General features: G+C 37.1%; 3 protein-coding genes, 2 long non-coding RNA genes and 1 pseudogene across 6 annotated transcripts; 3 read left to right on the forward strand and 3 right to left on the reverse strand.

Moving 5' to 3' along the window:
- The first annotated feature begins 91,162 nt into the window (after nucleotides 1-91,162).
- On the forward strand, nucleotides 91,163-181,641 carry MARCHF1 (membrane associated ring-CH-type finger 1). Of its 2 annotated transcripts, XM_042983668.1 has the most exons (5): nucleotides 91,163-91,414; nucleotides 91,694-92,455; nucleotides 124,397-124,577; nucleotides 165,030-165,177; nucleotides 177,122-181,641. In XM_042983668.1, the coding sequence occupies exons 1-5, from the start codon at nucleotides 91,215-91,217 to the stop codon at nucleotides 177,418-177,420; spliced, it is 1,590 nt and encodes a 529-aa protein (XP_042839602.1). In that variant the 5' UTR covers nucleotides 91,163-91,214; the 3' UTR covers nucleotides 177,421-181,641. The 2 variants fall into 2 exon arrangements, with proteins under 2 accessions (XP_042839602.1, XP_015393928.2); XM_015538442.2 differs by lacking the exon at nucleotides 91,694-92,455 and having other exon boundaries at nucleotides 91,170-91,414; nucleotides 177,122-179,280.
- Nucleotides 181,642-182,992: 1,351 nt separating this feature from the next.
- LOC122237927 lies at nucleotides 182,993-186,961 on the forward strand. The gene is made up of 3 exons (XR_006216699.1): nucleotides 182,993-183,234; nucleotides 183,899-184,006; nucleotides 186,877-186,961. It is a non-coding gene; the product is annotated as an uncharacterized LOC122237927 (long non-coding RNA).
- On the reverse strand, nucleotides 186,541-215,083 carry TMA16 (translation machinery associated 16 homolog). The gene is made up of 7 exons (XM_007084231.3): nucleotides 214,800-215,083; nucleotides 200,927-201,039; nucleotides 194,738-194,775; nucleotides 193,487-193,571; nucleotides 191,938-192,086; nucleotides 188,944-188,986; nucleotides 186,541-187,757 (listed from the first exon to the last, which is right to left on the reverse strand). The coding sequence occupies exons 1-7, from the start codon at nucleotides 214,800-214,802 to the stop codon at nucleotides 187,577-187,579; spliced, it is 612 nt and encodes a 203-aa protein (XP_007084293.1). The 5' UTR covers nucleotides 214,803-215,083; the 3' UTR covers nucleotides 186,541-187,576.
- An 11,605-nt stretch (nucleotides 215,084-226,688) lies between these two features.
- Nucleotides 226,689-229,352, forward strand: TKTL2 (transketolase like 2). Its single transcript, XM_007084228.3, has one exon. It carries the CDS (start codon nucleotides 226,751-226,753, stop codon nucleotides 228,626-228,628), a length of 1,878 nt encoding a protein of 625 aa, XP_007084290.2. The 5' UTR covers nucleotides 226,689-226,750; the 3' UTR covers nucleotides 228,629-229,352.
- A 7,970-nt stretch (nucleotides 229,353-237,322) lies between these two features.
- LOC122238070 lies at nucleotides 237,323-263,654 on the reverse strand (annotated as a pseudogene).
- A 6,801-nt stretch (nucleotides 263,655-270,455) lies between these two features.
- On the reverse strand, nucleotides 270,456-285,432 carry LOC122237928. The gene is made up of 3 exons (XR_006216700.1): nucleotides 285,301-285,432; nucleotides 277,028-277,201; nucleotides 270,456-270,869 (listed from the first exon to the last, which is right to left on the reverse strand). It is a non-coding gene; the product is annotated as an uncharacterized LOC122237928 (long non-coding RNA).
- Nucleotides 285,433-288,358: the final 2,926 nt, after the last annotated feature.

Here is a 288,358-nt window from a genome sequence, read left to right on the forward strand (position 1 = left end):
GGTTATGTTAGAGCTGTTGTAATGATTTAGAAACAATCCAGCAGTAATGTTTTTCATGCATGCATGGGATTTGCATTATGCTAAGATGGCGTGCAGGCTTTCTTCTTAAAAGAACTCCATGAGATGTTGCTGTAAAAATTTGTAACTTCAGGGGCGCCTGGGTGGCTCAGTCGGTTAAGCCTCAGACTTAGCTCAGGTCATGATCTCACAGCTCATGAGTTTGTGCTCTGCATCAGGCTCTCTGCTGACAGCTTGGAGCCTGGAGCCTGCTTTGGATTCTGTGTCTCCCTCTCTCTCTGCGCCTACCCCGCTTGCACTATGTGTGTGTGTCTCTCTCAAAAATAAATAAAGATTTAAAAAAATTCTTTTTAATTTGTAACTTCAGACTCCCTGCTGGGCCAATATTATGATATAACGAGAAACTGTCAAAAGTAGGCCATAAATAAATGACAGTGAGGGAAAGGTCTGAAACTTGGACAATATTCCCTTTCCTGGTATTGTGGGGGTCTTTTTTGTCTTCTTCTGTTTTTAATGTTGATTTATTTATTTGGATAGAGAGAGCACACATAAGCAGGGGAGGGGCAGAGAATGAAGAAGAGGGAGAGAATCCCAAGCAGGTTCCATGCTTAGCACAGAGCCCTACACGGGGCTCAGTCTCACAACGAGATGATCACCTGAGCCAAAATCAAGAGTCTGAGCCACCCTAGCTCCCTACCTGGTACGATGTTCTGATCCATATCTAGCTCATTGTGCCTATTTATCCAACTAGGAAGCTCTCATATGTCTTCAGCTATTTTATAGAACCAGAATTTACATACCCAAAGATAAAATTTTATCACATTTCTTTATATATTACTGACAGAAGGAAGGAGGGAGAAAGAGTTGAATAATGGAGTGGGGACAAGAATAGACGTCTGGCACAAGAATGGGACAGGCTTGAAGTAGCACATCACATGTAAGTGAGGCCCTGCCATGGTGCAGAAGGAAGAATTACCAGCCTTTGCGTGGATCATAAACTTGTCGAAACATACATTTGCATAAACGTGTGTGTGCTTGTGTGTGTGCCGTGAAGGTTTTAGGATTTTTTAAAATTTGGTCAATTTTAATTCAAAATTTAGCAAAATACCTAAGCCTGAATTTCCCCTGACAGTGTCTTGAGAAATATATGGTCATTAAGGTGCTTTTAAAAGAACGGAAGATGAAAATGCTAATGAAAACAACCCACCATGCAGCACATTTTAAATGGCTGGTCTCTAATATGCGGACTGTCTTACAAATATGTCTCCAATTTTAAATTAAACCCATAGAAGGAAATAATATAACCCTAATACAAAAAGTGGTTTGAAAACTTGATAGATTTTCTAGGAGCTGCAGACTGGGGTAGATAAAATATGACCACCGTATCTCTAGAGCAAACTTGTAAGATCTTAATTTGATAAAAATTAAGCAAAAATTAGTAGTGATAATAACAATGATAAGGCTACACAAAGAATACTAAAGATAACCCATATCCATCAAGGTACAGAAAGAAACAGATGGCACTTCCAAATTCAATAATTTGCGAGGAATTGATAGTCTATTTGCAATGGGTGTGAGCAGAGTATATAGAAGATACAAGGGATAGCGTGGTACCCTGGCTAGAAACAACAGGAAGTATTACCACCCCACACGCTTGAAAAGGCAAGAAGAGGGAACATTTTTCAGAACCCAGAGACACAGCAGGTTTTGTAGAGAGGGCTACTTGACAACTGCTGAGACCTCCAATTAAGGGACAGAGCCAGCCTCTGGTGATGTCTCACAGAGGGGATAATTTACACTGTCTCATTATCCTCCACTCCTATAATTTCCAACCGGGGGTCCGCATTGGTGGAATAAAATTGGAAGTCGGTGAGCAAAGCGTCTGTAATGAGATCCATCCAGGTGTGCCTCCTGGGCACAGAGCTGTGAAGAGTGGGACATAGATCTCAAGTCACCTGCGAATGGTGGGACATAGATCTCAAGTCACCTATAGTACACCTGCGAATATAACATCTGGAACTCAAATGAATATATGAAGTCTTTATTACTTAAACTCTGAGATTCCAAGACAGAAAAAGGCCAAAAATTGGGGAAATGTTTAGCATTTATAAGAAAAGCAGTTAATTAACAAGGAGTGTGACTTTATATAATTTTTTGCAAAAAAAATATTAAAAGGAAACTGTGGATTTTTCTTTTGACAATATTAATAAAGATTATTGTGATAGAAAGTGTATGACGAAAAAAAATTTTATACATAGATCAATAAAAAAATGCAAGAAGTTTTCTAAATTATGTGTATATTCTTACAATAGTAGAGGTACAGTGAGCTTCCTGTTTTTAATGTGAACATTGTCGTTATAGAACAGAATTGGGGAACAAATAAAACTGCTTATATTTCACTCTTATAGGGGTTCAACTGTTGTACACTAAACTGTTGTATGCTGACCTTACTCTATATACTGTAAAAACAAACAAACACAGCAGTAATCACCTTTTCAAACAAGCCAGTGAACTAAAACCATCACCTTCTAAATTTTAGCAGCCATTCGGTACCCCTTATTTTCTGTCTTTTCATAACTGTAAACATATCTAAATTAAACCCTCAGGTCCTTTTCTCTGGTGCTCTGGCAATTTGGCCAATGATCACTATACTATATTATTTTTCTTTCCATCCAAACAAGATCAGTTTGAAGCGTTTTCAGTACTGGGGTGTACAAACTTTAAAAAAATGTTTCCTGTTGTTCTCATGTTAGGAATTACAACTGCTGACTTGTTTAGAATGACAAGTCCTTCATCTGTAGAGTCTTTCTTTTAGAAGAGTATACCATTAAAATGGTATTTTTGCATGAATTTTTTCGGGAGGGAAGGGAAATTTCCATCACATGATTTTTATATTCTTTATTTCCTAGTGAATATAGTTGTTTGGCTGTCTGAATAGGTATGAGGGTTTTATTCATTATCATAATTAACAATATTAGCAAGTTTTTCAATTAAATTGGGTATTTGGGAGTATGTTTGTTTTTTAAAAAAATTAAGAGTATTTTAAGTAAATTCTATGCAGTACAAAATTTAATAATAAATTTGACCACTTACCAATATATGTCCTTTTCACTAATCTTCCTTTAGCTCTAGCAAATCCAAGCTTAATCCTAGGTCCTGCTTATACTTATATAGTGCCTTACACTATATTTGGAACATGCTTTTTCAAAGTGTATCATATTTGTTCCACAGCTATTTTAAGAAGGTAACCATATGTTCTTATGCCCACTTTGCAAATTCAGCAAGCCAAGGCCAGAGAAGGTTGATGATTTTCCTAAGGTCACATGGTTAGTAACGGAGCTCTAATCCAAATGTCACTGTTTTTTTTCTACCAATCCTACTTGACCCAGTAATTAATTTGATGCCTTTATGTTCCATTTACTGTACTGTCTTGGGGAATATAAACATCAAATGTTTCTTGCAGCTCTTTTACTCACTCTCTCTCTCTCTCTCTCACACACACACACACACACACACACACATTTATCTCTTTATGATATCTAATCTTTGATAAGTAAGACTAACTTTCTAACTTTCCCATTTTTGTTTCTTTAATTTTCTTAATTTGATATTTTTACAAAAATATGAAAAACAAGTAAAACTCTACCACCCAAAGATTTTTTTTTTTAAAGCTAGAATATCTCCATAAGCCTCTCTGCTCCCTGCAGTACTATCATGCTGTGGGACTGAGGGTAACCATTATGAGTAGATGGTGTGATAATAACCGATATTGGATGAGCATATTTTTGCTTAGTCAAAAATATATATGTAAATACATAAATATTTCTACAGGTTCTGTATACTTGATTTTAAAGAAATGAAAATGTCCTCTACATGTTATTGTTTAACTCTCTTTTTCACCTTAATAATATATTTTGGATATCATCACTTGCCAATAAAGATGTAACTTCACACTTGCATTATAATTTCTGTATGCACTTCACATCCATATATAATTTTATATAAACAGGCATACACCATGCTCTTTTTATTTTCAAGGACTCTTCTTCCCCCTTATCTCCTTTCTCCTCTTCCACTGGACTCTCCCTCCGCCCTCTCACTCTTGCCCCAAGAAACTCATGTTATCACACCCATGAGTATCCCTTCCATGACTTTTTCTATTTTTTTAATGTTTATTTATTTTTAGAGAGAGAGAGAGATCATGAGCCAGACAGGGGCAGAGGGAGAGGGAGAGACAGAATCCCAAGCAGGTTCCATGCTGTCACTGCAGAGCCTGACATGGGACTCCATTGCAAGAACAGTGAAATCATGACCTGAGCCGAAATCAAGAGTCATACTTAACTGCCATGACTTTTGCTATGCTCATATAGTCATACACAAATACATGTCTACACATAAATATATGCACACATAGACACTTGTAGAAGTACTGTCTTTATATGACTTCCAAATAATCATATTATACAACTTCTCATTTTACTTTTTGGACTCAATGTTATCTTGTGGAAAATTCCTTTTGGACAAATGGCAAGGAGCTGATTCATTCTATTTCATAATGGCATAATATTCCAAAGCGTGGCTCTGCTATAACTTATTTAATCATTTCTCTGTTGGTGAGCATTGTTTACTCCATTAGTCAGGAGCTAGTCAGGAGAGAGAAACCAGCCTTCGGTTTTAATATAGAAAACTTAATGTAAAGATTTATTGCCTAGTCTGGGTGAACAAAGGAAAGAAACTGGATTATTTATAGCTTGAAAAAGGGACCCAATGGAATTGAAACTCGAACTTTTGAAGAAGGAGCCAGCGGGCTGGTGTTGGGATCTAAAGAGTGTGGCATCTGTTTCTGAGGCTGTTAGAAAAACTGCACACTGTCCTTGGCTACTGCTCCAGGAGGTGACCCCAGCTACCAGAGTAAAGAAGCATTTCTAGGATGATACTCACACAAGAAGTGGAGAAGAAGCCAATGGAAAGCAAACAGGACTGAGCAAATCCCGTTTTCCTTTTCCAGCCTTCCAAGTTCCCCTGTAGTGCCCCTCTTAGCAGAGAGTCAGAGGGAGTGGGGTGAGGAAACAGAAATGTGGTTTGCAGAGCCCCAGCTCCAGAGTAGAATTTAGGAGGGTGGGCTTAAAGCTTCGAGAACAAATAAACATTAAAAAAAGAAAAAAAAAGAGCACTGAACAGTGGGTCAAAGGACATCGGTTCTGGTCACAGCTCTTTCATTGACTGCCTCTATGACCTCGAGCAAGGCATACCACATCTCAGAGCCTCCAGTTCCACATTCCAGAAGTCTCTTGTGGAACACAGCTTGTCAATCAGGAAACAATGAAATTGGACTAAGTATTAATTGACATTAGAAAATTAGTTAATTTCATTTAAAAAATTAAAAAAATAAATAAAGCTTCGAGAACATTAACTTAACAACTGGCACGTCTTTATTGCCAAGATGGGTTTTTGTTTTTTTTTTTTTCAATTAAGAACAGAACTGTATTTAAGTGGCCTTATTCGCATATTCGTATGAACCAGTGCTTTTATTTCTCTGGGACAGATTCCCAGCAGTGAGATTACTGCATAAAGTGATATTTTTAATTTTAACAGATGTTGCCAGATGTTTTTGCAAATGATCCTGCAAAAATTCATACTTCTCCTAGCAATTTTTGAGAGTACTCTTTCTTATTCTCCCCACCAGCACTGGAAGCTATCACTCTATTCAATCTTTCTAACATGATGAGTGTAAAGCAATGCCTTGTTTTTACTCTAATTAGCATTTTTCTGACAGCTTGTGATTTTAAGCATCTTATTATATGTTTATTAACAATCTGCAATCCTTTTTTTGTGAATTTCTATTCCTATGTTTCACTTAATTTTATTTTCTATTGGATTTCTTCTGTTGCCTTTTTCATGAATATACAAAAATCTCTCTGCATATTACAGAAATTGAACTTTATCAATCTTCTATTTTGTGCTTGTTTATAATGTTACTGTTTGTTTATTCACTCTAATTTTTGTGTTCTTTACAGACATAATATAATCAAATATCACTTATAGCTTCTGGTTCTCGTATTAGTTATATATAGACCTCCCCCACCCCAAGATTGAATTTATAATTTAAGCTTATGTCAAATATTTTTTTTAATTTTTTATATTCAAGACTTTGTTCCACCTGGAATCTATGACTGTATATGCCATTTATTTTATTTTTTTTTAAGTTTACTCATTTTGAAAGAGAGAGAACGGGGGAGGGGGAGAGAGAGAGAAAATCCCAAGCAGGCTCCATACTGTCAGCATAGAGCTTGACACAGGGCTCGAGCTCACAAACTGATAGATCATGACCTGAACCAGAGTCAAGAGTCAGACGCTTCACTGACTGAGCCACCCCAGGCACCTCTGTATATGCTATTCAGTATGGGTTTGATTTTTTTTTTCCATGTAGATAGTCAGTTGTCCAGAAGCATTTATTATGACAACTTTCCTTTCAATATTGATTTGAAATACCAAGTTTGTTATATGTGAGACTCTTTGATCTGCTTCTGGATTTTCTATTCTGGATTTCACAGGCTTTCCTTTTGGTCAATTCTTATGCCAATGCCATAATGACTTAATCACAGTGGGTTAATATGGACAATGCCTAGCATTTGGAAACCTTTTTAAAATTAATTTCTTGGCTATTCTCCAGCATTTCTTTTTCTATATGTGTTCCTCAAGATAATTTTATCTATCTCCTTTCTGCTTCAGAAAGGAAGAAATAAACCCCATTAGAGATTAATTTGAACTACATTCTATTTATATCCCATTTTGTAGAAGATGTATATTTTATGAAATTATCTTCCCATCAAAAAGTGGTGCTTTCATTTTTTCAGTTCATGATCTCCTCAGTAAGATTTTGTAATTTGTATTTTAATAAGATTTTATAATTTATTTGTTAAATTTATTCTTAAGTATTTTATGGTTTTTGTTTTTATTATTACATTTCTGGGTATTTATTGCTGGAAGGGAAAAAGCTATTGATCTTGTAGTATTTCTATTAAGATAGACTAAACCATCACAAGAAATAAATCCAAAAAATGTGATGGCTCCAAAGAAATACAAGTTTATTTCTTTTTCATGAAAGTTTAGAGTGTATGTATGTTCCAAACTGGCTGAGGGCTCTTCACCATGTGGTCATTCGAGGACTCAGGAGAATTCAGCTCTACTCTACTTAATATGTGGCTTCCTGGCTTGCTCTGATAGTCACCGTCTTAGCACCGAGCAATAGAAAAAGAAATTGTAGATTTATGGGACACGCAGGAAACTGACAATTGTGAGCTCTGTTCACATCTCACTGGAGGGAATTTAGTTATAGGCAACCTATAATTGAAAGAAATGCTAGGAGACACAGTGTGACTGGAAAGAAATATACCCAGTTGCCATTCTGTTTTTGCAGAAGAAAGGATGATGCATTTTAGGAAATGTAGTAGACTCTGCCATGGTATAATTATCCTATATCTAGCCATTATACTAAAGTCTCATTAATTCTCATAGTTTTCTTCTTTAACTAGGTACACTTGGAATTTCTATCATATCCGTAAGAGATTGCTTTGTTTTGCTCCTTCCTTTCAATATTTTTCCCACCAAATATTTTATTTTATTGTTGTTACATGTGTTAGAAACTCTAAGATGAGTTGAATAGTAATAGCAAGAGCAAACATCCCTAACAGAATTTCATAGTTCTTGTATTTTATCATTTAGAATAATTTTTGGCATTGATTTTAAAATCTTGTCTGTATCACTTTAAAAGATTTCCTCCAATTCTTATTGTACTTAGCACTTACATGGTAGTAAGACTGCAGAGGTTTGTCAATTATCTTTTGGCATATAAGATCATTATATTTGTCTCTTTCAATGTATTAATCTAATGAAATATTGACAGATTTCCTGAAAAAGAAATGTCTGGAATAAATCTTATTTATTCTATTCCTTATGCATTTTTGGATGCACTGCTGGTGTATCAAAGATGCATACTACGATTTAGATATATGCTAATATTTTTAAAAAAGTTTTGCATCTCACTCAGGTGAGTGCCATGCTACAGGTGGAGGCTTAAGGCAGATTTGAGTTTTAGAGAAATTATGGAATGTGACATTCTTTGTGTGCCAATATTTTGGACTAAAATTCATAAGCATCACACACATTTAGATAAAAGAAGTTAGGAATGCCTGGGTGGCTCAGTTGGTAAGTAAATGACTCTTGATTTCAGCTCAGGTCATGATCTCTCACGGTTTGTGGGACTGAGCCCCACGTCGGGTTCTGCACTGACAGCACGGAGCCTGCTTGGGATTCTCTCTCTCTCCTCTCTCTCTGCCCCCTCCCCAGCTCATGCTCTTCCTCTCTCTCAAAATAAATAAACTTTAATAAAATATAAAGAAGCTGGAGGAATTCCTATGAACACAGCACAAGAGATAGCAGAGTTTTGGAAGAAGAAGAATAAAAGGCAAATATACTAGTAGCAATGGGAAAGAAAGAATAACAAATAGAAATAAAACAAACCATATGCATTAGGGTCCTCCAGAAAAACCAAACCAATAGGAAATATAGGATATAGATAGATTAGATAGATAGATAGATAGATATGTCTATGTCTATATCTATGTCTATATCTATATCTATATGTATATTTATCTACACACACACACACACACACACACACACACGCACACACAGAGGGAGAGAGAAATCTATAGAGTGGGAGAGTAGGCTGGAGACTCAGGGGAGTGGTAGTTCTAGCCCAAAGGCAGTTCTGCTGGCAGAATTAGCAGAATTCATTCTTGTTCTGAAGAGGTCAGTTTTTGTTCTATTAAGGCATTCAACTGATTGGGTAAGATTTATCCACATTATACAGTGTAATCTGCTTTACTCAAAGTCCACTGATGTAAATGTTAATCTCATCCGAAAAAACACTTTCAAAGGAACATCCAGAAGAATGTTTGATTAAACATATCGGCACTATGGCCCAGCCAAGTTGACACATAAAATTAACCATTATATCCCCTGAATGCCAGGGCAATTTCCATTTATCTGTGTAAGAGACCTTCAGTTGTAAATACTTGAGAATCTACTTTAGAGATCACTTGCTATGTAAAACAGAAGAGAAGATGTTAGGTTATTGCAAATATTTTGAAGCAATAGATACATCTATACTTAAGGTTCTAATGCAAAAATGTAAAGGATGAAAAATGAAAAACTTTCAAATAGTGGAAAAATCTGAAAACTGATTTTAAAAGGATGTATCATATAAAGAGCTTGTGTAAGTTATTCAATTTTTCCTAAAACTGAGAACAAGGGGCAAGAATGGAGTCAAGGGATCACAGACCAGCACAATAGAGGTATTTCTCTCCCACCTCACTCTTTTACCAAAAGCTAACTTGGCCCTCTCTTCTCCTTCTCAGCATCTAGAATCTAAGAGTCAGAGGAAATGAAACTAATTCATTGTACTTTACCAAGGCGGCCCCCCAACTGATATTTGACAAGGGCCTTAGAAATATTCTCTGTTGGGTATCATGAGCCAAAGTACCCTCAACTAATTCCCCAACAAGTGCAGGTCTTGAAATATGCCAAAAATTTGACATATTGAAAAATATAGTGTGACCTTCACTGGCATTATCACACATCTTTGTTCTACTGAATGAGTATAGACTGAGCCAGTAAACTGGCTCTTATTGTGTGAAATACTCTAAGAAATATCTCCGTCAGATTTGTCTCCACATGGCTTCCTTGAACTGGTAAAAAGTTATAGCTTATATTATTGTTCTTCAGTTTTTCAATCCAGATTTCAGATTGCTCAATTAAGACTAAAGCATAGTTTCCTTTTCCTTCTGTATTTCTTTTTGGGTACTGTCTTAACACATTATGCAAGATTAATAACATGAATTTGGGAACTTTATGTATCTATCGTCAAGAATAATGTAAATAAAATTGAAATTACGTGTTCTTTAAAAATGAGGTACAACTGGGGCGCCTGAGTGGCTCAGTTGGTTAAGCATCCGATTTCGCCTCAGGTCATGATCTCACGGCTTGGGAGTTGGAGCCCCAAGCCGGGCTCTGTGCTGACAGCTCAGAGCCTGGAGCCTCTGCAGATTCTGTGTCTTTCTCTCTCTCTCTGCCCCTCCCCTGCTCACACTCTGTCTCTCTCTGTCTTTCAAAAATAAATAAACATTAAAATTTTTTTTTAAAAAAAATGAGGTACAACTTACTTGGAAATCATCATGCCCTTATTCTTTTTAGGGCATATAGACTTCTATTTACTTATCTAATTGCTTGTTAATTACTATATGTATTCAAGTAGACTTCTATTTACTTATCTAATCCCTTCTTTGTTAATTACTGTATCTATTTAAGTTTTTCCTCTTCTTAAATAAATTCTGACAACTTTTATTTTGCTAGAATATGGTTGATTTTTTTCTAGGTTTTCAGATTTGTTGCAATAACATTTCGTGTAGCTTTCTTTTACAATTTTTCTAATTTTTCTGTGTCTTTGGTCATTTATCCTTTCTTATCTTATCTATTCCTGCTTTCTCTTTCCCTTGATAAGCCTTACTAGAAATTCATCTATTTTGTAATTATTCTCAGGGACCTGCCTTAAGAAAATGTTTCTGTATTATTCTTACTTATATCTATTTAATGAGTTTTAGCTTTTATAATTGATTACTTTCATTTTTCTATGTTCTTTTATTTTGTTTAATTACTGTTTTCTTTAATATGGAAAGCATTTACAGTTATAAATTTTATCTGGATATAGCTTTTGCTGTGTTCTCTATAAGTCTTAGCATATTATTTTCAAGAGTTTCTGGCTATAATTTTCCAAAGAATTTTATTTCATTGAACCAAGCATTATCTAAAAATGTGTTAATTAGTGGTGATTAAGATTTATTAGTCACATTTCAAGTTTTTATTTCTAATTTTATTGGTTCAATATCAAAAGAAGTGCCCTATAAATCTCTATTTGAAGTTTTTTTGTTAAGGTACTGTTTGAGGGTACATGAATTTTACATCTTTCATAGACATTAAAAAACAGTATTTTTCACTTAGTGGACATGAGATTTTTAAATATATCTATTAATCAAGTTTTTATTGCATACAATTTCTCTGTGTTTTTTTTTTTTTCATTTATAAACCGCATTGCTTTCAAAGACTTTTATTACAGGTTTTAATTACCTTAGTAAAAATAGTTCCATTTTTACTTAGAATTCTTCAGATGACCTTCAAATTTGCCTCATTTCTTTTTCTTCTTTCAAATATTCTTGATTTTTAGCCTGGACAGGGGTAGGGGGTGGAGGTGAGGGGGACCAAGGAAAAAACTAGAGAATAACATTGTATCAGTGAAATGTGTGGATCTTATTCTGGTTTCTTCACTCAGGCAGGAATTCTTTTATTTTGTTTTGTTTTTTTCCTTAAGTTCACATAAAACAACCTCCTTCAAGCTTCCTTACTGCCCTCTTCTGATCAATGGTACAATATATAGAATATCCATGTATAGATACATACATGTCCAGCCATATTGTATATTCTTTAACACAGAGTATTTGCCTTTTGAAGGAACAATAACATTTCGTGTAGCTTTCTTTTACAATTTTTCTAATTTTTCTGTGTCTTTGGTCATTTATCCTTTCTTATCTATTCCTGCTTTCTCTTTCCCTTGATAAGCCTTACTAGAAATTCATCTATTTTGTAATTATTCTCAGGGACCTGCGAATTTTCCTCAGATTATAACATTAAAAATGTGTTAAAACAATTTGGTAATGATTTTCTCATTTGGTAATCATTTTTCCTTTGTGGTAATAAAAATCCAGCATGTTTAGTAAGATCAAATTTGAAAAACAATCATTATCCTAATAATAATCACAGAACAAAACTAACAATGTCAGATATATTTATATCAAACAAAAACTTAGAAACTTCTTGTCAGTATTAAAAAGCACTTCTGAAATTAGAAGTCAAACTCTATGCATACTGTGAATGGTCTGCTAAAACCAGTCTGCTAAGATAGCTACTCAACATTACTGATTGATGATCCCATACTTTTCTTGCAGACTTGTCTGAAGCTCTTGTTGATTCCAACTTTTAGTCCCCTAAAAGGTCACTAAAATTTGAGTTACCAGTAAGTTACATTAGAATCTAAGACAGCTTCTATTTAATGTAAGGTAAAGAATTTCAACTGATCATAATGAGGTATGACAACCGTATTTGACTAATCTATGAAGAAGAATTTGTCATTGCAATGGTAATGGGACAATCCACCCAATTAATTAGTAACAAATGAAACAGATAGCTTTGGAAGTTTTCCAAGAGCAAAAGTGCTTCTGGTGCTTTGCTTCAAAAGCAGAGCAAACCCAACTTCCTTACTTGGGTAGAGAAAAATTTGGTTTTTCATTCTTACATTTTGTATGCCAGAATCTAATCCACAATAGAGGCAAAATTGCAGGACGGAGAAACGAGGATGTTTGGGTTTAAATTATGAGTCTAGTAAACTGTGATGATCATCATGATTTTTGAGGGAGCTCTTTGGGTGTTTCCTCTACCTGTGAATAGTAATTGAAATAGTATAACCTTGCAAACTATAAAATGTTTTCATGTAGAGCTCATTTGCTTCTTCCAACAATCCCCAGGGTATTATTATCTCCTCCATGTTATAGTGAAGACACAGGTTACAGTGAGGAAAGTTCTGGCTTGTCAAACTGTGATCTTGCCAGAACCAGTGCATTACCACAGGGCAAATTGCAAGTAGGGCTCTCCCTCTCCAAAGCTGCCAGCACAGCACTCGTGTATGCCCTCTGTCTCCTGTATTAACTGGAATGGACACAACAGAGAGCTTAGCTCTGGTAAAAAAATAAATAAATAAATAAATAAATAAATAACCTTTGCCTAAACTCCTTTATTTCTTGCAATACCTAATCTTGTGTTAGGAGAAAATAGAACCAGTGGATCTCAAGTTAAAAGATCTCTTGATGTACTAAATAATCAAGAAGATGCTTCCTCCCTATTAGATTTGGGGATGCTGATGACAAGTATGGGAATTATCTGCTTATTATAACCTTATGCTGAACTCATTCACAACTGTGGAGGGAATCTGGCTCTCCTTGTTTTTATCTGAAAACACCACAAAGTCCTATTTGGTTTGCAAAATTAAGTTATCTGATGTCGTGTTAAATTTCTGTGGTACCTCTGGGCTCTTGTTGAAGCACCTTTCAGTCCTAGTTCCTTAATTATGTTTTCACATACCATGGAAATATGGAAAACATAACAAAACAACTACTACACAAAATTCTTCCCTGTCTATTATATTATGTGACTTATTTCCGTCTGTTCTATATAATAGTGTGTCAGAATCCTGCATTTCACTCAGAAGGGAAGATGGATTAGTTTTGTTTTCTGGTATCTAGAAGAGGAGTTGAGATGTTAGGAGAAAAGTACCTCTCTCCATCACCAGAGGAAGCTAATCAAGGAAAAATGTCTGCTGGCAGTACATACATTAATCTCCAGCTGGATCACGGGGCTGTTATGAGGTGTAACTAATCGTATCGTTGTGACTCATCTTGGTCTGTAATAACACGCTCCACAGTGACATCAGTGGTTGTATGAGATGGATGTTGCATGTAAAGGAAAAAATACTATTCAGCTGGAATATGTGCAAGCCTGCACGTGACACAGTGACAATTTGCAGTAAATGCATCTACTGTTTCTCCACAATAACATTTGCCTTATCCTGTCATCGCTGTGTTGCTGAAACTGTCTCTAGCAGTCATCATGAGGCAATTTCAGACCTGCAGGTTGTTAGAACATCTTAGTTCTCAAAAACAACCTCTGTCAAGACGCACTGTAGTTGTCTACACAGGTCCACTTTGGCACCAGGTCTAGATGCTCAGAAATTTCTTAAAAGAATATTAAGGTGTTAATTCAGATCCTTCACAAACTCTTGGTTTCCAGAACAGCTTCTTCCAACATTTTCTCTACAGAAGGAAAGGTGTACTGTGATCTCTTGGTACATGTAAAATTCATAATACCCATGCATTGTGATTTGTCAGTCAATTATCCACTAGCCGATAATTGGCAGAGTAGAAAGAGCAACCAGACTGGACTGGACAGAAGGCCTCAGGCTGACTCCAGCTTGAGCATGAGCACTGCCATTGCTGGGAAAAGAATGCTTCTGGGTTTCAAAAGAAGGGCTCCACTTTCTAAGGTCTCTCTGTACCTTAAAATTGTACAGTTTTCTTAAAATATTCAAAAGCTTTTCTCATGCTTTTCTACTAAATTGGATATCCTTTAAGAGGCAAGAACTGAGGGTATAATTTTTTTAGTGTATTTTTAAGTTTCAGATTTTAAAATAATTTTTAAAGGTTTTTAACTTAATTAAGGGTTTTAAATTTAAAACTATCTTCTAAATTTTTACACTTTATTGTTTTAACATTTATTTATTTTTGAGAGACAGAGAGAGACAGAGTGTGAGCCAGGGAGGAGCAGAGAGAGAGGGAGACACAGAATCCAAAGCAGGCTCCAGGCTTCCAGCTGTCAGCCCAGAGCCTGACACGGGGCTCAAGCTCATGAACTGGGAGATCATGACCTAAGCTGAAGTCAGACGCTTATCCAACTGAGCCACCCAGGCCCCTCTAAATTTTTACATTTTAAAAGTGAAATAACAGAGGGCAATCTGGGTGGCTCAGTGGGTTAAGCATCTGACTTCAGCCCAGGTCATGATCCATGGTTCATGGGTTTAAGCCCCACATTGGGCTCTCTGCTGTCAGCACAGAGACTGCTTCAATCCTCTGTCCGCCACTCTCTCTAAGTCCTTCCCCAGCTTGCATGCACACTCTCTCTCCCAAAAATAAATAAACTTAAAAAAAATAGAACAAAAGTAAAATGACAGAAAAGATGAATAAAGATGTATTTTAAAATAACAGGAGTTAGATGTATGCACCATGTACCTGGTGTGCAATATTTACTGACATTAGAAACAGAATTTACTTAGAATGTCCTGGTAGCAAAAATGAAAGAGGAAATAATGGAATATATATCCATTTTCTAATTTATTTCAAAGGAACTGCATACATTTTTTCTAGAGAAATAAGCATTTCCTGGACATAAATACTCCTAGAATGTGATGCTAATTGAAACATTTTCACAAGGACACTGATCTGTACTAAAGAAATAAAATTTGGTAAGACAAAAACCATTGTGTGTAAGCAATTTGTATATTTATCAGTCAGAACAATATAGAGAACATTTAGACGTTGGTCTGTGCTGGGCTTTCTTTTTTCCACAGTAAAGCCTATTGCTAAATTCTTAATCAATGTCTGTAATTTTATTTTTCAGAATGACAAATCCCCAGGGCGATCTGCAAGTCGATCAAGTAATATTTCAAAAGTAAGTAAACCGTATTTATTTGTTTGTTTATTGACTTTCATGTTTTATGAGTTTCAGTAAATATTTTATAATGTTTAACCTAGAATTGTTATCTGTGAGCAGTACACAAATATGACTTGTTAATGGTTTTGACTCTTTTAAGCTTTCGCTGTGATGAGGGGCACGATTTCATGATTTCACACAACAAACATTTTGTTTGTTTGTTTGTTCACACACACATTTAGTTTCATTTCAACAAAATGAGTTATTTTTCCTTTTCAGTACTATATGCAAAAGATAACTTGATACTTTTGGAGTGTCATAAAAAGTATTTTTTTCCTCTCATTTCAAGCATCACAGAGCTGTCACATACCCAACTTGAAATTGTATCAACATTCATGGTACAGTTTCCGTTAATTCAGTTTTTCTACAAGTTTAGGCTCAACTATACTGGTATTTAACCAGGACAGGTTTTAGAAATGACTTACTTTAAGGCATTAGTTTGGTCATATTTGTTTTATAGAGTCAATGGATGAAAAAACAAAATACTCCCTAAACTGTCTTAATTCTAAGCAAAACACCAGAATGTCAAAAAAAAAAAAAAATTATGGCACGGCAGAGATACTCTAGATTTTTATTTTGCCTAGAAAACAAAATTAAGGGCTATTCTCTAAAATGAGACACAATGCAATGTATAGACTCTGTGTTTGGGGGAGTGAGAAGTCATTTAGAGCCATTTATCAAATTGGAAAATTATGTCTTCCAAAAACGTAGTTCAGACAAAGATAGATTTACCATGAATAGAGTTTGGTCTGCAGGGCCACTCACTTGCCGGCACCCTCTATGGCCCTGAACTTAATTTTGCATATGTAATTTTATATTCTTTTCCTTCAGAGGAGCCCCCAAATAGTTGTCAACTATAGGCACTATAGAACATAGATCCACATCCACTTTAGGGAAGTGTTTTGTTTTCAGAAACAAAGAATTTTATTACTCATTGGAAAAATAGCAGTAGCCGAGTATCAGGACTTTCTTAAGCTGGTTTCCTGAGGCCAGTTCTTAGGAGACAATGCCGAGATGGTCTGGTGACACTTGCAAACATACTGTATTGGTCATAGGAATGCAACCCTACACTTAGGAAACTCTCATTTTTAATAGATAGTAAGTATGCCTGTCCATTGCTCTGTGAGACAAAATCTCTATGTTCCAATCTTAGCCATTATGCAAACATCCTTACAAAGATAGTCGACCACTAAAGCTATGAATAATTCTGCTTACAAGACATGCAGAGATACAAGAGACCCATAAAAATTGTATCTCAATACATGGGACTGAACATTTATAATTACATCCAAATCTGGGGACCTTCATAGATTTTTGAGGGGCGATGTGGGATAGTACTAATTCTGGAGAAAGAGGATCAGAGTGTAAGTTGCTGTGCTGTCACTTCTTATGTGACCGTGAGACATTCACTTAACCTCCCTGAGATACAGCTGCCTCCTCAGTGACATGAAGGTGATAGTATCAGTCATTTGAAGGTTTCCTTAAGTAACTGTAAATTAAAAACATACCTTTCAAATGTCTTTCATCTTAGTCATATCATGAAGGGCCTCGACTGCAACTGCGGAACATTGTCATCTTTATAAACTTGAATGTTCATGTTGACCTAGAAACTTGTAAACATACTGACAACTCCTTTATCACACCAGATATTGTTTCATGATCCAGGGGTACAATTATATTGCATTGTCAAGCTGCTGTTTGAGTTTGACATAATGCAGCTTATTTATAACTTTTAAACTTTTAACTTATTCTTTGAGAAATAAAAAAATCTGGAGTGTAGTTTCCCTTCTAGGAGTTCTTCCAGGCCCTGGTATAGATTAATTGCATCCCTATGTGGGAGACAATTAATGACAAAAATGCATAATATGCAGAGTGAAATGAAAAGCTCTCTTCTTAAATAGTCTAATTGTGCGATAGCAGAAATTCAACTATCAGACACCTGCAGAGATAAAAAGATTTCTGTGTGCATGTTTATTTTATTTAAGCCAAAATGACTTTCCTTTTATTCACATTCAGAATGACAGTCATAAATGCTAAATACATTGTTGAGTTCTCACTACTTTTTCATGAATTACTAAGTGATAAACTTTTCATTAGGACCATATAACTTACCAACTGTGAAGTGGCAAAATCTAGCAATATTTGAGTCCATTAACATTTTTAAATGTTTATTTATTTTATTTTTGAGAGAGAGAGAGAGAGAGAGAGCAGGGGAGGGTCAGAGAGAGCAAGACAAAGAATCCCAAGCAGGCTCCACACCTTCAGTGCAGAGCCCCATGTGGGGCTCGATCTCATGAACTGTAAGATCATGACCTGAGCAGAGATCAAGAGTTGAACGCTGAACCGACTGAGCCACCTGGGTACACCGAGTCCTTTCACTTTTAAAGTGGTGGGGAAAAAACATTAAAGCAGAACAAGGGTGCTTTTTCTCTCATTTTGTCAAAATTATTTTTATGTAGAAAAAACGACTATAAGTGTTTGAAGGGTGTGATTACAGACTAATTAAGAGCATGGATTCCAAAGAAACTGTTTAGGAGGGTTATTTAACTTTCTTAATAACTTAACCTGTGAAAGGAGAATATATTATAGTATCTACCTCTTGGAGTAGTGCTTAGAACAGTGACTGGCACTATGGCAAGTATTAGCTATACTTATTGTGGAACTCTTAATATTTATATCACAGTGAGAGCACAAATAAGTGCTTCATAAATCTTCTGGTAAGTAAGTGAATTTGGGGCATAGGTTCTAATATATGCATTGTGTTCTGAGTGGAATAAGAATAAATAATAGGCTGGTAAAAATTAAGTCAGTCAGGTGCCTGGGTGGTTCAGTCCGTTAAGCATCCAACTTCAGCTCGGGTCATAATCTCACGGTTAGTGAGTTCGAGCCCTACATCAGGCTCTGTGCTCACGGCTCAGAACCTGGAACCTTCTTTGGATTCTGTGTCTCCCTCTTTCTGCCTCTTCCCCGCTCACACTCTGTCTCTCTCTCAAAATAAACAGTAAAAAAAATTACGATGTTATGATATAGGTAAATAATGATCTGACATAATTTTATTGAAAAAAATACTGCATATTTCTGTTTCCTAAAAAAGTTACATATTTATACCTATATATGTGTATATTTAACAATAATAAATTATCTTATGTCAGTGGCAATATTACTCATAATGAGCATCTTTCTTAATTTTTATCAAGTTCGTGTCATCCCCAATCCTTTGATACAGGACAATTGCAGATACTACAGACGAGTCTGTCCCCAGTGGGTTGGCAGGACTGTCCACCACACTACGGAGTCTGCTTTCCTGCCCATTTCTTACAATGCTTTACTGAACCAGCAGAACTTTCTAATCATCAATATTTGTGGAATGTCACCCATCAATAATCATATTCTGTACTGGAAATGAGGACTTCCATGTACTCAGTGAGCTTACAGTGAAGGAGTCAAGATCCCATATATATGTGAGATATACACATATATAAATTAATTAAGTAGAACTGATAACTCCCTGTGCAGAAAAGATAACAGAGCAGGCCTGAGACTCTTATCTCCAAAAGGCCTGTTGGTAAGGTTGGCCCTTGGCTGGCATCTGGGAACTTGGATTTCAGGAATGGCGTACCACCCTAAATTATAAAAATAGTTCACAGTGCCTGAACTGTGAAAAAAAAAAATATGGCTTATCCAAAATACTTGCCTTCCTTAGGAAGTCTGGAATTTGGGTACATGCTAAGCAATAGGTACCGATGTGACCAGCCCCCAGTGAAAACTTTGTGCACTGAGTTTCTAATGAATTCCCCTGGTAGATAGCTCTTCACATCTGTTGTCACAACTTATTGCTGTAGGATTTAAGTGCAGCCTGTTTGACTCCACTGGGAATAAATTTGGAAGTTTGCTCCTGATTTCCTCTGAACTTTACCCTCTATGCCTTTTCCTTTTGGTGACTGTGCTTTGTATCCTTTCACTGTAATAAACATAGCCATGATTATGACCATAATTTAGTCCTGCGAGCTGCCTAGAAAATCACTGGAACTGGGTGTGGTCATGGGAACCCCTCCTGTGCTAGCCAAAAAATATAGACAGAAGGCTGTGGGAGTTGAGAGAATGATCACTTCCACGTGATGAGGACAGGATAGCATCAGAGATGGTTTCTTGGAAGAGTGGTATACAAACAGGGCCTCGAGGAATGGGTGTGACTTGATCAACTACCAAGAAAGTAGGCTTAAACGGATATAAGTATGAGGCATGGAAGACAAAAAAAAAAAATAAATTACAAGGAGAAAGATACATAAATGGTTTTAAGGACCTTTGAGATGGAACTCTGAATAATAGGATACGTTCTCTTTAGTCAGAACAGACAAGTGTCATCTATCTTGGAAACATAGGGATGGATTTAGAACCCATCAAGGTCCTTGAGACTTTTTTTCAGTAAATATGTCTGAAATTGAACATTATTATTTTTGCTGTTCAGGATTGTATAAACATGATCTCACAGTTGTGAATATGAAATATACAAGTGTGGGATAAATAACAAAAGTTGAATTGTTAATAAACATTAAAAATTTTCTCCTAGTTTTATCTCTGAATCTTTTTACCCCATATTATTTAATTGCAGTTATACTTTGTTATACTTTGAGTTTTCTGGCCATTCCACCTTTTAATTTTTTTCTTAGTTTATATTTCTAGTTTGTTTTAGGACATAGAAGACAGACCTGTGATTCTCTCTTTTTTTTTTTTCCTATTCTAATAGGATTTGTATGTGTTGAACAAGTTAAAATGGATGCAAAAGCTACAGAGAAGCTATATGGGTTTAAAACAATGTATGTGAGATTGTCAGAATATCTTCAGTGTGAACACAACAACATTTACTTATCCATTACTTGTTTTTGTTTGTTTTTTGAAAAGCTGCTCTTGATATTAATGCTGGTTGCTGCTTTTTAACCCACATATGGCTCATAAATAGGTTCCTCAAGATGTAAAATTAGCCAAATTTGGCCTTTCTTTTATTTCTTCTAGGCTGAGAAATCATTATATTCAACTAGCAACAGCATATTATGTATTTCACAAGAAAAATATTTCAAAAGCAAACTGTCAAAAGGAAAGAAAGCCTGTACTTTCAATTCAAATCAACATCTCGAATTTTCTTTTAAGTGAAATACTTCAGGCCTTTTGGTCTATGTGGGAAGCAGCTCACAAAATGTAATCTACTTATGAAAAGAAACTCAAAAGCCACCATCTTAACAAAATATTTCGGTGTTTCCATTATTTCCTGTTATATCCCCTAGACTTCATTTACTTGACAAAGGTTCATCGAAATTGTTCTGTTGGTCTTTACCTAGAAATATCATGTGTAATGTTAAGGAAAGATGGTATATAGTGTTTAAAATAATATTTCTAAAGCTTTCTCTTCTCTTATTCACATACCTACTTTATTCTTCCATAAATGAAGATGCATGGTATAGTCAATACAATTTATTCAACAAACATTTTTTAAGGATATACTGTGCACAATACATTATAGAAGCGATAGCATTTTAAATAAATACTTTCTTTTGATCAAATACATACTTTGATTTTACTGTGTAAATCTTTAGCTCTCCATTTTTGCCAGATATGCCTTTAATATTATAACTTATTTTCCAACAAGGTCAAGGTGGAAGTGTTCCCTAAATGGAAAATGTATTGGGAATTCTTTCAGCTGAACCTGAGCCAAGCATTTGCATCTCTGAACAGGTGTTTAATGTTCTGACTTATTGAGAGATCCATCTTGGTTTGCTTGTACAGGGGACCTATAAATCATTCATAGCCTCAGACTACATACCTTTAGAGGGCAGGTTTGATAGGTAAAATGGGATGTATAATTAGGAAACAACTAGAAATGAGGTAGACTAATTTGAGAACTGTCATAGAGCCTGAGTCAGGGTCTGTTCTGAGACCAAAGCTGAGGAAATGAATGTAAATTTACTTAAATTGGTAAAGGTAGTAGTGAAAGAGTAAGAAAGCCTGAAACCTTATATTCTGAGGCTTTTTCTTTATATGCACTCACTCCTTAGGTGATCTCATCTAGCCTCATGACTATATACAGTATGCCAACAACTCTCAAATAGATATTTCTAGCCCAGATTTTTACCGTGAATTCCAGACTAAAATATCCTACTTACATTTTCTATACCAGTGTATAATAGGAATCTGTTTTAGGTCAGATTGCCCATAAATAGGTCATAAAATGATTTTTTTTTTTGCAATTATTTACTATGGAGAAACCACAGAAGCTCAGGAGAAGCCATCAAAGGAGTGGGAGGAGCAGGACAGGGAAGAGGAGGAAGTCAAGAAAAGTTCCCCTGATCCTGCAAGGGGGATCTGCAGTATAAAAGGAACTGGAAGTTGTTCCCACTTGAAGCATGAAAACAGGGCTTTCATCCTCACCTACCAGCCATTCATGACCTCAAGGTCTCCCAGAGAGGGGAAAACTTCCAGGTACTTTGACTATCTTTACATACAGGTAAAGCTGTCTAAGAAGCCAAGGGCAGTTCTTCAAAGGGAATCACAGTTACAGGATCTTGGGCACAAAATTGCCCAGAAGCTTAAGGATCCATGTACTGAAACAATGAAAGAGGCCAGACTGGATTTTGGTGGAACACTGGCAGCATCTGCTATGGCCCATCAGTTGAACCACTCAGATCCATATGAACTCATTCTATACTGTCATGGATACTAATAAAAGATGACCGGTCATAATTTCTGAGGAAAAAAAATAAAAGACATGGATTAGTAGAACAAGCTCGTGCTATACAATTGCCAAAGCCATAAATGATTCATCATCATCTCCTACGACTCATTCCAAATATCCCTCATTCTGGATGATCAGTTCTGTTAGGCTAGATAGCTTACTGGTGAAGTGTCTCTGACCTCCAGTATTTATTACCATGCCCATAACAGGCTGTCTTTTCTGTAATCAACCATTTGAAGTTAATCCTGGGCATGGTTAAACAAGCAAACAAACAAAATGCTGCAGTGGATCCCCCAAGTTTTAAAATATGTCGTGCTTCCTCATTATATAGCAGCAACCCTACCTCCTCATAATGGACAAATCCAATTTTTCAGTGAATTGTTGCTCTGCCTACCAGGCAATATAATTTGTGTTACCAAGTTCATGAGGGAGAGCTTCAGTCATGTGGTCAACTGATGTCCATGGTAAGACCTTTGGTCTTTCTAGAGCCAAGTGGCATGCCAGGAGCTGCTTTCTATGAAGAGAACTCCACTCCAATAGTATGGCCTTGATCTGGAATACTAGGGTTTTCACAGGATTTCTCCATTCAGAGCTTGACAGAGAATCTGCACTGCATTCTTATTTACCATGGTGCCTCTAATAGTATGGGATTTGCCACTTAGTACAACTCTGGCATGAAGGTTACTTATACTGAAGCCAAAACTACTGCAAAAACTTCTCTTATTCTTGACCCTACTCAAAACTGGTAGCCTTCTGAGTCATCTGACAAAGGATTTAAGCATTATTCCAAAGTGTGGTTCTTGCCACCTCTAAAACCCAGGATCCTATCAAGCACTCTGCGTCTTTCTTAACAGTGTGCTAAAATGCAAAATTTGTCCTTCACTCTGAAGGGACTGTGTTGACAAGCACAACACACCAGATCCCCCAAAATTTTCACTGATTAAGCCAGCTCCTGAATGTGGGATTTTTCTCCTGTGCTCTAGAACACACATAACCTAATGAGGCATTCAGATCACTGGCCTTTCCTGCTCCTTAGATCTGATTAACATGATATCATCATACAATAAATTAATCTCGTGTTTGACAGTTGTCAGTCAAGGTCACCTCCAATCTACATTGTGACAAATCCCTGAGGCAGGATCAGGAATGTGTACTGATGTCCATGCCAGGTGAATGCGAGCTGCCTTTGATCCAGCTTTGATTCATTTATGATGAATATTAAAGAGAACATGTCATTAGGACAATAGTTTCATAGTACATGCCCAGCCTTCATACCGCATCGTGCCGATCCGCTCTAATAATGATAGTGCATAAAGCACAGTAACTGCAATTATGGCCGCTGCCTGGCCGCTACATTTGCCATTGTCTACTGTTATTTGCCTGACCCACTGGGTTTCCATTTCAAGAACTAGCCTGAGAAATTAAATGGTGACATGATGGGAACAATCACCCTTCTATCCTTTCAGGTCTATTTTTCACACAACAGCCAAAATGATTCTTTTCAAATATAAATCAGATAGTGTCTTGCTCCTGTTTAAACCCTCTGATGGTTTCCTGTATCACTCAGAGTAAAACATAAATCCTTACATTGGCCAAGAAACCCTAATCTGGCCCTGCACTATCTCTCTAATTGTATTTCTTATCGGTCTCCCTCCTAGTCACTCAGCCCCAGACACACTGACCTCTTTGCTGTTCCTCAAACAAAAGCTTTTGCTGCAGAGCATTTGCCCTCCTTGCTCGTGCTATTCAGAATGCTCATTCCTTGGATATCTGCAAGATTGGCTTCCTTCATTTTTTTTAATTTCTACTCAGATACCATCTTATCAGTGAGCACCTATCTCCTTTCCTGCTGCATTTTTTTAAAATTTTATTTAAATCCAAGTTAGTTAGCATACAGTGTATTAAGGGTTTCAGGAGAAGAATTTAGTGATTCATCACTTACATATAACACCCAGGGCTCATCCCAACAAGTGTCCTCCTTAACACCCATCATCCATTTAGCCCATCCCCCCACCCAACACCCCTCCAGCAACCTTCAGTTTGTTCTCTGTGTTTAAGAGTCTCTTATGGTTTGCCTCTGCCTATTTTTAAGGTTTTTATTGTGATCTGTAATTTTATATATTTTCTTATTTGTCTTATTTAAGCTCTAAGAGAACAAGAACTTTATTTCTTTGTTCAGTTTTGCTTCTTCAGCACCTAGTAAAAGTGACTGATAAGTAGTATACATTCAGCATACATGTGTTGAATGAATGAATACAGCCTGTTTTGCTTTTTTAGCTTTAAAACATATTCTCTTAACTTGGAACGTGTGGATATATAGAACGGTGATCTTTGAACAAGGCCAGTACTTGAACTTGTTACCAGTACACATAAGATAGAACAGAATGTATAAGTGTTTGCAGTAGATACAATTGGTCCCACCCTAAAACTTAATACCACCCATCCTCTCTCAGCTTCTTTGAATGTTTTCAGATCATTCACCAGCCACCTCCCTCTTCATAGATTTTATTCTAAGTCAAGTGGTGACCTTTCACCCTGTATACATAACACATGAGCATTTTTTTATTTTTTATTATGTTAATTTGAGAAAGAGAGGGCAGGGGGTGTGGCAGAGAGACAGAGAGAGAGAGAGAGAGAGAGAGAGAGAGAGAGAGAATCCCAAGAAGGCTCCGTGCTGGCAACGCAGAGCCTGACACGGGGCTCAAACTCACCAACAGTGAGATCATGACCTGAGCCAAAACCAAGAGCCACATGCTTAACCGACTGAGCCACCCAGGCACCCAAACAGTTTTTAAAACCACACTTTAATACAGACCAAGGGGCATCTATTGCAGAAGAGGCACTTAATAACAAGGTAAAAAGGATGTCTTACCAAGTGGATTTCAGCCAGCCTGTGTCCTAAGCTCCCCCATTCCTGTGCCAGGGCCCATAAATGGAATAGTCATGTGGTCAGAGAAGGAGGCTATATTTGGACAACAATGCCATGATCTCTTTCTCACCAAGGGTGAATGATCACTCCACCACTGAACGAATGCTTAACCTGTCAGAAACAGAGACTGATGTTGAGCCCCCACCAGTTTAGTAGCATTTATCAAGAAGACCATCCAGCCACTTGATAGCAACTTGATTGCCTCAGGTACCTTCCATTTTGGGTTTGCCTCTCATATAAGGTTAGGACCAGGGTGAAGTAAGTGAAGCATTAGGCCCAGACACAAACTTTAAGGGGATACCAAGAAATCCAGTAAATTTTAATGCAATCAAGGTAAATTTTAATGCAATACTTTAAGAATCAAATGTCCTGCAAAAACTCCATGATAACTAAAATAACAAAATTTTAAATAAAAACAGGATCAGTGCTGTGTCAGGCTATATGCAGCCAGAAGCAAAGGAAAAAAATCTGTAATACTGATTTTTCATTTATTTACAGTTTTGATATTTGTTCATCGTGGGTTTTTTTGCATTAATTATGATTTTTAAAAAATATTGCTTTAAAAATTTTCTTCTAGTGGTTGCTGAATTTTTTCGTGCACTTTTATGTTATGTGCCCGCGGCAAGTGCCTCACTCCTCCACTCTCTTCCCAGCTCTGTGTCTATCTGAATTTAAATTAGTTGCAATTATATAAAATTTAAAAACAATTTCTTCAGTTGCGCTGGCCACATTCAAGTGCTCAATAGTTCCATGTGATTAGTGCTTACCATATTGAACAACATTGATGCAGAATGTTTTCATCATCACAGAAAGTTCTATCAGACAGATGTTGTTGCTCTTGAAAATATGTTGAACTCCTCTGTGGAAAGAAATAAGTGAATGGTACCTAGATGTTTTCAAAACAACTAGAAAACTAATCCCAATCTGGAAAATATGTGATACTATTTAAATTGTCAGTTTGCACGTTCTTAAATCCCAATGCCTGCCATTCCCCTTTGCTTGACTTAAGGAAATATTCACATAATAAGAACTATTAAAGATCAAGAACTATTGATCATGAATGAGCCCCGGGAATTAATGACACAGCAGTAATTGCTGTGATTGAGATACTGTAGTAATGTTGGAAGTTGTTTTTCCAGGCCAGATCATAAAACAAAAGTGGGCCAGTATTTGGTTCCCACAATAATCCAGAAAGGGAATGAATAACATGTGGTTTTGTGGTGCCAGGGGTGGGAATCATCTCTCCCCACTGATCATCTGTTATACAGAGCAGAAACAAAAAAGCAGCCTTACAGTTGTACTTTCTTTTCCAATGGAAAATATCTATTTTAAATGAGGATGATTCCATTCAATTTAATTCTCATTTTTGCAGATACTTATATATTTCATTGTAATGAATCTCTGATGAAATAAAAGCATGTATTTAAGGTCTAAATAACCATGAAATAATAGTTTTGTGGAATGTTGGGGGCTGGGGATAGAAGATGGTATAAGCAAGAAAAATGAATGCTATCTGCTGATACTCTAAACTATCATAACTTTCTCCCACTGAATTTCCTCAACTCAAAACTTAACACAGGAAAAATTGATCTGAGGCCAAATGGGTGTTTCTTTCCTTTGAGTATCTTTAATATCAACAAACCATACAAAATTTTTTAAGTTTGTAGCATCTAACATGGTAGTGTGATGGTTGCACCCTTGAATTTTTCACCTATGATTTTATTTTAGGAAATAATTTTGCAGATTTCCCCTCTCCTAACAATAGCTGCATTTAGTTCCAGCAACTATAAAGACTGATCAGTGAAGGACTTGGACGTACTCTAGTTCAAATACTACAAGGAAATAAAAGAGTGTTGTTTAAATCACTGAAAGCCAAAAAAGTCAGAGTTTTTGATCATCTTTAACCTATTTACACAAAAGACATGTCGATATATTTTCCACAGGATTACACCAGAGTCTCCTCTCACTGCTTCTCTCCTTTTCTGTTATTTTTTTATATTATTAGATATTAGTTGTCGTTTTAAAAATTTTTATGGCCTTGGTTCGTTTTCTCTTTTTTTCAGGTTATAATTAAATCCTGGGTGGGTGGGCAGCGGGTTGTTTATTTTTGGTTTTGTTTTTGTTTCTTGTGAGTTTTTTTGCTTCTCTCAGCTACATTTTATTTGGTTACTTACTATCATTTGTTTCCTTTCAGCGTCCTTTATCACCCCCTATTTTTGAGTTCTTTCCATGTATCCTACAGCGAGGAGAATGTTGGCAGCTGTGTTGTTAATGTAATTAATGCGCATAGTCAATTTGGATTGACTAGGCCAAATAAATCCACTTTGAGACTTAAACTACCCAATTTGGCTGTCTTTGTTGATCAGATTAACTGGGTAATTGTCAAATCTCTATCTCACTAATTACTGCAGAGATATATCATGTATTCCCTCATTTGATTCTCATATCATTGAAATTTACAATCAAAGCTTTATGAAGGAATAGTGACATATAAATAGCACCAACTGAAGATAAAATTCAGCAACCACTTGCATCATTTTCATCTCCTCTTTGTACTGAAGTGAGAAAACGCAAAAATTATTAGAATGTGTTTTTCTTGCTGCCGCCAAGGAAAAGATGAATGCTGGGAACTGTACATCCACTGGACCTAAAACCCACATACACCGTACTTCCCCTCACAACATACTGAAAATCTCAAACTTAGTAAATTTTTGTTTTTACCTTTAAAAATGCAAGTAGAACAATTAATTACTTTTTGGCTTACGATAGGCTTTCGGTCAACCAGAAGGAAAGATTTTGCTGACCAAACTGCAATAAACTAGTATTTTATTTATTTAGTCAGCAGACTTATCTTTTGTACTTGTTCTGAGGTAAGTGAAAAGAACATAGCTTCTTACGTCTTGGAACATATGTTGCTCATGAGAGGCTGTCGGGTAACCCGATGATTACAGTTCCATATAAAGTGCTTTCTTGATTCCCCAACTTGGACATTTCTACTATTTCAAGATGACTTTGGTTAAAATAAGAAAAAAGAGAATACTAACATTAATATTAGTAATTACTATCAGATGTGCCTGCCCATCTAAAAAACCAGACAAAACATACACACACCAAGAAGCTAACAAATTAGCATGTCTCTAATCCATGTACTGCAGAATAAATTTTACATTGTTTGGAAAGAGCTCTAATGGAAGGATTTAGTTTTGTGAAAACGTCTTTGTTCTGAGAATAGAACAAGATGGCTAAAATAGTGAAAATAGTAATTATTTAATGGTCCTGAAAATATTTCATTTGATGAAAAAAGAAAACCTTTCTCACAGGTTTTTTGCAGTGAACTTTAATGGCAGACTCATTTTGTACATGAGCATACACTATGTAAAAGAGCACTTTTCTTATGTCAGCTGGGCCATGGACTTGCTTTTTGTCCTAAGTGGACAAATAACAACAACAATAATAATAGTTCACATTTATTAAAAATCAATGTGTAAAGCACTGAGCTCAACATCTAATCCAAGAGATAAAGGGTTTTCAATGTAGGTATTTAGAAAATCAGGCCTTATGATAGAAATAGTTCAGTGAATATATATATTCAAGGTACTTGAAGGAGATATGAAGAAAAATATTAAATGTGGCCCATCCATCCATCTTTTCATGTGTTTTATCCACTATGTGTTCATTCACTCAGATATGAACCCAAATGAGGATATAGAACAACGTGCAATTTATATACAGGTCCTCCTGCTCAAATTATGAAGAAAAGCTTTGCTTACTGCTGAATACACAGTAAAATTATGTTTTTTATAAATTTTTTTAACGTTTATTTATATGAGAGAGAGAGAGGCACAGTGTGAGCAGGAGAGGGTCAGAGAGAAAGGGAGACACAGAATCCAAAGGAGGCTGCAGGCTCTGAGCTGTCAGCACAGAGCCCAACGCGGGGCTCAAACTCACAGACTGTGAGATCACGACCCGAGCCAAAGTCAGACGCTTAACCGACTGAGCCACCCAGGTGCCCCAGTAAAATTATGGTTTTTTTTAAATATTATATCTAAGGCAAAAAAAAATTGTTTTATATTGAAAATTATTTTTATCAGTAAAATACAGAATTAGCCTTTCTTGAGGTGAAACTTTATTATGTCTTACTAATATAAATCAATATTAATGAGCACTTGCTATGTGTCATTTATTGAGCACCTACTATCTGTCAGGCATCTTAGCTGGTTCTGTACACATATTATCACTAACCCTCACAGGAAGCTTTTTAGATAGGTTTCCAGTTTAAAGATTAGAAAACTAAGATTAGGTAATTTACCCTCATTCACAAAACAAGTTAGTGGCAGCGCCTGGATTTTTAACCTAGGTGTTGTACTCAAAGAGTTATTTATCCACAGTCTAAGGTGCCAGACCACCCTCACAGGCCTCTCTGACCTGTCTTCAATGTGACACACACAGAGGTATGAATGGCCATCACGCATTATGTAGGACTCACACTATACAAGGAAAGGGAAGTGATTTCAAACTGATTGGATAATTAACATGTATAGTATTAAGAAAAGATTTGGGGTGACTTATTTTGATATACAGTAGGAAGCCATTTGGGTTTCTTAGGAAGAGGGATGGCATAATAAAAATGTCATTTAAAAAATGCATTGTAAACCTGTCACGTGGTACACTTAAAATATATGCATAATCTTACAAAAAAATGTATTGAACACAAATACTGAATGCTGGATGATGATATACATTCTGAACGAATTTAGGAATGAAGTGTACTTTTGTATGCAACTTACTTTGACATGAATTATAAAAATAAGATGGATTTGTGAATGGATAGAGGGATGGATGAGTAGATAAATATATGATAACATAAAATTAGCAAAATGTTAGAAATTTGCGTATTGGTATATTGGTGTTAGTGCATAATCCTTTAATCCTTTCAGCTTTTATGTATATTTGAAAATTTTCATCAGATGCTAGAAAAAATAGAAACATGGGTTATAGTATATTGGATGGAATGGAGGAACAGAGAGCAATGCTCAGGGACATTACAGTAAACTGGATATGAGCTGAGTATCTGTGGAAGTTAGTGACAATGGGAAAGAAGCATTGATCATGATTAATATTTACATAAAGAAATGAGTTATGGTAAACAATTAGAAATAAGGGATGCAAAAAAAGAGAGATGAATCTTATTGAGAGATTCCAGCCTGGTGCAAAGAACAAATGAGGGTACTTTCATAATCTGGCATTAAGGTCCTTGATGTGACAGGTGCCCAAATGCTGGCTTTTCTTCGAGGCACTTCTGTAGCAGGTTTTTTTGGAGACCTCACAAACTGGAATTCTCCTGACATTGGCAACATACTTTGTAACTGAGACCTCATGACCCTCTAAAGCTCATTGTACTTGCTACACTGATACATATCCCCTGCCACATGCTCTTCCTGCAATGTGACATTCATATTCTTCTAGCAAGAAGAAGGACCTATGTTCCCTCCTCTTGAAACTAGGTGGAATTTCATAATTTCTCCAACCAGTTAAACATACCAGAAGTGATACTGTGTGTCTTTTAAGACTATGTCATAAGACTCTGCTTAGTCATCGCTCTGTCATGACACACTCATTGAGAGCCCTGACATGATAATGTAAGATTGCTATTGGCTGTCCTAAATCCACCATGCTGGGAAGCTCACATAGAGAGTTCACACAGAAATAGAGATGCCCAAGGAGCCTCAGCTATTCCAGATCCCAGATGCTGGAGTCTTCCCATTACTGGTGGCAGACAAGTGAGTGAATGAGCCTCCCTGTGATTTCTGCCCCAAGCCTTTAAGCCTCCCCAGTTTTCATCAACTGAAGCCAAGAGTTGTTCTTGTTTAGCCCTGTCCAGATTGCACATGTGTGAGCAAAATAAATGTCATCATTTCAATATACAAAGTTTTGGGATAATTTGTTACTAAGCCATTATAAGTCATACACACAGACTTTTTCCATTAAGGTCACTTTGTCCTAGCTGGAAGACTGATTTCTTTTAAGACTACTTAAGGCCCAAAGGAAGCATGAACTCTTGCTCCTAAGCAGTGAAAATACATCTTATTCCAGTTAGTTTCCTCTCCCCACTCTGTACTAGTGCCCAGATTCAATTAGTCTCTTTAAATTTTTGTAGATGAGTCAGACTGTAATCTCCATAGCTTCCAAAATCTGACAGTAAATATCAAACTAGGCCTACCACCAGTCCATATGTCACCTTTGTGCGAAGTAGAAAAAGGTACCACTTACCCACAATATTATCTTTCCATCTATCACAAAATAATCATAATATATACTCACTTTATTGGATCAAAATATTTTACTGCCACTTGATTGAAAATTATTTTACTATACTGAATGTCTGTAATGCGAATGACACCCCTAGAGGGCAGTGTAAAAATCTGCATATCACTGCACATACCAGTGTGAGAATTCTTCTCCACATCTTCCTAAATCTCCTTTTACTTGACTTGAGATGGATAGAAACATCCTTTCAATCACACTGAATAACACTTCTCTTCTATCAGTCTTTCCTTCTTCATATAGCCTAAAAGTGGTTAATGGCCTAGAAATGTCACAAAACTAGATTTCAAGAGCCATCTCTTTAAAATATGGGGATACTGTTATAGTAAAATAAGAAATTAAAAAAAAAAACCTGTACATTAACTATACAGGAATTAAAATTTTAAAATAAAATACAAATATGGGGATACTGTTTACATTTCTGACATGCAGTTCTGGGGTACCTGGGTGGCTCAGTCTGTTGAGCTTCTGACTTTGGCTCAGGTCATGATCTCACGGTTCGAGCCCCATGTTGGGGTCTGTGCTGACAGCTTGGAGCCTGGAGCCTGCTTCAAATTCTGTGTCTCCCTCTCACTCTGCCCCTCCCCACTCGCGTTCTCTCTCTCTCTCTCTCTCAAAAATAAATAAAAATTTTAAAAATTATTTAAAAATGCAGTTCAGAACTGCATAGTACTATTTAGCATAGCCCCAATAATATCTGGTTATTATTCATCTATTCCACAGCATTGTTTATTATATATATATATATATATATATATATATGTATGTGTATATATATATATATATATATACACACACACACACATATACAAATACAATTAAACACATATATTGGTTGCAATAAGATGTACTTTCACTGGTAAGGATTATATATATATATATTGATTTTATGTGTGTACATATGTGTGTGTGTATATATATATATATATATATATATATATATATGTATGTGTGTGTGTGTGAGAGAGAGAGAGAGAGAGAGAGAGAGACGGTACCAGGCACTAGGAAAGTAATAGTGGGTCATGAAATTTACAGTGTAATGAGTCATTCAGGCAATCATAAAATCATGCAAATACACAATGGTAACTTTGGTAGGTTTTATAAAGGAATTTTAAGTCACAGTGGAGTATCTTGGAGTATGGTCTGCATTAAGAATAGAGATTCGGGATTTATCCAAAAGAGATGATGTTTCTAAATGCAAGAAACCATATTCATGGGGAGTAAATGTATGAAAAAAAAGATCTGAAGTCTAAAGATAGAGTTGCAAGAAACACTCCTAGTTCTACAGAGGAAGGATGGCAGGGAGCCCTGGAAGAATGCAAGAAGTGACAAAAGAGATAGGAGCAACCCTGAGTGTTGAGCCATGGAATACCAAAAAGGAGGATGTTCACAAAAAAGGTGGCATTCTAGAGAGCACAGTTCCTCAGAGAGTTTAGGGAGGGTTAATACTGAGGAAAGATTACTAAGTTTGACAAACATGCAAGCAGTCGTTATCTTCAACTGCAGGAAAAGGGTCCTGAGTTTTATGATAAAGACATGAGGAGGATATTATAGCTTCAGGGGAAGAGGAACTCCAGTTAGGATATGGATCCAACAAGGCTTTTTGGGTAGGTTAAGCCTGAGTTGAGTTTTTAAAGGTGAAGTAACAGAAGGAAGATAGGAACAGCTTGTGCAAAGCCATAGAGAAAGAAAAGAGCATGCAGGGCATGTTCTGGAACGGCTAGTAGTTTGGAGCAAACAGTTACATTCGAAGGTATGACAGAGACAGGACTAGTAAGATAAGTAAGATCATGTCAGATCCTTGGACTACCTTAAGAAATATAGAGCTTTACAATGAGGTTATGGGGAACAGTGAAGGATTTAAAACAGAAGACCATGGGAGAAGATCTATAGAAGTAAGATTGATGAATTTAGTAAGACAAGACAAAAACAAGAGATCAGTTAAAAGGGAATCGCAATTGACCCAAGTGAAACATGGGAGTTTAAGAAGTGGAGGTAAATCTGAGGTAGTTTTAAAAGGCCAAATACTTAAGGGGGCGCCTAGGTGGCTCAGTTGGTTAAGGGTCCAAGTTTGGCTCGGGTAGTGATCTTACAGTTTGTGGGTTGGAGCCCCACGTTGAGCTCTGTGCTGAGAGCTCAGAGCCTGGAGCCTGCTTCAGATTCTGTGTCTCCCTTTCTCTCTGCCCCTCCCTGGCTCATGCTCTGTCTCTCAAAAATGAATTAAGGTGAAAAACATTTTAAAGGCCAAATACGTAGGATTTGAGGACTCTGGAGTTTGAGGTCTAGATGAGGAAGAAGCCTAGAATGAGCCTAGGTTTTCATCTTTATTACCAGGATGATTGTGTGGGGCACATACTACAGTTTTCTGCTAAACAGGACACAGGAGCAGAAGGATATGGAACTGAGGTAGTCAGATTTCCTAAATGCCAGTAGGCTCTGGGTGAAGTGATTTGGCTGTAGGAAGAAAATAGACGTAACAGTATATACACTCAGATTTTTTTTCTGGAAAATGATCAAGTTGGGGTATCTTTAGATCTGGGAATGTACTCCAAGAAAATCCAATGATCTTTTGAAACTCATGACACAAGTTGAAAAATACAGCACAGAAATTCTCATTTTGCATTCTCCCAAAGCAGTCTGGCAGGACGGAAGGAATTTCAACTCTCTTCTTTTTCCATTCATTTGAGTGTTTTGAGAACCAAACACTACACTTAATGATTTATAGCCACAGCTCACAACTCCACTGTACAACTTAATTCCTCTGCCCAGATCCCACACCGCAGTGGCATATGCTAATACCCAGGGTTGACAGGACTCATTAGTCCATGTGATCGTTTTTGGAAAATCAGCACAGTTATAGAAATAAAATGTTCGTTTTTTAAAGTGGTATTTACTGCAGAGAGTGATTTTATCTAAAAGGAGCTGCTTTTACACTTAGGGAAAAAGTTAAAAGTCACTGTGGTTATCTTGCTGACTGAACAACCTGATAAATAAAACTGGTAATATGTGGATAAACAACAAGGCATGGACTTAAATTTTATGAAACTTCCATAATTCCAAGAATCCAGTACCATGAAAGAAAATGTAGAAAAATGTAAGGTATTCCTAAAAGCATACAGTAAGGCCCAAAGAGACACTGACAATAAAGAGAACAGTATTCAATGTACTGCTGTCAACTGGCTTCCACATAACTCACACAAACAGCTTATTTTCTGTGCAGGAAATGCTCCAGGATAGTGGAAAAGATATACTGAGTGTTTATTCTAAAATCACCCCGTGTGAGACTTAAGACATTTGTTTCCTTAAAGGAGTCTGCCTGACATTTGAACTTCCTTATAAAATTGCATTAAATATGTATCAGCTTGGAGGGCCTACCAAAATAGAATAATGCATTTTCAATTTAGTCTTGGTTACACTTGACCTGTTTTAAAGTGTTTCTTTAATGAAATGGAAGCTATACCAAAATTAATTCTATGCAAGTGGCAAAGCAGGTTCTGTGTTATTTAATCATAATGCATACCCTCCACTTTGCCTGAATGTAGAAACAATACAGAGATGGCGATTGCTTTAATCTGGCAGGCCTGATAACATTGTCATAATAATCAAAACGAAGTTCAAGTGGTTTTCTGACCTGAATGTAACACTCATGTTTTACTGTAAGAAATAAGGAAGGGCACAGAACCAAGAAATTCCACTGTGGCAGTTTTAGCTTGTAATCGTACTAATTCTGCATCAAGGGCAACTGAGCCAAGGATGAAGGGTTTGAAAACCCAATCTTCCTCATTACCATCGCCAATTTATCTGTTAAACAGTAGACACCATTTTAGGCACTTTTCACATGAATTAACTCATAAGTGAGTTCATCCTTATAACCAAGCCTGCCTGTTAAAAACTGCAATTTCTACAGATAAGACTGAAGCCAGAAGAGTTTGAAAGTCACACAACTGGCAAGTTGGAAATCTGGGATCCCAAAGGCCATGTTTTCTTGTCTCCATCATGTTTCCCTATTCAGTAACACATCAGCACACAATGTATGGCAGGCACTCTGCTGAAGGGCAGGAATATGCAGTGAATAAAAAGTCATAGTCCTGATAGGAGCTTTCACACTAAAGGGAGAGACCAGCAGTAGACAAAGAAGTAAACAAGATGGAATTATCAGATGGTAGTGCTTGCTGAAGAAATAGAGTTGGCATGGAGAATTAGAAGAGGGGGAATTTTGTCTGTTTTATTGTTTGTTTCCAATGTAACATGAATAGACAGGCCTTCCTGAGGAAGAGATAATGTAAGGAGAGACCTGAATGATACAAAGCCAGGAGACATAAGTGAAAGATTACTGTACTAGGGAACAGTAAACTCCAAAATCTGAGGCAAGAAGGAGCTTGGCATCTTCTAAGTAGTAGTAGAGGCTAGTTTTGCAAAAATGTATTATAGAAAAAAGAATGAACTAAGATGGGAGAACATCATGAACCAAATCAGCCAAAGACTTGTAGAACTTTCTGGATTTTATTCTAAAAATAATGGGAAACTATAGAAAAATTATAGTAGGAAAAATACATAACCTAATTTACATCTTTAAAATACCATTCTAGATTCAGTATGAAGAATAGATCGCTTTTTTTGTCTACTTGATTGACTCTTCTGAGAGAAAGATGTAAAATATCAAATGACATTTAAAAAATTATTTATTTCATTTTAAATCCCCTATAGTTAACATACAGTATTATATTAGTTTCAGGTGTATAATAAAGTGATTCAACAATTCTGTACATTACGTAATGCTCATCAACATAAATGTACTCTTTATCCCCCTCACGTATTTCACCCATCCCCCTCCCACCTCCCCTCTGGTAACCATCAGTTTATTCTCTATTGTTAAGAGTCGGTTTCTTGGTTTGCCTCTATCTCTCTTTTTTTCCCCTTTGCTCATTTTCTTTTTGTTTCTTAAATACCACATATGAATGAAACCATATGGTATTTGTCTTTCTCTGACTGACTTATTTCACTTAGCATAATACTCTCTAGCTCCACCCATGCCATTGCAAATGGCAAGATTTCATTCTTTTTTATGGCTGAGTAAAATTATATATATATATATATATGTATGTATATATACACATTTATATATACACATGTACATATACATATATACACACATGTATATATGTGTGTATATTACACAGGCATATATATGTATATATACACATGCATATATATGTATATACATGTATATACATGTATATACGTGTGTGTGTGTGTGTGGATAGATAGATAGATAGATAGATAGATAGATAGATAGATACACTTCTTTATCCATTCTTCAGTCGATGGACATTTGGGCTGTTTCCATATCTTGGCTATTGTAGATAATGCTGCTAGAAACATTGGAGTGTGTGTACCCCTTTAAATAAGTATTTTTGTATTCTTTGGATAAATACCTAGTAGTGCAACTGCCAGACCATAGGGTAGTTCTATTTTTAACCTTTTGAGGAACCCTCCATACAGTTTTCCACAATGGCTGTACCAGTTTGTATTCCCACCAATAGTGCACTAGAGTTTTCTCCCATATCCTCACCAACACCTGTTGTTTCTTGTGTTGTTGATTTTAGACATTCTGACAGGTGTGTGATAATATCTCATTGTAATTTTGATTTGTGTTTCCCTGATGACAGTGATGTTGAACATCTTTTCATGTGTCTGTTGGCCATCTGTATGTCTTCTTCAGAGAAATGTCCGTTCATATCTTTTGCCTATTTATAATTGGACTATTTGTTTTTTAGGTGTTGAGTTGTATAAGTTCTTCATATATTTTGGATACTAGCTCTTTATGAGATATATCATTTGAAAATATCTTCTCCCATTCAGTATGTTGTCTTTTAGTTTGTTAGTTGTTTTCTTTACTATGCAGAAGCTTTTTATTTCGATGTAATCCCAGTAGTTTGTTTTTGCTTTTGTTTCCATTGCCTCAGGAGACTCATATCTAGAAAGTTGTTATTATTATAGCCAATGTCAGAGGAATTACTGCCTGTGCTCTCCTCTGGGATTTTTATCCCTTCAGGTCTCACATTTAAGTCGTTACTGCATTTTTAGTTCGTTTTGGGGGTATAGTGCAAGAAATGGTCCAGTTTTATTCTTTTGCATGTAGTTCTCCAATATTCCTGGTACCATTTACTGAAAAGACTTTTCTCTATTGTATATTCTTGCCTCCTTTGTGATAGATTAATTGACCATGTAATCATGGGTTTACTTCTGGGCTCTCTATTCTGTTCCATTGATCTATGTGTCTGTTTTTGTGACAGTACCATACTGTTTTATGACCACAGCTTTGTAGTATAATTTGAAATCTGGGATTTTGATACTTCCAGTTTTGTTTCTCTTTTTCAAGATTGCTTTGGTGATGTGGGATCCTTTGGAGTTCCATACAAATTTTATGATTTTTGTTCTATTTCTATGACAATTGCTGTTGGTATTTTGATAGGGATTGCATTAAATCTGTTGATGGGCTTGGGGGTATGGATATTTTAACAATGCTTGTTCTTCCAATCCATGAGCATGAAATATCTTTCCATCTCTTTAGGTTGTCTTTAATTTCTTTCATCAGTGTTTTATAGTTTTCAGAGTGCAGGTTTTTTACCTCCTTGGTTAAGTTTATTCCTAGGTCTTTTATTCCTTTTAGTGCAATTGTTAATGGGATTGTTTTCTTAATTTCTCTTTATGCTGTTTCATTATTAGTGTATAGAAATACAATAGGTTTCTATGTATTGATTTTGTATTCTGCAACCTTACTGAATTTATGAATTAATTTTATTAGTTTTTTGGTGGACTCTTTAAGGATTTCTATATATATTATCATGTCATCTGAAAATACTGGAAGTTTTACTTCTTCCTTACCATTTAGATGCTTTTTATTGCTTTTTATTTGTCTGATTGCTATGTCTATCAGTACTTACAGTACTTACAGTAAGTACTATGTTGAACATTTTTCAATTCTTCAAAATTATTGTTCCATTGTTTTGCATCACATGTTATACTATCAAAATGTTTGACAACCTGATTCTTATTCCTACAAGGAGATTTGCTGTTTCTGTCCGAACATTTCTGGAATACTTTCACAGCTTTGACTTTCACAAAATATGTTAGGTAATGATTTTCCCTTCTCCCCCTTGATTAACACATTATAAATTCAGTCTTTTAGTTCTCAACTCTTTCTTCCATCTTTCTTTAATCTTGTGAAGTTTATCTTTAATATATTTTATGCAGATTTTTCTATATCTTTATTTTTTAGAGTTGTCTTCTAGAAAAGCTCTTCAATATTATCTTCCAAGTCACTAATTCATTTTTCAGCTATATACAGCTTGATATTTATCCCCTCTATAATGTTCTTTATTTCAACCATTGTATTTTAATATCTCATGTTTCCCATTTTATGACCTGTTTTTTTTCTTATTTCATATTGCTTATCTTACTTTTTCTCCTTAATCATAAGTATCATACTTGTTTTAAATTATGGTTCAAGTTATTGTGCTTCATATTGTATATATTGTTCAACTTAAAACTTTCTTTATAATAGTTTCATTAACCAGGTGTCTAGTATTTGATTTGTGAGCTCTTGTTTCTCTGGAGATATTAGTTGCTCTGTCTGGTCAGGGACAAAGGGGAAGAGTTGAAAGCTGGGAATAGGGATGAGCTACAACGGACAAAGATCCAAACACCCAAACTACTGTTGATAACCTGTATTTGCTGTCACTCTTCTGGATGAACTCATTGGTCAGGTTTTCACTTCAGCTTTTGAGATAAAATGTGGTACATAAGGAGAATTCTTATTCTTAGTACAGACGGTCCCCAATTTAGGATGGTTTGACATGATTTTTCAACTCTACAATGGTGCAAAGCTGTGCACATTCAGTAGAAATCATACTTGAATTTGGATCTTTCCCCAGGCTAGCACTATGCAGTAAGATTCTCTCTCCTGATGCTGGGCGGTGACGGCTGCAGCTCCCAGTGAGTCCCATGATCACATGGGTGAACAACCAATACACTTACAACTATTCTGTACCTATACAACCATTCTATCTTCACTTCCAGTATAATATTCAATAAATTACTTGAGATATTCAACACTTTATTATCAAATAGGCTTTGTATTAGATGATTTTGCTCAGCTGTAGGCTGATGTGTGTTCTGAGCACATTTAAGGCAAACTAGGCTAAGCTATGATGTTCCCTAGGTTAGGTAGATTAAATGCATTTTAACCTACAATTATTTTCAATTTACAGTGGGTTTATGGTGATGTAATTCCCTTGTACATTGTGGAAGATCTGTAATCTAACTACCCTGGGGATTTAGAAAAGGAGAGACTGGAGAAGCTCTAACCTGTGAAGGCACTTGACCAGCTCCCCTTGTTTTTATCAACTCTTCAGCCCATAATTCCCATTTCCTTGTTTGTGTTTTACTCTGTTAAGTTTTTAGGACCCTGATTGTACCTTAAATCAATATTTTGTGGGTATTGACAATGAGTTGGATAATGAAAGGTGAAACAATGATTGTCTGAAGGCAATGAGGGGAGAGGTAAAAGAAAAATTTGAAAGATCCCCAAGGACTTGCCCTTACCAATATCCCACACTCACAGTTCAAAGCCTTGGGCAGCTTCCTAGGGGTAAATCAAGTCAGATTGTTATTTAGGTAACTCCTGTAATTCATGTTTTCTTCTCTCATCTTTGGGTTTTCCAAGTTTAATTTTGAAGAAGAGGCTACAAACCCATGTTAACTTACTATAACGACAGGAGTAGAAGTTTTGTTTTGGGTTTTTTCCTCACGTTTCTTTGATATAGTCAATACTGCCATCATTCTCCAAATCCCATTAATGAATTATACTCATGACAGATTCCAAAAGTAATATATAACATATCAAATATAGAATATGGCAAACACTTAAAAAAAAACAACAACAAAATTGTGCCTTTTATATGTTGCTTATGGATTTCTTAGGAAATCATGGCTTTATTTCTTCTTTTTTTTAAGATACTGCAATAGCTCACTTGTTTTTGCTACCTGCATTTCATGGAATAGCTTTTTTACAATTGATAAGAGAGCAAATCTTCTTTATTTTTTTAAAAGTTTTTATGTATTTATTTTGAGAGAGAAAGAGCGAGCGGGGCAGAGGCAGGAGAGAGGGAGAGAGAGAATCCTATGCAGGCTCTGAGCTGTCAGCACAGAGCCTGATACAGGGCTCAAACCCACAAACTGTGAGATCTTAACCTGAGCCCAAATCAAGAGTCAGAGGCTTAACTGACTGAGCCACCCACATAGCCCAAGAGAGCAAATCTTACTTAATAGGATATTTTTATCCTGTTAAAATTTTGTTTAAATGTAGAAAACTAAGGAAATTCCTGTTTTTGTTATTGAACACTGACTAAACAAATAAGAAAAAGAACAATTAAAAGCCAAGTGTTAAGATGATTAAAAGGTTTGGAAATTCCAATGCTGAACATTAAAATAAAATACAACTGTCATAAAATCCTAGTCAGAATGTAAATTAATACAACATTTTTGGATTTAGTAATACACATTCAATTAGGCTTTTGCTAAATGTTAAATAGGAAAGTATTGACCAAAAATCTTTAAGTGGACATGTGATTTAACAATAAAGTTATGTCTAGAAATGTATTCTAGGAAATAATGAAGGAACACACACACATTAGGTTAGCCATCTAAAGATGTTTATTTTAGCTTGATGTGTGTGGTAGGCTGAATAATGGCCCCCCAAAGATATCCGTGTCCTAATCTCTGGAACCCGTAAACACACTGCCTTTCGTGGCAACGGATTTTGGAGATGTGGTTTAGTTAAGGATCTTGAGATGGGAAGATTATCCTGGATTATCTAGGTGGGTCACAAAGGCCTCTGTAAGAGAGAGAACAGAGAGCCAGTCAGCAAAAGGACATGTAACAACAGAACCAGAAGTTGAAATGATGTACTTTGATGATGGAAGAAGGGGCATGAACCAAGAAATACAGGTGACCTCTAGAAGCTGGAAAAGACAAGGAAATGAATTCTGCCCTGGAGGTTTCAGGAGGCACAAAACCCTGCCAACATCTTGATTTAGACTCTGACCTCCAGAATTCATGTGGTTACTTTAAGCCACTAAGTTGGTAGTGATTTGTTAAAGCAGCCTTTGGAAACTAATATAGTGCACAATAGTAAAAAGTTAAGGGGCGCCTGGGTGGCTCAGTCGGTTGAGCTTCCAACTTCAGCTCAGGTCATGATCTCACGGTCTGTGAGTTCGAGCCCTGAGTTGGGCTCTGTGCTGACAGCTCAGAGCCTGGAGCCTGCTTCAGATTATGTGTCTCCCTTTCTCTCTGACCCTCCCCCATTCATGCTCTCTGTCTCAAAAATAAATAAACATTAAAAAAATTTTTTTTAAGTTAAAAACACATCAAGAAATATGTATTATACAGCCATTGAAATTATGTTATAGGCCAATATTTTATATGCTTAGGTTATTAAGTAAAAAGTGTCTTATAAACAACAATAAACAATTTTTAACAAGGAAATTACAAATAACAATAGCTTCGATTTTAAAGTGTGTGTGTGTATGTGTGTGTGTTTCAGGAAACTTTAAAGAGCTTTACACATTTTATCTCAATTACTGCTTTTGTGAAGTGGATATTATTATCCCCACTTTTACAGATGAGGCAATTAAGGCACTGAGAGGATAAAATACTCGTCCAAGATCATACAGTTAGTGACAGATCTGAAACTAGGATATGAGACCCCTGAACCTGCAGATAGTCCTCTCTGTATAAATAGCACTGGACAGTAAACAAAGCAAATGTATACAACCCTGGTGTTGCTATGTGGTGGAAAACAGGCAAGTTTTCTTTTGTTCTTTTCTTTCTCTGAACAATAAACTTTAATTACTTTTGAAAAACAGAAAAAAAATAAGCTTTAAAAAGATAGGAAATAATAAATGTTTAAAAAACTATGTTGACGATCTTTAGAAAAATACTTCCTGTTCTCATTTTTATTTTTAGAAAAATTCACATCTTTCTTATTTCAAATTAAATTGCCACAAGGATATTATATAAATATGTAATTGTCTAAAGAATGAAATTATGTCATGACCTACTTGATTGTATACCATTCAAAGTTTTGCAAGCCTAACATGTGCATATTTAAGTACCAATGCATTTGCTTATAAATACCAATAAAGATACATATGAGAAAATGTAACATTAGAAACTGAACTGAAAAATTAACCCCAGGGGGAAAATGGCATCTGGTTAGCCTCTAATGTGGCTTACCCAACACCACTTACAAGTGAAGTACAAAGACATACAAAAAAATACCAGAATGGAGTCATGAAAAAAAAAAATGAAATTGGGAAAGACTTGCATTGTGTTTTTGCTGAAAGTAAGACAACTCTTAGACTCTGCCCCACTGGAGCCCTAGTTGAAAATATGAAATCTCTACTAAAGCAAATTCTTTGCAGCTATCTTTCTACCATGAGTCCTATGCTTTTTGAAGTAGCCGAAGTACTGATTCACACACCCTCAATCACTCTCAGCCTTTGTACATCTTGTTGGTAATTGTATTTCCCAAAAAAACAGAAAGTGAGATTTACAGAGAAATAGCTATAGCCATAGGAAAAGATAAGACACAAGAATCTTTGTAACAATAGTGATTTTATTTTTCCATCTATGTCATCCATTTATAAGACTAGGTAGTAGGTCTAGGAGCATTCCCATATGCATTCCACTGCTAGAACAGGAAACTGAGCAGAGAATTACATCCTCCATCAACTATCCAGTTAAATGGTAGGGGAAGGACTTAACCAGCCAACAAATGAACCAGAGGAGATTAAGTCAAAGATAATCTCATGGTCTTCCCATTGTCATGGACTAGGTCTGCTTAGCTCTCCTCTTGTTCAAAGATTAATAAACAGAAATAAAAGTTATAATTCCCAGGTTCCACAGGACAACATAATGGAAGCACCTGAAGATTCAGAAAAAAAAGAAAACCCTTACAATGACTGACTACCAGAATGAGAACATTTATCTTTCCTGTTAACCATTGTCTCGCCAGCTCCTATAACATTTGTGTGACTGATACTGGGTATTCGATAAATGTTCACTGACTTAATAAATAATATTTTTAATAAATGTATTCTGCATCTTCAATGAGTAACAAGAAGTCTTTAAATCCATAAAGCATGAAAGTAAAGCTATAGAGAAAATAAACTGAACCAAAAAAATGTAAGGGAAATGTACAAAGTAAGAAAATACAAGTGCAATTAAGAGAGTAATAGCTGATAGGTATAAATAATTTTCTCTTTGGTGTGTATCAAACACTTATTATCAGTCTATGACCTGTCTTTTAACATTTTTTAATGCACAGAAATACTAAATTTTACACAGTAAGATCTCTCTCTCTTTGTTCTTACTGGCTTCTAGTTTTTATGTCTGACTTAGAAAAGCCCTTATCATACTAAGATTATAATATTTTGCATTTCTTTTTATAATTTTTATGTAAATCTCTTTTATTCAACTGAAATTTATTATTATGCATAGTAATAGATTTGTGTTTAATGAATGATATTTAAGGAAATATACTTTAAATCTCACAATAACAAGTTAATTTGGGTCATTACTGCCCCTAAAGACAATTAGAAAAGCTGAAAAATTATGAAAACTCTTCTCCTTGAAGACTTTGGAGAATTAATGCAACAAGGACAAAATAGCAAGCAAAGACCCACAGAAGATAAAAATCTCGAGAGAGAAGCTTGGCATTCGGGGCTCCTTTCCCCAAGAGGTATTTACGAACTTCTGAAGTGGCCAAGCAGCTGAGAATCTGAGAAGCCGAAGTAGAAGTCCAGAACTGGCACAGTCAGGGACCTGATAAATATCCCCTGATTTGGTGGTCCTTCAAGGCTAAACCCAAAGATTAAGTGTAAGCAGGAAGTAGATATGCCTCATAGCACCTGCTCATTTTAATGTCTGGAACAAAATTAATGAGATTCTGGATTACTAGTGATACTAGATGCCTGCAATGAAAATTCTCACTTTGCCTCAAATTATTTCTAAGGACTGTAATGAATACAGTGTCTAATGAAAGATAACTAGAACATTTAATATGAGTACTGGAAGTACCAACCCTGGAAGACCTGAGTGTCTGAAGACCTGAGACGCTACCACTGAAAATTATTGCACTTAGCTGAACACACTGAAGAAGGACTTCTCAAAAGCTTTACAAAAGCTGCTGCAATTCTCAGGAAGGTCTCACAAGCTTCCACAAACTACTACAAGTCTGCAGAAGTGAAATGGGTGAATCTCAAGGGCTCATCAGAAAGCCACTGTAAATCTCATGTCTGCCCACACTTGAGCTGCAAAAGCCTCTAAAGAATAATGACTTCTTTTCCTCTTTTGCCTTCCAAACCACTTCCAAGAATCTCTCACCCAGAAATATTTGGGGAAGGAGATTTTGAGAACTGTGTCCTTTAACTAATTTTCTTGGTTTCTATAAGATATGTAGAAATGAATCTCTGTTTGTTTTTTTGGGTTTTTTTTTTGTTTTTTGTTTTTTGTTTTTAGTTTTATTGAAGTAATCTCTATACCCAATGTAGGGCTCAAACTCATGACCCTGTGGTCAAGAGTCTCATGCCTCTATGAGTAAGCCAACCAGGCACCCAGAGAATCTTGAGCGAATTTCTTAAATTAACTCAGAAAGCAGAAGATTTTTAAACTATGGTACAGAAAGCACTAGCCATAAAAAAAAAAAAAAAAAAAAGATTAATTGATTGGACTGCATTAAAGTGAAGAGATTCCACTCATCAAAAGTCATCAGTAGTGGAGTAAAAAGGCAAGCTACAGCATCTGAAAAGAGATTTTAAACATACATAGAGGACAAAGATTACATCCAGAATATGTATAAAAAACTATGATTCAGTAAGGGTGGGGTGGGGGGGGAGGGGATGGAGTCAACCTGGAAGCCCAATAGAAAAATGGCAATTAAAGTCATGTCGCATACAAGAATATCCAACTAGTTAATAAATGTATGAAAGATATTCAGGCTCCTGAGTAATCAGAGAAATGCAAATTTAAAGCATAATGAGATACTATTACACAGATATTAGAATGGCTACAATTTAAAAGACTGAAAACACTAAGTGTTGGAGAGGATGCGGAACAAAGGGAATGGGTGGGAAGGTTAATTGAAACAACCGCTTTGGGGATTATTGCCTAAAATCACAGATACTTATTCCCTATGATCCAGCACTTCTACTCATTTATACATTCAATATAAATGTGTGAATATTTGCATCAAGACCCATACAATAAACTTTATAAGACCTTTAATTTTAATAGTGCAAAAATTAAATGATCCAAATTTATATAAAAAATAGAGTACATAAACTATGGCATGTTTATAAAATGGAATACCATGCAACAGCAAAAATGAATTACTTATACATGCAAAAATTTTAATTAATTTCAAATGTGTTGACAGAAACCGTCAGAAAATAATGCATAACTGTATGCTTCTGTTTGTATAAGCCTACTTTATTTTTTTTCAATATATGAAATTTATTGTCAAATTGGTTTCCATACAACACCCAGTGCTCATCCCAAAAGGTGCCCTCCTCAATACCCATCACCCACCCTCCCCTCCCTCCCACCCCCCATCAACCCTCAGTTTGTTCTCAGTTTTGAAGAGTCTCTTATGCTTTGGCTCTCTCCCACTCTAACCTCTTTCTTTTTTTTTTTTTTTCCTTCCCCTCCCCCATGGGTTTCTGTTAAGTTTCTCAGGATCCACATAAGAGTGAAAACATATGGTATCTGTCTTTCTCTGTATGGCTATTTCACTTAGCATCACACTCTCCAGTTCCATCCACGTTGCTACAAAGGGCCATATTTCGTTCTTTCTCATTGCCATTAAGCCAACTTTAAACCTGCATCATACTTATCAGGACCACATATATAGATGCTGAAAATATTTTTAAAAAGACAGGAAGTGCCACAAAAAAAAGAATGATTCTCTTTGTGGGGAAAAGAGCGTAGGTGACCAAAAAGAGCCTGAAGGCTGCATCTAAAATAGGAGTAATGTTCTGTCTCTTGAACTGATGCATTTTGTGATAATTCGTGGAGTTTTCTAGTTAATTTTGTGAACTTTTCTGCATATTATACTACTAAGAGGAAGTCACCTACAGCGTTCTCACACTACCGTTTATAATTCATTCGGTGTACCATTGACTATAGGGAAATGATCTGAGAGAAGTAACATAAAGAAATCTTACTTCTGTTATATTTGGTTTTTCCTTTCAGAGATGTTACCCAAGCCATGCTTACTTACACTTCCAGCCACCCTATTTTGTGATTTAGCCTTCTCTAGTCCCCTGACTCGACCTTTGGCTGGCATGGTGTTTCAATGGTAACAAATATGTTCCTTTGTTTACATACATCCAGTTCGACTTCCTTCCATATGTATCTGGTGAGGTCTTGGCCTCCCAATGGACCACCTCACTTGATATATGCTGTAACCTTTCTTTGTCCATCTACCTCCACCTCCTCGTCTTCCTTCTTAGAATTAGTCATTTGTCTGTGCTATTCTCTGTAATATACATGATCCCATTGATAATATTATCAAACAACATACACATTAATTGTTTGCATATCTACTTCACTTGTGAGATGATGGCCATTCCTGAGAGCTGGTACTTACTAAGTCTATTAGCAGCATTTAGCTCACTGCCTAATCTCTCACTGAGATTAGGGCTTCCACACTTCTGTTGATTGTAATTCACTAATTCATTGCCAAAGTTGTGAAATCTGTATCTGTTTGGAATATACCCAAAAGACTATTGTAAAGTTTCTTCAAAATATGATTGTGTAACCACACTGAGGGATATGACAATTTCATTATCAGTTGGTCATACATTTATGTCAAATAAATAGTTTAATCACTAAATTGCCACCAGTGTTTCTAACTAAAAATCTTCGACAGATTGTGCTAGGGATTGTGTATACATTCATTCTAACATAAACCTTTCCAAAATAGGCATTTAAAAAGCAGGCCATAAAAAATGACTTCTCCATCAAACTTAAAAATTTTTATAATAATGGACATCATGCAGCTATGTAATCATCTAAAATATCCTAAAACTAACAGAGATATCCTCAGGAATTCTCCATTATTCTAGGGGCTCCTCACATAAGTCCAATCTTCCTTGAAGATTAAGGAAGATAAGTGTGTATATTTTGATGTCAGTAAACGATTTTATAACACAATCAGTAGAACACTATTTTCCCCATCTTCTAGTTTATGGAGCACTTTTGTTGTCGTTCAAGCAAGTACTCTCAAGGGGACAATCATGCATAGTTAATGACTGAAACATGTAATACTTTTCCCTTGCTGGTGAATCCTGTGATAACAGCCTGCAGCTTCTGACAAGTATGTGGGAGAAGTTGATGGTCATGTGACTGTACAGCACAGCTTCCATTTGCCCCTAGAGCTCAGGAACTTCCCTGTGTGCTTCGTCAGAACATCTGTAGGTATTCACACTGCTGGGTTGTTTTGTTTTGTTTTGTTTTAAGTATTTTGCACCTAACCGACTACTGGCTTTTGAAAATACGATGTTGAACAATTTTTTTGTTGTTTATAAAACTTCTCCCATATTAATTTAATCACCAAATATTACTGTATCCATACCCAACAAGGCAGTGTCGGATATAAGGTGAAAGTGGTCCCTTTCTCTCAGGAAGCGTAGAGTCCTTGGAGTCTGGATACAACACAAAAATGACAAAAATTCAGGGTTTTGTGGTTTTAGTGTCCTTGATGTTTAGTGATTTAAAAGTAGAATTCTCAACTGTTTTTAAATTATGTTTTAAAATGGGAACAAATAACGGTGGTCAGAAACAGGAAGTATAAAGCAGAACCTTGAAGTCTATGAAAACAAGCCAAAAATGAAAATTCTGAAAACTTTATCTTGTGACATGACATTCCTCATCTGATTCTACTGCTTCCTAAAAATACAAGTTGACAGTGAAGACCACCATAAGTACTCAATCCATGTATTGAGAATAAGGACAGCAGTCAGCTCAAGAGCAGACTGTCACTTTTAATATGAGTGTTTTATATTTATGGAGATGCAAATGGTCGAAATATGAATGTGTACCAGTTTGGCAAATCCTGGTAATGAATTCAAAAAATAATCGCTCTTGCTGAAACATTTACACAGCACCAACACAAGTCGTGAGCCTCTTTTATTTGTGTGTGTGTGTGTGTGTGTGTGTGTGTGTGTGTGTTGCAACTTTTTAAAAAGAGGAAGAATTGGCTAGGAGCAATAAAATGAAAACCACTTGTTTTAATGCTCAAATATTTCTTCAAAATCACCTACAGGATGAAGTGCATGATACAGATAAAATATCATAAAGCCGTGTGTTATAATGGCCAAAGCTTTATCAATGAAAATGACACCACCAAATGATACGTTTATGGTTTATGAAAGACAGAGGGTTCAGATGGTCTGCTTCACCCCTATAGACTCTTGTTCTTTACTGCACAACTAGATAGATATATGCAGAAATACTAATGATTGTAGGGTCATTTATTGATATTTGTTCTCAGTATTTGGAATAATGATGTATATAAAGTGCTCAACAGTAAATTAAGTAAAATAATGCATTTTAACTTACTATGTGAGCTTTTAGTAAGCATGTTTGCATGCAGCATAAACATGAATGTTTGCCTTAGGGGCTGGGAGCGTTGCCCATGTCTAACCCATCGGGCATAGTACCGTCTTAGCATTCCTCAGAAACGCTCACTTCGCAGCACGTGGGTGGCTTAGTCAGTTAAGCATCTGACTCTTGATTCTGGCTCAGGAAATGATCTCAGGATTCGTGAGAGGTTCGTGAAATCGAGCCCTGTGTTGGGCTCTGGTGCTGACAGCCTGGAGCCTGCTTGGGATTCTCTCTCTCCCTCCCTCTTTGACCCTCCCCCACTTGTGCACAGACACTCTAAATAAATTAATTAATTAATTAATTAAAGATTTTTTAAAAATGCTCACCACTGAGAGAATGTCTCAGTATGCCCAATGGAGTAGAAAAACTGGTAACTTTAGTTATAAAAAAAGTAATTTAATAAGTTTTTAGAACAATTTATAATAAAATACTAAGTATCTTTGCAAGCTTACTCTGTAACAGATTTGTTCTGTTTCTGGCAGGGGGTAACACTAGTGAGAGTTTTCTTTCTAGTTAAGGTTGCAACATTCTTTTTCACCGAAGAAAGAAAATGTCACAACAGAGGGGAAAAGGATGGGTAAAGGGAATGAATTCACACTTCACCTTAATAATCTTCAAGCCCCAAACTGGCTTATCTAACAGCGTTTTCTTTCAATGTTACATGCTCTCAAGCAGTAACTGCAAGGGAACACTGTGTATTTCTATCACACATAAAAATTGTTGTAATGAAAGTAAATTATGGTGTGAGTAGAAGGGCATCACTAGTTGTTTTTACTTCCTGAAAATGCACTTTGGAGAGGATTTCTTTGAGATAGAGAGGGGACAATTCCTTAAGTCACTCTGTCACATGAGCATCTGAACCTCTTCGGAAGAGGCTGAAGCTAACAGTTCTCACCCACCGTTCTATTTTTGGCAGCATTAGCATCTCTCTTCAATTATATCCTCGACAGAACCTTTTAAGCAATTTAAACACATTGTAATTTGTATCTGTGTAGTTGCTTTACTCTGTATTGCTAAATATTGTGACATCAAGGGTGACATGGGAATTTTCCTGTACAGTAAAACTTCCAGTAGAATCAAGTCTCTTTAATTCTGCGGAAGGTTGTTGGGATCAGGGCTAGAGCATCCTGTCTAGTAGCTAACAGGACAGATAACCAAAGATGCATTGTGACTTTCCTGGGCCTAAGGCACTTTTGCCTTGATAGGTCCCTTCCTGGAAAAAATAAAGTAAAATAAAATTATGTTTTATGACCATATTAGTATAAAGACAAGTATAATCTAGTCTGGATTCATTATTATAAATTCATTTTTATGGTAGTATTTTTTTCTGATTCTAAAAGAAATTCAAGTCAGATATTTTCATGGGTCCTAAAAATATTGCAGGTCCTAGGACCTCTTCCTATAGTGTCTGCTGGATCAGTTGGCCCCTGCAGATAGAATATGTCTTTATTCCATCATGTTAGGAATTTCAAACCTGATTTTCAGGTACAAACCACCTCCATACAGAATTTGGTCTGTTTTGTAACTATTTCTGAGGGCTCCGGGGTTCTGTGGAGGTCCTGAACAGATAAGACGGGCCGGTGAGAAAGCTTTCTCCCCTTCCTCAAAGAGAATAGTTTTACCTTAATCTGTTTGATAGTCAGGGGTCCTTTGTAATTAATTTTGGGAAAGGGGGCTTTACTGCCTTTTTAAAAACTTGGAAATCATTGATGCGGAATCTATGCATTAACAAATATAGGTCAATTACTATATTGCTAGATTATACTTTATTTATATTTATAAATAACTTACATTTATATTATACTGTGTTGTATATATATTATACTAGACTATGTTTCAAAATAATCTCTCAACTAACTAGATCTTTTGTATATATCTTGAAATTTACTGAACAATGTGTGCTCAGTAAAATCTCCATACATGCTGTGAACATTAAATACAGGAAGCACATGAATCTCTCATCAGGAAGACAAATAGAGATGGCAAAAAACACAAGTTCATTGCTCTAAACTCCTTATTTTTGGTTTATAAAACAAAACATTTTAGTCAGATTTGTGGAACATTGTAAGTGACTTTGAATTTCATTGTCTATGAAAAATAAGGTAGTGAGAATACTCTGTTGACTTATTTTTCAGTGTTCGATCCCCAGTTAAACAATGCAAATTCGTGTATCACGGCTGATTGCATCTGTCAGCTGTTTGGTGTTTTTGTCTTTTTTTTTTTTTTTTTTTTACTACCTTATTTTAGCAAGTACATGGAAGCCTTGACTTAGTTGTGTTGATGGCTAAAAGTTCTGAACAATCTAGTAGCAAGAGATTATTAAAGGAAATACAAGATGCAGAGTGGAAGATAGATTGCTAAATATGAAAGCTTAAGGATTTTTAGCTTTTAATTTTATGTACTTGATATTTATTTCTGCATATATGATAATAGATGTCAGCATGAGCCTGTGTTACATTGTGATTTATAATAAATATACATTTGGTCTTGAGCCCCAGTTCTGGCACACAGCTCCTAAAACACTTGAAGTGTCTTGATAAAGGTGTCTTGATTTTCATAACAAACCCCTTTCAACCACGTCTGAGTTTATGTTAATGAGATGACTCTTGGAACACCTAAGAATGGGGGCTGGTTGCCAGGTGAGCCGACCATGAATCATGAATAGAGGGTTAGAACTTTCAGTCCCACCCACTGATTACCACAGAGTGGAGAGTGTCCCCATAATCAGTGATGCCTATGTAATGAAGATTCCATAAAAACCCAAAAGGAGGGAAGGGGGTTCAGGGAGCTTCCACGTTAGTGAACCAGAAAGTTCCTATGTGCCACCGTGCGGGGTCCCTAGACTCCATGAGGACAGAAACTCCGTTGTTCAGGACCTCACCCCATGTATCTCTTCAACATGCTGTTTATTTCTATCTTTTGTAATAAATTGGAAATCTAGTGAGTAAGTGGGTTTTCTGAGTTGTATGAGCCACTGTAGCAAATTAACCAAACCCAAGGAGAGAGGCTGTGGGAACCTCTGATATGGATCCCATGGATCAGAAACACAGGTGACAACCAGGACTTGCAATTGGCCTCTGAAGCTGGGGCAGTCTTGCAGGACTGAACACTCGATCTGTGAAATCTGACACCATCTCCAGGTAGATGGTGTCAAAACTGAGTAGAATTATAAGATACCCAGCTGGTGTCAGAGAGTTGCTTCTTGGTGTGAGGGAAACCCCTTCACTCAACACACACACACCTATGCACACACTGGAATTGGGTCCAGAACCTTCAGCTTGTATATATTAGTGTATTTTAAAATCAGAAGGTTCTAGAAGTAGAAGAAATCTGGGGACACAGCATGCTGGAGAGAACACTAGAGTAGGAAAGAGGTGACCCTAGCTCTGCCACTTACTGCCAGCTTAGTCATTTAGCTTCACAAGCTTCCACTTCCTTGCCTGCAACATGCATTATTTTCAAAGTGAAAACAAGATGGTTAGAGACTAGTAATGTTGTAGATAAGATGATCTGAAGTCACTCCTAATATTAAAACTTAGAAATACTGGATTAAAATATAACACATATCCTGACCGATGCTTAGCTGTGTGAGCAAGCAGGGAAGAGAAATCTCCAGGAACCAGAAAGAAAGAATGAACCATAAACCAGAGAAACTAGCCTAAGAGTTGACAGTGTGGCAGCCTGGGGAGCTGGAAGGTGGTCAGTTGCGATCATGTGGTCAGTTTCAGGGCCCACTCAGAAACAGAAGACAAGGCAATAGGCCTGCATGGGATGTAGAGCTAAACACCTCCCACCCCCAACCTTAAAAAAAGAGAGAGAGAGAAAGAAAGAGAGGGAGAGAGAAGACCTTTAAAATGCTACTGTTTCAGTAAAAATATCTACTAGGGAAAAAAAAAGAATCCAACCACCCACATAGAGAGATAAAAAGGGAGACGTTTGTCCTTTTTTTAGCCTGAATGCCATGGGTACAAGAAAAAGTTTTAAAAAAAAATCCTCTGAAAAATTTAATCACAGATCTGTAATACACTCCTGTTAGGGGCTTTAATTTGTGTTATCCGCATGGTCTAGGATCCCACAAGTTAAGAAACACTTTGTTACGGGCCAGTGATGACTCCTAGCAAATAAACATAATCGCCTCTGAAGGAATATTCTCCCACTGATGGAGGAATCGATTTTTCACACACTACAGTCTGTGAAGGTGAGCTTCCAGTTCAAAATTTTAAAAGACACAAGGAAAAGTCTACTTGAGGAAGAGTAAAGCAGCACCAACATAAATAGCAGAATTAAATCACCAAGAACTTCAAATCTCTGAACATCAAATAGAGATTTTTTAAATAGTATGTTTAAAATGATTAAAGATATAAAAGAAGGATCCAAAGATAAGAAAATATCAGGACACCATGAAAAAATGTATTAGAAATGCAGGAATGAAGAATATAGTAAATGTATTTTTTAAAACTCAGTAAGCAATTAAACAAAATATCGGACAGAGCTGAAGAGAGAATTGTCATTCTGGTTAAACCAGGAAAGCTGATTACATACATTTCACACATGTTCTCTTTTGAAATTTCACTAAAATTATAGTCAAAGATTTTTTTAAGTGTAAACACAAACAGACCAGAAAAAAAGTGTGGAGAAGAGACAAAAGTAACAAAATATGGAAAGGTGGAAAATTGAAGAGTAACTCAGCAGATACGAGAGTGATAGTATAACAGAAAGAGCTAAAACTAAGCTCGCTGCTAAGAAGCAAGAATAAAGCTGTTTCATGCTACAGAATTCCAGGAATCAGAGGCAACTGTACTCTGAAAATGGGGCTCAGGTTGGGCTGAATAAAAAGAAACTAGATTTGAAAGTACATGTAAGAGACAGAAAGTCCTGCAAATCCTTTCTGGGCCCCAAATTTCTGGATGACTGTCTTTTCCCAACCTTGGCAGATCACAAAGTGATTCACATGCATTCTGCATTTAGGAATATCAGGCTTAGCTAAGAATGGGTTTAGTGTTGTAAGAATGATTTCAGTGAAAGTCTGCATTATGAGTGATGACTCTTTTTTTCCAAACTTGGTCCCAATATGCTGGCATCAGCTATATGCTCCAAGGAAAGAGTTGGCAAGATTTATTTTTAACTGAGAGAGCAGACAAAATAGGTGAAGATACTAATTTGAGAAAATTTCCCCCCAAAACAGTCTAACCTAAGCACCCTAGTGGGAAGGTCATCTGTTCACTTGCCTGAAACATACACATAGAATTCCTAGTCAACGTTTTGGTGATTTATTCTTTTTAAAAAATTTTTAACGTTTATTTATTATTTTGAGAGAGAGAGAGAGAGAGAGAGAGAGACATAGTGCAAGCAAGGGAGGGGCAGTGAGAGAGGGAGACGCAGAAACCAAAGCACGTTCCAGGCTCTTTGCTGTCAGCACAGAGCATGACATGGGGCTTGAACACACAAACCGTGAGATCATGACCTGAGCCAAAGTCAGATGCTCAACCAACTGAGCCACCCACCAATGGGGTGGCTGATTTATTCTTAAATATGGTAATTTATTCTTAAATATGAACCAATATCCAAATATCAAACAAAACAGAGGCAATGAAAGAAGCAGAAGGATTTTATTTAAAAAAATACTCCATTGAGAGGCAAGATACTGTCTTTAAAACAAGACAAGTAACTAAAAAAAATGAGATTTTGTAAATAGAAAATAGAGGGTGGATATTACAAATATGAAAGAAAAATAAAAAGCAATTTAGAAGTTTGGAAGAAAATGTTGAGGAAAATTTCCAGAAAGTATAACAAAATGACAAAGGAAATGGAAAAAATTAAAAAACATGAGAATTAATTCATGGGCTTCAATATCCAGATAATAAAAGAGTTCTAGTGTGAGAGTACAAAGAAAACAAGTGAATAGAAAATATCAAGGAAATAATTCAAGAAGATGTTCCCAAGCTGAAAGACACAGATTTCCAGACTGAGTGGGCCAACTGAATGCCCTGCAAATTGGATTTTAAAACCTTTAGACCACTGGAGACAAAGACATCTTACACAATCCAAAGAGGAAAAAAAATTATTTTGCTCAAAGAACCAAGAACCAGAATGACCTCTAACCCCTCAGTTGTAACCCTGGGATCAAGGGTGGTGGAGGAGCAATTACTTGAAATTTTTGAAACAAAATATTTTAATCTAGAATTCTGTATTCAGTTAAGCAATGAATTCAATGACAAGGTAGGATAAAAATATTTTCCAAAATAAAAGTGTCAAAAATTCACAGCCCATTCTCTGGTACCTACTGAAATCTGTATTCTCTAGAAACAAAGAAATGCCACTAGAAAAAATGAAGATATTGGATCCAGGAAGAGGGCTTCCAAAATGGGAGAGACATGAGAGGAATCATGCATACTAGTAGCAAAAAGTTAGTGAAATACATCACTCAATATTTACATTGCCAAAATTATTATACAATTATATTAAGGGAAGAGGAGGGGCTATATGGGTGGAGGTAGGTTTTATAATCTCTGGTCTACTTCAAAAGGCAGAAACAACATCTCACACAAACTTCATCAGCCTCAAATTTTGTTTTTTCTCTTGCATTTTTCTACCCTGTTTTGTTTTGTTTTGTTTTGTTTGACAGCACTTCTTATACCTAATAATTCCATTCCTTACCTTTCAACTCTTTCTTGAACTTATTCGCATCAGCGCTTTACCAAAGCTTTTCTGTTGTCAAGGGCACCAATGACTTCCATAGTGCCAAATAGTCAATTCTCAGTATTTATCTTATCAGACTTCTCAGGACATTTAGCACAGTGTTTCTCTCTATCCTTCTCAAAGTCCTTTTTCTTTATCATTTGATTTACAAGGTCCCTTTTCCCCCACCCAAATGGTCACTTTATCTAAATCTCTTATCGTGGTTCCTCTTCATCTTTCTAAACTCAAAGATCTGAGTGCTCCGGGGTTGTATCCTTACCTCTCATCTTGATATATCTCTCATCTCAGTGTATTTATTTGTAGAGAAAAGCAAACAGGAATTCATTGACATGTGTACCTCACATGTACATGGGAGATACTCAGGGAAAATGAGTAACTCAAGGCAATGTCTTAGAACTCCAGCTTAAATACCAATTTTAGCTAAAGACAAAAGAAAAAGCTGTGCAGAGGGCAGTTATAAGGCAGTTACCGGTAAAGCACAGTAAACAAGAATAAGATTTTTTTATGCAACAGAGAAAGACAGATACCATATGGTTTCACTCTTATGTGGATCCTGAGAAACTTAACAGAAACCCATGAGGGAGGGGAAGGAAAAAAAAAAAAAGAGGTTAGAGTGGGAGAAAGCCAAAGCATAAGAGACTGTTAAAAACTGAGAACAAATTGAGGGTTGATGGGGGGTGGGAGGGAGGGGAGGGTGGGTGATGGGTATTGAGGAGGGCACCTTTTGGGATGAGCACTGGGTGTTGTATGGAAACCAATTTGACAATAAATTTCATATATAAAAAAAAAAGAAGTTGGAAAATTCAAGAAATAAGCTATATTCAAGAAAAGGGATATATAAGGAAATATAGTATCCAAATTAAACAATTTTTGCAAAAAAAAAAGATTTTTTTATGCAGATTTAAGTGAGTGACTTCTTCACTGATAAGTGTAGACAGTTGTCTCTGAGGACTAGCTTTTGTCCTACATGGTAGGGAAGTGGAAGGGGGGAAGTAGAACACCTTTGTAAATCTCTGTCCTTTGTTGGGGAAAATGGGGATAAGAAGGTAAAGAGCTTTTCTTGTATCTACGTCTACTCAGTTGCCTTCAGCTCAAAATAATCTGTATACCAAAGTGGCATATTATGGGAAGGCATATTCTGCTACTTTTCATTTTCTACCTCTGAAACTTCCCCAAGAAGTTTCATAGTCCGGAAGCTATATATTGCTCTATATCTCACTGAACCAGTCCCTTAGTCCTGAGTAAACTGTCCTGTTAAACTGAGTCCTGTTCAGTTTAATAGTTGTGTCTCATTTCAGGAGATGGGGTTGAAGGCAGGCTTCTATCATAGACCTATATGGTGCTAGAAAGCAGGTATTTAATAAAAAGCATTTCTATGGAAACAAAAGAAAAACAGAAGTTAATCATTGGAACAGACTGTAAACCAGTTTCTGAGCCTGGAGGGCAGCCTGTCAAGATTTCTAGATGTCGGGCTTGAAGCACCTTTTGCAGTCTGAATGTCTCTGGTGGTGTCATTGAGTGTTACAGTGAACTCTCTGCTATATAGCAGTAGGCACAATGGTTGTCAGTATATGAGCTATTGTGATTTCCCTAAAGCATATATCAAGTTGTCCAGCTTCAGCTTTCAGGACTTTTGGAAAAGCACAGTTTTTGTTTTTAGTGATCCCAAGTCAAAAAGTAGGGGGAAATTGGAAACATTAGTTTGGAGAATCATAGCCAGATACTGGAAGAGACTAGAAGAATTCAGGGTACAGTCCAGTTATAAGTCAATAACAAAACCTCAAAGACAATGCATAGAATTTGATATCCATAAGGGTGTACTATAAAGTCATTTATTCACCACAGATGGGCATGTCTCCTTCTAAGTCCCTGAGTGAGCAGGACCACTCCAGAATAATGGCTAAGAGGGGTTGGAGATGTGTTACAGGGCTATTTCAAGATCTGTAGCCATGCCTCCAAGGGACATGGAATGGCATGTCTCTTGGATGGTTCATGAGCAGGTGGGAATATTCCCTGCCTGTGGCTGAGAGAAAATGAATGCCAAATTACAGGGCCATTTCTAGATCTGCAGTAGGACCAAGGTTGGAGGGCTTGCCTCAAGGCATAAACAACTGTGTCTCCCAGCAGGTCCCTGGGCAGGCAGGACTACTCATAGGTCCAAGTTAAGAAGAGCTGGAGCCTGGCTGGAGCCACTTCAAGATCCATAGTCAGACAGAAGTTAGTGGGCCTACCTTTGGGCGCATTAATGGGCATGTCTTTCAGTAGGTCTTTGAGTGGACAGAAGTGTTCCCACCTAGGAAGTGAGGGTCTCAAGCTGGGTCATAGGTTCACTCAAGGGTCCACAGCCAGGACTGAGGCCAGAAGGTTTGTTACCAGGAACACAGGCAGATGTGACTCTTGCTGGGTCCTTTAGTGCTGGTGGCAGGACAAGGCCAAACGACTCTGTAGCTGAGTCTATAGGGAGCAGAGCTGTTTCCATGTCTGTAATTGGGTCATGATTAGCAAGCCTGCCACCTAGGCATCTCTCTCAAAATGTTCCTCCGCAGTCGGGTTCCACTAGGGTTTCATAATCTCTTATCTGGATCTGCAGCTCCCACAAAGGCACTTCTATCTATGGACGACTGCCAAATTATTGTTGCTGAGGGAGTATATGAGCAGGGGATTCCAAAACTTATAACTCTGATCTTCTATAATCAACTATTTACTCATCATCTTTACTTGGATAGCTAACAGGCATCTGAAGCTTAATATTCCCAAGACCAAATTTTAAAATACACTCTCGCATGTCTAAAGAAAACCCTGATATATCTCTCACAGTGCTTTTCATCTTCGAAAAAACAAAACCAAAAACACAAAAGTCTACTCCATTCATTGAATCCTCAGGGCCAAAATCTTGATATTTACTTCTTTCCTTTTTCTCCTACCCAACAAGCTACGCCATCATTCTCTACCTGTGGCTGAGAGGGAACCAATGGAGATCCAGAATTTGTTGTTAAATTATGGGAATAAGCTTCACCTTTAGCATATATCCTAAAGCCATCCTGTTTTTGCTTCCTCTATCACTACACCACCATCCTGGACATAGCTTCTATATCTCTTGCAACTGTGCAATAATCTCATAATTCGTCTCCTCACTTTCACTTCTACCTCCCTAAGCTACCCTCTCCACACAACACACAGTGTTCAGCTTTCAAATATAAATCATATTGTGTCACTCAAAACCTCCAGTGAGTTCCTGCCAGACTCAGGGAAAAAATCCATTGTTTTCACCGCAGCCTACAAGATACATTTGTAATCTGGTCCCTAGCTATTTCTCCCACCATTTTTTCAATCATTCTGCTTCTCTCTTGCTCTGATATAGTCATGTTGTCCTCTTGGCTGGTTGATGTTCATTTGTAACAGTGTTTGCTGTTCCCTGTGTCTAGACTGCTCTTCCGCATGTATCACCTACTCTCTTACTTCAGTTGCCTCTTCAGAGAGGCCTTTACAGACCACTCTATTTAATTGTAACCCCCTCACCAACAACTCTCCATCCCATTGGCATGATTATCTTACCTTAATAGTATTTATCCTTACCTGATGATCATTAATGCATTTTCTTGTTTCCATTATTTTAATGTTCTATCTCCAACCTCCCTTCTCCCCAAAATACATGAACTCCATAAGTGAAAGGACTTGGTTTTCCTGTTTTATCACTGATACCTAGAGCAATACCAGGAACATAATTGGGACTCAATAAATAGTTGTTTAATGTTGGCTGAATTAACAAATTTGGACTTTAGATGAGCTACTGGTCTCCATTAAAAGATCAATATGAAAATACTATTTGGAAATATGTGTAAAAATGTGGAGTTACCTAGTTCTTTTCACTTAATTTGGGAGTAAAACATTTCTAGTCACTTTTGGGACATTTAGAATAAATAAAAGATATGTCGAATGATAAAGGCAAGGATATTGCCCTCATAGATGAAATTTATGATAAGTTCTGTAGCGACAATAAGCAAAATTATGTGCTCCAGAGTAGCTGGAGAAGGAAACTATTTTAGATACAGCAATTAAGGAGAGACTTGAGATGAAGCTGAGTAGTCAGTTCCACCAAAAGTTGGAAGAGAGACATCATAGTCAGAAGGAAGAGAAAATGCAAAGTCACTCTTCCAGAAAAAAAGAAGAAAACTGTGTTGAAGACACAGAAAGGAAGAGCATGTGGCTGGCACGTGGAGAATAACAGGAATGTTGTAGGAGACAATATCACAAAGATATATCTCGTGTGGGACCTTCTTCAGCCATGGGAAAGAGTTTGAATATTATTCTAAATGCAATAGAAAGCCACATAGATGTCTTAATTAGGGGAGACAATGCCATTTTGGTATGATAGGTACAATGTTAGGAGTAAGTACAGACTATTATGGGAGCAACTTGAGAGACATCTTTAAAAGCCCAGTGGAATCAGAGAAAGCTTCATAGGTATTAATCATAAAGGTTACAAATAGTTCAGTAAAATGAAGCCTAACATGTAAGAGAGGGAGGGAAGAGCTTGTAAAGATAACCAGGGGCCAAATCATAAAGCCTCATTAGCTACCAACAAAAACCATGACTTTGTTTTCAGGAAAATGGAGTATCTTTGAAAGAAGATCCAATTAGGAGGCTGCTGATGTCATTTAATCAAGAATTAATGCCTTGAACTCATTTTTTTTAAGTGTGAATGGAGAAATATGACCACATTAGAAACACTGAGGAGGAAAAAAGGAGAACTCGATGATGGCTTGGAAGTGGATTGGAGGGTAGTATAAAGAGAAAGGAGCTAAAGATGAAACCTAGATTTTCTATTAAAGATGGTATGGCAGACCCCATCTACTCACCTCTGCTTTTTTTCACATTGCTACTAAAATAAAACTAAAGGAGTTTTTAGAAGTATAAAACTATTAAAATGGGAATAAATAATGCAGTAAAAAAAAAACATGCTATTTGAAAAATTGATGGAGCTATGGGAATTGAAGAAGCAGAGTCAAGAAAGCAAACATCTAAGGTTTTAGTGGAAAAAACAATGAAGCCACTCCTTTCACAACAAGGAATTCCCAAAAGGTCAGCTGATAGCCTTTTGATAACTTAATAACTGAGGTGGGGATGAAGGTGGAGGTAAAAGTACTCGTACTGGTTAAAAGTCTGTTTTAGAAGCTGTGAAACCTTCAGATCATATTGTATTTGAATGTACTGAGAGAAAAATTCAACAAATACGGAAAATTTCCTAATTACATTTCCTAATTACACATCCTCGCCAACAAAAATCCAAAAACATGGCAAGTAACTATGAGAAACCACTTGCAGCTGGTTTCACGTGGCACCCAAAACAAACCATTTGTTCATTTACCCATTTACTCAAGAACTACATACTGACACAATATAACATGATGACTAGATCATTGGTTCTGGAACTAGACTTCCTGGGTTCAAACCCCACTTTTTTTTTTTTTTTTTTTTACATTGATGTATTCTTTTTCCACATGCTCATTGTTTCTGTTTTTTTTTAGTATGAAATTTATTGTCAAATTGGTTTCCATACAACACCCAGTGCTCATCCCAACAGGTGCCCTCCTCAATACCCCTCACCCACCCTCCCTTCCCTCCCACCCCCCATCAACCCTCAGTTTGTACTCCGTTTTTTAAGTCTCTTATGTTTTGGCTCCCCCCCAAACTTTTTTTTCCTTCCCCTCCCCCATGGTCTTCTGTCAAGTTTCTCAGAATCCACATAAGAGTGAAAACATATGGTATCTGTCTTTCTCTGTATGGCTTATTTCACTTAGCATCACACTCTCCAGTTCCATCCATGTTGCTACAAAAGGCCATATTTCATTCTTTCTCATTGCCACGTAGTATTCCATTGTGTATATAAACCACAATTTCTTTATCCATTCATCAGTTGATGGACATTTAGGCTTTTTCCACAATTTGGCTATTGTTGAGAGTGCTGCTATAAACATTGGGGTGCAAGTGCCCCTGTGCATCAGTACTCCTGTATCCCTTGGGTAAATTCCCAGCAGCGCTATTGCTGGGTCATAGGGTAGATCTATTTTTAATTTTTTGAGGAACCTCCACACTGTTTTCCCGAGCGGCTGCAGTTTGCATTCCCACCAACAGTGCAAGAGGGTTCCCGTTTCTCCACATCCTCTCCAGCATCTATAGTCTCCTGATTTGTTCATTTTGGCCACTCTGACTGGTGTGAGGTGGTATCTGAGTGTGGTTTTGATTTGTATTTCCCTGATGAGGAGCGACGTTGAGCATCTTTTCATGTGCCTGTTGGCCATCCGGATGTCTTCTTTAGAGAAGTGTCTATTCATGTTTTCTGCCCATTTCTTCACTGGATTATTTGTTTTTCAGGTCAAACCCCACTTCTGACACTTGTTACCTGTGTGACCTTAAAGAGGATGTGTCATTTCTTTTTGCTTCAGTTTCTCTTTTGTAAAATAGGACCATAGAAGTATTCATTTCATGTGGTTGATATAAAGTTCAAATTAATATTTTTAAACTCCTGGCATATGAGTACAGAATATGTATTTGCTGCTTCTTCTGTTACCACACACGTCCCACTGTTCCAGACTTTAGGATTATAAGCAAGGAAAAGACAAAAGACTGTCTCATGACATTTTAGGGTGGAAAGTAAGCAAGTCACCCCAAACTAATAAATGCACCAAGTAATTTCAAGGGAGTGGTGAATGCTGTGAAGAAAATGGATTATCCATAGAGGAATTATCTGTTTTCCAGATTAAATAAATGAGGAAGTAAATGAAAAGATTTTAATTGCATTGTATTGCTTCTCTGTGGAATGTAACTTCCATCATCATCTTTAAGAAAGAAGCGAGTGAATATAGTAGGTGTGCTAGATACTTTACACCTGATTTAATGTAAGCCTTATCACCACATACAATGCAAGCAGTGTTATCCCTATTTTACAGACAAAGAAACTAAGACTTGGTGAAATTCACTAACTTTCAGGGGGGTCAGGAGCCATGGCATTAGTGAGTGGCAGAGCCGGGATTCAAATACAAGTCTGTCTGACTTCAAAGCCCATGCCACATAGTCTTATATTATCTGGATATTTTAATATTTTCCACTGCATAACTATGTATTTTTTCTAACATTAAACTTAGAAAATGGCTTTGTTTTCCCTTTTTTATATTTTATTAATTAACAGCTACTCTTAAAAACGTTTCAGTGCTTGGTTATGTTAATTGTCACAGAAATACCAGAACCGTTTTGTATTCCAACTTCATCCTTCTCAGTGACCTCAAAAAAATGATACCCAGCATTTTTATAAAACTCATATCCCATGACCTTTTATAATATCTTCTATGCTTACTCATTCTTTTTCCTCTACATGCTAACTTTAATCCCTAATCCATCACTAATCAGGCCTCCCACCTAAAGATCTACCAAGGACTATTTATCTGTCTTCTTTTAGAAAGCCTCCTGGCTTGTTGAGTCCTTGTCCCAGCCTCCTCATACAGGTGAATCGGTATGCATTATTTGTCTCTAATAATCAGTAAGTGGGTTGTACTTAATTCAGCTCCTTCTTCATTTTGCCTCTATCCTCATAGAGATATCCTCTGTTTTCTTGAGGTGGAACTGAGGATAGCCATTGAGCATTTGTATCAAGGACACAATGACAGAACCAGGTATAAACAAGAGAGACTCCAGGGTGTATCATGAGAGGACTTTCAGTTAGTCATTTTGAGGGAAAATGCTGGGATTTTTTCTTTTGTTGTTATTTTATCATCATGCATTTTAAAACTGACATCAAGCCGAGAGGTGATGATTTACTTCTGAGACTCTTCTGTGGATGGACTCTGTACCCTCAGCTACTGAGGACCAACAAGGCTAAGCTTCAATGTTGCAGATGCTATTTATGTCCTAAAAAATCGATTTAAAATTTCACTAGATCAGTCTCTCTGAAAGATTTGGAAACAAAAAACATGGATTATCACCAATTATTTTCCCCAATATCTTTTCTTTTGTGCAATATGTCTTGATTTATAACTCTCTGCCTATAAATTTGTCTTCTATTGTAGAATTAGGTATTCCTGTGAGTTTAAAGGAAATGAAGCTTAGAGTAGTTAAATTCCAAAAATTCTCCAGGAAAATGTTCTTTCTGTGTGATGTAAGTCAGTATGAGGGCTCTGGTAGCCTATTTCAGTGCAGAGAATCCATTCTTTTTAATGGAATATCCAATCTAATGGAGCATATTGTGCTCAAAGAAAAACTCATTCTCAGGAATGTGCTGAACCAGGTACATAATTTACCAGAAATGAAGTTAAGTTCAGCATATTCTAGAAAAATGAATCACATGAGGCTTGGATCTTGTGCTGTGCATTCAACTTAAATAGCACTGTTTGCCTTCTACAGCCATGATGATTTGAGAAAAACCAAAAATATAGTCACACTGGGAACATAGGCTACAGTGAACTCCCTGTGCTTTTACATGGTCTTGCCCGAAGATGGTATCTGTAACAGTACCTCAGAGCATAACAGGAAAGGACAGGGATAAGCTTCTTAAATTAGAATTGTGTTTACATGTTTCCTTTTACTTTGTCCAGACATCTGAATTCCTTTATTCTTTTTTCTTGCCACATCCATTCTTCTTCGAGTTGTTATTTACTAATTGAGTTGCAGGGGGGGGGTTTTGGTGCTTTTTTTGTATTTATTTATTTATTTATTTATGTTTTTTGGAGAGAGAGAGAAGGAGAGAGGTCGGTGCAACAGAGAAAGAGACCATGAGCATGCACATGTGCAAGCTGGAGAAGGGCAGAGGGAGAGACAGAGAGGATCCTAAGTAGGCTCCATGCTCGGCACGTGGACTCCATGCCTAACTCACAACCATGAGATCATGCATGACCAGAGCCAGAATCAAGAGTGGTATGCTTAACTGACTGAGCCACCCAAGCGCCCTATGTTCCTTCCTTCTCCATAAAAATTTTCAGCTCTTATTATTTTTTACTTTCTCGACAAGATTATATATTTTCTTTTCTTTCCAACTTTTTTTTTAGCACCCAGCATTGAACGTGGCCAAAATTTGCCCATGAATGTTCACCTTTGATATGGAAAAGGTTCAGAAAACTTTTTCTGTAAACGACCAGATAGTAAATATTTTCAGCTTTTTGGGCCACACAATTTATCACAACTACTTAACTCTTACATTGTCATGTGAAAGCAGCCATAGACAATATGTGTATGAATGAACATGGCTTTATTTCAATAAAATGGTACTTACAAAAACAGGTAACAAGATGGATTTAGCTCATGGGCCATAGTTACATGACACCTACTATCGATGACAGGATGAGAAAATAAGTGAAATCTTCACAAATAACTAGGAAAAATGCAAAAATGCCTAACCTGCCTAATTTCATGCACCAAACTTCAAATGTTTGCAAATAGGAGATTTGCATTAAGACTGCTGACTCACCAAACTTCTTAATATAAATAAGCTGAACACAGTATTCCTAATTCTTGGGCAGCATTCTGCACATTACTTTCAGTATCTAGAGTTTCTGTCACTAATTGCTAACAATCAAACCTAATATCTAGAAACTAAGATTTATATCAAGGTAAATATTTACTTAGCCTCAATTTCCTGTGTTTTGACTCAGAAAAATAATTTTTCTCCAAACACAGTTTGGAAACGTTTTTACTACCTAAATGACAAAAGAAGGAAAGAAAAGAAAAGAAAGAAAGAAAGAAAGAAAGAAAGAAAGAAAGAAAGAAGAAAGATCCTAATTTCCTGTTAATAGAAAAATTTTATTAGATGATATTCTTTCTTATAGATCAAGACTTATCAAATAAGCTCTGGAATGTGCTTCAGTTTTTGTTGAGAACTTAAATTTGAAGGACAATTTTAGAAAAAAAAATACTTAGAAAACATGGTCTGAATTAGCATATAGAAATACTGGCTTTGCCTAAATGTTATAAATTTTGTAATTAAAAACATTTTAAAAGGGACATGGGTAGTATAACTTATAACAGCACTATTGAGTATATATTATAAGAAAAACACATTTTAATTTTGAGGTCATAGGAGAAACGCTGTGCAATAACATTGTCGTGGTTGCTCTTGCATTCTTCTCTTCCTTGGTACCATCTCCATCCCATCTTTATTTAAAAAATAGATGATTTTCTTCCATATGATTTCCCTCTAGGCATTTCTTTCTGTTATAACAAAACAGTAACAAAAAAAATAAATGAAAAACAAACCAAAAAAATAAAAACCAAAAGCACTGCTTACCCCTCTTACCCCCACTTCCAAGAGAAAGGAATGTCTAAAGAAATGTAAATCATTGAAACCATTGCTAATTATTCAGGACCAATCTTAATTTATTAGTCTTAGTTCTCCAGAGAAACAGAACTGATAGAAAGAGATTTACTACGAGAAATTGGCTCAGGAGATTATAGAGGCTGAAAAATCCCACCATCTGCCACCTGCAAGCTAGAGACCCAGGAAAGCCAATGATATAATTCCATTCTGAGTTTCTGAGAACCAGGGGAGCTAATGGTGTAAAATCCAGTCTAAGAACAGGAAAACAACAATGCCCCAGGTCAAGCAGGCAGGAAGAAAGCAAAAACAGGCGAATTCCTTCTTCCTCCACTTTTTTGTTCTATTCAGGCCCTCAACAAATTGAATGATGTCCACCCACATTGAGGAAAGCAATCTGCTTTATTGATTTACATGCTAATCTCAAGGAATAGCCTAACAAATACACCCAGAAATAATGTTCAATCTGGGCACCCCTTCACCCAATCAAGGTAACACACCAAATAATCATCACAGCTAGGGAATTAACAAGAAGAGCAACTCTAGTAATTTTCCCCTTTCATTAACTATTTCAAAATCAGAATTTGGGTATCTTTTATTCATATAAATGCAGTTCTTCTTTCTTGTCCACTATACCCCCATTGTTAGCAAAAAATTATATTTTATAAAAACAAAATATAGGAATGTGGTATTTCAGTAAGTGCTTAGCCTACACGAAAGGGATTTTTTTCTTATTCTTAATCTACAGGATTGCCTAATAATGATATTGAAGAATTCAATTCATTGTTATCAAATAATACTTACTGTAGCACTCCATAGATAGAGGTATTTTAGGAGGATTATTTTGACAGGTCCACAGAACACATAATACACTAACTCTCCAAAATATGTTTAGCAAATCTGGAGTTCTAGAGGAGCAAACCAGAAGGGTATGTAGTATATCCAGCAAGCTTCCATTAAACACTTGCATCCATTTGTTCACATACATATGAAAAAATGTAATTGTAACACTAGCTACAGAAAGAACTCTACAAAGAGATCTAGCATACTTGTCTCCTTAGTCAAAAGATAAACATGCAACGAAGCCAAAAAAAATGCAAGGCAGTGATTTATAAATCCAGTGAGAATGTTCATCCAGAACTCAAGTGACATTTAAGCAACCCATAGCAACTGTCCACTTTGGTGGGAAAATAAATCCAAGTGATCCAGTACACTATAGGAAATTTCAACACTGTTGACTATCAAAAGGCAAGAGATACTTCTTATAGTTAAATGCTAGTAAAAAAGAACTAACTTTTTATTGTGTTTAAAAAGGAACAAATTGAGTCATGTATTTTTCTTTTCCTGTAGGACAATGGAAACTTAAAGCCAAATCTCAAAATTACCATCCAGAGAAAGGCAAAAAGTTAGTGGAATCACTAATTCTGCCACATACTTATTTATGAGAAAATGTATACCTAAGCTCAGTTAAATTTGTTGAGTAACTGATCCAAATATAAAGTCAAGTTACTAACACTTTGTGATGATCTAGCAAATCAGGAATTCAACCAGGACAGTACAGCCAGTGGAAATGAGATAATGGGAAAAGGAGTGGAGGGCAGAAAGACTTCCATAAGAAAAGGAACACAGTGTCTCCATTAGTAGACCCAAGATATAAGTTTTATGTTGACTTTCAATTTGACAGCTTCTGAACAGTTGTACACAAGGCAGGTCAAGCCAAAGAAATCAGGAAAATTTGTATAATATTTAATTCCAACTTAGATAAACCAACTGTGTTCCTGGTCCTACTAGTCTCTAGCACCAGTCTGGAGAGGAAGAACCTAACAATAAGAAAAAAGAAGAAAATAAGTAGAAATGAAAGAGAGAGAGAGAGAGAGACTAGCATAGAAGTTTGCCTTTTGGAATTCTTTGGAGTTCCTAAATGTATCCATCTGATTTATGTTTCCCAACGAAGTTCCACTCCTCTTGTGGCCCAAGAAGAGAAAATTTGCTCCTGGTGTAGGGGAGATAAAATCTCTCCTCTAACCTCTTAGGGTTTCCAGCTGGGACTGACAGAAGACAGATTAACAAGAGAAAAAAGTATAAATTTTATTTATAAGATTTTACATGTACATGAGAGTCCTCACAGGAAAATGAAGACCCAAAGAAGTGTCTAGGCCTGAGTGCTTATGTACTGAGTTGAACAAAGTGTAGCAATTGTGGAAAAGCAAGTAAAATGCATGGGGAGACTAAAGGAAGTTAAGAATTATGTTAGCAAGGTCTATTTGTACAGATTTCTTTCAACCTCAACTCTTTGTTACTGGTAATAAGAATGTTTCTTTCTTTCTGGTATATGGAAGACATCTTTCATGTGTAAATTGCATCTCCTGCTTTTGGAAAGAAAAGGAGAGGACAGAGTGCCCTTCTTGGACCTGCTGTTTTTCAAATGCCTTCAGCTCAAGATAATCAATATGCCAAAGCAGCATATTTTGAGGTGGCATGTCCTTGACTCCTTCACTGACATAAATATTTGCCTTCCATTGAAGTAAACTTAGAGATATTTATTAACTTCTGTGCTAGCTCAGGAATTAATATCTTCCTTGCAGTTTTCTATTCCTGATGTAATATGTAATAACTACATATAATAAACCCTAGGTTTTCAGAAGGTATGCATCCCAAGACCTTTAGTCAACCCCAGATTTATGCATGTTACAGAGTTAATTTCCTTTTGGAGAAAAAAGCAAAAATAAACTATTTGGACTACATCAAAATAAAAAGCTTTTACACAGCAAAGGAAACTATCAACAAAACAAAAAGATAACCTACGGAATGGGAGAAGATATTTGAAAATGATAGATCGAATAACAGGCTAACATCCAAAATATATAAACAACATATACTACTCCACAACAAAAAGACAAACAATCCAATTAAAAAATGAGCAGAAGATCAGGGAAATGCAAATCAAAACTACAATGAGAAATCACCTTACACCAGTTAGAATGGCTAAAATCAAAATGACAAGAAATAATAAATGTTGACAAGGATGTGGAAGAAAAGGAACTTTCATCAACTATTGGTGGAAATGTGAATTGGTACAGCCAGTATGGAAACAAGTATGGAGGCTTCTCAAAAAAATAGAAGTAGAAATACCATATGGTCTAATAATTCTACTGCTAGGTATTTACCCAAAGAAAATACTAACTCAAAAAGGTATATGCACTCCTATGTTTATTGCACTATTATTTATAATAGCCAAGATATGGAAGCAACCAAAGTATCCATCAATAGATGAATGGATGAAGAAGATGTGGTACACACACACACACACACACACACACAGAAATATTACAGAAATATTACACAGCCATAGAAAAGGATGAAGTCATGCTATGTGAGAATTTAAGACAACATGGCTGGATCTAGAGGGTCCTGAGGGGGTATTATGCCAAGTGAAATAAGTCAGACTGAGAAAGACAAATACCATATAATTCCACATAAGTGGAATCTAAAAAATTAATTAACAAAACACACAATTGAGATCTATAAATACAGAGAACAAATTGATGGTTGCCAGACAGAAGGGGAGTGAGTGGGCAAAATGGGTAAAGGGGAGAGTAAGATACAGGCTTCCAGTTATAGAATGAATGATGAATAAGTCTCAGTAATGAAAGCCACAGCATAAGCAATACAGTCAATAATATAGTAATAGTGATGTATTGGAACAGATGGTCTACACTTGTAGTGAACATAGCATAATGTATATAAACTTCTCACATCACTAAGTTGTACACCTGAAACTAATGGTAACATTGTGTGTCAACTATACTCAAATTGTTTTTCTAATTTCCTTTAGAAACCTTTTATTCCCTGCAGACAGTCATCATTTTCTTAAAGTATTGTTAGTCATAATAACTAAATTACAGGAATTGTAGTAACTTAAGTTCTTTCCTTTCTTTTTCCAAACAGTGTTATTACTTGATTTCCCTACGCTGTCTCAATCAAAGTTAAACTATCATTTTATTCTTGAAAGGTGACAGTTTTGATGAAATAACAACTCATGTTAAGAAATATTCTTTAGCTTCTTACAGCAGACACTACAAAATTAACATAGGAATGCAAGAATGGGATATTATATAGGGAATGTAGGGAATGCAAGAATGACATGTTATAACATTAAACAAGTGTATTGTATTTGCCAGATGCTAAAAGTTATTTTAGGAACAACAGAGAGACTGCACTTACAGGTTAATATGATAATGAGATTTTGTGTTAAAACCATAAAGACACAAATTATAAATGAAGGAAGCTTAAAAACTGAGACTAATATTATAAAATCTTTTTTTACATTTTGTCTTATTGCCCATTTGTACACCTTTGGCATTAGAAATAGAAAAGCAAACATTCTCTTTGATATAGATAATATGATTTTAATGAACAAAGGGTGGCCTTAACAATTAGCTCAATTATTAGATTATTAGTCTAAATATCTATAAATCAACTATTCTAAAATTAAATGTGCTTTTGCTTATGTGAAATGTCAATAATCATGTATAAAAATCCAGCTTAAACATTTAGTTAGGCATGCGTTTGCAAGCTGTTTAACTTGATGGGTATAATAGAAGGTGGCTGTTAAATATACTATAGGCAATTTGCTGAATTTTTTGTATAAACATGTTTGGACAAATTTTTAAAATTTTCCAGGCTAAAATTATCTACAGTCGTGGCCCATGATATTGAAATTTAATATCTTCACTATCCTTTTATCTATGCACTTAAGTGTGCCTCAAAAGTTTCTTCTGCTAGCTCTTGGCCCTGCCTATATGTTCATTTTTGAATAATTTCCTTGTGACTATTTTCCAGCTTTTTATTCGAGCACACATGTTGATAAGCTTCATAATATATTCAAGAAGATGCTTACATTTCACTGACCTCATCTGACTCCACACTGTAGCCACAGGAAATAGCTTCATGGAAGCGTAGGACTGGGAATATATAACTCTGAACTCATTTCACCTCTTAATCGACAACCCTGTTGAGAGACACAGTGTTAATAAAGTATTATCTGGTTTCTGGCTTTTCCTCCAGCTATTCTAATGTTGATTCCTGAATTAAGCTAGATAGCAAATCATACTTGAGATCCCCTATTTTACTCTTCTGTGGGCCGCTTTTCATGTACACAGACTAAGTAAGTCCAGCTCTTTTTGCTCCCAATTTAAGTACTGTGTCAACACAAAATGTTATGCAAAAGAAACGAAATCCCAATTCTGAAATCACTGGTGATCTCTTTCATAAATAAAGGTTTTCTTGCAGTGATGTATGGATAGGAGGCAGAAGTGGAAATGAAGTTGGAATCAGGGCAGAGAACACACAGTAAGAATTCCTAAAGATCCTTTCCTTACGTCCATCCCCTGAATGCTCACTCATTAAAACAGCTGTTCATGTTTATCTCATCCACAAAACTCTTAAAGCTGTTCTCAGCTCCTTATCCTTCTGCCATTACTCCATCTTCTTCATAGATCTTGTTTATTTCTTTTTCAAACTTTCCTTTGTAGAGAAATCTATCGCACCTCTCTTTCTCCCTTAAGTATCACTATCTATCAATCCAGATGGCATGATACAGATATGGCAGACAAGCAGTGAAGATTTGAAAAGGGAGGGGGTAGGGGAAGGAGCTAAGAATATTTCATAATGAACACAGCAACAGTTTCAAATACATGTTCATTATTATCTTCCGATGGCATAATGTCAAAGTAAAAATTTTTCTGTCACACTGAAGTTTACTTTGACATTATACCATTGGAAAATAATCATGGACATGTGTTTGAAACTCCTGACTGCATTCATTATAAAACTTGTTTTGAGCATAAATGTTCAACACTATTGCTCTTAAGTGACCACCCAGAGATGAAACTTCTTTTTGGTCTCAGCACCAGCAATTGTGCTTCTGATGATTCAGTTTGTTTTTCTTATGGAGAGTACAAATCATAGATTCTTTGTATCAAGGACTAAAATCTTTAGAACATGTTGGTTTATTGTTATGGCCAGTGTACCAAAACGTATATATCTCATCTTACTTGATCTCATTTCTTTCTTAGCCCATTTTCTTCTTACATTTTTAAAAAAAATTTAATTGTGGTTAGAATACACATAACATAAAATGTGCTACCAACCAATTTTTAAGTGTATAAGTTCAGTAGCATAAAATATGTTCTCATCATTGTGCAATCTCCCGAACTCTTTTTATCTTACAGAACTGAAAATGTATACTTATTAAACAGCTCCCCATTGCTCCCCTCTCTACAGCCCCTGAAAACCACTTTCCTACTTTTTGTCTCTATGAATTTGACTACTTTAGGTATCTCAAATAAGTGGAAACAAACAGTATTTGTCTTTTTGTGACTGGCTTATTTCACTAACCTAATGTCCTTTGGGTTCATTCGTGTTGTATAATGTGTCAAAATTTCCTTCCTCTTTAAAGCTGAGGAATTATTCATGTATATACCACATTTTGTTTATCTATTCATCCATCAATGGGCATATGTGTTGTTACTACCACTTGCTTTTATGAATAATGATGCTATGAACATGGGTGTACAAATATATCTCTCAGACCCTGCTTTCAATTATTTTGTGGATGTACCTAGAAGTGGAATTGCTGGACCATATGATAATTCTGTATTTAACTTATTGAGGAACTCCCATACTATTTTCCATAGTGGCTGTACCATTTTACATTCTCACCACCAACAGTGCACAAGGGTTCTGATTATTCCACATCCTTGCAAACACTTGTTATTTTTATTTTTTGTATGGTAGTCAGCCTAATGGGTATGATTATCTTATTGTGGTTTTAAGTTACATTTCCCTAATGATTAGTGTTGTTAGCATCATATGCTGACAGTCATTTCAGGATCTTCTTTGGAGAAATTTCTGTTCAAATGTTTTCCCCATCAATTTCTGTTCAAATGTTTTAATTGGGTTGTTTGGGTTTTTTGTTTTCATGATGTTAAGTTGTAGAAGTTCTTTATATATTCTAGATATTAGCCCCCTATGTGAAATATGATTTGCAAATATTGTGTCCTATTCTGTAGGTTGCCTGTTCACTCTGTTGATTGTATTCTTTGATGCCCAGAAATTTTAAATTTTGATGTAGTCCAGTTTACCTATGTTTACTTTTATTGTTTGTGTTCTTCATATCATAGCCAAGAAATCATGACCAAAACCAATGTCATGAACCTTTCCCTCTGTTTCTTTTCCTGAAAGTTTCTCACATTTATTTTAACCATATTTGTCTTCTGTTATATGTATTTGTGTGATGTTTGCATTTATATATGTTGTATGAGTTAGCTTAAATTCATTCTTTTTTTAATTTTTTTTTTTAATTTACATCCAAGTTAGTTAGCATATACTGCAACAATGATTTCAGGAGTAGATTCCTTAATGCCCTTTACCCCTTTAACCCATCCCCCCTCCCACAACCCCTCCAGTAACCCTCTGGTTGTTCTCCATCTTTAAGTTGCAAATGGCAGGGGCGCCTGGGTGGCTCGGTCGGTTAAGCGTCCAACTTCAGCTCAGGTCATGATCTCACGGTCCGTGAATTCGAGCCCTGCGTCAGGCTCTGTGCTGACCGCTCAGAGCCTGGAGCCTGTTTCGGATTCTGTGTCTCCCTCTCTCTCTGCCCCTCCCCTGTTCATGCTCTGTCTCTCTCTGTCTCAAAAATAAATAAACGTTAAAAAAAATTTTTAAAAAAAGTTGCAAATGGCAAGATTTCATTCTTTTTGATTGCCAAGTAATACTCCATTGTGTGTGTGTGTGTGTGTGTGTGTGTGTGTGTGTGTGTGTGTATACCACATCTTCTTTATCCATTCATCCATCAATGAACATTTGGGCTCTTTCCATACTTTGGCTATTGTTGATAGTGCTGCTATAAACGTGGGGTTGCATGTGTCCCTCCGAAACAGCACACCTGTATTCCGTAGATAAATGCCTAGTAGTGCAATTGCTAGGTCATAGGGTAGTTCTATTTTTAGTTTTTTGAGGAGCCTCCATACCGTTTTCCAGAGTGGCTGCACCAGCTTGCATTCCCACCAACAATGCAAAAGAGATCCTCTTTCTCCACATCCTTGCCAACATCTGTTGTTGCCTGAGTTGTTAATGTTAGCCATTCTGACAGGTGTAAGGTGGTGTCTCATTGTGGTTTTGATTTGTATTTCCCTGATGATGAGTGATGTTGAGCATTTTTTCATGTGTCGATTGGCCATCTGGATGTCTTCTTTGGAGAAGTGTCTATTCATGTCTTTTGCCCATTTCTTCACTGGGTTGTTTGTTTTTTGGGTGTTGAGTTTGATAAGTTATAGATTTTGGATACTAACCCTTTTCTGATATGTCATTTGCAAATACCTTCTTCTATTCTGCTGGTTGGCTTTTAGTTTTGCTGGTTGTTTCCTTCGCTGTGCAGAAGATTTTTATTTTGATGAAGTCCCAGTAGTTCATTTTTGTGCTTGTTTTCCTTGCCTCCAGAGACATGTTGAGTAAGAAGTTGCTGCAGCCAAGATCAAAGAGGTTTCTGCCCGCTTTCTCCTCAAGGACTTTGATGGCTTCCTGTCTTACATTTAGGTCTTTCATCCATTTTGAGTTTATTTTTATGTATGGTGTAAGAAAAGTGGTCCAGGTTCATTCTTCCGCATGTTGCTGTCCAGTTTTTCCAGTACCGCTTGCAGAAGACACTGTCTTTATTCCATTGGATATTCTTTCCTGCCTTATCAAAGATTAGTTGGCCATACGTTTGTGGGTCCATTTCTGGGTTCTCTATTCTGTTCCATTGATCTGAGTGTCTGTTCTTGTGCCAGTACCATACTGTCTTGATGATTACCGCTTTGTAGTATAGCTTGAAGTCTGGTATTGTGATGCCTCCTGCTTTGGTTTTCTTTTTCAAGATTGCTTTGGCTATTCGGGGTCTTTTCTGGTTCCATACAAATTGTAGGATTATTTGTTCTAGCTCTGTGAAGAATGTTGGTGTTATTTTGATAGGTATTGTATTGAATATGTAGATTGCTTTGGGTAGTTTTGACATTTTAAAAATATTTGTTCTTCCTATCCAGGAGCATGGAATCTTTTTCCATTTTTTTGTATCTTCTCAATTTCTTTCATAAGCTTTCTATAGTACTTAGTGTATAGATTTTTCACCTCTCTGGTTAGACTTATTCCTAAGTATTTTATGGGTTTTGGTGCAATTGTAAATGTGATCAATTCCTTGATTTCTTTTTCTGCTGCTTCATTATGGATGTATAGGAATGCAACTGATTTCTGTGCATTGATTTTATATCCCGCCTCTTTGCTGAATTCATGGATCAGTTCTAGCAGTTTTTTGGTGGAATCTTTTGGGTTTTCCATATAGAGTATCATGTCATCTGTGAAGAGTGAAAGTTTGTCCTCCTGCTGGCCAATTTGGATGCCTTTTATTTCTTTGTGTTGTCTGATTGCTGAGGCTAAGACTTCCAATACTATGTTGAATAACAGTGGCAAGAGTGTTCATCCCTGTCTTATTTCTGACATTTGGGGGAAAGCTCTGTTTTTCCCCATTGAGGATGATACTAGCGGTGGGTCTTTCATATGGTTTTTATGATCATGAGGTATGATCCTTCTATCCCTACTTTTTTGAGGGTTTTTATCAAGAAAGGATGCTGTATTTTATCAAATACTTTCTCTGCATCTATTGAGAGGATCATGTGGTTCTTGTCCTTTCTTTTATTGATGTGATGTATCACATTGATTGTTTTGCAGATATTGAACCAGCCCTGCATCCCAGGTATAAATCCCACTTGATTGTGGTGAATAATTTGCTTAATGTATTGTTGGATACAGTTGGCTACTATCTTGTTGAGGACTTTTGCATCCATGTTCGTTAGGGAAATTGGTCTATAGTTCTCGTTTTTAGAGGGGTCTTTGTCTGGTTTTGGAATCAAGGTAATGCTGGCTTCATAGAGTTTGGAAGTTTTCCTTCCATTTCTATTTTTTGGAACAGCTTCAAGAGAATAGGTGTTAACTCTTCCTTAAATGTTTGGTGGAATTCCCCTGGAAAGCCATCTGGCCCTGGACTCTTGTTTTTTGGCAGATTTTTGATGACTAATTTGATTTCCTTACTGGTTATGGGTGTGTTCAAATTTTCTATTTTTTCCTGTTTCAGTTTTGGTAGTGTATGTGTTTCTAGGAATTTGTCCTTTTCTTCCAGATTTCCCATTTTATTGGCATATAATTGCTCATAATATTCTCTTATTGTTTTTATTTCTGCTATGTTGGTTGTGATCTCTTCTGTTTCATTCTTGAGTTTATTTATTTGGGTCTTTTCCTTTTTCTTTTTGATCAAACTGGCTAGTGGCTTATCAATATTGTTAATTCTTTCAAAGAACCAGCTTCTGGTTTCATTGATCTGTTCTACTGTTTTTTGGTTTCAATAGCATTAATTTCTGCACTAATCTTTATTATTTCCTGTCTTCTGCTGGTTTTGGGTTTTCTTTGCTATTCTTTTTCCAGCTCTTTAAGGTATAGGGTTAGGTTGTATATCTGGGACTTTTCTTCCTTCTTTAGGAAGGCCTGGATTGCTATATACTTTCCTCTTACGACTGCCTTTGCTGCATCCCAGAGGTTTGGGCTATGATGTTATCATTTTCATTGGCTTCCATATACTTTTTAATTTCCTCTTTAACATCTTGGTTAGCCCATTCATTCTTTTAATAGGATGTTCTTTAGTCTCCAAGTATTTCTTGTGTTTCCAATTTTTTTTCTTGTAGTTGAATTCGAGTTTCATAGCGTTGTGGTCTGAAAATATGCACGGTATGATCTCGATCTTTTTGTACTTGTTGAGGGCTGATTTGTGTCCCAGTATGTGATCTATACTGTAGAATGTTCCGTGTGCACTGGAGAAGAATGTATATTCTGCTGCTTTAAGATGAAATGTTCTGAATATATCTGTTAAGTCCAACCGGTCCAGTGTGTAAGCCATTGTTTCTTTGTTGATGTTCTGTTTAGATGATAGCTTGAATTCATTCTTAAACAAGATCAGGAGATACACAGACAAGTTTTGGGTTTTTGTTTTGTTTTGTTTTGTTTTGTTTTGTTTTTCTTTTTTGCTTTTTATCCAACACTTTTTGACACAATTTGTTAAACGCTCTCCAAACCAATAAGCACTGCTGCATATTTAAGTCCTGCAATTGATTTTACATTGTGTATTTGAATCTTTTTGGATCTTGAAGTATATCTATTTATTCTGTTTACTGTATGCCTAAAGTTCTTCATATCTCATAAGATCCAGTTTAGGACAATAAACAAAATACCAAAGTTAAAAAATTTAATTTTCGACCAAACTATGGAATCATGGCTAGAGTGTATAAAGTTTTCAAAATCATAGACACCCATGCTTCTCTCCACAACATATGGATATATGAATATAAGTATCGTTTTGCTTTTTTCCCCTTCCTTCTCTCTCTCTAACTCAAATAAACAGAACAATAGACTGCATCCTTTAAATCCTTCGGTTCACTGAGTTTTGACATAAAACTGCCAAAATACAGAACATTGCTATCCACCTCCTGAAGATTCTTTAGACTCGTACGTAGTTCTTCCATTGATGCTCTCAGCAACCACCAATCTGCTTTATGTTACTATAGATTGTTTTGCAATTTATAAATGAGATTGTGCTATATGTAGTCTTGTACCTGGCTTCTTTCACTTAGCATAATTATTTTGAGATTCACTGATGTTGTTGCATATATTAGTAGTTTGTTCCTTTGTAATGCAGGGTAGTATTTATTCTAAGGCATGACTATACCACATTTTGTTTATCCATTCACCTGGTGATGAAGATTTGAACTGTTTACAGTTTGGGCCTATTGTTGATAAAACTACCATAAACATTTGTATGCAAGTCTAGGTGTGGTTGGACATATGATTTTATTTCTCTTGGGTAAATAACATAGAAGTCGAATGGTAGGCATATTTAACTTTATGTGAAACTGCCAAATGATTTTCCTTTTTACAGTTCCTCCAGGAATGTACAAAAGTTCCAGTGGTTTTGCATCTTTGCCAGCATTTAGTATTGTCAGTATTTTTAATTGTAACTATTCTAATGGGTGTATGGTAATATGTTATTGTGATTTCATTTACATTTCACTGATGATTAATGATTTGGATATCTTTTCAAATATATGTTTGAAATTAATATATTTTTAAGTGGCTGTCAAATTGTTAGCTTATTTTTATTGAGTGCTTATTATTGAGTTACAAACATTTAAGGATTCTTCATATATACAAATTTTTTAGCCAATAGGTACCTTGTATATTCTTTTGCTTTCTAAAAGCGAAAGTTTTTAATTTATATAAAGTCTAATTTACCAACAGTTTACTATATGATTTATTATTATTTGATGTATTATATTCTCTGTACTTTTTGTCTCTCATCTAGAAAGTCTTGTCCTAGTTTGAGGTCTTAAAGGTCTTATTGTATTCTCATGGTTGTACAGTTTTAGCTTTCTGTTTTGAATGAAGCATTTTAAGTGATTTTTAATATGCTGTAGGGTAAGGATTGAGATTAATTTTTTTTCCCTGTGGATATTCATTTGTTCCAGCACCATTTCTTTGAAAGATGTTCCTTTTCTCATTGAGTTACCTTGACACCATTGTCATAAATCAGTTGATCATTTTTGTGAATTTATTTCTGGACTCTCTATTCTGCCCCATTGATGAATTTTATGTATTTTATACTTTGGGTGCTATTGTAAATGGATTTTTTAAAGTTTATTTTTAAGTAGACTAATCTTCTGTAAGGACACTTGTTATCATCCTTATCTCCTAATCAGAACCTTCACTGATTCCATATCAAATAATGTAGAACACTACTCAACCTAACACTGAAGTCCTATCATTGTCTAAAATCTTCCTTTACAGATTTATCATTGGCATCCTGTGTTTCCAGTGAAGTTAAGTACTCATTGCTCCAAAAGTAGCATAACTCCACACTTGCATAAGAATATGATCAAGGATAGGGTGCAAGAATACAGTAGACATGAGGGTCGATAAGTAGTAAAGGACCCTGATATAGAAGTAAGACTCAGAGTGGCGCCTGGGTGGCTAAGTTGGTTAAGAGTCTGACTCTAGATTTCGGCTCAGGTCATGACCTCACATTTTGTGAGTTCGAGCCCTGCATCGGGCCTGCTTGAGATTCTCTCTCTCCCTCTCTCTCTGCTCTTTCCCAACTCGCACTCACTCGCTCTCTCTCTCAAAAATAAACTTAAAAAAACCATAAAGATAAAGAAGACAGACTCAGAGTGTAAGAAAATGCTGTGTGGTTTTGGAGGGTAAAATGAGAATTGGTGCTGGAAGCCACAGAGAAATTTGCTTCATTGTGATACTGCAATGATATAGCTAGATGATACGGTCAGAGAAGAAGGGATGTTCTCAGAAGACCATGAATTCTGTTACTGGCCACGCAGGGGTTGGATGATCACCTATTGAGAGTGTTATAAATGGTATAATAGTGTCAGGTGGGACTAGACCAAGACTCTTTATAAAATTCCCCTGGCCCTGAGATTCTGTAAATATATTCTCTATATTTATTACTTTATTTAATCGTTAAATATCATTTTCACAGCCAAAAAGAATCTTTCAGCTTCTGGCCCATTTCTGTTCCCCCCATCCAGTTTAATATTTCATTTTATACTAAATTCTTCAACATGTTACTCATGAACTACTGCTGAAATTAGTGGAGGCTTTTAAAAAAAAATTGCAGCAGCATTTCCCATCTGAGGCTCCAGAATCATTCTTCATAAGGTATTATTAATGTATTACTAAATAAGAGAAGCCATTTGTAAATGATTATGCATGATTATTCTTTGTCACATCCATAAATTATATATTGGGTTCTCCTAGTGGAGTGGATCTAAACTGGTCAGGGCAGCGGGAGGCAACAGCTTTAGCATCTTTCAAAACAATAATTAATTTTCAAAATGCCAAGGCCAATTGGCAGTAGTTAACATTGCCCCCAGAGCATAATCATGGCCTAGATGCCATAGAGACAAGTTGTCTTGTGTTGCCTATAAATGGATTCTCAGGAAACCTAATTTGAAATTACTGCCTTTAATTATACTGCTGATATAAATAACTTTGATAAAATTAGTGCAGCTGGCCTCTTGTTTGTTTTTCCCACTTAAATGCACTGTACAATGTAATCATCTGAAATAAACATCCATTACAAAGAATGCTTCATTTCAAAGAACATATTATTCTGCTCATCCAGCCAATTGTTATTTTTTCCTCCCCAGCCACATTTCAATCTTGCACCTATTAAAGGGATGAACAAATTATCAAGCTCTCATAATGTACCAACTAGTGAATTAAAGCAATTCATTGCTGCTGAATAGGGCCATGCATTTAAAAGATTTTAATTCATTTTTATCCTCAATTACTATGTTTTCTTTTTAAACAGACCCTGCCAGCTTAAAACTTGTTGAAAGACATACTCTTCTCTACACAATATAGTTACGTTACTTCCTAAATAGCTACGCCTCTCTTTAAAAGAAAACAGAAGATACATCATTCATTTGATATGCTTTTTGACTTCAAAGTCCAAGGAAAGTGTCTCAAAAATTATATAAAACGTTGGCCTCAGTTCATTTATTTTGTTAGAGAGCAGAATTGCCTCTTTTACAGAGAAGAATGGAGCCCTTTCTCTTGGTTCACTGTGATATGATTGTCATCTCTATCTCTACTGCAATCAGGACAGGATTTACCAAGGTCAATTCAACTCGGTCCAACTATTACCAAGCTCAGTTCAACCCAATTCAACTGTCGCCAAGCTCAATTCAACCCCACAACCTGTTATTAGCTACCTGCTATGTACAAGACACTATGAAGATTTCTAAAATGAGTAAGACGTGGCCTCTTTTCTCAATCTGGAAAAGAAGCAAAAAAGATTAACTGTGGAACATTGTGGCAGTTTGGAAATGGTTAGACAGGAACACAGATGATAAATGCTAGAGCAAGGGTGATACAGTAAGAGAAGTTAAATGGGCCTTGAAGTTCAAAGGAAAATGGCTGTGTGTAAAGCTGAGAAAATAAGATAGGCCTTAAGGAAAATTCCGCAGCTTTCTTTTGCTCTTTTCTCTGTGGAGAAGGGCATAGAAATAAAAGTATGAGACACATTTGGTAATATGATAAATTTTATGTAATTATACTGACAAACGAATAAGCTAGGTTTTGCTGGAACCTAGGAATTAAGAGGAGTGGTTGAGGTATATACCAGAAACGTTGACGGGAGTGAAAACACAAAGCCCCAAAATCCCAAACCAGTCTCTTTGTATTTACTAAGTAGTCAGGAACCATTGTAGCCTTTTGATAAGGCAAAGGAACTGACTGAAATTATACCTTCAGAAGATAGATATCAAAGCTCCGTAGATACACAGATCAAAATGTAGAAAAATGAGGGGCACCTGAGTCGCTCAGTCAACTCTTCATCTTGGCTTAGGTCATGATCTCATAGTTCATGGGTTCAAGCCCCACATCAAGCTCTGCACTGAGAGCCCAGAGCCTGCTTAGGATTCTCTATCTCCCTCTTTCTCTACCTCTTCCCCCCACCCTTGCACTCTATCTCTCTCAAAATAAATAAACATTTAAAAATGTAGAAAAATAAGAGGCAGTAAGAACCATGAGAAATTTTCCTCTCTCTAGATAATCACCTGCATGGTGTTGAGGAAAGGGTCAGGACTGGAGTTTCATCTTCTTGAGTGGGACTCAGATTGGGCACCAGACCTGCATGTAGGGGACTCAGGAGATGGGGAATACGTACAACTCCAGGAGCATGGGAGACAGTCCAGGCCAGCAGGTGCAATGGCAACAGCCAGCCAATTTTTCTGATGATAGAGCCCACCCTAAACCTCCAGTGTCTGAGTTTAAGTTCTCACTGAAGCAGGGCCTGGGTGAGACAAGAACTTGTACAGATTGCTGGTTTTGGAAGTGTTCTCTAGGCATCAGGAGTGAGGGAGAAGGAAACTAAGACAGATAAAAAGGAGAAGCCAATAGAAGGGTGGTAGTAGAGAGGTCACTGAGGTGACAACAGGGCTTAATTCTACCAGGTTCTCCTTATGACATGTAAAGAATGTCTCCAAGGATTAACCACCTGAAGAACAAGAGGCTGATGACTTATCCTCCAGCTTCTGCTCCTTTTGGCTGAGGGCTGCCTAGAGGTAACTTGCATCTCTGTACTTTGGGCTATACTTATACACAAGCCTTCATAAAATGCCCTTGCTTGCTATTTGGCCAAACTGAACCTGCCATTCTGTTTCATTGAAGCCTCCAAGGCAGTTAACAAAGCCAAGCAAGTTCATATCCTTTATAATTATCATTGGCCTTTACAATACAAATTCCAGAGCTACTGCAGGCTTCCCCATCACCTGTACAACCCAGCAACAGTGACGCTACAGCTCACAAGGCATTATCACCACCCCCACTTACTACCAGGAAAGAGTTCCTGTGATGTTTGACCATGAGTGACTCAGCTCCTAAACTCTATCTTGTGAGTCTGCTTTCTGGTACCATTTCTGCTACCAACTATCTCTCAGTTTGGGTTCCCTTCAAATCAATACTGGTGACTAGACTTTTGGTGCAGGTGGTGTACTTCAGAAGTGATCCCAGGAATCACAAATAAGGGTAAAAAAGTCAATTTAACAGTGCATTTTGAAGTCGGTTATGATTTTTTAAGGTTTTTTAAGTTTTTTTTTAATTTATTTTGAGAGAGAGCGAGAGAGAATACAAGCAGGGGAGGGCCAGAGAGAGGAGAGAAAATCTCAAGCAAGCTCTGTGCTGACAGCAGAGCCTGATGTGGGACTCCAACTCACGAACCATGAGATAATGACCGGAGCTGAAGCCAAGAGTCAAATGTTTAACTGAGCCACCCAGATGCCCTGAAGTCGGTTATGATTTTAATAGGACTCCTGAGATATATCCAAAGTGTCTCTCAGAACTTTCTACCTGAGGGACAGAATAGATCATTTATCCAGAAGCTTTTGACCCCCCCCCCCCTTTTTTTTAAATTTGTCCCTAGAGGTATTATTTCCCTTGCATTCAGGCTTCTGTAGAGCCAAACGGGTTCTCATGGTTTTAGGAGTAGATTATAGAAACTCACTTGCACTCACTTGAGGGGACATTCTCACCATGAGGTCCATCGGCACTCACAAAGGAATTACTCACTAGGGCTGCAACTATCAGGAGTGGACTGAGGAGATGTGACATGGGGTGCCAAAGGCAGCTGTGTGAATCTGTTTCTTTATCTCTCATGATGCATAAATTTTACCAGGTAGCGTGGGTACCATGATGGGTCCTGAAGTACCCATGAAGCTGGTATTTCAAACCAAATCCCCTGCTATGCAATCCTTGTTGACAATCTCTGTTCCGTCTCTGTTTTCAGCTGTCTTTCCAATAGGACGTTAGGCTGGCATAGCTTGGCCTCTGCAGACCAGTGGGGCTCTGCTTGTTGGCCTTCCAAGGCCTTTCCAGGCAAGCTGGATTCTGCATCATTAGCTGCCGCTTCTCTTTTATACCTCTCAAAGAATCTAGTGTTGCTCTAAGCCTCACCCCTAATGGTGTGAATTGCCAAAGGTAGATTTGGCTTTCCTTTTTTGAAAGGATATTCACTTCCTCCCAAAAGTTGGTGTGCTGAAAGGAAAGTTTTAAGACAACTTATCATGCCACTTTTTTTCTTTTTGTCTAGCCTGCATCTTTCTTAATGCACCGTTTGTAATCCACAAGATTATATAGACTCAACTTCAAGATCACTTTCTTCTACATTTAGATTTTATAATCAGCCAATGGTACAGATATTTGCTGCATAGTGTCTTAGGGATCCCACATGGCCCCCAGGATGAAGTGTGGTATATTTTGCACAATATGGGGGTGGGGGTGGGGGGGAACGTGTGACTTTCTCAAAGTGAGCCTTCCCTTTATCTTCCTTCTGATTTCTCTTTACTGCTGGTATGGGAAATATCTGATTTTTTTTTTTCAAAAAATGATCTGTCTCTGCCAGTTCAAAATTTAATCACATCCAGTCTTTCAAGCTCTCATCCCATTACCCGTTCAATTTTCAGTGTATACTAGGGCAGGGACCTCTCTTTAAAGTTCTATTCTGAGAGTTTTTACCAGACTTATTGCTAAGGCACCAAGATCTGGTGTCTGGCTCTTTGTTACAATCAAGCAGGCTGACCTTCCAACCCATTTGGATTTTCACTGTCATTGCCAGGCCTTTGTCTGATAGTCTTCTCTGTGGCCCTCTGTTACAAAGTCACATTGACTTTAACTCTCATGACCCTTGCTTACTTCTGCAGGCTAGCAATATCAGTTATCTTTCACACACTCGTGAAAGCACAAGATGACACCTGGATTTCCTCAGTCTACCCTAGTCTGGAGGAATGGGAAAGCTGGCACAGGTCCATCTGCCTCTGTCACTTTTACCCTACCACGCAGGCACGTAAGGCACTTCCCTTACCCACTGAAAAGCTGATCTGAAAGACATTACAGTCTTTCCAGGGAAAGGAAGGACAAGCATCACACTCTTGGTTTTCCCACAAACAAATCCTGGTGAGTCTTGCATGTATCCTGTCCTGCCCCCACACCCTCTCCCCAAACCTTGTTCAACACAGGGTGGATAAATGGGGAGGGAGAACACTGGAATTGTGTAGATACCATGTTGAGTACATATAATTGAAGAAAGAAAGTGAAATTCAAAGAGGCTAAATAAGCAAAGACTTCATCACTTGAATAGAGGAGGGAGGCATGCCTGGATGGCTTAATCAGTTGAGCGTCTGCCTTCGGCTTAGGTCATGATCTCATGGTTCCTGGGTTTGGTTTGGGTCCTGCATTGGGCCCTTGCTTACAGCTCAGAGCCTGGAGCCTGCTTCAGATTCTGTGTGTGTGTGTGTGTGTGTGTGTGTGTGTGTGTGTGTGTGTCTAACCCTCCTCTGCTCACGCTCTGTCTCTCTCTGTCTCAAAAATAAATAATAAACATTATTATTATTTTAATATTAGAGGAGGGGCACCTGGGTGGCTCAGTCGGTTAAGCTTTCTGACTCTTGATTTCAGCTCACGTCATCATCTCATGGTTCGTGTGTTTGAGCCCCACGTTGGGCTTTACGCTGATGCTGATAGCACAGAGCCTGCTTGGGATTCTCTCTCTCTGCCCCTCCCCCACTGTCTCTCAAAATAAATTAACTTTTAACCAAATAATTAATAGACAAATAAATATTAGGGGGAAAATACTATTACTGATTTCTATACTAATAGTTGTCATTTATGACATCATCACTAGAATGATGTATTTTTCCTTTTATTAAAATTAAAATTTTACATATTATAAAATATATAGCCTGAAAACTAAATGTGTCTCATAATCCTATCTCACAAAGATAATCACTGCTCATGGTTGGATGTGCACTTCTCCAAATGTGTCCTATTCATATGATAGCACATATCATGAAAGCATTGTTTACCCAAATGAGACCATACTACATACAGTTCTGAAGCTTGACTTCTTACTTAAAAAATATATCCTACACATATGTGTGTGTCACTTTGTGTGTCTGCATGGTATATCTCATTTCTTAATATGGCTTATGTATTTCTATGTTAATAACTAAACATTTGAATGATTGCCAATTTCTTGCTATTACAAACAGTGCTGTAATGAACATTCTTGTTACAATGAATATATCTTTGGGCAATTTTGCAGGTGTTTTAAAAAAACTGATTCCTGAGTAGATTTTCTGATGTGAACACCATAGATTTTTTTTTTTATTATTTTAATGACGTTTACCAAATTGCCCTCCAAATAAGTTGTGCCCATTTACAATTACCTCAACAATATATGGCAATGCTTAGTTTCACCCACCTTGGCTACATTAGGTGTTATCAATCTTTTTTAAATGTGCTGATCTAGGGGCTCCTGGGTGGCTCAGTCGGTTGAGCATCCGACTTCAGCTCAGGTCACGATCTCGCGGTCCGTGAGTCCGAGCCCCCGCGTCAGGCTCTGGGCTGATGGCTCAGAGCCTGGAGCCTGCTTCCGATTCTGTGTCTCCCTCTCTCTCTGCCCCTCCTCCATTCATGCTCTGTCTCTCTCTGTCTCAAAAATAAATAAATGTTAAAAATAAATAAATAAATGTGCTGATCTGGTAATTGAAAGTAAGTGCCATTGTTAACTGAATTTGCATATGTTTGCTTATTGAGATTGAGCATCTTTTTACATGTGGCCAAAAACCATGTGCAGTTCCTCCCTTGTGAACTACCTTTGTGCTTTATTCATTTTTTTCTAGGATCTACCAATTTTCCTTTTTTTTCCCCTTTAATTTGTAAAAAATCCACACGTACTAGAGAAATTAGCTGTTTGGCTATCATATGTGTTATGAAATATGGCATTATCATGGCTTTGAGTTTTGTCTGGGGTAATGTTGGTGTGTGAGTGTGTTTCTTTTTTTATAAATTAGGACTTTATCTTTTTAATTATCATGCTTACCTGAATCTTCCTATGTTAATTTTTATTTCATGTCATCCTAAGAAAGGGATTCCTTTCCACAATATTATAAACATACTCAGTTTTGTTTTCTTCTCATATTTTCAGTTTTATTTTTATTTTACATTTAAGTCTTTCATTAAGTCTTAAGTTTCCACCTAAACTTCAGTCTAAGCAATAAGGAAGGGATCCAGCCTTACATTTTTCCAGATGACTAGTCATTTCTCCTCATGCTATTTAATAACCTGGCCTTTTTCCACTAATTTGGAATGCAACTTTATTAAGTACTAAGGAATGGAAAGCTAAGAGATAAATAGATAGCTAGATAATAGTTTTACACACACATATTATCCTAATTCCTGAAGGTTCATACTATGTTTTGATATCTGGTAAAAGTACTCTAACCACTTATCCCACTTAACTTTACTAAAAAATTTTCATTAAACATTAAAGATGTTTCCCCATGTTACTTTTTTCAACTCATTTTTGAGACCATTTTAATCATATTTAAAAATAAACCGGGGCATGTGGGTGGCTCAGTCAGTTAAGTATCCAACTCTTGATTTCAGCTCAGGTCATGATATGTGAGATCAAGCCCTGAATCCAGCTCTGCACTGACAGCTCAGAGCCTGCTTGGGATTCTCTCTCTCTCTCTCTCTCTCTCTCTCTCTCTCTCTCCCCCTCCCCCACTCATGCTCTCTCTCCTCAAAATAAATAAATAAACATTAAAAAAAAACAACCAGTTGGGATTATATTGTTTAAACTATCACTTTTCTCACTCCCTGCTACATCCTGGATATATTGAATACTAAATATTTCCCCTGCTTATAATCACTCCTGAACTTTCCAATTTTCAGCTGCCAAAGTCTAGTGCCCAAATTTAATCATTTCCATTTGTTGCTGAATATCTGTCAGTGATACCATTCATTTGAGGATACAATCCAAGCATTTAAATGTGACATATAAGACCTCTGTCTATTCCTTTATCCTGATTTTGTATCACTTCTTATCTCACTCAGCACTCTCCCCGCCCTAGTCATTATAACACTTTGTTCACCTTCACGTTTTCTTGTTCAGATGTTCAAGTGTCCTAGAGGATACTTGCTTTAAATCTCTGCTCCACTCTACATCAAGTGTCCTTCCTTCATCAGAACTCCCGTTACTAGACTATCAAGATATACTAGACTATACTAAAATTGCCTGTTCATTTGAATCTCTTTTCCACTAAACAAGAAACCTCTTCAGGTTTCTATCTTTTCTTTATTCCAAGAACTCACTATAGTATGTATTACAATAGACCCTTACTAATTCATGTTTATAAACAAATAAACCTAAAGTAACACAAGCTGGGGTTAATTTTATATCAGTCAGTTGATCAAATAGATTCCACTGTCTTAGTTGGGTGCAGGTAGTTCTTCTAGAAAGTGATCCCGGGAGGCACTATAGAGTTTGGGAGAAGAAAGACAGAAAAAGTGGGAATGCCAGTAAAGGGGTGTGTGGATGAGTTAGGGTCAATGGGCCTTAATGCAGCTTGGGATCTTTTGAGAAACTGAAAGTCATTTTAGGACTTCCCTTTTGGGAGAATGGGAAATCTCTGACATTTATCCACTGACTTCAGTCCAAGAGATGTCCCCAGAGGTTTTAGCTTAGCCTAAACTTCCAGATTGTGCCTGTGTGCAGCCAAGAAAGTATACCTGGTACCAAAGACCCAGGGGATAGAACCCAACAGGCACAGGCACTCAAGTGGGAATCAGTCAGTGTACAGGTGAACTCAGAGGAAGGCCAAAGGGACAGAGTGGATGTTAACAGCATCAGCTACAGTAGCTGATACTACAGCATCTGCCCCAGCACCAAGCTGAACATGTATACACTAATATTGGATATGAGCTATTTGAAGATTCGTGATGGACAATAAGGATGATTTCTATTTCCTTTAAAATACATGAGAGTTATAGACATAAGTGCTATTTGATTCAGTGTTGTGGTGGACCAAAAACTGTCCAAAGGGAAGCTCCATGTTTTTTAATGTTCTGTGTTATTATTCATTGACAAATCATACTCTCATTGTAGAACATACATTTGCTCAGACATGTGAGATTATAAAATTTGTTTATTACATTTCAACATCTTTTCCATATGCAGATTTATAGAATCGGCTTCAACACATCATTAAGTAGCCTTGGATATCCATTATGATGCTCAACATATTTTAGTTCACTTTTATAATGTCATCAGTAATTTGAGGTTACTTTTGGGCTGCATTGCTTTTTTTTAAAGAGAATGAGTAGTGAACTTCACTTTTTTCAGTGACTGCTGTATGCAGAACCCCCTACTAATCTCAGTGGATGTATGTAGGATAAGTGGTGCACAACCTAACAAAACTTACTCTTTACAGCATAAAATACAGGAATGCTTATACTTTATGAAAATTGACTATGTGTCTATTCTGGTGATGCAGAAATGAAGTTAATCTGAATTAAAAATTGGAAATAAATGAGTTTTGATAGAAATCTTGAAGAACATAATCAAACGTGGACTGGTGTTCAAAAATGGCATTCACATATTTTAAAAATACATTGTTCATGGGTTTATAGGGGAGCCTCTGAAAATTATAAACCAGAAGCGTGCAGATGTTAATCCATCTGTGGGAGCGTGCTGAGAACACCATCCTTCCCTCTGGGCATCCTGTTTCTTCTACCTAGAATATTTTTTATATCTTCTTTAATAATTCCTGCTTGCCTTTAAGATTAGCTTAAGTCTCATCTCCTATTGTGTCTCCATAGTTTCCTATGACTACCATGACAAATTACCACAAACTTGTTGAATTAAAACAGCACGGCTCTATTGTCTTATGGTTTTGGAGGCCAGACGTCAAGTGTGGGTCTCACTGAGCTAAAACTGAGGTGTCAGTATGGCTGCATCTTCTGGAAGGTCTTGGGAAGAGCCCATTTTCTAGCCTTTTCCAGCTTCCAGAAGCCACTTACATCCTTGGTCAAGACCCCTCCCTCCATCTTCAAGGCCAAAAGTATAGCATCTTTCTTCCTCTCTGACCTCTGCTCCTATCCTTCCATCTTCTCTCTCTGACCCTACCTCTGTTGGCTCCCTCTCATAAGGATCCTCATGTTTACATTGGGCCCATCAAGATAATCCAGGATGATCTCCCCATATCACTACTCTTAGCTTAATCATATCTGCAAAATCCCTCTTGTCATGTAAGGAAACATAATCACAAATCCCAGGGATCGGGGTGTTGACATCTTGGGGCAAGTGAGGGGGCAGGGGGAGCATAAGGCAGTATTATTCAGCCTACTATGCCTCCTCTTGAAAGTTATTGAGTTCAATTTTTGAGTTTTAGAATTAGTTTATCTTTCTCTGGACCCACAACCATCTATCTCTAACATGGGAAATTTTAGAACTACTTTGAAATTTGGGGTTACTCTTTCCACCTTAACTGTTATTTCTTGATGTGAAAACTGTATTTCATCTGTGCAGTCATACTGATCTGAATTTGGACCTAGGCCTCCTCCCTTAGTTTCCTCCTGTGTGAAGGAGAAGTGTATTACAAGGTAGGTAAGAGAACAAATGTGAGAGCAAGATTCCTCATCCCAAACCTCTGTCCTAGCACCTAATTGTATGAAGCAGCACCAATTTTTCAGTTTTCTTATCTATAACATGGAAATGATTACAACATTTAACACATTCACTTCTTGTGAGCATTAATGAATGGACACATGAAAATTACTTAGAACAGTGATTGCTCTAAAAGTACTTAGAGCATAGTATTCACTCAAAACTGTTAGTTGTTATTATCTCCCACCTGTGAGATTATAATAAAGATTTAGGAGACAGTCGATAAAGCCACAGTACAATGCCTGGCACACAGCAAATTCTCAATACCTTCTACCTTTTGATTGATCATCATCATCATCTGTATTAAATACAAGTTAAAGAAGTCAAATTTAGTGAAGAAAATGCTGTGTTTCAAAGGTAAGAGTTTGGTGAAATGTGCTCAACTCTAGGCTAACAATCTGAATTTTTTCAGGCTCTATTATCCTCAGGTTCAATATGGTCACGAAAGGTCAATAATGGTGTGATGGATAGATTTTATTAGTTTCAATGATGAAATAATAATAGTAATAACTATCGGCTTTTAAATACTACAAACTGTTTTCAAATACATTATCTCCTAGGGACTTGATGTGACTTAATGTTTATTCCAGACAGTATCTAGCAGGCTAATGGCTATTTGATTATTTAGGCTTCCCAGATTGGTGTGATCTTTGTCACACAATAGCCTTCATGTCCTTTGTATTATGAAATTTTCAAGTGTTACCCATTGCTTCCAAGGCAAACTGAGCCATTCCATTCAAATGTTTACAGTAAATAGAACAGAAACTTGTGGAATCGTCTTCCTCTCTCATAAATGAAGCAACAGCAAAGTGGTACAGCATCTCAGCTGTTCCAAGTTCCTCAAATAAGTTTTACTTTTGCAAAACGAACTAACTTCCTATATGTTGTGAGCTGCGTTATGAGCAACATGACCGGCAGCCACGTTTGCTGTAATTTTTTAAATATGTGGAAAAAAAGCAAGATATCGACCATGTATTACCTTAACCAAGATGCCAAATTATCTAACTTGTTTCTCCAGGCAAGCAGTCCAACGACAGGGACAGCTCCCAGGAGCCAGTCAAGGTTGTCTGTCTGTCCATCCACTCAGGACATCTGCAGGTAAGTGCTCAGCAAATTATCCTATTTAAATATTTTTTAGACCAATGTTTTGTATTCCTCTCCTGTATTATGAGACTGTGTGGCTCTTGCTTCTGCCTTGCATTGTCCATGGACAATTTATACTGGTTTAATTTTTCCCCCTTCACTGCATTTTCTTCATTTGAACTTTATTTCCCAACTTCTGGTCCATGCTATCATTTTCATCATTCTCTCTCTCTGTTTTCCCATGGCTTTCCTCTCCATTCCCATCTCCCATCCTTTGCCCGCTGCTTTGTCTAGATCTGCCATCTTGCATGACATGTCAGAAGATGCATTTGAGCAATGCACCCCTGTCATGGTGCTCAGCCCTGCTAGGAAGGAGTCTGGTAAGAAATCAGTAAAACAGAGGCCTAGGAGGAGGAGGAGGGCCTCCGAGAGATATGAGCATGCAGAAGAACAAATCAAAGGGAGAAGTGATTTTCACCTCCAGATCGCAAGCCCCAGATGGAGTGAGCTTTACACAGATTCTTCAGATTCCTCTTCCCCAGATGAGAGTCACTGGATTCAGGCAAAAAGAAGAGCCCAAGTTAAATTCCGACTGTCACGAAGAAGAAGGAGAAATAGTAGTAAACCATGTGGAAACTTGGATGGGTCTTCTGCTCCTAATGGAATGGATCTGATAGATTTGGAATCCAAAGGTAAAAAGCAACAAGAGCTGATTGAACATGAGAGTTGCTCTTTACATCTCTGCAGAGGAAAAGGCACAAGGTACCAAGAATGCAGCCTTTCCCTGCCAAGAGGATCCTTTGAGATTAAGAGATCCTCAAGGAAGCATGAGGAAAGCAAAGGCAGATACCACCACAGGGATCCGCAGCTGTTGCATAGTCTTGGGCAGTATGAAACCATCAAGAAAGGACTTTCAGAAGCAGATTCTAGCCCTGAAATATTGGCAGTTGCAGAAGGCAGCAAGTATGTGGATGCTGCTGGGTTCCAGGTGAATAACTCTGTGCAGAAGCCTCCTGCCACCTACCATGACGGGTCTGATAATTTAAAAATATGCAGGTCAGTCACTATAGAGAAAGGCTTGATGCCATCCACATGCGTTTCTTCCCGCTGTGTGTCAGGTGTGTGTTTGACACCTACCCTCAAAACATAACATTTATTTATACTGTTATCTGTCTGATTGGATGTAAGGTAAGAAAACAAGAAAAGGTGTGTGAGAGAAGAAGAATATGGAAGTATCTAGGGGTCTGAAAGCTGTTCTAGAATAGAATTAGATTTCCCCTTTACCTTTCCCTTAATTGGATAATGACTGATCCTGTTAAATGGATTGACAAACAGTTGGATCTGATACCCATTCTATTTAAGACAAGACGAGTGGAGTAAATATGAGTGAGAGAGTGTATGAAACCTTAGGTCCTTTAATGCAAATTTGGTGAACTGTTAGCATCCTGATGGAAAGATATTTAAGGCTTGGGTTTTTTAAGGTCAGATTTTTGTACCAAAAAAATCTCCTCTGCAGTTGGTGCTAATTTGTTCTCCAATTGTCTGACTCAGCAGGGTAATTCAAGACTGAAAGGACAGAGAAACAGGTCATGGACATATCAGTGGGGGTGCTGGAGCCTTCAGGGAAGGAGAACACATTAACTTTAGTGATAATCATGTACTAAAAGGTTTCAACATGTAGACATTTCATAGCTATGAGACTCTTTTCTCCCACTTTTCATTCATCCATATACATTTTCAGAATAACTTAATGTGAATAAGAATTATATGAATATCCATGCTGGTGTGCACAAATCAGATAATTTTAAACAAAACAGGTAGTTTTACATTTTCATGTTATACCCAGTCATTTAAATTGGTTAGATTCTGTTTGGGAGCATATGAAGTTTTTTTGGGTAATGCTTGGTTGTTTGGGCTTGTTTTATGAAAGTCAAAGTTGCTTTAGAAAACGTGTGTGTGTGTGTGTGTGTGTGTGTGTGTGTGTGTGATGTGAATCACATGACCCAGAAAATGCTGCCCATATCCATTCAAAACAAGACAAGGGGAATTAAGCTCTGGATGTAAATAATATTATAATAGTTTGTTTCTCTGAAAGTTTTATAAGATATTTATAAATTGTTTATTCGTAGATTCATTCAAGCATCTGTGATACATCAATTCTAGGCATTAAAAATATTACAGTACTTGTCCAGTCTCTGACATCTTAGAGCTTACAGTCTAATGGGAAACACAGGAACACAATAATTTCACAGTTGATATATAATTACAATTGTGATAAGGAATATGAAAGCACATAACAAGGAAGCTTTACCTATTCTGCAAGATGAGAGAACTCTCTTGAGGAGCTGATGAACTGACTGAGGCTCAAAGGATGACAGGAATGGATCAAGGAAAGAAACAGGGAAGATCATCTGGGCAGAAGGTGGCACAATAAGAAGTCAGGAGGAGGGAAGGAGTTTCGCAATCCAGGGAACTGGAAGTGGGCTTCTGTGGCCAGGGTGTGGTGAGCGAGGGGGATGGGTGGTGCAGAGGAGGGGGGGGGAGGTGGAGAAGGCCTTGTCAAACATGCTCAGAGATTTAAAGGAAGTGGCACCATTTGATTTATATATTGATGTAAGTTTCTTATAATCCTTTGAATATGATTTAAGTGAGACTTTGCTAAAACGTTGGAGGATGGAATAAAACACTATTTCTAGTCTAAACTAAGAACTCCCCACTTACAACCATCTGTCGTCATTCCCCGAATCTACTTCCAACATAATTTAATGAAAGTCAGTTAAAGAAGCTAGTTGTAGGCTTAATGGTAATTGGAGAAAAAAGTAATGCTTGCAATTAAAGTCATAGTGGCTGGTTCTCCTAACTTAAAAGCACTGCTCTGGAGGAACATTTTCAAAGACAGGATATTTAACTTAGACTTCTATTAATGAAAGTGAGATTGATGGGCCTATAGTTATTATTTCTTGCTGTGGGTTATCATCAAAATATACCCACTAAGCCAATACTAGGGCTGCATATTATGCTAGATGCTGAGGGCAAAATGCAACAAAAGACTTGATTCTTTCCTCCAGTGGCCTGTTATCTAGTGGGAGAAATTGAACACATACGTGAAAAGATGCAAATTCAAGATAGTACAGGGTGAATTAAAAAAAAAGGAATACTGCAGAAATTTGAAGAAAGAAAAATTGCTGACAGCTGGAACAATCTGGAAAGCCCGTAAGAGGTGGGATTGGGACAAAGAAAGGTAGAATTAGATTGGCAGAGACGTATGGATAGGCATTCTGGGCACTCAGGGCAGGAGAAATACCATAAACCCAGACAGAGATGAGGGAATGACTGTGCACTGAAGAATTTTGTGTGAATTTATATGACTAGGTTGGAAAGTTTACATAGATAACAATTCAAACAAACAAACAAACAAACAAACAAAAAGACTTGTAAAGGAAACATATGTATGTTTCCAAAGAGTTCAACTGTGTTCTACACATCTTTGTTCTCAAACTGCCTTGATGAGCCTTTTGGTACCAAAAAGGCTGCCTCAAAAGCTGAGAACAGATCAAGGAGATTGTGCTCCCTTTAGCCCATCTTCAATCAGAGAAGCTTCATGATTATCTCTTGTGTGTAACGGGGTTCTACATAGTATCCCTTTAAGAAAAACAAATTTCACTGCAAAAAATAATACAGAAGAGCCTTTGCTAAATAGCATAGGCCTGATGAAGAAAAACATATATACAGAGTAGTCCCAGTGTCCCGGGCTGGTGGGGGTAGGTGTATTGGGAAAGGAACCTAGATTTAAGAGAACAAGTTGTAATAAGGTAGAAGTATCCAACTTTGGGGTAAGTAGGATTACGATAATAAAGAGTAATGAAAGGAAAGAACAGATGGTATACTGGCATTCCACTGGGTGAATGGGAACAATCTTGGTGCTTGGAATTGGTAACAGCATAAGATAAAGGAGTCAAGGAGGACTCCAAACCTTGGAACTTGGGAGACAGTAAACGCTGATGATATTGACAAAGTCAGAAGAGGTCAGAGGCAAGCTGGTTTGGGAAAGACATGATGAGTTCAATTACAGGCAGGCTGTTTGTGGTTGCAATGACATTGCAGGGTCAGTTGTCCAGCAGATAATATGAGACATGTCAGCGAAAGGCAGGACAGCAATCACAGCTGGTTCTGTATAATTTTTCAAGCATTAGAGAACTATACACAGATCAACACTAAACAATTGCATACTTGCAACTGTCATTAACATGATGTGTTAGCACAGGGCAATAGCACAAAGATACTAAAAATGAAAATCTTCTCAAGGCCAGGGAGGACATATAGATTTGGGTATCATTCTCAGGCAGGTAACTGTGATGCCTGGGAAGTGAATGAAATCTCTAAATGAGCTCATACGCAGGAAAAAGGCCTCCACATGGACACAGCCTGAGCACCAGAGTCCCCTGTGCAAGGAAGAGAAACAACAATTGCCTGTGAACTTGCACTCTTGCTGCTTCAGACACGCATGGGCAGAACCAGCCTCAGCCACAACCACAAAGCAGAAGAAGCTCCTAAGCCCTTCCTCCTTTTCTGTTCCTGGCATTTGGTCCCCATATAGACACCCTACCCTCTTTCCCACTCTCATCAAAGCCTTATTCGGAGAAAGTTTCTCTATTAGCCAATTACAACTTACAGGAAATTTAAGTCATCATGCTAACCTACCCATAGCTGTGTAGTGGGAAAGGCTTTATCTTCTTCATACAAAAAAAAAAAAAAAAAAAAAAAAAAAAAGTTTTAAAACATGGATTAGATCATGTTAGCCCATACTTAAGGCTTTTCAAGGGCCTCTTAATTGCCCTCAGAGGCAAGTTCAAAATCCTTAATATGATTTACAAGTCCCTGCATGATCTATCTATCAGATCTGCCTCTCCAGCTTTAACACCCATCATTAATGAAGACCTGTTCCTGCTAGTCTGTCTTCAGTTCCCTGAAAGTGCCCAGACCTGTCCCTTTCAGGGCCTAGAATGTCTTCACAGCACCCCCTCTGCCCTTCCCCAGATGAAATCCTACTCATTCCTTTTTAGTTGAAATGTAATTTCTTTAAGGACACCTTCATGATTATCTAAGCAACACTCAAGCCCCCTAGTCACTTCCATGGCATAATTTTTAATTGCTAACATGTAGGTATTTTTGTGATTGAATGTTTTAGATTTGTTCCAGTGTCCACAGTGCCTGGAACAGTGCCTGGTAGATAGAATATATTCAGCATACAGTTTCTGAATGAATGGATTTAGAGAAAATGAATTTTTCTAAGGGAATTATTCTTACAGTGTGAAATCATAGCATTAGGTGGTAGTTTACCTCACCTGCTATGGAACCAACATACAAAGAATACTCGACACCAGCAGTGCTCAGACCTTAGTGGACATGAGCATAGGCCACAAGGCTTGTTGAAATACAGATTGTTGGACCCACTCCCAGGAGTTTCTGATTCTCTTCTCTGGGGTCAAGTCCATGAATTTGCATTTCTAAAATGTTCCAAAGCAATACGAATGTGGTGATCTAAGGGGCCACATTTTGAGAACCACTGTGCTATGCTATATTTCTCCTGGGCCTTAAGTGGGAAGAGAGAAATTGAAAGGATGAATTTGGGAAGTATAATTATAGTTTTCTATCGTGTTCTATTGAGTGATGACACAAATCAAAAATAGATTACTTTCTTGTATTTTACACTGTCATACCAGTACGTGCTGGTCCTCTAAATCATACACTGACAAAATCCCAACTTTACCAGGAACTCAGATGTCATGGTTTGTCTACTGTGTCTCTTCAAACCCACTTCCTCTTGCAATTACCCCCAGTTCTATCAGTGCATTCACACATACCCTGAATTTCCAGTTTTTGACTATTTTTCTTCTGCTTTGGTTATATCCAGTCGCTAACCAAAACCCATCATTTGTTTCTCCCAAGATGGCTTTTGATCTGTGCCTTCTTTCTCAATAGTCCCACTTTGACTCGTCTCTACACTTCGTTCTTTCTCACATTCATTCTTTAGCCTATTACCTGCTTTTGTCAGGACCCTTCTGCCAGATTAAAATCAACTGAAACCAATTCAAATGAGCTTAAACAAAAACAAGAAGGGGATGTATTAGCCACAGACATAGGAAATCCAGATATACACATGACTTCAGGGACTGCAGAGACTCAAACAGTATGGTTCTCTCTTCTCTGTGTGTTGTTTTCATTTTCTCCAACTGCAGGCAAGTATCCTGTAGATAGCAGAGGGAAGAAACAGTGTGGGTAGAGAGAGTTTTTGGCTTAAATCTTACCAGCCTCAACTTAACTGAAGAGAGACATGTTATCTTCAAGCAGTTACATGTGAAATCCCAGGGATGGAATACAATTAGCCTGCTCTAGGTCACATCCTTGGGCTAATCATAGTCACCAGGGGCTTTAGGCATTATGCTTGGACCGAGTCCTTGGGTGGGAAATTTGGATTTAAATCTGACTATTGGCAACCCCTCAAGACCCTTATGAATTGGAGAAAAGACATTTCAATAACAAAAAGAACAGCATCAGTACCAGAAAAAGTGAAAAGAGAATTATAAGCAGGAAAAAACAAAACAATAGCATTCAAATACCATCCAGTGAAGCTGTCCCCCTTCCCAGTGTCTTTCTCTTCCTTTCCAAATGCCCATATTTAGATGTATCAATATCCATCTCATTTTTATCGGCTCCATAAGGCTTTCCCAAACTATTCTGGTCAGCAGTGATCTTTTCTTTCTTTAAAGTCCCACAACCTTTTGTAGTCGGTAGTGCTTGTTTAGTATTCCCTTCTTTTCTTTTTTTTAAATGTTTATTTATTTATTTTGAGAGAGAGAGAGAGAGAGAGAGAGAGAGAAAATACACACATGAAGGGGGAGGGACAGAGAGAGAAGAGAGAATCCCAAGCAGGCTCTGTGCTGTCAGTGCAGAGTCCCACCCACATGGGGCTTGAACTCATGAACTCTGAGATCACAACCTGAGCTGAAAATGAGTCACAGGCTTAACCAACTGAGCCACCCAGATGCCCTAATATTCCTTTATTTTCTCGTGGTTCTCTTTTTCCTATATAATAAGCTCTTGAAGTATGAATTATGTCTTATATCTATTTTGTGCTGTCCACAGTACTCAGAATAATTCTGGCATTTAGCAATTGCTCAAACTGAATCCTCAGAATGGCTTCGAAATTAGTGAGTGCTAAAAGAGGAGACTCAAAAACCATGGGGAACAATGGGAATTGGGTGGTACAAGGTAAAAAAAAAAAAAGATATATTTAATTCCATCAATGGTTTATTTAAAAGAGGAAAAGCCCAAAAGTAAATAACTTTTTGTAATGTTTTAGTCTAGCATGGGTTAGATGATGAGATTGAGGGTATACTTTATATTGTTTTGCTATGGACTTCATTATTCATATTCTCATTTTTTTCTTCAAGAAAAAAATTTTTGAAGATTAATTTTAAGAGACAGAGCGAGTGGGGTAGGGGCAGACAGAAGGGAGGAGAGAGAATCCCAAGCAGGCCCCACACTGTCAGCATGGAGCCTGATGGGGGGCTTGAACTCATGAACCACAGATCATGACCTGAACCAAAACCAAGAGTCAGATGCTTAACCAACTGAGCCACCCAGGCACCCCATCTTTAAGAAAAATGTTTGAGGAAAATGAGAAAATTCTAAAAATAGTCTATTTTTGACTTGTTTAATTCTTGCAGTTTGCAGTAACTTTAAACGAGGTGAGGGAAAATGGAAAGAGAACATTTTTAAAACTCAGAATGTTCAAAAATAAAATAAAAAGTAAAACTCAGAATGTTCATAGAAGAAAACTACTTTCGGAGAGCAACACAGTCATGCTTTTTGACAAAGCACTAGCATTTATAAGATTGATTTAGATAATTTTTTAATAATAAGCCTGAGCTCCTAAGAGAAGTGTGCTTAAAATGGACCATTTTTATCCCTGCCATCATATCTGTGTATTCATTTATTCATTCATTCACACAGTAAACAACTATTTATTGGGAATTTACTCTGTATCCAGGCAACATTCTAGAAGCTGGAAATAGAGTGGAAAATATAGGAATGGTCCCACCCCCTAACAACTTACATTCCTGTTGGTAAAACAAATAATTGAACAAGCAAATGTGAAACAAAAAACAATCCATGAGTGAAGCTAAAGGAACACATTACATCCAATAGAAAAAAAGCAGGTTTCCCTGAGAAACTAATAATTAACAAGAAGTCCAAAGGAGAGTAGCCAAGCAAAGAGAACGGATAACCTGTTCTAAGAGAAGGATATAGTGTATGTGAGTGTCCAAAGATGAGTGAGATAGGGCATAAAAGGATTTCAGTGTGACCTAGCAGCGAGGATGGGGAGGGGAATGGTAACCAACCATGGAGTTCTTAATCAACCACAGATAGGAGTTTGGACTGCGTTTTAATGACAGGGGTAAATTTCTGTAGGCCTTTAAGGAAGAGATGACACTGTCACTTTAGTGTTCTGGAAGACCACTCAAGCTGCTTTTGGAAAATAGACTGGAGAGGGTGAGGCTGAAGGGAAAGAAAACCAATTAGAAAGACAGAGCTGTGTCCCAAGGAAGAGTTGGTGGTGGCTGTGAGAATAAAAAGAAGTAGATGGATTTTTAAAATATTTTGAAAGTAAATCAAACAGAATCTGATGATAACTCACATTTATATCTGATCTCAAGTTTCTGATTTAGAACACTGGGTAGATTATAGTACCCTTTCCTATTGAGAGAACACACTGCTTGAAAGTCAGATTTAAAAGAAGAGGGGCACCTGGGTGGCTCAGTCGGTTGGGCATCCGACTTCAGCTCAGGTCATGATCTCACGGTCCGTGAGTTCGAGCCCTGCGTCGGGCTCTGTGCTGACAGCTCAGAGCCTGGAGCCTGTTTCGGATTCTGTGTGTGTCTCTCTCTCTGCCCCTCCCCTGTTCATGCTCTGTCTCTCTCTGTCTCAAAAATAAGTAAACGTTAAAAAAAAAAAATTAAAAAAAAAAAAGAGTAAAAGAAGATGAGTTCAGTTTTATACATAATAGTTTGAGGCACAAGACAACTATCCAAAGAGAGATATCCAGGAAAGTTCAGAAGAGGCTTTGCAACTTTACATGAAGAGTAGGAAGTCTTGAGCATATAGGTAGTTATTGTCAAGATCTCCTATGGAAAATCTGTAAACTGAGGAGATGATGGCACGAAGAACCCTGGGGAATAGGAACACTTAATGGCCCTGAAAGAGGAAAAGAAGCCAACGGAGAGAAGGAAGAGAGTGACCAAAGAGGCAGATGAAAACCTAAGACTGTATAAAGGAAAGAGAGAATGTAATAAATAGGGAGAGAGGTGAATTCAGGGGCCTCTCTTTGTTTTCAATTTAGAGAATATTTGAGCTCAGAGAGAGGAAGAGAGAGAAGTTGACAATGAATAAAAGTGATCAGACTGTTATTGTTTAAATCCCCACAGAGAAGATAGGAAAGGATGGGACCCAAAGCCCAAAATAAAAAGATTGCCATGGCAAGGAAAATAGGTATGATTTTCTTTGCAATAGAAGTAAAAGAGGAAATGACAGATACCGGAACAAATGTAGATCTACAGATTACAGAAGTTTCTTTTTGATGGCCTTGGAGAGCAAAGGGGTTGCTTGCAGGGCCATACATCAGTGAAATTTGAATTTCTGAGAACAACAAATAATTTCTCATTGGGATTCACATATACTAAAAAAATACTCTTTGGGGGCACCTGGGTGGCTCAATCAGTTGAACTTCCGACTTCGGCTCAGGTCATGATCTCACAGTCTGTGAGTTCGAACCCCGCGTCGGGCTCTGTGCTGACACCTCAGAGCCTGGAGCCTGCTTCAGATTCTGTGTCTCCCTCTCTCTCTGACCTTCCCCCGTTCATGCTCTGTCTCTCTCTGTCTCAAAAATAAATAAACGTTAAAAAAAATAATAAAAAAATTTAAACATTAAAAAAAGTACTCTTTGTTTCTCTGAAGTTCCAATTTAACTGGGTGTCTCGTGTAATTTTGCTAAGTCTGGCAGTGCTAAGCATAGCAAGGTAGAAAAAGCATTGTTGGAAGCTCTGTTGAGGGACAAAACTATGTGTTTATATGGCCACAGATGGCAGGAAGTGTAACTTACCTCTGCAGTACATCATTAAATGCAGACACAATCAAAGAAGGCAGTTGAACTTGGACCTAAGCAGTGACATCATGAAACCTCTAGATTTCACATTTAGCACAGCTTTACATACGTATCCCCAAGTATCTCCAAATAAATTTGAAATTTAAAAACTGAGACAAATATGCTTTACAAACAAGATTTTTAAAATAACATTTTATTTTAGTAAAATAACATTTCAGTTAGTAGTTTTGCTTTCCATATTTATTTAGAGAGGAAAAAAAAACCCATACTCCTTTTTACCTTACCCTTTCAGGTAATTATTATAGCATTGGGAAAACTCATAGACTCACGGATCATCTCGGTCACTTTCCAGTCTGATCTTTGAAGACCCTTAGAACATCAGCACACATTACCATCTCTGTCTTCCTTGGACACAAGAAGGCTTCCTGGGGCAGCCTCTTTCCTTTTAGAATCTCTAACTGTGAAAACACTCTTTCTCATGTTTAATCAGCCTATATCCTTGTATTTTCTACCTGTTGGTCCTAGATTTATATTCTTTGTGTAATAGATATTTAAATTTTGTTTATGTATTGTGTTACTTCTTTCTGTTACTTTTTTTGTACCACAATGAGACTGGCATTCTATTGTCTAGTCCATTCCATGAGTAAAAGATGAACTGTTCAGAGTTTTCAATATTTAGGTAAGAGAGGTCTCCTAAGTGACTTAATGGCAACCATTTATATCCAAGGGGTAACAGACTCTTCAGAAAGTTCATAAATGTATTCTCTTCCTTAGGCTTTGCCTTGTTTTGCTGAGTCTTATAAGAATTAATAATAATCTTTCTTCTGTTCACTTTAATAACAACTTAATTGGTAGGAAGTACAGAAATGAACACCATTAGTAGTAACCTGTCACAGGTGAATTATTGGAATTACTCAATATAGAGTCATAGGGTCTCACTTTCAACTCTTGCTTTCTCTCTACTGGGAGGGATAAAACTTGGAAAACATAAAATGGCTCTCTCTTTATATATCTGATGGAAAAAATGAGAAAAATGGATGTGTATTGCAAATGTATGCATTGCTAGTGTGATAGTGTTGTAGAACTAATTTCTTTTTTTGAAACGAATAATTATGCTTATTGTAGTCCTCAGCAAAACTTCAGACATAGACTATCTACTTTATTCTACAGATTTAAGGGTTCTCCAACAAATAAAATGTTAATTAGCACCACATTCTAATGTTATGAATGTATAGTGCAATTTCAGTCTTTCAGCATTTATCCAAGTAACTTATATCTTGAATGAACAAAAGCAATGAATTAAGACATTGATATTTATACATATATACACACACATGAAATTTGTGAGAAAAAAAAACATGAAAGACTTACAGAAATGGCATTTTATATCTTTTTCAAAATACATCTTTCAGATACATACTTTGTTCTTAGCAAGATTTTGTGTTTTTTGGGTTTTTTTTTCCCAATTGTTCTCATTTTGGGAGACAGTCTTTCCAGGAGTGGAATGACAGTGTCACCAATAATACTGATTGTCTTGATTGGTAGATTATCACAAGCCAAGTAGATTGATTAATATTCTTCTAATTTGGCTAAGTAAATCACTCTGACTTTGGGAAATAGCATGTATTCTGTAGGCCAATTATTTAACAAGCTATGATTTTAGAAAAGAAAAAAGAAAAAAATGGACATTTCTCTACCTATAAAACCAAAAGTAAATTTGAATATTAAACAGGAATTTTCCAACCTCAGAAAACTTCAGGCAAAAGTAGATAGAAGTATGGTGGTCCTTCAGACATAGAAGTCAGTATTCACATATTATAAAGCTGTTTAAACTATACTATATTTGTCTTTTCTTTGTTAATTTCTAAGTTGGTAAAATACTCAATTATATCAAAGTACAAAATGCTGAATAAGAAAAAATATCAATTAGGTGGGGTTTTTTTGTTTTTGTTTTTTGTTTTTTTGTTTTTTGGGTTTTTTTTTTTTTTGAGACAGAGAGAGAAAACGTGAGCAGGGGAGGGGCAGAGAGAGAAAGAGAGAGAATCTTAAGCAGGCTCCAAGCCTGGTGCAGAGCTCAACACAGGGCTCCATCTCGCGACTGTGAGAACATGACCTGAGCCAAATCAATAGATGCTTCACTGACTGAGCCAAACAGGTGCCCCTATCTACTTCCTAAATTAAGAACAATATGTGTTCAGGATTACAATTATTTTGAACTATGAGCTTTCTTTAATGGACTTATATTTGTTTGGCAAGGTGCAATTTCTTCCCTGCCGAAAGAAAGGAAAGAAAGAAAGAAAGAAAGAAAGAAAGAAAGAAAGAAGAAATAAAAGAGAGAGAAAAAAAGAAAAAGAGAGTGGGAGGGAGGGAGGAAGGAAGGAAGGAAGGAAGGAAGGAAGGAAGAAGGGAGGGAGAAAGGAAGAAATAAAAAGAAAAGAAAAAGGAAAAAAGCAGCACCTTCAGTCTTCTCTCACGTATACAAATTCATTTTTAAACATATATTTGTGTGTATATATATATATATATATACACACACATATATATGCAACAGAAAATGAACAGTGTAATGAACACTGTATAAAAAAACTGATGAATACTGGGTACAGTGTTTGTTGCTACCACCTCATGACTTATATGTGAGAATTTATTTATAGCATGAACATTTCCTCCATTTCTAATTACCATGTTTATGTTTTCATCTTCCTTACAACCATTGCAGAGTCGTTACACATTCATTTCAAATCTTCTGCAACCATCCTCAGACATAGGCAAATTTAAACACCAGTGTCTAATTGGGTTCAGAAATTAAAATTCCCCTGGCACAGCCTGGGTGAGTTGTCTTTGGTTCATAGCACTCTGACAGCCATAAACTCAGCCTGATGGTCTCCTTGCCTCTTCTGTCAGATATAAGGAGGCCTCCAGGAGTCTGTTTGTTCCCATTCACTCACTTCCAGGTTTATGCAGAACTAAAGATGTCATAATACAGGAGCTGCTGTATTTGGAAAGCTTCCTGAAGGTGGATTTTACTTTAGACATTATACTGCAAACTTTCTTCTTTCCTTCATGGTTCTCTAACAAGCGATCATGAAGCCTCTCCATTTTCTGCCTAACTTGTACCACTTTGCTCTCATTTGGCCCCTCTGAGCCTCACCTTAATAAATTCTGATGTCTTTATTTTAAAAGTATTTTGATCTGAGCTAGCTCACAACTCTCACGGGGTGTAACCAAATTAAAATGTTTGCCACTGTATAAGACAGTATCAATGGAGAAAACAAAGGCAGAATATAGGAAGAAAAATAAATAACTAGAGTGAAATAGAAGTCACATACAATGTCAGAATGTTCCATGAATGAGAGGAGTCTTGGTTTGAAAGCCTCAAAATTATACCAGTTCAAGCTAGAAAGAATGAGAAAGATCACTTCATCCAGTGGTTCTCAATCTAGGGCATGTGTTAGATTCACCTGGCAAGTTAAAAAAAATGTTCCTGCCAGGACCCCATCCCGATCCCCCTGGAAGTGATGTCTCAACATGGGTACATTTTTAAAAGCAACTCAGATTACTTTAATGAAGCCAGGGCTGAGAATCACTGATTTTTTAAACCCAATCTGAGGTGAACAAACTGATGCCCAGAAGATACATATATTGCAAGAACCATACTTTGGGCAGCAGGTTCACTTGGCAACACTTCTATAACCCAGAAACACTAAAAAGGAGCCTGGGGGTGAACAACTGGTACAGATTATTTCCCTTCAGCTCTTGAAACCATTTCGGATAGTGGTTCTTAAACTTGAGAAGTTTATTGGTGGAAATAGAAGATGCAGCTGCTTTTTACAATGTTCATCTTGGACCAGACCTCAAATTTCTCATCTAGTTGCAATTCACTTGCAAATGACACTGTAGAAAAAGCAAACAAACAACTAAATCCATGGCTCTCAAAATATAGTCCCTACACCACTAGCATCAGAATCACGTGGGAACTTGTTAAAATGCAAATTATTGGCTCCCAACCCAGACCTACTGAATCAGAAACTCTGGGAGTAAGTCCCAGCTATCTAGTTTAACTGGACCTCTATGTGATTCTGATACACACAAATTTTGAGATCCACCGAAGTAGCAACTGCAGATGAGAAAACAAATTGTAATACAGGTGTTCATGCTGCGATGGGTAAATATAGGGAGTTTTGGAGTATAAGGAAACGGAGCCTGCTGCAAGTATGTACATGAGAGACAGGAAAACACAGGGTAAATAAAGGGCACAGATATATGTTTGTATTTGATTATTCTCTTTTTCCTTTTTTTCAAAGACATGATACATGTTTGTATTTGATTATTTTCTTTTTCCTTTTTTCAATGACTTGACATATGTGTGTAGATATATGTGTGTGTGTAGGTATATATACATATATGTGTGTGTATATACACATATATATACACACACATACACTCCAAAAGGATAAAATAGGAAATTGAGAAAATCAGGACACATGAAAATAAGGGTAGAATGATACTAAATCTACAAAAATGCATATATGGAGATATACTACAAACTTAAGTTTCATAGGCACAGTGGCCAAAGCAAAGAAACAGATTTCACGGAAAAGCACACCAAGTGTTCAGATGAAACACAGCTTTTGCTAGTAATGAAGAATGACTAAGCAAAATTTCTTTCATGAGTCCTTATAATGAGAACATTTCATATAGTGGATGGCATCCTCGGCTACCTGCATGTAATGAACATGTTCCACAGGGGTCCACTTTCTTTAACAATGAGGGTTGGCAGAGAACAGGGTTAAGGTCTTATCCTACTGCTAGAGAGCTATGTTAAGTGCTTAGAAGGATGGCTTCTCCAACTTCAAAACTCTAAGACACTCAGTATTTGTGGGAAAAGAAATGTCATAGAAGCAAATATCTGTATCCACTGGCATCCTGCACTTTTTTGTGATAGATAGCTCAAGATCAATTCTCTCTTATTTAACTGCTTAATTTCCCATGACATATAATGACTTGAACATTCTTGCAAGGATGGTTTTTTAAATTATATCATGACTGTTGACTTCATAAGAAATACAAAGATGTATCATAAAAGTCATGACTTACATATTTTTTATCATTTTGCATCATGTACTACATATAGTATGTCGTTAATGGGTAAGAGAAAAGTTTGGGGTAAAATTATGTGAAATTTGCTTAAGAACCTTAAGAAGAATAGAAAAGAAAAGTATATGCTTCTTCTTCCACATCACCTCCACCCACCTTCCCAAATACTGAGCTAATGTGACCAAGTACAACCATAGGTTGATGCCACCTACCCAGTTAAAAGAGCATTTGTGCCAATTTCTCACCTGATCTCACAACCATATTCTTCAACATCCCTTGGGAGACATCTTGGCCTAAATTCCACTCTATGCAAAAATAAGGCTCACAAATGTGCATAAGTTTTGTAGCTTCTTCATGCCTTTGCCAGTGGTAAGTTTGCATGCAGATTAATTTTCAATATATTTATCATAATGATATGATGAGTAATGTGAATGGACTTTTTTGGCTCCATGTGCAATGATTTCATTCCCCTACCTTTTGTCAAATGCCATTAAGGGATCAAGTGCAGAAATCAACAAACTTTGTGATTCACTAATATAATGTGAATATTCATTATGATATGAAATATACATATTTATGTTTATAACATATACATGTAATAGATATATAATCTACAACAGATAAAGCTGTTACAGTTACATTCAAGTAAAATGTTATTTTATGAATCCAACTAAAGATATTATCAGTTTGTATTCATGATGTACTTCTTTCAAGAATAACCACATTAAGATGGTATTTGAAAATTAAAATAAATTTGAAAACAAAAAGCAGCTTTCATAACAATGACAGTGAAGATGTTTTTAAATATCAAGCCCTGGGGCGCCTGGGTGGCGCAGTCGGTTGAGCGTCCGACTTCAGCCAGGTCACGATCTCGCGGTCCGTGAGTTTGAGCCCCGCGTCAGGCTCTGGGCTGATGGCTCGGAGCCTGGAGCCTGTTTCCGATTCTGTGTCTCCCTCTCTCTCTGCCCCTCCCCCGTTCATGCTCTGTCTCTCTCTGTCCCAAAAATAAAAAAAATAAAAAAAAAAAGATACAATCTCCATCAACATCAAGAAAGCAGAGGAATGTTACTAGTTTCTTATTATCTATCAGCTATACATCATCAAAAACTAAAACTAACTGGGAGTTAGTCATGACAGTGATACACTCTTTTATTTATCTCACATACTTCAGGTTTTACTTCTGTACTTCCTTGTTTGCACTTACGTTTTTCACTTTTGTAGTTTGTGCATGGAAAAAGTTCTAACCTATCTTTCATCAAACTGCTTGTTGAAGTTATACATTTCACTTTTTTTAATATAGTTTTTGTCTTCAAATAAAGACAGCTGCTTCAGAGACCTTTAAAAACACAAAGAAAATAAGGAAGCGATATACAAAATGATTCCATCTGGTGTACATAATTAATGAAATTCATTATGATTATATTGAGTGTGGAGGAAAAATGATATCAATTTATCGGTTAGATTATGTCGTCGTGAAAAATGCTGTTGAAAAAGTTCAAAAGGTGATGAAATCACAAGAATACAAAATGAAATCACAGCCAGGCACCAAGAAAGACTCCATGGGCAGTGACGAGTATTGAGAACATAAGGGAAGGGAAACAAAACTAATATAAAAACAGGGAGGGGGACAAAACAGAAGAGACTCATAAATATGGAGAACAAAGTGAGGGTTACTGGAGGGGTTCTGGGAGGGGGGATGGGCTAAAGGGGTAAGGGGCACTAAGGAATCTACTCCTGAAATCTTGTTGCACTATATGCTAATTTGGATGTAAATTTAAAAAAATAAAAAATAAAACAAGTTAAAAATAAAAAAAAAAGAGATGTCAAAAAAAAAAAAAAAGTTGAAACATATCCACAAGTCCAGGCAGGTGAAAATGCTGATGATGGAGCTTGAGAGACCCCTTTCAGCTAGCAAACAACAGGGTAAATTGGTTTTAGCTTCTAAGGAACTGAAGCAGAATTCTATACAGAAATGGAATGTTTGAGTACACATACTTTTGTAGATCATAGATGTATACCATAGCTGCATGAAGTATCAAGTTTTATATACTTAGAATTCAGATAATATAAGATATCTGTGGTATTGGTATATACGTGTGGAGCGTAGATGAGGGACAAAGTATTCTGAACACTTTCTGTCCTTCAAATCAATATATATATTGGGTATAAACTGGAGACTTTCACTGATAAGGCTAGCACCTGCAAGTTTGTATTTCTGTTAAAATATAAATGACAGTGGGTGGAAATCCTTTGGTTACTACATAACCAAAATGTTACAAGGGCTGCACCTAGAGAGGGACACACCAAGAAACAGACTCTTAACTAAAGTGGAACAAACTGACCGTTACCAGAGGAGAGGTGGGTGGGGAGATGGATGAAAGAGGTAAAGTGCATTAAAAGTACACTTATCATGATGAACACTGAGTGATGTATAGAATTGTTGAATCATTACATTGTACACCCAAAACTAATATAACACTGTATGTTTACTATACTGGAATTAAAATTAAAAATCTTAAAAAGTGAAAAAAAATTAAAATAATGAGTTTTTAAGCTTTTTATGAGGAAAAAGAGTGGCTGCTTCTGAAGCTGAGCAGGAAGGGAACAGTAGAGCAATCCACATTTACTGATAATAAGACAAAACACTTTTCCAAATTGTTCAAATATATATTCATGAATTTGTCAAAGTACTAGAGAATGAGAAAAAGAAAGTGAAGTAGAAGTGGAGAATTATTCTTAAGCCTTTATATTTTTTTGTTTATTTTAATATTTCTTTTACTGATTATCACAGTAGTTCCGGTTATTGTAAAGAAAATTAAAAACAGAGAAAACTATTTTGATTTACACTTAATTACCTGGCAGGTCACCTGGGTGGCTCAGTCGGTTGAATGGCTCTTGATTTCGACTCAGGTCATGATCTCACAGTTGGGATCGAGCCCCACATCAGGCCCTGCGCTGACAGTGTGGAGCCTGCTTGGGATCCTGTCTCTCTGCCTATCTCTCTCAGTCCCTCCCCCCCTTTCTCTCTCTCTCTCTCTCTCTCTCTCTCTCTCTCTCTCAAAATAAATAAACATTTGAAAGAAAAATAAACTTAATTACCTAGCTAGATATTCACTATTTAGATTTTAATATATTTAGATATATTAAGATTTGATATATTCCCTTCTAATCTTTTATGCACATAATTTTTAATAGGATTATGCTATGTTTTCAGTTATTTCTCCAAATGACAATGTATAATGTTCACACACATACCTTTAAAAGAAACTTATTTTGGCATAAGTGGAAGCTCTGTTCTGTAAAGATTATGAATAAATAAAATTTATACGATTTTATTTTTTTAAGGCATTTTCATTTGGATCCACAAAATTGTGTTTTCCATCCCAGAGAAACAAATGGTTGGGACAATGAAATGTATGAGAATAATTCTGGATATACTACATACTAGGAAAATTGAATTAGAGGGAGTAAGGAACCACATTATTAATTAGATATTTGTCATTCTACTGCTAGTTGGAAAAACATATTTTAAATGTAATTACTATTTGAACTAATTATCTGTTATTCTGCTATTTGGCAAAAATATCTTTCAGATATGATTTTTCATTGAAATATCTCAAATCCAAGATACTAGAATCTATGAGAAAGTGTGAAACTGCTTCCTTCTGTTTTTCAAAATGACTGTCCCATACAATGTAATGAAGTTAAAAATTAACTCACAAACATGATGGTTTTTAAGTGGTACCTGTGGTGACAAATGCTCAGAGGCCCTGTAGATTAAGCATCTGTCCTGAGAAGCTTTCATTGAAACCCTAAAGTCAGTCTGTCCTTCACTCCCATTGTCCCACAGCCCACCCCACCTCCTTTACCCAGATTGGTACCTCCTTTACCAACTTGTACAGTATCTAGTGTTCTCTTTTCCATTCTCACAACTATTAGTGTAGCTCTTCTTACTACTATTGATTTTGACTCTTATAATATTCCCTTCTTTTTCTTTCAGATCTCTGAGGTAACACAGATTAAGCTTCCTAATGATACTAGTTTCTTACTCAAAATTTTTAGTATGTTCCCACTCCTACTGAAGACACTTAAGCGTTTTGTGTGTGTGTGTGTGTGTGTGTGTGTGTGTGTGTGCAGGTGTTGGCAATGGATGAAGGAAATGTATTTGAGGCTCTCCATAATCTTATTTTATTTTTCAGCATGACATCCCACTACAGACTTATCCAACATTTCATGTTGCTGTCAAACTTGTCCACATTTTTTACCTGATTAGCTGGTCAATTCTACTTCAAAACATTCACTGAAAATATCTGCTATATACGGAGTGTCCCACCAACTGCCATGTTTATCTGCCAAAATTCCACCCAAGCTCCAATTCCAGTTCATATACTATGTCTTCCATTGGACTTTGACCACTCTCCCCAACTCGCAATCTGTACATTGTCTTTCCCTCCTTTGCATACAACAGCACTTGAGATGGCACACATCACATTGTAACTTGGATTCTAGCTAGTTGTGCCATTTCCCAGTGTATAAACTATCAAAGAATAAGGTCCTTGAAGGGCAAAGACTGAGACTTACTCTGTGTGTTTATCACAGTACCTTATATAACCTCACACATAGTGCATATACAACAAACTGTTGAGCTAATGATTAATAAATGAAGGAATTAATGGATAACTGTGAATAAAGACTGATTCATTCATTGCATTCAAAGTAGCTGGACCTGCTATAAAACATCAGTATTTTGCCAAGACGCTTAGTTGCCTGTTTAGAAGACTTCATATGCAGAAGCATATTTCTAATTCATTCGATGCATTCTTGGTTATCTGTAAATAAATTACCTGCTCTGTAAATTATCCATGGCAACTTGAGACTTCCTTTGATGTAATGCTCTACCAGATAAGATTACTGAGTGGACAAAACAATGGAAGGAAGTTATGGTTGAGAATGAGGTTATGAGTATTCAGACACTTAGCAATCACAAAGAAAGTGCTATCACAAAATGAATTTGTTTGGGAGTGTTGTTTGTTTTTTTTTTTTAAAAATCACTTTGAATTAAGAATCTCTGCCAGATGCAGAAAATAAAAAGACTAAAAAGTTATAATGATAATTTTTCTGGTAGTTCTGTTATTATGTATGTACAAAAGCCCTACTATGTATCTGAGCAAGTGTTATTTCTTTGGTTACATCTACACAAAAGGCAAATAAGTATGTGTCCTTTTGTTTTTCCTGTCACATCAATGCATGCAGCTGATAAGTTTAAGAATATCTGCTTAGGAGTATCTCTAGTTTAATTTTATCAGTCTTACAAACAAACCCAAAAAAGATCTCAAAACTGACTTATAAAGTGAATGTTTGTGCCATGTGTGAGAATGTAGAGAAAATCAGTATATCAGTATGCTCATTCAACATTTATTACCTATTTACTCATCTGTATGTCACCAAAATTATAAGGTAGGATCTGAAAAGATGCATACTAGTGGGGAAAATCACCTCCTTTACCCAGGAGTAGATTGTACTCAGCTCAACAAGAGAGTAAGGATAGGGCAACAAAGTAATAGTTAACAGAGGAGGGATTATTCCGAAGGGTTCTATCCATCCTCAGGTCTCTCCTGACTTGGAGGGTTTGGACAGTTTGAGTTGATCTTAAAACTACTGAGAAACTCTATTCTGTTGTTGGATACACTTGGGACTCTTGGGACCATACATGCCTGTACATGGCAGAAAAATCTAGTGTGCTCCAAGAACCCATGCAAACTTCCCAGAAAGTCCTCAAAGAGGACCTAGCCCACGATGAGACTAAATCACTAGACTGTACATGATAGAGGAGTCCCTATGAGAATCCTTGAACCCAGTCAAGAGTTTAAACTCAGTATCAACAAGATCAAACCATCACCAGAGGTGATGACAGCTACAGGAAGAGCAATTCCAATAGAATCTTCCCAACCCATTGCAGCTCATACAACCAAAATACCTATAAATTCAAATAAGAACTGGCCTCCTGCTACAATTATTGGCACAGCAAGGTGATCATTATCTTCTCGCTGTTTTCCATCAGTGTGATCGATACCTGGTGAGAAGAAAATGTGGCTGATTAGTTGCAACTTTGTATCAGCTCTGGGATCAAGTTAGGAACCAGGGACATTGCTATGTCACTACTCAGACCACAGCTCTGCGGATGGTCTGAGGTTTTGAACAAGTCAGTGATGACAAATTAGGGCGTGAAATTAAACTCAGGAAGTCATGCTAAGTACCAAGTGTTTCTGAGTTGAAAATATCCCTTTCAGAAAACAAAACACTTGAAAAAAATCATTTTTGTGTGAAGAACTGTCACTTATCTGCAGATTGTCTAATAGATTCAGAATGACCAATCTTAGGATTACAAAAATTGTATTAGCTCTCTGTAGAATATTTTTATTCTTCTGTCATAATTATATTTTTAATTCGAGTTTTCAAGATTTTTAAAAAAAATTTTTAATGTTTATTTATTTTTGAGAGAGACAGAACGTGAGCAGGGGAGGGGCAGAAAGAGAGGGAAACACAGAATCTGAAGCAGGCTTCAGGCTCTGAGCTGTCAGCACAGAGCCCTATGCAGGGCTCAAACCCATGAACGGTGAGATCATGACCTGAACCGAGGTCGGATGCTTAACCAACTAAACCACCCAGGCGCCCCAGAGTTATTAAGATTTTTTAATCTCAGGCTGAATGGTAACTTAAAATATTTCATCTCTGTAAAGAAAATGTTAGAAATCTGATTTATAAGGTTTTTCTTAATTCTAAAAATGTATGCTGATTCCATATCAATAAGAGTTGGTGGAAACAGATGTTAGTAAGAATAATATTAAATAGTGCCCACCTTCGCTGCTTATTAAGAGTTACTTCTCCTTTCTACTAAAGATCGGTTTGCTTGACTTCCTCTGATACTCAGATAGGATACAAAATTGGTTCACCTCAGTTTAGTTCCTCAAATGCAAATTAAAGAGTGCATGGTATATGTAAGGATAATACATTTCTCACTTTCATTATAAGTGATTTTCCCAAAACACAAACAGAACACTGGTAGTTGGTAACGAGTTCTGAGAATTGCTAAATCATCTCACTAAGCTATCTCTTTTGGTCTCTGCTCTATGCATGGGTTTTTTTGTTTGTTTGTTTTCTTTCATTTATTTGTTTTTTTCTGCTCTGTACACGTTTAAATAATCGCTTAAAGTAGAGTGTTCCCAATCCATTTCTGGTCTAGTAATTAACCATTTTTACCCTGACTTTTTAACACTGCCTTCACTTAAATTACTCAGTATTATGCTATTCTTTCTGTACAAAGAAAATCCTACCCCCAAAAATGAATAAACAGGAATTTATGTAGCCCATAATATCAGAACTTGCATAGATGAGATAATTAACAAACACCAAGGATCATATCTGTGTAGTGTGGAATTTAAGGGCAATGAAACCCCAGGAAATGGAAGGAGCATTGTAGGGAAAGAAGATCTAGAGGCTGTTCCATTAAGGGTGTGAGTGTTAGAACAGCTGCAATTTAGATGAGGTATTATCAATAGAGGGAGGGTATCACAGGTATGAGATCATATTTGAGGATTTTTCCAGAGGCAGATATTCCCAGAATGCAATAACCATCTCAGTATTGATTGAAAAAATACTATTTAACCTTTATTTATCCCTGAATTTTATCCTTGTAAACAGTCCTATAAAGTATGGACCCTGCTGTTTTCCTATTTTATGGATCAGGAACTTGAAAATATAAGAAATTAAGTAATATAACAGACATACAGAGGCAGAACCATGATTCTAACGCTGATTGTACTTTTAACAACTACACCAGAGTTTTCCAACATATTTTATATTTTGACACATGTAGAGCATGATAACACTTCTGAAGCAACGAGGGTTAAGGGAGAATACACTCAGTATCCTTTACCTAACCTCCAGGCTGATAGGAATCAAGATCTTGGCACAGTAGGAACTTATTTGTGGCAAAACCCACAGTTTATCAGCTGGTAAATTTGTACCATGCTACCATGCCTGTATATTGGGATTTAGTGGGAAATACAGAAGGATAGGTAAGATAAATATAAATTACAGAAGGTCATATAAAAAGCAGGTGAAGTAATTTGGATTTTATTTGATGATGGTAGAGTTCTTGAAGAGTGACAGTATTTAAAATCGGAATAACTATGTTTTGAGAATGGTTTGAAAAGAGCAAAGACTTAAAGACAGTTCATGTACCTGTTGACAATTCAAAACTACTAGGGAGATAGCAGTAAGGATGAAAAGAAAGAAGATATGGAAAACACTGAGGGAGAAAAATACTGGCAAGTTGATGACAATTTGAATATAGAGTCTAAAGTATATGGGAGGTTCCAAGATAAAGGCAAGCTGAGAGCAAGATAAGGAATGGCATCTTTGGGAAGAAAAGCTAGTTTAAGACATGGTGAGATATAGGAAGCATCAAGTGTCTTATTGAGGATACCACATTAATGAAGTTAGAGAACTAGCTGAAGTTTCTGGCTATTGGAGAGGCAGAGATTGGATCTATATCCACTAGATGTTTTAAAACCACAAGTCTAGGGGGGCGCCTGGGTGGCGCAGTCGGTTAAGCGTCCGACTTCAGCCAGGTCACGATCTCGCGGTCTGTGAGTTCGAGCCCCGTGTCAGGCTCTGGGCTGATGGCTCGGAGCCTGGAGCCTGTTTCCGATTCTGCGTCTCCCTCTCTCTCTGCCCCTGCCCCGTTCATGCTCTGTCTCTCTCGTCCCAAAAATAAATAAAAAACGTTGAAAAAAAATAAATAAATAAAACCACAAGTCTAGGAGTAATGCTAGAAGATGCAGTACAAAACTCCCAGGACAAACAAAGGAGAAATGCTAACCAAGGAGGGAGGGAGTGGAAATCAGTCTGTGGAAAAGAAAAAATAACATAATTGCAACATTAGAAAAGAAATATGAGTTCATGTTGTTTAATTGCCCTTGCATGAGCTCCTTTGACACAATGCCTACCATATAAATACCCTGCTTATATTTGAGTATTTTCTCTTTTTTTCTTTTTATTTATTTTTAATTTTTTAATGTTTATTTATTTTTGAGAGAGAGAGAGAGAGAGAGCACGAGCAGGGGAAGCACAGAGAGAGAAGGAGACACAGAATCTGAAGCAGGATCCAGGCTCTGATCTATGAGCACAGAGCCCAACATGGGGCTCGAACCTGCAAACCATGAGATCATGACCTGAGCCAAAGTCGGATGCTTAACTAACTGAGCCACCCAGGCGCCCCAAGTACTTTCTTTTTTTTAATGTTTTTAAATTTATTTTTGATAGAGAGTACGAGCAGGGGAGGGGCGGGGAGGGAGACAGGGAATCCCAAGCAGGCTCCACACCATCAGCACAGAGCCTGATCCAGGGCTGGAACCTACAAACCATGACATCATGACCTGAGCTGAAAGCTGAAATCAAGACTCAAATGCTTAACCAACTGAGCCACCCAGGCACCCCTATATTTACATACTTTCAATGATGGGAAATTTGCATTCTCCTGGGAGGAGTTCATTATGTCTAAGCTCTAGGGTTGTGTGTGTGTGTGTGTGTGTGTGTGTGTGTATAGTTCATGGAAATTTGTTTCCTTTAACTTCTAATACACTCTTTTTTTATAATTTTTTATAGTTTATTTATTTATTTTGAGAGATAGAGCAGGGAATGGGCAAAGAGAGAATCTGAAGCAGACTCTGCACTGCCTGTGCAGAGCCCAACGTGGGGCTCGAACTCACAAACAATCAAATAATGACCTGAGCTGAAATCGAGAGTCGGACAGTTACCTGACTGAGCCACTCAGGTGCCCCTGTTTCCTCTAACTTCTGTTCATTAGCTGCAGTTGTGGGACAAAATAAGACCAGCTGCCATTTCACAAAATATCTTTTCACATATCTACAGTTGTCAGGTAATTTCCCCTTCTTGCTTTTTTTCCTCCCTCCAAAATGTTAAATATGGGAATGAATAGTTCTCTGTATGTGTCCCAAAACTATCGCACTCATATTTAGCTTGTTTTTATAGTTGACATATAACTACATTAGTTTCAGGCGTAAACAATGATTTGGTATTTGTATATACTGTGAAATTATCACAGTAAGTCTAGCTGACATCTACACTCATACTTTAAAAGGTGCCCCTTCGACTTACAATTTTTTTAATGTTTATTTATTTATTTTCAGAGAGAGAGAAAGAGAACACAAGCAAGGGAGGGTCAGAGAGAGAGGAGAGAGAGAATCCCAAGCAGATTCTGTGCCATTAGTGCAGAGCCTAACACAAGGCTCGATCTCCCAAACCATGATATCATGACCTGAGCCGAAATCAAGAGCAGGATGCTTAAAAGACTGAACCACCCAGATGCCCCTGACTACAATTTTGACTTTGTGGAAAAGACTTAGCCATGAATTTAGATATATTGAATTCTAGATTATTTCCCTGTCATTTCTTACTGTGATATCTCACCTACAAAGTCATATCATGGTATCATCTCACCTATCATTTCTCACCTTCCTAGGCTCCAGAATCCTAACATCTTTGGTCTGTTCCTCATAAGAAATCACTATTTGATCTCTACGGTCATCTTATATGCCCTTCTAATTCCAATTTTCCCAAGTTTAAGGCTAGTAGCCGCAGAAGCCAAAAAGGGGAAAGTTACAAAAAGGAGGGGTTAGCCAACAACAACAAAAAGAAAACCAGGAAAAATAAATAATTAGAAAAGGTTTTCAGACCTGACTGTATGGAGGGTATTGGTAGCTTACCAAAAAACCAATCTCAGTAGTAAGATAGATCTCCCTTTCTTACACTACAGATCTTTGAGACGAAGAATGACAGAATCCTACAAATTGAAATGCAGACATGAAAAATTGAGTTGCTTTTATAAAAACATGCAATCCATTGCATTTATTACCTAGGAGCAATTTTTGTTGATTTTACTGATCACATATATATTGGCAATAATATCTTACTTGGGAATGGTGTTTACATTTTGTATCATATTCTCATATATCTTATTTGAGCCTTATAATAGCGATGTAGGATTTCAAAGATGAGAACACCAACTGTCTGAAAACTTGTCTGAGACCACCCAATATACAGATCTAAATACACTGCTTTGCCTACCTTTCCTTGAGACATGTCTGTGACTTGGCTGATGTAAGGATTCAAATGTGGCAGAAGCCAACTCACCTGTATGGAATCAGAATTCATGAACTTGGTCTTACAAGGATTGACTCTACCCAACTTACCAAACTAGCTGTCAAAAACACATAGCGCCATCAGGGCACTGGGTGGCTCACCAAAAGCATCCAAGTCTTGGTTTTAGCTCAGGTCATGATCTCACAGTGGGATCGAGCCCCAAATCAGACTCTGTGCAGACAGTGCAGAGCCTGCTTGGGATTCTCTGTCTCCTTCTCTGCCCCTCCCCTGATTTGCAGTTCAGCTCTCGCTCTCTCTCTCTCTCTCTCTCTCTCACAAAGTAAATAAATAAACTTAAAAACAACAATTAGTCCCAGTACAGTGAAAGCAATGATATAGGTAAACAAAATTAGTAGTAGTACCAGTAGGATCCGAATATCCCATGATAAAATTAACAAATACTTGGTTGCCTACAACATGCCAAGTACTGCGCCTTTTTATCTCCTTTAATCCTCAGGACACCTTAAGAGGTATTTTTTGCCTCATTTACACATGAGTAAACTATGTAAACTGAGAACCTCTCCAGTTTACTGGAGCAGAGAGCAAGCATGTGAATCAGGATTTGGTTTGCTTGTGAATCCCAAACACCAAATAACTTCTTTTTTTTTAATTTTTCTGTGATGGTGGGAATAAAAAGCAGCACAAAAAAGTTATTAGTTCATCCTTGAAGGATATGAATATGCTATATGTAGACAGTCTTTGTCCCATTTCCTCCCACTTTCAACATCAATTCTTCAGTATCATAACTTCCAGCCTCTCAAACCCATCCTTTCCCCATGATACATGAACCACGAGATGTCTTCACTCTCCTCCCAGCTCAGAGTCTAGACCTTATGACCAACTGTTTTCACACTGTGTTCCCTGATGCGTTAGAATCCTTCACTCCTTTGTCCTTCCCATTTCTGACTTCCTGATCTCAAGATCATGCGTTAGATTGTGCTACAGTTGCTCTCTGACTGCTGAATGCTGCTGCCTCCAGTCAGTGTTAAGGATGTCCACTGTAAATTTGTGCTGTCTAATCTTACCAGGGACCTCACGGCTGCTCCCCGGTTCTAATAGTCATGCTTGAACAATTTCCCATCACATTCTCCAAGTGGCTTTTTCTAATTACTTACAGCCTCTCTAATACCTTAACCCCATGCCTTCCTGCCTTCTGTTGAACATACGCATTGTCTGCTATGTCAGGAAAGATAAGAAGACCCCTCCCCAGACCCAGCTACTGCAACCCCTCTGCCTCTACCATTTTCACTTAGCATTTTCCCGCTACCTCTTGCTCACAGGGAAAGCATGTGTTTACCTCCTGTGTATTTTTTCCCCATACTTTGTTGACTTCTCAAGAAATCTTCATTTAACAATGAGGTGTTCCCTTGCCTATTTTTTTAAACTTTCACCTATCTATGGCACCTTCAGTTCTGCTTGTGAACAAGTCCAGGTTTTCCCTGTTAAAAATGAAATGAAATGAAAATTAAAAATTAAATTTTCTCTAGTCTGCTATTCTTTCACTGCTATGCTGTATTTCTCGAAAAGAGAGAGAAATTATATCTGTTCACTTGTTTACTTGAGCACTAACTTCTCATCCACTGCTTAATACATTTCAGTATGACTTCCACCTACATGTATTCTAATCATTTTTAGCTTAGTAGAGTGAATTCTAAGAATGAATGCCAAAGTCTGAAGCATGATAATTAGTTTTGAGTAAAGATTAACATCCAAATTAAGTAATTACAAACATAGCTGTACCTGTAATGACTGTGCTCAAAGATTATTTAGTTGGGGAGGGGTATGGCACGGTGGAGGAGGTGGGGGGCATTCTGTGCCTGGAGGGATGGTGGGTGCCGGCCGAGCCCCAGGCAGCCCCCTGTCCTTCCCGAGCCAGACCCCCGTTCTGTGACTTCCAGGGTAACCTGAGGCCCGTGCCAGGCAGAACCTCCATTTCCAGGCTGGGTAACGGTCAGGAGTGCTTGAGCCGAACTGAATGTTGACAGTTTTCAGGCATTTCTACCACAATATTGGAATTGAACACACTGGACAAATAAAATTGAAATTTTACAAAAAAAAAAAAAAATGTAGGCAGGGAAGTGAGGAGGTAGATCAGAAAGATTTGCCAAAAGAAAAGGGGGGTGGGGAATAGCATGGAATATGGGAAGAGAAGGTTAAGAGGCTGTCTCAAAATAATAGGGATGATTGCCTTTAGGAGTTACATATTGTAAATGGTCTCTGTTACCACAGCCGGCATAGAATGCAAGTAAGGCCCCCTGCATCTCTACACATTCTGCAGACTGAGGGGCTCCAGTTTCCTCCCCAGAGTCACAACATTGTTTCAGATTCTTTTTTTTTTTTAACGTTTATTTATTTTTGAGACAGAGAGAGACAGAGTATGAACGGGGGAAGGTCAGAGAGAGAGGGAGACACAGAATCTGAAACAGGCTCCAGACTCTGAGCGCTCAGCACAGAACCCGACACGGGGCTCGAACTCACAGACTGCAAGATCATGACCTGAGCCGAAGTCGGACGCTTAACCGACTGAGCCACCCAGGCGCCCGTTTCAGATTCTTAATACCTAGGTGATCGTAATAGTTGCTCAAATGGGTACCTGCCTCCAGGTTCTTTTCTCTCCTTGGTAATTCACCCCACATGCTGATGCTATTGTCTGATTTTCTTTGCGTATAGCAAGAACTAAAGAAAATGTGAATGAATGAATGAATGAATGAAAAAAATCCCCAAATTACGATCAATATGATCTTCATGAAGATTTTTTTCAGTGATAAATTATTTTTTTAAAAAAAGAACTTATGTAGAAAAAAATACTATTCTACCAGAGCCAAGAAGCCTTGGCAAGAGAGGGGGTTGGGAGCAGTGGAGGTCATTTTAAGATATGTGAAACCAAACCAAAACAAAACAAAACAAAAACCTGCTTTTCTTAAAACTTAAACATTAAGGAAAGGACTAAGCATGCGCACACACACACACACACACACACACACAATTTCCAGAATTTAATTTGCTAAATACTATTTGGTGGTCTGCTTTTCACAGAAAGCTAGAAGTTATATGGAAGTAGAAGTTTATTCAAGTCATAAATGGTAAAAATCTCAACGTATACCGATTAGACTGTAAGCAGCCAGTTAAAAAAGTACAGTGCAAATAAAATTTGTGAATTCAGCTTATTCTTGTCACTAGGTGACAGACACCTATGTCAATCACCAATAATTTTATAGAATCACTCAGTTCCCAAGCTTTTATTTCCCATAAGACAAAAATGCATTGAAATTATGAATATTTTACAATGCAATTTTATTATTAAAATCATTTTCTCTGCACAATTATTCTGTTGGAAAAATCATGTCTATGTTTTATTACCATGCTTTCATTTATAATTTAGCAGTTGTGGTTACTGTAAAATATGTCAGTTTAAGATTTAATTCTTTTCATAATGGCATAATATTATTTTTTATTTCTAGTAGATATTTGAAGTTGGTATTTAGTTCTTAAGTTCGTTTTCAACAATCTGTCTCAACATGATTTGAAAAAGGGTCTTGGGGTTCAACTTGGGTTGGGATAATTTAGCAAAGGTGCAAAACGCTAAAATCATGTAAAAATAAGTCTCGTGAAATACTAATGAAAACAAAATAAGCTTTTGATTTTCCCTGTGAGAGATAACCTTAATCTTATGAAGAAATGAAATTACTGGTGATGCTTCAGGTAACAGTTTCTGCAAAAGATTTTAGAAAGGAATATGTAAGACATAGGAAGTTGAACTACAATCAGTGAACTGTTCAGGTCAGGTTGAACTGAGTAATCAACAAGGTCTTTGTTTAAATCTTCTTATGAATAAATTACTTTTTTCACATCAGTAAAAAAAAAAATCAGACCTCAGAATCATCCTGGCAGCTGTGCAGCAGTTGACGTGGTCTTTTTTTAGTAAAGAATTATCAGATGGCATTAATTGCAAATTTTTCTTTTTCAAATGAGAGATTTTGCCACTCTCCCTGCAGACTGTTCATGGATCAGCAGGCTTCAATGCCAGGCCAGGAGAGACTTTTGTTTTTATTGTCTGCTTCTCTATGTAACCTTTACTTCAACTTTTGTTACTTGCAGTTGTTGGCGTAATATATTTTGTAAACTTCGTTTTATTATTGTTGGTAATATTCAGGTATTGTCTTTAACTCAGAATCACCATATTTAAGGCAAGGGTAAGCAAATGTTTCCTGTAAAAAGGCAAGTAGTAAATATGTTAGTCTTTGTGGCCATATGGTCATTGCAGCAACTCCGAATTCTATAGTTATAGTACAAACACAGCTCTAAACAGTACATAAACAAATGTTTGTGGGTGTGTTTCAGTAAAACTTTATTTACAAAAACATGTGGCAGTAAGAATTGGGCCATAGTTTGCTGACCCCTAACCTAAAGGAGTATCTTTGTGTGGATGCAGAGAGATGAGAGGTTCAAGGACATAAGAAATATCAACCTCTCATGCTATATAATTCATTAGGTTTCAGTGGCTCCAAAAATAAATATTGCAAGCAAATGAAGTGCTATCGAAATCCAGATTTGCTTTCACTGTTTGCTCTTATAAGTTATAGTTTGTTAATGAAATAATCTTACTCAACAAACATCTGCTGAGCACCTATCATGAGATTAATACTCTATTGACAAGTGTGATACAAAGTATACACTTTTATATTAAAGAATAGACTCTCAGTAATTTTTAATTTTTCCCCAGCACATCAGCCTCTTATATATGCTGCTACTTCCAACACTACTACTTTCTACCTCAGTTCAGGAGAACGAGGACTCTGACTTTGAACTTCCCTAGGCTCTCATCTCACCACTCCCACCCTAAGGACTTCAGAAGTCAGTGTTCCTTTTTTATTATATTATTTTTACTTAAGAAAAAGAGATTCAAGGAGTTCCTGGATGGCTCAGTTGGTTAAGCACCCAACTCTTGATCTCAGCTCAGGTCTTGATCTCAGGGTTGTGAGTTCAAACTCCACACTGGGCATGAAGCCTACTTAAAAAAAGAAAAAAAAAAGAAAAGAAGAGAAAAAGAGATTCAAAACTCTACTGTACTGTGTCATACTTCTTTATTTTGAGCTTAGGGAAGGGCTTGGTTTCAATTCCTGTATCTTACTGCAGTAACAATTAGAGCAACCATTTCATTTCCCCTGGGAGACAGCTGAGATTGATAAATACGTTTTAAAAATCCATTCTTTAAAACTTATGCTTCTGGAGAATAGGGCATATAGATCTAAAAGGAAAGAGCAGAATTTCAAACATTCTTCAAGCCTGCCGCTGTGACTCAGCTCAAAAAAGTAACTCTACAGATTTTTTTTGGAAATGCGCCATTCATATTTTTAAAAGATTTCAAAAAATACTTCTAATCAAATTTATTAACAACTTCTAAATCACAAGCATTAGTGAAGTACTGAGATTTGAATTACAATCTTGAGGTATGAAAAGCTTATCCCATCTAATGTGGAAATAAACTTTTTTTAATTTGTAGATGAACATAATGAAGATTTCATAGACTGTGAGTCTATGACATTCAAGTTCATAAGAATTCAGTAAACCAGTTGAATTCTGAATTCCTTGGAAGATGTAGTAATTAACATTTTAAAGCAATAGAATTCACTGTTTTTGAACTTTATGCGACCAGCAATCTTTGTGACTGTTAAACAATGGTGATTATTGACAGTTTAGGTCATTAATTGGGACCAAATATATGTGCATCTTCCTGGGAAAATCTTTGTAATATTTCCAATCTGAACTTTCAATACTCACTTTATTCTTTGGTAACATGTTAAAATTTTTCAGAATTCTTCCACATAGATACTAAATTATATATCATGCTTCTATAAAGCTGTCACCAAAATAAAACAGCAAGGGGCGCCTGGGTGGCGCAGTCGGTTAAGCGTCCGACTTCAGCCAGGTCACGATCTCGCGGTCCGTGAGTTCGAGCCCCGCGTCAGGCTCTGGGCAGATGGCTTGGAGCCTGGAGCCTGTTTCCGATTCTGTGTCTCCCTCTCTCTCTGCCCCTCCCCCGTTCATGCTCTGTCTCTCTCTGCCCCAAAAAAATAAATAAAAAACGTTGAAAAAAAAATTAACTACAAAATAAAACAGCAAAATTATCAGGTTAAAACATTCCTTACAATGCTTGTATATATGAAATCAAGCTGATGCTCACAGACACTGACGTATTAAATAGATTAAGCTGAGGATATGCCTCAATAGTTGTGCCGTTAAAACTGGCATTAGTATCGGAATGACATGATAGTGCATTTTTGAGTTACTAGTATCTAATGCTTAACAATATGAGCATGAGTAGCAAGTGAAAGGAAATTAATATTGGGCATAGATTCCATTCTAGCATCAAGTTGGAGTCAAATGTCCATGCTTTCTAATTCTTAGGTTGCAGTTTCTAATACAGTCTCGTATGAGTGAGGGAAGTAATCCACTGGGGAGCAATGTCCTCTGGGAGAGCTCATCCTGACTGCCTTGTCCTTCCCCAGGATCTGTCACTGTGAAGGGGATGAAGAGAGCCCCCTCATCACACCCTGTCGTTGCACCGGCACCCTGCGCTTTGTCCACCAGTCCTGCCTCCACCAGTGGATCAAGAGCTCAGACACGCGCTGCTGTGAGCTCTGCAAGTATGATTTCATCATGGAGACTAAGCTCAAACCCCTCCGGAAGGTATGGTATTGGCAGGAGTTGGTTTGAAAGAGAGCACTTGCAAGCAGGCATGTTTTAAGAATCCATTTCTTTCCCCAATAGAATTTGGTAATATGCTAATAACCATGTAGATACATGTCTTGTGTTGGGCTCAGTATGTAAAACATCCAAGTGTTTGCAAATAATCCTTTATCTCCGTTTTATGTACTGGGCCTCTGATTTTATGTCAATTCCTCCAAATTAAAAAAAAAAAGCATGTGTGTGTGTGTACGATGTGTTTGTGTGTGTATATACATATATACACACACATACACAACAAATATACTAGTAATTCGGAGAATTGAACGGATGGAAACTGTGAGTACATGGTACTTACTGAGGTCAATTCTCTGGAAGGTTAGGATAATAGCTTACATTAAATAATACGCACTTATCTAATTTCTTGATAATCAGGCATTAGGTAATAGAAGAGAATGTTTTCTTCCATAAGATGTGAACTCTTTCTTTGGCCTTTATTTGGGGATCTTATTTAGTTCATGTATAATTACAGTAGATAGAAAAAGTATTCTTTTCTATATTGTGCATCAAGCTGTAAGGGAGATGTAAGTATATTTTTATCTATAAAATGTAGATAATCTTAAATACAATCTATAAAATAGATAATCTATAAAATAGATAATCTATAAAATATAGATAATAAGTTAATCTTCAAATTCCTCATTTACATTTCTCTAAAGAAGGAAGGTAAGAATACAAGTCAAATATAATTAGCATCTCATTCAAAGCTAGCAAAGGACAACTTGGGAAGGACACAAATGAAGACCATGAACTTTATGTAATTCATGCCTTATAGTTGTGGCCCTGGATTTTAGCATGTAACTTCTCTTTTTACCTAACTTCAGCCTTACATATATGGATGTCTCAATTTCCAAAGGAGATTCTAGAGACTGCAATTTAAATAATGAATGTGCCTAGAGCTGCTTTTTCATTTAAATTAAATGCAAAACAAAAGTGGATGAAAAGAACATTGCTTAGAAGTAAACATGAGGAGGGGCACCTGGATGGCTCAGTTGGTTGAGCCTCCGACTTCACCTCAGGTCATGATCTTACGGTTCATGAGTTCAAGCCCCACGTTGGGCTCTGTGCTGACAGCTTAGAGCCTGGAGCCTGTTTCAGATTGTGTCTCCCTCTCTCTCTGCTTCGCCCTGCTCATGTTCTGTCTCTCTGAAAAATAAACATTTAAAAAAAGAAAGAAAGAAACATGAGGAGGTCCAGGATGAGGAGGGATGTAAAGCAAAAAAAGAGTATTCCAATAGGAATCTGATTGGTTCCTGCCCATTGCAATTCTTCATTAATTCTGTAAATCCTGGAAAGGGAAAATAGCATTTCTTGCCTTTGCACAATTTTGATTTTTAAAGTCTCCAAATGGTTTATAGATGTCAAAACTGATGTTCAAAATGCCTTTGGGCTATGCAGTGTCTTTTTTTTAATGTATGGGGTAACTTGGGTGACAAAAGGTGGCACTCTGTTCCTCCAGGTCCCAGAGCAATCAATGCCAGAAATAGAAATAGACCCTTACTCTTTGTCCTTTGCCTCATCCATTGAACAGATGCTGTGTGATGTCTGGAGTAGCTAAATAACACATTGTGCTCTGTGATTCTTCAAATTTCTCTTCATACCCCTCAGGGAACTACAAATTGTTTCATAGCATCTGTAGATTTCTCCATGGGTTTCTTTTTTCAACTTGCATCCATATAAAATTTTCATTTCAACTTTGTCAAGTGTAATATTTCATTTCAAGAGCAACAATCTAGGATAAAAAAAATTCAGATTTTCCCTTCTCCATACTATCTATCCCTCCCCTATTTTTGTGTAATAAACATTACACGATGCTGTATGGAACTTGAAAAGTCTTCTTCTGCCTTCAGATTTTGTGGAATCATCCCTTATATACAACTTTGATCCTTTCTTAGTATACCATTCCCAATAATTTACAACCTTATCACGAAATCCCTTTCTTCTCAACTAAACTATTTATAAACCAGAGAATGGCAGTGAATACATCTGTCTTTTTTAATCTTCTTAATAATGAATATGTTGTAGCAACCTAGTGGGCACCTACTAGCTGTCAATTCATGAAATACCCTACTTTCTTTTTAAAAACATTTCCTTTGTCATAAATATTAATGAAGGACAGCATCTCAACATCCGCCAGTTTTAATAGCATGTGTATATGTATAGAGGATGTTAGAATCTAATCCAGAAGTTGCTTCCTGACAGCCCACAGATGTGTTTTATTTGACCCACGGGCCTTAAAATTTGAATTAGTTATCAACATTTAGATGTGTGATTATTTCATGTAAAATTCCACATATTTGTATTTGTTTGAAAACCTACAGTATCTAGCTTTACTGGAACCACATTTCCATAGGGCAACATCTAAGGGGTAGCTAAGTGGAGCTAAATGGTGTTTAGTGCCTTTAAAAGGCTATTTGCATTCAAGTTCTCTGCATTTCTCACTGTCCCTCCCTCTCTGCTCCTGACACCTTGTGCCATCCCCACTTATCTTTTTTTTTAATTTTTTAATGTTTATTTGTTTTTTGAAAGGGAGACAGAATGCAAGCAAGGGAAAGGCAGGGAGAGAGGGAGACACAGAATCTGAAGCAGGCTCCAGGCTCCAAGCTGTCAGCACAGAGCCTGATACAGGGCTGGAACCCATGAACCATGAGATCCTGACCTGAGCCAAAGTCTGAAGCTTCACCGACTGAGCCGCCCAGGCCCCACCCTCATTCCCACTCATCTGAATGCCTCTGTGGCTCTAGTGTTAGGATCTGAATTTTCAACTCCTGATCTGACATGAGCCCTAGATATGAGAAACATACATTCTGTCCCTGTCTCTATGATTTATAGGTTTTAAAAACCTGGAAGTATTCCAAACTTTTACTTTCTTCTTTAAAAGTATGGGGCATTAGCATAATACTTAAATGACAGTATCCAAAACAACTTCAGATTCTGAAGTGATATGAACTATACAGATATAAGGCATGTGTAAACTGTTCTAGATGGCTTATTTTGATGGCACTAAGATTCATCAACAGTTTTCTTTTGATAGTTTTTAATTGGTCATTACAAATGACAGGTATAGCATTTGGTTAGGATATATACGAAGTACATTCCATTAATTGCTCTCAACTCAGTAATTCCATTACAGTTTATAACGTTCTAAAGACCAGCCACATGAAACAATTTAGCTAATTCTGAATTTCTACCATTAGCCAATACAGGCAGGAGATTCTGTTTAAATAAAATGGCTTCTTAAAGTAGAAAGGTGCAAATCTTCATAGTCTGACGAACCTTGGGGCTTAATAGTCTTGAAAGAGATCAGTAAAACCTTACTTCATTAATTGCTACTATTGCTACACCAAAATCTTCAGTTAGTAAATTCATCAAGGTATCCTAATGTCTCCAGAAAAAAAAATCTTTAAAATCTAAATAAAGTCAAGGGCTTATGTGAGAAAAAGCAATTTTCATCATCTTTAAGTCAGTAGCTCACCTACTTTTATAACACTCAATAAAAGTCCCATTATTCTACTGGTTACCCAGGGTCAGCAGTAATTCTCAGAGCCCAGAAAAGTCAAAAGGATAAAAATATACAAAGCATTGCAATTTGGAAATGCATACCATATCAGTTAGGAAGCCTAAAATCTTCTCCTATTCTGAAGCTGAAGAGTTGCATGAGGTTCAGATTTGAGTCTGAATTGGAAAGACCAGTTGCTGGATATGAAGCTAAGCTTATGAGGCCAGCAAATGCCACTGACAGCTTTATATTCTCCCTTGAATTATTTCTTTATATAGTTTCTCATATGCATGCTATTTGACTAATATATAATATTTGAATATGTAATATTCAATTCTATGCATCCTTTTATTGCTTGTCTCATTTTTTCACTTAAATTAACCAGGGAATCAATTACCTTTGATTTAGCAATGATTACATTGAACCATATGCACTTGTCATTTTTGTAGATCAAAAACAGTTGAATATTGGGAAGTTCATAAAATATAAGTTCTGTGTGAATTTATTACGCCAAATAAAAAGGAATGATCATTTTGGTATTTCTACATTTCCACCATAATGACTTCCAATGCTTTAGTTGAAATATCTACTTAAAAAAAAAAAAGAACTGTATTGGACAAATGCAAATGCTATGTTAATTCCTTCCCTTCCTTAATTTGATGTGACATCTGGCTTTCAGAAGAGCCAATGCAAGTTATCATAGCAGGCCAACTGCCCAAAGGTTATAATTCTTTACTAATCTCGAGGTCTCATAGTTCATAGTCTTAAAATTGGAAACAACAGAGAATGTGGTCATATGCCTAGCCAGGGTCTTCTAGTACCCTATTGAATAATATTGCCTAGTCATACATAAGAAAATTCAGAACGCTTCATTTACTTACCATGATGGAGAATTTGCAATGTCATTAATACAACCGCCACATACTGAATTTCTACTGTGTACCAAATATTTAGAAGATACCAACTAACTTAATCTTCATTACAACTCTATTTCTGTAGGCACATGAAGCCTATTTTAGATAAGGAAAATGAGACACATCAGACACTTACATGCCAATCAAAAAGAATGAAATCTTGCCACTTGCAACTACATGGATGGAACTGAAGGGTATTATGCTAAGCGAAATTAGCCAGGCAGAGAAAGACAAATATCATATGACTTCACTCATATGAGGACTTTAAGACACAGAACAGATGAACACAAGGGAAGAGAAGCAAAAATAATATAAAAACAGAGAAGGGGACAAAACATAAGAGACTTAAATATGGAGAACAAACAGAGGGTTACTGGAGGGGGTGTGGGAGGGGGGATGGGCTAAATGGGTAAATCATCATTGCACTATATGCTAACTAATTTGGATGTAAATTAAAATATATATATATTGTGATATATATATATATATATATCAGTGTATATATATATATATATATATATATATATTTATATATATATATCAATCACACATGCCAGAGCTCCGTGATTCTAGAGCTTTGTTCATTGTACTGTACCACACTCCCATAAGTGACTGATAGACTCTCTCTTGAAGAATCAAAACTTCAGTTTTTACTTAGACCATCTTTAAGGGAAATCTTCCCAAATAAACCTTTCTAAAATAATTTTTTTTCTAAAATCTCTCTTCTTAAACATGGATGTTTTTACCCAAGGTGTTTTCGTAATACTTAGTTACGTCATCACGTATACATCACTTATTTTACAGGTTGAAAATCATTAACTGGCTCACTAGATTGAAACACATAGAAAGCTGTTATCTTTGTTAATTTTAAAAATAACACTGTCAGTTATTTTACCGGCAAAAATGAGTTTATTCAGAAATAGCAGAGAATTACAGTTTAGGTCAAGCAAACTACAGCAAAACTATAGGCAAGTGCAGAGAACAAGGAGAGGAATGCTCTTTTACAGAACAAGGGAAGTTGTGAGGGGTTATAAAGAAAAGAGTCCACTGTAGTAAACTTGGAGTTCAAAGTATAACGGCTTTTCATTAGCTGATTTGTGGCTGTCTTTCATTGGCTGAGCTGGGGGGGAGCAGAGAAAAACCTTTTTTCCTCCTGCTGAGGTAGCAAAGTGTAGCTTAAGTGGTATCACTTTCAAGGTTCCTTTCTTCCTGTTGATGACTGTAGTAGGGTGTGTAAACTACCCCCTTCTGGTCTTCTGACTTCATTTTATTTTTGTTTTAATTTTTTTTTAAGTTTTATTCATTTTTTTGAGAGAGAGAGAGAGTGTGTGTGAGTGGGGTAGGGGCAGAGAGAGAGGGAGACACAGATTCTGAAGCAGGCTCCAGGCTCTGAGCTGTCAGCACAGAGCCCGATGCGGGACTTGAACTCCGGAACTGGGAGATCCTACCTGACCTGAGCCAAAGTCAGAGGCTTAACTGACTGAGCCACCCAGGCACCCCTCCTGTCTTCATTTAAACAAGATTTCTGTTATTAATTTTTACATCTTTTTTCTGCACTTGCCAGCGTGCTGTGTTTTGAACGCCCTTTGTAGGGGAAGAAAAGTTTTCCCTTCTTCCTTTTTAGGTCCTTTGGCTGGTCTGATAATTAAATCAATATAAGACTAATTACCAGGGGCACCTGGGTGGCTCAGGTGGTTAAGCATCCCACTCTTGGTTTTGGCTCAGGTCTTGATCTCATGGGTTCAAGCCCCAGATGGGGTTCTGCACTGATAGCATGGAGCCTATTTGGATTCTCTCTCTCTCTCTCCCTCTCTCTCTCTCTCTCTCTCTCTCTCTCTCTCTCTCTCTCTCTCTCCCCCTCTGCCATCTCCTCCCGCTTGCACTCTCTCAAAAATAAATAAACAAAAATAAAAAAAAAAAGACTGATTAACGGTACAAAAACAAACAAAAGTTTAATAATATGTCTACATGGGAGAGACCCAGGAAAACCAAGTAACACTGAAATGACCAAAGCCATCACCTTAAATACCATCTTCAGCTAAAGACAGAAGAGATGTTTGGGATAAAGAGGACACCAGTTATGGGAGGTTACCAGGGAAAACATAGTAAACAAGGGTAAGGTTGTTAAGTAGCTTTAAGTTGTTGCCTTCTTCATTTGTAAGAGTTCTAGAAATTGGCTCTTCTAGTACGGTAAGAGATCTATCCTTACCAGTGGAGATTTTCTATGCTTCTTACAAAAGGGTAACTTCTGCTGGATTTTTAGAGCTTTTCTGTCTGCTGTGTTTTAAAAATAACCAGTTTAAAATAATCACTATGTCAAAGAAGCATATTTTAGGGTGGCAAAATCTGCTCCCCTTCACCTTTTCTCTGTTTTGTTGTTTTCATTCTTCCTCCTCACAGAATCTGCTGTTATGTCTCCGTTCCTTCAGTAGCCCTTGTTCACAATTTTACATAGCTACTGCTCTTCTGCTTTAAACAACAACAGCAATAATCACGAGTTATAAAATTAGGTCTATTAAAGGCCTGGTTCTAGATGAACTTCTGCAAGATTCTCTTTTGATCACTGGCAAGAGTTTTAGTGGGTATGAACATTTTGGCATCATTCCAGGATTCTTGGACCCCTCTTTGGCATCCTTCTTACTTCTCAGTTTTACTTGGAATTATATGATAAAAAAAAAGCCCTCAGAAAATATATTTTTTAATGTTTACTTATATTTGAGAAAGAGAGAGACAGAGAATGAATGAGGGAGGGGCAGAGAGTCAGAGACAGAATCAGAAGCAGGCTCCAGGCTCTGAGCTGTCAGCACAGAGCCCGATATGGGACTTGAACCCATGAACTGTGAGATCATGACCTGAGCCGAAGTCGGATGCTTAACAGACTAAACCACTTGGGCGCCCCATCAAATAAGGTTTTGATGTTTCCAGGAGGTTTCCTTATAATCAGAGCCCAGTTCTGGGGAGTAGGTTTGCTGTTTAATTTCTTCAGAAATGTATAAGCTTGGAGGCAATGAAAATCTCTGCCCTAGTATGAGGCTAGATGAAACTTTCTTTGTACTTGCAAAAATTATCCATACTCATCATCTGCAATGCATACTAGCCCTGTCATCTTGCTGTGTTTCAGTTCCATTATTATAGGAGCCCTAAGTGCAGTGATTTAGAACACTCAAAAAATTATTTTGTTTTCAACATAACACTTTCCAAATGAGCCACGTAAGCTCTTCACAGCAAATTTCTCTATCCAGTGGTGGTGTTGTCTGCCACCAACAGGTCCGCTTACTTCTCACGGCTTCTTTTGGTGAGAAGGAGGACCCCAACAGTCTCCTTAGCTGATAGCCCTGGGAAGGGAAAGGACAGGTAAACCACAAAATAACAAAAAGATCATTAAAAGAGAAGCATTTCAACTCAGTTGGAGCATTATCTTTTCTACTAAAATCGTTTCGTTTTGCTTTAGTTTTTTTATGTTTGTTTTATTGCCTTAACACGTTCATGTCTGTGGAGCGTCTGGACTGAATGGGGACGGTGGCATGGTGGGGTGGGGGGAGGGGATTCACCTGAGGCAGAACAAGACATAGGAGTTTATTGAATCACTACGAAGGAGCAGTGGGCAGGACAGCAAAGGAGAGACTGTGTGCATTGAGGGAGTGAGGAGGAGCCACAGTTACAGGGCTGAGTAAGGGAGTATGGAGACACAGGGAATTCTCTCTTTTCTGGAAGTCTCAGGAACCATGCCTGGTTGTAACTGGTCAGTTAGAGTCTATGACTGTTTCAAGATGGGTTGCTTAATGAGCCTGTTTGCGTCACCTCTGCGGTCACTGTGGGCCCTTTTCCCTTGCTTAAGTTTCTGTTGCTCAAGACTGTTGCCTAAAAGCAACCTCTACAGTGCCCTCAGAACTACAAGTGATATATATATTTCTTAATTTTTAAATGTTTGTTTATTTTTGAGAGAGACAGAGACACAGTGTGAGCAAGGGAGGGGCAGAGAGAGAGGGAGACACAGAACCCAAAGCAGACTTCAGGCTCTGAGCTGTCAGCACAGAGCCCAACGGGGGGGGGGGGGGGGGGGGGGGGGGGAGGGGGGGGCGGGCCCGAACTCACAAAACGCACCAAAGTCAGACGCTTAACTGACTGAGCCACTCAGGCGCCCCTCAGAACTACAACTGACATTTTAATTAAAATTATATTAAATATGAGTAGATAGCAATGCCAACATGTCTTATGTCAAATAAGATGGAAAATATAAGTGTCTCATGCTTTTTTCTAATAGATACTTGGGATTTATTATAGGGCCTCATCCTTTTGTCTTTTGAGAGAATTCCGACAATTGAATTCGTCTTTAAAATTTCAAGAACAAGAAGACTAGGCAGCTGGGGTCAGCATCACAGAATAGTTTGTTCAAAATAGAAATATTCTTCTGTGGGCAGCAGAAGAACATATTCATTTGCAAAGCTTCCATCCATAAACAGTCCTCCCTCTAGGCAGATGTGAACTCCAACCAGTATCAGACTGTGTTCTGAGTGATTGCTCTGAGAAAGCTCCAGTCATGCCCAGTTCACTTATTCACTCAACTCGCTGTAAAATCTACCACGGTAGTTGTGTTCAATAGCGAACCAAATAGAGAAAAAAACCTGCTGTCCAAGAGCATACAGCCCACTGCAGGAAGGATGGAAAAAGATGAATTACTTACAATATTTTGTAATAAATTTGAAAAGCATGGTAGTCAATGGGATGGTGGTGTGGGGGAATCAAGAACTTTCTGTAACTCCAGAGGGAATGGTGAAGGTAATTCAAAGAGAGCAAGCCATCATATGTTTGGTGTTTATTTGTGGGACTGTCCATATAAAAGGATTTCTTTTTTAACAGTAATAACAGTAACTATAAATACATTAAAAAATGACTTTCCTCTTTTTGCCCAAACTTCACATAACATAGGCAAATCAAGAAGATATTACTTAGCAATTGGATATCCAGGACACTGGGGAAAGAGAATTTGGATATAGAAACAGGATTTGACAAGAGGTTGTCACAAAGGAGACTTAAACAATTCTTGAATAATCATCGTTGGCTGGAACATTTCTCTTCCCTACTTCCTTATTAGTAGATACAATTATATATGACTTCAGTTCTGTTTCTTTCTTTGAAAATTGTTGCTTGAAGAACATAACCTCACTTCCTTGCTAAGAATGTCACCTTGTGTTACTATTCTAGATATGAAAAGAAATACTTAACCTGACTAGATTTGCTCTTGAAGTCTTTAACAGGATACAGTTCCATCTTCGTGAAAATACAGTTTTATTTTGACCAGAACAGAGGGCCCACAAAATAGAACTTCTTTTATCTACTTTGTTTTTTGATATTTGAAACATAAACTATGGTTGAAATGAGGGAATCAATATTACAATGATCCATATGGAAAGCATAAAAGCATCAAATTAGAATGTGCAGAAGCATATGTACATCTATGTGCACACACACACACACACACATATACACACAGATTTACAAATAAATATTTCCCCAAAGCATCATCTTATGATTGAGGTTTTTTTAATGAGAAAGAAGTTATATTTGTGTTTCATTTTCATTTTTCTTAAGATGCTATAACAACTGAGTTTCAAATTACTTTCATATTTAAATTTTCCTCCAGCTAAAGACTTTTCTCTCTCAGCTGGAATTATTTCTTAATTCATTTATCCAGTTTCTCAAATCTTGGCATAAAATCTAAGAAAAATTTCTTTGTAAATTTTTGAGTGAATTTTTAAAATTAAGGCCCGAGGAAATCAACATTTTTTTTTTCAAAAGCAAATATTGTAGACCAAATCAAATTGCTTTTCTATTGCATTGACAAGAGAGAAATGAGGAAGACTTTGACATCTCTCTGGAATGATAGTGTCTAGCCCTATTGTCTGTGCATCAACATGCTTGTATGCTATTATCAACATTTTAATAATACAGATGTCTGAAAGATTTCACTCCAAAGAGACCTAATCTCTCACAAACCAGCTCCCATCCAATTTTCTATTTTTCTCTACCATCAAGTAGCTGCTCTCCTTTTGTTTCCCACAGAGACATACCACCCACTGCCTCACCATACCAGTGCTATTATCTTTCATATGAACGTTTTGCCCCAAATTAGGTGAATTTACCCACTCGGCCACAGGTGTAGCAGAACCTGCCCTTGTGAAATGTATAGCATGGAATGTTATAAAAGGTGGGGAAAGCAGAACAGGAGGCAGAAGTCCATACCCAGTTTTTGTCCCCCATTTCCTCTGGTAGAGAAGTGAGTAATGGACAGATAGAGACGAGCTATGTTATTCTAACAGAAGCCCTTCCACATGGAAACAGGATGGGAAGAAAAAGAGAGAGAGAACCCTAACACAGAGAATCCAAAACACCAAGAATGATAAATATTTTTAAATTATCTTTTCACTGACATATAAGGAAAGTAGCTAAGTTAAAAAGAAGAAACAATTCAAACAGTAAAAAAAAAACGAAACAAAACAAAACAAAACAAAAAAACACTGTGCTGGGTTAAGAGTCAGGATGTCAGATTTTAATTAGGGTTCGGAAGCTTAATCATGCTGAGCTGTGCCTCAGTTTCTCCATCTATAAAACAAGGACTGAATGAGATGATCTTTTAATTTCCTTCCAACTTAAAATTCTGTGATTTCATAAAAAGAAAGTGAGGAATCCACTTATTTAAAAGGAAATAAAACAAAGAAATTTTATATTCAAGTGAATTTTAAATGTTCAGAAGGAAAGGAAAAACTGGTATAGAGAGAATTCTTCACATCCACAGTAGCTTAGGTTGTGTTCCTTGGTGGACCGGGGAGACTCTGGGCCCTGAGGCCTCCACCAGTCCATCCCATGATATCACCAGAGGCTCTTGGTCTCATTACCATAAAGAATCCAAGGAGAGATGAGAAACAACAGTTGAGTGGTGCAAGTAGGAAAGTTTATTAAAGGGAGAGTACACTCTTGAAATGTGAGAGTGGGCGAGCTCAAGGATAGCTGCTCTCGGGGTTAGGGTCTCTGTCTTTTAACAGATGTTAACTAGGGTGTGGAAAATATATTACTTGGGGAAGGGATATCTTGGGGGCAGGGTTTCGTGCCTTTTCTCCCTTACTTGGTACTTGGTTAGAGGGCCTTCTTTGTCTTGAGCCTGTCTGGCTTGATCTGGCTTCTTGAGGCTTTGTTTTTGGAATGCCGCCAGGGCAGATCTCTAACTTGCCCCATAGCTGGCCATGACTACCCCTTTGCCAGCCTCCAGTCCCTTTAAAGCCTAACAGTTGCAACTAACTGCCTACTCTTAACAGTTCCATAGGACAGGGTGCTGAGTAACAAAGAAGTCCAAGGTCCAGGTCCTAAAAGAAGTAATATATGTGATTTCTTAATCTTTCTTATTACCTTTGAAGCAAATCATGGTGAGAAAAATAAGATATACTGTATATTGAAGAAAAGACAACCATTATGGGGCACCTGGGTGGCTCAGTCGGTTGAGCGTCTGACTCCTGGTATCAGCTCAGGTCGTGAACTGCTTGTGGGATGGAGCTCCACATCGGCCTCTGTCCTGACAATGCGGAGCTTGCTTGGGATTTTCTCCCACCCTCTTTCTCAGCCCCTTCCCAACTCATGATCTCTGTCTCTCCCTCTCTTTCTCTCAAAATAAATAAACGTTAAAACAAACAAACAAACAAACAAAAGAAAACCATTAAAAACATGTCTACAGGAAGACAGGAGAGAAGAAAGGGAGAAGAGAAAAAGGAGGAAAGAAGCAAAGAGAGGAAAGGAGAGTTTGAGGCCAATTGAGGATGAGGAGGCATCCTGAAAGGTGAGTAGAAGCTAGCTAGATATAAGGGTCCAGGCCACACTTCATTTTTTCTCATGAGTTGTAAGCAGGTGTTTAAAGGCTAACGTAAATTAAAGTAGTTCTGGACAGCAAGCTGTTCTGCAGCCCTGAGACATACATAGAAGATTTCTGACCCTAAGAAAAGAGGCAGGCTGGGCTGAAAGCCATTTTCTCCCTGGCACAGTAAAGAAAACCAGAGTAGATTGAAGGTCTAAGCAAATTAGTTGAGTGAGTCTATGAAAGATAATTATATTTTCTTGAAACTTAGAGTTTCTGTAAATACAGAGCTAGCTTAATATAAAAGTTGATATTTCAATGGAGTATTTTTGTCAATGAAGAAAACTAACAAATTTTTGAGCTGGATCTTTTCAGTATCTAGGAAATTACTTATATCTTAAGCACTGATAAACTCCCATTGGACTCCTCCTATATAAGACCACCCCCAGAGCCAACTGTATCTGAAGGACCACACTGAGAGCTTCCAGTAATGTCCATTATGATTCACTACTCCCATTTCATTCACTCAGTCACCATGTATTTACTGAGTACCTACGATAAGATTACCAGTCATAAGATTATAGTGATGAACAGGAAAAATTTTCTGATCTTAGAGGACATACATTCTTGTCGGGTAGGAATGAAGGCAGGGAGTTTGAAAATGAGTTAGTTATAATATTTTGAAATAGACCTAAAAAGGGTTTGGGAAACAATTTTAGTAACTCTAGATAGGGTTAATATAATTCCAACTACTAAATTATAACTGAAAGAAAATTTATGGGGATTTCTAGGTGAAAAAATCCTTAATTTCACAACTGTCTCCCTGTCCATCAGGGAAACAATTTAATAAAGAAAATTAAGATGAAAAGATTGCCAAATGACTGTCAGGAACCAGAGCTAAGAAGTTGCACAAAGACAATCCTGTCCACATTGGCTGAGAAAACTTACCAACAATGTCTGTGGAATGCTGCTCAGTCCCACAGATAATTTACTTTATATCAGGAAACAGGTTATATAAATGAATGAAGCAGTCTGATTTTATGGTGATAAATGGAAAATAATGCAGTCCAGGGAATATGCTAAGGAGAAGTGGTGACAATGGCATTATGGAATAGATGTGCCTACTCTAAACAGAGTAGTAACTACTCATCTCTAGTTGACTGTTGTCAAATCAACTACTTTGTCAGGAGAATCTTAAAATTCTAGATTTAACTTATCTCTTCCAATTTAAAAAAAAAATAACCGTAACTAATTCAAACTTAAAAACTATTCAGGCAAAGCAAAACACATCTGAAGGCCAGAATCAGCCTGCAGACCAAGAGTTGATGATCTCTGCTGGACAGAAATGCCCATGTGTCTCTGCAAGTATTGCCCAGTGGGGTATAACATGGCACAGTGGAAAGAGCCTAGATGGAGTGTACAGAACAGTTGGAGTCAAACCCTTAATGAAATTGCTTTGTGCCTTTAGTTGAGTCTCATGACCTGAAATGCATTGTGTCAGAAAAATGGAAGATGGAAGGACAGCAATAATATCTTATTTGCCAACTTTTCGGGATTATCCTGAGAAATAAAATGATGTAAGTAAAAGTACTTTGTAAACAGTAATTTCCTACTAAGTGATATCTTCCCCAGCTCTCCATTATCAACACTGTGACAAGTTCACTTTTCCAGTCTTACGAAATCAATATTTAGGATTGAATTCACTTTAAGGCCAAGAGAGTAGCATGCACGTTTTTAAAGAACTATTCATTGAACATTGGATTACTTTCAAGGTGCACACTTGATTAATTTGTATTCCAGCAGTTCTGAATATATAGTCATCCAAGAGTTGGATAGTTTAAGCTTGCAAATTCTAAAGGGAATTTGCTGAGCAAATTAATAAAGTAAGCAGAATTGAGACAGGAAAAATATCAATATACTGAAACCTTTTCAGGAGTTCATACAAAATGTTAAAACAATTATTCTCGCCTGGCATATTTGAACAAAATTTATTTTGTGTTTACCTTCTAAAGGGTTGTACTAAGTGTAACAAGAGTTATTTGTATATGAACACCTGATATGGTAATTAATCATTTTTATAGGTTCATTGAAATATTTCTTTTAAAGACTTCTTATATAAAGTAATCCATAATTCAGTTAGTTTTATTAACTCCATCTGACTAATGTGATGATCAAGAACTTGAGCCCTAGAGTCAGCCCGTCAGGATTTGGGTCCTTGATAGTGGTCATTGTAGCAAGTTACTTAATTTCTCCATGCCTGTATTTCTTCATGTGCTTAATGAAGATAATAGAAACATGTACCCCCTCATATGGTTGGTAGGAGGTCTGAATGAGATAATACACATAAAGCACTTAGCAGTGTATCTGGAATATGATGAGAGTAAATGTTAACTATTAGTATACGTAAATTTTAAATGAATTTATTTTTTTTATTTTTTTTTTATGTTTATTTATTTTTGAGAGAGAGTCAGAGTGTGAGTGGGGGAGGGACAGAATCCGAAGCAGACTCCAGGCTCTGAGCACAAAGCCCTGTGCGGGGCTTGAACTCATGAACCACGAGATCATGACTTGAGCCGAGTCCGATGCTTAACCAACTGAGCCACCCAGGTGCCCCTAAATGACTTTAATTTCAACTTTTGAGTATTTTTTGTGGTCCCAAAATTTCCACGTTAAAATTATTTTTTGCAATTACAACTGGTTTCTGAAGCTGTTTAAAGCAGTAGAACTCTCCTTTTTAAATGCAATTTTATTTAGAATTCATAACTTTAAATGTGGTCAGAGGAAACTGAGTAAACTGAGACACTGCAGTATGAGTCAGGAGTGACCCAGCTGATTGAACTATGGCATTCATAGGGATAGGACATAGGGATCTCATGTCAGCAAAGCCAAAGTTGCTTTTGGGGTCCACACAGCCTGCCCTAGAACAGTTTAGAGTATTGGAAGATGTGTTCCAAAAGACCAAGTACACAGACTGGGTACATGACTTCAACCCTCAATCTTGATGAGCCAATGGTAATGCTTTAGTTCAAGAATCATGATGTCAAGTGGAAGAAACAGCAGTAAAAAACAGCAACTACTGTCACCAAGAGCACCAAACCGTGTCACTTCAGTGACAGAGGGAAAGGCCCCCTGACCCACAGCTGCTGTGGACACTTGTCCTGTGAGTCCTGGAGTTCCAGTGCCATGCACCTGATGCACCTAAGCCTTCTGGCCCTGAACCTTAAACTGCTCCCCCCACCATTTTCCTTAGACCACAATTCCCTGTGCAACTGGGTGCCTCACCTGGGGAAGATGATCCCACAGCCTAAATAAGTATCTCTTCCTTAAGGTGCCTCAACTAAGAGGGGCTGGCTGACATGATCCTCGGTCTTTCTACCTCAGCCACACAGCTCTTGAGGAAGGCCTGTGACCCAAGGCCTGATCATCACAAAGGTATTTCCTAACACCTTTAATGGGCTGATTCAAGTCAAAAGGCACCAAGCATAGGGATTATTCTGTAAGAAAAATAATCCCTTCACCTTTTCTCAGGGCCCGTATCTTCTGTCTTCCCATTGAGTATCTCTTCATCCAAATTTCTGAATCAGACAGTGATCAAGTCCCTTTGAGGAAGTAGCAGAAATTAAGCTCCAAGTTTACCCATTGAGTTTAGTTCAGAGACACCCCAAAGTCATGACAAATTAAGAAGGCCTGCTCTTCATTGGTCAGCATTTACCTCCTTCATAAAGCATTTAGATTTTTGTGGAAATTGGAGGGTGTCAGGGCTTGAAACTTGTAACATACAACCCAAGTGATATTTAAACACTTCCACAGGGCACCTGGGTGGCTCAGTCAGTTAAGCAGCTGACTTTGGCTCAGGTCATGATCTCACGGTCCGTGAGAGTTCGAGCCCCGCGTCGGACTCTGCTGACAGCTCAGAGCCTGGAGCCTGTTTCAGATTCTGTGTCTCCCTCTCTCTGACCCTCCCCTGTTCATGCTCTGTCTCTCCCTGTCTCAAAAATAAATAAAACGTTAAAAATTTTTAAAAAATAAATAAATAAACACTTCCAGTGGGGAGGGAAAGGATGAGTTTTTCAGTATTCTTCAGGAAGCTGCTCTAGCATTGGCATCAGAACTTGACAAAGAAATCTCAATTGGTTAAGTTGCATATTTATGTTTCAAGCTCCCATCAATTTAGAAAAAATGAAAGAGTAGATTTTTGGAAATCCCTTAGAAGTCAAGTAGCTAATAAAAAACATTCAGTGAAATGCTTGAAAAAGAAAGTTGAGCAAGTATTTCAGAAACTTAAAAGGGCAAAAAAAGGAGTAAAACAGTTTTTATAAAGGCTTAATAAAAGAAGGCTAGAATTGGATTAAGAAAATTCCCTTATGCTTAAAATAAAGAAGAAGGCAGAGAAAATTATCAAAGAAATAATGCAAGGTTGCTTCTGCAACACGAAGGGTATGATTATCCAGCACAAATGAACAAAGACTTAGCTAAAGGTATGCTACTGTAAAAAATCAGAATACAAAGTATAAATAAAAAATGGTAAATTCTGGAAGCCTCCAAGGAGCTTCTGGTGAATCCCATTGTAATCAGTATTATGGTGGTCTTCTCAACAACACATGCTTAAGAGACGATGCAGTAAGAATTTGAATATTCTAAAGAAATATTCATCCACAACTTTAGTAATCAACAGGTACACCTATAAAACATAATAGAATAAAGATGTTCAGGCACTGCAAGGATTCTAAAACTTATATCCCATGCCCTCTTAGGGAACTTTTCAAGGAAATGCTAGAGCAAAATAAGGAACTGGATACAGGAAAAACCTTAGGATTGGAGAAGCACAGGAAGCAACAAAGCAGGGGAGCAAAGGAGCTTCCAGGACAGAGGTTGTGCACTAACCATTTCTATGCCATTTGAAAGCAATCACCGCAGGGAAGGATGCAGAAGAGGAGAGTAGAAGGGGAAAAAAGAAAAAATAGAAAATAGAAAAAGAGACCATGACAGTGACCAGCTTAGAATGTAGAATAAAACAGAAGCCTCAAGGTTAGAGGTCCCTGGAAAAAAATCAGTTTGATAGGATATCTGATTTGCTTAACAAATAAAATTAAAGGGCTTTGGATAGATGCAATGAAGGATATAAAAAATAAGGTAGGTACATCCTTAGCAAATAAAAAGGAATTATCTTTAAAAAGCAAAGAACTTTATTGATAACGTGAATTATTTCTCTAGAGAAGCAATTCTCAGGCTTTCTGGCCTCAAGACTTCTCTTACACTCTTGCAGATTATTGAAGACAGCAAAGAGCTTTAGTTTATGAGGGTTATATCTATCAATGTTTACCATATTAGAAACTGAAACTGAGAAATGGTCGCACATATACTTACTAAATCATTTTAAATTAACCGGAAACATTTACATGTTAAGTCTATTTCTGTGAAAAATTGTATTTTCCAAAACAAAAACTATTCAATGAGAAGAGTTCAGTTGGTTTTCATTTTGCAGATCTCTTTCATGTCTGGCCTAACAGAAAACAACTGACATCTCATCTGTGCTTCTGCGTTCAGTCTGTTGTGATACATCACGTACCTCCTGGAACATCTTACCATTCACAAATCTTTAAGAATTAGCAAATAGTTTTGACACCTGCTCCCTTAAAAGGGCCCCCAGATGACACTGAAAAAAAAACAGTCCTCTAGAGTAATACTTGACTTCTTAATGAATACTCTTTTATATAGTTATAATATAATTTCTTATACTGATTTAACCAAAATAGCCATTCAGTTACCCTGGGAGTCTGGATGTGAGTGAGGAAGACTCTGGTTAGCATTAAATCATCAACAACAATAATAACAGATCAAGGGGCTCCTGGGTGGCTCAGTTAAGTGTCTGACTTTGGCTCAGGTCATTATCTTGCAGTCTGTGAGTTTAAGCCCCGGGTCAGGCTCTGTGTTGACAGCTCATAGCCTGGAGCCTGCTACAGATTCTGTGTCTCCCTCTCTCTCTGCCCCTCCTCACTCACACTCTGTCTCTGTCTCTCAAAAATGAATAAATGTTAAAAAAAAACTTCTTTAAATAAAAAAAATAATAATGGATCAAAAGATGATGTGTAGTATCAGTGAGTTGTTAATAGCAGTAGAAGTAATTTATATTAAATGCTAGAGGTAAATATCAGAAGCATCACCTCCCATATTTCAAGTGATTGCTTCTAGATGATGGTAAAGAAGGGTGCAGAAGGGTAGAGCAGGAGACTGTTATAAAATGAAATTCTATGCAGCCTTTAAAATGAGTTTTTCCTATAAATTTATGGAAATAATTATCAAAATATGAATCAAGTTTTGATGATTCAGTGGACCTCAGGTGGAGCTTCAGATTTTACATTCCTAACAAGCTCCCAGGTGATACCAATGCAGAGCCATGCTTTCTGTAGCATCGACTTAAATAAGGAGAAAATAGTCCTAACTCAGAATTTTAAATCATTCTGATGGTATCAGAAAGAAAACCTCAGGTACGAGATTGTGCTTTATATCTCTCCCATAGTTGCCGAACTCTGAAAGATGGCCTTGGAACTTTCATGAGGGAACAGTATCTAACAAAAATTTAAAAGGAAAAAGTGAGAAAATTGGTGAAATCCTAATAAAGTCTAGAGTTCAGTTAAAATTAATGAAGCTAATGTTGGTTTCTTTGACAAATGTTATCATGGTAATATAAGATGTGAACATTAGGGGAAACCATAAATTTCTAGTTATTCCAAAATTAAAAGTTTAGTTTAAAATGTTAAATAAAAGAGTAAATAGCAAAAGAGGTAAAAGCCGAAATACTCTGTTTAGACCAGTGAGAAAAGTAAAAAGAGGGGGACCCAGAATCCTTCCTATTTTTCATTCCCCTTTGACCTCTGGTAGCTCCTGAAACTGAAAAACCTTTGGCCTCTACATAAGATTGGAAACCAGCAGACCTAACATTCTTTTTTATTTTTATTTATTTTTTTGAGAGAGAGTGTGAGTGGGAAGAGGGGCAGAGAGAGGGGGACAGAGGATCTGAAGTGGGCTCTGCGCTGACAGCAGTGAGCCTGATGTGGGGCTTGAACTCACAAACTGTGAGATCATGACCTGAGACGAAGTCAGACGCTCAACCAACTAAACAATCCAGGTGCCCCTACCATTTTATTTTACAAGGAAAAAAAACACGAGACCCAAAGATTATTAACCGTCTTACTCAAAATTACACATTTGTGTAAAACAAGGACCAGAATGGAAGACTTCCTTCTGTGTCATCCTTGTTGCTTTTCAACAACTATGGGTTTTATTTAGATATATCTAATTTTCTTCTCTAAAACAGGGGGATTTTCTTCAATGTGACCACAAGATAGACTCACATATGTCACCCAAATAGCTCCCAGGTGAGACTGACTTATGTGTGGTCACAATAGGTAAACCAAAGATCAAATGGGTCACTTATTATGAGAACTGAAGTCACTGGAGAAAGATGAGTTCTGTCTTCTTGGATAAATTCCTGTTTTCCTGTGGTCCAATGAGTGTTTGCATGGAAAGTGTATAAATTAGCTTGTCAATTGATAAGGTTAAAGGACTTGGCTAAGAAGGCAAGTAATAGCTTGGTATTTGCTTGAATTCTTGATATTCTTATCTTTTTTAATGTTTATTTATTTTGAGAGAGTTTGTGAGTGGGAGAGGGGCAGAGGGTGAGAGAGAGGATCCCAAGCAGGCTCCGCGATGTCAGCACAGAGCCGGACTCAGGGCTCCATCTCACGACGTGAGATTATGACCTGAGCCGAAATCAAGGGTCAGAGGTTTAACCAACTCAGCCACCCAGGTGCCCTGACATTCTTATCTTGATTGAGAAAGCCTGATGTTTAGGATTAAATCAGAAGCTGTCCATGACTACTTCTTTGGCACACTTCCCAAATAATGTGCCCATTTTTCTAGCTGGTATCTAGTCACTGAGCCATTGTTGATGCTATGCCTGTAGTGTTGTCACTTCTAAATATGCTCATAAAAAGCAAAGTGTCCATTCATCCTTTGCCATCCTTTTAATTATTCATAGGTTTGGAGTGTTGGGCTTTACCTCCAAGAGATATAGAGCCTCATGAGTAACACAGGCCTTTAATGCAGGTGATGGGTTTATCTATTAGGCTGCCTATTAGCCTGGAGAAAAAAATAAATGCAACTTGGAACAAAGCCTTTCTTTGTTCTTAGCCTTCATATTCAGTGGTGTACTTCCCTAGGTTACCTTGGCCTTGCATTGTTTGGAGCTGTCTCTACCCATTTATACTATCCAAGCTTTCGTGGGTGCTTGGGCTAGTGCTTCTCAACTTTGTTATTACAGAGGCAGTTCCTCTGCTCCTAATATGTGTCTCTCAGGTCCCGCTTCCCTTCCATGATCTTTAAAGCTAGGCAGCACAAAAGGGAAGGTCAGCCCAGCCACGCAGTATGTCTCTTTCACTCAGCCCATCTCTAGCACTATCACATGAATCACAGCATGAGACTGTGCTGAAAACGAAATCCTACTGCACGTTAAGCCAACGAAAAGCATAGTTCTGCTTACCTTAGAAAAAATCATTTATGAAAGGAAAATCCAAACTCCCCATTCAAAATTGCTTTATGGTGATTTTTTTTAGAAGCAGAGTATCGAAATTGTGTACTTAGAACAGTGCCACAAAGCGGTGCTTGCTGGGGGAAGGAAACAAGCTTTTTCAATAAGTAGGTTTTTGAAACAGGCTTTGTCTTAGAGGCTTGATGATTTACAGATAAATCTCTCCTCAGTCCTGCCAAGATAATTGGACTAAGGGCATACATGTTAACAGGTTTTGTTTTCTATTCAACTAATAAGTAGCTTTGTTGTTAATCCTTATTGTGTTCATTACTTAAGAACATGCAATATGGCAGGTGATACTCCTCCTAGAGAGGCTTTGTGGGAGACTGCTAGGGAATCAGGGCAAGATACATTCCTCTTAGTAGAATGGACTTTCAGAGAATATGCAGGAATTCCTGGGCTCCTGTTAGCATGCAGCGGGGTCTAGGGGGGAGGGGAGCAGACTCTTAAATAAAACCCTTGCATTTGCTGCTTTTTTGCCTGCTTTCCTGACTGAATGTCTTGTCCACTTGGATGTTTCATCTGTTTCCTAACAAGGTTCATGATAAAAAGTGAGAACTAGTATTTCATAGGTCAGGTAACACTGCCTTACCGTGAGATTAGTTTTCTTTTAACATAATTTGGTAGATAGTTTGCAATCTTGAAATACCAGAAGGTCCTGCATTGCCATGGATTTCTTGATGCAACTAACCCATGTTGTCAAGGCAACCCACTTCATGTTTTCTCCCCTCTAGAAAACCATTTCCATGTTGCAAACCTTAAATCACAATCATCTCTTAGAATACACAGGGTCAAACATCCCCTGTATGCACAAAGCTATTACTTTTTTTTTTATAAGATATCGTGTCATTACAGTAGAATAATTTGACTTGAGGGATAATATGTGTATTAAAGCATTGAAGTTAAAATAATTCTGTAGCATTTATGTCCTATCTCCCCATTTCCAGGAGATGTGAGGCTGTTTCCTACAAGCAGTTACATTTTTGAAGCTCTAGTAACAATGTTGACATATTTTGACTAATTTCTATGTAAATTGATTGCAATCAACAGCTTTTTCATGGTTTGTGAAATTAAATCACTTAAAAGACGAAGTACTTTCTGGAATTACTATCACCCACCTGTTGTATATTTTCTCCTTTTTTAAGAGACAAAGACAAGTTTTGAGAGTTCTTCCATGTTATTGATATGACTCCACTATTCTCTGAGAACCTGGGTTAGCATCATGCTGGAACTCAGAGACTGACATCAGGCGGAAAGTGTTCCCTCAGATATCTGGGCTGTTTGAGTGGTTGGTTTAAAAGAAAATCCCAATTGGGGTGCCTGGGTGGCTCATTTGGTTACGCATCCGACTTTGGCTCAGGTCAGAATCTCACGGTTTGTGAGTCACAGCCCTGCATCCAGCTCTGTGCTGACAGCTCGGAGCCTGGAACCTGCTTCGAATTCAGTGTCTCCCTCTCTCTCTGCCTGCTCCCCCCTACCTGCCCCCCACTCCCTGCTCGTTCTCTGTCTCTCAAAATGAATAAACATTTTTTAAAAATCCCAATGAAAGGATAGTAGGAATCATTTTACCCCTTTTCCTAGTTCACTATTAACAAAAAAATTGGGTTAGGTTAAGATTCTTTCTGAGGTTTGAAAATTTGAAGACTTTATTTTTAACCTACTCTTGGCAATACAACTCACAGGCTACATTTAACTTACGTAGTGATCAGAAGTAATTCTTAGTGACTCATCCAGTACTGTTGGTCTGGCTTTCTAGTTAGTCTTTCAAATATTTATAAGACTTCCTGCCCCTTACATTTTTGTTCAAAAGTTGATTGCATAAAAGGTAGCCATGTTTCATTTCATGATTCCCAAAGGTTTGAGAACACAAGTATGTGGCTTTAAATGAAGTTTCTATGTGGGTCTTAATGGCTCAGAGCATTTTCACGTTGCACGTTTATTAGATAAAACCTACTTTGGCACCTTTCAGCTGCCATTCTTATTTCAACAAGCTAAAGAATTTTATCCATATAAAATAGTACAAATTATCATATCCACTATTGAGGAACTGGCATTATTTTCTTTCCATTATTGTGATTTGACAGGTCAGGCATTCAAACGTCAGTCAGTCTGCAAAGCCTTTTAGGTTACTTAGCTCAGCCCTCTCCTGTTATATCCTTCAAAAATTATTAGCACTCCATCACAATGCACAAAGGATTTGAGCCTACTTACAGAAATGCATGCCAAAAAGTGAAGCCAATTGTTAAGGAGGTTGTAGGAAAAAGAAGCGAGTGAAATAAAATCCTAAGACAAACATAAGGAAGATGCATACCACGGGTCCTGTGTGCTAGTTAGACAGGAAGAATAATTTGCTTCCAAATGGATTAGCATCCAAAACAAAGAAGGAAGTGTGGTAAATTAAACAATTTATACAAATATAAATATTTTATACAAATGTAAATATTTTAGCAAATACATAGATTATCAGATCACTGAGGTCCTAGGGAAATTTTCCTCTTGTGCTGCCATTAAGTAAATTTGGTAAAGGTGTATATCATTTACAGTAATTATACTCTAAGATGCATTGTGTTAATGACCATAATAATCAGCCAGCATTTCCTGGTTGCTTACTGGTGTTAGGCACTGTGCTGCATGCTTTGTTGTGTACCCAGCCTCATTTAACTCCCCCAAGAAACATGAAATAGGTATTCTTATCATAATGTCACAAGGGAAAAAACTCAGGCTTAGAGAAGTTAAATAAACTGTCTAAGGTGTCTGTTTTTACTCAATGGAGCTGGGATTCAGTCTTAAATCAATGTTATGCCTAAGTCAGGTTTTAAGCACTATTCTACGCTGACTCTATAGGTCAAAGTAGGGAGTGATCATATCTGCCTGCAAAGTTAGAAAATGCTTCCCAGGTAGAGAGGGAGTTGAAATTGGTTATGAGTGGTAACTAGATGTCTCCCAGTGAGACGTAAACATTTGAAGACATTCTATGCGAGAAAACAGTGCATTTAAATTCACACAGGATGAGTAGTTCACAAATTGAAAATAGCTGGCTTTGCCAGAAAGAAGGATGACCATAGGCAAGTTTCTCAACCTCCCATCCTCATCTACAATGGAAGTAATAATAGGATGCCCATCATTGAGAGGTTTTGAAAATTAATAATGTAAGGCTATTAATATTATTGTTAAGACAGATAATAGATGAAGTTAAACAGAAGCAAGTACCAGATTATATCCAATGCTTCGCTAAAGAAGGACATGGGAAGGACAGTAAGGGTATTAAATAATGAATTGATATATTTGGACTTTTGAAAGGTTGCTTTGCAGCAATGTGTGGAGAATGAATTGCCCATGTAGTTGAGCCAGGCACAACATGCAAGCTAGAAAACAATATGGACTTAATTAAAGCAGTAGCTGAGGGGACAGAGAGGAAGGAACTTAATAGGGTTTAGTTACTGAACGACTGCCAGAGCTGAAGATGAGAAATGAGGTGTAGGAAATAACCCGTGATGGTTCTCAGCTTTCTGCCTCCACTGATTAGGTGAAGGTTTTAATCATTAACTAAGGAAGAATATACATGCAGATGAACAAATCTGGGGAAATAATATAAGAAGTACAGTCAGAACACATGAGTTTGAGATGCTTGTGAGCCGGCGAAGTAAAGGAGGTGAGTCTGAGAGAGGTTGAATCTGGACTCGGAGGGAAATGTGGGTGGAAGTCATCAGGATATCTGTGGTCGTGGAAGCCCCAGACTCAGATGAATCAGTGAGGAGTGAGCTATGATGAGAATGTGGAGGAAGATGGAGCCCTGGGACCCAGATGTAGGGCCAAGTGGAAAAGAGAAACCAGCAGACATGCTCAACAGCACCAGCCAGAAAGGGGCAAGAGACCAGTGAAGAGTGACACTCTTGAAACCTAAGGCTTAAAAGAAATTGGAAGACTCAGCAGTGCTGTGTCGAGTGCTACAGACAAGACTTTGAGTAAACGTAAAATTAGGAGGTCCTCAGTAATTTTTAGCAGGAACCATTTCAGGGGGGCCACATTTGTGACAGCTGGATTTCAGAGGGTTGAAGAATCTACAGAAAGTAAGAAAGGGCTGACATTCAGAGAAAGGTAGAATATGCATGCTAAAATGTTACCTGTGAAGCAGTAAGTAAATGGCTTTTGGTGGAGCAGAGAACCAGGGACTGTGTTGTTGTTGTTGTTGTTGTTGTTGTTGTTGTTGTTGTTGTTTAACTGGAGATAGATGTATAAGGTTCTTAAATATTAAAAAAACAAAAATAAGCAACCAAGAGGAAAAAAATATGGGGAAAAGCAAATGGTCAGTACACACACACACACACACACACACACAGCAATCTAAACTATTAACATTTCAACAACAATCTAGTATCAATTTTATCCTGTTAAATTGGCATTTCAAACATGCTCAGAGTGGAATAATTTTCCCAGAGAGCAAATTTGACACATACCAGAAGTCTTAAATATGTAATATGATGTCTCCATTAAGTTTTATTTCTAAAGATTTACATTAATGAAGTAATCATGGGTGTGCACAGTATTTTGCTACATGAATTCTTGGCACAGTATTAGCTATAACAGTGAACAAACAAATGTAAAACCTAAAACAATAATACTTCCAGGAGAAAACATACAAGAAAATCTGTATGACTTTAGGATAGGCAAAAAATAACCAAAATAACGAAAATTTCTATTAGTGAGACACTAATAGAGACTTCAGTTGCTATTTGATACCATATATGCAGCCATTAAAAATGAAATACAATGACATTCGTGATATATCGTTACCTTTTAAAAACTGTTTTTACTGAGGGGCACCTGGGTGGCTCAGTCGGTTAAGCGGCCGACTTTAGCTCAGGTCATGATCTCGCCGTCCGTGAGTTCAAGCCCCGCATCGGGCTCTGTGGAGCCTGCTTCCGATTCTGTGTCTCCCTCTTTCTCGCCCCTCTCCCATTCGTACTCTGTCTCTCTCTGCCTTTCAAAAAAAAAAAAAATGAATAAATGCTAAAAACTGTTTTTACTGAAGTGTGTTAGCATAATGTCTCCCTTTTATTTAAAAATAGAACTCTTACTCAGCATTGTACTTAAGGTTCTAGCCCCTCCCTATACGTGCAAATGTTCTGGAACACTGTAAAAGGGAGTGTCTGTACCTGCTATGCAGATAGGAGAAAAGTACTGTGGCCCAGAAAGTGGCACTCCTTTTTGGTAGCCAATGGGGGGATCAGTGCATGGAGACAAAATCCTGTCCTCCTGGGCTCCAGTGATAGAATGAATGATAGGCCAGAGCACAAGTGCAGACAGAGTCTTTTAAGTTCAGGATGGATGGTTTTTGTGAGGTGACTCAGACTCTGCAGTCTCTTGAACCATGTGTCCCGAAGTAGTCCTATGTTAGACCCATTCTCCAAGTTCTCCCCTGCTAGAGTGGCTTGTAGATGAGACCTATTGTCAAGGGTCATGGAAAGTGACTAATTTAGACTGCAGAGGGATGTTTTGTCCTCTTAGATAAGAGGAGAGGAAGTAGGAAGGGTGTGATGCAGTTATAAATGAGGATTTAGTCTAAAGACAGGAAGTTGAGAATTTATGCATGAGGGTATCAATGTTCTCCAAAGTAGAAGTTATATTTAATAAGACCCACTGTCAAGACATCACTTCTTTCCCTCTCCTGGAGGGAAAAACTAGTAGCAGAAACTACTAGTTAATCACTCTCTGTCTCCACTTTATCTTCCATACAGTTATAAGAATGACCTTTTAAAAACCCTGGTATCCTTAAACTCTAAAAGCCTTTCTATCTTAGTCCTTGGAGATTGCCTAAACTTGGCCCACACCTCAAATCCATGGCCTGGGACCATCCACATCTTGTACCTGCTTTCCGGAAGTGCCTGCAGCCTACTTTCTGTTTCTACATACTCTGTCCATATAGACTGTCCCACTTCTGTTCATATAAATCTGATCTCCAAGATGAGTCACTTTGTGGATTTTGTCCCCAAATTCACTTACCTCACCATTTGGTGAGCTCAGTAGCAGGAGAGCAATCCCACCATGAAGCCCAGGGGCTTCTGCCTTCTGTCAGCTACCCCACAACACTCTCAACCCCTCCATCTTCTCCTTTCCTCAGGATAGACAAACTTTCTCCACTGTCTCGCTCAAAGAGATCAGCCCACATCCGTGTTCCTTGTGGTCTTGATTTTCACTCCAACTAATCATACAGAAATTTATTTTGAACAAATTCTGAGAAGGAAATCTGGGAAGGACATCTACTTTTCCCCACACATAAATGTCTGTCAATCTCAGGCCCCATTTTCCCTGTCTTTGGGTTGATACTCAAGGCTCTTCACCATCCGGTCCTGCCCACTCTTCCCACCTCACCTCTTGCCTTTTAACCTCTTGCTCACGCTCTGAGTCTTTGCAGTTTCCTCAAGCAAATCTGCATCCCGCAGAACTGTGTAAATTTTCACATAATTCACCTTATCCTCGTTCTCCTTCTTATCATGCTCAGCTCAAGCATTGAAAGCATTTTATGATCTTTAATAGAAAGGGGATGTTTAAATGGGAATATTAAACATTCCTACTCCATTTTCAATGTGGATAACTGAACTTCACCTCTTGGTTTTTATAAGAACAAATTATTAGAGTAATATTAGATTGGCTTACCATTGGCTTACCATATTCCTGTCCCTTTGCAGGGATTCAGTAGCACTAGAGAAATGGACAACTGAATCTGCTGAAAAATGATGCTTATCAGAATTTTAATGACTGGGAATTAAGGACATGGAGAAGGAAGCAGGCCAACCCATTTTTATTAGATTTCCAAAGAGATGGGGCGGGGGGAGAGGAGATAAACTATTAAATAAGAACTTTTAAATAAGAATTCCTCTCGTATTCACTTGTGAGTCTTAAAAGCTAGGAAGAAAAATGGAATCTATTCTAGAATGTGAACAAGTATCACTTGTGTCTCAACAAATTCCACACAAAGAGCAACCAGATATGAGGGATACATTGCTTGAAACAGACTTCTCAGCAAGGGCACCTGGAGGTCCAGAACAAGTTGTTTTCGGTGTCCTCTAAAAGGACATAAAATTTTTGGCCACCCAGAAACTTTCCTTGGTTCAAAGCAACTTCTTAAATGGAAGAACACAAGAGTTGAGTGTGGTAGGACGGGACACGGTTGCATTTCCTATACTGCAAAATGCAGGAATGCAGTTGAACATTCCCCTGCAAACAAGAAGGAGCTACCAGTAGGCTGAGAATCGGCATTTGAGATTTGGAATTCATTCTGAGTACCGCAAATGAGGAAACTGGCCAGTTGTGGTTGTTTTCCAAACATGTCACGTCCCCGAACCATAAGTTTCATTTCCAGCCTGTAGAGATTATATGTACCTCCCACCCTTCCCTGGTCCAGTGCTTCCTTATTTTGTAAGAAGCGGATATGTTACTATTAAATCAATTAAAGGGAAAGGCAGCTTAAAGCAAAGGCCCTCAATCTGCAAAGTGTCTCAGACCTCTCTGAGAATTCAGTGAAACGATATGGATCTCTCCCCAGAAAAAGTAAATGTAACGTTTTACATACAATTTACAAAATTAATATACCCCTAGAAATCCCAAGGAACTTGGCTCTTTAATGAAAAGGCTTCAGTTTTAGGACAACACTCTTAGCAAAGGCTCAGTCTCTAAAATGCAAAACAAGCTTAAAAGTAATATATTGAGTCAGCTAATTATGCTGGATGTCAAAACGCTGCTAAAACTGATTTTTATTTGGTTATCTTTGTGTTATTATATCTAAAATGTGAATCAATAGTTAGAGTAAAGGTCATTGGCTGCCATTTAAGCTGGAGTAGAAGAGATATTTATTTTTCAAATTTATTTCAAATTTTTATATGAGAGTAAAAACACCAGCTACAATGATAAAAACATTATATACAGTGTTCAGATGTGACACTACTATTAAAGCAGGCTAGAAATAGGATGAAGAAACTTTTTTTGACTCCTAAAAATAAGTATTGACAATGAGCTGTCAGTAGAATTGACACTTTGTACTATAGAGACGCCACAGAGAAAACTCGCTTTTTTCTTTGCTGCCACCCGAAGGAATATTTTGGAAAGATAACTATATACATTCACACATACGTACAACAAGACAGTTGAGAGAAAGAAGCATTTATGAAATCAAAGTCTGATGGGCAAATACAGTTCCCTGTTCTAATACACAAAGCCCCACAATTATGATGCTAATGTAAACTCTAAGAAAGCAGGAATTTAGGTTGTGTTCTCTTGCACCTAGAAAATATCTGACACATTGTGATGCTTCAGTAATTAGCTCCTGAATGAAAAAATCCACTACTCCATAGAGTTTTAAGAAATCTACATATAACCTACTGTATTGCTCTGGGCAAATCAGTTCAGTTCTCTGGACCTCCGTTTTTCCATGTAGAAAGGGAGGGGTTAAATTTGGGTCTTTTAAAATTGGGTCTTCTAATATTCCCAGTCTCTATGATTCTGCTTAGTACATAGGTACTTTCTTCTAAACCTAAATGGTCATTTTAGGTACAAAGAGCCAGCAAGCAATGGCCTATGAAGACCCACATGCACATGGACGAAAGGAGATACTTACAAATGAAATAAACATGAGGAATATATATTTCTGAGGCATGTTTATTTCTTCTGGGGAAGAACATCATAGAGGGCAGTGGCAATTCCAGGAGTCCTATGCAAGGTCTTAAATCTGTAGAGAAGAAGGAATATGCCATTTTATGGAATGTGATCCAGTTATTCTCTCTGTTTTCTTTATGAAGTCACATCCCATAATGAAATATCCCCACGGACACAGCACCGTAGATTTTCTGACAGCTCAGCATGACTGAAGTGGTAATACACTGATCTCTCTTCCAGAATGTATGATATGGCATTTTTCACCATGAACTCAAGAAAAGACAGACAACCAAGTATTGGTTGAATATTTTAAAATAAATTTTATTTAAGTGCATCTCTTAAGTCTCTAAGTAATTTGTGTTCTTACATGACAATACTAATCAGCCCAGATTAGGGTGAAATTTTTTTTGGCAGGTGGCGGGGGGGGGGGGGAGGGGGGCGAGGGGGGGTTGAGGGGGTTGGTAGGGAGGTAGAAATGCTTTCATTCTTGTGGAAAAATATTATAAATTACATTTTCTCCCTAAAATATTTCCCTAAATTTTTATTTCCTCAGAAAAGTAATCCTCAAATTTTAGCATACATAAAAATCAGTCGGGAATGTTTATTGAGAATGCAGATTTCTAGATCCTCATACAGATCTGGGACAGAGCCTCAGAATTTACCATTTTAACTATTACCATGTCAATTCTGATGCGGATCTGCCAGAGTACCTCCTAGCACATCTCCCCTCTAGACAGACCTAGCTGTCCAGTTCTTTCTTTTTTTCCCCTCTCATCTTCATTTGTGACATCATTGCACCCTCTAGTGGATGATTGTACTCAGTAATTTTTTTTTCTTATACTTAAAAACACCTTGCTCAAATCTAAGGAAATCTCATTGCTTATGAATTTCTTGAATGGAAACAATGGGAGCTCGGGAGAGCGTTTATAAGAAAACATGTTTACTAAGCATCAAATTCATATTTATGTATATATATTTAGTATGAAATATACACACATTTTACAAAAAGAGAGAATTTTAATCCTGGTAAGTTTGACTGAATTTAAGATAGCTAATAGGCTTTTACAATTTTTTAAGTTCTTATTTATTTATTTTGAGAAAGAGAGAGAGAGAGAGTGAGTGGAGGAGGGGCATAGAGAGGGAGAGAGAGATTCCTAAGCAGGCTCCTGTGCTGTCAGTACAGAGCCCCATACAGGGCTCAGTCCCAGAAACCGTGAGATAGAAACCAAGAGTCGGTCGGACTCTTAACCAGCTGAGCCACCCAGGTGCCCCCATATATTTTTGTAACTTTGTATCTACTGACCACAAATTTTTAGACTATTTATACCTGTATTGTTGATATTCTCACATAGCAGTTTCCATAAACGCCTTCCAGCGCATCAGTACAATAACTTGGGTCTTCCAGATTGCTCCTTCTGAGAATCTTTTAGTACCTAGTGGTCCTTGAGACCCCTTGAGTCACACCTAAGATCCACAGGTCTTTTCAGAATGTATTATATGTTTTTTACCCCATGGCTTCTATCTCTGAAAAACCTTGTTTATTGAGGCTAAAACCTCAAGGATCACAAATTCTTTTGGACCAAGCAGGTAATATAAATGAGTAAAGTAAGCAGGGTGTAAACCAGAGAGTGGTGGGGACTAAGGAGAACTGAGTTTATTACATTTCAAGGAATTCAAAAATTAATATTTGTGAACCCACGATGGGCCTAAGAACTATATGGAACTTGGTTTTACAAACCAGTTAAGGACCCCTGGTTTACTTGAGGGTTAATTAAATGCTAACTATTATGGATGTTCCCATGTATAATTCTAACAAATACCCTATATAAGACATAGTAGATCATCCCAATTTTACCAGTGAGGTAACTGGAGCTTGAGGAGGTGGGTTACTTGCCCGACATCAGAGTCAACATCAGGGAGTTGAGACTTCCTGCCTGGGACTCTAGTCCAGGTTGGCCTGACCCCAGAGTCTGTGTTCTCATTCACTTCATTCCAAAGCATCTCTGAGCATGTGGCTTCTTGCCTGTTTGGCCTGACTGTCACTTTATGCTTCTCACCACCTGCCCCCCATGCGGCCCCTAATTCTCCCTGTTTCCCACCCCCCACTCCCCCGGCCTGGCTCTTTCCAACATCTTCTGTGTTCTCTTAGCCTCTGATTCTACTAGTGTCTTTGCATTTCGACCATTTCTTATAGGGTAATTGACACCTTTCTCTGCATCAGCATGATTCTTAGTAACTTATTACTCACATCGTAAGCTAATGTGATAAGCATATTGATACAATTTTTTTCTTACTATTGCATAAATAAGTGCACCTTTTCCTAGAGCTTTAAAATGGTATTTCAGTGATGCTTAGATTTTTGTTATAAGTTAGATTTGCCCTGATATAACATCTCTACGTTTCTACTCAACTGGGCTGTTTCTGAGCACTACTGTAAATACTGTAAAGTAATATGAACTCTTCTCTAAAGTACTATAGAGCAGTTGGCTCAAAAAATTTGTTTTTGAAAAGTAAGTATTAAGAGTAATTGTGTATAAAATTCAAGTTAATTACTTTTGGAGGAGAATGAGCTATTTCTTTCACTTATCCATTCTCAGGTAACTTCTTGGGTTGTGCAATCACTAAGAAAGAATGGCAGCCCTGGGGCGGGTTTCTGGATGTTTCCTATCAGGCTGGCTTTCATGTTCTCCATTCCTCAAGAAAGACATCATTATAATCCACACACCCACGTTAATGCTTTTTTATTTGGGATGTTTGAGTCTCTTCAACCTTTTATAAAAACTGTCACCCAAAATAGTATTTCTTTGGGAAGTCTTAACATAACATTTTGAATTGAATTTCCAAACAAAAAAGAATGAAAATGTACGGGCGCATATATTGCAACCTGTGATATATTTTTTCCAATCCTAACAGAAAAGAAGCTCTCATCGTGCAGCCTTTTATATGATTCTACCTAGTTTATGTAGAGTAAATTACCCACTTGCCCTTCTTTGTACAAGTAGTTAACAAAAACAGACTGTATTTCCCTGCTATGAGACTCAGTATTCAGAAAAAAAATCTATTTGAACTTGGAAAATAGATGGAGATGGGTGGCTTTGGCTGCCTTAATTGTGTATGAACAAACCCCAGCTCATCCTTCCTTCATCCTTCGGTGATCAGCTATCAACAAGAAGCATCACTCTAGAAGATAAAGACAATTGAAGTTTAATTGGATACAGTGCTGCAAGTTCCAAGCTAGGGTAGCCACTAACTTTATTGAATTCTTTTTAAGTACATGGAACTGCTCTGCACTTATGTGCGTTAACTGACTTCAACTTGACCCTGTAAAGTAGGTACTATTCTTATCACGATTGATAGGTAAGGAAATGGAAAGACAGAAAATTGAAATAACTCACCCACGATCACACAGCATTTAGTGGTAGAGTCAGGATTTGAACCCAGAGCCCTCATTTTTAACAAGTACACCTTGAATCGAAGACACAGAGTACATTGTGAAATTGCACAGCTCATTCCTCAGTGTTGGATTCAGCCAGGCCTGGGTATGCATATTGGGAACTAGCTCCCCAGGGGATTCTGTTACACAGCCAAGTCTGAAAACTACTTCTAATTATAAAAGATTCCCAGAACTGAACAATTTTTTTCTTACTTCCCTCCATGTTCAGGTAGTGCCCATTAGTAACTCTAAATACCGAAGGAGACCGACCGAGCAGTAGCAGGATGTAGCCGTTGATTCCAGGTTCCCAAGTGTTCCTCCTCTTTGTGGGAAAATGTATAAACCGTGTCTCAGTAAGACTGGCCAATTACTTGCAGCATTATTTTTACATAAGCTGGGTATCTATGACTGTTTTCCCCAACTTTAAATCACCACATGCTCAAATGACCCCCAGATGGTAGCTGTTCATGCTGTATATTTCGAGTGGAGATTTTGAAGGTTCATCTGGACACACGGCCCATACCTCACTATTCGCGCTCGCAATTTTTTTGGATATAGATCCTAACCCTTCTTGCAGTGCAAGACCATCTCCTTCTGTCCTGTTGTCAAGAGAAACAAAGGAGCTGCATTCAGTCAAAAGTATAGAATGCCCCTCACATTGGACCTTGCATGAAAGATGTTAAATAATTAGTATCAGTGGACCAAAAGTGGAAGAGAGAACTGGGCGACGAGTGGGGAGGCTGATTTCAGATTATAGTAGTCGCACAGAGAATTTCTGGATATAACATTTGAGATCTGGGCTCCCACTAAGAAAGCCAGGAGATCTATGTACACAGTTTGAATCATGTACCAGCTTGAATCATGTACACTTTCTGACTTGTGTCAGATAATAAGCACCTTAACTAATCAGTGAGCTTAACTACCCACCCTCCACATCTCAACCTGGCTTTCTTGTGTCCTACCTTTCATCAGGTTTGTGGTAAATATCACTAAAAGCCTGAAGAAGTGGTTCAGTCAGTTAAGAGTCTGACTCTTGATTTTGGCTCAGGTCATGATATCATGGTTTGTGGGATTGAGCCCCATGTCGGGCTCTACAATGACAGTGTAGAGCCTGCTTGGGATTCTCTCTCCCTCTCCCTCTCTCTCTCTTTCTCTTTGACTCTTTCTCTCTCAAAAATAAATAAGTAAACATTTAAAAAATAAATAAATAAAAGCCTGAAGAGGTCACAGTTTTCCTCCAGGTTCTCCAATCCATTTTTAAGAGAGAAATTATTTACCAAGGCATGTCTGTGAATTTGGGAATTAATTAAGTTCTCAAGAGTTAGGCCTCATAGATGTAAAGAGTCTTTTGTTTGGTTCTCTCCCACAGTATTTGAATTATAACTAATGAAATTAGATTTTAATATGTTTTCGTGTACCTAAACACTAATTTGAAAATTAAAATAAAAAGCAAAATGGTTTGTTTAGTGACTAATGAGCTAATGACAAATGATTTTATTTTATTTCAAACAGATTCACTGTGATTTTTTTCATTCAACCTGAAATACTTATATCACAGACAAGTAACCAACCTGGTTTGTTGATTTTCCTTCCCTGAACTACTAATCAGTTTATGACAGGGAGTGACAAGTGCTACTTCTAGTATAGGCATCATTGAGGTCACCATACAGCTCTGCCAAGTGTCATTAGACAGGTGGTGCTCAAAGTCTACCTTGCATCAGAATCACCTGAGAGCTAGTTAAAACATGGTTGTAGGGCCCCACCTCCAGAGCTTCTGATTCAATAAGTCTGGTGTTAGGCACAAAATATTGCATTTCTAATGTTAAAACTCAATTCAGGCATATTAAAATTTGTAAGAGTTTATGTGAACAAAACTCAGTTTGAATCCGGCAGTACAAAACCAGAAGTGTTAGGGGCTCTTTACCCACAGGATCCAGCGGAGAGACTATACAGAGAAAGGGCGGGAGGGAAGAACGGAAATAATTTGATTGGCTGTAGCTCAAAGCCTAGTTGACTGTGATTGGTTTATCCTTAGGTTTCCATTTCGGAATCTTCAGGCATTTATAGGCTTAGATTTTGGTTTGCTTAGGTAGGCTGTGTTGGCATTAAAGCCATCTCAGCCCCACGGCCTCCATGTTTAGTTGAACACTAAACAAGAACCAAGTTGATGCTGCTTCTGGGGAACACTCTTTAAGAACCACTGCCCCAGGGGCGCCTGGGTGGCTGGGTTGATTAAGCACGCCATTCTTGATTTAGGCTCAGGTCATGATCTCACAGTTGGGTTAGAGCCCTGCATCAGGCTCTGCTCTGAGTTGACAGTGAAGAGCTTGCTTGGGATTCTCTCCCTCTCTCTGCCTCTTCTCCACTTGCACTCTCTCTCTTCTCAAAATAAATAATAAACATTAAAAAAAAGAAAAGAAAAGAAAAAAAAGAAAAGAAAAGAACCACTGCCCCAGGAAACAGATTCATAAATACAGAGAAGAGGGAAAAGGGTCTCCAGGGAGAAGGTAGGGGATGGGCAAATAGGTGAAGGGGAGTGGAATATACAGGCTTTTAGTTATGGAATGACTAAGTCACAGGAATAAAAAGTACAGCATAGGGCATATAGTCAAGGGCGTCATAATTGTGTCGTATGGGGACAGATGGTAGCTACACTTGTGGTACCATATGGACTTGTTAATCACTACGTTGCACACTTGGAACTAACCTAACATTGTGGGTCAACTATTCTTCAATGTAAAAAAAAAAAAGAAAAAGAAAAGAAAGAAGGAACCACAGCCCCATACCAGTGGACCCTCTAGAAACTTCACCAATATTATAAGCCTCAGAACTTTTACTTACTATCCTCTGGCACAATATATCTTACTAAAGCATATAGATAATGTAGTAAACTTTAGACGCCCCGGATATTATTTTTACTCACATGAAGTAAAACTCTACTATGTAAGTCGGTTCGGAAAATTTTAAGTGCTCTGACAGGGAGTGACAGTTAAGTGTGGTTTTGCATTTATGCTGGGTTGTTGAAATATCCAGAAAGAGCTTGCTCAGCTGGCTGGCTGGGAGCTCCTGGATCTGGCTCTACCAGTGGGCTGGAAGGCACTGTTCTCGGTACTAGAACAGTTTGGGCCTGGCGCCACCTGGTGGTAGTTATTTGCTCCATCATTCTGTAGCTTTGCTGATAATCCAGTTTCAATGGCTGTTAAGAAAATTAGAAAATGTAGTGGAAACTATGTCAAGGAAGAAAAAGAAATGGATTTAGTAAAGCATTCCTTAGCCCGTGTATTTTGATAGTGTGCAAATAAGCGTCCTCTATTCTTCTCTGATACAAAGATTTACAAAAGCATTCTTATTGGATGGTACTTTTTAATTTACATGTTAGGACAGAATAAGAATACAAGTGACTTAAACTAGAAAACCTTCACAGTTTGATTCAGCCAGCACAAATGGAACATTTCACAGAAACAATGTGAGTATAAATGCATCAATTTATACTCCAATTCAGAAGTCCTCAGAAAAAAATCTAGTTGTATGATTCAAAGTGAATAACAGAGTTCTGCTCAATTCTTTCCATTGTTGAGGGCTTTCCATAAGGAACCAAAGGCCAAGAGCAATAAAGCAGGTACCAAAGACCTAGAGATCCAAAGACAGCAAGGTCCAAGACCACCCACGTAGGAGGTGCTAAGATTTTGCCACACTGGTTTTGCCAACATTAGCTAATCCCTCATTTTGGAAGTGTAAAAGAGGACTGAGCGACTGATGGGGGGTGGACAGGGGGATTGGCGGTGCAAAGAGTCATAGACAGCTGGACGGTGTGCTGTGGTGTATCACTGTCCCTCAAGGAAGGGAAAGGGAGCTGCTGACTTATTTCCACCAGCTTCCTTGAGTCTCCTTGGAGAGACATGTGTCGTCTTAAAACTGAGGGATTTGTAGATGGATATGTGACTCAGGCCTGAATAATCTAGAGAGGAATGGCAGTGACCCTGCTGTCCCTGCTGGTAGTAAGACAAAGGTGAGGTTGTTCCCCTGGCAGAGAGCTGTGTGTCATCAATGACGGGCCAGACGTTAGTATTTTCTGTGTGCCTTTGGGCAAGGCCAATGCAGAGACGTCTCAGAAGTGGTGCATGAGAATTTGCATCCCAAACACCCAGGTGATGCTGACACCACACTGCTGCTGAGCAGGGGCCACACTGACGGAGGGGGGGGGCACTCTCCTCTCTGATATCCCCCTTCAGAGAGGTCCCAGTGGTACACATCGGACTGGGGTCTGATGGGCATTAGCACACATTATTTTGTACAAGTGGATGGGGGGGGGTGGTGAAAATGCTGTGTGCATTCCTACAGATCATCGCTTTCCTGTAACAGAATATTTTGTGAACTGATATTCAATTTCAGCATCCCAAATATTAAGTTAGAGCCCTTTCATGATAGCTTTGGTTTTGTTTTTTTTTTTAATGTTTATTTTTGAGAGAGACAGATCATGTGCAGGGAGGGCGGGGGGGGGGGGTGGACAGAGGATCCGAAGGGGGCTCTGCACTGACAGCAGGGAGTCCCATGCGGAGTTTGAACTCACAAACTGTGAGATCATGACCTGGGCCAAAGTTGGCCACTCAACCCACTGAGCCACCCAGGTGCCCCTCATGACAGCTTTGTTAAAAGATTTCTATCCTTGCCTTTCAATCCATTCCTCATTGTAAAGCCTTACAAAATGTATTCAAACTTTATATATAAACCTGAAAACACAAGAATACGGTGAACATTTTACAAAATACACTGATTTCTGTTAATGCTCAGTGCTGAATATTGTGTGCAATAATGTAATTATTAGAAAGAGGGCACTGTGGTATTGCATTCACCGATTTACCACTGTGGTATTGCATTGTGATGTCTCATGCATTCCAGAATAGTCCCTGTAAGAATTTATAAAGGGAAGCAGGGAAGTTTGATGGTCCCTTTACACTTCACTTCTCCTTAAAATGCTACTGAGATTAGGAAGTGACAACTTCAGACCTTCTATTGTCTGGAACCAGAAGGAATCTTTACAAATGAGTTGGTCCATCCTTGTCAGCCCCACTCATATTTTTTTTATTTGAGCCTCATTAAATTTGAAGAATGTGTTCTCAGCCACCTCATCAAAATGCTCCTTAGACTTAAGAAGACACAATTCTTAAGGTTCTTTTTTAAGCCAGTTTTACAAGTGACGGTTGATTTGGTAGGGATATTTTGTTACTGAACATGTTTTCATCCGCTTGGAACATTTAGGAAATGTGAACGTGTAAAGCTGCCTTTCTGCACCATCCGGCAGTTTTTATTTGGTCATACTGGATATAAAGATAATTCACAACGGTCCTTAAATCACGAAATGCTATTGCCAAATGATAATATTCTGTTTTACAATGAGACAGGTTATTCAGATTAACGTGACAATAAATCAATGACAAAACAGATTTTTAAACATCAGTCTTTCACAGAGATAGTATGAAGTTTAGATAAAAGCCAAGATACACATATGAAAACCTTCTCAGTTCAGTGTCGATTAATTACACGTAGAGCCTAGACTGAAGCATCTGGTTCTCCCATAGGCGCATTACCAAGATTTCTCCATTATTTGTTTGATATAATATATAAAATACAGTTTAATCAAAAAAGAAAGTACAAGATGAAGTGTGATTTTTTCATTGGTTCTAACAGACCCTTTATAAGGAAAACTGCGTGATGACTAGCCAGTGGGGGAGGAATGGATGGTGTTTGGAAATATAACATTTATTTCTCTAAAGTGTTTACAAAGCTTTCTGGCGCATCATGACCAGATGTTAAGTATTGTGCTTTCTTACAAATGAAATTATAGGATCTTAATCGTCAGAATGGAAGGCACGTTAGGAAGTATCAATTTAACTCTTCTATCAGGGGTTGCATTTGACAGCAAGTAGCAGAGTCCTGAGAAACAGTGGCTTAATTAGAGCTTTATTTTCCCTGCATATAAAGTGGGCATCCAGAGAGAAGCTGTTGCTCATCAGGCTGAGTCTCTCCAATTCTCAAGACTTTCCCTGGGGCTTGCAAGAAGCTGTTGGGACTCCTACCATTAATTATGAATTCCAGGTAACAAAGAAGAAAAACTGAAGGAAAGGAAGAAGGGGAAGTTCCTGTGCCAGGAAGACAAGAACTCAATATCCCAGTAGATAGTCATCTCATGTCATTGATGGAAACCAGTCATTGTCCACCTCTGTCAGGGAAGGTTGGAAGGTAGCTTTTAGCTGGCCACAATGCCAACGCTCACAGAATTAGTCTGTTAATAAAGGAAGAAAAGAAGAAGGTTCCTCTCCCCATACCTCTCTGTTACAGTCTCTGCCACAATCTATATCTTACAGAGATGAAGCGATTGGCTCAGAGAGGTTAAGCAACTTTACCTCTGTCTCAAAGCTGGTGGCAGAGTCAGGACTTACGGAGCATGAACATATGCCCTCTTGTTTTCAACTGAGGACGTGGGGATGGGTGGGAAAGGAATGGGGGTCTTCTGAAGTTCTAAAGAGTTTGCTTTAGCAAGAGCATAATAAGAATGGGGAAAAGAAATCACGGATTCTTCAAAGTTTGGCACATCGATGTGACAAAAATCACAGCGATTTGATTTCCCTTTAGAAATGGTGCAGTGAAAAATAAAGGCACAATTCCTAACAAAAATGAAGTCATACTGTAACCGTCAAGGCATTAAAATTTTGAGTCTGTTTCTCCGAAGTAAATAATGGACATGTTTCCTCATACAAACCTGAACTTACTACAGTAAAAATTGTGGTCCTCTTCCTCCCCCAAGAGGGATCAGCCCTCAGCTTCCTGAGGAGTGTGCCTAAGGGCCAGTGATTTTGACGGTAGTGGTAGCAGAAAATCAAGGTTGTGCTTGAAGGGCCTTCCTCGGATTCTCTCCCATTGCCCAGATGATAAAATGTGTTCTCTCGGAAAAGGGCTGTGAACAGATGTTGGCTTTCACAGATACCATTCAGCCGTTCAAGTACCTGTTAATGTACATACGTTCAAGAATGCAACACTATATCCGGTTATGTGTTAATCCGAGAAGAGATTACTTATTACTACTTATAATCTAGTACCACAAAGGAGGGAGATATGCAGAAACCTGAAGGAAATCTTTTCCAAAAATTGTACAGCTGTAAAACTATCCCATCTGTGTTATAGACAAGAAAACTACAGGCCAGCAAAACAGAAATTACTTGATTTAATTTGTTTAGGAAAATATTTGTTTTCATTTTAATATATATTTAAGTTATATATAACTCCAGGGGTTATGATCTCGTATCTTTCCCAACACAAAGACTTATTTGAATGTTGTCGTGTCATCTGAAATTGCAGATATCTTATGTTTCTCCTCCATTCATGGTCAATGTCTGGCATATAAATGGGGGGCCAAGTTTCCTAGTCAGAAATTCAGTATTGTAAGTGATTCATTTACAATTGCAGTGGGAGAAACTACAGATGACCACCAGCGAAAGGAGGAAAATATTCTGCTCTGTCACATTCCACGTAATCGCGATCACCTGTGTGGTTTGGTCTTTGTATGTATTAATAGATCGGACAGCGGAAGAAATCAAGCAAGGCAATGATAATGGTAAGAGCATGTCTCTTTTCTTTTTTCCTCCTATTGGTTTCTCTGATGACATCAGAGGTACGTAGGGAAGCTATTTCCCCTGTTAGGTCTTCATGTGTGATAAGCTAGCAAAAACCAGTACTGGCAATTAAGTCATCTCCAGTTATGTTATAAATACTCTGATTGAATGCCTAGGGTCCCACGCTGAGGTACGAAATTTATCAAGTCCATATAAACATTGGTAAAGAGAAATATATAGATGTCATACATCACTTCAGGCTTTTCAGGAACTGATTAAGAATCGTGTTCTGCCTAGGGAGCCTGGGTGGCTCAGTTGGTTAAGTGTCTGACTTCAGCTCAGGTCATGAACTCATTCATGGCTTGTGAGTTCAAGCCCCACATCAGACTCTGTGCTGACAGCTCAGATCCTGGAGTCTGCTTCAGATTCTGTGTCTCCCTCTCTCTCTGCCCCACCCCTGCTTGCACTCTCTCTCTCAAAAAATGAATAAACATTAAAAAAAAATTTTTTTTAAATCATGTTCTGCCTGATGTGAAAAAGCAAACAGTTGTGAAAGTGGAAGTTTTTTCATTTAGTTTAATTCACTATAGTCATTGCTTCTTTTAAAACATGAATAAGACGATACTCTACTAGAGAAATATGTTATGCCTTATTAATTAGTACCATATAATTTGATAGGAGTAGATTAACACTATGGTTTGAAATTTTAGCCATACTGAGTTTAATTGTGAAGGATGGTGTCAAGCCTACAAAGAAAGCTGTTTCAAAAATCATTAAGGCAGATTCTAGGATCTGAAAAAGATAGGTCATTTAAAGCAGAATAAAAAATAGACTGTTTATTTTCACTTCTGAATGTACTCAGCTCCATTTCTCATCAGGCTCTACCAGCTTCCACATATGGCATAAATCATAGCTGGTAAAACAATGAGAAATATTCCCAGAAGCACCCCCACCATCAACCCTTGAAAAAAACAAACACACAATATTAAGCCACTGGTGAATTTAAAAAGAGAAATTGTTCAGATGATAACACTGTAAGCTTGTAGTATTCTCAAAAATGCCTATTGCTTCCCTCAAAGAAAGAAACTGAAAGAAATAAAAAGGTGACAGGAAGTTAGGGAGAGGAAGTGAGGGAAAGAAAGAAGAAGGAAAAGAATATTAAAAGGAAAAGTTCTGTTATTTCTGCCTTTCTTTGGGTTCGTAACAGCAGGAGCAATGTGCCATTCTCACGCTTGCCCGCTCGGTGGCAGCAGGGAGCACCAGCGCGCGCTCTGGGCGCTGGAGAAGCGGCTGGGGAGGAAGGGACTGTGAGGACCCGCCTGCTGCGCGGCGATGTGGTGGCTAGGAAAACGGGTCGGTGCAAGTTGTGTTTGTGTTTCAGTTCCATATGACAGTGATATTTACAGTGTGTACCAGACTAGACTGTTTACAACTACATTATGCATTCGTCCTGAGATACTGGATTTTTAAAAAATGTCTGTTACATCCCTGGAATAAGTTTCCTGAGGATAGGACTTTTTTTTTTTTTTTTTTTTTTTTTTTTTTTTAACCCACGCCCCCTATACTTACAGGGACGGGCCCAAGCTAAGTAACAGAAAGTGTGCCATACACAGCAGTCATGTACGTATAGAAGAACAACGAGGCACCCCACCACCACCCTCACCTTCGCACACCCCGGTATAAGATCTTCAGACTCAAGTGTTTTCCTAGCGATCAAGGGCAGCCCTAACAGCCAGGGATAAGTAGTTGTAGATGTCTGATTTAGAGTTCAGTGTTTGAGAATCATAGATCGGCCCCAGTGTAGCCCTGCCTTCTCCCAGCGGTCGCCATGATACCAGCAGGGCCCCTCCTGTTCTCCTCTGGCCACATGAGAGGGAAGGAAGATTATGAGCACCTGTCCTGGACATAATGAGAAGAAGCAATCTTGTGTCACCCATATACAGACAGTCTAGAACCTCTCCCTTACATTCATTTACTCAATCCCACTTCTGAGACAAGTGAGTGAACAGTGATCATTTCTCCTACAATGAACAGGACTATCTCAACTTCAGCCAACCAAAGTCTCCAGAACCCAAGAAACCCTTGGCCCCAAGCTTCCTTCCATTTATCTCACTCTGCCTGCTCATTCTCCAGTGCTCCTGGATACCCTCATGCCTTCAGTTGTCATTTCTATGCTGAGAACCAAGCTCCAAATTTATCTCCAGCTCATACTACACTCCAGATCAGGCATCGACCTCCTGAACGTCTCCATTTAAAGGTCTTCCAAGCACCCCAAACTCAATGTGTCCAAACTTTTAATCTACTACCGCTGTCCACCCTAACACCCGTGGGAAAGGCATTACTACAAACACCTGTTGCCAAATCCATTTGGACTGTCCTTTCTCCTCTCCCTCTCCCCAACTTCTGCCTTCAATCACCAAATCCTATTATTCTGCCTCATTGGTCTCTGGAATCTGTCCCTGTCTCTCTTTCCTGACTGCCCTCATCCTTGTGCAAACTATCCTTTTACTTGAACACCTGCAACAGTATCTTTACTAGACCTTCTCCAGTTCTGCCCACCTTTAACCCATGCCCAATGAGGTATTCATTGCAAATTTACAAAACACACATCTGATCACATCCTATCCCTACTTAGCCATTACTCTTAAAATATATCCCAAACTCTTTAATGTGACTAAATTGCCCCCTTCCCTGCCCCCACCATGACCTGGTTGTAGCCAATTATTCTGAACATTCGTTCAGCCCCACAAATGGGGCTCTAGACCTTTGCTCAGCTTTTCCCTCTACATGAAACCTTCCTCCAGCTTCTGTCCACCACACATTCAAACACTGTTCTGTGTTCTCACACTGCTCAACCCCCACTCAGCCTTTGCAGGTTGCCTTAAATATCACTTCCTCTGGGACACCTGCTTCAGCAACCTGAGCTAGAACAATTGTTACTACCATAGTGGTTCTCAAAATGGTTCCTGGGACTGATAGCATTAACAGCACCTGGGCAGTTGTTAGAAATGCAAATTCTTGGCCTCTCTGCACCCCAGACCTATGGACCAGGAATTCTGAGGACAGAGCCCAGTAGGGCTGTGCTTAAGAAGCCAACGGGTGATTCTGATGCCAAGTATTGAGAAACGTGCTCACCTAGCATCCTGCACTTAACCCACTTCATTTTGATTGCATATTTGAATTACCTGTGGAGTTTCTATACCCTACAAAGCCTGAGTTTTATCCCCAGAGGTTTAGGTTTAATTATCCCCTATGTCATGGTATTTGCAGACATGATGAGAAGCTCTGCTATACCAGGAAACTTACCACATACTATTGTAATTGCTCATTTAATTGTAAGTCTCCTGGCACCAATAGACTCTGAGCTCAGGGAAGGACAGATCGCTCTCCAGCATATATCCCTGGGGCTGAACACTGTGTCAGGGACCTGGAAAGTTGCCCAGTCAACGTTGTAGAAGGAATGATGAAGTGTGAGTGCCTCATACCCCATGCTCACACTTTCCTACCTTTCATGTTTCTTGTAGAACTTTTCTTCAAAATGCCTGCCCCCCACCTCAGTTCTGGGTGGATGCAGGATTTCAGGCTAGAGTCTCCCAAATGAATTATCACTCAGGTCCCTCAGATTCAGAAAATACTGAATGATAATCAAAGGCTATATATATATATATATATATATATATATATATATATACATGGTCCAGGGTCAGGTCAGTTTTCTACTGTATACTTTTAAAAATTATTTTCAGTTTCTTAAGAGCAAGTGGAAATGAGATGAATTTTATCTTTGGTGTTCAGAGCTTCTGAATTAGGCAGCAAGATATTCATCAGGAGACCATATCCATGACTTCCTACAGACCCACTTGCCAGTGGGACAGTTCCTACCTAACTTGGATAATTTCAGATGGAAACTATAGTGACTTTTGCAAAGGGTACCATCTGTACTTATGTCCAGATTGTATTTAAAGCCTGACTTCCCAAAGTACACATTTGTAGGTAGTGTGGGCATCTGTATGAGTTGTTATTATTTTAATCTCCCTTTGGCATTGGGACTGTGAGTGCTGAGCCTGAATTTACTTTTAACGTCTGAAAAAACTGCAAAATTTAAAAGTCAAAATATTTTAAATCCATTTCGAAAACCTTCAAAAATATTGGAAGAGGAACAAATTGTCTTTCTTCAACCCGAACTGAGGTTGAATGTAAAACAGCAAAATTCTTTGAACTGTAATAACAATACTGAAAGGGAAAAAAAAAAATCCTTCATGTGTTTTTAATGGTTGTTCTTTTAGATTAAATAAGCCTGGTGCCCCAGATAGCTCTCTCTCTTCTCTGTTGCCTTTAATGACAAAAAAAAAAAAAAAAAAAAAAAAAAAAAAAAAATCAAAGACTTGGTACTCGAAACTTTAACACACTCAATCACCCATTACTAACTCTAATTTGGGGGAACAAGGTCCTCCTGCCTTATCTTTACATATTCTAGAAAAATGTTCCAGTATACTGTTTGTGTGTTGAAAACAAAACACAAAAATACAGACCAGGAAAACACAAGAATTTATACTATTCGAGAGACAGTAGGTGCAGAGTATTTTTTTTTTAATGAAGTATATAGCTGATATACAATATTAGTTTCAGGTGTACGACATAGAGATTGGACAACTGTATACATTACAAAATGCTCACCGTAGTTGAGTGTGGTCACCATCTGTCACCACACTGAGCTGTTACAATCTGGTTGTGTTCCCTATGCTGTACTTTTCACCCCATGATTTACTTACAACTGGAGGTTTATACCTCCGTTCGCCTATTTCACCTTTCTCCCACCTCCTCCCCTCTGGCAACCACAGTTCTCTGTATCTATGAGTCTAGAGTCTATTTTCTGTTTTCAGTTTGTTTTGCTTGTTGTGTTTTAGATTCCACACAGAAGTGAAATCATATGGCAGGTGCAAATTTTAATCTCGCCCTAGAACTATGTAAATGTGTACACCACAAGGGGCTAGCATAACAAATCGAATTTTTTTTTTTCATGCCTGCCCCACTTGTGAGCCTCTAAGCATCTCCAGGGCAGGGGCCATGCTTCATTATTCAGAGAGGATTTAATATGAGTAGAGGTTCAAAAAATGTTGCCAGCTGTGGCTGATCCCAGCAGACAGGCACGATGGCTGTGCCATTCTCGTTAGCTGTTAACATCTGCTTCGAGTGGGTGTGAAAAATCACTTCCCAGCAATCCATATATTTTCCATTTGAGCACTGCTGTTTAAGCATTCCTTTTTAAAGTGAGTGTATGCACTGTTATTGTTAATAACCCAAAGATGATAAACACTGACTTGAGCTACTTGTCAGAAGCCCAGGCTTCTAGTTCTGCCCTTGGTCGCGGACTAGTTACGCTGAATAAAATAGTCACTCTGAAGCTCAGATTCCTCATCTGAAAAACGAAGTTGGACTGAATACCCTTCAAAGGTGCTTTCTGATACATTTTTCAAAGATACTATGAACTTGACCTTGCATCAGATAAATGGAAACATCGTGTTTATACAAATACCACACATATATATTTGTATAATTTATATATATTTATATATTCCTTTTTTTAATGTTTATTTATTTTGAGAAAGAGGAGAGAAGGTGAGCAGGGGAAGGGCAGAGAGAGAGGGAGAGAGAGAGAATCCCAAGCAGGCTCCATGCTGTCAGAGAAGAGCCAAGCCATGGGGCTCCATCTCACGGACCGGGAGATCATGACCTGAGTGGAAATCAAGAGTTGAACGCTTAGACTGAGCCACCCAGGTGCCCCGATATTTATATATTTCTTATATATACTCATACTTTTATATATTTTTGTATTTTTATCTTTACTCACAGTGAATACCACCATTAAAACAAGTTAAGGAAAATGTTACAAATGTGTGAGTTTTTTTTTTTTTCTTTTAATGATTTAAGCAACAGGAGAGAAGCAACCAGGACAAAAGTAAAGGAGAAAACCATCTCCTTAGCCCCATCATTCACACACACCCTTACGCAAACACATTTCATAACTCTGCATAACCTAAGCACCCAGCCAAAAATATCCCAACTTACCAATGAGATGCTTTTTCTAAATATATATTGTCCCTGCAGCTGTTAAATGAGGCAGGTTCTCTTCTGCTGTTTGGGGATTTTAAAAGCCTTTTTAGACACACTCCAGGTGTCTCCAGTTACATGATCTACACAAGATATGCAGAATACTTTGAGAATTCCAATTTAAAAGCAGGAAGAGATTTTAGGGATCACTGTTTTAAAGATGAGGAAGTAAGCAATTTGCCTCATCTTCAGCTTTATTATGAACACCCTCCCAGGAGCCTGTGGTTCACCCAATTTGAACAAGAAGCAAGATGTTACAGGTGACCCTGCATGTGTTTCTCCAGTGGAGAGAGCTGGGGACCCTGTTCTATTAAAAGAAACATATTTTCAGAGAAACAATATAGCTAGAAAATGAGTCTGGAAGAGTCTGAAAGTGGATACATCTCAGCTTACAAACCATTGTCATTGTGGTCTGAAAGTCTTGGCATAAATGTTTCCTAACAACACACAGTGAGATTTCTGAGCTTTTCTCCATGAAGGGAATTACCGATTGGGAAAGATGCCCAGAGGCCCAGAGTGAGGAGGTATAGTTCTAATTCCATTGGCCTGGCTGGCAGCTAACTGGACTTTCTCCTCGCCTAGTTGTGGAGGTTTTCATTGCCCTGGAGTCTGGAGTCCAGATGGGACATCTAAAGGTTGAAGCCCATTGAAGTTAGGTCTTAGTCATAGGCACCAGTGAAAGCTTTGCATTTAGTCTACAACTCTATCAGCGAAAGGTGTGTAGCATTTAAGTCATCCAGATGGCAAAAATAACTTATATTTACATAGCACTTTCTATGTCAAGAACTACCCATTTAACCTACACTAGCAACCTTGTGAGGTAAATACTACCAATATCTGCATTTTTAACTGATATATCAGTTATCTTTTGCTATATAGCAGACTATCCCAAAACTTACTAACTTAAAACCACAAGCATTTATTTCACTCCCAATTCTGCAGATCGGTTGGGCATTCCTCCTGGCCAGGACCTGGCTGGCTGTTCTCTGCAGCATCCACGTATGTGTCTACAAACAGCTGGCACACTGGCTGGCTGCTGTATAATCAAGGCTGGCCTCCTCCAAATGCCTGGCAATGGGCATGCAATTGGTTGGATGACAGAAACAACTGAGCTGTGTTTTTCGTCACACAGGACCTGTTGGCCCTGTCTTCTTCCCATGGCAAGTGCAGTGTTTAAACAAGTAGCAAGAGGGTAAACCACACACACAATGGGAACACTTTTGAAGTTTCTGTTGTGCCCTATTTGCTATTGTCCTGTTGGCCCAAACCAGTCATGTGGCCACAGCCAGAGTCAATGAGGGAGGGGGTGGATACCCAAGGACACGGTGACAGGGAGGCGTGAGCCAAGTGGGAGTATTTTTGAACAAGCTACTAAAGATGAGGAAACTGAGACCAAAGAGAATACCAGGTAACAGGCTGTCAATACCTGAAGGAAATGAAATAGCACTCTGAATTAGGACAGATGAAGATATAAAGACTGGAGTGACTGATTCTTGGGAATAAAACCCATGATCCTTAAGAATGGGTGTGGACTTTACACAGGAAAACAGCCTTTGAGAAGCATAATAAGGAACATCCTATTGGGGTCTGGTCTGCAAAGAAATTGAATAAAAGTTTGAATCCTTTGGGATCAGGGTATTAGCCAGGAAGGAGGGCCTTCTGGGAGTGAAGATGTTATAAAGAAGGGAAGAGATGGTCAGTGGCAGTGGTCCTGTTGACCAATAAATTCTAGTCTCAGGTTCCTGAAGGGGAAATGCCCTTAAATAGTCCCAATCCATGTCTACTTACCCAGCCCCAATGGAGAATAGAGTGAGGAATATCTGGAAGACCTTTTTATGTGAGAAAATAATTTATAAATTTTATTCTTTCATTCATTTTTATTTTTATTCAAGTATTTATAGAACTTTACCTAGAGTCCCCAGTTTTCCTCTCTGGCTTGCTAGAAAAATCTTGCACAGATTCAGATTCCCAAGAGTCTATGATGAGCTGAAAGGCCCATTTGCTTTTCTTTGTCTAGAGTGCTTTTATTTGCTCTTTGAATATAAATTTCCCTACAGATTGTGGGCTGATTTCTGTGGCTCTGGTAGCACCACACATTCATCAAACTCTACTATGCAAAATCTTCAATACCATAACCCAGGACGAATCTACAGACCACCTTAAGCCTTTCACAGAAGACCTCCTAGCATGTTGGTTGTTTGGCTGGCCCTCCAGTACCGCATCATACACATGCCCTTACGGAAAGGAGGCCTGGACATTTACCCATGGGATACAGGTGTGCTGTTTCTTAGGGACACATGCACCCCCATGTTTATAGCAGCACTATCAACAATAGCCAAAGTATGGAAAGAGCCCAAATGTCCGTCGATGGATGAATGGATAAAGAAGAGGTGGTATATATATATGTATACACACACACACACACACACACACACAATGGAGTATTACTCGGCAATCAAAAAGCATGAAATCTTGCCATTTGCAACTACGTGGATGCAACTGGAGGGTATTACGCTAAGTGAAATTAGAGAAAGACAAAAATCATATGACTTCACTCATATGAGGACAAGAGACAAAACAGATGAACATAAGGGAAGGGAAACATAAATATAAAAACAGGAAGGGGGACAAAACAGAAGAGACTCATAAATATGGAAAACAAACAGGGTTGCTGGAGGGATTGTGGGAGGGGGGATGGGCTAAATGGGTAAGGGGCATTAAGGAATCTACTCCTGAAATCATTGTTTCACTATATGCTAACTAATTTGGATGTAAATTTTAAAAAATAAGAAAATTAAAAAAAAAAGAGGAGGCCTGGAAGAATCTAATAATCATATGTTGAGATTGCTTGAGAATGTACTGGCCATTCGTGGAGGATTGGCATGACAATATGGACAGTGAATGAGTCAGGTTTACCTATTATAGGGGACAAGAGAAGACTTCCATTTCCTTAGAAAATGGTTGTGGACAGAACATCTGCTCTTCCAAGCTCCTCCAATTCTTACCCAAGAATTTCCAAGCAAGTTTCCTGTTAATGTTTAAAAGGTAGGGATACAGAGAGTTTATTCCTAAGCCTACAGAAATTTCTGAAGAAAGATCCCAAGCACAAAGGCAAAACTACAGATAGATCCTTGGGCTTCAGAGAAATGAACAGATGGTTGAATTGCCTCAAGTTGAATTTCAAATTCCTCTTCCAAACTGGCAGGTAGAAACAACTTTGAGCTCTTGGCATTTCCAAGTTCAGGTTCCAGCTTCAAATATATATTAGTGAGGACCAAGAATTACTTGTTTACACAAAGGATCCACAAGGAACAAGACTTTGTGCCTTCACTTTTCTACCACCCTTATTGTGTACATTCTTTCTTCTTTACAGAAGACACCATAGAACTGAGGAGTCCAACAAGGTTGAGCATGAAGACAAATTACTAAGTCTCGATAAAAGGAGGTAAATACATCTTGCCAATGGAAACATTCTTGGAAATTCACTTAGCCCCATGTTATTATCTCCTCTCACAATGTCCTTTAGGTGAATTTTCCAAGGTAAAATCTTATAACTGCTCAATAATATCTTTATAGAAAACAAAAATCGTGCCCAGTCAAAACCAAAGAGAAAGATCAGGCTGTCTCTGAGAGAAGATGTCACGTGGACAGTGGGTTTGTACCCAAATGACTTCTGGATGTAGGGTAGGGGGATATTGCACACTCTAAACTGTTGATGGATGTACTGGGAGCCCTGACTTCCCAAACCTACGAAGGAAATGACTGGAGGAGACAAAATCAATTCAGAGAACATTGTGAAAGAAAGTGGAGGAACCAGACTGTCTCCCAGAATTAGAGAAAATGGCCCAGATTCCCAAGTATATTATGGTTTCCAGCCATTATTTCAGGAAGGAGAGGTAGGACAAGAGTGGATTCTTCATATTATCCACCAATGAAAGCAGGGCTTCATGGACAAGTGAAGAAAGGCTGTCACCTCTGGTTATATTAAAAAGACTGAGGCAAAGCAATCCAAGTTGGAACTTCAAAAGCTTTCATTCATCCTTGAAATAGCTACTGAGCAAGGCACTGTGGAAAATTAAGACCAACCTGACATAAATTCTGTGCTTGTCAAGATTATGGTGTACCAAAGTAAAAATAACTTGTTAGAAAGTTAACACATGCCACAAGTGGAAGAAATAACATGAAACTGGAAGAATGCGGGTTTATTTCCAGCTGGAAATTACTTCTTAGTTGGCTTTTGTGCAACAGTAGACATGCAGAAGCACGGAAGGAAAACCGAGAGAAGAAATATCATGGACAAAGCCTCAGAAATCGAAAACCTCCAGACTCTTAGAACAGCTGGTAGTTTGATTTAGCAAACAGAGGGGAAAGTTAGATGTAACCCATGGGGACTTCCCCCCAAATGGGAGCTAAAGCACGTCTTCTCCAGCTTGTCTGTGGTTAAAACATTCCAAACACATAGAAACTACGGATCAATATAGTAGCCAAGAGCAAAAATCTTTCTAAATTTGGAGAACTTCAAGATGTCTGATCTGCGTACTGAATCTTCCCTGCAGTTAAGAAGCTTAAATGATTATCTTCTACACGAATTCTCAACCTCAGCACTACTGACATTTTGGGCTAGATAATTCTTTGTTGGGGGGGAGTGCTATCCTACGCACTATAGGATGTTTATGCAGCATCTGTGGCCTCTATTTACTAAAAGTCAGTAGCACCCCACCCCAACACCAGGTGTAATAAACAGTATCTGCAGACATTCCCAATGTCCCCTGGGAAACAAAACTTGCCCTTGTTGAGAACCACTGGTCTACCCTCGGTCTGTGTGTCAGATTGTTCTCCTTGCATAGGTAGAACTAAGGTAAGAGCTGAACAAGCCCTTGTGTCTGTTTTCTTACAGAAGCATAAAGCATATGTCACTGTTACAAAATATAGGTAGGACTTCTTATAACTTTATCCATTGGTATAAGTAAATAACCCAAAATAGAATCAGAAACTCTCATAAACTAGGATTTCTAACCAACTCTTCCTGGCCCAACATACTAAAGCCTTTCACATGAACGTAGATAGCTATTATACCCTCCACACATACTGATGTTGGCAAGAGATGGACTCCTGACTGTCATGTATTTAACATTCATAATATTGTTGTAGCTACAGAAACTCTTGTGAAATAGTTTTAAAAATTGTGAAAGACAATTTGTAGTTATGATGGTGGAAATTAAGAGAAAATACTGATATGTAAGAAAGTGGTTCTCAGCGACAAAAAGACTTATGAAACAAAAATGACTAAAACACTAAATTTTATGCATGCCTATACTCAGGAATTGTTTCTGGTGAGATGTGACAGCTTCTTTCTTTCACATTTATTTAATTTTAAAGGGAATGAGGGTGGGGAGGGGGACCTGAATGTACAATCCTATAAAGGTACCTATTACTTTACCTTTAAAAGATTTTAAGGTGGACCTTTAAGGTTTTAGGTAAGGTAAATCCTTTAAAAGAATTTTAAACTGACTCTTTCACTTAGTATGTTCACTATAAGGAATAAATGTCAAAGTAAGTATCTAAAGTCTAATGTCACATACTTGATGCTATAAGGAGAAATAAGACCATTATAGTGGTAGGTGAGCTCCTTCATGTAGACTTTCAACAGTACCTTTAAAAGAGTTGAAAGCAATTAAGCAATTCTGGTTAGAATTTTACTGCCTGTTAACAATATATTTCTTATCCACAAAATTTAGTAGGCAGGCATGGTCTTTTGAAGGAGTCATAGAAAAAAAAAATTACCAAGTCCATTGATAACAACTTGGTGATAACATTCTCTTTTTTATTTCAAAGGTGTTCTTGAATGGCCATTTTGGACAAAACTGGTTGTGGTGGCCATTGGCTTCACGGGAGGTCTTGTCTTCATGTACGTACAGTGTAAAGTCTACGTTCAGTTATGGCGCAGGCTGAAGGCCTACAACCGTGTGATCTTTGTGCAAAATTGCCCAGACACTGCCAAAAAGCAGGAGAAGAATTTCTCGTGTAACATAAACACGGACATCAAAGATGCTGTGGTGGTGCCTGTATCACAAACGGGTACAAATTCACTGCCATCTGCAGAGGGAGGCCCCCCTGAGGTCATCCCGGTGTGACACAAACAGTTGGGAGTTTCTTCACTGAAGGGTATCTTTCTAGCCCTTAGCCACTACAAATGACAGAAGTGATCCTGAATCATTCACTCCTTTATCTTCTCCTTTCTCCTACTGACTCATTCTTCCTTACTTTGCTCAAAAAAGGAAAGGACCAAAAGGCACCGATGACCAGGATCCCATGAAGCAGTCCAAAGTGTGATACAGAAATGTGAAAAATTGGCTAGAGGTGATTTCTAAGACAATTAAGAACCAATGGAGCGAGGGATGCTTTCAGGCAATGACGAAAGACTACATGGACACATGCATCTTCACGATAGCAGGACAAAGTTTAAGAATACAGACTTGAATTGCAATGTGTATTTCTTCTAAGGCCTTGTAATGTTAACTCTTTCATCCAGAAATAAGAAACATACTTGGTTTTAAGCTTGAAATTGTCTACATTATCCTTACGTCATATCAGAAGCAAACTTGGGAGGATGCATATTTTGATATTTATACTTTGGACGGCTAACAGATTTTTATGGCTATAGTGGAGTCCAGTTGTTTTAACAGATGCATGTTTTTAAAATAGATGCAATACACATTTGAAGAGATCAATACTTAGAATTATGTTTAAGTCATGAGCAAAGGATTTTCAGAGGTTTTTGGGTGTAATTAGCACTGTTAAATACCTACAGAAGTTGAAATCAACTATCAGGCTCTATATTTTATCTCGTCCCTCTTAAAACAGTGTTGTCCAACAGATATATAACATGAGCCACAAACGCAGGACATATCATATGCATACATTTTAAACTTTCTAGCAGCCCCATTAGAAAAAGTAAAACTAAATGAAATGTTTATATTTTATTTAACACTATATATCATCATTTCAACATGTCATCAGTATTAAAATTGAGATATTTTACATCTTTTTCTTATGAACCAAGTCTTCAAAATCCAGTATGTATTTTGTCTTTACAACGTATCTTCATTTGAATTAACTGTACTGGATAGCACAGCCCTAAAATTAGAGGCAGGACCTCTGCTTCATCGAACAGTTGAATAAAAACATTCTTTTATTCAGAGTCTCTCAAATATTACAGTTTTATTAAGCACTTACATTCATCAAATTAAACATCCTGAGTTAGGTGAACTTACCATTTCTCTAAAAGGTAAAAAAAAAAAAAAAAAAAAAAAGTAGGGAAGGATGAAATGATCTGTGGCAAAGTTCTGAAATTAGCTTGTTTGCTACTATGAAGCACAGATGATAAGGAAACAGAAATTAAATATTTTTCTTAGGTCAAATGTGTAAGTTTTTTTTTTTTTTTTTAATCCACAAGTGGTATCAACTTGACAGAGGAGTAGTTATGACTAAGCATTTAGACTCTGTTTGAAAAAGCTGACAGCATTTCCCTGCTCAGCTGGGAAGTAAAGATACTGAATAGATTTTGTGATAAGTAATAAACTGAGTTGTTGAGGTTTGATGTGCAGCTGATTATCGTGCTCCTTGCATATTCATGTAAAACTGAAGTGTGGATGATAGATTCTGCAGTGAGCTAGATTAATGATTATAGATGTAGTGACCTGTCAAAGAAAGAGGTTCTACATTTTAAAAGGTGATTTATTTTTGTTAGCTGTCATATTTATTATTGTGAAAAGGCAACTGTGATGGCCATAAGAACCAAAGCATGGGTATCGCATTGCACAAACCTGGGTATCACATCGATGCACTTTGTAATTATCAGTGTGCTTGTTCTTCACGGATTATCATATAAGAAAGGAAAAGGAAATAACCTTTTAATGAGGAGAAAGATATGAATATTAGTAGTGGCTGACACTTAGTCCAAATAGTCCCAATTCCTAGAAATAAAGAAAAGGTAAACAATGTCGTGTGTGTGTGTGTGTGTGTGTGTGGTGTGTGTGTGTGTGATTTCATGTATGTACATGAGAAAAGTGGTAAGGTTTTTGGTCAGTCAGGAAACAAAAGGTTTAAAACATCTTTCTTAAAACTTGTTATGGAGGGTATGGAATAAAGGCACAGGGAAGACCCAGTTGAAGTTAACGAAAGTGTACCAAAATTTCTGCACAAATAAGGGTAAAAGTGGTGTAATAAAAAATTAATGAACTTTAAACAGACTAAAATTTGTATTAACTTCCTCTTAAATTTCTATTTTAAAGTTTTAAGATAAATACTCATGAATAGAAGCTTTGGGTGATTTAACCATGGCATATCACCCAATAGATTAACCTTGATTCAATTTTTCTGTTAATTGCCCTAAGCTTTTTACTAATCCATTTCTCCAGGAGCTTAGCAATGGGAACAAGTTGTTTACATATATTCCTTGGGGGGGGAGGAAGTGGGAGGGAATCTGTCACCAGCAAGCAATGAAATGTTATCTCTTTTGTCTGCTCTGGAAGGAAAATGATTACTTTAATTACCACCAAAAATACTATTTAAATTCTGTACAAATCTAAAGATTGGTAAATGCATAGCTCATTTCTCAATGGGAGAGGACTGGCTAATAGGCCTTGTTTATTAAGGGTCACACCTAACACTAAGAAAACATTTCTAGAATTAAAAGATCAGCATTACTGTCTTAACAAGAAAATATGACATAGTGTTTTAAGATCATACCTAAATTCTCAAAATTAACTTACAAAAGCCTTGACTTTCTTGTAATGAGAATATAATAATATATATAGCTCCCTAGAAGGTTAACAGTCAGCTTTTTATTCTGCTGTTATTCTTCTGAACTTCATATATAAACCCTGAACTCCCGAATTTAAATCTTTTACAAAGTTTTCCTATAATGGCTGTTTATAGTTCAAACAATCTGAAATAATTACATGCATTTAAAACCTAATGTTGATTTCCTTTCATATTCTGTGTGGCAACTGCCCTTTCAGTGAAAGGATTTGGCTTTGTGACAATACTGTTGTGGACTGGATATACCCTTCAAAAACTACTCTCCAGGCTGACAGTTTTTTTGAAGCATGTTTTCCTGCTCATGTAAAAAAACGGAATTGAAACAAAGGACTGAAATTGAAGAATGGCAACACAATTGTTAAAAATCTTGGCTTTTTATAATCATGCATTTGGTAGTATCAATACCATAAACTACAGACATTTACGCTGTTAATTTTTAAAACTCTCACTTTCATTGTATCAAAGATTGAATTGTAAAGGAATGAAATTCCAGTTATTTTTTTAAAGAGTGAAGTCCAAAAGGCAATTAAGCTTGAGAACAAACACAAGTAAAACAAAAGTGAAAAAAAATCCAAACAAAAATGATCCCATCAACCTGGGATATAGCAGTGGACACATTGAAGATAGGTGTATATTGAAGAAGTGTTTTAAAATATCCCCGGCTTGAATCTCACTCTGAGCTGCTATTACATGTGATTATTGCCCCAGAGATAGCCTCGTTTATTTTGTTATGCAAAAGGTCCCTGAGTACCCCTAAAACATCTACTGTTTGGCTGGAAAATTAGCTCATTAGAGCAATGACATCATTAAGAGACTGTAATTGCCAAGGGGGTGTGGTGGGGAAGATTATTCCATTTGACTGACAGTTTACCTTTCCTTACCTTGCCAATGAATATTTCGGAACAAAGTAGAGCTCTTTAAACTTATTATTCATTATTGTAGTTGTTATATAATAATTGTGAAAGACTTACACTTTAATTAAGAAAGATAAAAACCTTTTTTTTCTTAAGTCAGCCCAAAGGTGCTATTTTACATATCAATACAGCTGAAAGGAAGTGCTGTTATTTTGGGCTGCAATGTTTCCTCCAAATCTGAAGCCCATTTTGAAATTGGATATCCCATTTAAAACAAACGAGGAAAAATTATTTTAACTGTGTGCAATTTTTGAGATTGAGCATTTGTACTTTTTTGGTTTTACCTAATTCTCTTGCATTAACAACTTACTGTTTTGTGAATAATGTGTACTGAGATGAATTAAGGAAAAGAAAATAATTATCTGTGAAAGAAAGACTTTGTATATTAAACAAGTGACCTAAATTTTTGTTGTGGTTTCTGTACTCTTTGCCTAATTTACCAGGATTTCTGCAGGTTTGTATCTGCGACATTCAAAAAATCTTGAGTTGTTAAGATTTTATAACAGTCTGGATGTTTAAGCAGCTTCTGAACAGATTCATAGTTACTTTAAAGCCAACACAGGCGGATTCACCCTGATATTACAGAAAGGAATAAAGAGGTGCATTAACAGGGGAAAACCAATAGAAATAATCTAAACAGATTTTCAAAACCTGTTAAAAACAAACAAACAAACAAAAAAACAAAACAGCAAAACCTCTAGAAGAAAAATCATAATGTAAAGAAAGGACTGTCTCATAAATAAGGCTTGGATATACCAAAGAATTTAACAGTATTTGTCTACTCAGACATAATAAAATAGTAAATTTAGATAATTTCATACATACTATGTAATAGGAGAAAGACTGTGGAATCAATTTCTAATCTATGATGTTTGCTGGTAAGAGAAGAAAATGTCTCTCTCCAAAGCCCCAACTTCTAAACCTGAATTCAGGGTAAACCCACTGCCTAGCCCAAGGCCACCTCCAGGTCATTCTGGTAGACTAATTGTATGTGCTCATTCTGCCTCATTGGATATCCACTTATAGTCTCCTCGCACCTCCTGAATTACAGCAAATACTCCTGGATCACAAGTCATTGTCACTGTGTGTTCAGCTAATGGTCCTAAAACTGGGAGATGTGATAGAGATACCAAAGGAAGCAAGAGAATGGGAAGAAATACTTGGAACTCAGGGAAAGGGCAATGCAGGCAATGGGAACAATAACCAAAGTCCCAAGTGGTTGTCAAGCAAGATTCAGCTACCGTAGAAACAGCAAGCCCTTGTTAGGGTCACAAAGTTTATTACTTACAGTGATAGCAGAAGAAAGACAAACCACCAGTAGCCCCATGAGTCCTGTCCCAAGAAAAGACACAAAAAGAGGGGGCATGAGACATGAAAGAGGACACTATAATGCAACAGAAGGGGTGGGGCACCTTGTTGCTGAGATACTAATTCCATGTTGTAGCTAAGCAACTTTGTGGCCTGCAGCTCTGCCCTAAAGGGACTCAAAATGGAAAGTCTCATACTTCATCAAAATCTGGAGGCAAGGACAACTGTCTCACATCTTCTCTGGGAGACAGGGAGGCATACATGAAGTGGCCCATGATAGTTCCTCACATGCCCCAAATCCTTGTGTTCCAGGAAGATCATGGGCCATCATGGCTCAGGTTAGCCTGAACCTAGCCTGGCCTAAATGGATAAACACAAGGTCTTCAGGGTGCCAGCAGAGCTGTTCCACAATAGAAAACAGTTTGGCCATTCTAGGAATAGACAGAAGGTCTGTGTACCTGAAGTCCAATAAGCCAAGGGCGAGTGGAAACAAGTAAAGGTTGGAGAAGCAGTTAGGAATCAAATTATTTGTCATGTGAATTTCACCCCAAATATGATGGATGTCAATGTAGGTTCAGCAGTTGTAACAAATATAGCACTCTGGTAGGGGGTGTCGATAATGGGGGAAGGTGTGCATGTGTGGGGGCAGGGCAGATAATCTCTTTACCTTCCCCTCAATTTTGATGTGAACTTAAAACTGTTCTGAAAAAATAAGTGTTTAGAAACAAAATTATACCCATCAAATAAACATACCTAATTAAGAAATGACAGAATGATACTATAACAAGATGAACAAAGGAGTAGCATATTGTAGTGTACATTTTCAAAAATTCATCAGCAACTCCAGAGAATGGATTATGAAGAACAAGAATGGTGGCATGAAGGCCAGTGAGGAAGTGACAGGTAAGGGCAGAGTGGAGATGGCCTGACATGGACTGATTTGACTCTCTTTCTGAAAACAGAACTACAAATACCGACTAATTAAATTTAATTGGGAGGGTATGGAAGAGAGAAAGTGAAGAATCAAAGATGATTTACAAGCAGTTTTCAGAAATTAGGTGAAAAACTTGGGAAAGATTCAAGGTTCCTGATGAGAGAACAGGGATTGGGATCCAGGACACAAATAGGAGTATTTGCCATTGAAAGGAGAAAAGCTGCTACATCCATAAAATGGAAAGGGAAGGAAGGGGAGGGAGAGGGAAAGGGGAGGGCAGTTTCATTGTCTCAACGATGTATATAAAGTGAACAGTTGGTTGAGGAGGCAAATATTAAAGCTAAGCTAGAACATGAAAAAGTAGTGAGGGACGCCTGGGTGGCTCAGTCGGCTAAGTGTCCGACTTCGGCTGGTTATGATCTCATGGTTCGTGGGTTTGGAGCCCCGTGTCAGGCTCTGTGCTGACAGCTCAGAGCCTGGAGCCTGCTTCGGATTCTGTGTCTCCCTCTCTCTATGCCTCTCTCCCGCTTGGGCTCTGTCTCTCTCTCTCTCTCAGAAATAAACAAACATCAAAAAAAAATTTTTTTAAGTAGTGAAAATTATCTAAAAGTTGGAAAAATGAACTTATTACAGGTACACAGTAAAACTGCTAAGCAGTATTGAGAATCCACTTGAGATGTACAAACATGAATGGAAAAACCGGATACTCTCCACAAATGCTGAGCTACTTGGGAACAACAGGTACAAAGGAAACAGATAACCTGGTGTGCTCCTCTGAGTTTTGAAAGACGAATACTATGCAGTCAGGGGCAGAGGGATGGAGAGCATGTGACAGGAGGCAACTCTAAAACCCGAATCTAAACAAAACTTAAAAGAATCTGAAAACAGGAGATAGGTGGTGCACAATGAAAGAATGAGGTCAAAGTACAGAACTTCAGCAGTGGAGGGGGATAGGAGATGGTGAATGGAGCACAGAATAGTCAAATTTTATGGGAGTTTCAGGAGCTGGTAAGTATCTGGGTGTGGCCACTGAGAAGTGTCTGAATGGAGTGGAGAAAAGGGTCACAATTTTAGATTTGTTATCCACAAGGTCCTGGATTCACTGAAATGATTAAAATAAGGGAGAAGAAAACGGAGCCAAGTAAAGTCTTCAATGAATGAGAAGGTTCTTCTGGGAGGTAAGATAATAAGGAAAGGGTGACAGTGATAGAACTTCAAAGAACAGAGAAGTGGCAGTGGCAATAGAGGAAAGAGGACACCTGTCTAATCTCCTGCTCCTGAAACACAGGGATAGAAGAATAGTAAAAGCTCCTATTTGAGGTGACAGAGTCCTAAGGAGACACCTATGTCGGTGAGGAAAAGAAGTGACTAGGATATCTGGAAAGAGACCACTGTCAGAGTTGACGGCTCTGAGCTTAGAGATGTACCATTAGCTCATAACCGTGGAAGTTCCGCTTATTGTTGACAAACTATGGCAAGCAGGAAAAATCCAGCCTATTTTGTGTATGGCCACAACTAAGAATGAGCTTTACCTTTTTAAGGGTAGTAAAACACACACACACACACACACACACACACACACACACACACACAGACATGCAAAAAGAAACTGCATTTGGGCTGCAACACCTAAAATATTTACTATCTGGGTCTTTACAAAAAAAAAAAAAAAAAAAAAAATTCACCACCCCTGGTTTACAAAGAACTGCCAGTGAGTTCTCTTCCAAGGCCATGGACTGCGGAAGCCATCTTGCAAAGACAATCTACTGACCGAAAGGAAGGAGCCTACATAAGGCAGCACAAGTTACCCCTGCAGGAAAAAAACATGTTCTATAGATAATGATTAAGGATATCACTTAAAAGCAATACTCTAACAACAAATTATCTCTTAGGCTACTTTGGTCCAGCCAGGAGTAACAGGATTACTGTCATGATATAATTATTTATAATGATATATAATAAAATTATGAATTATAATTATTATCCTAAATGATAAAGTAAATTCCTCCATTCAACAAATACCTACCTATTCTAGTTCCAACCAGGGTGCTTGTTCTATTTTTTGCTTTGATGGTATAGGGAAAACCAGGAACAAATGTTTAAGGGAGAGCACAATCTGCCATTTTCATAAGTTATTTATCTAACAGAATAGTAAGACTTTTTAAATATCAGACCAGATAAAACAGTTTCTCTTCTCTTGAAGATTCAGTTTTAGCAGCTCTTTCTGCCCACAGGTCCTGTCCCTGTGCTTTAATAAAATCACCTTTTTGCATCAAAAAATAATTTAAAAAAAGATTCACTACAAATCAAAACCACACTCAGATATCACCTCACGCCAGTCAGAGTGGCCAAAATGAACAAATCAGACTATAGATGCTGGAGAGGATGTGGAGAAACGGGAACCCTCTTGCACTGTTGGTGGGAATGCAAATTGGTGCAGCCACTCTGGAAAACAGTGTGGAGGTTCCCCAAAAAATTAAAAACAGACCTACCCTAGGACCCAGCAATAGCACTGCTAGGAACTGACCCAAGGGATACAGGAGTACTGATGCATAGGGGCACTTGTACCCCAATGTTTATAGCAGCACTCTCAACAATAGCCAAATTATGGAAAGAGCCTAAATGTCCATCAACTGACGAATGGATAAAGAAATTGTGGTTTATATACACAATGGAGTACTATGTGCAATGGAGTACTATGTGCCAATGAGAAAGAATGAAATATGGCCCTTTGTAGCAACATGGATGGAACTGGAGAGTGTGATGCTAAGTGAAATAAGCCATACAGAGAAAGACAGACACCATATGTTTTCACTCTTACGTGAATCCTGAGAAACTTAACAGAAACCCATGGGGGAGGGGAAGGAAAAAAAAAAAAAAGAGGTTAGAGTGGGAGAGAGCCAAAGCATAAGAGACTGTTAAAAACTGAGAACAAACTGAGGGTTGATGGGGGGTGGGAGGGAGGGGAGGGTGGGTGATGGGTATTGAGGAGGGCACCTTTTGGGATGAGCACTGGGTGTTGTATGGAAACCAATTTGACAATAAACTTCATATATTGAAAGAAAAAAAAAAGATTCAGTGTTTATAGCCATTTTGAAACAAAAATGAACCCCCCCCCCAAAAAAAGGACACTTTCCAGTGACTAAAGAGACAGGAACTTCTCTAACCATAAAACCATACTCTTACAAAGATTACTAAAGAAAGCAAATCAGCATCAGTTGAAACACTGAAATGAAACACTGAAAATGAAATAATTGGAACTTTAAGAAGTGAAATTATGGAAATAAATTTTATTTTTAATTGTCAATAGTAAAAAAAGCTGTAATATTTTAAATAAGTTGTTAACAAGACTTAGTTGATGTCTAGTAAACCTCTTATAGCATCCTTTTACATTTATATTCTTGAAAATACTCAAAGACACTTGCATTGTATCCCTTAGAAAACAGCCTAAAAGATAACTGCATTTAACAAGTCCTATAAAGAACAACATTCTAACATTCATGTTTTTCATATTTGAAATACTGAGTTATATTATATGTCATTTAGTGTATCACTTAGAAGAATAAATAACACAATCGCAATAACTGATGCTCTGATCTTTGCTTCCACAGATAAAACCTATCAGCCTTCATGAGAAAGCAGGAAATATACAAACAAAAAGAGTTAACCTGCAACCACTTATCTTATTTGTTAAAAGATAACAAATTACAGTGTGGGAGACTAACATTACGAAAATAGTCACCATTTTTTTCTTTACCATTAAACTCTGGCTCAAAGATAATAAAAATAATGTACAATCCATCAGTGTGTATTTATTCCATATCACATTTTCCCTATCTTACAAGGAAAGAAAACAGATTTAATTTAAGAGGAAGATTAGTGAAACACATTACTGAAAGACAATTTTGTTATCACCACTACTCAAGAAGTATGCACGGGACTCTTTCAGAAAACACATTGCTGTACATACCCCACAATCTGAGATTAGGTGATCCAGGGTGAACATGAAAAAAATTAAAACTTTTTTTTCCCTTATTCAGATCACTCCCTATGCCCAGGAAAATCAGGTTAAATGGATCTTAGATACTTTTATTTCACTATATCTATTTTAGCAACTTAATGTAAATGGAAAGTAACACTTATTTTTAAGTGAAAATCATAACACTGTTTGAAACTGCAAATGGGAGTTTCATCATGAAAGATGATAAGCTACATGGCAAATTCTTGAATGTAGACAGTTATTTACCATAATCAGTTCAAATATAACTTTACGCTTTCCATTTATTTACTTTCAACTGAAATAAAGGACAATTAGGCCACTGCAGTCATTTCCTCATCTGAGTCACTGGATTCATCTTTTAGTTCCAATTCCCCTAAATCTTTGTCTACGGTTATAATAGTTTTCTTCTTGCACTTCTTGGGAACTGCATCATTAGCACAAATTTTTCTCATTTTAATGGTTGGCAATTTCTTCAGATCCAAATCCCACTCCCTAAACAAAAGAGAGTACACACAGAGGGTTGCTGGGGTGTGAGGTGGGGAAACAGTCAATGTATTTAAAACTCTAAAAGCAGCAGAACAAAGCTTATGAATGTATAGTAGATTCAAATGCACTAGAAACAAACAACATAAATGCATTAGGAAAAAAAAGAGTCCCAAGAACTGAGGTCCGCTTTGTCCATATTTCTTGCATCTTCTCATTAACCTATAATAGCTATAACTGCACACAGATTCCCACATATCCAAAACTTCCAAAAAGCAATTCAGGAAAATATTAGGCAGAAGTTAGAAGGAGGCTCTGTTCCATTCTTTTATTCTCCCTAACCTGAATCTTCAGTCTGGCCATATGGTTTCAAGAATCTAAAAAGTAGGAACTAAGACACCTGGGTGGCTCAGTCAGTTGAGTCTGACTTCAGTTCAAGTCATGATCTCACAGTTCAGGAGTTCCACCCCACATGGGGCTCTGTGCTGACAGCTCAGAGCCTGGAGCTTGCTTTGGATTCTGTGTCTCCCTCTCACTCTCTGTCCCTCCCCTGCTCATATTTTGTCTCTCTTTCTCTCAAAAATAAATAAAAATGAAAAAACTTTTTAATAAATAAATAAAAAGTAGGACCTAGATCATATCTGGCAAATTTCCAAAATGCAGTCAGAAAAGATTCTTCTTTTCACACATGGTGGTAAATCACAGTAATTTTCAGAAACAAAAACATGTTATTGTTACACTAGAAAACTCAATCTTTCAACTACCAGACTAACTAGTTCTTGATGACTTAACTTTTTCTCTGGGATCACTTCCCAATAACCATCCTTTCTGAAAGAACTCTGAGCCATCAAGTCTGTTGCTGTTAGGTTATCTTTTAAAAAGTATGAACTGGGGAAGAATAGTGAGAACAAGTTCTTTTAGGTATTATATTAAGGTATCTAAATTTTCTTTTAAAAATAAATAAAAGCACCATGTCACTATCATTTCAGTGTACATCAGGTGTTTCAAAGAAACACAAGTTAGGAAAAGCCTTACTTTGATAAAACAGAAAAAGTTAAAAGAAACCCTTGAGTTTTTTTTTTTTTTTTAGCTCATTAGAGCTAAGTTCAAAGTTCTAGGTTCATAAGGGAAGAAAGTTTATGTCTCATGTATTTTACATGCAGCTTCAAGGAGTAATAAAAAGAGACAGACTTACCTAAAAGTTTTCAGATTACCTGCGTTTACAATGTCTGGAATCTCTAGGAAAGAAAATAATTTACATCCATTAAGCAATGTTCTTTAAATTACAACACTTTACAGTTTCCTTGTTTATTATCTCACATACAAAAGTGACAGCGAAAACATCCAAAGCAAAACAAAATTTCAAAGCACTGCTGTAATGCTATATGAAAAGTAAGTTTTGGAAGTATAAAGGGCTTAGTTTAAGAAGGTGACTTGTTCACCAGACGCACTCCCTGACACTGGAAGCAGCACTGCGGCACGCCTGAAACAACACCGGATCTGAGTTTTTGGGCTGACTCAATCACCAATACGTGTCTGACCTTGGCCACGTCCTGTTAATTAATCTGCTGGCTACATGGTGAACAGACTTTAGAAGGAAAGAGCAGTAGCACAGAGACCAACTGGGAGGCCGTTACAATGGTACAGTTGAAACAATGGTGGCTCGAACTAGGGAGCTGGTAACAGTAGCAGAATTTATCAGACGCAAAATGTATTTTGCTGAGGATATGGACGGAGCGTAAAAGTGACTATGCATGGGCTTCTGACCTGAACAACTGATGCCACTGCCAGAAATACAGATCATGTGGGAGAAGAAAGTTTTGGGAGAAGAGCTGGACTTTGCTTTGGGACAGGTCAGGTCTGAGATGCCTATAAGACATTCAAGTAGAGATTTTAAGAAACCCATCTTTGATAATGCAAATCTGGAGTTCTAGGGACAAGTTAGCACTGACAGATACAAATTTTGAAATTATGGGCATGTAGACAGTATTTCAAACCAAGACAGAATGAAATCCATTAGGAATTGGTATAGACAGATAAAAAGAAGAGGCCCCCAAAGTAGAGACCTTGGCCAAAATTTAGTTTGTGAAGAGGAGGAGTCAATTTAGGACACTAAAGTCTTGGCCAGTGACCTAGAAAGACAAGTAGGAAAGGGTCTTCTTTACCAAATGAAACGTGTGACAAGAAAATGAAATGACTGATCATCTGTATCAAATGATGCAGAAAAGTTGACTGAGAATCAATGCCCAGTATAGCAACTATTTGCCAGTACTGTTAGTTGAGTGGAAACGACAGCTAATTAAAGTGGGTTACAAAGAAAATGGAACATGAGGAAAAATGGAGACTACAAACATAAACAAATTTTACAGTCTGATGGTGACAACTCCATGAAAGGGAGTAGTTGAAGCTCTCCCTCAACTTCCTGTGTCAGGTACTTTGATAAATCAAACTTTATGTAACTTTTAAACAACCTGTGGAAGTAGGTATGCTATTTATTGCAATGTTTAAACTGAAGAAAACAAAGCCGCAGGAGGGGAGGATTTAAATAACTTGTCCTGTTTAATAGTAAGCTGTAAGGGTTTAAATCAGATCTATCTAGTTCTAAAGCTATTTTCTGTTATTTTTTCAGTTAGGAACGCACTTCTTACAGATGATGAAGAGGAACTACCAACTACTTCAGGGTTTCTAGCATTATTGTAGTGTAGGTGCCTGACGTTAAGCTTTTGATTGTCTAGACATCCGTATCACAGACACCCTTCTCAAATAAAAGTCTTGCCAGCTGTATGACACAGCTACAGCAAAACAACTAGATGAGAAACCAGGCCGCCCCCATCCGTGAAAGTTCCCTTTCAGAAAGCCCTGGTAACCAAACACTCGAGTGACCCCACTTTTCCCTTCTCGCGCCCTAACTCCCACTGCTGTGTTTCTAATTTGGCAATAAAGAATGAACCTGTGAAACCCTTGGCACCTCACCTTGGATCCTAATAAAGGCAGAGCCCCAGGTCCACACTCCCTCTCTCTACCTTCGTCCTCCCTGTATGCCCTGGGTTGTGCTGTGGACCCTCCAGGACTTGTGAGTAATAAATCTTTTTTTCCCAAAGTCCCCTGATGGTTGTTACTGAGGTGTATCATGCAATCCTAGTAAGAACCACAAAACCTGGTCCTACCACAACACTGGCTCTGGTTGGGGAAATGCCCATGGGGGCTCACCACAAGTACCAGGCGCTCAGGTGGGTGCTTCAGGCATGTCTAGCAGACAGCACCACTATCAATAGGCTGGGATCAACACAACAGTTATCCACAAGATACTTCCTTTAGGGTCAGTGTTTCAGTGTTATTATTACCAAAATTTAAAAATTTAATTTGCTATTAAGTATTTCGTTCATACTATGCTTTTTAAGTAAATCCATGTACCATAAATGCAATCATAACATGGACTAGGAATGGAATGTGAATGAAGGAATGTACAGGACCACGGCAAACTTAAGAATATATGATCAAATCTAAAAGGGACAGCTGTTACTCCACTATAGTGGATTATGCTGCCAGACCATTTGCATTTTTTAAAAAGAAGCCAGAAATCTACATTTTTCATGTGCAATCACCAGGTTTTTTCTACAATGGCAATTAATAAGTCAATCAAATGCCATCTGCAGGCCATGTTGCCTCTGTGTCATCACTGTTTGTGGGCCTTGCAAGCCTTAAGTACCCTCACTTAAGTGCTTTTCTTCTGAAAATGTTAGTAAACCAGCAACACAGAAATGCCACAATGAATCAATGAATGTTCGATTTTACAGTTTTTCAAGTATGACTACAACCCATAAAGATTGGTCCTGTAAGAATTACAAAGACGGGGAGGGCACAGCACCCACTCTAAAGGAACACAGATGTAGTTGGAGACGGGCAATAACTCCACAATAAAGCAAATTAGGTATGTGCCAGAGGGAGAGGAAAGCTTTATTGTCACAGTAGAAAGATACGATGTCAATGTCACAAGTGACAGTTTTGAGAATGTAAGGAAAAAAATGAAGTAAAAAATTGTTTGATATACTCACAAAAGAAAGGAAATCAGAGGAAGAAATTCAAAACAAACTAAACAGAATTTTAAAAATTAAGCATTTGAAATGAATTATAAATCTGATATGGCTATGTATTTTAGAGAGTAAAAATAAAATCACAGAAAACACACCAAGACCATATCCTTCATACTGCTGCCGCTCACGCTCCATTGTCTGCTTGATGACTGTCTCCCGGGAACAGTGCCGCCTTCCCTGCCTGTCTTTGATGCTGTTATGTAATTCAATCTGCTCTAGTTCACTGCTGAATCGATTTAAATACCTGAGAAATGAGAAAGCAACCTGAATTACAAGTCTGTACATTTGGCTGACATTACTTCATTTAAAATATAAACCCCAGGGGCGCCTGGGCGGCTTGGTCGGTTAAGCGTCCGACTTCGGCTCAGGTCATGATCTCATCGTCCATGAGTTCAAGACCCGCATCGGGCTCTGTGCTGACAGCTCAGAGCCTGGAGCCTGTTTCAGATTCTGTGTCTCCCTCTCTCTCTGCCCCTCCCCTGTTCATGCTCTGTCTCTGTCTCAAAAATAAAAATTAAAAAAAAAAATTTAAAAAAAATAAATAAATAAAATATAAACCCCAGGCTTCACCCGTCCTTGAAATTTTTGTATTCTTCTGAGTTCCTCGAGTCCTCAGACTTCAGACCTTTCCTGGATAACCCCACCATTTCTGAAATTCCAGCAACCAAATCACTGCCTGCTATTCCAAGTATCTGCTAAACTCCAGATCCTCATATTCAACCACCCCCTGGACATCTCCATTTGGATGTCCCATGGAGGCTTAACACATCAAAAGTGAACTTCTGTTCACCCCAGTCCCCCTCATCCCCCACCAAACCTGCTCCATCTCTGGCTCTCTACCTCAGGAAACAGTATAGCCATCCACCCAGTTGGCCAAGTGAACAATGTAGGTGTCCTCCTTGATGCTACTCTGTCCCTTTTATGCCACATCTAAGTTTTCACTAAAGAGCGAGACTTTCTACCTTCTTTAATATCTCCAGAGTCTTCATTTCTCTTCACCATACTGCTACTAATGATGCAGAGACCAGAATCATCTCTTGCCTGGATTGCTTCATGAGCCTCTCAACAGTGTCCTGGCCAAAACCATGTCCCTTCAGGCTATCCATCCTCATTCTCACTACTGTGACATTTCTAAAGTTTAAATATGACCATCTCAGGTGCCTGCTGTAAAAAGCTTCCTGTGGCTCCCAATGTCCTTCGATAAAGTCCAAACTTACAATGATACTTGAGGTCCTTAATTAGCTGTACTTGTCACAATGCCCTCTTTGAACCTGTTAACAAATGTCTGGCAGATCACTACATATGTCGCTCTTATCTGTGATTCTCTCTGCCTAAAGGCTCTTCAGCTAACTTACCTCAACCTGCTAACTCTTACTCTTCAGGTGTCAGTTTAGACAATATTTCCATTAGGAAGCCTTTCCTGACCCCCAGGAACTAACTGGGTGGGTTAACTAACACACCCAGGCTCAGAAAGGTTACAAACCTACTAGAGTGGCTAAGCCAGGGTGTGAATCTTAAAGCCTTTCAGATAACAAAGTCCGTTTACTCCTCTATAAATCCAGAATAGAACTCTGTCTCTTGAAGAACCAGGTTGAACAAGTCCCTCTTTTCTGACCTTTTGCTCATAACACGCCCAGTGTTTACCTTTCAATTAATTCACAAGCATCTTTCTTTGAATATCCTGCTTTTTGGGGATCAAGATGACTTTGAAACCACTGGAGTTTTTCACCTGTAACAACAGGTACCAAGATCATTCAACACCGTAAGTTATCACTTATGCAATGAGTATTCATTATAATTTTCAACATCACTGTGTTTAAAATAGTATCAAAATTTATTTCAATGTTAAATACAAAGGCTCGTGTGGGCTCAAAGCTAATTAAACCAGTCTGTCAGAAATCAAATTGTCACATTTTAATTTGGGGAAGAGACAGGGGTGGAAGAGATGCTTTTCTGTATATTTCTTGTCCAGTAAGAATGAAAAATTATTTTTTTAAAAGCATAACAGAACATGAAGTTCTAAGTATTTCAAAAGCAAAGGACAGAACTTTTCTAAAATAATGAAACAAACCTGATTAGATTAATGGTGAAGATGGTCGTTGCTGAACATTTAATAAGCATCAGGCTCTATGTCAAGAGCTTTACAATCCTATGAGGATCAGTACATTATTATCCCTACTCAGAGATGAGAATAAGTAACCTGTCCAGGGCCTCAAAGTCACTAAATATATTAACCATACAAGAGCTGCTAGACACTGTGCAAAGAGTGACCAACATTATCAACGAGCTAACACACCTCATCCTTATGAGTAAATCTGACGATCAGGGTCATATTCAGTTAGATTTCTCAAAATTACAGATCAAGAAATGACCCTACCCCAGATATGGATGACCTACTTAGAAATACTATTCTATCAACTGAGAAAGCATTGGAGAGGAGTGTTCAAATAAAGCCTAAGGGTCACTATTTTTAAGTCGGGCTAATAAGTAAAAATTTACTAACAATAAATATGACAAAAAAAAAAAGATTATGACACTGAAATACAGACTGAGGATGCACGTATCCACATCATTAAATATAAGCTGCTGTTTCCAAAATACTTAGGCCATAATCCTTCCTAATTCTAATCATTAGGGAGTAGAATTAAACTTCAGAGATAGATAGATATAGGTAGGTAAACATAAACTAAATAGTTTCTGAAAAAACTGAGTAGACATTATTAACGCTTTCTAAGAGCTAATGATTGATTTTACTTTGTTGGGTTTTAATTAAATCTGGTAAAAAAAAATTCATTTAGATAAAAATAGTATTTGCCTAGAAGAATCAAAAAAATAGGCATATAGCAGAATTTCACTATCCTCTAGCCAGAGTGTCAAATAAGTAAATCTACTTACCAATAAGGTTGAGACGCAATGCCTTTTCATTCTTCAATCTTGGGGGAAAAAAGGTGCATAATGTGTTAGAAAATTTCCAAAGCAAGTTTTAAAAATCTGTCAAAAACAAACAAAAAACTGCCCACAGAACCTTAATTCAAGGATCATTCTTTTATACATATGAAATTAATTCTGATAGTGCGAAAACACTGAACATCATGCTTTTCTTTTAAATCGCTGGAACACAATGTTACTAGAAACTTTTCTTTAGCTCTTCAATGACTAACGACCAAAGGACACCTATAGAGCAAATCACCTTTGAAAACACACAAAAAAAAGGCTTGATTGGATTACGAATGTTCAGGTGGATAATACTTGTGCACAAAAGAGTAATAATGAATACCTTCTAGAAGATGGAATGCAGGCACCAAGGCTAAAATGCCTTACTGTCACCTTTTAAACTTCAACAAGAATAAAACAGAATGTTTACTTTTCATAATTTGCAAAGAACTATAACAAAGAACTCATCTATTCTCAGAAAACAGTATGGGTAATACGTAATCCCATGATTGTTGGTATTCTAAATACTAATTCATTCAGATGAGACCTTTGGATAGCTAGTTTTTGCCACATTTTGTGCTACCCACCAGAGATATAGCAATGAACAAAAAACTACTGTCCCTGCCCTAACAAAGCAGACCAGATTTCTCCTCCCACATTAAACAATGAGAAAATTGGAGAAATAAAATGAAGCCTTTTTTCAAAAAAAAAAAAAAAAAATTTAAGTACAAGGGCACCTGGGTGGCTCAGTAGGTTGAGCATCTAATTCTTGATTGCAGCTCAGGTCATGATCTCACAGTACCTGAGTTTGAATCCCCATGCCAGGCTCTGTGCTAACAGTGTGGAGCCTGCTTGGGATTCTCTCTCCCTCACTCGTGTGCATGCGCACACAGGCGCGCTCTCTCTCTCTCTCTCTCTCTGCCCCTTCCCAGCTCCAGCTCTCTCTCTGACCCTCCCCACTCACGTATTCTCTCTCTCTCTCAAAATAAATAAATAAACATTAAAAAAAACTTTAGGCACAGAACGGATTAAAATATACATAATACAAAATACTAACAAAGGACTTGTATTTAGAATATACAAACACTAATTACAAACACTAATAAGACAACCCAATACCAAAGAGGGCCAAAGATTTTAACAGATTTTTAATCAAATCAAAGACAAATGACCAACAATCACATAAAAAGATACTTAATATCATCTAGTCATCAATATGTACAAAATTAAATCATACTGGGATACTATTATACAACTACCAGAATGGTTAAAATATTTTTAAAAAACTGATAATACAACATGTGTAAGAGGATATGGAGAGAATGTAACTCTTACACACTGGTGGTGAAAATATAAAATACTATCACTTTGGAAAAAGCAATTTCGTACACACTTAAACGTGATACCTATAATATGACCAGCAGTTCTTATAACTTATTTCATATAAACTTAATTTCTTATATATTTTAACATACGTTCACCACATGACCCAGAAATTCCAGTTCTAGGAACTGAAAGAAAAATGAAAACAAATGCCCAAACAAACACTGTACATGAATGTTCATGGCAGCTTTATTTATAATATCAGAGGCTGGCAAATTTTTTCTTAAATGGCCAGAGAATAACAGGTTAGGCTCTGTGGGCCATGTGGTCAGTCTCTGTCACAACTACTTATTTCTGCCATTTTAGCCTGAAAGCAGCCACAAATAATACAAAAGGAATGGGCACGGCTGTTTTCCAATAAAACTTTTTAATAAAAACAGATCGCTGGACCCGTACTTTGCAGAACCTGATAATAGCCCAGTACTGTAAATAATCCAAATGAACACCAAAAGGTGAATGAATAAACAAACTGCATTTCCAAACAATGGAATACTACTCAGTAATAAAAAAGAAAGACAATATATGAAATTACATGGGAAAATTTCATAAACATTACAAAGAAGCTGGCACAAAAAATTATAATCATTTCATTTATATGAAACAATAGGAAAGACAAATCTCACCCATCAAAATAAAGAGCAAATCAATGGTTCCCCGAGTCTAGGGTACAGGGTGAGGATGGGCTGAGCAATACACAAGAGAATCCTCTGGAAGAATGAAAATGCATATACACTAATCATGGTGATTACACGAATGTACTGTCAAAAACTCAAATCTGTACAATGAAGATATGGCTATTTTACTGAATGTGATTTATACTTCAAAGTTGATTTTAAAAAATAAAGAATACTTCAGGGGCACCTAGTTGACCAGTCAGTTAAGCATCCCAACTTTGGCTCAGGTCATGATCTTGCAGTTCATGAGTTCAAACCCCACATCGGGCTCTGTGCTGACAGCTTAGGGCCTGGAGCCTCCTGCTTCAGATTCTGTGTCTCCCTCTCTCTGCCCCTCCCCCACTCACACTCTATCTCTGTCTCTCTCTTTCTCTCAAAAATAAACATTAAAAAATTGTAAATAAAAAAATAAAAATAATACTTCATAACAAGAAAGAGAAAAATTCATTCCTTTCAAATAAGCCTAGAGGAAAGAATCTAGTTAGAAGTCAGGTTGTTGAGCGCCTGGGTGGCTCAGTTGGTTGAGTGACCAACTTCGGCTCAGGTCATGATCTCAGGGTTTGGAAGTTTGAGCCCCGCATCAGGCTCTGTGCTGACAGCTGAGAGACTGAAGCCTGCTTCAGATTCTGTGTCTACCTCGCTCTCTGCCCCTCCGCCACTCATGTTCTGTCTCTCTCTCAGAAATAAATAAACATTAAAAAAATTTGTTTTAAAAAGAAGTCAGGTTGCAATAATTCTGAACGAACTAAATGGAAGCCTGAACTAGAGTGGTATCGGTTGGGATACAGAAAAGTGGAGAGATTTGAGATTAATTCTCAAAAGTAGTTGTTTCCTAGATTTTTACTTATTAGGCTTAGTTTCTCTGTTAATTTTCCATACTAAGTCATTTTGTTTTGGTATGTAGAGTTCTTTGCTGGTTACTCTGCAGGAAAAGACATGACAGTATACACCAACAAAATATCGCTAAGCTCAGAATCATAAAATAAAGCTAAAATCATGACACAGAATAGCCATTTGCTGTCCGTAATTGTTCATCATTTGCAATGTACTAGTCTAGTCTTCAAACCATACTAGTTTCTTTTAATACGAACAGAAGCAATATTGCAAACAGTCTTAAATCAGAGCATTCAAATACTGAAGAACATGTTTGAGCTCTCAGCTGTTGCTATTCACTCCTATAGTATCTTTAAGTAATCAGAGTCTATCAATAAAAGTCAAGGTGATCAACTTGGTCTGGTTTTCTATCCTTCTACCACTAGTCAAAGGCAATGCAACATAATAGATACCCTCCCTGATCTTCCCCTCACTTGTCATTCTCTCTAAAAAGAAACCTTAGGAAGCAGTACAAAGAATCCTCAGTTCTGTATAAAAGTACAGAGACTGGAACTGTAGCTGCCTTTGTTCCTCAGAAAACCAAATATCTTAGTAGGCAGATAGTTAACAAAAGGTGATAGTATCTAAAATGGTCCCCACTGATTCTTGTGTCTTGATATTCACGTCCTTCAGTGTGGATGGCTAGACCCAGTGACTTCTAACAAATAGAATAGCACAATGGATGTCACTCTGACTGTCTTCCATCCTGGCCACCCTCTCTTGTTCTATCTCAGAGACTTTTCTCTGTTGGAACCAAGCTACCATGCTGTGAGTAGCCCGTGGAGAGGCTCATGTGGCAAGGAACTGATGCTTCCGGCCAATAGGCAGCCATGCATGACTTGAGATCTGTCAACAGCCACGGGAGTAAGCTTGGAAGCAAAACGTCTCCCTATGAAGCTCTGGGATGAATGTAGCCCCAGTCAACATTTTGACTGTAGCCTTGTGAGAGACTGAGTCAGAAGCATTCAGTTAAGTGACACTGGAATTCTTGACCGAGAAACTGTTTTAAGCTGCTAAAATGGCATATAATTTCTCATGCAGCAATAGGTATTTAAAGCAGTATTTGATAACTGTTATTCATTACTCAGAAGCCACGGGCACCTGCACTTCAAGTTAAGTCTTACTGGTACCTTTTCTATCATCTTGCATACAGTTTGTCCCAAGAGTCTGAGTATCTTTCACCAACCATCTCTCCAAAATATACAACTCAGCCTTTCTGTCTTGCTGGAAGTACTACTCTAGTGCAGGTAGATCAGCATTATTTTCGGATAATATTTGTGATCATGCCATTTAAATTAAATATAACTCATGGTCAATGATGCTGCTACTCGAAAAAAAACGGACATCTATGACAGGAGTAAGCTTGTTTCATAAAATACATTAGACACTAATAAAACTGTACATTTGTTTGCTTCTGGAGCCATTAATGGTTACAATGGTGACTTCTTTTAAATAAATGAGAAAAACCTGTTTAGAACGCTGTCCAAGCAGAAAAAATTAAGTATTACCTTTCAACTCTGTGCTACAAAAACGGAGCTTTGGCCAATAATGGAACCTCCTTGGATAGAATAAGTTATATAGCAAGTAGCATGTTGTTCAGTTTTAGCCTTCTATAATTCTTTTATGTTGATTCTGTAAATCAATGCATAAAATCCTGAATACAACTGAAAACATACAAAGATTCTAGGCTCACTAAGCTCACTTCAGTGAACTGAAGAACTTAGCCAAATTCTAAAGCAGTATTTGCTAAAATATTGCATGTATACCATCGGTACTACATAAGCTGATTTTTAAGTTTCTTATGGACACAGAATTAAATCATCTTTAAGCAAGTTACTTTTTTTCCTCATTGTCTTTTGATCCTAATTACATTACAAAGAAAACTAAAAAAAAAAAAAAAAAGAAAACTTAGTTCAATATTAGTTTATTTTACAAGTCTTACAACCTTTGCCAAATCTTTCCACCGAGGATAAAGCAAGCATGCCTCAGGCTCAGACCATACAGGGAAGGCAACAGTATCTACTTGGTTTTAATACAGATCAAATGTCTCCTTGAAGAAAAAAAAAAGTAAGGAAAAAAGGTTCCAAAAGAATATTAAGTTAATAATACTATAGGTCAGTGGTTCTCAGTGTGGTCCTGAACCAGCAGCAATAGCATCAACATTACCTGGAAGCTTGTTAGAAATGTAAAATCCTGGCACTGCCCCAGACCTTCTGATGTAAAATTCCAGGGGTGGGAACAAACCATTTTAATATGCCCTACAGGGGTATCTCATGTTCACCTAAGTTTGTGAAATACTAGAAGATGGTAAAAGGACTGCAAAATCACAAAAGTGGTAATTATGTCAAAAGACATTGCAAAATTCATGAAAGTGACATATAAATACTTTAAGTTTGAAAAGTACTGTTTTAAAGCAATACTGCTATCATCATAATAACCTTTATGAAAAGAAAAAGAAAAATTTGATTATACTATCACAGCACTTGTCTATTCTCTTCCAGAAAACTTCTAGCCAAATCACTGTGGAAGAGTTAACCTTTACTAAATATGCCTTTAGGTCTTGGGTAAGGAATTAATACATAACAATGAACATGCTGGCTTCTATCAGCGAGTATGGAAATGTATCTACCATTTATTAAAATGGTAAGGCCATTTAAAAATAGCCAAAATGATGACTTTTGTGTTTGTAACTTCATTTTAAATTATTTATTTGTTTCTACAGCAGTTCCTGGGGACGCTTACAGGCCAAAGATGGAGGGTAGGGGCGAACTGGCAAATTATAAAATGTAGGCTGCTGACGAGAGAAGGGAGACTAAGGGAAAGGAAATGGAAAAGAAAGGGCATTACATATGCATTCTGTATTCCTAAGAAGAAAATTTTCCTATGAATTGTTCACATCAAGAATACAAACCAACTTCCAAAATGGCATACGGACCTATGAAAATCTACTTTTCCATAAAAGCAGAGAATACTAACAAAACTTGTTGAAATCAACTTTTTCAGAAGTATGAAAATTAAACAAAGGTTTGCAAGAATCCAAGGAGTATTCTCAAGAAAAATAAGCCCAGTCTCAGTAAGAAAAGAACAACAAATCTGTTTTTTCAGTGCATAGAACATACTTACCATTTATTAAAGAAAGAACAAGGGAATATTGATGAAAGATAAAAGTATAAATGAGCTTTACACCAATGCATAATATAAATGATAAAAAGATACTTACTTTTCCTTTTTTTCTTGTTTGTGGGCTTCTCTTGTAATTTGAGCTGCTTTTCTACTATATGGATGGATGACCTTTTTTTCCCGTCCTACAAGTTTTCCCTTTAGGGCTTTAGGCTACAATGTAGGAAAACATATTACATACATAGTCAGATATATAAGTGATTTCTGTCCAAAAAAAATTTTTTTGAAAGTAATATAACAGAAGTATTGTAAGCCAGAAAGACTATAAAAAAAGGTGCTGAAAGTGTCAATAAACCCAGCTCCTCAACTGTTCCATCTTCAAAGTATGTAAGAAAATCCAGATAGTGAGGAGAAACAGTTAAACACGTGTGTTACAGTTAAGAAAGTTAAGGAGGTAGAAGGAACATAAGATGTTCATGGGAGGCTGACTGTAGAAGTTGTTCATGGAACAAAGTGGGCACTGAATCAAGCAAAATCAAAGTTGGATTCATAGAAAAAGAAGAAGAGAGGAAATAATAGAAGCCATCTCAAAACCAGCACATCAAAAAGAACAAATTACTTTCCCATTCAAACCTTATGCCAGTTTAACTAGGTCACAATTCATTCAGTCCACTGAACTAGACATGTCAGTAATTCTTTATTCCCACATAATTCTCCATCTTATCACACCTGTTACCATTTTGGAGTTGGCTTCCTATAACAACAGAAGCCCAAAATAATAATGGTGTACGTAACCCAACAAAGTTTGGTTCTCTCATGTAAAAAGTAGGAGCTGGAGACTCCACTCCACGAAGTCCTCAGAGATCCAGGCTCCTTCCATTTTGTTATCTACTGTCCTTAGGCCCCTATATATTCACACAGTTCAAGATGACTTAATACCAAGTCTAAATTCCAGACAGTGAAAAGTAGAAAAGAAAATCAAAAGGCATATCCCTTTCCTTTAAGAGCAAGATCTCGGAAGCTGCAGCCTTCTGTTTATACCCCATTGACCAAAATTTAATTGGTGGGTTATATAAAGGTGAGTAGTAAATATAGTTGTTATTCTCAGGAAGGAAAAAAAAACAAAAAAAAACATGATTACAATAGAAATAGAGCCTATTTGGGGACAGTTGACAGTCTCTAACATACTGAAGCCTGGAAAAGGTCAAGTGTTCCTAGAATCTTCTCTTCAGAACTATTGTCATTGCCTTAAATCAGCCTCGTGATCTTTCATGATTAGGGTGGCCTTCAGATTCTCACTGCTAGTTCTTTTTTCATGGAAGTCATACAGCTTATTTTTCTACAACATTAATCTAGTAAAGTCCCTCCCCCTGCTAACAAACTCACAGTTAGGTCCCAAGTCCTTAATGTGGAAAACAATCTACCCCCACCCTAATTCTCCAGCATTATTTTTCATTCTTCAAAACATCCTTCACCCCATTCTTACTGAACTTCTCCCCCATTCCCAGAATACACCTTGCTGTTTCCTAACTTTTGGAAGCTGCACTTGTTACCTCTGCCTGCAATATCTTTTCCTCTCTGTTCTTTCATAAATTACAACTCAAAGTTTTCACTTGTAAAACTTTTTGCAGAATTAATTAAAATGACCACCAATTCCTCATTCACACATGTATTCTCTCCTTCAACAAATACTGAAATACACAACAAATATTTACTGCTCACTTCTTGATAAACCTAAGCAGCGAAGACAGCTCCAACTGTGAAACCCAGAATGGCATGGGAAGGTTGTTACAGGTATAGGAGAATAAGGTGAAACCATCATAAAACAGTACAAACATGCTTTATTTTATTGTGCTTCACAGATATTGTGAGGGTTTTGATTTGTTTACAAACTGAAGGTTTGTGGCAAACTTGCATGAATTAAGCAAGTCTATTATTGACATTTTTCTATCAGCATTTGCTCACTTCATGTCTCTATGTCACAATTTCGGTAATTCTTGCAATATTTCAAGCTTTAGCATCACATTTGTTATGGTGATCTGTGATCAGTAATCTTTAAAGTTACTCTTGTAACTGTTTTGGGGCACCATGAATATGCCTATATAAAACAGCAAACATGAATTGTGTGTGTTTTGACTGTTCTCACTCACCAACCATTCCCCTATCTTTCTCCTCTTCAGGTCTATTTCCTGAGACACAACAATATAGAAATTAGGCCAATGACTAACCCCACAATGGCTGCTAAGTGTTCACGTGAAAGGAAAAGTCATACATCTCCCACTTTAAATCAAAAGCTAGAAACAATTAAGCTTGGTGGAGAAGGCGCGTCCAAAGCTGAGACAGGCCAAAAACCTAGGCCTCTTGTGCCAGTTAGCCAAGTTGTGAATGCAAAGGAAAAGTTTTTGAAGGACGTTAAAAGTGCTACTCCAGTGAGCACACAAATGATAATAAAGCAAAACAGCCTTAATGCTGAGAAACAGAAAGTTTTCAGTTGTCTGGAGAGATCAAACCAGCCACATTTCCTTAAGCCAGAGCCAAAGCCAAATCCGGAGAAAGTCCCACCTCTCTTCAATTCTACGAAGGCCGAGAGAGGTGAGGAAGCTGGGGAAGAAAAGTTTAAATTGGCAAAGGTTGGTTCATGAGGTTTAAGGAAAGAAGCTATCTCCATAACATTAAAGTGTGAAGTAAAGCAGCAAGTGATGTAGAACCTGCAGCAGTTATCCACAAGATCTAGGTAAGATAATTAATGAAGGTGGCTACGCTAAACAAAATTTGTGTAGACTTTTAATGTACACAAAGCAGCCCTCTACTGGAAGATGCCATCTAGGACTTTCACAGCTAGAAAGAAGTCAATGCCTGGCCTCAAAGCTTCAAAAGACAGACTGCCTCTCTTGTTAGGAGTTAATGCAGCTGGTAACTTTAAAGCTGAAGTCAATGCTCAGTTACCATTTCCAAAATCCTAGGGCCCTTAAGAATCATGGGCCCCCTACTCTGCCTATGCTTTATAAATGGAACCATGAAGTTTGGTTGATAGCACGTCTGTTTACGACATGGTTTACTGAATATTTTAAGCCCAAGGTTGAGACCTATTCCTAAGAAAAAAAGATTTAAAAATGGCTGCTCATTGACAACACACCTGGTTGCCCATGAGCTCTGATGGAGACAATGAGATTGTTGTTTTCATGCCTGCTAACACAGCATCCATTCTATGGCTCATGAATCATGGAGTGACTTTGACATTCAAGTCTAATTATTTAAGAAATACATTTTATAAGGCTATAACTGCCATAGTGATTCCTCTGATGAATCTGGGCAAAATACTGAAAGCCTTCAGAAAAGGATTCACCATTCTAGATACCATGAAGAACATTCATGATTCACGGGGAAGAGGTCAAAATATAACATGAATAGGAATTTGGAAGAAGTTGATTCCAACCCTCTTGAACGACTTCAAGGGGTTCAAGACTTCAGTGGAAGCAAGTGCAGATGTGGTGGAAACAGCAAGAGAACAGAATTAGAAGCGGAACCTCAAGATATGACTGAATTGCTGCAATCTCATAATAAAACTTGAACGGGTAAGGAGCTGCTCCTTACAGACGAACAAAGAGAGATGGAATCTACTTTTGGTAAAGACACTGTGAAGACTGTTGATATGGCAGCAAAGGATTCAGAATATTACACCAACTTAGTTGATAAAGCAGTGGCAGGGTACGGGATGACTGACTACAATTCTGAAAAAGTTCTACTGCGGGTAAAACGCTATCAAACAGCACTGCACACTACAGAGAAAATGTTCATGAAAGGAAGAGTCAATTGATGTAGCAAACTTCATTATTGTCTTATGTTAAGAAATTGTCACAGCCACCCCAACCTTCAGCAAGTTCTAGCCTGTTAAGTCAGCAGCCTGATTGAGGCAAAAACCCCACTAGCAGAAAAAAAAAAAAAAAAAAACAAAAAAAAATTTGCTGAAAGGTCAGATGATGGTTAGCATTTTTTAGCAATAAAGTATTTTTGTAATTGAGGTATTTACACTTTCTCAGACGTATGCTACTACACACTTAATAGACAGTATAGTGTAAATATAACTTTTCTATGTACTGGCAAACCAAAAAAAATCATTTGACTCGCTTTATTGTTACATCCGTTTTACTCGGACAGTCTGGAACTGAACCTGCAGTATCTCTAAGGTATGCCTGCACGTGCATTCTTTTGTCTTACTCTCTGCATATATATGTGGGGTGGGGGTGGGAGTACAAAAAAGGTGTGGTAAGGATTTTTTGTACATGAGCTTTACACACACGAACCAATAAAAAACATGTCAGAACTCATGGTAGGTTGCCTCTGGGATGTCTCCCAATGAATTCCACCTCCTGATATCATGCCCAGGTGTAATCTCCACCCCCTAGAGTGTGGACCTTGTGACTCACTTAATGAATAACATTTGGCAAATGGATGATCTATCAATCGTGAGATTAGGTTTTGTAAGGACTCTGGCTTCCATCTGGCCTATTCTCTCTTTTGCTCTCTCACCAGGCTTGCTCTGATGGAAACCAACTGTCATGTCAAAGATTTGCTCTGAGGCTGCTAAAACTTAACTAAAGTTACAGAGCTGTGTGTTAACACTGTTTCAGCAATATGTCCAATTCTATAAAAAAACTTCCTTTAAAGATTTAATAAAAAACTTTCTTTAGAACAAGAAATGATTTGATATCCTTGGAGTATGAATATGTCCTCAGAGCTTTAGAAGTCCCAGTTAAAGAACCTCTAAGACTTAGTACAAAGAAGACACAAAAATTGAACTTATACTCTGATTCACCTGTAGTTTGCAATTCCTTCTATTATTCATGAAAAGGTTGCCTCAAGGCAGGATATGAATGTATAAGGCACAGAAATATGTACAATATAGCTTGTTCAATTTTAAAAGATTTTCGTATTTTTCAATATATTAGTATAAAAAAGAAATATTCAACAGGGAAAAACTGAAATAAAACCCTATCAACAAAATGTTAATCTATTAAACAGTCTATTCAAACTAAATATCCCTTAACTAAAAAGTAATTAATCTCTAACCTTTGGAGGTTCTCCAAATTTATTTGTAAAGCATCTGATGATTCATAGACTAGTACACAATGTAAACAAAAAAACAAATCTGGGGGTGGAGGAAAGAGTTTAAGGTGTATTTGCTACAGAAGATTAACAGTTATGTTTTAACTTTGAAAGATACAGCAAAATAGTATTTCTTTTCATAAGCATAACTAAGGCACTGTTTTGAATAACTATGCTTATTTTTTTGTGTGTGTTTGTTTTTTTGAGAGAGAGAAGCAGAGAGAAAGGGAGACAGAGGATCCAAAGCAGAATCTGTGCTGACAGCAGAGAGCCTGATGCCGGGCTCAATCCCACAAACCATGAGATCATGATCTGACTGAAGTCAGACATTTAACCGAGCCACCCATGGAGCCTCTAACTATGCTTACTTTGAAGTTTCTGGCACCACAAAAATATGCCAGTCATAAAATTAGTTATCAAAAGTGTCTCCTTCCTACAATCTTTGGTGATTACTTAAGAAAATTCATTCTAAATTAATCTTTGGATTCATAATTGAGTAACAGAAGAAAACACATAGTTTATTCAAACACAGAAACAGAAAGAAGTATTTCAGGGGCAATAAGCTTCAAATATTCCTGTTAAAATCATAAATAACAAAAAGGACGGGGCACCTGGGTGGCTCAGTCGATTAAGCGTCTGACTCTTGATTTCAGCACAGGTCATGATCTCACAGTCATGAGACTGAGCCCTGTGTGGAGCCTGCTTGAGATTCTCTCCCTCTCTCTTCCTCTGCCCCTAACCCGCTTGCGCAGGTGTGCACTCTCTCTTTCAAAAAATAAAGAAAAATATATAAAAAGGAACTTTTCCTAAAAGACCATCAAAGTCATCATAGAATTCAAGCTAACTAGAGGCAGAAAATGCCATTTAGATTACTCAGTGTAACTAGACACCTATATCAAAATAAATTATAGAATATGATATACTAAGTCCTTCGATACCAGTGACAAGATGAAAATGAGAAGACTTAACTAAGAAAAGCTGCTTTGTTGATTAGTAAATCTACCATGAAGAAATTCAGTGCACTTTCCTTGCTTTACAGATAAACATGACCCCAATGACGGACAACTGGTTATGGCTTCCAGTAGGAACTTAAGTGATTCTGCACATAATCCTTTCTAAACCCACCCAATTCCCAAGGACCATTTCGAATTCAAGTTTACTTCCTCCTTGAAACGACCCAAGAATAATCATTTGGACCTTAGAACGTTTCTCTTTTGGTAGCATTTGCCACATAGCAGCACCTAGTATCATACTGCACTTACCAGTCATTTAACATTTATAAAATCATTTATATTTGTGTTTTATCTTCTCAACAGTGGCTTCTTAAAGACTGTAAATGCGTCCTATCAGTTTGAAAATAATACTTTGAAAGTAAAAGAAAAAAAAGAAAAGTAGGATGTTGCCCCAAGTAAACATATGCTGAGCACCCAATGTACATTAAACTACTGTGAATTAAAAACATGAAAAATAGTCCTTAAAAGTGTGAATTATCTCATATAAAAATAATTTTTAATAGCCCCCAAACAATACTTTCCTTAACATTAAGAATATCTTAATAATTCTCTAACACAGACTTCAATTTCTTTCATGCAAAATTCTATCATCAAGCTCAACTTCTTTTATGTTATCATAGAATACAAGCTCAACTAGAGACAGAAATGCCATTCAGACTGTTCAGTGTAACTAGAAACCTAGAAAAATGATCATTCCACCAAACACACTTAGGGTACATAAAGGCATACAAATACTTAAAACAAAAAGTATAAGACTAAAGCCATACATACCACCACTCACAAACATCTAGTCAGAATTAACCTTTTCTCCCACATTCCCTGCTACTACTCATTACACTTCTACCTTGTACTAGATTAATTTTTTAAAAAACCCCTGAGCATATATTACCATGTACTAGGATAGGAACTAAGGTTCCAGGATCAAAAACAGACACAACTTGCCCTCATGGAGCTTACAATCTAGCTATCTCATGAATAACTATATACTTCAGTTAAGTCCAAAAAATGGTCAGGAAGTAGGAGATCCTGAGTGAAACCATATAAAAAGTGGACCTAATTTTTGAACATCAGGAAAAGCCTCCCTGAAGAAGTAACTTGAGACCTTTTTTTTTTTTTTTTTTTTTTTTTAAAGCTGACACAAGTTGCTTGTATAAAGAATAGTTTGGAATGAGGTAAAGGAGTAAGACTACCACTGGTAGTGTTGTGGTCATTAAGAAGAGCTGACAGTCAAGTAGCCTAACCATGGTGACAGTGAGGGTATGAAAAAAAAACCACAAGGTTTGAAGAAATGTATCTTGAGGCACAATGATACAGGACTCGAATATGGAGGGCGAGGGAAAAGGAAGAGTTAAGCACGCCTTCCCAGGTTTGCAACATAGGCAACAACATGGTCAGAATTACCATTTACCGTTAAGATAGGAATGGAATGTGGAGACAAGGGGCATCAAGAATTCACTGTTAATTAGTTCAAGAGGCCCAGGAGACAGCTGAGTACAGGAGAGATAAATACAAGTCTGGCACTTAGGAAAAAAAGATCTCGGCTAAAGATATAAATTTGGAATGACTTGGGGATATAGGTGGCACTTTAAGCCACTGGAGATAGTAAGATTCCCTCAGTAAAAGAGTAAGAGGAGAAAACAGCCTAGATCTAAGCTCAGATGAAATACATGTATTTGATGAGAACCTACAAGGTAATGGACATTTACAAAATCATTAAGAAAAAGATCAACAACACAAATAAAAACAGGAAAAAGAACACAAACAAGTCACAGAAAGATAAATACAAATGTTATTCAAGTTTTGAAAGGATATGTGGTCTACCTTAAAAGAAATATAAATTAAAACTTTAATGAAATAGCATTTTTAACGTATAAGACTGGATGTTTTAAATTTCTTAGCACTGCATTAGTGAGGATGTGGGTGAGTTAGTGGTCTCATAAATAAGCAGTCTCATAAATAAGTAAGTATTCTCCCCCTGGAGTGCAACTTGATAGTTCTTATCATTATTAAAAATTGCACGTGTCTTTTGACCAAGACATTGTATTTCTATTAATTTAGTCTAGAGGTACATATCTACACATGTAGCAAAAACAAGAATAATCAATTCAGCAGTGTTTGTAGTAGGAAAAGAAAGAATGGAAACAGGTTAAGTGTCCATCAGAGACCTGGTTAAGAAAATTAGATAAAAGCAAACAATGGGTTATCAGCTATAAAAAGCAAGAGGGAGAACTATATGTACTTACACAGGTCTCCAAAAGTTGAGTAAGACAAAACAAGCAAGGGGCGTAAGACTGTGTCTAATATAGTATTCATATAAAAAGGAGGAGTAGAGACATATACATATGCTGGTACATGTATATAAAATGTCTGAATGGGTATCTAAGAAAATGATAACAGGCATTCCGCAAGTGAACTGAGGCATTAGATAACAGAGTTGCAAGAAGACTTACTTTTTGCAGGAGGAAGAATAATGATCTCCCTCCCAAAGATGTTAATGCCCTCATCCACAGACTTGCAAATAATTTACCATATATGACAAAAGGGACTTTGAAAATGTGATCAAAGATCTTGAGAGAGGGAATTTATCCCTGATTCCCTATAAACAAGGGCCCTTCTAGGAAGGAGGAAGAATCATTATCAAGAGAAGGGGTTGTGGCCTTTCTTGGAGAAGCAGGTTAAGTTGTGACACTGATGGCTTTGAAGATGAAGGAAGGAGCCAAGAACCAAGGAATGTAGGTGACCTCTAAAAACTGGAAAAAGCAAGGAAACAGATTCTTCACTACAGCCTCTTGAAGAAAGTCCTATCAACACCTTGATTTTAGCAGAAAAATAAGACTCACTTTTGGACTTCTGATTCCAGAAATTTAACAATAAATGATTCTGCATTGTTTTAAGCCATTAAATTTGTATTAATTTTTCACAGCAGTAATAAAAACTTAATACACTTTTCAAGGACAACAATTTTTTTTAAGTTTATTTACTTTGAGAGAAGGGGGGAGATTCCCAAGCAGGTTCCACACGTCAGCACAGAGCCTGACGTGGGGCTTGAACTCACAAACTGTTAGATCACAACCTGAGCAGAAATTAAGAGTCAGATGCTTAACTGACTCAGTCACCCTGCTGTCTGATTTTTTTAAACCATGCATATGTAATACTGTTCCAAAAAGAAACAGGTTCATTAACATTTTTTGTTACTTTTACTAATTTTCAGGAGCAAGTTTTCACTAGCAAGTAATCTCTTTAAGATTTAGGCATATAAACAGACACATACACCAATGGAACAGAACTGAGAGTACAGAAATATACTTATGCATATATGGCCAAGAGTACTCAAGGGCAAAAAGACAGTCTCCAACAAATGGTGTTGTGAAAACTGTATATTCACATGCAAAAGAAAGAAATGGAACCCCTACATTACACTACTCAAAAATATTAACTCAAAATAGATTACATTTTTTTAAATTTATTTTTTGGGAGAGTGCAAGTGGGGGACGGGCAAAGAGAGGGGGACAGAGGATCTGAAGCGGGCTCTTCACTGACAGGCTGACAGCAGCAAGCATGATGCGGGGCTCAAAAAACTCATGAAACAAGAGATCTAAGTCAGATGCTCAACTGACTGAGCCATCCAGGTGCCCCAAAATGGATTAAACATTTAAATGTAACGCCTGAAACCATGTAACTCCTACAAGGAAACACAGGGGGAAAGCTCCTTGACAGTGAACTTGGCAATATTTTTTGTGTCTGACATGAAAGCTCAATCAATAAAAGCAAAAATAAACAAAAGGGACTACATCAAACTAAAAGGCACAGAAACAGAAATGATCAACAAAATTAAAAGGAAACCTACAGTATGGGAGAAAATATTTGTAAACTGTATCTGATAAGAAGTTAATATCCAAAATATATATGAAACTCATACAGGGGCACCTGGGTGACTCAGTCCATTAAGGGCCCAACTCTTGATTTCGCCTCACGTCATGATCTCACAGTTCACAGGATCGAGCCCATCATCAGGCTCTGCACTGACAGCATGGAGCTTGCTTGGGATTCTCTCTCTCCCTCTCTCTCTCTCTCTGCCCCTTCCTGGTGTACACACACTCTCTCTCCGTCTCTCTCAAAATAAGTAAGTAAACTTTAAAAGAAAAAATAAGTAAATTCATATAATTCAGTAGGAAAAAGAAAACCCCACAATCAGATTTAAAAATGGGCAAAGGATGTTTTTCCAAAAATACACAAATGGCCAACAGGGACTTGAAAAGGTGCTCAACGTCACTAATCATCAGGGAAATGGACATCAAAACCCCAATAAAATATCATTCCACATGTGTTAGAATGGTTGTTATCAAAAAGACAAGAGATAATAAGTGGTGGAAAAGATGTGGAGAAAAGGGAAAACTTGCACACTGTTGGTAGGAATGAAAACGGATACAGCCACTATAGAAAATAGCAGAGAGGCTCCTCAAAAACTTAAAAATACAACTACCGTATGATCCAGCAATCCTACTTTTGGGTATATATCCAAGGAAATTAAATCACTATTTTGAAGAGGTATCTGCACCTCTATTGACTGCAGCCTTATTTATCATAGCCAAGCCACTGGAACAACCTAAGTCTGTCAGCAAATGAATGAAGAAAATGTGATGTGTGTGTGTCTGTATGTATACATATATGTACATACACATATATACACATATGTGTATGTATACATATATGTACATACACATATATACACATATGTGTATGTATACATATACATATACAATGGAATTATCAATCAGCCATAAAAAGGAAATCCTGCCATTTGTGACAATATCCTGCCATTTGTGAAACTTCAAAGCACTATCCTGACAGCTAAGTCAGGGAGAAAAAGACAAATACTGTATGATCTTACATATATGTGGAATCCAAAAAAAAACAAACCTCATAGAAACAGAAAGTACACTGGTGGTTGCCAGGGGCTGAGGTTGGGGGAAATGTATGAAGGTGGTCAATAGGTATAAACTTCCAGTTACAAGATGAGTAAGTTCTTGAGATCAAACATACAGCATGGTTACTATCGCTAACAATACTGTATTGCGCACTTGAATGTTGCTTAAAGAGTAAATCTTCAAAGTTGTAGCTATGTGATATGTTAACTAAATTTATTGTGGTAGTTATTTCACGATATATATCAAATCATAACACTGTACGTCTTAAACTTATACAATGTTATAAATCAATCATATCTCAATGCACCTGGAAAAAAAAAAGTTACCAAGATTTAGTAAGCTGATTTGTTGCTACAGCTTACATTTATAGGTGAGTCCAAAAGTACACAATCCGTGTCGTTAAGGAATATGTATGTAGTCACTAACAGTTAAGGCCCACAGTAATATGTAAAGATAAATCAAGGAGGATAACAGCATACTTTTAAATGTTTTATAATCTAGCTAGGGAGAAAAACAAGCACACTTTTAAACTTTATAACAGGTTTATATAAAAAGGAATATACCTATGAGTGTCTTCTGTATAGTATACACCAAACTAGTAACTTTTAGTATGCTAAAACTTTTTTAAAACGCAGAATTAAGAAGTGTTGTATGGGGCGCCTGGGTGGCTCAGTCGGTTAAGCGGCCAACTTCGGCTCAGGTCAGGATCTCGCGGTCCGTGAGTTCGAGCCCCACGTCGGGCTCTGTGCTGACAGCTCAGAGCCTGGAGCCTGTTTCAGATTCTGTGTCTCCCTCTCTCTGACCCTCCCCCGTTCATGCTCTGTCTCTCTCTGTCTCAAAAAAATAAATAAATGTTAAAAAAAAAAAAAAAAAGAAGTGTTGTGTGGGATCAATTAGTTGAAAAAGACTGTTTATGTTAGTTGAACTAAGTTTTGATGTAAGAAAAAGATACGAATTTGTAAAGCTCCAGGACAGGTTCAAAATAAGAAAAAAATGAACAAAGTAACAAAAGTGGACTACAAGCTCTACTGCTATCATTTACTACTATTACTAAAGTTAATTATAACAACTACATTTACTAAGTGCCAGACATTGGGCTAAGTGGCTTACATTTAATTTTCACAACAACTCTTATGAAGTAGTTACTATGATTATTCCAATTTAATAGATGGGGCAACTGAGACTTAGAAGGGTTAAGTAATTTCGCCAAGATCAAAATTCAGCAGAGACAAGTGCCAAACTCAGTCGTCTGGTACTCCATAACCCACATTCCAAGCTGTACTGAAAGAAGTTTAGAGTAACTGATATAAAAAGATGGAGGGGCGCCTAGTTGGCTCAGTTGGTTAAGTGACCACCTTGGGTTCAGGTCATGATCTCACGGTTCACGGGTTCCAGCCCTATGTTGAGCTCTGCGAGGACAGCTCAGAGCCTGGATTCTGCTTTGGATTCTGTGTCTCCTGCTTTCCCTGCCCCTCCCCCACCTGCACTCTGTCTCTCTCAAAAACTAATAAAACATTAAAACAAATTTTCTTTAAAGAGGGAAAACCTCCAATGCCAAGCTGACTTTAAACTCAAGAAAGGACACAGCACAGCCACTGGTGATATACCAGAAAAATGAAAAGGCAGGGAATATGCCCATGAAAGCAGATTTATATGCCATTCTTTTGATTCATATGACAAGGCAATATCCTCCTGATACAGCCTGATAAAACTGAAATTCTCAGAGTCAAGGACAACTATACTCAAATGCCAACCAACCCCCAATCACTCACACACCATCATATCATCAGTGCTTTAACATTCCACTCTGAAATGGAAAGGCTATGAAAGAAAATTATAAAGAGTTGGTGCACAGAGGCGAAAAGACTAAATTTATGCAAATACAAACGTGTATAATCTAAAGCAAATCATACAGATGTGAAAGACAAAAATGGCATGCATACAATGAAAAAAAGAACATAGGACAAGACATTGTGGCCAGAGTATCCTAACTTTTCATCAGATTATAAACTTTTTTATGCTGTTGTTTTTATTAAAAACTGGTCAAAAAGGCATATTTATAAAGCATTTTCCTATTCAAGAATTACTCTACTGAACAGAAGTTAAAAAAGAAAAGGCAAGAAGAAACAACAGTTTTGGAATACAACGAACGTTAAGTGGGAACTATAAACAAAAGGGAATTATAAATGCAAAATTTAAATACCGTTTACCCGAGGGGCTCCTGAAGGTTGGTTACAGGTTCAAGTAAAAGAAACATACAGGCTTTCAGAAGTTTTATTTCTTAAACTAGATAATGAATAAACCAGAGTTTCTTATATTGCTAATCTTTATACTTCACTATGTTAATGTGAACATTTTTTTGCATCTACTCAATTTTTAGTAAAAACAACAGAACAGTTCGAGATTCCTGGTGGGACGGGGGAGGGGGTACGGGTGCAGGGGGGCACGGGGCGGAGGATGGAAACAGGATTTGCGGAGCAAGGACGTCACTCAAGGGCGCGAATGGACGCCAAGAAGAGGAGATTAAGTCTAACTAAATAGTCTAGACCAGCAAGAGGTGGCACAAGTGTGTGGAGGCAACACTTTCTCAAGTTTTGCTTACCTCCCCCCCCCCATCCATGCTCCCGCCCCCCACATTTTGGCAAGAAAATGTGTAAACGTGAGTCTTTTCCCTTTCCTCGAGAGAGCAGGGCGCTCTATGAACACTTCGGAACCCAGAAGTTAAACTTTAAAGCCCAGACCCTGGGCCGGGCACCTGCCTCGGGGCTGCCCAGCCCAGCACCCCCTACCCGGGTGTACTGGGTAATAAAACCACTTAGCCACTTCCCCTCTCCCGGTTTTCCAAGACTGCCCCCTTCCCTCCCGCCTGCCTGACGGGAGTCTTCCAGAGAGCCAAGCGGGTTCAGGGGAGCGGGAGGGGGCCCACCATGGTGACGTCCTCACGGCCCCGGAGAACCTCCGCAGCCCAGACCCGGGAAACCTCACCAACAGTCGCAGCAGCTCAGAGAAAAACTCCAGCTTAAACACACGTGGTTGCCGGAGAAGACTGGGGCGGAACCGACCGGAAAGGGAGGGGTAAGTACGGTTCTCTAAAACTTCCCCGGGAACCAACACCAAGTCTTTTTATCCCGTGTTGGACTTCTCAGCCCCGGACCCGCCGACAGCCGGCCAGAGTGTTTGCGAGGAGCAGTGGGAGGGAGTTTGGGGCGGGCGGGGAAACCTGGTCCGGCGCCCAGTGTGAGGCCTGGCATTTGAGCTGGGCTCGCCAATGCTGGAAGCTGCTGGCTAGCGGCGTCCCAGGCCCCGGATCTCGGACATCATCTGCCCTGATGTACACCCCCACCCCCCACTCCCCCCCCCCGCCCCGCCACCACCTAAACAGCCTCGTCGAACGAGTCTCTTCTCTTGGAGGTTCCTCACTGAGGAACTCAGCCACTGAGGTTGGCTGCCTCCCGATTAAACTGTTAGGAGATGGCACGTGTCCTAGTGTGGCAAAAGGCCCTCTGCCCACCTAAGTTACCTTGAGCAAGCCTTTTCCCCCACTGAGTCTTTGTTCACCCATTAAGGGACCTTTCCACATATCCAAGGCTCCTTCCAACCCAGTTTTTCTGTTTTCTTCTCACAATGTGTAAGGGTCTTTCTTTTACGTGTATTTTGTCAGGACTCCACAGATTGTAGACATTCAACAAATACTTGTCTACTGTGTGCCAGGCTTTAGGAATACCTCCCGTCAATATTCCTGCTCTCACTCAGCTCGTATTTCCGTGCAATGTGTTAGTAAATTAGCTATTCATTCATCAATATATACAATTATTATTATCTCAAATGGTATAATTACCCTGAAGAAAATGAAGATGGTGGGGTAGCAGGAGAGCTGTTTTACACGTGATGGTCTCTGAAATCCTCTTTTGAAAATGGGAGTTGAGCAGAGACTGATACTAAAGAAAAATAATTATTCAAGAGGCTTGGGGATACAGCTTGGTCAAATGGGAATTTATAGCCAAGGAGCAGGGTGAGAGGGTTAGTGGATGGAGAATTAGTAAGAGGAAACATCAGGGGTAAGGGGGCATTCTGGCTAAACCAACCTTCCAAGATTATTGTGTAGTGACTGCGGGGTGATCAGACATCACCTGGAAGATGGTGGAGGATCAGGAGCCTGATTAGATCTAGATATCAAGGTTAATCAGATATGGAGGACTGGGGATTCTGGCTAGACTGACTTTCTTGCTAAAATTGGACAATGCAGAGAGCAGGAAATCTAAAATTCCAAGCCTAGATGAAAAAGAGTTTGAAGAGCCTGAGTAGACTTTGGTCAAGGAGAGAATCTTGTAACTTGAATGAAAAGAGAAGACTAAGCGTGGGAAGAAGCCACAGGCAAGGTGAAGTTGGGTGTGCCTAGATACATGTGTGTAGATGTATGTATTTGATCAACAAATATATCCATTTAAAAATATATAGATTAAATTATAAGCAAGAATTTGTAACCAGAGGATCTATGAATCTAGCGACAAGGCATTTTCATATGGCTCTTAAGTGCGTGAAAGTGCATTTTGTGTGAATCTACACCATGAAGGTCACCCTTGCAATATATGCTATGGAGACAATAATCTATTGATGACTCCAGTTAATCCAAATCATTTATAGTTTATTTCTGTGCACTAACCATTTCCTATGATACAACTTATACCCTCTCTACCCCATCCCCTGAGTCCAGCCCAGTGCCAGTCAGCTTCCTGAGATCTATGTTACTGCCAATCCAATAAGCATTCAGTTCTTACTCTGGCTCTTTCACCTGTTACTAATTGTTTATTGATCACATAATCTATACCTGTTCCTACCCCTTCACTAAATTTCAAATTGTCAACAACTCAACAAACCATATATCCTGAGATTTTTTTTCATTCTAATTTGGGTTTTGAAAATAAAAGACTTATTTTTTTCCGTATTCAGACTCAACCTCTAAATAATACTGATTATGGGCAAGACATCACATCCAAAATATTCTGTAGCAAATGCAAAAGTGAGCTATACAAAGGCTAAAAATAACAACAATAACTGGGGCACCTGGGTGGCTCAGTTGGTTAAGCCTCCAACTTTTGATTTTCACTCAGGTCATGATGTCACAGTTCATGGGATCAAGTTCGCTGTCAGGCTCCACACTGACAGCCTGGACCCTGCTTGGAATTCTCTCTCCCTCTCTCTCTGCCCCTGCCCCACTCATGTGCTCTCTCTTCTTCTCTCTCTCAAATAGTACATAAACTTTATGAAAAAGAACAATGATGACTAACATTTGGTCATAATGTGTATATATACCACTGTGCTAAGCAGAATGAATCTCTCCATAACTTCCCTCCAATTCAATATTCCCACCACTCAATAACCACTGTAGATAGTTTAGAGGAATCTTTAGGGAAAATTTTCTGTGCTTTAACAAATATACTGAGAGATGTGTAAGTGTGTGTGTGTGTGTGTGTGCGTGTGTGTGTGTGTGTGTAAGGGTTAAATAATGACTACTACTAGATAGTGATACAATAAGAACACATGTGTAATTTCTACAGCAACCACTAAAATAATAGAAAAAGGCCACTAATACAATAGAATCAGGATATATAACTTTGAATAGGATACAAAAAAGTAGAGAAAATAAATGGAATGATTAAAAAACATTCAGACAATTCAAAGCAAGGAAAAAAGGGGAAAAAGAAACATTAAACCATAGGGAAAATAAAAACCAAAAATATGGTGGTCGATGTAAATCCATATAACAATAACTATGGACTAACTGCTCCCAATGAAAAAATAAATATTTCATATTGGATTTAAAACATACGACCATGTCCTGTTTTTAAGAGATATATCTAAAATATCAGGAAACAGAACAATTAAAAATCAAAAATGGAAGGACATATGCTAATTAAATACTAAAAGAATGCTAGTATAGATATATTAATGTCATACAAAATAGAAAAAAATATTATTGTAGTTAGAGGTCACTTCTTAATGATAAAAAGTTTCCATTGTAAGTTTATATTTACTTGGTACTATAGCCCCAAGTATGTAATGGAAAAACTGATAAAATTTCAAGGAGTAGTAGAAAAATGAATTGCCTTATTGGGAAATTACCTTTTTCAAATATTAATTGAACAAGATGATAAAATATTAACAATGATTTGAAAAACTTGACCACAACACAATTTGAACTAATAGATCTGTTCAGAATACTGCTTCCAGTGCTTGTAAGAACACATATGTTTTCAAACAGATATTAAATAGTTATCAAAATGATCATATATTGGGCCAAAGACAAGTGTAAACAAATTTGAAAGGATTGAAGTCCTACAGAATGTGTTCTCTAACCACCATGCAATTAAACTAGAAATTAACAAGAAGATAGCAATTCCCATACATTCAGAAATTAAGATGTATACTTCCAAATAAATTCTATGTTAAAGAAGAAATCATAATGGATATTAGAAAATATTTGGGGTATGGGGCTCTTGGAATGCTCAGTCGGTTAAGCATCCAACTCTTGGTATCAGTTTAGGTTGTCATCTCGTGGTCGTGAGATGGAGCCCAGCATCGGGCTATAAGCTGAGAGTAGAGCCTACTCGAGATTCTCTCAACCTGTCTCTCCAATCGTCCCCTGCTTGCTCTCTCTCTCTCTCTCTCTCTCTCTCGCTCGCCCAAAATAAATAAACTTTAAAAAAAAAAAAAAAAGAAAATGTTTTGGGCCGAACAATAACAAAAATACTATGTAACCAAATTTGTGAGATACATCTAAAGCAGTTATTAGCTCTTTTACTATAAGTAGTAGAGCCTCAGTAAGAATATTAGAGAAGAAAGGCTGAAAATTAATTAACTAATCCATATCAAGAGGCCAGAAAAGGAACAACAAAAGAAAATCAAGTCAGAAGCTAAAATAGAATAATGAGCAGAAATTATTAATATGTATATACATAGTTGAGATCAGAAAGATCAAAATTTGTTTCCTTTTAAAGAATAATAAAATTGAGGGGCACCTGGGTGGCTCAGTTGGCTAAGCGTCCGAATTTGGCTCGGGTCATGATCTCATGGTTCGTGGGTTCGAGCCCTGCATCGGGATCTGTGCTGACAGCTCAGAACCTGAAGCCTGCTTTGGCATCTGTGTCTCCCTCCCTCTCTGTTCCTTGCCTGTTCGTGCTCTGTATCTCTCTCTCTCTCAAAAATAAATAAAACATTTTTAAAAAGTTAAAAAAGAGTAATAAATTTGATACATTCCTGCAGGATTACTCAAAATAATTAGAAACGATATAATTAACCAATATCAGAATTAAAACAAGGTAACATTACTTCAGATCATGCGAGCATAAGAGGATATTATGACCAAAAATCTTAAATAAAATGGACATATTCTTAGAAAAAAGATATAACCTATCAAAATGGATGCAGAGGAATAAAAAATGTGAATAGTCCCATTATCATTTTTAAAAATGCTTACTCACATAACTTCCCACATTAAAACTAAAGGCTCAGATGTTTTAGATTTTATAACTGTATACAAATAGGGCTAGAACAGCACTTCCTTAACCTGATAAAAATGTGGATTAGTACTAGCGATAGTGGGCATCATAGTCTTATTCCTGATCTCAAGAGAAAGCTTTGTTTAACCATTTTGGAAAACCCCTTTGGCAGTAGCTAAAAAGTTGAAATGTGTACCTCCTCTAATCCAGCATTGTCATTCCCAAATGCGTGTACTAGGAACTCTGGCATACATATCTCAGGATATATATACAAACTTTTCATAGCAGTATTGCTCATAATAGCCCAAACTGGAAAAAAAAAAAACAACTTAATTGTTCATTAACAAAAGGACAGAAAAGTAGACAGTGGTAAATTCCATATAGCAAATGAAATGAACAAATTACAACTATGCTTAAACACGGATAAGTGTTTAATCGTAGTGTAAAAAATAAAGATAAAATGATGCATACAGTAAAATTCCATTTATAAAATCAAAAAACAGACAAAATGAGCTACATTCCAGTTTTCATAGATACTCTCATAAGTGGCCAGTGATGTTTCGTACCCTCAGTGGTGGTTATCTTGATGTTTGCTTTATAATTTTTCTTTACGTGTCACATTTATGTTTCATCCACATGTATGTTTGTAAGCTATACTTTCACTGCAAGAGGTGTTAAAAGACATTTTAAGCATAAATATATTACTCCATCATCTCTTGAATCCATTATTACTGTTAAGAAGTCTCATGTTGGTCTAATTTTTGTTCCTTTGTGAGTGGCTTTCTTTTCTGTATGGGATCTTTTAATAATTTTTGTTGACTTTGCTCTGCAATTTCACTATAGTGTATCAAGGTATTGGTATTTCTTTGTATATTTTGGTACTCTATGGCCCTTTCAATTTCCTTTTGGGATGTGTTATCTGAATATTGATATTCTCCAGATCCTTTAGCCTTCTTTTCTATCTTCTATTTCTTTATTAATTTCTGTTGCCCCTGGGTGAGTTCCTAATTTGGTCTTTCAGTTTACTATTTTGTTCTTTGCTATAATCATCCTGCTATTTAGTCCATCTACTGACCTCTTCATTTCAACTCTTATTTTTAAAATATATCATATATAATGTATCTAACGTGTGTGTGTGTGTGTGTGTATATATATATATATATGTATATATATATATATATATATATATATATAATTTTTAAAGTAATTTCTTATCCTTTTGATTTGTCACCATATTCTTCCTCAACTCTTTTGAGTATATATTGTGGTCATTTAAAAGTATTGGTTCATCTGATCCAATTACTGTGCTTAATGTGGCATGTGTTGTTCAATTTAATTTTTTTTAATTTTTTTGATGTTTATTTATTCTTTAGAGAGAGAGAGAATGAGTGGGTGAGGGGCAGAGAGAGAAGGAGACACAGAATCTGAAGCAGGCTCCAGGCTCTCAGCTGTCAGCACAGAGCCCGACACGCGGCTCGAACTCAGGAGCCGTGAGATCATGGCCTAAGCCAAAGTTGGACGCTTAACCTACTGAGCCACCCAAGCGTCCCATATTTAGTTATTTTTAAAATTCTTTTCTAGCACCTGTACTCCTCAGGTATGTCTTTTTCTTGAACCTGTGGCATCACATTTCACTGATGGAATCAGCTCTCCTATCCTGTAATGTGTATTGGGGAAGTGCTGAAAGGCATATTCTTAAATGTGTCCTTCTTGGAAAATTTGAGAACAAGGACGGTCAAATCTCAGAAGAGAGAGTTCCAGGGACAGCAGAACCTTTGCTGACAGGAGCACAGGAGGTGTGAAGGTGCGGAGGCATTGGCATTCCTGCACCCGCTTTCATCAGCTCCTTACATTAGCTGGGCTCTGTCTTCTCTGCCAGTGCCTCACACTGTCGGGAGGCCAGTGATGTTCCACATTAGAAGGTGAAGTAAGAGAGACAGGAGCTAAAATTACAAGCTCTCCAGATCCTCCCCCAGCTGCCACAGATGTCCTCTTCACGGGCGACTGCTGTGTTCTCTGCCCGCCTCCCACCTCATCACTTGCTAGTTCCCATCCTCCGTGAGGGTTTTCACAGTTGTGATTTTACTTCCAACTGCCAATTCCTTCCTGTTTCTGCTGTTTTTCAGGGTTGATTTAGGAGTAGGCCTATGCTATTTTATGATTTAATCCTACTTATTTTTAGAAGTACTGATTATATTAGCAAAATTAGCCTTTTGTTACATATGATGTAATTTTTCTCTTGACCTGTTTGTGACAATGTTTGCTGGAGAGAAATTATAAAATGTCTTTCAAAAGGGAGTTTGTTGTTATGTAAATGGTTTAAAGATGGCCCCTGTATAAAGGGCCTTTTTGTTTTTACCTTTACAGTAGGCTGGGACCTGGTAACTCAAAAGCCTGATGGTGCCAAACTCAAATTTTAATGCATCCAATTGTATGACACATGGTTCCCCAAAGAGAGATTTTTAGCCATTTAGAGCCTCCTTGCTTTGCATACCCAAGCATCACCCAACATCTGTTAGCCACAGGTAAGATAAATCCTGGAGCTGTAAAGACCCCAAGGTACCCTGTCCTTCAGAGTTCTTGAACTTAGAGTCTTCCCACATGCTGGTGATTGACACTAGACACTCCCAGACACTCCTTTTCCAAATCCTTCCTCTAAGCCTCCTGTCCCCACCTCTGGGTAGGAATCTTAAACTCCAAAGTCTTCTGGGGTCAGAGTGGTAATGTCGCTGTAATAGAGAGTGGTGCAGTCTGGGCTATAGTTATCTGGAGATTATCTGCCCCATACAAGGGGCATATAAAATACCGGCCAGAGGCTACGAACAGGTAAGTGGAGTGAGACTTACCCTCCAACCATAAACAACTAGCAAACTAGACAAACTATACAAACTTGCGTAGACTGGAAAACAGACAGTCCAGAACTGTCATCCCTAAAGAAGAGAAACAAGTGAACCATATCATCTTCTTGAAGGCCCTTTCCAGACAGTGTTGCAGGGAAGGCTATCTTACACAGAGCAAGGCAATTTGTGGAGGTAAGGGAAGAGAGACTGGAGCTCCAGAGGGCTGAATTGGCTAGAATTTTGGAGGGAGTATGTTAACAAGAAGGGAAATGCCTGGAGAAAGACCTCCAGCCATCTTCAAAGGTATATCTTTGCAAAAGGTAGATTTCCAAAATGCCAGGAAAGTGACAACTTGAGAGCAATAAATCAAATAGTTCCCAGAGCTCACATAAGGCTGAGATACATCTGAGTCTTGACCAACTGAGGTGGGGAGTCCATGTTGGCACTCAGGGCATTCAGTGGAGAACCCCCAGAGAGGCTAGGCTTTTGTGGGAAATAAACTAACACCAGAGTGAAGCATATTCTGTATCGATCTGCCTTAACAAACTTAAAATTCTTAAGATTACCAGGCTTCCTGATAGAATAAACTCCAACACTCTTTGAAAGACGTTAACAAAGTAAAATCTAGCCCTGCAAAATAATGTCCACCATTTAAAAATAATGAATTGTTAGCTATTTCAAAAAGCAGAACAGAAAAAAAAAATCAGTCACAAAAAACAGATTAAAAAGACAGCGATAATAGACTTAGCAGAGAAACTCTTTATTTTTCCCCTTAACTTTACTGAGATATAATTGACAAAATTGTATAAGTTTAAGGTATACAATGTAATAATTTAATACGCGGTATATAATGTGAAATGATTACCACAGTAAGGTTAGGATTTACTTTCCTAACTATGTTATTGCCTGCTCCCTCCTCCCCCAAATAAGAACTCTATACACTATGGGAAAAGCATCATAGGCAAAAATACCACCAACCATTATTTTCAAAACAATAATTCAAGCAGGGAGAGCACCAAGAATCTTATTGCCTTAACACAAGTAACTTTTCCTCACTTGCTCTGGTAGTCAGCCTCTAAACTAACCAGATTCAACCAATGGAAGAAAAAAGATGAAGTCAGCATGTGTGCCTTTCTTTTATATAATTCCATTTTGACAGAATTCAACAGTTCAGATATCAGTGAAACATCAATGTTTCTAACCTCTAAATAATAAATAACTCACTCTCAACGCAACAAGAATGTGTATTTTCACAAATCACTGTGGAGCTCCGAAGTAATCACTATATTTGTTTTATTTTCTCTACTGCAGGCTGGTAGAAATTCTACTTACCAGTTCCTGCTATTTTAACTTTCCCTCCATAGCTATTTGTATGAGTGATCCTCCTAGGCTTTCTCTTCATTTGAAGTGCACACTACAACAAATACTTTTCCATACCATGAGAAAAGAGTCATAGCAGAAAATTTAAACAAATTTAAAATGATACATTTTATTTACGTTTAACATACTTGGAATCAGGGGTCAAAACCTGCAGCCTGAAGATACATTTTTTCGGTTTCCGTGGTTTTTTTGTCCAACAAAACGTTCACAATTTTTTTTTCAAATTTCAGTGCCTTCAGGTGGGCTTATATTCCCCAGTTTGTCATAAACCACTCCAATCTTCTTACTTTATATCCAACATTCATGTACTATTCACGGTACCTCCTGGCCCATGAGGCACTTGGGTTTGCCAAGCTCTACTTTGTGTGAATAAGCCAAAATTAATAAATAATTTCTTCCTATTTCAGAAGACTTTTGACTATCTTCCAAAATGACCTCTAAAATGAGTGATGGAATTTTTCCAAGACAACTGAATTTTTAACATGTTGGCTTAAAATTTTTTGGCAGAACTTTTGTCAGTAATAGCCGCTTCTAAATGGAGAAAAGAGAATGTGGTATCATTGCTTTGATTTATTTGACTAAATTGTGTTCACACCCACATTGGGTGATTTTGCATAATCAAATTGTTCATACTTTCTACTTATATTGCTATTTTCAGTTGTATGTTTTAAAATATATTTTGAAAGATTATAATGCTTAAAGAAAATATTAATTTATATATAACTTTTCAGACTTCCTTTTAAAAAATCTCACAATCCTTTAAAACATTTTACAGATAATTTATAAAATATTATTTTCTATGTTGTATAAAAATCCACACAACCTCACTGAATAACAAGGGGAAATTCACCATCTACGGTATTAAAAATCCAAAACCACATTCTTTTCTTAACAAAACTGACCTATACTAATGTTAATAACTTTCTATTTAATACTTTGAGAAATAGTTGTGCAATATTGTTAAATGAATGGAAACATTGAGGAACTTGAAAAAAATGTTGAGTAGTTCCTAAATCTCTCATGTTTTCTTTGTGTGAGCGCTGCCTCATAGACCATTTTTATGCTATGTTGTTTACCAATTCTTTGGATTTATTAGAGCTCTCCTCAACCAAAATAATGGTGAGCTACCGTTGTTTGTATTAATTGCTTTCCTGTCTGACCTTAGCAGTGTGCTGTTATGATGCTGTGAAAACTTTTTGTCTCTAATTCCCATATTGCTCTCAGCCCTAATCAAAGCTGTTTTTATTTTCTCTTCCTTTATTTGTCTAAAAAAGATAAACAAACACTAATTTGCAAAGAACATGGGGAGTGATGAATCCAAGATGACCTTAAGGACTTTTCCAACTCCAGCATTCCTTCAGCAGATCTTAAGATCTAGTTAATGTCATACTATATGGTTTACTCTAATATGTATCCTTAAAATTTTAAATGATAGAATTAGTTCAAATGGCAAATAATATTTAAAGTGTTTATCTGAGAAGGGCGCCTGGGTGGCTCAGTCCGTTAGCATCCGACTTCAATTCAGATGATGGTCTCACGGTTTGTGAGTTCAAGTTTCTTGTAGGGCACTGTGCTGACATCTCAGAGCCTGGAGGCTGCTTTGGAGTCTGTATCTCCCTCTCTCTGCCCCTCCCCTGCTCGTGCTCTCTGTCTCTCTCAAAATAAACATTTAAAAACAAAAATAAATAAATAAATAAATAAATAAATAAATAAATAAAATGTTTAGCTGAGATATAATGTAAGAGATATATGAAGAGTAGCAAGACTGCCCTGAATTAGTTGTTTACAACCTAGTTGAGTATTGAAATGATCTGGGGAGCTTTTAAGATTACTGATATCTCTACCTATCACCCAGAAATTCTGACTTAATTTGTTTGAAATGCAGCCTGGACATGAGATTTTTAAAAAACTCTCCAGATGATTCTAAACTAAAACCAATATTAAGAACCACTAGTGTTAAAGTCTATTTGCAGTTTATCTGTTCTTAACTAAGACTAAACATTAGCATCAACAGGTGCATTTAAAAATATACAGCTTCCCAGACTCTATTCCCACACATTCAAATTACTCAATTTGGGATGGAACCAGGGCATTGTTTTGTTGTTGTTGTTCCCTATGTCATGATTTTGATATGGAGTCAATGCCAAATACTATTGCTCAAGAATCAAGATAGTTACTATGGCAGCATGAAAAGGGATATTATGTCCTATTTTTGTTTTTCTGATGACACACAATGACCCTCACCTGCTAGAAGAGCTCTGTGTCACAAATTTAGTTTTATAACCAATGTAAGTAAATTAGTTTTATATTAAAAATTACTCAAAGTGGGGCGCCTGGGTAGCTCAGTCAGTTAAGCCAGGGACTGACTTCCTCTCAGGTCGTGATTTCACCATGTGTGAGTTCAAGGACCCCATCGCGCTCCACGCTAACAGTGGGGAGGATTCTCTCTCTCCCTTTCTGTTCTTCCACTGTTTGTGCTATCTTTCAAAATAAATAAATAAACTTAAAAAACAATTACTCATGGTAACGGTTATAGCATTTTAGGGTATATTGGGAAAATTGCGGTACTAGATACTCTGCCACTGAGTGGTTTTAAATTTGTTCTTCCTGCACCTTTTGTCCAAATAAGTCATTGTACTTCTCTGAGTCGGAGACAGAATTTTCAGTTGTTCTGAGAAAGTCTTTGTTGGCATAGTGTTACCATATTGGCTATATTGAAAGCGACTTTGGGTCATTTCTATTAATACCCAGCTGTGAAGCAGTGGACAAATCTTGGATATACGCAGAATGCATTAAAAGAAAAGCACAGCCTCATAAATTTCTCCATATAACACATAGAAATGAGAATGATCCCTTTTGAATTTGTAACAGGAGGAAAGGTATAAATAAATTTTATTATTTTTAATAATGTTGAACATTAAGTGACACAATTAATATAAAAATACATTCCATTGAGTGCAGAACGACACGGCCGTGCGCGGAAGAAGAAAGGTGCACAGCGACCCTGAGTCTCGCGACAAAGCCTCTCCTCCCGCGGCTCTTGCGTTGGCGGAGCTCACTTCCTGGAGTAGGCGGGGCCAGGGGCGACGGTCACGTGACATAACGGTGAGGGGTGCGCAGGCAGCGTTTGCCCTGAGCTGACCGGTGAGCTAACCGTCATGGCCAACGACTGCAAGCCTGATGGGAACACCGTGCAGGTGCTGCGGGACGTGGCCAACCGCCTGCGAATCCATTCCATCAGGGCCACATGTGCCTCCGGCTCCGGCCACCCCACTTCATGTTGCAGTGCAGCCGAGATCATGTCCGTGCTCTTCTTCCACACCATGAGGTATAAACAGACAGACCCAGGACATCCCGACAACGACCGATTCATCCTCTCGAAGGGCCATGCTGCCCCAATCCTCTATGCCGCTTGGGCAGAGGTGGGCAACATCAGCGAATCTGACTTGCTGAGCTTGAGGAAAATTCACAGTGACTTGGAGGGACATCCCACCCCAAGAGTGCTGTTTGTTGATGTGGCAACAGGATCACTTGGGCAAGGATTAGGTGCCGCGTGTGGAATGGCTTATACTGGCAAGTACTTCGACAAGGCCAGCTACCGGGTGTTCTGCCTCATAGGGGATGGCGAATCCTCAGAAGGCTCTGTCTGGGAGGCTTTGGCCTTTGCTTCTCACTACAATTTAGACAATCTCGTGGCAGTCTTCGACGTGAACCGCTTAGGACAAAGTGGAGCCACGCCTCTTGAGCACTGCACAGACATCTATCAGAATCGCTGTGAAGTCTTTGGGTGGAATACTTACCTAGTGGATGGCCATGATGTGGAGGCATTATGCCAAGCATTTTGGCAAGCGGCTGAAGTGAAGAACAAGCCCACTGCCATAGTTGCAAAGACCTTCAAGGGCCGGGGTATTCCAGATATTGAGGATGCAGAAAATTGGCATGGAAAGCCGATGCCAAAAGAAAGAGTAGATACAATCATCAAATTAATTGAGAGTCAGATACAGACCAACAGGAATCTCATACCAAAACCTCCCATTGAAGACTCACCTCAAATCAGCATCAGCAATATAAAAATGACCTGTCTGCCTGAATATATAGTTGGTGACACGATAGCTACTAGGAAAGCATGTGGTTTGGCTTTGGCAAAACTGGGCCACGCAAATGAAAGAGTTATTGTCCTGGATGGTGACACAAAAAACGCCACCTTTTCTGAGATATTCAATAAAGAGCACCCTGAGCATTTTATTGAGTGTTTTATTGCTGAGCAAAACATGGTGAGTGTGGCACTAGGCTGTGCCACACGTGGTCGAACCATTGCTTTTGTTAGTACCTTTGCTGCCTTTTTGGCCAGAGCATTCGATCAGATAAGGATGGGAGCCATATCTCAAACCAATATCAATCTTATTGGTTCCCACTGTGGGGTATCCATTGGTGACGATGGACCCTCCCAGGTGGCCCTGGAGGATCTAGCCATGTTCCGAAGTATTCCCAACTGTACCGTTTTCTATCCAAGTGATGCCGTCTCAACAGAGTATGCTGTTTATCTGGCTGCCAATACCAAAGGAATGTGCTTCATTCGGACCAGCCAACCAGAAACTGCAGTTATTTATACCCCACAAGAAAATTTTGAGATTGGGCAGGCCAAGGTCATCCGCCAGAGTGTCAATGACAAAGTCACAGTTATTGGAGCTGGAGTTACTCTGCATGAAGCCTTAGCAGCTGCTGACAGTCTTTCTCAACAAGGTATTTCTATCCGTGTCATTGACCCATTTACCATTAAACCCCTGGATGCTGCCAACATCATCTCCAATGCAAGAGCTACAGGTGGCCGGGTTATCACAGTGGAGGATCACTACCGGGAAGGTGGCATTGGAGAAGCTGTATGTGCAGCTGTCTCTAGAGAGCCTGACATCCTTGTTCATCAGCTGGCAGTGTCAGAAGTGCCTCAAAGTGGAAAACCTGGTGAATTGCTGGATAAGTTTGGTATCAGTGCCAGACACATCATAGCGGCTGTGAAAAATACTTTAATGAACTAAAATAGCTCATTTCTTAGAGTTAGTCTGTTGGCTGGCTTTGCTTTGATCTTAAAACACTGGCATCTTTATATTACATTCATGATTGTTGTTACTAAACCGTCATTTATATCGATGCCATTGTGGTTTTTTTAAGAGAGAGACATTAAACTGTCACTGTGTATACAGATGTCGCTCTCATTTTTTAATCATTAAAGTAGCTTATAACATTTTGGGTAACAGGAATAGCAAACAAAACAACCACCTCAAACAAAGTTTTCTGGAAGACTACAAATAACTGCACTGAGAATCAACATAGAGGTAACAGTTTCGCAAATGTATGTAATTTCCTTGTAAGTAAAGAAAAAAAAAAAGAATTTAATTGTACACTTCAATAGTCCAGGTTCTGAGGCAAGTTCCAGCTTTCATGGAATGCTATTGTACCTGCAGCTTCCTGGATAATGTTTGACTGCAATTGCCTTAAAATTTCCTCTGATGTCTGCCTCATCTCTCCTCTACCATTTAGAAGCTGTTGAGCAGCACTAAACGTGTATATGATGTACTGGATGGCATGTGGTGACTGTTCCATAAAGAGATGAAAGCATAACTAGTTTTCGTTTGTGTCCTACACTGTTCTGTGAGGTTTTAGAAATGTTTCCTTTTGTCAGTGACCAAACCAGATTGCTAACTTGATTATACTCATGTAAGGATACTGACATCAATGTAATAAAGCATTGAAAAACCATCAGCTTTATTTAGTTTGTGCCATGCATGTATGATTTGGCTTCTCCTTGATATTTTGTTTAAATCAGAAGCAGAAAGAGGCGTGTCCCCCCACGGAAATCCTGGAAAAAGGTCCAAGCTCTAGGTAAAACACTAGAGAATAATGTGTGGGCAGAAAAACATCTCTGAAGCAGGCTCCTTACTTTTAGCTCTGAAAACATAAATTATTTGGCTGGAATATAAGGAAAAAGTGCCAATCAGATAAACTGAAGGGAAACCTGAGGTCCAAAACTAAATGTAAAATTACTCTGGTATATCAGATTAATTCTGTATTTTTATTGCTTTCATTAAGTGCCCCTATTAAGTTCCTTGGAGGCATCACCAATTTGTGTCAGGAATTGTTCTAGAAGGTATGGTAGAGATAAAAAAAAATACTAACCTAGGAAGCAGAGAGATCTGGGGCTGCTCATTTTACTAGTGCCTTTTTTCTTGGATCGTGTTCTAGTTTCTTCTTTTGAAAATTGATCATGATAATTACTCTTTTATTTCATAAGATTTAAAAATTACTTTGTAAAAATAAAGAGTTGCTATAGGACCACTGTGGAAATTTAGAAACTACAAATAAGGGGAAAAAAAAAATTCCCTCGCTTATCACCAAAACCCAAATCCATTTCATTGCGCTTCTCACCTGGGATCTATAACTGAATCTTCCATATAGTCATTCCCATATAGTAACATCAATCAAATATTACATATATCTATGAGTGGGGTACTGAATAATAGTCTCCATCCCTAATTTTTCCAAAGTTTAGGGATAACACTGATGCAGACACAGAACAAAATAAATTGCTAATGCAAAATTACTTGTTATAATTTGCACATACTGGGAAGGAGCTTCAGCTTTTAGGGCTTAAACATAACTGCGGGATGAAAAATGATCTGTTTCCAACCCTACATGCATAAACACACCTTTTAAAATGACAATAGATCAGGGGTTTTTGTGGGTTTTTGCTTTGTTTTGTTTTGTTTTGTTTTGTTTTATAATGACTAATGGGATCTTTGAGACTACCAGAAATATTTTTTTTATAGGAAGGCAGGGAAACCTTTATGAATCGTTCCTGCAAATGTTCTGTCCCACAAGGCATCAATTAGTGGCCATCAGCTCTAGAGAGAATATATAGGAGATGAAACTTCTTATTTCATGTCTACAATTCTTCAGGTAAAATGAAATCAAATCCAGTTTTGTTACCTTGAATGTGTTCCAGCCTTGAATCTGTCCCGAGATCTTCTTTTTCTTAAGATTTTATTTTTTAAGTAATCTCGATACCCAATGTGAGGCTTGAACTCACAACCCCAAGATCAAGAGTCACATGCTCTTCCAACTCAGCCAGCCAGGTGGCCCTATCCTGAGGTCTTTTAAGTCTCCATGGAAATCTTAGTAGAGAATAGTCCTAACTGATGCTAACCCTTGACGACTGCTAACGCTTGTGAAGATGCAGTTTTGATTTTGATCAACACCATGATCATTGGCTTACCTCTGGTCTGCTATTTGTTGATTCACTTAGAAAAAGGTCTTTTAGATTTTCAAGAGAGCCAACTGCCATTCCAGGGACAGCTAGGACTGCCAACAGCTGCCTTGCTTATGGTTGTACTAGAGAAGGCCTGCCGGCAGTCCTTCTTACAGATAGTAAAAGAAGAAATCAGAAGGTTAAATTTTTAAATACAGCAATGGCTCTTAAGCACCTAGGAGTTTGAGGGTTCCTTTTGGGGAAAGAATAGTTTTCTAAAGAAAAAGTAAAAGGATCGATGTTTCTGATTTTTAAGTCATAATAATATGGGGTACTGGCAGATATTTAGTTATCCATGTTTACTGAACTGTACAGGAATTACTACATTCTACAGGGTGCAATCAGAGAGGGTCTGGTTTTGGAGGGTTGAGAAGTATTGGTGGCTATTACTATTGTGATACATAAAGGAGGTCCTGAAATATTACTGTGATGGGGGAAGATGTTTAAATAAGTGAAAATGACTGAAAGTGTTATGAAATTAGTTAGAGATAGCATGAAAAGTGCTTACTTATAATGGAAAGAGACAAGGGGTGTTTCAAAAAATACAGATGAGAGGCACATGGGTGGCTCAGTCAGTGAAGCATCAGACTCTTTATTTCGACTCAGGTCGTGACCTCAAAATTGTGGGTTTGAGCCCCACGTCAGGGTCCACACTGACAGTGTGCAGCCTGCTTGGGATCCTCTCTCTCCCTCACTCTCTGCCCTTTCCATCTTCGGGCACACACCCACTCTCTCTCTCAAAATAAGTAAATAAATAAAAAGAATATAGACAACAGTTAATGAAAAAATAAAACCATTTTATGATTATATACACAAGAGTTGAGTCACCTTAATCAAACCAGTTATAAAAAGAAACATAATTCTTAATATTTTTATATAACATAAATTTAATATAATATTTAAATATGTTTATATCACGCACATTGAATGAAAAGGATTTATGATTAAATTCAAAAAAAATTTATTTTTGTTTCCCTCTGCCCCTTTTAAAAGTGTTCAGTGTGGGTAAATTCACTGTGACTCACTGAATGGAAAGTTGGACAGATCCCATGACATCCCTGTCCACATTTAGGTATCATCATTTTAAATCATAAAAATCCAATCAGGATTCAGTGATTAAAATATATCATATATGTGTGTGTGTGTGTGTGTGTGTGTGTGTATACTTATTAAGCAATGCTTCCATTTTCTTTTGCTTCGTTTCACCCAAACAAAGGGCCATAGTTAGCAGCTGCTCACTCTCAGTGAAAGGCGGGTTATTGTCTTTGCTTGGTTTCCTTTCCCCTGTTCCTTCTCCCAGCCTCGTCAACTGCTAGCTAGAGTTTTAGGCCAGAAAAGAGGTAAGAGGAGAAGTGGCTCTTACTTGGCTGGAAGGTTGTGTTTGCAGAGTTTGGAAAGTGGTTAAGGCTGACGATGCAGCTTTGTACATGTACCTTTATTTCACGTGTGCAAGTATTCTGAAATTTAGACAACCTTATCTCTATGTCATAAGTTGGAATAAATGCAAGCCGTTAAACCAAAATCCAACAAATACACATTTATTTACAAGAAGTCAAAAAAAAAAAAAAACAACCAGTCACACAGTGTGTTGTTGTAAGCCCTCTATTGTAAAGCAGTGTTACAAGCTCACTGGATAAATGTTTGCTCCAAGTTGGGCATGAGTAAGAGTGAAGTTCTAAATATTTAACAGCCAGCATAGTCTGGGCACCTACTGCTAAGAATGAATGTTGAACTAATCAGAAGATACCCTGCCAGAAGGACTATACTGTAAAGTGTACTGATGATCAGCTCTGGAACCAATTATATTCCAAAAGGAGAAATAGCAATCATTTAGTTGGATCAGGAGTACCCTGCAAAGTGAAAGACACAGAGCTCTAGATGTGGAGTGTTGTTCCTCCGAAAGATAGATGGCTGACTTTTCCAGATCCTTATATCTCATACCTTCAAAGGGAGAGCAATATGCATAAAATTTATGGTCAAGCCCATTATCTTAAATACAATGTATTTCACCAATGAAAAGTTATTTGAATAACCATATGTTATTAACAAATGGATTGTGGTATGGATTATGCATTAGTGTACTTCAAAAGCAAACTAAGCATCCCATACATGTAGGTGAAAATAAGTGGACACACACACATATGGACATATACACTCACATGTGTGTGTACATCACACTATTTATACTAACGTGTTCAAAAGAAAATTACTCCATGAATGATAAATTCTACTATATTCTTATCTCACAGATGAGAAAGCTAAAGTGGAGAGAGCTTATGTGTGCATAACTTGCTCAACGTAACATAGCTAGTATGTCGTGGAGGCTGATTTTATTTTTTTAAATTTTTTTTTAGTGTTTATTTATTTTTGAGAGAGAGAGAGAGAAAGAGCATGCGTGGGGGAGGGGCAGAGAGAGAGGGAGACAGAATCCGAAGCAGGCTCCAGGCTCTGACCTATCAGCACAGAGCCCGACTTGAGGCTTGAAATCACGAACCATGAGATCATGACCTGAGCTGAAGTCGGATGCTTAACCAACTGAGCCACCCAGGCGCCCCAAGCCTGATTTTAAAGTTATGTGTTTCATATGATTCTCGCAGTAATCTTGAAATATGTATTTTATTATTATCTCCATTTTCTCAGATGAGGAAACTTACTCTCCAGAAAGAGAATGTCACTTGTTTTGTTTCTAAAACTGGTTCCTAAGTTCCATTATACCTATCTCATTTCTTTTTTATTTCCCCTCCTGAATTATGTTTCTGATTTAAATAGATTTTTTATTCAGTATAAACAGAGATTTTGTAAAAATAAAACACAACAAATAGCTATAGTGTGGTACCTGAGCTTTCTCGTCAGTTCAGGAGACAGGGTCATCTGTACATCGAAGAAACACTTATGGGAACCTCCCTCGGTACCCAGATGCTGCTAAGCTGATGTCTTGTCTTTTTGTCTCTTGGCCTTACAGATATCTGACTCTTTAGGACTGTATCTACTGCTCTATTCTTATTGTAGCATTGAAGTGTTAGAGCTCCATTTATATACAAAAGGTTTGACAGCAGAATAGAAAAGTTACCCTTGGCCCAAGTTAGTCATCCTCTGAAAACTACTGAGTATATAGTAATCTATTCCCAAAACCCTAAAAAGTATACTTTCATTTCAAATTTTCACCTGCACTAAATACCACTCCCTGAACTATTCTGATAGCATCTACTCTTTAGGTAAGAGATTGAGACCAAATAAATAATAGACATTAATTACATTAAGAGCCACCTAACTCAACCAGCTGTACAAGTCATTTGAAAATAGGGGCATTTGGTTAATTGGTAGTTTCACTCTCTCTAGACAATGCAAGGATGTTAGAACACTTTAGCTTCTGTTTACACCAACCCACTCACACATAAATGGTATTGTTTTCATATACAGTAAAACCTCGGATTAGGTGCATAATTCATTCCAGAAACATGCTTGTAATCCAAAGCACTTGTGTGTCAAAGTGAATTTCCCCATAATAAATAATGGAAACTCAGATGATTCATTCCACAACCCAAAAAGATTCATATAAAAATGATTACAATACTGTAATTTAATACAAAATAATACATAAAATATAAAATATAAAGAAAAATAAACAAATTAACCTGCACTTACCTTTGAAAACCTTTGTGGCTGGTGTGAGGCAGCCAAGAGGAGGAGGAGGGTTATTGTGTAGGAGGACTTTTGCTATCACTAATCACTGCTATCTACCAGCTCAATGGAATCTTTGTCTTTTCATGGAACTCTAACAAGGAACCTTTCCAATGACACTTGCTTTTGCCTCCTTTTGAGAATTTCACGGAAATGTAGCATTGCATTGATGATCACCCACAATCCTGCAGGGTGAGAGGGAAAGAGAACAACCATTGGCTCAGTTGTAATCATGGGACGTTCAGCAACATGTACTACTTGTATTGCAAAACATTGCTCATTTATCAAATTCAAATTTATTAAAAATGTTTGCTCATCTTGAGGTATACTCATAGAACAAGTTATTTGCAACCCAAGGTTTTAAGGTACTTTAAATCCTTCCATGTACATTTTTATTTAAAAAATTAACAAACTGTTTTGATGTATAGTATCCAATCAAAAAAGTGCACAAATCATAAGTGCACAGTTCAGTGAATTTCCACAAAGTGGAAACATTCTTCTAGCTCACACTGAGTGAAGAATTATAGCAGCATTACAGAAGCCACGTTCTTGCCCCCGCCCATGTGTTGTTTCTTCTTTCTCTTCAGAGGAACCACTATTTTAACTTCTAGCTCCACAGATTACTTTTACCTGTTTTTGAACTTTATGTAAATGTTATATTACAGTGTGTACTATTTTATATCTGGTTTCATTTCCTGAACATTGTGCTTATGGAATTTTCCGTATTGTTAACTGTACTTGACATTCATTCAATTTCTCTGCTGGACAGTATTACAAATCATGGATATACCACAGGATATTTATATCTTTAAATTATTGACAAACATTGGGTTTGTTTTTAGTTCAAGGCTATAAAGTAGCGCTGCTATGAACATTATTATACAGTATTTTGGTAAACACATGAATGTATTTATTTATTTTAGTTTTTAACTTTTACCTTAGGACATTTATAAATTGCATGTTATAATGATACCTCATACTTAAAGAAATAAAAGTTAACCTGCCTTTAAGTCTAAACAATACACTACACTATTCTTTTAGGAGACAAAAGGGATCTCCCTCCTTATTAAATTCTTACTTTAGGACATATCAATTTGTACTCCTCACAAGAGGCATGACATTAAGAAAACAAAAAAAGATGATTTTTTTCCTCCTGCTTCCAAAATTCTTATCAGTCACCCCTAGATGATCACCAGTAAAGTTAAAGGTAAAAAATTAACATGCACAGAGGCACCTGAGTGGCTCAGTTAGTCAAGCATCTGACTCTTGATTTTGGCTTAGATCATGATCCCAGGATTGTGGGATGGAGCCCCACATCGGGATCCATGCTGAGCGGGAAGCCTGCTTGAGATTCTCTCCACCCCCCTCCCTCCCCACTGCTTGTGCACACTCTCTCTAAAATTAAAAATTAAAACAATTAACATATATAATATATCATCACATCAATTCCCTGTTGAATTTTTTTCCAAGTGACAGTTTTGTGAACTCAAATGACTGTCAGATGATGAGGAATTTAAATTTTAAAGCAACTATGTAATTAATCTGCAACTTAACTTTGTAACTAAAACCTAGTAAAACAATTTTGAGGTGAAACATTCTAATAATTTAAATTTATGATGTGAGAGTATATATAGTATGTAAGTATGCCCACATTATAAATTTGTGATTTCTTTCTTCCTTTCTTTTTTCTTTCTTTCTTTCTTTCTTTCTTTCTTTCTTTCTTTCTTTCTTTCTTTCTCTCCTCTTCCAAGATCAGTCAAAAGCAGTAATCCATTTAAAAATCAGGAAATGAGCAAACCTTTTAAAACATTTCAATGTTTTCTTTATATGGTATTAAAATAAATGCTCCATAAAACTGTTGCCTTCGGTAAGAATAAGGTCTGTTTTGAGGACAACATTTATCATTGCCCAAAATCGCTCAGAAGATGTAGATGATAAGATATTTTGCTTGGACTGTAGTAGATAACCTCGAAAACTGTTCCTCAAATTTATTTTTTTTTTAATTTAAAAACAAATTTTAAATGTTTTTATTTATTTTTGAGAGAAAGAGAGACAGAGTACTAGTGAGGGATGAGCAGAGAGAGAGGGAGACACAGAATCCGAAACAGGCTCCAGACTTCGAGCTGTGTACAGAGCCCGATGAGGGGCTCAAACTCACAAACTGTGAGATTGTGACCTGAGCCGAAGTCGGCCATTCAACCAACTGAGCCACCCAGGCACCACAAATGTTCCTCAAATTTTAAAAAGGCAAAGTAAAGGTTTCTCCACTTGCTAAATTATTGGACTTTTTTTTTTTGCATAAGAATGTTATTCAAGTTTCCTAAAATGAGAACTTTGAGTTTACATTAAACATCTCTAAAGTGTGTACTTTTTTTTAGCAATACTGTCATGAGATGCATTTATGAAATTATCCAGGTTTAGATTAAATGAGAAACTTGAAAAGACCTTGAACATTATTAATCCTTTCCCACATGAAAAGTACAGATATTAGAATATTCACTAAGTAAAATGAAAATATTACCTGGTGTCTAAGGCACACCATTAATTATACCTTCTAAAGTGGGATTTATTTGATGAACTGCATCAAGCACTCAGAGAACATTTGCTACAACTCAGGGAGAAAGAAGCAAATATTCACATTATATGTTAGCCTATCGTCAAGAAAGATATTTCAACTAGAATATGTCAATCCTTAGAATTACTGATGTAGAGTTTCTGTATAGGGTTTTTTTTAGACATACAGCGCTTAATGCTTTAGAGGGTTAGGTAAACTCAGTTCTCTTTTGTTCAATAATGCCTCGTTTACACCACACAAAGCGTAATCTCCGTTTCCACTATGCAATGCCTGCCTTACATTAAGTCATACTTCATTAGTACCACATAAAATAATTACATTATAAAAGGCCTCTAGATCACTAGTTTCAAAAATAATAGCCGGTATCATTAGCAAGCCAGTTTTCAGAGCAAGGGAACCTTCTCCAATAATTCTGAGGTTAATAAATTTAATTTTCTAAGTATTCTCCACAAAAGCACAGCAGATAAGTCCAAAACTTTGTTGAAAAATGCCCAAACATGTGTTCCCTCACTGGGCAATTTCATCAACTCTAACCATAATTGGACCATGGGGAGAAGAAGCACCCTGCAGTCCACAGAAGTCTAGATCAGGACTGAGAAAAAATATTCTTTCACTGGTGACAGCAGACAAAGGCTCACGATTTCTGCTCCATGGTGGTCTATCGCATTTTGTTCACATGCGCTGCAATAAAAACGTAAGTGTGACATCATACCAGAAGTGCCAAAGCTCCATTCATCTTGAGATGGCCCTAGAAAAGGATTCACGTGAAGTTATTTTTATTGGTTATATAAATCAGGGGTAATTCCTTTGTCATTTGGCTGTACACAGGTTCACCTTTAACATATACTGACAAATATTTTTCCATAAACAGTATTCTATCTTTTTATTTGCTACATCTTTCAACCCTCTCCATAGTAATTATACGAATTTAAACTCTCACATCAGAATATGAAAGTTCAAGTTGTGCACTGTTTTCATCAAGGTTTGGTTTTGTTCATATTTTTTATTTTAGTCTCATTGGAGTTTATTGTTTAAGTGGTATTGCATCCTGGTTTCAATTTGTACCTCCCGACTGACTAATGAGGTTGAGCATCTTCATATGTTTATTGGTCACCTGAAAGGGCTTGTTCACATTCTTTGCCTGTAGGTTGTTTGCTTTTATATTGCTGACTTTTATGGGTACTTTAAATATTTTGTATACCACATTTATTGGGTAGATGTATTCAAATATCTTCTCTCATTCTTTGGACTGCAATATCACGCCATCAAGACTTTCTTTTGATGAACAAAATGTAGTCCTATTTATCATTGGTTTTCTCTCTCTAGTTAGTACATTTTGTGTTATGTTTAAAAAATCTTTGCCCTACCCAAGACTACTGAAGATATTCTCCATGTTTTCTTTTGCAGGCTTCATATTTTTATCTTTCACATACAGATATATAATTCATCTTGAAATGATTATTGTATGTGGTGTGAAGGTGGGGGTCAAGATACAATTTTTGACACAGTCGCATAGCACCATGAAAAAAATTAAACCTCAAAACATCCTTCCCTCACTGCACTGGAGTGTTATCTTTTTCATATATCAGGTGACTATACATGCATGGGTTTGTTTCTGTCCCATTGGTCTATTTGTTTATCCTTATGCCCATGCTTTGTTGCCTTAATTATCATTGCTTTTTCATAAGTCCTAATATTTAGTAGTTTAAGTCCTCCCTTTCCTTCACTTTCTGTTTTCAATATTGCCTTGGCTATTCTTGGTCCTTTGGATTTCCATATAAATTTTAGAAATAGATGGTCAATTTCCACAAAAATTTAATTGTCTGTTGATACAATTACATCTGGATTATATTCTCTTTTAATATTTCATTTAAAAATATTACATTATTAAAGTCCTTTAGGAAGTTAAACTAAAGAGATCTCAGCATAATAATTTTAGCAAGTTATGTTCACAGTCTTCAAACTAAGGTAGATGGACTTCGCAGAGGGTGGGGCTTGAAGAATTTCCAAGTGGCATGTAAGCATAGAATATTTTAAGTGAACCTATTTCCAAATCCTTAAATCCATGTTTTTGTTCCTAACATTGATCTGCCTGAGGACACCCCTGTGATTTTTCCCCCAATATCTTCTTTCATAATTCCCCCTGTTACCACTTTTCAAAGAAAGTCATACCTTTCATCTATCCTACTGTTATCATTCATCACCAGTTGTGAAATCTTCCAGAATATCAAACAAAGGAACATTTCAAAATATCGATTCTGGCAAAGCCTTCTTTAATGCAGTCACCATGAACCAGCAATAAATCATTACATCTTTCCTTGCCTTGCTGCTAATTTTGGTAAAGTTAAAGCCAATTAGAAAGTTACTTTAACCCATATGAGTATGTTCTGAATTCAAGATATATTGTGGTTTGGCATGGTGGCAATGATGACATTTTGGTTTAACAAGGTCTTTCCTCCTATCTTTCAACTATTGTCAAAGCATTGTTGCTTAAAGTTTCGGGAGAGCAAAGCAAAGAACAATTGTAAGAAAAACTGAAGATGGCAGCATTTTATTTCATCCAGTTCACAAGCCCTGACATATCTCTCTGCCTTATTCAACTATGGATTTTGGAAATGGAATATTTAAGATTGATGAAAGGCATTTTCAGCCTCCTCATAAAAAAGAAAGTAAAGATTATCATTCATTTGTGTCTATTGTATGAAATTATACTTTGTATGATTTCAAGGTAGAGGAAGTTAAGTTCCATGTTTATTTCTGATAGACCAATAGGTTGTTTAATTTTTTGTGCTATTCGCTTAGATGCATAAGAAACACGTTTTCCTTTACATGTGACCAGATTCCTGGATAATGCACAGCCATATGTATTATTTCATTGGTGTGAAACTCCTGCTTGTTGTCACTGATAAGCTGTTTCTCTTTTTTTATCTTTGATTGTCTTGACTATCGCTGATGGTATATACTGCTACCATGAACTTACTAGATTTAGAGGAACCTAATTTTAGTTTATTGTATAGAGTCTACTGTATAAATAGTGCATTTAAAAGACAATATAATAATTAATATACCTGTTGTAACTTCCATTTTACTTTTGGTCCAATACCTTGTTTTATTTTTGATGCCAATTTCCACAAATTAGATTTAAAAAAACTGCTCTGTTAATAGCAGAACTTATTGAATGCAGGTCCAAGGCAAAATATTCCCACTATTGCAATCTAGGACAATCTAGGGCATGGTGCCCTGAACTCTAGAGAACTCACTGCATGTAGTTAGAATTAATTTATCCCTTTCAGATTTGATATGTCATTCTAATTCCATCAGATATATTAAAAATGTGATATAACAATTTTAAAAGGCAATGTTAATAATATGACAGACATTACATCTTGAAATTAATAACAAAAAATTTTTGATGTCACCTTCAATTCTCTGGGAATAAGTAAAGAAAAAATTTCAAGACCCCTGGTCTTTAGTTAATGGTAGCCCATTTGTACTAGGTAGACATAATAAACTGTTTGTATGAGGGATAAATTCAGCCCACAAAGGTCATCTTTTTCTAGCCCAAGGTTGGAATAAATGTTAAAATTTACTTTATTACAAATACTAACTCAAAAATGTTTTAAGATTCCAGGCTTCTATAAGTAAGATAATTCTGTAGCCAACAGGACCAGTTTAATAATTTTAATTTAAAAAAAGGCTTGCATCTTCTGATTCATCAATGTTAAATGTAAAAAAAGGTTCTATTTTGTTCTATTTGAGTTTGTTTTTTTCTAAACTTAAATAGGTTAACTGATCAAATAGGCTACCTTTACTCTTACATAATGTTTGCCATTATCAAAAACTAAATTTTATTATCTTAATTGAATCATGACTGTGGTAAGCCTTGTTTCAAGACTAATCATGTTTTGTGGTATGTCAGCTTGAAGATAATTTCCAAGATCTTTAGGAAACTGAAAAACTTGGACTAATACTAATATTGACATTTCAGAGAATAGGTTCTGAGGACAGGCTTCTGAACAGACATCATTTAGACAACTTTCAGACTGTATCAGTGGACTGCATCAGGATATCTGAGGAAACTCCTCAGTTTTAGTTGAGAAGTGGCCCAATGTGTCTACTAACCCAAGCTCCAGCAGGAAATGGTTGACAACTGAATGAACTGATGAAGGAGAATTTATTGTGGTTATCTGTTGGGAATATTTTTTATTTTGTTTTTACACTCTATTTTTCTGGATCTATAAGGAGGCTATTCCTTACACTATCTAAACAACGATTTTATATATCCCACTTTTGTAAATGAAAGTGAAACATTTAAAAATAATATCTGATTCCTGTGGCCCTTCCCCACACCCCCACCCCACCCCCAGAATTGAACAACTCTTACTAAATTTCTGTATTTTTCATGGCGAGGTTATCTTGTGGTGATTATCTCATAAGAAGCTGTCCTCCTTCTTACCAAGTTATAATTGGTTACTTTATGCAACCAAAATTTTACCCTGGGGCTTCTTACTTGAGAATGGTAGTTATTAAATCAGTTGTGATAAGCCATTTCAGGTAACAAATACTGATCCACCTGTGGGCCAATGCCTACAAAGTCCTCCCAGGAAAACTGGTCTGATATAGGTGGTAAGGAAGTTAAGGAAACTTAATAAGTCTTTGAGAGTCTTTGAGAAAGGAAGAAGTCATCCCAGTTTTTAGGTACATGGTGAAAGCTAGCAAAGAGTTTTCTGGTCTTGGATTCCTAGCCTCAGGATAACAAATATCAGAGGCTTCTTAAACACATGGAAACTTCAGACTATTATCTCTCTTCCAGGTTGCATGTCGCTCTTATCCTTCTCTCTCTTTTCTACTTTCATCTACGCTCACCACAACCAAAATATCTGAAATTATACAGTAAACACATGACCTATATGCAGACACTTTTAGTTATTGTGATAATGACTTCTCTTTGTAGTTCATGAAAGTAGTTCATGAATTCCCAGTCAAGACAGACTCTCCAGGTTTTCGTTTGCTGCGTCTCACAAAAGTCAGATCCTTCTACAGTACTGTTTCCCATTATAGTGTCATTTTAGGCTGACTAGCAATACTCTTTCCTGGACATGGCTTTACCAAGCCTTTCTCCGCATTCTGCTCTCTAGGCATTTTCCCATTTTTGACATTGCTTCCCCTTTTCAAGACTTTCTTGTAACCTTGTTTCTGTGCTCACATAACTTCTCATGATGTCTGAGACCTTACCCCAATAACTATTCTTTCTTTTTTTCTGAAATCTTGAAGAGAACAGATGCACTGAATAATGAGAGGAAGGTGGAAGCCAATTACAGTAGGTAAGGATGGAGTTACTGGTGAGAAAATTAAGCCAGTGAGATAAGACAAGACTTCTGAGAATTTTTACCACTAATAGTACAGTGTTTAAAAAGATAACAATTTTATGAGTTTTTTTAAAAAATACATTTATTTATTTTTGAAAGAGAGAGAGAACATAAACAGGGGAGGGGCAGAGAGAGGGGGACACAGAATCCGAAGCAGGTTCCAGGCTCCAAGCTGTCAGCACAGAGCCCGACATGGGGCCCGAACTCACCAACGGCGAGATCATCACCTGAGCCAAACACCTTTAACTGACTGCGCCACCCAGGGCCCAGCAAGTTTTTAAGATTAGGGGAGACAGAGGTCATGGATCAGGCTTAGAAATCAATGGAGAAAGAGTGCTACGACTTTTTAAAGATAAAGGCAGAAATATAGTAAGTCCAGAGCACTGAAGGAAACAGTGGCTTTGAATTAAGAAGAAAGAAGGGGTGAACTTCATAGAAGCTTTGAGGTAGTAAAGAAAGAAGTGGTAATGATATTTGAATTTAAAGAAGAAAGCAGAAGATAGGAGGTAGTATTCATCTCAGGTATCTAAGAAGCCCCGTTATCCACTCAAAGGCTGTGACATACTGTATGGATTTGTTCACGAACTAGAGAAACTACAAATTTAGTTCTGAGAACTAAAATGTCACCTATGCCCATATCAGTCATCCTCATTCTAACCCTTTCCAGTTTTGCCCTTACTAGTGTGTCTTAAATATTCATTTCTTCCCTCATAAAAGAAATGGATTATAGATACTGGTGCTGGTTTACATTTACCTTTATTTTAAAAACTTCTATTTAGTTTAGCCACATTCAATATTTGTAAAGACTATTACTCTACCATCCATGTATTCAGTGGAAGAGAGAACACTGCATTGAGTACTGTCTTCATCCTGAAAATTTTCCACTGAAAGCTTTCCTTTCACTATTGTCTCTTTGATCTTAAGTGCACTTTCCAAGCATTCATAAGACTGATTCACGTCATTTCCCATTTTTAAAGAATTAACTCAATTAGATTTTATATTTCCCACTCATTTAGAATTTCTGCTTCTTTTGCCTTTGTGTCCTTCAACATTGAAACAGGAAATACATCAATTAATCAATAAACTTGAGAGTGTCTTAGACCCTAAAGGTACAATAGAAAGATATATTTTATGAACAATGTTGATGCCTCTTCTTAAGAATTTGGCCAAATGATGCACTGATTTCTGCACCCTCAATTCTCATGCCCTCAGAGTCTTTTGCTTTATCATCTCCTTTCTATTTCTGCATCTCCCTTTCTACTTCAGAATTTTTCTTTATCAGCATTTATGTCAATATTCTGTTTGCTGAATATAGACTATGGAGAAGATACTCTGATAGACTTTGGAGAAACAAATTTTTAAAAAGTGTTGGGACACCGAGGGAGTTTCCTCTTCACGGGGAAAGATATATCTATAACATTCACAAACACAGGCACATATTACATTGAAACATATGAGACTGCCACTTTTGTAGGTCCAAATTGTTCGAATATTGGCAGTTTCATGTCATTTAGTATCATAACATGTTCTTATAGCATTGCTGTAAGTATTATGAAAAATGGCAGCTGTTGGGTCTTAGGCAGTGAAGAGACTGGGAAAGGAAATGCTAATATTGGATGAACAGAAAAGAATATTACATACAAAGGGAAAACATTTCAGACTTGAAGGTATCAAGTAATTTGACATATTCTAGGAAGTAGAATTTGTAGAGAGATCTTAAGTAGCTAGACTATCTATCTGGGTTCAAATTCCACTCTGCCACTTACTTGCTGTAAGACCATAGACTATTAACTTCTCTGTCTTTCAGCTACATTGCCGATAACAATAGGACCAACTTCCTCTGTTTGTTGGAGAATTAAATGAGTTAAATGGATAAGGCCCTCAGAATGGTGTCCAGCAAAACGGTGTCATCACCAGCTGTTCTTGGTGAAGGATAAAGATTGAAGAGTCCTAAACTTCTTGACTTGCATTCATGAATAAGTTCTGTCCCTCCCCTTTTTAGGCTTTCCTCTCAGGAAGGGTTTGATGGCATCATCTCCTGACTCACCTCTCCACAACTTTGCTCAATTTTCTCTTTCCAGTGCTTCAGTCCCCCTCTAAGCATATCAAAACTCTCTTCTTCAGGGAGGAGGCCTCTTACTGAATTCAGCTGGATGTGAGCTGATGCAGCATTTTCAAATCTGAACGCTTGCCAGTGGCCATCCACAGAGCAGAACTGCAAGGCCCCTGGAGCTATGTGTGTGACCCACTCCGTAGACACAAAATTTTACTCCCCACACTGGCTTCAGATCTTGTTGGGATTTCTTCAACATTGAAATTGGCCTTAGATCATCACTACAGCATCATTTTTTAAAAGTCTTTCTATTTTAGATTTTAAAATTACAATAGATAATGCAAACTTATTTTAATGAGAAAAATGATGCAGACTTTTATCAGTAAAAAAATGATCTCATACTTCTCAACCCATCTCTGATCTTATCCCCTATGTAAACCAAGTTTAACAGCCCCCGTGTGTGTGTGTGTGTGTGTGTGTGTGTGTGTGTATACACCTATAATTCCATTTTGTTCAGCCCCTTGTTGCTCAAATGGGCTTTCCCAAGATTCTTTTATTTGGATATGTAACACATGTAAATTTTTAAATTTTGTTTTGTTTAAAATGGAACCATTTTTTACCTGCTACACTCAAACTTTGTTTTGTTTGTTTTTTTTTTTAGTTATAGTACACTTTAATATCTATCTCTTCAGGTCAGTGGATATAGATACACTTTTTACAGCTTCAGGGCACGGGTATAACATAATTTATTCAGCATTCTCCAGCTGATAGACATTCTGGTGCTACCATGCTACAAAAAGCAGCTTATTTTTTATATGAAGGTATTCTTTTATTTATTTCTGGAGGTGAGATTAAAAAAATAATGGGACTTTTGAGTCAAAGGGTGTATGTCTTTTTATAGCAACAGTTATTGACGGATTTCTTTCCAAAACAATTTTAGTAAGTTGCCCTCTTGTTTTTCTGAAACACTGTCAGCAGGGAATGTTTTCACTCTTTTAAATTTTGCCAATCTGATGCGTTAAAAATAACATCTCAATTATGGTTTTATTTTGTGTTGTCCTTAATAGTAGAGACATCAAAGATCATTTTATATGCCTGTTGATGTTTGAATTTCCTCTTCTGTGAATTGTCTGTTTATATCTTTTGCTTCTCATTTCCTTCAATTATTTGCTTTACTGAGAATTCTTTGTATATTGGAAATATTAAACATTAAAATAATTTTTAAATTTTTTGGAGTCAAAAAATGTACAGTGAATACAACAGTAAAAACATCAGCAGCACTGGGCACATAGGAAAAAAATAACTATTATTGAATATAATAATACAATAAAATGTGTCCATTTGTTTCTTAAAAAATGATAATTAAAATTAAAAAATAAAATAAAATAAGAAAAGAAAATTCCCTTGCTTTCTATGATTTGAAATATTTTACAATGCCATGAATAACTATTTGTAAGTAATTGTGCCCCCCCAAATTCTATTCATATTCATATAATTTATTTTTGGGAAAATTTCAACTAAAGTAATAAGATTTTGTGGTCCAAATAAATAATGATGGATATTAAGATGAGTATTAAGGAAATGAATGGTTTTTCATGAGCAAATTAAATTCAGAACTTTGGTGTCTGGAGGAAAAGATTGGGAAGAAAGTCACATATTAATTACAGTGTGTGAAGTCTGGAAAATGTGTCTTCTTTTCTGAAACATGTGCCAATGCAATATTCAAAGATGATGCTCTCCAACACGATGGCTCTGTTTACTGCTGTGCACTAGGCAGCACGCACATGTCTATGTTAGCACCTCGGAACTGAAGGCGCCATGAAGATGGATGAGGAAGAGAATCCAGGGGTGGAATATGAGTCGCACATGTGCTGGAAGCAAACATAATAGTCTAGGCTGCTGAAAGGAAATGAAGTAATTCATTTTTAAAATCCTCATTACATTAGTTTATCACATTCTTTGACTTTTTTTAAGCAGATGTGTAAAATGTGAATGTAAAATAGGAGAAAACAGAAATATACACGTTGAAAGCTTTGTTATAAACCGAAATGAATAAAAAAAGAAAAAGGTCTACCTTTCTCCACATCTATTGCCAAATCTATGGTTGTAGCTTTCTCCAAGATTATCTGTACTAATTTGATGGGGTTTTTTTTTCCATATCAGACCATAATTTAGATTTTTAGAAATGTTCACAGAGGGAATTGAGCTTTGTTTCTTCCAACAGAATTAGAAAAATTATCGGCAGTTGAGTTTTTAAAGATTTTAGTATGGAGATTACATGCCTGAAGAGAGAGATCTGTTAAACCTGAGTTAAAGCCAGTAGCAGAAAGTTGAGAACTGAGTTGTCTTTAATTCAGTATATTTTTATTTCTGTAGTTCCTAAATTTGCAGATTTTTTAGTTCACTCATTGTGCCTGAATTTATGTCAAAGAAATTTTCTGTTATTTTGACTTATATTTAGAATCTGAAGTGAGACAAACCAAATCTACATATGTTGTATAGCTTATGACAGATATTTATTTGACTTAAGTAATTCTGTTTCCTCATTTTTGCAACGACCTTAATGATATCTATAACACAGGGTTATTGTGAGGATTAAATATGATAATGCATTTAAAGAAAATAGCATAGTGCTTAATAATAATAAGCTTTTAACAAATGCCACTTGCTATTGAAATCTATTAAAAGATGTTTTTCTTGGGGTGCCTGTGTGGCTCAGAGGGTTATGTGTCGACTCTTGGTTTTGGCTCAGGTCATGATCTCACACTGCTGACAGTGCAGAGCCTGCTTGGAATTCTCCATCTCTCTCTCTCTCTCTGCCCCTCCTGCACTCTCTCTAGATCTTTCTCAAAGTAAATAAATATTTAAAATAAATAAATAAATAAAAGATGTTTTTCTTTTTAAATTTTTTTTAACGTTTATTTATTTTTGAGACAGGGAGAGACAGAGCATGAATGGGGGAGGGTCAGAGAGAGGGAGACACAGAATCTGAAACAGGCTCCAGGCTCTGAGCTGTCAGCACAGAGCCTGACGCGGGGCTCGAAATCACGGACCGCGAGATCATGACCTGAGCCGAAGTCGGCCGCTTAACCGACTGAGCCACCCAGGCGCCCCTAAAGATGTTTTTCTTAATAACAAAAAAAAAAAGAAGAAAGATGCTTTTCTTGTTATCTGAGCTAGATCTGTATGCTTAGAACCTAAACAAAAGAAATTATTAGAAGAATATTATATAATGAATGGAAAACTATTATTGTGCTTTAATATTAAAATGTCAGGCTAATTTGTTTTTTTTGTCTTTGAAAATTTATTCCAAAAATAACACCATTGATTATATATATTCATTATATTCTAGTTCTGAAAGTTGTGGATTTTGTACTATAGTTGACTAATTTGATGTTGAACCTCATACATAATTCTCATTTTAGAAATGTCTTTGTGATACCGACGCCTGGGTGGCTCAGTAGGTTAGGCATCTGACTTCAGCTCAGGTCATGATCTCCGGGTAAGTGAGTTCGAGCCCTGCATCTTACTCTGTGCTGGCAGCTCAGAGCCTGCATCCTGCTTTGGATTCTGTGTCTCCCTCTCTCTCTGCTCCTCCCCTGCTTGCTCTCTGTCTCTCTCTGTCTCTCAAAAATGAATAAAAGTCAAAAAAATAGGTTTTTTTAATGTCTTTGTGATAGATGGCAGATACAATCATCACAGGCTTTTAAGAAATATTTCCTTGATGATCATTCCCTCTTAAATTTCTGAGTACTCTCTATCTCAGCCATCTGCAGGTATTCTCAGACTTTCATAGAATTAGATTTTTCTAAATCCAGCAGTTTCATTCGACCAGCAGCAAGAATAACTTGGTTATACTTTGATTTTTCTGCTTGAAAGTAATACACATCACTATATTCCTGTTTATTCTCTATCCCAACCACTTTAGATAATGGATTTTAATTTCTTGGGGCACTGCTGGTTTCTTTGTAGTTTAATCAAGTGGTCACATTCATTTTAACCACTGATTTTCTTCCCCACAAGTAAAGTGTCAGCTTAAAATAGGTATAGCACATTATAGTACCTCTTCTACATTTTTAGAAGAAACTTTTTGAAATATTTTACTTATAAAGCAGAAAAATATGTATACCCCCCAGGTTTTGCATAAAAAAGAATATAGCACACAGATGGATCCTAACATGTATTCTAGGTTAGTTTTGTTTACTGGAAAAGAAAAAAAAAATGAATGTGGTTTATTTCAGTTCTAATCAAGACTTTTTTAGTTGCAAGTAAAAAAAAAAAAAAAAGGATTCAAACTGGCTTGATGTAAAGGGGAATATTATTGTTCTTCCTAACTGACAAATCCAGGGTTAGAGCAAGCTCATGTATTGCTGGATTCAGTGCCAAAATGATCTGTCTTTCTACCTCTTGGCTCTGGATAACTCTGCGGTAGCTTTCTTTTCATGAAGGTTCTGTTACGGTGATGATCACAGTGACCACCAAATGTACCCTGTTTACAGTGTACCAGTTCAGGTGCCAATACAAAAGTCAGCATTGCTTTCTCAAGAATTAAATGATCCAGTTCTGACTTTCCTAACTTTAGTTGGTCAGCTTGGATCAGGCTCAAATCTTCTGCCTACCTGTGAAGTCTACAGGTTGGCTCCACTCCCCCTGAAACACATGACCCCAGAGTGCAGGGGAAGAGCTCTCCAAGGAAGTCCAAGGGGCCGTTGCCATTTGCTCCATCTTTACCAATAGGCAGTGGGATTAGCTCTCTTCATTTTAGCCACTGTCCTGGGTGTGAAATGGTATCTCATTTATGGTTTTAGTTTGCGCTCCTTTGTGTGTTTGCTGAACATTAGTACATCTCTTGTGTTAAAGTGTCCAAATCTTTGGTTCACTTAAAAAATTGCAACGTTTGTCATTTTACTATTAATTTGTAGGCTTTTTTATGTATTATGGGTGCAAATCCTTTGTCACATGTGTTATAAATATTTTCCCCCAGTCTGTGGCTTATTTATCCATTTTATTAGTGGTGTTTTTTGAGGAGCATAAAGTTTAAATTTTTATGAAATTCACTTAATTAATTTTTAAGTTTTTGGTTAATGCTTAGGCACATGATCCATCAAAATTATTTTTGTGTTTGATGTGAGATAGGAGACAACTTTTTTTCTGCTTTGTTTTGTTTTCTCCATGTAGATTTTAGCTATAGTATAGAAACATCTTTTTAAAAGGCTTTCCTTGGGGGAGCCTGGGTGGCTCAGTCATTCGAGCATCCAACTTTTGATTTTGGCTCTGGCCATGATCTTGCAGTTGTGGGATCAAGCCCCTCAATGGGCTCCTCACTGAGTGTGGAGCCTGCCTGGGATTCTCTATCTCCCTCTCTCTTTGCCCCTCCCTGACTTGTGCTCTCTTGCTCTCTCTCAAAATAAATAAATAAACAAACATCAAAAAATAAATAAATAAAAAGGTTTTCCTTTGTTCACTGAGTGAACTTGGCACCTTAGCTGCAAATCAATTGATTGCATATGTGTGGGTTTATTTCTAGACTCCATTCTGTTCAAGTGTCTGTTTGTATGCCAGTGCTACACTAGAGTTTTTAAATCAGGTGGTGTAAGGACTGCTTTTTTTCTCTTTTTTTCAAGATTGTTTTAGCTATTTTAGATCCGGTAGGATTCTATAACATTTTAAAAATAAACTTGTCTCTTTCTTTACAAAATACTTGATGAAGTTTTAATGGGAATTATATTGAATCAAAAAATTAACCTAGAGAGGATACTCATCATAACAATCCATGAACTATTATAACTTTCAACTGATGTAGGTCTTTTTAAGTTTCTCTCAGTTGGGTCTCATAGCATTTTGGTGTAGAGATCTTTTATGCCAGATCAGGTTTCTCAACCTTGACATTACTGATATTTTATACCAGAAAAATCTTTGTTGTGGGATGCTGTCTGTCACTGTAGAATGTTTAACAGCTTCCTGGCATTTGTCCATTAGATGCCGGAATACTCTCAGTTGTGAAAAAAAAAATGTTTGCAAATGTTTGCCAAATGTCCCCGCAGGGACAAGACCACCTCCAGTTGACAATTATATGCTAGATTTAGTCTTAGCCATTTAATTTTTTTTAAGTTTATTTATTTATTTTGCAAGAGAGAGAGAGGGCTGACGTAGGGCTTGAACTCACAAACTGTGAGATCATGACCTGAGCTGAAATCAAGAGTTGGCTGCCCAACCCACTAAGGCACCCAGGTGCCCCTATTGAGATATTTTTAATAACCTACCATGTGATCTAACCAGATGAATGCTGCATGTGTACTTGAGAAGAATATATTTCCTATCATTGTTGGGTGTAGCATTGTATAAATAACAGCTCAAATCTATTGATAGTGTTTTTCATATCTTCTATACCTTCACTATAAATGTAGTCCACTTCCAGTTAATGCCAGCATGTCATGCAAAATCATTTGTAAATCATACTCTAATTATTTCCTCTCCAATAAAAATTGGTCATAAAAATTTTTCGTGAAAGCTTAGATGTGGGTTGAGAAAAGAGCAGGACCAGAAGGAGTGTGAGCATCTTGTTTATGTAACTTCCTTTGGCTTTTAGGCGATATTCCCAAAATAAGTATATTCAAGTTGAATGCTACAATGTATAATCTACATTTTTAATTGATCTCATAAAACTCAGCTCATAATGAGTTTCTCAGTTCCTAATTTCTCCCAGTATCCAGTGATCAGATGTTCAAACCAAGAAATGCATCTCAAAGGAGAATGGCTTTCCAAAAACTGGCTTGTATTTGCTCCAGAATTCTGAGGCTTTGCTGTAATTTTCCTACCAAAGCAGCCACAGTCTCCATAGATCATATGTATAGAACATTTAAGTATCACTGGGGTTGCTGGATCATAGAGGCAAAAATGGAAAAGCTACTTAAACTTCAGTCTCTATTTCCTGGAGAATCTCTTCTCTTCTTTCTAGGCTCCACCGCAAGCTGACAGATAAGCCTTTAGATCATTCAGAAATGTGATATACACGGCTTCCAAATACTAAGCATTGTGGTCTTTCAGGAAAGATTACCAGATGTAGAAACATGTACTTCATTAAGAAGGGAAATCATGACATGTTGAAGACCATTTTACCACCCTCTGCCCCAGATACTTGAATGAAGTGACAGACCCCTCCCTGTATTTTCCAGGGGTTTATGTTAATGTTCTGTATCTCACCAAAGCATCTGGAATATTTACATTTCCTCCTTTTCCAGTTCAATTAGCATGATGTCAGCATATAGTAAGATGTCTGTGGAATGATGAGATGATCCAAGTTCCTGTTTATTAAATGACAGCAATGAGTCACAGTTGACATAGTTCTGGTGTAAAATGCTACAAGGTGCTGCCAGTCCTTCCAGGGAAGAGCACATTGCTTCTAGAGTTCTCTCTTAGTTGAAAGAAAAGTCATTTGTGATGATATACCCCAGTAAAGATAGCAGTGGCAATTGGAGTGTGGCTTTCTGATTGAACTGACTATAATCCATTGTCATTCTTCAATACTCATCAGTTTTTCACGTTGGCTTTAAAAAACTTTAAGGAAAGATATGATAGGAGTTGTTTTTCAGCCTCTCCTGCTCTGGGGTTGTGGAGTCTGTGAAGGCTTATAATTTTATTTTATTTATTTACTACTGTCTTCATAATATTTAGAACCCTGCTTGGCACTGATCAGTGACCATCAAATATTTGTTTAATTAATGAGTATTTTGGTATAAATAAATTGAAAGATGACTGAGAGAATTACAAGAAGTACAGTTAGAGATATAAAAAGGGGATCAATCATACCTTGAAGGCATTTTTATGCAGAGGATGTTAGAATTTATTATGTAAGTAATGGAGAGCTACTGAATAAGCTTTAAAGTAATGTTATGATTTATATTTTAGAAATACGATAAAAATGCCAAAGGAGGGGATACTTCAGAGGGCAAAGAGCCCAAAGATAGGGAGACCTAGGAAATCGGACAAATTAGAAATAGTCATCTAGGCCTTCATAATAGTCTCGCATCTCTATTCATCATTCAGTCATTGTCCCATAATGGGTTAGCTTAACACCCTTTTGTAATAAAAATTCTTAGTAAGAATAGAAATCAATTTTCTTAACTTTGTTAAAAGCATCTGTGAAAAATTAGAGCAAACATCATACTTAGTGGTAAAACATTGAAGTATTCCCATTAAGGGAGGAAAAAAAAATGATGAAGATGCCTACGGAGAAAGCAAAGAAACAATCCCAAGAGCTCTCAGCTGGTTGCTGCCCTGGCATTTACAGCAAGGCTATGCTGTTTCTTCCTCACTATAAATGATTTCATAGACCATCCACAACAGCCAAAGTCACTGTGGATGACTGGGATGGAGTGAGCAAAACCAAGGCTATTCCTTCGTCATTTCTGAGCACAGAAAAATAGGACACTGCGCAAATCACAAAAGCACACAAGCATCTATCTGTGCAGGCTACACGAGCCACTGCTATTTTTTTTTTAATTACAACGTTAGTCCCACTTCATTCCACCTGCCTCCTACATAAAAATTAAGATAGTCATAGAATTGTTCTCGTTTTCTGACAACACCTAATCCAGAGCAAAATACACTTCCTTGCTGCCTTTCCCAAATCACATAACACAAGTCCAAACACTCTAACAATCCCCTCATAATATCCAGGCCAAGGGAGGGACAGCCTTCCCTAGAACACCTGTGTCTGCGACTCTGCCTCCTAACTCCAAAGCAGGAGGTACTTTGTGGCACACACTTAATTCTTGCCAATTGAGTCACAGAGGCCAGGGGAAGGGCACTTTTACTTGGCATACAAGAAGTTCATGGTTTCGCTCTGTGATTTCTACCTTTGGAAGTGTGCTGGCTAGGGAAGGTCACAGAAAACGATGTGCTCATTCTTGCCTTTACTTATGTTCTTTCTCTTTCTTTCTGATAGGTATAATATTCTCCCATTTGGTCTGACAAACAACTGACCTTCTTTTGAACTCAGTGAAGGAATTAACTCTTCAGTGACGCTTTCGCTGACTCCTAAATTGAGCTTACTTCTTCCCTCTTTGGACCCCCACTGTTTTTATTAAGGCACTGATCAATCTCAAATGAATACATCTATTTATCTACATATTTCTTTCTCCGTAAAAGTGCATAATATCTCTTATTCTTCTGTCTCCATCACTCAGCAAAATACCTAACACATAATGGTGTTTGTACCAAGTCAAATATATTGGACTGAATTGATTTGAAGATAAACTGAGTGATCTAATGGAATGAACATGGATCAGAAGGCAGAAAACCCAGATTTTTAGTTTCATCTATGCTAACTACAGTCATTTGTAGAGTCTCTTAATCTCTGTGCATTTTTGTTTCTTAATATGTAAAAATGAAGGTGTGGGTTCATATGGGTTCATTTTTAACATCACTTTCACAGTCAATACTCACTGATTCAGACTGATGTGCTTCATGCTTGACCTTTTTAGCAGAGTTTTGTACTTTGTATAAAGGGCAGTGATGCATTCCTGGACACAGAAGATCAAAGCGATAATTGACATTAAGGCTCTTATTCAAGCTCTAAGGGCTAACTAAGAAATCTGGCTATGAACACTAGAACATTCCCCAAGGCCATCAGATCTCTCACACTGACTTAAAAAAAAAACAGAAGTATAATTTAACAAGCTTTAATCTAAATAGAATTCATACAATGAACTTGGGGTCTATTGCATTACCTTGAATACAAAAAGGTTTACAATACTAGGCCAACTTGAAGCCTGTGATTTATTGAAGTGATTTATTGAATTATATAACATATGGTTAACCTGTGTCATTAAAGGATAATTCTCTTTCCATATTTTGTATAAAAAAATCTTTAGTTGTCAGGAACCAGTTGTCATCATAATGTGATTTCAAATGAATTAAATAGCAACAACAGCTTTAACATTATGAAGATGATGTTTATAAATGATTGAATTGCCTTTGAATGGCTTCAACAGAGAGCTATACGAGCTCATAAAACAAGGAGCTTCTCATTATCAAAATTATGCTGTTTTCTCAAGCTACTTTTATGAGATAAGTGATTTTTTAATACTGGCAGGTGGATAGAACAGTATATTTTATGAAAAATAATCTAAAAATACAAATAATATGCAATTTTATCAACCAATATGGATTTATAAAGTGTACATCGAGATGATGACAGCAAGGAATATGTCATTCCACGGTGGTTGTCTATAGGCTTATATTAATTATATAGCCTTATATGTATTGGTCAATGCACTCTGAAGAGTGACCAGGGTTTCAGGTCATGGACTTTGCCTTTGATAAGTTATTATTGCAATTCTGTGTGAGCACAAATAAGGCATCTATAAACATGGAATTTTCCCAGCTGAAAAAAATTGCTATAATTATATTCAAATGACTATCAAGGCCTTTAAAATTACTTTCTGTAAAAAAAATAAATTGACTTTGGGTAAAGAATGTCATTTGTGTAAATACAAGGTCTTAAATATATTCAGATTGAGATCTGAAGAGTGATTATTATTCCCCAAATAACAGAAAATATGTCTACTCTTTTGTTTTTGGTGTGGGGCCATGATAAATGTGCTAAAACCTTAAAGATGTGGCACTGAAATATTTCCAGGAAAACAAAGCACTTATTCTTAGTAATAGTCTATCTAACCAAGCACATGTTCCTATATGAAAACATTGAAATCACCTCTAGGTCATAGGAAAATTGGTATTACTAGTGGAACAAGTGATCAACATCATCCTCAGGTGCTCTGCATTTTTTGATGCCATGGTGGATTGGCTTCCTACCGTTTCTGTAATGAATTACCACAAACATAGTGACTTAAAACAACACATTTATTGTATTACAGCTGTGGTCAGAAATCCAAAATGAGTTTCACTGAGCCAAAATCAAGGTGTCATAAGGCTGCACTCCTTCTGAAGCTCCAGAGGAGAATTGGTTTCCTTTGCCTGAAAAGCATCCCTTGGTTCATGATCCCTAGTCCCATTTGCCAAGTTCATCACTCCAACCTCTGCTGCCCTCACCACTTCTTTCATTGCCTTGCCTTGCCTTTATTAGGATCCTGTGATTACAGTGGGCTCACTTAGATAATTAATCCAGAATAATCTCCCCATCTCAATATCCCTAATTTAATCATATCTTCAAAGTCCCTTTTACCATGTGAGGTAACATATTCACAGGTTCTTGGGATTAAGGCATTGAGAGGCTATATTTTCTATCTTCTACGCATACACCCTCTTGCAGTCTGGTAAGGTCCTTGGTTTCCTTCTTAAAATAATGTTTTAAAATGTATAACATAAAGTAGATAAGATTACAATGGGAAAAAATTATATTAAAATACAATAATCAAAAATTTAAAAATAACTGTGCACTTTTTAAATTATTGCATTAAATAATAATTGCAATGGCTTATAATCACCATAATAATTTCAAAGTAGTGTAAAACTGTTGGGTGCAACAACTATTACTGTGTAATATAAAAATATCTATCTTTTCTGCTGTACTGCTAATAGTTTGCTGGGGTTTTTTGTTTGTTTGGTTGGATGGTTTGGTTTTGTTTCCTCTAATTAACAATTCAAAGAAATGTTAAACTTCAATTAGAAGTTGAGTCAAAATATATAATTTGTATTTCTACCCACAGTCTTGGACTACAAGTTAAGAACCCCTGCTGTACATACATAGCAAAAAAGATTTATAACTTGTCAGTGTGTGTGTGTGTGTGTGTGTGTGAGAGAGAGAGAGAGAGAGAGAGAGAGGCAGAGAGAGAGACAGAGAGACAGAGAGACAGAGATTTCCATTGACCAGTGTGAGCTGAAAAACTTGCTATTATTTTTTTACATATTTACAATTTTTCAGCTGTATTTTTTCTTCCTACCATTTGACTACTAACTGAAAAGTAAAATAAACTAGATTATAGACAGTCTTTATCAGAAATCTACATTATGAGATTCTCATTCCATTTAACATTAGACACTAAGATATTTATAGACACATGATGAATTCTTCTGTGTATTCACAGATCATCCCAATTCATTTTAATATTTAGTAAGCAATGGGCTTTCTTATAGCCCATTAATTTTTATAGGAGCTGACATTTGTACAGGAGCTTATGCTCAATTTAGCATAATAAGATGCATATATCCTAGAACGTGAAAACAAAATCATTCTAAATATGTTGTGGTTTAATCATTTGTGGGTTTTATTAAATTGTTCTTTACATGTTCGCATAATAAGTAAGCTTATGTTTTCTGCAGTCCAAAACAAGAGTCTTATGCTATAAATGCTTAGGGGAGGATGAAAGTTTGCCTTCTAAAACATATTTTTTATCCCAAACGATTGACCCAATAAAGTAGAAGTCTTTCATTTTTTCCTTGACTTTATTCCATAATAGTCCATCTTCAATAAGCCCTACTAAGCAGGCACAATGTAATTAATTATACAGTTACACACATATACTATATATACACATCTAACAAATGAAACAGTGAAAACAATATTCATACTTCCAGTACCTGGACACTCAGTTATTTAGGAGAAAATATTCTACTTTGATGCTGAAATTAGAACTTAATATAGGGACTCTTGAGAATTGGATTTATAGATTTTTAAAAGTTTTTTTTATAGCTATACTATAAAAATAATCTGAGTCAATCTGTGTTCCACTTAGTCATGGGGCCTGTTTATATTTTGCTTATATTTATCCGTTCGTATATTTACTTCCTTATATTTATACTTTCTAATCACTGATTCTGCTCCATTTTGATTATCTTTCTGGTTAATGGGATATGGTAGGCTAAGTGCAACTGTTCAACCAAGAAAGTAGATTCACAGACGTAAGGGTCACCTGGGTATGGATTTGCATGGCAAAGCCCTTAAGCACTATTACAGCTTTCCTGCATTTGTGGACATGGTGAGTACTTGCAAAAAAGAAATGTTCTGCAATAGTGATAGGAATACTGAGATGCAGCCCTGAAACATTTCATATTAACTTGTCCTTACTGACATTGTCACCACCTCACTCCTCCAAGTTTTCCTGTATTAATCAAAGAATTAGCACTCTTCCATTTTTAGTACTTTCAAATTCCACAATTTTTTTTTTGCGGGGGGGAGGGTCCTGTGTGTGTGTGTGCGTGTGTGTGTATGCTTTTGCAATTTACATAAAACAGAAAGCTGCCATGAAGAACAAGTTTGAGAATATTTGAAAAATGCTAATAAGACCCGCTGTATGAATGTTCTATTTTTACTTAACTGAAGACATTTCCTATAAAGAAAGGAATCTACATGTTTATTTTTATCTCTTTATTTCTTGAGGAGACTCACAGCCTTAGTTAAATTATTTTCACAACACTGAGGAATTCAAGATCTCAACTATTGGAAAGATATGCTAATTGGACACTAGACACTATGTTTCTTTGATCAAGTAATGAGATAAAGCTGAGTTACTCTGAGAGTTGGGTAACATTTGCTAAGTGGAATGTTATGGTTAGATTAGAGAAAGTAAGTACAACTTGAAATATGTCTTTTCTACTTTACCACTGAATATCATTAAAAATGTTGGCAATGATTTGCCAACGATACGCTCAAGTGTAACTGCATGTGATAAAGCATAAAAATTGAGTAATATGATTTAAAGAGTATGAAAATTACAAACCTGATAGTATATTTATCACTATTTGCTGCACTTAGTGTTCATTTATCAAATATCTGTTAAAAACCACTGCTTAACATCCACTGCCCCCGGCACTGGTACCACAAAGATGATCATTCCACACTTCAGCTCTGAATTCATAGATTGCTCAGAAGTCTGCAAAAGGACCAAGCAAAACTAAAATACCGTCCATAAAGTGGCATGATAGATATGTGCAGAAAGTGCTCTGGGATCAGAAAGCAAGGCATAGTTTTCTTTTCTTTTCTTTTCTTTTCTTTTCTTTTTCCTTTCTTTTCTTTTCATGTTTATTTATTTTTGAGAGACAGAGACAGAGCACGAGGGGGAGAGGATCAGAGACAGAGAGCTGAAGACAGAATCCAAGGCAGGATCCAGGTTCTGAGCTGTTGGCACAGAGCCTGAGGCAGGGCTTGAACTCATGAACTGCGAGATCATGACCTGAGCCGATGTTGGACACTTAACCAACTGAGCCACCCAGGCGCCACGAGGCATAGTTTTAATGTGAAAATATTTACAAAACTTTTCAAGACAGAATTGTATTTTATTTAAGCATAACTTTTCACAAAAGCAAGATTGGAATTCTCTGTCACTGACTGAGTTTGTGCAAGATGTTTGTCTTTTTTTATTTTTAAATTTTTTTTAACATTTTAATTTTTTTCAAGAGAAAGAGAGAGAGCGTGAGCAGGGGAGGGGCAGAGAGAGAGGGAGACACAGAATCTGAAGCAGGCTTCAGGCTCCAAGCTGTCAGCACAGAGCCTGACGTGGGGCTCAAACTCATGAACCATAGATCATGATCTGAGCCGAAGCTGGATGTTTAACCGACTGATCCACACAGGTGCCCCGATGTTTCTTTTTGAACCTCAGTTGTAACAGTGAGAATAGGAATAGCTAATACCTATGGTGCACTTACTTCATATTACTTATTACTTATATATTAATGTTGTAATAATCATATAATATACATTATGATACTTATTACATATGACATTTTATTTAATCCTCCCAACAATGCTATGAACTAAGTACTATTAATGTTGTTTCCATTTTACACATAAGAAAAATTGTGAAAGAAGTTAAGTAGCCTGGCCAAGTTCCTAGCTAATACATAGCTATGATCAGATCTAGTGAGTTCTAGAGGCTAAGTTCATAGCTGTTACACTCTATAGTCTCTAGTGATTACGGTAATAATATATCTATCTTAATTCGATGTTTGGTCTGAATAAGCCAGGCACAAATAAATATTATTTCAGGTGTCTATGTAGTTCCTTTGAATCTTTTCTCATCTCTTTCTACCGCCTTTTTCTCTCTGAGAAACAACTAGAGGAACGCCCATTTGCAGATAATGTATCTTACAAAATTTCTACGTGACAATCATCATGAAAGAGCTGTTTAGGAATCAGTAAGTTTGTCCTGAGAGTTCTGAAGTGAGAAGGGGCTTGGGTGAAGACAGGCTTACGTCAATAAAGAGTGAGCTTTGGAACATTAAGTTGACTTCCCACATGCTTGCTTTCTGCATCAGACACATACTCTGACTCCTAATATATGAGTTTTCAAAATGAGCTATTGTGGGTTTACAACACACCATATATTTTTATATTCTAGTTTATGTGAAATTTTCCACAGAGACATGCTTACAATGCCATAGATTTGGGTTTTATTTTACTATACATTATACTTAACCATGCACATCCTGTTTAAAACATTCTATAGATATATATCTATTAGTCTACGCAGAGGTTCAGTTAACGCGTTGACAAGGAGATTACACTGGGTCATTCACCCTTTTACATTTCCCCAGAGGTGCTCCCAGTTAGGGGAGAAAAGGAAAGGATCACAGACTAGAGCCTTAACTTCTTCCACCTCATAACACATAGAAATCTTCCAGTGTTACTGTGAGGACTAAATGAGATAATGCATATAATGTATTGACACAATAATAATGCACTGTATTAGTCAGGGTTTTCCAGAAAAGAGAAGCAGAGACAGAGACAGAAAGAGATTATGAGGAATTAGCCACACAGTTATGAAGACAAGACATCCCACAATATGCTGTCTGTAAACGGGAGATCCAGGGAAGATGGTGGTGCAATTCAGAACAAGTCCGAAGGCCTGAGGACCAGGGGAACCGGTGGTGTATGTCTCAGTCTGAGGGCAGGAGAAAGGCAATGTCCCAGCTCAGAAGCCAGACAGAGGAAGTGAGTTCTCCTTTCCTCCATCTTTTGTTCGGTTAGGTTTTCCAATGGATTGGCTGATGCCCACCCACGTTAGAGAGGGCAGCCTGCTTTACTGGGTCCACTAATTCAAATACTAATGTCATCAGGAAACACCCTCACAGGCACACTCAGAAATAATGTTTAATCAAATATTTGGGCAGCCTGGGCACTCTGTGGTCCATTGAGGTTGATATATAAAATTAACCATTACATGTCCACCCCTTGTCACCTTGGCACCTGTATGAATCTTCTTGGTCCATGCACACACATTTTCTTTCTCTATCACTTTTAATGTATCTATCTTAGTGTAGAACTACTTAAGAAAAACATTTGCTCATATACTATAAAATTTAAAAGACAAAAAATGAGTATATAGGAACCATAAATTTCTCTCTTACCCCTTTCTACTCTGGCCAATTCCCTTCTCTAGAGGCAAACGTTATAACCAGTTTCATATTGTTTACACAGTTTTGGGGGACGATTTCAATTATTTAAAAATACTTGGCTTTTTAAAAGATTGGCATTTAGTCTTTTAGAGGGGATTTTCCAGAGAAGAGGAAGTTCAAATAATGGCTGTATTCCTTCACTGTCAGGAGTTGTGAATAGTGAAGCAAAAAGGAGCATAGTCAGGAAGCCTGAGTTCTAATCTTGTCTCTTTAATTTGGCTTTGGTCAACTTTGGCCAGGTTATTTAAGTTCTCTGATTTAAGGTATACAATAAAAAGTTTAACTAAATGATTAGCTGTACAGTGCTTCTCAAGTGTTCCATTTTATGATTCCTCATGTAACTCAACACATTTTAGTAACAGTCCCTAGGGGCTGCTCCAACAAGAAATTTAAGCAATTCAGATTAGTCATCACATTTTCTCTTTACACAGTTGCTGAGATTGCGACCAAGAGGTTTTCACCCTGAGGAAATCATGGAAACCTTGGAAAATGTGGCCAGGTCTAATGAAATAGCACTTCTTTTTCTTTAGAGGAAAGTGTTACTCTAAAGTGAGATATTCTGCTAAGACCAATACTTTTGACGGAAATTAGGGATATTCTAAATTGTGGTATTTGTAAGAACTGGATGACTTAAGGCTATTGGACTGGTCTTTGTAACTGTCGGAATAATTCATTCCTGGGCTAATTAGGAAATCTATTAAAAACCCTAACCGTATGCAAAAGGAGAAAGGAAAGTTTGATTTAATTTAATTTTGAAACGTTGGGAATGCTTCATTCCATTTCCAGTAGTACAGTGAGAGGGAAATTCTCTTTTGTGCTCCGGAGCTGATAAAATTAAATTCTAGCCACAGGCTTACCAAGAATGTTTCTCAACTCCCCATGGAGCTCAATCAAAGAAGAAGATATGTAACTTCCACGTAAGATAGCAAAGAAGTGTATGCTTGTTTAGCTCCCCTACCTGAACTTTAAGGAGAAAGAAAAAATGAACAAAACAAAACAACTGGAGAAGAAAACTTTCCGATACTGAAATTAGGGAACAACCACAATTTCATACAAATATCTTAAATAATGCCTGCCTTATACAAAACAATGAGGAACCAAATTGAAAAACAACTTTGAGATATACAAATCTGTAATTCTGAGTCCAGAGCAAAGTGCCAGGAGTGAGGAAATTCAGAAAGACCCTACCCAAGTCAGCTTTGAAGGTATTAGGATTATGGGTGGGACTTGGCCATGAGCAAGATAGAGGACCTCTATTGGAAATCTGTTTCTTCACTGCAGAGCAGGTGCCATTCAGGACGGACAGAAGGAGGGCACTTACCACTACACCTCTGAGGTGTTTGCCTATGCTGCTGAAGGATGTGCCCACCATGTTTGGGAAATGCCCCTCTCTCAGCCCACTCATGATGCTTGGCACAATCCACTCTAACTCCCCTTTCCAAGCTGGTCTCTGTGACGCCTGTGGCTCTCCTAAATCTCCAGTCAGCCTGGACAATTCATTATCAGTGTGAACAATGCGCGATCTGTGTAACTTCATCTTTCTCATGCTGCCCCTGCTGCCTGGTATGAATTTCTGCTAGTAATATGTAACTGTTGCAATCCTACACAAACTTCACAGTCTACTCATAGGCAACGTCCTTTATAATCCTTTCTTGATCCGCTGACGTTTTTTAAGACCCCCCCCCAAACATTTTTTCCTCCTGAGTGCTTCACGCTTTATTCTTTTATGACATCTCATGTTCTCCCTCATAACACAGTTATTTCTGCTTATAATATAAATTCCTTAAGGTGCAAATCATGCTGTTTTTGTATTGATTTATTTCCAATATCTCCAGGTACAGTTTTTTGCATAAAATAATCATTCTGTAATTACTGGTGAATTTATATTTTCATTTTTAAAATTTGAGAATCATATGAACCAAAAAAACCCTTTAATTTCTGAAAGATATTTTTCTTTGGGCAGTGCAAGTCTCAACATAGTAAAGCATATCTTTCAAGGTCCTGGAATTCATCATTGGGAAGCAAATGAGTCTTCTGTTCCCTTAGACTTTGCTTGACCTCTACCATGATAAAAACAACGCTTATCCTTGAAGATCTTATTATAGCTCAAATAGCTTGAAAAGTCTCTCTCAAATATTCAATTTATCTTACATAAATTGCCACACCTTTTCTAAGTAAATTGCTTATATATTATTGTATCATTTGAACAAACCTGCAAGCAAAATTATTTTGTAAATTTTCTTGTTCAAATTCATTTTTACAGTGCTATTTTTTCCTTTATTATCTTCTCTAATACACCACCTCACACACACAAGAGTGTCTACAACATATATATAGTTACAAAGCATGGTAATTAGAGGAATAGCCATGAACATGTCACTGAGAAGATTTAATACCTCACATCCATCTATTATTCTTATCTGATTCCTCGGCCTCTCTCACATTAGCTGGATGTTGTATTTATCATTTCCATGCTTCTTTCTCTTAAACATTTTATTTGGAAATAATTTCAAATCACATAAAAGTTTCAAGGATAGCACAGAGAACACCCATATACTTATATATTATACTTACACTTATGTACGTACTTACCACACCACATACATGGACAGAAGTCCCCCCTTCTCCACTGCATTGCTTTCTGAAGTTTCAGTTACCTGCGATCAGTAGTGGCCCAGAGGCAGCTGATCTTCCCTTGAATGTATAGTCTGAAGGGCATAGTCATCTCTGGCTATGTCACAGTGCCTACGTCATTCACCTCACTTCATCTCATCACACAGGCATTTTGCCATCTCACATCATCACAAAAAGAAGGAAGAGTACAGTCCAATAAGATATTTTGAGAGAGAGAGAGCATATTCACAGAACTTTTATTGTAGCATATCGTTATAATTGATCTATTTTATTATTAGTTATTATTGTTAATCTCTTACTATGCTTAATTTGTAATTTGTAAGTTAAACTTTATTATAGGTATATATTATAGGAAAAAACATAGTATATATGGGCTTCAGTACTATCCATGGTTTCAGACATCCACTGGGGGTCTTGGAATGTATTCCCCATGGATAAAAGAGGAATATATATATATAGTGAGAAAGAGAGAGAGAATTAACATATATTTATTTTTTCTCAGAATCTTTTGAGAGTAAGTTGTACGTATCATTGTCTTCCTTTACCTTTAAATATTTTAGTATGGTTTCTTAAGATTAAGGATCTTTTATGTATTTATTTTTTTTACATAACCATGGGCCAATTTCCAACTTCAGTAAATTTAACACTGATTTAATACTATTATCTAATTTATTACCCATATGCTCAAATCTTTATTTTGGTTTGTGATTCTTTATATATGTTACTAGTAATATATAAAATACTATCTAATACAAACTTTTAAATATTTTTTTATTTTTTAAAATTTTATTTATTTTTGAGGGGGAGAGAGAGAGAGTGAGAGCATGCAAGCAGTGGAGGAGCAGAGAGAGAGAGAGAGAGAGAGAGAGGATCTGTAGTGGGCTCTGAGCTGACAGCAGAGAACCTGATACAGTGCTCCCACTCACAAACTGTGAGATCATGACCTGAGCCGAAGTCAGATGCTTAAGAGACTGAGCCCCCAGGTGCCCAAACCTTTAACTATTTTTGTATAATTTACATAATCCTCCTAGTCCAGTGATTTCCATGTGCTTTTGCAATTTAGCATAATTAGCAAAATAAATGTAATTTAATGGAAGGACCCAGAGCTGAGAGTAAGGAGAGCTACTGACACTCAACTTTAAGAATTTCATCGAAATCATTGGCTTTCTTGATTTTTCAAGTCTGCTTTGTGATATGAGGCATGCCTTTTAAACTTTTTTTGTTCTTGGCTCCCTTTTAAGAACTTTTTTGTGAACCATAATTGTCTGGGAACTATCGTGGCACTGTATGTATAACAATGCTCTGACTTAAGAATTCTTTTCCACAAATTACAGATGAAGGAACAGAATGTCAGAGAGGTCTGTCTGCATTCCAAAAGTCTCAGTCCAAGAGATGTCAAAGTAAGCATCTGAACTTGATCTGATTGCAAGAACAAGTTGGTTTTAACTGCTTACTAGACCTAAATCAGGCATGTTATTTTAGTGCTGAAATGCTCCACCATCTTGTCCCACCATGACTGCTCCTCTGGCCCTGACTGTCTGCACTCTCCCTCTCCCTTCTATCTTTAGTCTTCTTACCTCCGTTACACCTACAGGGCTCCTTCCTGTCACATGGTTTTCCTCCAGGCTTTCCTTTCTTCACTTTCTTTATCCATGTCCATGTCGCCACAATCTCACTTCATGGTCCATCTCTTCCCACCTCTTTCTTTGTTTAGTGGTCTTTTGTTTTCTTGAATTCCTTGCACATCTACTACGTTTATCACCATTTTGCTTCTTTATTGTATTTTCTCCTTAAGAGTTTAAAAGGTTTCCATATTTTAAAAAAGTCTGAATTGTCTCCTAGTCTATCTGTATCTTAATGGTACGAATTATAAATATATGTCACTTTACCACACGTCATCATTGCTTTCAGCCTGGGCATAAAATAAAAGCCTAATTCCTACTGACTAAATTCCTTTTTAAAATTGATCTGCAAATTATTTGGAAAGTTAGAAACATGACACAAGCATATGTTAATATTATTTCCAAATTTTGTCTGTATTTCTCTATATCCAATTTCTCTATATCCAATTTCTCAATCCAAATTTCTCTATATCCAATAAGAGTTTATGCAATGGTTCACCAGCTTTCAGTTATCTTACCAAAAGCATGGTCTTCACTGTTGACTGTAGACCAACAATAAGAGGCTACCTGTCTATAACCTTTCAGAGTAAGTGTCTCAGTAATGGTCAATACTGCCCATTAAGTACTCATTACATGTTAAACATTAGAATCTAACCTCATAAAACCCCAAAGAAATGGAAATTACTACATCATTTTATACACATCATCTACAATCCCCAAACAATTTATCAAGAGAGCCACTACCTATAGATACAGAAGCCAAATATCAAGGATATAAGACTTGTCCAAATCTATTCAATAAAGGCAGAAGCTATTATTGCAAGCCATTACAATCTGATTTCAAAATCTCTGATGCCACACTTCCTTCATCTGGTTATCATGTAATTTTAAAACCAGATTAGACCATGCAGCACAGCCAATAGGTACTTTTTCCCTTACATATTATATGGGAAGTCAGTAGTTGAGCTTAAAGAATATGCTTCTTTTGCTTACTTTCTATAATATTTCTATTAAACTTTGGATGATGTTTTACATTAGGGGAAGTGACCTAGGTAGGAAAGAATTCAATACAGACATTTAAAAAAAAGTGTTCCCTCTTCATTCAAATAATACTGGCATGCCAAAATTATTTTAGTCCTAAGTATAATTATTTCATCTAACACAATAGAGAAATCTGGGTCTTTTTCTTATATCAGATCCTAATGCCAAATTCTTAAAATATGGATAATAGAATGGTTACCTCATACCACACATTCATATTTGTGAATCTAGCCTATTTTGCACTTTGTAAGGTCCAAAGTATTGGTGCAACACACAGATGGAGGCTGAAGTAAATGGATAAAAGTCAGGAACATATGTTTTAATCTCAGTCAAAGGAACCTGAGGCAACAAAATACAGGCAGATTTAATTATTTTTAGAGAACTTCACAGAAATAACTCATCCCGGACAATGCTTATAAGATAGTTCACTGATTACATTAACAAGCCAGGAAGCCACAGATCCTGGGAAGTAAAGATAAATCATAATCTTGGAAACTCTAGCCTGTTCATGAGATAGTGTTGTAGTGACAGAAATGTTAATAACTGATAAAGAATATTAAAAAGGCAGTATGGGAGTGGAGACTGGTGTGTGACGAGGGAGAAGTGCTCTGATTCTAGACAGCTGGTCCAAGTTGTTCAGATAGAACTATCTCTAAAATTTAGAAAATCATTTTATGAGAGTGCTAAGCTTGGCATATGTGCCTTAGGAATATCTCACCTTGCAAGTTACAATAAGAAGCTCAATAAGCAACATTTTTCTATAAAATGTACTTCTCAGAATGATCAGGCAGGAATAACCTGTTAAAATAATTGGCTCTAATTATTAGGCCAGAATAATATTAGCATCCCCTCCATTCACAATAAATAAATTGAAATTCAGTATATAACTCACAGTAGTGTGATTCAGGATCTTGAAGTGAGCACTTAAAATTTAGTTTTGGAAAATGGAAGCATGGGGACCAGAGCCTGATCCATGCTCTGGATGGATAAGACCAGGTGATCTTACCTGAAGCAGTTTCTACTGTCCCCTTTAGGCCCAAGATAAGGAACTGAGCAAGAAAGGGTGGGGTTTCATTATGTTATCATGTTAGTATATCATGTCTGTGACCTGGAAAATGGTCTGTCTCTAAAGGGAAAAAAAAAATCACAGGTATTGTTATATCTCTTCCCTTTAAGAGGATAATGGAAAGGAGAGTCCTGTAAGTGTGTACTTTTACGGCTGAAGGAAGAGAAGCAATGATTCTATGTTGATTTGGATTAATGTCGTCTAACAGCATTTGCTATAAGTGGTTTAAATCCGATTACACAGAGTGCGTATATACATAAAGTATTATTTTAATTTTGATTAATGGATACTAAAGCACAGATACTTTTCTTCAGAACCCCATATGACTCACTACTACAGAAAATTCTAAATTAAATGTCCCCTAAAAGAATCTTCACTGACAAAGAAATATTTTAATGACGCGTATTCTTAATCTTCTTTGATGAATGTATTTCTTTTTTTTTTAAACATTTCTCTCTCTCTCTCTTTTAAGTTTATTTATTTTGGGAAAGAGAGAGCACACTGGCAGGGCAGAGACAGAAGGGGAAAGGGAGAGAGAATCCCAAGCAGGTTCCACACCGTCAGCACAGAGCCTAATGTGGGACTCTAATTCACCATCTGTGAGATCATGACCTGAGCCAAAATCAAGAGTCAGATGCCCAACCAACTGAGCCCCTCAGGTGCCCCTGATGGATGTATTTCTTCAGTTACTCACATATGTCATGTTTGTCCACACAGGTCTGTGGAAACCCAGCTACATGTATCCAACAGACTTTTGAGTTTCGATGGTCTTGAAGCATATTTGGCTTATAATATTGGGGCTAAGACCTGTTGGTTTCATAATGATGCTATTATATTTGGAGGTAAACTAGCATCACAGATAATGTTGATCTCAGTCAAAAATAGATGAAGATGTAGAACAATTTGCTTGCTAGCTGTAATAGTTACGAATATAGTCAAATTGCCTTTGCTCATCAAAAACAAAGCAAAGCAAAGCAAAACAAAAGAAAACAAAGCTTTTGATTAGGAGGTTTCCTCTTTAAGGGATTTTCTGGGAAGTTGCAAATGCCCTGGGCTTCCCTTTATTCATACTTAATCTTGCTGCCTCATTCTGTTCCTTGTTTTGCTCTGATAATTGACCTTATTGCCTAGTGAAATGAGCTATTCTGGCTTAATATCTGTATCAATGAACCTTAGTTGAGAAACAGTCTAAAGTAGGAGAAATCCATACAGTGTAATTCAATTTCATCTGGTTCTTATTTTAGGAATTGCCAGAAATTCTGGTTTGCTCTAGAGCATGATGGATTCAAAACTTCTAAAATGGAATCTGGAATACAACTAACCTCAAGGAAAATACCAGAGTAGAGCTAGGTTTTACACTAAGTCAAATCCAGAACCAGATGTCTTGACTCTATTCAGAATGAATGGGATCCTCCTGATTTGTTTTTTAAAGTATGTGGATAGAAGACAAGACCACAATTCCAGCAGCTGTCACGGCTCCTTATAACTGTGCCATTTGTGTTTGAAATCAGATGGGAATTGCTGTGTTATTAGAAGCAGTATCAGTCTAATCACTACAGGACAGATTAATATTTTGAATGAAAACTTAATTTGAAGAAATATGTTCCTGACTATAAACATCAACTTAAATGCATGTAAACAAGAGATAAATGGGATCAAATCTTTTAAGAACAAATTCCTCTTAAGAACTTTGTAGTTTTCTCTTGGAATGTCCTCATCACAATAAAGATGTGGTCTTCCAGAAAAGATCTTGACTGTAGGGGTAATAGACCTATTTAATAACACAGTCTTTTCTAATCACATTTTTTGTAAACAGATAAACAATATTAATCCCATTTTTTTTTTCAGTTTGTGGATGGGGAAATAAGAAACCAGAGGGATTAAGTGACTTTCCCAGGCTTACATAGTTTCTTGTGATAAAATCAGGATTTCACATAAATTCTGACTTTACATGTTGCAATAAGCTGCCGTTTTACATTATAATAAATTGATTATAATGGAAAATGATGACTGTAAGGCTTCCAGTGATCCTAATACTCAAATCCAATGGCTACAATGCCTCATTCTCAGCATTAATGTATCTGTTAACTGAATGAAAGACATGACAAGACTGAGCAAAAAGACATGAGTAATCTTACCTCCTGGACTCTGGAGACTGCTCTTGTTCCTCTGTAGACAATATTTTTCTAAAAATGACTTGAATACTCATTCATTCACATAAGTAAGAATGTCTGTCATCTGCATACTTCTGGATAAACACTGACAAATACTTATTCAATTGTTCTTAATTTCACTATTTCTTATTAATCTCTAAAAACCCCTGTCATTACAAAATATCAGGTTTGTAAAATGTTATAATTTCTAAGAGTGCAGCTTTTTATATTAGCTGTATTTTTGTTGGATGCTTATTCGTCACCTTAATATTGTAAGTTAAAATTTCTCCAAATCATAATCCAAGATGGATTTCACCTACTTCCTATCCACTGGGCATTGACTCATGTGCACTTCAGTTTCATATAATTGCCCTTTCTTGTTTTAGAACTTATCTGATCAATTAGTACTAAAGTTCTTTATTAATGTACTTAAGTGTGCTTTGTTGTTCAACAGATATTTGTATGATCCAGTTAAAATCAGGGCATTGCATCAGGTTGTATTAGAAGCCTAAAGATGAATATGAAGCTATGGTTCCTACCTAGTTCAGAAGACACCTTATTTTCAAATAAACTTGTGGTTAAATAAATAAATCACCGGATTTCGAGTTGTTAAAGTCAATTTCTTCTAAACAAAAGACACATGCATAAAACAGTGAGTATTACAAGCAATTAGGAGAGATAGATCGTGTATAAAAATAGTTAGAATTCATGAATTTGATAAGCGGTGCTCATACAGTATAAACCAAGTAACAAGAAGGCACAGAACAGTGACAAATTGATTTCTTCATTGGGGACATAAATAGAAATGTCAGGATGGGTAGCCAAGTTCTGAGGGAAACTGGGTGTTTTATTTAAAGAGCAATTGAGTTAAAGTTTTCAATATAAAGAGTAGGTGTAAGTGTCTTGTAAATATCTGGAATTATGTTACGAAACCTAGTTTAGAAGTAGAGGTTAAAGATAAACATTCAGATTGTTGTACAAGCAAAAATGAAAGTGATGTTAGATGTAGCTTCCATCGTAGATAATAAAGAACCAAAGGTGTTATTTTACAATTCTAACATTTTGAAAAATGTAATTATTTTAGGTTTGAAGACAATTTTCCCATCATTTTTAAATTGTTATTTTGATCTTGATTCAGAAGAGATGTTCTAGACAGCTAAAGGATTAACGGTCCAGTTTTGGCTTAGCAATACAGAGCTGTTTTAGTGTCTTGCTAGTACATGTAATTGTCTGTAAAACAGTAACATCCAAGGAAAATTGGTGAAATGCTTGTGCTGAGTATTCTCCTCTCTGAGATGGTAGAGTTGGGAACTCAAAACACAAACGTTGGAGGCAAAGCCAAGTCCAAATCCTGGTTTCAGCGACTTGTGTTTTTTAGAGGCTTGGACAAGTTATTTAACCTTCTCTGAGTCTCAGCTTCTCATCTGTAATATATGGATAATATCAACCTCAAATTGGGTGTGAAGATTAAATTCATTTATATTGTAGTAAGCAACCATTACTGTGACAGTTGCTCTTAGCATTATCATTATCACTATTAGTACACTAAATGCAAATTTGCTCATTTGGAATTGTTAGAATATCAAAATGGTATTGTTTGAGCCTTGTAAAGTGGTAAACAAATATTGGCTAATAACCACATTTTGATTGGCCCACATTATTAAGAAAATAGAGAACTCCAAATAATGACAAAACCCCCAAATTTCAGGAAAATATATGGATACAGTATAGAGAACTTATGTAAATCCCTAAAATTCTTAATTTAAGCATTTAAGTTAGTTTATACTAAGCAAAAAGTACAAGTATAAAACACACTTTTTGTTACTCCTAATTTTTATGTAAGGCCAAGTAATTTGTGAAGATGTATCATTACCTTTCACAGTTTAGGTCCTAATAATTAGATCTCTTCTCAATGTATGATTATGACTGTATGAGACACACATACACACATATATTCCACATCAAGTCTGAGGTCAAAGATAGTTAGGATAGGCTAAGTTGCAACAACAAACAGACTCATTGGTTTAAAAAACAAGAAGATAATTTCTTTCTTGTATAACAGGACAAGGCAGGTATCAAATGTCAGCATAGTAGCTTTCCTTTATGCAATTATTCATTGACCAGGCTGATAACTTCTCTATCATCTTTGATATGTTGCATCCAAGGTCTTGATCATTACCACTCTAATCAGTCAGAAGGGGAAAGAAACATGGAGGAACACATTTAGGAGACTTTATGAATGGTCTCTGAATGTGGCACATTCAATTGAATGTGACCTTCAATTATATTCCTTTGGGTAGAACTCAACTCACATACCCAAATATGACTACAGCAAGGTGGAGTCTTGCTCTGTGCCAACAAAAAGGATGAATGATGGATTTTCATGAACCACTAGCAGCATTTGCCACATTTTTCAATGTCAAGACAAATACATTTAGTGGAATGGCATCTGTATTCATTAGTTACTTTTAGGGATTTGTCAGAGGCATACAATTTGTTCTGCTTCAGTTACCTGGACATGTCACCTCCTAGTTAAAAAAAACAACAACAATGAGACACTATATCCATCTTAAAACTTGATATAAGACCATTGGTAAACAAAAGTAAGGACAAAAAGGGACACACACCTATTAGTTTGAAAATTGGCCCCTAAGTGAAACCATAAATCTGTGGCAATTTCATGTTCTCATAGATCACCATGGTAATAGAAATGAATCAGCTTTTCATGGGACAAAATATGTACTTCAAAAATGTGATTCATATTGAGAATAATTTTCTTTAGTTTTCATATTCATTTTTATAAAATGAATGCTTTCCTGATTTTAACCCCCATTCTGTAGTGTTGGTACTGTGTCTTTAGTAAATGGTGTTGCAATTACATACAATAGATAGTGGATCAGGTCATTCCACTGTTTTTACTTTTGTTTGCTGAAAATCCATACTAACGCTCCCCCTCCTTTTCAACCTGGATAAATTCAGATGTAGGAGAAAAATAAATTGGTACATAAAGGAAAAATCTGAATTTATTTAGACCGAAATTTTCTAGCTAATTCAGTGACCATGGGGTTTGGACCTTGAATATCACAGAAAAATAGCCTGATTTCTCTATTTTTAGATGAAGTTTGAGTTAAAAGCTCTGATAGTTTGTCAATTTGTTTTCTTGCTACTCTCTAAACTCTGTCTAGGACTATACTTTGTTGTAAATCAGTTTTGCATGGTTAGTATGCATTCACCTGATATTTATTGAGAAGCTACAATGTATGATATTCATTAAAACTAAATATTTTATGGGGCGCCTGGGTGGCTCAGTCGGTTGGGCATCCAACTTCAGCTCAGGTCACGATCTCGCGGTCCGCGAGTTCGAGCCCTGCGTCGGGCTCTGGGCTGATGGCTCGGAGCCTGGTGCCTGTTTCGGATTCTGTGTCTCCCTCTCTCTCTCTGCCCCTCCCCCGTTCATGCTCTGTCTCTCTCTGTCTCAAAAATAAATAAACGTTAAAAAAAATTTAAAAAAAACTAAATATTTTATGAATAAAAACAAATACAAGGTTTCTGTTGTGAAGAAACTTATAATCCATTGAGTTTAGACAACAAAAAGGTAATTAAAAATAAGTTACTAAGTAAACAGATAGAAATTGTTCATCAGATATTATTTTAAAAAGGGAAAGATCACTGAGATATGTGATAAAAGGGAAAGACATACTCTACGTTGTTGATGTCACCCTTGCCAGCAGCATGAGTAATGGCAGTTTCATTATGTATATCCTATTAATTTATTAAATCATCACTCTATCACTGCCATGTGTAGGTGTTTAGCTAAACACTATATAGCAAAGAACAGGACATAGTTCCTGACTCCAGGAAGCTTATAGTCTAGTAAGGAGACAAGCAGTAAATAAGCAATTACAATAAAGTGTGATAAGTGTTATCATTTGAACATTGCAGCATATGATATGGAGGAGGGTATCAAATTTGGGGAAATAAAGGAAAGCTTCATGGAGGAAATAAGTTTACTGTGATCTAAAATGTATTTATGTCCATTAATGCTGAAGTACATCTAATTTGGATAAACTCCATTTTATGTTCTGTTTTATAAAAGGGTATCTGATTATGCCAAAACAACCTTTTTTTGGAGTATTTGTAATGGTTTGGGAAAGAGTTCCAAATGCATCAAACAGACCTCACAAGAATTCCTTCTAACCATGTGCAAAAAACTTGCCAGCAAGGAAATATGCTTCAGACTATAATAAATATAACAAAGTCAAAAACAATGCAAAACAATGACGATAACAACGACAACAGCAAAAACAGGTATATTTTCACCAGAAATCTTACATGAAGGACAGGTGCTAAGAAACTCTTTAGAACTTACCAATAAAATAATGTCGTACTTTATAAGACAAGATAAGGGACACAACCAAAATCATTAACATTTAGTGATAAAACGTCTACAGACCATAAAGGGAGGCATATACCAATAACTGGCCCAAGATAACTCTACGATGACATCACATTCTTTCTTCCTTTCAAGCAACAATATGAAAGCATATTTCCCATCCTTTATCAACACATTTCAGCCTAATGAATTAATTTCTTCTACATAAGCCTTTTCTCTCTGTTATAACTTCAGTGAAAGAAAAGATTCCAAGACCATAATACTACCTATTTTAGATATGCAATCAATTTAGTTAATTTTCTAATTTCTATACCTTGAGTTGTGGATAAAGAGCTGATTTTGAGAAATGTGTTTGTGTGTGTGTGTGTGTGTGTGTGCACGTGCACCCATGTATATTAAGTCTAGAGCTGGAAGAAGACTGGGCATGTTTTGTGCTTGAAATATGCTGGATTCTATAGGCCAAAGTAAAAGTTTGAGTCATTGCAGCACTATTCACAATAGCCAACATGTGGAAGCCACCCTGAATGTCCATTGACAGATAATGGATAAAGGAAATGTGGTATATACACACAATGGAATATTCTTCAGTGTTTTAAAAAGGAGGAAATTTTTATGATATGCAAAACGTGTATAAACCTTGAGAACATTATGCTAAGTGAAAGAAACCAGGCACAGAAGGACAAATATTACATTATTCCAGTTGTATATGGTGTCAAACTCATAGAAGCAAAGAATAATATAGTGGTTGCCAAGGGCTAGGGAGAAGGAGAAATGGGGAATTTGTAATCAACACGTATTAAATTTCAGTTATGCAAAATAAGTAAGTTCTAGAGATCTGATGTGCAACACTGTACTTATAGCTAACAATACTGTATTGTACATTTAACAATCTGTCAAGGGTGCAGATTTCATATTAATCGCTCTTACTAAAATAAGAATTTGAATTTGAATCTGAGTATAATGGGACTGGAGGGCTTTAATCCAAAGTGTGACATGATCTGATTTAGATTTTTAGAAGGTCACTATGGCTGCTGTGTATAATATTCTTTAGAGGGCAACAGTGGGAGCAGGATGATCGGTTAGGATACACTCAACGAAATTCCAATAAGACCTGACAGAGATGCCAGGAACTTGGGTCTTATCAATGGAGACACTATGAAGCAGATGGATGCATGTCCTCAAAGATGACCAGAAATATTTAGGCAAATTGTAGTAAAGAAAAGCAGCATCTCTTTCTACCAGGAATAGATTATTTAACTTTTTTTTGTACTTGAGGTATAATTGACATCTAACATTACATTAGTTTCAGGTGTACAACATAATGATTTGATATTTGTATATATTGTGAAATGATCACTGCAGTAAGTATAATTAACATCCATCACTATTCATGGTTACAGGCTTTTTTCTTCTGATGAGAACTTTTAAGATTTACTCTTTTAGCAATTTTCAAATATGAAATACAGTATTGTTAATTGTACTTGCCATGCTGTACATCATATCTCCTAGACTTATTTATTTTATAACTGAAAGTTTGTAGCTTTTGACTCCTTTCACCCATTTCACTCCCACCCTCCCACCCTGACTCTGGCAATTACCAATCTGTTCCCCATATCCATGAGGGTTTTTTTTTATATTCCACATATAAGTGAGGTCATACAGTATTTGTCTTTCTCTGCCTGACTTACTGCACTTAGCATAATGTCCTCAAGACCCACCCATGTTGTTGTAAATGACAAGATTTCCTTCTTTTTTATGACTGAATAATATTCCATTGTATCTATATACACCACATATTCTTAACCCATTCATCCATCTATGGACACTTAGATTGTTTCCATATCTTGGCTATTGTAAATAACGCTGCAATGACCATGGGAGTGCAGATATCTTTTTGAGTTTGTGTTTTTGTTTTATTCAAATAAATACCCAGAAATGGAACTGCTGGATCATATGGTAGTACTATTTTTAATTTTTTGAGGAATCTCCATACTGGTTTCCATTTGGTTGCACCAATTTACATTCCCACCAACAATGCACAAGGGGTCCCTTTCTCCACATCTTAACCAACCCTTGTTATTTTCATGTCTTTTTGATAATAGTCAAGGAATAGATTATTTTAAATTCATATTTAAGTAAATAAATAATTTTCTTCTTAAACATTCAGTGATTTCTCAAGTTCTAAGGATATCAGCATGTACATTTTGATTCATGACAAGAAACATGGTCCTAAGTAATCAAAATGGCATTCCAGGTATCTAAAAATAAACCCAATGATATAACGTGACAGACGCTATTGTGCTCAGCTATATTGTGCTCAGTTCTCTGCTTGAGCACATGGGAGAAAACCACATCCTAGTCACTTCAGTTACTCAGGTCATGTGATTGATTCTAGCCAATGAAATATGAAAAAAACTAAAGTGAATTACTTTCAAGCTGAACATGCAAATGTAGTGTTCAACCTTTAATTTCTCTCTTTTTCTGATGGAGAGCCTTGGATGGCATGTATTAAGATATCAGAATTATCACAGCATGGAAGGATCTGGAACCCTCAAAGTCTTTGCATATGACTGAAAAATAAACAATATTGTTTTAAGCTACTGTGCCATAGCCAAGCTTTAATTGTCTTGACTAATACATATAGTCAGAAAAAAGTAAACATTAATTTTTGAGAGTAAAAAGGTGCACTAGAATCATTTCAACAATATTTGTTTTGTGCCTACTGTGAAATAGAACTTCCGTATACATAAAGACATGCTCACAACAAACCTTGAGTTGGGTGTTACTAACCTCATTTTTTTTATAGATGGGAAAACTGTGATTTAGAGAAGTATCGACTGACTCATATTTATACAAGTGGCCAGAAACCAGCTTTCAAAGCTACATCCACTATCTTCACGTAATCCACTTAGCTTGTTGTGAGAAAGAAAAAAAAATTAAAGATTCTATCTATCCTTTATTACTTTTAAGATTTTTCAGACAGGTAATTTGGTATCCAATTTCTTTCATATGAGAGACTCTGAATTAATATGTTGCTGGTTTTGATAATCCTTTATCTGAGAATTCAGATCACCTTTTGCAGGAGTATTTTCATTTAATAGCTTATTTTATCTGCCAATATGTTTCTAGGCTTAAGAATTTTCATCATTTTTCTTGCAGAAGTTATGAAGCCAGGCTTTTTTGCCTTACCACATCATGTTCATCTCGTGCTATTCCAATATTTTGTGACTCTATCTTCCCAAATTACATCATTCAGCATCTTCCAGCATAACAGTACATAGCATAGAACTGCAGGATTTTTCCCTCTGATTTTTCAGCACTCTTTATACATCTCATGAAGCAGACAGTAGGGCTAAACACTGCCTTTAAAAGAAAGCAAGCTTCAATGAGATAAAATTGACATACAACAAGATATACATTTAAGTGCACAATTTGGTAAATTTTGACATATGTATATACCCTTGAAACCATCATCATAATGAAAAAAAAACATTTTATGGGGTAGGGGAGGAAACTGGGGAGATATTGGCTAAAGGTTCAAGGTTTCAGTTATGCAAGATGAGTAGTAAATTTTGGAGATCTAATATACAGCAATGTGACTGTAGTTAGCAATATATTTGAGATTTGCATACTTGAGATTTGCTAAGCAGGTACACCTTAAGTATTCTTAACGCACACACACACACACACACACACACACACAAATGGAAAGAAATGGTAACTGTGTGAAATGATGGATATGCCAATCATCTTGATTCATAATGTACATGTATATCAAAACACCAAGTTGTGCACCTTAAATAAACAAATAAGCAGAAAGAACAAAGATCTCTGAAAAAATTCCTTGTGTCTCTTCGTAATTTCTCTATCCCAGCTGCTTCCCAATAGTCAACCAAAACCACATCTGTTTTCTATCACTATAAATTCATTTTCATTTTCTAGAGTTTTCTATAAATGGAATCACACAGTATATATATATATATATATATACTTTTTTCCTTCATTTAGCATAATTAATTTCATATTAATTCATGCTCTTATCTATATCAATAACTAATTTCTTTTATTGCCAATTGGTATTCCATTTTATGGACATACCATAATTTGTTTAACCATTTATCTGTTCACTGATATTTGGGTTATTTCCAGCTTTTGTCTACTAGAAATAAAACTTGTATCAATACACATGTAAATATTTGTACAGACATAGCTTTTCTTTCTCTTAAGTAGATATATAGAATAAAATGGCTAGATTATATGGTAGGTATATGTTTAACTTTTTAAGAAGCTGCCAAACTGTTTTCCAAAGTGTTTGTATCATTTCACATTTCCAAGAGTAGTGTATGAGAGTTCCACTTCCTCCAAATTCTCACCAACACTTGGTGTGGTCTCTCATTCTAAGTTTAGCCATTTTAATAAATGTGCAGTGATATATCTCGAGAGTTTTATTTCCCCAATGCTAATGATGTTTAACATTTTTATGTGCTTATTTGCCCTCTGTATATCTTTGGTGAAATGTCTGCTGAAATCTTCTGCCCATTTTTAATTGTGTCCTTTGTTTTATTATTATTGCATTTCAGAGTTTTTTGTGTCATCTAGAACATATGTACTTTGCAAAAGATTATTTTCCAGTCTGGGTCTTGTTGTTTCATTTTCTACAGTATCTTTTGAAGAGAAGCTTTAAATTTGATGAAGCCCTATTAATTAATTTGTTTTTTTTATGGATTGTACTTTTTGGTGTTGTATCTTAGAAATATTTACCTAACTCATGATCACAGAGATTTTCTTTGAAAAGTTTTAGAGCTTTAGATTTTAAATTTAGGTCTATGATCCTTTTTCAGTTATAAATATGACATTTTAATGTTTAAAATTATCAAAAATTCGAAGGCACAATTTTTGAAAATTTCACATATATTATGAGAGCTGTCTTAGGTCAGATGTCCCAAAAAACAGATGATGATTTGTGTGTAGCAGGATTATTGGGAAGTACTCTCAGAAACAATACCTGTGTGTAAGTGAAAACAGAGGGTGTGGCCAAAAAAAAAAAAAAAGAAATTAAACTGCAGCACAGTTCCCATAAAGGTTTTAACAAATCCCATAGAGAGTGATGGTCCTTTAGATTTGTCTCCAGTTGAGGAAAAGAGGTGGGGATTTTGCACACTACATTACTTGACATTGAAGGAGGGCTGTCCTTTGGAAAGGGTGTAAGCTTGGATAAGACAAGGATAATTTATGAGTAGGGACTCAGCTATGAGACCTCAACAGTCAATACCACCAGGGACTAGGGAATGACTCCTTGGACCTGAGGAGGGGATATCTGGGGAGAAAATGTATTACAAAGTCTAGTACAATGTCAAATTCTTTTGTCCTCAATATGAAAGTGAACAAAGTGAACCAAATAGCTTGAGTAGGTTGCCTAGAGTTACTCTTGCTTGTGATAGAGATGAGGGCAGAGCCCATTTTTGAAAAGTTTGCTAAGAGGAAATGTATTATATTGAGAGAGACTTTCACATTAGTATGATGAAAATCCATCAAGGTAAGTCTTAAAAATTACTCTTCACTCCTAAAACAGTGATTTATGCTTGACAGAAGAAATGTATTTAAATCTTGAAGTGAAAAACTGTGCTACTGAAAATTATTAGCCTGTGCATCTAGTGGGAAAATATGCATTCGGAGTTTTTGAGAGAATCTTTATTCAGGCCAAATTGAGTGAGTTTGATGAAAGACTCTCAGGCTGACAATGATGGTTTCTAGCAGGAAGAAATCAGTGAGATAGAAAAATTTAAAGAATGGCTAACTTAGTCCAGTTAATTCAAGATTGGATGGGGAAACAAATCCTGTTAAATGCTGACGGTTGAACTTTACAGACCCAATAAGCTACCTTCTCAGAGTTGATTTCAAAACTGGAAATAATAATTGTGTGTTTATCTAAGCTGAACAAATGTTAGTGTTGAATTTACTGTTATTAATTTGGCTATAAGAAATGGTCCTTATTTTCTGGTTTTAAAAATGATTTAAAAGTTAAATTTTCCCTATATAATTACTATTTGTGTTAAAACCTCAGAGACTCATTCTCAAAGCTTTAAGTAAGATTAACTTGTGGTACTTTAAAAAAAATAGGCATTTTTTTAGTTCTCCTCTATCCCCAGTCCCTCAGCTTGTGAAGTGGGACCCAGGAATATACATTTTAAAAATAATTGTTTCCTGAAATTTCTGAGGAAGGCAATTGTAAATGAAGAAATACTGTGAAAAAAATATTGTTCTCAGAATTTCAAGCTAATCATTAACTGCAAATAACCATCATCTGCTTAGAGCTGAAATTAATAAATCTTAGCACTTAGGTAAAACACTTAGCTTGAATCTTAAAAGTTTACTTTAGAATTACCTCAACTGTCAATCACAATAATCACCAAATTTAGTGTTTTGGTTGTGACAGCATAAAATTAACATTTTTTAAAAGAGAAGTTCTTTCCTTGAAAACATAATTCTCTGTGTGTGTGTGTATATATATATGTATATATAAATTACCGCCTCCTCCCAACTCAGGTATTTTATTCCTTCAGCTTCATTCCCAGACTGTGACTCAAGTTGGAGGAAATTTCACAGTAAGACCTCTATTTTCAGAGCATTAAAAGTGATCTTATTCTTCCCTCTTCAATGCTGATTCTTCAGCTCCCTGCTGATGGTAATATTGAGATCCTCTAGACTCCAGGTTACTGGACTGATTAGTAAGAAGAAAACTGGAAAACTAAAAAGAAGGGTTTCTACCAACAGAATCAAATTTGAATGACTGAGAAAATGTGCTCTGATTCTATACAGTTCTCCTCTGTTCCCAGCTAGGAGCATTACTACTCACTGTGTAAAGTTGAAAGCAGTCAAGTGTGTGACAAAATCCCACTCTTGAGCCCTAGCAAGGACTTTTTCATACTTAAATCAAAGTTGTTTTCATAATACTTCATCCCTCTTTTATGGAGGGGAGAGAGTGTTGAACAGCAAATGTAACATTTGATAAAACATATTAACATTGTTTGAAGTTTATTTGTTAGAAGACAATGATGTATGCATATTTTAGTATTTAGCAAGTGCACAGAATGACCTGTCAGACTTGTTAATGAAAATAATGTAATGATGAAATTGATACAAGTGACCAGATACACAGAGAGAGCAAATAAAATTATGCAAATGTATTCCAATAAAAGGAAACATTAAAGAGCCTACTTGAGATGTGAACACTACTGAGCAGTATTTTTAACTGAAGTAGAATAATATCATATGACAGTGTCAAGTTAAAAAAAAGTCATTCTCTCTATATATTTAATGTGATATGAAGGAGGGTTGCTTTCATCATATAGAATGGGAAATGGGATATTTCCTTCTAAAGGCTAAAACCCATAAAATTAGTTAACAAAGGGTCCAGCTGCATGTAAGAGAAATTGCTGCTGATGTTGGTTAAGTTTTTAAATGAGAGATATTGAATAATTAGTTCCTGTTTATTTAAAAATAAGAACATAACAATTTACCACTGATGTAATAAAAACATACTTGAATTTTTCTCAAGATATAAATGATGTTAAATAGCCTAGCTTATTTAATTTGTTTCATGTACAGTTGGAGATAATCAGAGATGACCCATATATAACAGAAAAAGGAGTGCCTCAATCCAAGTTGCAAAAAAATGGTTATAGAAAAGTCCGGTGTTGAGATAAGGACAAGTATTTATGTATATGTGTGTATATATATATATGTGTGTGTGTGTGTGTGTGTGTGTGTGTGTGTATATAAATACACACACACACACATATATATATACACACATATACATAGATACTTGTATCTATGTATATAGATTGTCCTATATACATAGATACTTGTATTTATATATATAAATACACACACACATATATACATATATATACATACATACATTGTGGCATTGCAGGAAATTGTCCACAATAACTCTGTTAAGATATAGTAAAGAAAAAAGATAGCAACCTATAAAAACTATGTTTGACAAAATAAAAGTAATATTAATTTGAGTTATAGGAGTGCCTTTCTACTTCAGGGTTATTACTGTACCACAGTAACATCATACATGTGTGTGTGTGTGTGTGTGTGTGTGTGTGTGTGTGTAATGTTAATTTTGTAAATTTTATGGATTTTTAAAATTAGAGTGCAAATGTTAAAGTATCCATCTATTTTCAATGTTCATATTTAAGTCCTAATGGTTAACTACTCATGTAATGTCATTAGCTGCAATCAACTTGAAAATAGTGATTTTTGTGCTTCTTTTGTTTCTTGTCACCAGGTGAATAAGAAAGAGTGAAAAAATAAGGGAAAAAAGAGTTGGAAGTTAATGGGTAAGCAGGACAGGAAAAATAAAGAAAACACAAAGATGTTCTAGTTCCTCTGACAGAATGAGTAGGGCATAAAACACAGTAAGTCCCATTGTAACAATGGAAAACATCAGACAAGGGACAAAAATCATAGTTAAAAAAAACTATCATAGAATTTAGCTTCTGTAAATATGGAGTAGCAGCGACTAGATTTACCTTCCTATCTGAAATGAAAAAAAAATTATACAAATTATATGAAATGATGATATTCATGATAAAGGACATCGGTCAAAAGAGGATAGTGATGCAAATAAACAGAAACAAATGACGTGAATTCAATAATTGTGCCAACTTGCTGTCTTGAGAGAGTTTCTGGGTTGAGTCCCAGAGAAAGTGAAGTCAGATGGAATATATAAGATTCTCTGAGTTGAGGAGAGTTGAGAATTCAGGGCTGCCTAGTTGGCTAGAGTTTGCAGGACAGAGTATGGAAGAGGAGAGAGCTGCACAGAGAGTGAAGTATAGCACTGTGCAGATTCACCACTCCTTGAATATTCAGCATAGTATCAATCAGTGCCTATTTATGAGGAAACCAGCCATGGTTGGGGAAAAGGGTGTCAGAGGATTGGAGGATGCTCAATGTTCAGCATTCACATAGAGCTGGAAATGATGTCACCAGTTTAGAAGCCTTTCAATTCATGGAGCACTGAGTAGACTATTCAGGAAGTTCTTGCCTCAGTAGTGGGCAAGATTAAAGTTCATTGGGACCCACTGTAAATTACTCAAACATAGAATAAAGAGAAAATCTTAAATGCAGTTAAAGAAAGACAACATGCTACATACAGAGAAACAAAGATAGGGAGGATAGCAGATTTCTCATCATAAATTATGCCATCAAGAAGACAATGGAACAACATTCTGAAGAATGAAAAGAAAAAAATCCTGTCAATTTAGAACACTATACTCAAATCTTTCAAAAACGAAAGTGAAATTAAGATCTTTTCAGACATATAAAAATTAAAAGAATGAATCACCAACAGAATTTCATTATAAGAAATGTTAAGGAAAATCTTTTAGGAAGAAAGAAAATGACATTAGATGGAAATATGGATTTGCTGAAATGAATAAAGAACATCAAAAATGGTAACTTATAGGCATTTATCCCAAGAAAACAATTGGAGATGTCAAAACAGATTGATATATAAGGAGCATCACCATAACATCATATTTTTTAAATTTTTTAAAAAAGGAAGACATGAATAAAATAACCTAAATTTCTAATAATAGATTAATTAAATAAATTAGGAAACAATCATACAAAAGCATGTGCATTTCCATTAAAGATTTTTGGGGAAGTATATTTAATATTACAAAAAAATGTTCAGATTTATAAATGAAAGAGTTTATGAATTCTATGGTATGATTCAAGTTCTTTTAAGTTACAAATGTAAATTTATTACAGTCAAAAAATTTCTAATTCATAATGTGTTTTATTGCATTTCAGTTATCTAAATCTATTTTTACAAAATATATTGGGATATATATTTATGATAATTAGAGAGACCTTCTATGCCCTGGAGCCCATAAAGTTATTCAAATTAATCAACCAACAAGGAGTCCAGGAAGCCTAGCTAATCCCGCTCCACATGTCATATATCAAGCGTCCCCCTGCTTCCCCTACAGCTCCAGTTTGCTGTTATTCTGTCCCTGAGCACAACCCCCTGTGTGCTCCTGCCTGGTAGCCTTCTCTCATTTTGAAATAGAGCAAAACATTCAGCCTTTTATCTATCCAAATGTCATTATGTCATGTTCCACCATCAAAAGAAACTTTAAATATTATAAAGCAGACATATTACAATTACAGTAAATATTGTTCATGTCTTTCTAGATCTACTTTTTACCTTTGTTCACTTTGCTGAGTACCTAGGACACTGACTAATATGGACAACATCAAAGGAGTCTCTTGCTTTCTGGCTTCTAGTTGAAGTCAGCCAATGGCACACACTGCAAAAGACTAGGTTTGAAATGATTGAAGCCTGGGTCCTTGTGGCCTTTTCCCTGCAGGGCTGTTGCAGGTTGGTAGTGTTCTTCCACCAAAGGGTCTTTTTGGGTAACTCTGTACACTACCATTTCCACTCCTTCTCCCATTTTTAAGCTATATGTGATAACAGCTCTTTGGTATTGTTAACTGTGGGATATGGTATTATCCCTAACTGATTCCTTTAAATCTTCCTCATTTCTTTGGAAAAACTCCAGTTATTAAAAAAAAATATCTTCATGTACTTTTTTTTAATCCACCATTTTTTTTCTTCTAAGAGTCTTACTGATACAATGATGTAGTTATATAATTTAAATGTGTATTAAAATGGTTGAACATTTTTGTAATACTTGGCAAATAGAATTCCAACTATTCTAAATTAAGTTTTCTTAAGCTGTTTTTCTTGTTATTCTAAGGTTTCCATTGTTAATAAGTGTTGTTTTTTAAATGGGGAATTTATTTTGGACATGTGTTGCAGACTTTGAGTCTGGAGTTCTCTCTTGTCCAGCAAGACATAAATATAAGAGAGGCTTTCATAAATATGAGAGAGGCTAATGTCTGGGAGGAGACAAGATCCCTGAGTAAGACGTGCAGAAAGAGACAATGAAACAGCCTGGACATGCAGAAAGAGACAATGAAACAGTCATCATTAACTTAAGAGTGTGAGAGAAAGGGGGTTTCAAAGATATGCAGGTTAGGGGTTTGGGTCAACGCAAAACAAAATCCTGACACCACGCAGATGGCTGTTTACAGGTGCCCTGTCTGGTTATCTTAAATTGCCTAGGGGATGAGACAGAGCATGCTACCTCAGGGTCAATAAGTCACCTTTCTTTTGCTAATTAGCCAGGCAATTTCACCCTACTGCGGTGGTCTTGTTTACCTGTTTACCGATTTACCTATTCTGGATGCTTTCAACCTGTGGAAGCAGCTCTATGCTTTTGTTCTATGCAGGGGGTGCTTTTTCCCTGTTTACCTATTCTCACAAGCTTTCCACTCTTAGCCTTGTTAATCTATTGGTGCAAGCTCAGAGAATTCCTAAACTTATTCCCCACAGAGATATACCTATTAATATTTCATAAAAGACTGTTACTTACCACACCTAACAAAGAATTTACACAAAAGGGCTCCAATTAATTTTCTGATGTCAGGTACACGTAATTCCTCCATCTTTGGCTTATTTTTGTAAGTTTGCTGGAGTATAGTTGTTTTAAAAGTACCTAAAGGAGTGCCTGGGTGGCTCAGTCGGTTAAGCGGCCGACTTCAGCTCAGGTCACGATCTCGCGGTCCGTGAGTTCGAGCACCGCGTGGGGCTCTGTGCTGACAGCTCAGAGCCTGGAGCCTGTTTCAGATTCTGTGTCTCCCTCTCTCTCTGCCCCTCCCCTGTTCATGCTCTGTCTCTCTCTGTCTCAAAAATAAATAAACGTTAAAAAAAAATTTAAAAAAAAAGTACCTAAAGTTTTCTCTCTATTAAAATACAGAAACATAACAGCTGCCACTTATGATAGGGTCTAAGTTTAGAATGATGATATTAAATACATTTTCTCTGTATAATCCACCCAACAACAAAATAAGGTAACAACATCTCATTTTACAAATAGGACTCTATTTAAAAATAGATAAATGGTACAAATTCTCCAGTGATTAAGTAATGGAAAATAAATTGAAATCTATTTCTGTTTTATTCTAAAGCCTATGCTATAGGTTTCAACTTTAAGAAAAATCCTTTGAATTTCCTTTCTGAATGTGAAATTAACTCTATTTCAAATATTCAAGTTCTTTGTAGATTTCTATCATTTCTAAGCCCATTCCTTTTTACCAATTTCTTTCTTTATTAAAAAGAAGAAAAAGAATACTGCACTTAATAGAAAAAATAAGCCACAAAACAATGGAATGTTTGGAACAACTGATGATTATTAATAAATTAGTTCCCCAAAACATCGCATAGCCTTCATTCTTTAGATAATTTAGTTCAAATGAAACTACCTATGATAAACAGCTGTTTTAGTTTGTGATACTCACTAATAGTTAACATTAGAAGCAGAAAAATTATGACAAGAAATATTTTAAAACACTAGTCTCAAACCAAATTTGTTAAAATTTATAATAGTCAATATATCAAAATCAGGAAATGCAAAATTTTTTGCAGGTTATTCTGTTGAGGCAGTTGCTAAGACTCTGAAGGAGTTAAATGTCAGACAAGAGTCTATCTAGTCATAGACTATTTAAGGTCCATAAATATTTTGATTTACTTCCCTATCCTTTCGTCCTCTTGCAAGATCATGGATAACTTGCTATCGCCTGACTACTACGAATGGAAAAGAACCAATGATCAAATTCACAACTATAGTTCTTGCAGAAACCAGTTGTTGATCTATTTTGCTCCCGAAATGAAGTCCCAACTTAAGCTCCTCACCTACTACACCGGATATAACTACCTCAGAAAATGTATTTTTTCCCTCTTTCGTTAAAGTTTATATTTAATCAGTCTTAGCCTGACATGCTCTTACCTATTTATGTCTACTTTATGGATCCTTCTTTTCTACTACATTTTAAACAGAAGCCTACAATGTATCCCATTTCTAACACTCCTAATTAATTAACTTCCAGTTGACCTTCTCACTAGGCAGATAAATGCAGTCTCCTCAGTGACCTGAATAAAGCATGTAGTCATTCTAATTCAATATTTCCTGAATTAGGGTGCTTTTGTCTTCAATAAAATTTGATGTAAGAGCAGTTCATGTCTAGAAGTAGTGCTGTGGTCACCATACACATATTGTATAATTTTTTTTTGGATTCAGTAACAAAGTTTAGTATTTTTACCAGCTTTATTGAACAGATGGAATAAGCTGTTTGAAAATTGGCTGTGGATTTTAATTTCTAGATTTCACCAAGTCCCATATTTCCAGTCAAGTTTTTAATAAGCTTAATTTGAAAATTGCCAAATCTGAAAAACCTCATTGTTGATCATGTGATGTCATAACTGCTAGATTTAGAAGAACAATCAAATTTGGAACAATCTATGATTGATCATTTTATTAAATTGGAGTGTAGGTTCCATTAGAATTTTCCCAGATTGTATTCAGAGCTAGAAATATGCCAAGAAAGGGTAGAACTCATGCTTTCCACATGCTTTCCACATGTTAGGAAAAAACTACATATACAGTGTTTTCTTTCATTTATTCATTCAAGATTCTATTATATGCCTGGCTTTTTCCCCCCAAAATATTTATTATATACCCAAACATTTAGGTGCATGAAGTGTATGTCATTTTTTTTTTTTCATGCAGAGAATTCACTTGGAAATTTAGGTCCTGAAATATCAGAATGTGACAAAGATTTGATGGGTAAAGGTAATATCAATATTACCATGTTGGTACACATTTCACCTTTCTAATTACATTGATCTAGAATACCCCATTCTCCTTACTCTATTCTTACCTTACTTAAAACAAGAAACAAACCCAAGGATTTGGGGAAAGATAATAAGGTAATATACTGAAGTCGCTTAAACTGGATCTCTTCACTTGGGCTTCTTCTAAAACCAGACTCACATCTACTGTAAGAGAGTTATGTTTCCATATCATGAGATAATCAGGGAATTTTATACCATCAGGAAATATTACATAGTCACATTAAAAATTATCAGACATGTTTTTGAAATAATTTTGCAAGCTCCAATGATATAAACCAAATAGTATTTCACTGTGCTGAAATACTGAGAAAAATGGAGGAACAAAAACTAACCCAAGTTATTTATTAAAATATACTACTTAACACTAACCCTGTATTGGCTCCAATTCCAGAAGAATTGGCCATAGAATATGAAAACATTTTTCTTAACCCTCCTGGAGTGGAGGCGAGACCTTCATCATGTTCCTTTAAAGCATGCCTGTGAAGATACTGTTTTACAGAATATTTTCTCATAATCATTTTTATTTGCATATAATTTTAGTTGTTTAAATGAAACCAGCAACTCTTTCATTCATTTGTTCATTTGTTAATTCTCATTAGCCAAAATATTTGAATTGCAGCTGTTGTCATATGCTAAACTCTGAAACAAACTACTTTATTGCATCACTTTCTGATTGATCAAATTTGTGTCTTTTTTTTTTCTGCTCAAATAACCAAATGGGAATGGGAGATCTGAATGTC

The sequence above is a fragment of the Panthera tigris genome, chromosome B1, assembly GCF_018350195.1.
Source record: "Panthera tigris isolate Pti1 chromosome B1, P.tigris_Pti1_mat1.1, whole genome shotgun sequence".
Classification (NCBI taxonomy): Eukaryota; Metazoa; Chordata; class Mammalia; order Carnivora; family Felidae; genus Panthera; species Panthera tigris.

What these genes read in the sequence shown, in the direction of transcription:
- TMA16 (XM_007084231.3), bottom strand. An exon ending in AAACAAGAAAAAAAGGAAAA is followed by an intron (nt 194,776 to 200,926) that starts GTAAGTATCTTT and finishes TTTTCCCCCAAG; the next exon opens with ATTGAAGAATGAAAAGGCAT. An exon ending in GCTTGTGAATTAATTGAAAG is followed by an intron (nt 192,087 to 193,486) that starts GTAAACACTGGG and finishes CTCATTTCTCAG; the next exon opens with GTATTTAAATCGATTCAGCA.
- TKTL2 (XM_007084228.3), top strand. Translation starts at nt 226,751, where the DNA reads ATGGCCAACGACTGCAAGCCTGATGGGAACACCGTGCAGGTGCTGCGG.
- MARCHF1 (XM_042983668.1), top strand. Translation starts at nt 91,215, where the DNA reads ATGAGCAACATGACCGGCAGCCACGTTTGCTGTAATTTTTTAAATATG. An exon ending in GATAATTTAAAAATATGCAG is followed by an intron (nt 92,456 to 124,396) that starts GTCAGTCACTAT and finishes GTCCTTCCCCAG; the next exon opens with GATCTGTCACTGTGAAGGGG. An exon ending in CAAGCAAGGCAATGATAATG is followed by an intron (nt 165,178 to 177,121) that starts GTAAGAGCATGT and finishes TTTATTTCAAAG; the next exon opens with GTGTTCTTGAATGGCCATTT.